The sequence below is a fragment of the Lampris incognitus genome, chromosome 8 (assembly GCF_029633865.1).
Source record: "Lampris incognitus isolate fLamInc1 chromosome 8, fLamInc1.hap2, whole genome shotgun sequence".
Classification (NCBI taxonomy): domain Eukaryota; kingdom Metazoa; phylum Chordata; class Actinopteri; order Lampriformes; family Lampridae; genus Lampris; species Lampris incognitus.
The window spans coordinates 27,640,127-27,928,484 of record NC_079218.1 but is presented as its reverse complement, the minus strand read 5'-3'; the positions used below and the strand labels follow the sequence as shown (position 1 = coordinate 27,928,484).

At 44.6% G+C, this 288,358-nt stretch overlaps 4 protein-coding genes and 1 pseudogene across 6 annotated transcripts; 1 reads left to right on the top strand and 4 right to left on the bottom strand.

Moving 5' to 3' along the window:
* Positions 1 to 15,659: 15,659 nt before the first annotated feature.
* On the bottom strand, positions 15,660 to 16,730 carry gja2 (gap junction protein, alpha 2). Its single transcript, XM_056285420.1, has one exon. The coding sequence runs from the start codon at positions 16,728 to 16,730 to the stop codon at positions 15,660 to 15,662; it is 1,071 nt and encodes a 356-aa protein (XP_056141395.1).
* Positions 16,731 to 23,994: 7,264 nt separating this feature from the next.
* On the bottom strand, positions 23,995 to 25,027 carry gjb1a (gap junction protein beta 1a). Its single transcript, XM_056285432.1, has 2 exons — positions 25,000 to 25,027; positions 23,995 to 24,731 (listed from the first exon to the last, which is right to left on the bottom strand). Exons 1-2 carry the CDS (start codon positions 25,025 to 25,027, stop codon positions 23,995 to 23,997), a joined length of 765 nt encoding a protein of 254 aa, XP_056141407.1.
* A 10,874-nt stretch (positions 25,028 to 35,901) lies between these two features.
* LOC130117247 (oligophrenin-1-like) lies at positions 35,902 to 74,664 on the top strand. Its single transcript, XM_056285450.1, has 24 exons — positions 35,902 to 36,298; positions 39,881 to 39,976; positions 40,231 to 40,292; positions 40,875 to 40,946; positions 41,929 to 42,030; positions 42,147 to 42,257; positions 43,277 to 43,381; positions 43,490 to 43,619; positions 43,707 to 43,807; positions 44,112 to 44,203; positions 46,154 to 46,232; positions 52,100 to 52,133; positions 52,270 to 52,332; positions 53,007 to 53,081; positions 53,400 to 53,484; positions 59,894 to 59,952; positions 61,234 to 61,339; positions 61,516 to 61,675; positions 63,307 to 63,454; positions 65,178 to 65,495; positions 70,138 to 70,285; positions 71,025 to 71,075; positions 73,138 to 73,186; positions 73,313 to 74,664. The coding sequence occupies exons 1-24, from the start codon at positions 36,145 to 36,147 to the stop codon at positions 73,322 to 73,324; spliced, it is 2,412 nt and encodes an 803-aa protein (XP_056141425.1). The 5' UTR covers positions 35,902 to 36,144; the 3' UTR covers positions 73,325 to 74,664.
* A 2,444-nt stretch (positions 74,665 to 77,108) lies between these two features.
* LOC130116332 (uncharacterized) lies at positions 77,109 to 79,981 on the bottom strand (annotated as a pseudogene).
* A 32,835-nt stretch (positions 79,982 to 112,816) lies between these two features.
* LOC130117215 (androgen receptor-like) lies at positions 112,817 to 233,231 on the bottom strand. Of its 3 annotated transcripts, none has more exons than XM_056285392.1 (9): positions 232,673 to 233,231; positions 231,979 to 232,591; positions 193,096 to 193,247; positions 191,437 to 191,553; positions 166,874 to 167,152; positions 165,313 to 165,457; positions 113,610 to 113,740; positions 113,200 to 113,351; positions 112,817 to 112,975 (listed from the first exon to the last, which is right to left on the bottom strand). In XM_056285392.1, exons 1-9 carry the CDS (start codon positions 233,223 to 233,225, stop codon positions 112,817 to 112,819), a joined length of 2,301 nt encoding a protein of 766 aa, XP_056141367.1. In that variant the 5' UTR covers positions 233,226 to 233,231. The 3 variants fall into 3 exon arrangements, with proteins under 3 accessions (XP_056141367.1, XP_056141368.1, XP_056141369.1); XM_056285393.1 differs by having other exon boundaries at positions 232,676 to 233,231; XM_056285394.1 differs by having other exon boundaries at positions 232,691 to 233,231.
* Positions 233,232 to 288,358: the final 55,127 nt, after the last annotated feature.

Genomic DNA, 288,358 nt, shown 5'->3' with positions numbered 1-288,358 from the left:
CACGGATGGCTCTAGTCTTTATGGCGATGTTCGAAGATTCACATGATTCTGCATAGATAGTATTGTAACGTTCATGGATAAGTAGACACGTTGGCCGCTGGCTGGCGGGTCTGACCCTTTGGTCGAGCGGTCAGCGATGTCTCCCGCGGTGCGGGCAATACGGGTTCGCTTCCCGGCCTCGGCAGTTCCTGTGGTTGCGTTGTCCCCCGAATTGGCTACATTGGTGTCAGAAGTGGGATGGAGCGACCGTAAGGCCATCGGAAGCGTATGCGCCCCGAGGCGTGAAGGAGTTGATATGCTACGGGTTCGCTTCCCGGCCGCGGTAGTTCCTGTGGTTGCGTTGTCCCCCTAATTCGCTACAGTATTTATGGGAACGCACACAAAATGTCACATCCGTTTATGCCGTGGGGGGGGGGGGCAAATCACTTGAGTTAAGGCAGGTAGACCTTTTGAGGTGGTTGATCTTTGCTATTACCATTGTAACTACAAAGATGTACAAAAGTTACAAAGTGTAGTGAAAGGTATGGAGATAAAAGGAAGTGCAGTCAGACCAGATTAGTTATGTGATGTGTGTACACAGGGCAGATTCACCCAGACGAGAAATAGGGAGCCAGACAGAAGGCTAAGAAACCCTTAGAACTAGTCCACACTGACTTAGCCGGCCCCATGCCAACACCGAGCATAGAAGGGTACAGATTTGCACAGTCTTTTACATACGACTACTCGGGTACCGTGTTGGCGTATTTTCTAAGGTCCAAGAGTGATGCAGAGCAAGCCACAGACAGGTTCTTAGCAGACATAACACCTTACGGTGAAGTCAAGTGTATCCGTTCAGATGACGGCACTGAGTTTACAAGCCGAGACTTCCAGGCACTGTTAACCAAGAATAGAATTGGACACGATACGTCTGCACCCTATTCACCTCACCAAAAGGGCACAGCAGAGAGAGGTTGGTTAACTCTCTGATAGGAGCAGATGCTTACTGATGGCGAGTTACCAGATAAGCTATGGAACTACGCTATGCAGACAGCAGCTTATGTGAGGAACAGGTGCTACACCAGGTGCACAAAGAAAACGCCATATGAGCTGTTCACAGGCAACGAACCAAGCATATCCAAACTGCAAAAATTTGGATCAGTGCGTTTTGCTTACAAGCAAGAGAAAGGGAAGCTAGACGTGCGAGCAAGGTGTTTTCATTGGCTACAATAAAAACAGCACAGCTTATCTTGTGTATTATCCAGACAAGGAGAGGGTCCAAAAGCACAGGTAGGTTAAGTTCACAACTGTTGTATCTCTACTTTACTACTGAATTAAGTACCACTTCATAAGGGAAACTGTAAATAATGGAAAGGTAATCTTGGAATACTGTCCTACTGAGCAAATGATCGCTGATGTAATGACAAAGCCAGCCACCAAGCTAAAGCTAAAGACGTTTGCTCAAGACATTTTTGGCACTCAGCAGTGCAAAGTGTGTGTTCTCATTGTCAAGGTAAAGAAGAAACCTTACCCCCCCCCCAGGTAACCCAGTGAGCTAAGAGTGAGTGGGGATGTTAAGTGTTGTTATTTGATGGTGCCCTTACTCATTGTATTATGGTACCAGCCGTATCATTGTTCTGTCTAAGGCTTTACGGTACTTTCAGATGTGACGTTGCCACGTTCTCTGTGTGCGACAGTGTGTTGTAAATTTGTTGTAAGAGTCGGTAGCAGAGAGCCAAGGCCTGCTGTATTTGCCTAAATAAATATGCCTAACATTAAAGGCTGAAGAGAAAACTGAGTCAAGCTTTGCTTATCCTCCATATGCAAGAAGAAGATTACGCACCCCAGTTCAACAATAGACGACAACCGCGAAGTGCACTGTTGGCAACTCTTGGATAATGTTATACGTTACACGTTAAAAGTCTGTGCTTATATGAACAGATATAAACTAAACGTTTCCAAGAAACAGGAGATATGTTGCCATAGATTAACCCACAGCCCAAAGGGCTACAACATGAACCCTCCCGTTTTTTTTTTTTAGCCTTTATTTGTTTACATTTTGGAAAATTAAGTAGGCTGAATTAGCCATTATAAGTACCTCTTTGCTATATACCATTGGATGTACCGACAACTATCACTGGATTACTCTGATACTGAAGAAAACTTCGAAACGTGGTGATTCCCAGGCAAGTTCTGGAGTGTAAAGGAGCTTCTTTTTTCTCTGATTTCAAAGCAGGTTTATGGATGTTTATTATAGAATAGAATACACTGTGGAGGATGAAAGAAAGGAGACGAGACCACTTCTCCTTTTGACCACACAGCCATGGGGTCGTTTATTTCCTCCAACAACTAAGTCAGCAGTTCATTCTGCTAAATCTCAGCCTTGTGTCTACCCACAATACCCTTTGCTAACCCCCAACCACTGTCTTAAAGGGACTGTGTCTGGCCGGCATGGTGAATATGTAACCTGGAAGTAGGTCACTACACACGCCTCCCCAGAATTCACCATGACAAAAAGGAAAAAAAAATCAACGTGGCGGGGGACGAATAATGCGACCAAAACGGCTTCTCTTGAGGGGTGTAGGGACAGGGGGGCGTCCACGCCGAGGGGGCTGGGGCAGTTGAACCAGCCTGTCCAAGTCCAGGTGAGCCAGCTTGAGGCGGTCCACCGAAACCCACTCCTGCTTACCACCGACATCCACAACAAAGTTCTTAGCCCCCGCTGCCAGGACATGGAAGGGGCCATCGTAGGGGGGCCCGGTGGACGTCATGCCGGATGAAGACGTGCCCAACCGACTGCAGGTCCTTGGCGATGTAAGGCTGAGGGAGGTTGTGCTGCGAATTTGGGACTGGAGTGAAAACGTCGGCCGTGTCCTGGAACACAGCCCGTTGGCGGGCAGCAGACCAGGGTGCTGCAGCGTCTGGGAGAAATTCCCCCGGGACCCGCAGTGGCTGGACGTAAACCAGCTCAGCCGACGAGGACTGGCGGTCTTCCTTAGGGGCGGTCCGCAGGCCAAGCATGACCCGTGGGAGCCGGTCGACCCAGCTACTGTCTGTGAGGCTGGCCCGAAGAGCGGCCTTCATAGAACGATGAATCCACTCATAAACCGTTGCCCTGCGGGTTGTATGCTGTGGTGCGGTGTACTTTCACCTCTAGGCTTTCAGCGACTGTAGTCCACAGCTCAGATGTGAATTGCGGGCCCTGGGCAGAAGTGAGGTCAGATGGCGTGCCAAACCTACCCAGGACCCAATGAATGCCCGGGCCACCTCAGCAGACATGGTGGTTGACAACGGAATAGCCTCTGGCCACCTAGTGGTCCTGTCCACCATGGTAAGGAGATGAGTGAAACCATGGGAGGAGGGACGGGGTCCCACTAGGTCTACATTGACCTGGTTGAAACACCTCCCAGGCACTGGGAACAGCGACAGGAGCGCCTTGGTGTGGTGGTGAACCTTGGAGCGCTGACACGCCATGCAAGTGCCTGCCCAGTCCTTGACGTCCTTCTTGAGACCATGCCACACAAACTTGGCCCCCACCAACTTCGTTGACGCCTTCACGCCTGGGTGTGAAAGGCCATGGATGGCATCGAAAACCGTTGTCTCCAGCCCGTGGGCACCAGGGGCTGGGGCTGACCCGTGGCGATGTCACAGAGAAGCGTTGCCCCAGCGTCATCGAACACCACATCCTTCATCTGCAGGCCTGTGCTTCTGTGTCAGCAGCCTGGTCTGCAGCCATGGCTGCGTAGTCGAGTTCCAAGTTGCTGGCCCCCAACATCGCCTGGGAGAGGCAGTCGGCGACGAAGTTGTCTTTGCCGGCAACGTGCCGGATGTCAGTGGTGAACTCCGAGATGTAAGAGAGCTGGCGCTGCTGGCACCCAGACCACGGCTCAGTAGCTTTGGCCATGGTGAATGTCAGCAGCTTATGGTCAACAAACACAGAGAACCAATGGCCTTCCAGCAGGAACTGATAGCGAGAAACAGGCCAAAAAGTTCCCAGTCTAAGGTGATGAACTTCGTCTCACTGCTGCGCAGCTGGCGGCTGAAAAAAGCGAGCGGCTGCCAGGCTCCGCCCACCCATTGCTCATACATTGCCCCCACGGCGTAATGTCAGGCGTCTGTGGGGAGTGCTACTGGGCAGTTGACGATGGGTGCATCAACAACGCGGCGTCAGCCAGCACAGCCTGAGCATCCTCAAACGCCCGGTTTCTCTCTTCCAACCAGTCCACTGGGACTGGTTGTAAAAGTTCACCATGCCCAGGAACTCCTGCAGGGGCTTCACTGTGTTCGGGCGTGGGAACTTGGCGACGGCGTCCACCTTGTCAGGGAGGGGGGTTGGTCCGTCCTTTGTAATCTGGTGCCCGAGGAAATCAATGGTTGGCAGGCCCAACTGGCACTTTGCCGGGTTGATGATGAGCCCATGCTGGCTGAGCCGTTCGAACAGCTGCCGGAGGTGGACCAGGTGCTCCGCTGCGGACGTACTGGCCATGAGAATGTCGTCCAGGTGAACAAACAGGAACGGCATATCTCGCTGCACAGAGTCCAAGAGCCGCTGAAAGATCTGTGCAGCCCCCTTTAGCACAAACGGCATCCTCAGGAACTCGAACAGGCCAAACAGCGTAATTACGGCCATCTTCGGCACATTCTGCGGGCGGACCGGCACCTGGTGGTATCCGTGCACGAGGTCCACCTTGGAGAAGATGACCGCCCCCGCCAAGTGCACGGAGAAGTCCTGGATGTGCAGGATGGGGTAGCAGTCTGACGTCGTGGCGTTGTTGAGGCGGCGATAATCACCACATGGGTGCCAGCCATCATTAGCCTTTGTGACCATATGCAGGGGGGAGGCCCATGGACTGTCGGAGCGGCGCACGATGCTGAGGCGCTCCATGTTGGCAAACTCCTCCTTGGCGATGGCGAGCTTGGCTGGGTCGAGGCGCCGTGCACGGGCATACACTGGGGGGCCCGTGGTGGTTATGTAGTGTTCCACTCCATGCTTGGCGACTGCTGAACATGGGGATGCCATTAGCAGCATCCATAGGGGTCCGAATCTGCCGGCCATCGCGTCCATTGGTGTCGCAGGCAGGATGCACCGCTGCATGCCTGAATCAACTAGCAACCGCCGGCTAGAGATGGTGTCCTGAATAAACAGCAGCCTGCCTTCTTGGCCAACGCTCAGGGCTACTACTGAGCACCGGCCCTGGCTTTTCCCACCCTGCTGAAAGTGCATGGTGCACGGCATTGCTTGGCTTTGGTTCCAAACCTAGCATGGTAGAAGCACAGTCCCCCTGAGTCCTGCTGCCGACGAGAAACTGCTACCGCGGCGATGCCCGCAGCCTCAACCGGCGGTGGTGGAAGAGCGTGGGCAGGCAGCAGAGCGGTCACACACTGCTGCTGGCTGGTGAGAAAAATCCTGTCAGTCTCCGCGGCCAACTCCCGACAGTTGCTGGTGGTGGACAACTTGGAGCTGGCCAAGGCAGCACGGGCGTGCGAGGGGAGCTGACGGAGGAACAGCTGGCTGAAAAGGAAGGCGGGGTCACACGAACCCAGCATACTGAGCATCTTGTCCATTAGCTCCGATGGCTTGCCATCTCCCAAGCCTTGCAGTGAAAACAACCAGTCCGCCCGCTCCATCTCTGCTAGCTCAAAAACCTGCAGCAAGTGTCTTTTAATCGTACTGTACTTATCCACGGGCGGTGGGGCTTGCAGCAGGCCCAATATCCATGACGCCGTAGATGTTCCGAGTGCCGCAACGACGTAGTGGTACCTGGTCTCATCCACGGTGATGTTCCTAATCGCGAACTGGGCTTCGATGTGAGCGAACCATGCTGCCGCAGCCATTTCCCGGAAGTCGGGCAGTTTGAGCCAGATGGCGTTAGCCACTGCCGCTGCACTGGTAGCTGCGTTCTCCATGGCTCACGTCGGGGTCACCAATGTGGAGGATGAAAGAAAGGAGATGAGACCACTTCTCCTTTTGACCACACAGCCGTGGGGTCGTTTATTTCCTGCAACAACTAAGTCAGCAGTTCATTCTGCTAAACCTCAGCCTCGTGTCTACCCACAATACCCTTTGCTATCCCCCGCCCACTGTCTTAAAGGAACCGTCTGTTGCCCGCCTGGTGAATATGTAACCTGCAAGTAGGTCACTACAACACTTTATTTGTCATTTGTACATGTGTTACACTTCTCTGGCTTGAGAACATGTATACAGATAAGTATTCCTGTTAAACAGGATAAAAAGAAATAATTAGGCAATGCAGTGTTTCCTGGTTCAGCGTTCCTCAGCATTGTTTATTAGTATTCATCATATTCTATTGAATATGTCCTCTTTATTTCAATAAATCAATAAATCATCAATCAAGCATATTACATGTAGTAGCAGGTTCATTCATTATCCTTACAAATGAGTAACATAAGCATCAGGCATTAACTAGCCTACTATATAGTCATCTAGTGACTGAACTGTCATTGGTCCCCGCGTGACCTAAAACCAACGTAAAATCACTGGAGCACTTTTCCTAGCTAACGTTAACTAGCACCCATAGCATAGATAGGCTATATGAACGTCGGAGCTTCAGATTAGCTAAACCGTTTTCCTTACACAACTCAATGCAATATACACAAAAAGAATAATAAAACCGTATAAATCAAAAGGGGAAATGTACTGGAGTCAAGGCTATATAAAATATCTGGATCTCCCACCGCGAGCTAGCTACTAGCCATATTCACGTTAGGTTACATGACAGAAATTTATCTCCTCCCAAAAATATATTTACACAATAATCACTCTTACAAAATCGGTAATATTGAACCGTTACAAACCTGTTAAACAGGATAAAAAGAAATAATTAGGCAATGCAGTGTTTCCTGGTTCAGCGTTCCTCAGCATTGTAAGGAAACCGCGAAGGTCCGTCAGTCCTTGGGGGGGAACAAAAGCACCACACTGCCACCTCCTGGCGAGGTTGAAACCTTACCAGCCCCTGTATTACAGAAAAGGGAGTATTATTGCCATAATGGCTCACAGTGGAATCATACGTATATTATTAATTTAATAATGATATAACCAAAGAAAATAAATAAACAGCATAACAACATACATTACATGTGACCACACATATTGTGGGCGTCGCACATGCATACAATGAAATTCACTTTCTGCGTTTAACCCATCCTAGCTGTGTAGCTAGGAGCAGTGGGCAGCCGCCGTGCAGTAACCGGAGAATGGTTTACCCCTGGTTTACCCTTTCTGGGTACTGACAGTTGGGTTGACTGTGCCCGAGGATTTGAATTCAGAGTTACCTTCTTTTAGCCTTTGCCTAAACAGGCATCAACCCACAAGGCAGCAGGTGGTTTTGTTATCAGTGTTTCCTTCTCCTAGCCTTTGTCACGTATCTGGAAAAACCCAAAAGCAGACGGGGCAACCAGGTAAGGGAAGAAATCAAGTCTTTATTGAAGTGGCCGATCCCAGGGGTAGAGCACGAGTTGGCTCAGTGGCAGGTAGACTGGCAGGCTGAAGTCCTGAAGAGCAGAGAGCAAAAAAATCAGACAGGCAAAAATGCAAAAACTATGAACATCAGAGATGCAGGCTAGGACTGGGACTGGACGTGCAGTAACCTTTAGACAGCAAACCATGAATGGCTACGTTCCAGCGAAGACTGGTCCACAGTGGAGGCTTCTTAAGGGTGAGGGCGATTGCTTGATGGCCAGCAGGTGTGCCGGGGTGAAGGAGGGGTCAGCAGGTGTCAAGGGAGAGGGGGTGATTGCTTGATGGTCAGCAGGTGTGAAGGAGGGGTCAGCAGGTGTCAAGGGAGAGGGGGTGATTGCTTGATGGCCAGCAGGTGTGCCGGGGTGAAGGAGGGGTGAGCAGGTTTCAAGGGAGAGGGGGTGATTGCTTGATGGCCAGCAGGTGTGCCGGGGTGAAGGAGGGGTCAGCAGGTGTCAAGGACGAGGGGCTGTGACAGTACCCTTCCTCCGAGGGGCGCCACCGGGCGACCCAACAGGCCCGTCAGGGTGCGTCCTGTGGAAGTCCCGGACGAGGTTCGCGTCCAGGACAAGGCGATGAGGGACCCAACACCTTTCCTCCAGGCCATATCCCTCCCAGTCAACGAGATACTGCAGGCCGCAACCGCGGCAACGAGAGTCCAGGAGACGATGAACAGTGTAAGCAGGATGATCGTTGATCATAAGATGAGGTGGGGGCGGGGGGGCCGGAGGAACTAGAGGGCTGGTAGAGACAGGTTTGAGGCAGGACACATGGAAGGAAGGATGGACCCGGAGAGTGCACGGCAGCTTCAGACGGACCACAGAGGAGTTAATGATTTTGACAAGGGAAAAGGGACCAATATACCTAGGGGACAGTTTTCTATCGTCCGATTTCAAGGGTAGGTCCTTGGTAGAGAGCCATACCTGGTCACTGGGGGAGTAGTCCGGAGCAGGGGTGCGATGACGATCCGCCAAGCGCTGGTAACGGCTGGAGGCCCTGAGCAGTGCAGCACGGGCTCGCCGCCCGGTCCGACAGCACCGACGGACATGGGCCTGGACAGACGGAACCGGAATGTCTACCTCTCGAGAAGGAAAAAAGGGGAGGCTGATAGCCGTAAAGGCATTGAAAAGGGGACAACCCAGTAGCAGACGATGTCAAGGTGTTATGGGCATATTCTACCCAGGGAAGTTGTGAGGACCAAGAGGATGGGTTGGCAGACACCAGACAACAGGCTCCAATACCTGGTTGGCCCTCTCGGCCTGGCCATTGGTCTGAAGATGGAACCCCCATGACAGGCTGACGGTGGCACCGATGGCAGAGCAGAAAGCCTTCCAGACAGCAGAAGTGAACTGGGGACCACGGTCAGACACTATATCACGGGGAAGACCGTGGACCCGGAAAACCTCCCTGACCAGCAGATCCGCAGTCTCTCGGGCCGAAGGCAGTTTAGACAAGGGCAAAAAATTAACAAATTTACTGAAGCGATCAACAACAGTCAGTACATCAGTGTTACCGTCGGAGGCGGACAGACCAGAGACGAAATCCAAGGACAGATGCGACCAGGGACGGTGTGGAGCAGGCGGGGGGCGCAGCAGACCGGCACTGGCCCGAGTGGAGGGCTTATTCTGGGCACAAATAGGACAGGCAGAAACAAAAGACCCAGTATCCTCCGTCATGGAAGGCCACCAGAACCGCCTACGGAGGAAGGCTAGGGTACGGGTTACTCCAGGATGGCAGGTAAGTTTGGAAGAGTGAGCCCACTGCAACACACTAGATTTAACAGCATCTGGAACAAACAAGCGCCCAGGGGGACCGTTACCTGGGTCGGGCTGAGTCTGTTGTGCCGCCATAACCTCCCTTTCAATGTTCCAGGTGACAGCCGCAGCCGCAACCACACAGGTAGAGGGAATGATGGTGTCAGGTTGGAGCTTGGGCTCAGACTCCTTCTCATGCACATGAGACAGAGCATCGGGCTTGGCATTCCTGGAGCCAGGTCTGTACGTCAAAGAAAAATTAAAACGACCAAAAAACAGCGCCCACCTGGCTTGGCACGCGTTGAGTCGCTTTGCTGATTGGATGTATTCCAGGTTCTTATGGTCAGTCAACACTATAAAAGGAAGCTCAGACTCCTCCAGAAAATGTTGCCATTCCTCCAGTGCCAATTTCACCGCCAGGAGCTCACAATTCCCCACATCATAGTTCCTTTCAGCTAGGGAGAGATGGTGAGACAGGAAGGCACAGGGGTGTGTCTTGCCATCCTCACTGGATCGCTGAGAAAGGACTGCCCCCACCCCAATCTCAGAGGCGTCCACTTCTACAACGAACTGTTTGGTTGGGTCTGGCTGTATGAGGATAGGAGCTGTGGTGAAGCGGTGCTTGAGGGCTTGGCAAGCTGCCTCTGCTACAGGGGTCCACAGGAACTTTCTGGAGGTGGAGGCAAGAGCAGTTAGGGGGGCCGCAACACAGCTGTAATTGCGGATGAACTGTCTGTAGAAGTTGGCAAAACCGAGGAACCTCTGAAGCTGCTTACGGCTGGTCGGGCTTGGCCACTCAAGAACCGCTCTGACCTTGGCGGGGTCCATTCTCACCTGCCCGTCGGCCATGATGTAGCCCAGGAAGGTGACTGAAGGAGCATGGAATTCGCACTTCTCTGCTTTTACGAAAAGGCGGTTCTCCAGAAGCCATTGAAGGACTTGGCGGATGTGCATGACATGCTCTGACAGGTCTCTGGAAAAAATCAGGATATCATCCATGTAAACAAAAACGATCCAACATGTCACGTAGGATGTCATTGACCAGACTCTGGAAGACAGCTGGGGCATTAGTGAGACCAAATGGCATCACCAGATATTCAAAATGCCCCAGGGGGGTGTTGAAGACAGTTTTCCATTCATCTCTGGAGGCACCAGTGATAGGTCAGAGGTCTCGGGGCTTGACACCTGACAGGGGACAGACTGAGGCAGAACAGACTGTAGGCATATGGCATGACAGACGGGACTCCAACTTGAAATTCTGGCCGATGACCAATCAATATGGGGACTATGCTTAACCAGCCAGGGATGACCGAGTATAATGGGAACAAATGGAGAATTGATAACAAAAAAAACTTAACTCCTCTTGATGGTTTCCCGACAACAGGAGGCGCACAGGCTCGGTCTTAGAGGTTATCCGGGCCAGGAGACATCCATCCAGGGCATTAGCTTCCAGAGGCTGGTCCAGACTCACAGTGGCAAGACCTAACTGCTTCACAACACTTGCATCCAAAAAGCTTTCATCAGCTCCAGAGTCAATTAAAGCCAAAAGTTTAGTGGACTGACCTTTAAAACTGATGGTAGCTTGCAACTGGGTACGTGGACGAGGAGACAGAGGGCAGACAGTTGGGCTCGCGAGAATCCTCCCCCTCCCTCGTGAGCCTGCTATTTTGACGGACGGTGAGGGCAGGAGGCGAGAAAGTGACCAGGCTGACCACAATACAAGCAGCTGTTCTCGGTGATGCGGCATCGACGCTCTTCCGGGTTGAGACGTAAGCGGCTGAGTTGCATCGGCTCCGAAGCTGGGGAAGAATCACGCCTTGGGCTTTCTCGGAGGACGTCAGCTTCAGTCGAGTGAGCTCGGCCCCCAGAGTTTGGAGGTGTGGCCCGTGGTAAGTGGTTGTGACCAGGAAAGCGGCGCGTCCTCTCTGTCCTCCGCTCCCGGAGACGGTTGTCCACACAAATGGCCAGGGTAACCAATTCCTCCAACTCTCCAGGCTCGGGGTAGGAAACCAATTCGTCCTTTATGGATTCACTTAGACCGTTGGAAAACCCGGCCTGGAGGGACTCGTTCCATCCGCTGTCCGCTGATAGCATACGGAACTCAACTGAGTAGTCAGCGACGCTGCAAGAACCCTGGCGGAGAGAGATCAGTCTTTTTGAAGCATCCTTTTCCTGCACGGGATGATCAAAAACCTGGCGAAAAGCAGTGGTTAACTCAGCGTAGGATGAGGAAGTGGAGGCCCGCATCTCCCACACTGCTGTAGCCCAATCCAGAGTGCTTCCCTGGAGAAGACCCATGATGTAAGCGACTTTGGCTCCATCCGTGGAATATGACTGGGGCTGCTGGTTAAACACAATCTCACACTGCATCAAAAAAGGGCGACAAAGTCCAAAATCTCCATCATACTTATCGGGTGGGGCAACCCATCGTTCCTTAGCCGAAGTTCATGGCGCTGAGGGTGGCGGAGCTGGAGGGGTGGGTCCCGGGCTAGTGGAGGCACTAAGTTGGGTCTGGATTCCGGAGATCTTTGAGCTTCGCTCACGGAGGGCGTCAGTTATCCCCTGTAGCACCTGGCTGTGCTGGCCGAGGACCGATTCCTGGTTGGCTACAGCCTGGCAGACCGTGGCCAGGTCTGTGGTGGAATGGTCTGCTGGGTCCATAGTGGTTGGAACGTACTGTCACGTATCTGGAAAAACCCAAAAGCAGACGGGACAACCAGGTAAGGGAAGAAATCAAGTCTTTATTGAAGTGGCCGATCCCAGGGGTAGAGCACGAGTTGGCTCAGTGGCAGGTAGACTGGCAGGCTGAAGTGCTGAAGAGCAGAGAGCAAAAAATCAGACAGGCAGGCAAAAATGCAAAAACTATGAACATCAGAGATGCAGGCTAGGACTGGGACTGGACGTGCAATAACCTTTAGGCAACAAACCATGAATGGCTACGTTCCAGCGAAGACTGGTCCACAGTGGAGGCTTCTTAAGGGTGAGGGCGATTGCTTGATGGCCAGCAGGTGTGCCGGGGTGAAGGAGGGGTCAGCAGGTGTCAAGGGAGAGGGGGTGATTGCTTGATGGCCAGCAGGTGTGAAGGAGGGGTCAGCAGGTGTCAAGGGAGAGGGGGTGATTGCTTGATGGCCAGCAGGTGTGCCGGGGTGAAGGAGGGGTGAGCAGGTTTCAAGGGAGAGGGGGTGATTGCTTGATGGCCAGCAGGTGTGTCGGGGTGAGGGAGAGGTCAGCAGGTGTCAAGGGCGAGGGGCTGTGACAGCCTTTGCCTAAAGAGGCATCAACCCACAAGGCAGTGGGTGGTTTTGTTGTCAGTGTTTCCTTCTCCTAGCCTTTGCCTAAAGAGGTATGAACCCACAAGGCAATGGGTGGATGTGAAATCAGAGTTCCCTTCTCCTATTCCAATCTGTTGGCTGGACTGGGCACCATGGGAAGTATCATACAGGCATGCAGGAGAACCAGATCTATCGGTAGGGACATTGTCCTGAGCCAAAGGGCCCTTGCTGAGGTAAGGTGCTACCCCTCTACAGCCTGCGGTTGGACATATTTGCAATGGACATTGGACATAATTGTACTCTTGGAAAGTGTAAATCAAACTGAATCTAAAAATGTGTCATGTCTGTGTGTTCAGGTTTGACTGAATTATGACTCCAATTTTTGACACAATAATTGACACTGATGTGATGTCTGATGAGTTCAAGATGTTTTTGGCACAAAATGTGAGTTTTCGATATATTTGATAGCTGGTTACACAAAATAACTTACTCAGCTGGTTTGGATATAATTTTGAATGTTTTGATACAATATATGAATAAATGTAACTAGTAATACAAGACATTAGTAGCCCTTCGTAAAGAAATATTAGATAATTTGAGTAAATGTTCTTCTGTTGACCTAATATTCAAATCAGAGTATTGAAGATCACATTTACTTGGCGTTGTTTGGGATCCTTGATTGCAATTAGAGCTGCCCAGATTATTATGGTATAGATTCAAATGTAGCAGATTTGTCAACTAAACATTCATCCTGTGAACTCTACTCCATCATATTATGTATGTATATTTTTAAAAAAAGGGTTTCAAGATTAGTAATGCTGTTTACATCCAATTCCGACCCTACCTATGGTATGTAATTTAAAAATGGTAACATCAAACAATTTTTGCCTGCTTTTAGGTGGCAGGAGTGAAAATTAGTCATCCTTTACATCTGCTGTGTTATGATTTTGCAATGATGAAGACAGGTGGAGAACAATTAGATACAAAATAGGATGTAGGCTCTACGGGATGATTTTTCTCTCCTTGGCAGCTATCGTGTTTTTTCCCAAACGATGTACAGATTTTTAGGCATTCGATTCTCTCAAATGGCTTGAAAAATTGTGCATATAGCTGCCGTAAATGGGGGAAAAAATATCCATGGGGGAGCTTGCCCCCAGGCTTGGGGCCCAGGCTAAGCTCTGAATGTTTGCAACATTTGGCTCCGCCCCTGGTAGACGACCACAAAATTAGATGAATTACTGGAAGTTTACATGGACATCATCTGTCATGTGAAAACCAAAGTCATAGTCAGAAAGTCAATCTGAGGTCTGGTGATTTTACTTCCTTTGTCTCTATTTGGAAAGGTGTGACACTTTTCTCAACATACGAGTTGCTAAATCTTAAAACAACAATGTTTGATCTGAACCAACCAGAGAATGCATCTATTCTCAGCATGTGATATATTTTGAGACATTTTTACATGAAAGACAGAAATGCCAGTAGAGCACTACAGCTGTACTATCTCTATGACAAGACTAAAATAATTGTTGTTACTTTTAACCCTGTAGAGGAGGTACACGGCAACATATTGAGGCAAAATTGTATGGAAACAATGTTCGTCAAGTATGGGTGTAAGGGGTCTCTGTGGATGGTGCAAGGCTGGCAGTAGTGCTAATGCAGACTTACAATTTTGTTGGGCACAAGGTGGTTTTTCTCTCACCTGGGCGTGTTTGCTAATTTCCTGGCTCATCATGACATCGCTTGCAGCAAAATAGGCGTGGGGGCGCAGTAGAGGGTGTTTCAGTCAAAAATCAGGTGGTGCAGTAGTTTGGTGTCAAATAAAACCAAGTATTACACCTGCGTCTTCTCCTGGTCGGACCACATTTTAGCGCAGACGCAGGCATTGTGTGGTAGTTTCTGGGCTTTAGGTGGAGGTGCACCTCCAAAAATCACACACACCACTTTTGTGTATGTCATGTTGGCCTGTTGCGTGAATAATTTAACTGACTACTTTCCTACACGTTTTAATCACAAAACAAAATATCTGCATGTGTACTATTTTCTTCCAACATAAAACCGTCGATGTGCATCATTATGCATGGAAAACAACATGGTGATGGGGATTTCAGTTAACCTCATTCAACCTCAAAGAACGAACTGACTGCCTGGGGCTAATTAAATCGTGATCACAACTATTTAAGCTCTCTCCCTGTGTTCATAGAATGCACAGGGAAGAGAGACGCTGGTGAGAATGAAGATACGTGGTAGCCTGTTAAATGATAATGTTTGCGTGTTGTCTGATATCACATTGGAATTGGTTTTAATATCTGTTGTATCCGTACTTGGCGACTCTGCACCTCCCGAACAAGGACATCAGTTTCCTCATGGGAGAAGCTTCTCTGCCTTAGCCGGTCTGGACTTCCGCCATCCATTACGAAATTGGCTGTTCACCATGACAGCAAGCGCGCTGCTTTTAAATGGAATGGGAGGAGTTGATTTGATTGGCCACAATTGAAGACAGTCCTTACCACTCCTGCTGATAATTTATGCCTTCTAATCCAACCCTTTTACAACTGTGCCTCCATTGTGCGGATTACCGCCAGCGCAGCATGTCCCGAAATTAACAAAAAGTATAGGCCACGATTTAGATCGATTTGCGCTGTGAACTAGTGCAAGGCCTTCGATTCTGCTATGACCTGGAAAATAAAGCTGTAGGAGTCGGTTGTTTGACATTATTTCCTCTTTTAATTTCTTTGCATGTGACACCTGAGGAAGCCTTTTTATATTGACATAAGACTCTTACCTACAACAGATCAGTAAAAGGTTGACAAAACCCTCTACTATTTTTCTTGGTTATATCTCCCAAACGTTTCGCATACTCAGTCTGCCCCAAATTGTTTTTGATTCCTGTAAAACGTTATTAACAACCCAGAGTAATTAACTGATATGAATCCAGCTTGCTCTTACCAAGCTAGGTGGGATTAGCATTATACAGCCCTCATAAATGATAGTACATTATGCACTCTGCTTTTACATGTCTACTATTCATTACCACAATTTTAGAGTGATTTCTATAGTCAAGTAAAATACTTGTAAATGACAAGAAAACCGTATCTTTAGTCAACCCATGAAGTTACTTCAGTTTGTCTTCTTTGTCATTCCTTTTTTGTCCTCTGGGTCTGTGATGAAAACATGAGGTCCCTAGACTTTCAGGTCATCAAGCCTGGTCTTGTTATTGCTGTGCTTGCTTGACTGACTGTTTCGACGTTGGTTTTCAAGAGGTAGCTCAAAGACAGGACTGGAGCTTTTCTTCTCCTTTACATCGTCTCCCCCTGGTCGGCCTTTTCTCTCCACAGCTAGGTTGTCTCTGTTCTGTTCGTGAACTGCTCTGCTGTTGTATGGGTTGTAAGCTGAGTTTGGCTCTGTCATGCTGTAATTCGAGTGTGTAATTTGAGAGTGCAAAGGTTCAAGGTCTGCAGCGTGACTGCTGAAGTAGCTGTAGTTTGAGACAAAGGGCATGACAGGCTCACTTGGGGTCTTGGAGGCCACATTTGCATCATGTGACCGTTTGTAACGGAGTCCCTGATGGCATTTTGTGAAGCCCAGATGATACATCTCCACCAGGTTGAGCAATAAAGAGAGACAGGCGACCACTAGCATGAAGAGGATGAAGATGGTCTTCTCTGTGGGCCTTGAGATATAGCAGTTGACCACATTGGGACAAGGTGAGCGGTCGCAGGTGTACATTGGCTTAAGTTCAAATCCATATAGAAAGTACTGAGCTACGATGAAACCCATCTCAAACAGTGTTTTGAAGATGATGTTGAAGACATAGGTTCGCAGCAGCACCCCTTGCAAGCGCACGTGGCCCTTGTCATCTTTGATGGCCAACTTCTTGGCCTTGATGATGGGCAATTTTTCATTCTGGGTGGCGAGCTCCTCCTCCTTCTGCTTCACCTTTTCCTCCATGCGCACCAGATGAAGTATGTGGCCCAAGTAAATGAGTGTGGGAGTGGAGACAAAGATGATCTGCATTACCCAGAAGCGAATGTGAGAAATGGGGAAGGTCTTGTCATAGCAGACATTTTGACAACCGGGCTGCTTGGTGTCACACATAAAGCTGGACTGTTCGTCCCCCCAAACCTTCTCAGCAGCGGTTCCGAGCACCAGGATGCGAAAGATAAACAGCACCGTCAACCAAACTTTGCCCACAACAGTGGAGTGTTCCTGGGCACTTTCCAGCAGTTTCCCCAGCGAACTCCAGTCTCCCATTGTGGTTTACATGTACTGTCTGGTGACAGTTTTACAGGGAAACCCAGCAGAGGTGGCTGCAGAGTAAAAGAAAGAAAAAAATGTCTGTAAATGGGTGTTAATTGATGTGGGCAATATTTGCATTGGACCGAAAATGAAGGTATGTGAGAAAGCTGAAACCAAAATTGTTCTCCATATATTCAATAATAAAGTTGCCATCTTATTCATTAAAAAAAGTTGTTCTTATTTGTCTAAATAAAGTATACTTCCTTAAGGCTATGTGGGAAGTTTGTCTAATTTTCATATTGCATGTTATTTACACTATTAATCCACCTGAGCATATTATTTGAAAGAGAAACACTGTCTTAGAATTCACTCTGAAAATTGGTAGAAATTTGCATTTGAGGTATTTTTTTCATTCTTCAAGCCCTATTGCAGTAATGTGAGACATAATGATGTCATAATTCAGACCTTTATGTGCTTAGTTGCCTTTACCCGACCCATGTCCAACAGAAAATGTAGTGCTACTAAATGGGGGCATATGTGAATTCTCCTAGATATCAACGGTTAATACAAGAAAGCTGGAAGGATATCTTGAAAGTAGGACACTGGATAGTCTGGTGACAATTTTGGGATTTAAAAATCCAGACGTCATTGCAGGGTAAGATTGTCTTTTCTGTGTAGTGAAAATAAATACATTTATTCAAACAATTAAATGCCACCATTAAATACTAGGATGTAGAGGAACTCAATCAGGAGTCGTGACAACTTTCTCTTTCGGCTACACAACGTGCACCATTTATTCCTTCACCATTACAACTGCAACAAAAACCCGCGCAGCGGAAGTGTATCACTGTAAACACGAACCGAGAAAACAGCAGCTGTAAACAAAGTTCCTACTAGCTCAATAAGGGGAATTATGTATCCCCATAACCACTACAAGGAGATCATTACAAAAATGGAATGAAGTGCTCCAGCTGTTCATCTTAAATCTGAAAATCTCAAGTTTAAACTCGCAGTCCGCAGTTTCATGCCATTGTGTTATAATAAGCATGTCACGCCAAAACAAAATAATTCTAAAGCTATCCAGTTATCTGTAGAATTATTTCTTTTCCCCTTCACCATCATACCATCGACCCGTGACACACCCATTCACTGTCAGTCAGAAGGAAGAACATTTTCATGACTACTTTCAAAGAGAGACTGTTATAACTTAGCAGAGCAAATCCGGATTCAATTTAAGGAGAATTACCCATTGAGACAGTGAGAATTCATTGTATTGTTACCGAAAGGCATGACATACTCCTGATAGCTGGCTACAGTTGATTCTGTGTGGAAGAAAGCCCTGGGGCGGGTAAGGATACTTATGTACTACCAAACAAAGTAGATGTAGATCTTGTGACAAGGCAATAAGCAGCTCGCCTATCCCCCCATGCCGAGTTTATTTGCAATGAAATCTGCTGCACCCGATGGCAAGTATATAAACTTAAATAATCGTTGGATTGGTCCTCTAGCCAAATATTCTCTAGTCCTCTAGTGACCAGGTTCAGAAATTGACAGTCATTACCTAATTTGGATTTTGTGGGACCATCTTAAAGGTTAGCTAAGGACCCTCAATCATTTTCATTTTCTACCCGTATGTTAACCCTATATCTTGTTTTCCATCATATACTGACTGTGGTGTATCGCTTTCCAAATTAGAGTAGACAACAGCTAAACTGTTCAGTGGCTACACCATTAATACAACACTATCCCCCTGTATTTTTAGATTTTCCTCTGAATAAATAAATTTATCATTCATAGTTAAGGATAAGCATCTAGAAAGACCTACCTGATAATGTTGATCTCCTAAAACAGTGCTGATCCAGATATAGGCTGCTTTTCTTTTGGTGTTTTTTTTTGGTGAGTTAAGACAGTTCTTCAGTCAACATAAATGCAATGTCCTTTTGGACCAGAGATGAATAGCTTTTAAATACTTGGTCTAAGATCCAATTTACTGCTGTCCCTTGTTCTGACATGTGATTTACAATTTAGGCTACCCCTGCTAGAACCTCTGTCTAAAACCACTGTACACATGTTCCGGTGGGCAAAAATGAAAACATTCCCTCTTGAAGAGCATTATGAAGCCCACTGTGAAGTAGAGTGTGCTTACAATTGACTGACAGCTAAATAGTCCAACGAGAATGGATTTTAGTCGTACATGCCACTGCTCTAAATATAATTCACTTTGAAGGGAGGAGCTTTTCTGTCATACTTATGCTGTTCAACAGTTTTGTAATATGGCTTTTGATTGTGTTGAAGAGCTTCATGAAGTTTATACCCTATCCTTTCTGCTGTGTTGAAGATTAATTAACATCTCCAAAGTGATTGTTGATAGACTGACAGGAATATCGTTGCAGTGGTTGCAAATCAAACAGGTGATATCCATGGGACGGAGCAAACCAAGCTATTGGTGCAACCCATTTTAAGCCTCCATATCCTGTACAACAAAATCTGTCAAAGAGGGATTTATTAAAAATATAGAATCAAATTAACTTTAATCCAGAGATATATAATGATAATAATAATACATCTTATTTGTGGGCGCCTTTCAGAGCACTCAATGACACCTTATAGAACACAGTAAAAAAAACAAGCAAGAAAAGGTACATTTTGAGATGGGATTTGAAGGTTGAAAGAGGGTCAATGTTCTGAATTTCTTGTGGGGGGCAGAATGACTGAAGGCTCTAGACCCCATGCTATTCAAGCAGGCCGATGGTGTAGTGAGTTGGAGAGCAGAAGAGGATCTGAGAGTGCGGGAGGGCGTGTAGCTATGAAGGAGCTAAGTTAATAAGGGCCTTAAAGGTGAGGAGCAGGATCTTGAAGTCAATATGGTATTTAACAGGGAGCCAATGGAGTTGCTGAAGAACAGGAGTGATATGATCTGTGGAAGGAGTTCTGGTAATGATACGGGCAGCTGAATTCTGGACCAATTAAGCTTATGAAGACACTTGAGGGGAAGACCAAAGAGGATAGAATTACAGTAGTCAATACGGGATGTAACCAGGGTGTGAGTGAGTATGGCTGTGCTTTTAGGTGTAAGTGACAGCCGAAGATGATTAATATTGCGTAGGTGGAAGTATGCAGACTGAGTAACATTGTTGATGTGGGCTTCAAAAGATAATGTGCTAGCCAGGATGACACCCAGACTCTTAACCTGTTTGTTTGGTAAATACAATCAGTTCTTAAAGTAATAGTTGTGTCCACTTCACTCAGGGTGGGAATTTTCATGGACGAATAAAGATCTACATTAAAATAATGGGAATGCTGCAAATCAGAACCACAATCCATCTCTTCATTATCATAAAGATGACTTGTCAGCTAGGACAAAATAGCTAGGTAGCTTCTTTGGCTTTTTCAAGACAAAGATATCAGAAACCAAGACACAATGCTGATACTGTTCAAAAATGGGCTGAGTCTCTCTCTCTCTCTCTCTCTCTCTCTCTCTCTCTCTCTCTCTCTCTCTCTCTCTCTCTCTCTCTCTCTCTCACTCACCACTCACTCACTCACTCACCCCCCCCACACACACACACCCTCATCACTGCATCTCATATGGAAATAAATTCACACAGAGAGAGACAGGTTTAACAATAGTGAACAAAGTAAGCAAACGTTTTCTTTTGGTGGTTTGTTAGACATATATAACCAGTAGATTGTTATGCTCCAGAAAAAGAGAAGTACCCTCACTTGTCCGTGGCAGTGTCAGCTGTGCAGAGGGTGAATCTGTGTCACTGATACACTGACCCTGCATGCATCCAGGCTAATGATAACCCAAAGCTATGCTGTTAGCCTTTCACAGGGACAACTTAATCACATAGGCTGCATGAGACATTTCCTCACAGGTGGCAATTGGCTCCAAAGACCTCTATTGCTAAAGATGGTCTGACCAAATGCTTCACAAGGTTTCATCCAATGGTGCTCTAAGGAGGTGTCGCTTCATTTTGCTCCCAGTCATAAAACCATCAACTGAGATGAGCCAAGGAATTTTACCAAGCTGTGTCCCTATAGTTTTATCTGTATGAAGGTTCATCATACTGAGTTTAAGGGGTTAAGTTGGAAGATTCAATTTGAATCTAGTGGAATTCAAGTACAAATACTAAAGGATCCTACTGGATGATTAAATAAAATTGTTTGAGTGTGATACATTTCAGATAGGAGTCCTGTGTTTAACAATTTCAAGTGTACAAAAACCATCAAAATACAAAATTGAATTTTTTATTTGAGTTGTGTTTGGGTTTCCAATTTTATTACAAAGGTTTACGAAGTACACCAGATTTTCAGCGAAATGCCCAAAAGACTTTCAAATGCAGTGATGTAATAAAGAAATTATTCAACGACACAATCTTGTCAAAACACCTGTCAGTTTTATTAACAATATATTAACATTTTCAGCTTTGAAATGAATTTACAACTCATGTTTTGCAACAGTCAATCATTGCACTAAGTGCCGTTTAAGTGGACAAAAACAGTTTGCAGTAACAAGTTTCTTTGTAGCACAGTCACTTTTGCAACTTTTACATGAAGGATTTAGTCTTGCAAAATCAAAGATTTGTAAAAGGGCAAACCTATTGCAAAGTCTAGTATTAATACAAAGTGAAATACTTTGTGTGTTTTAATGTAGTAGTATTCCATCTTGAAAGTAGTATCAAATCTGCTTAAATACAAGCTATGAATGCTTCACGCTAATAGATTTTGGTGTGACAGTTTAGTTTGTTGCAGTTCAGCTATATGCAACCCATTTAAAGTAACATTTTAAATTATAAAACTCTGACATATATTCTATTCATATTCCAAACAATTCAAATAACAACTGACATTATTAGACAGTTGTCTTAAAATTTTGTTCCAAATGTAATCGTAAGTACATAGCCTTAGCCCTGTTTTTTCAAGGACAGCAAATGGTCTAATAGTCAAGAGGTCTTGTACAACAGCTGAGAGGAAACTGAGGAAATCTGGACTTGAGATCCATTGCAACGTTTAGAAATGATCCTCAGCTGCCTATAAAAATATTGTGTATGCTGCAAGAAAAGCCAGTTTTTCCAAGATCATTACCGACATCTTCAGCCAAGCCCCTCCCGCAATATGTGGGGAATCTGATAAGACTTTTAATGAAAAAATCACAACTATTAGGGCAAGCATTGCTAGAGCTGCTGGTAATTTCTACAGTCAACCTTGCAAAAAGGCAAGCGTCCATGAAGACATTTGCTAGTATTCTGCTGCAGAGCTTGATAAGATTGTAACAGAGAGTAAAGTCTCCCACCCTACTCTCTTGACTCCATCCCTACTACATTGTTAAGAGGGTTTTCAGTCGTGTCTCAAATTCTGTTCTGAGAATTATGAATACATCACTTATCACTGGGTTTTTTCCCTGATGTCCTTAAAACTGCTATCTGTATAACCCCAGTTGAAGAAACCACATTTGGTCTGTGAGTCCTAAGCATATCAAACGTTCCTTTTTCAAATAACGTGCTTGAAAACATAGTTTTTTTTAACCAAATTAACAAGTTTTTAAGTTAAAACATTCTGGAGAACTTTCGATCAGCTTTCAGAGCTAATCACAACACAGAAACTGCTCTTATCATAGTGGTCAGGGATCTGGGACTTGGCATGGATGCCAACAAGATTTCAATTTATTATTTTTTTACCCTCAACCACAATATTTTCATAGATCATCTTGAGAATTGAGTTGGTCTTTCTGGGTATGTCCTAAACTGGTTCCAAACTTAAATTACAGGGAAGAAATTTTCTGTCTTGGAGATTATATATTAGAGAAACATGATATGATTTTTAGTGTGGCACAAGGAAGCTCTCTTTGTCCCTTGCTTTTCTCATTATACAGAAAATCAATTTCCGTAGCTATGCTGATGATACCACTTATACATTTCTATAGAACCTGTAACAAGCCTTGGTCAAATTTAAGTTTCAATTCCCATATAAACAAGGTGACCAGAACTGCTTTCTTTCATCTTAGAATTATTGTAGAAAGCACAGCCCTTCCTTATCTGGAAAGATGACAGAAAGCTAGCTCACACATCAAGTAGATTGGACTACTGAAATTCCCAATGCCTGGTACCCTTTTTCATTATATGAACCCATCCATCTGTCCATCCATCCATCCATCTGTTTTTTACCCACGTTCTGCTTCTGATGGTCTTGTCAGCCCTGAACCTTATTTAAATAACTTGGGCAGAAGGCACTGCAAAAAGATAGCCAGCTCATTCTCTGGACAACACACACACACACACACACACACACACACACACACACACACACACACACACACACACACACACACACACACACACACACACACACACACAGAGAAAGACATTTCACTCCCATACTGTTTAATTTATTATCTCCCCTCTACCTAATATATATGCCTTTGCACTGTGGTAGAAAATTGTAGCACCAAGGATACCCACACAGGGAGCATATGCAAACTGCATGCAGAAAGGCTGGTATCAAACCCATCTTGCCGTGAGGAAATGGTAATAACTAAGTCCTCATTCTGCTCCATTAATATGAAGCAAATGCCACATTTTAAAGGTTTAAAACATGGTAAACCATTCAATATCTTAAATCTCAATATTAAAAATACTTTTATTACACTATATATTTTGTTCATCAAAACAAGTTGGTAAAGAAGTTAGCCCATTACAGTATGTCATTGGCTTAATTATTACCTCAGAAACTGCCTTAATTGGCAATTGGTCTCATGTCGAGCAGTAAAACTACATCGATGAATACAATGCAGTATCTCTAACATAAACTCAAAAGAATAGAACTGAATTTAACTGTTTAGTGCAGTTACTAAAGAAGAATTAAAAGTGATATTCAGAATGTGGTGAAAACACTTGAGCTCACAAATTTGTTTTTCATAAGAAACGTGTAGTTTAGTGTATCTGAAAATAAGAATCTAATAGGCTACTGAGCAAGTTCATCACTCTGATGATTCTTATGATTTCACTGTTTACTTTTGGACGATGGCTACATGAATAAATTGACCATCAAATTGAAGAGTTACTGTCTCCTGTTTGCTTGCTGTTAAACCAGTGCTTCAGTGAGTGGAGATGAGTCATTGTTCAACCTCCAGCGTTATCAAATTTCAATGGATACATTGTATACCAATTCTTTCTAGAACATAAATTTCCCGCAAGGTTAATTAATAGTGGTTACCTGATTATAAGGCCATTACTCTCAGGTGGTACTCTATTGTTCTTTAGAGTCAATACAAAGTGTTTATTTAGTAAGAGCACAGCTTTTGTGTAATCCAAGCCCCTATGGTTGAGTCTCCAGCATTGTGCAGGTGCCTGCTGCAGGCTTTCACCACCAAGAAAACCACTTCTGCAATATTGAGCAGGATACAAACCCCTGACGCCGCGAGCATGAACACAGTGAAGACAGTCTTCTCCGTTGGCCGTGACACAAAACAATCCACCGTGTTTGGGCAAGGGTACGAGTCGCACTTCACCAGCCGAATCATCTTGTAGCCAGGGTAGATCATGTAAAACACATACATGAAGATGACTTCAAAGACGACGCGGAAGAACAGGCTGATGACGTATGTCCACCACAGAGCACCTGTAATTTTCATTTTCTGGCTCTTAATCTGCTCCAGCTCTTTAGCGTTGGCTCTGCCAGACAGTTTATGGAGCTTCTTGTCAATGTGGCGGCGGTGGGCCACATGCATTGCAACCAGCAGGGCTGGGGTGGATACCAAGATGAGTTGAAGTGACCACAGACGTATATGGGAGATAGGGAAGAAGTGGTCATAACAGACACTGTTGCAACCAGGCTGCTGGGTGTTGCAGGTGAAGCCAGACTTCTCATCTCCCCACACACTCTCTGCCGCAACCACCAACACTAAGATGCGGAAAATGAATAGGACGGAGAGCCAGATGCGGCCAATGCCTGTAGAGTGTCTATTCACACCACTAATAACAGCATAAAAGGATGCCCAGTTCATCTTCGGTTCCGGGTCTGAGAGACAAAGATTGGACAGAGTTGGTTAGCGTGACATAAAATATTGCCTGCAGCATGATATGCATTTTCCTATTTTCTAAACCAAACCTTAATGATGATGGTATAATAGTTAAAATCATCCCCGTGTGCTGGTATGATCCTTGCCAGTGGCTGGGGTGCTAATTTGTATAAACCAATTACAGCATAAGCAACATGCCAATCATCATGTTCCTCTGTCCCAAACATGTTTTCCATCCATTGAAATAGAAAACTTCTGAGTTGTTACCAGGCTCAGCAGGAGGTGTAAGAGGCATAGGCGGCACCCAGGATAGAGGACAGTGTTACTCGCTGGTTTTGCATGGAAGTGCATCCGGAGGAAAAACAAGTCGCTCTGACCCCTCTGGGGTTGGCGGGTCCATTAAAGAGTGCAAGACTAAGGTCCGGCACAGTAATCATGTGACATATCCCACTTTCACTAGTGAAAATGATGGCTCAAACTGGCATAGGCACACACTCCAATGGTGTCTCTATATTATTCTCTGTTGCTTTGACACTGGGTTTGTCAGTGTCTCAAAAAGTGAAATGTCCTCGTTGTTTTACATAAACACTTTGCTTTTTTTTTCCTAAGCTTAGAAATTGTTTGAGCATAATGAAAATGACATGAGCGGAGTTAGGGTCAGGGCTAGTGCAACACAAACATACCAACACAGGATATGCAAGACAAATACTGTGAGCACATTAGATCACATGAGAGTCTGAAAGCCACTCACTGTTTATGTCTCGTTTTACACTACACTTGTTTTAGAATGCAACAGAACCATTGTATGCATCTACAACCGAATCTGTAAAATTTGTTGCATTAAACAAAGTCCGCATGAGACAATCTGCGATGTGTTTGGGACATGAATAACAAACACTGTAGGCTACACATTTCACAATCTCTAAACAAAACATTCTATTCAGCACACCAGTCTAGCAACGAAGTCGGCAATTAAATAAATTTACCTTTAGATGTAGCTAAAATAAAGAATCACGCTCAGAGACATTTGAGCGGAATTTTGCAGTTTTTTTGCAGAGCATCGGCGCACCATGACTTTGCATTGCTAATGACTTCTCACACTAGCCACTGCCCTTCACTGAAGTCAGATGCTTTTTGCGTGCAACATTTGCATACAAAAGACCCATTTATCAAGACCAACAAACGGCTTTTGACATCGGATCAAACGTCTCAATCTCTGCCTACCATGAACCAAGGAATCTGTGTGGGGAGACAGATGAGACTTTCCCCTCATTCCTTGTTGTCCTGTGTTGTGGATAGGAAGTGGAGGATGATTTTGACGCAGTTTAGAGCAAACTGTAGGCTTAAAACACAGCACGTCCAATGTAAAGCTGCCAGAGCAAATTCTGAAGATAAGTGGAGAGGAGTTTATTATAACTATGCTATTTGTTTTCAGCTCACAACATGGTGCTATGATCGTGGGTTACCCCCCCCGTTCATACACGACCAGCTTAGTATCGTACTAAGTGCAACATAATAGCCAGCGCAGTTTTGCCTCAAACTTTTACAATGCATTGTATTGTGGTCGTCTCACATCGGTGTTATGTCAAAATCTGCGACCATCGAAAATTGTGACCCTTGTTAAACTACACAAAAACTAGGGATCAGTCCAACAGAGTTTGGCGGCGGATTCGTGGACACCTGACCTAAATCTGTACCTAAATTAAAGTACATCTTTGGTGTGGTTTAGTTTAGGTATGAGTTTGGGGTAGCAAGGTTTGGATGACAATCCGGGGGTGCGTTCGTCTCGTCCAGCACGCCATCTAGTGACGACCGTGGCTCTTTCTGCGCGTTCACAACAGCCACGGGCACAATTTTTCGACCGTCGCAGAATTTGAAAGAACACTGGTCCTCGGGTTAAAATCCCTAAAACACGTGATCCTATTTGGCAGGGTTCTGTGGAAAACCACCACGTAGTCTACTTTCAGGCCTCTCAGGTTGAAAATCAGTGCTCATCTGGACCAAGCACAGACTGACGTAATCGTAGTCCGATGGTAAATGTTCACGTTTTCCAAAATTGAAAAGTCTGCAGTCTTTAAAATTCAACGTGACCCCCCAAGGATATTTCGTTTTGACATGCTGTTATTTCCCACGTGTCTTGTTAAAATAGCTTATTACGTGATGTCCCAAATGTCTGCAAAATAACACACTTGAGTGTGTTTCAAGTGTTGCCAGATAAAAGTAAAAGTTCTTGGCCACCGGATGAGGAGGAAGAAAAAGTGCATGCAGAAGGGCTGATCGTAAATGGCTAAAACAGAACATTTTAATATTTACAAAAATCCAATTAATAACTCAGAAATAAGTAAGACATGCATATTTTAAAAATACAAACGAGAATAATTTAATTGTGTGTATTGTGTGTAACTTGTAAATAACTCCAGAACTTCAATTCCAGGTGATTTTATTTCCACTGATAAGCGTGAAGATTTTGCAGCCCCCTTACACAAAAAAATAATGACTATTAGGGCAAAAAGTTCCATATTCACATGTTCCGCCGACCCTGCCTCCCTCTCAATTCACTACTATTTTAACAAAATTTGCACCAGTCACTGTTGATGATGCTGGAACCGTGGTTCAGCGTTTAAACTGTTCCACTTCTTCCCTTGATCCCATTTCCACCTCTTTTTTCAAGCGTTTACTGTTTATCTAAGGATATTTTAGCCATTGTAAACACCTCTGTGAGCGCTCTCTCTCTATCTCTCTCTCTCTTTTTTTTTGTGTGGATATTCCCCCCCTTTTTTCTCCCCAGTTGTATTTGGCCAATTTCCCCAGTCTTCCAAGCCGTCCCGGTCTCTGCTCCACCCCCTCTGCCGAGCGGGGGAGGGCTGCAGACTACCACATGCGAGTCGCCAGCCGCTTTTTTTCACCTGACAGTGAAGAGTTTCGCCAGGGGGACGTAGCGCGTGGGAGGATCAGCTATTCTCCCCAGTTCCCTCCAACTGAACAGGCGCCCCGATCCGACCAGAGGAGGCGCTATTGTAGCGACCAGGACACATACCCACATCCGGCTTCCCACCCGCAGACACGGCCAATTGTGTCTGTAGGGATGCCCGACCAAGCCGGAGGTAACACGGGGATTCGCCCGGCGATCCCCATGTTGGTAGGCAACGGAATAGACCGCAACGGCAACCGGAGAGAGATCTCTTTTTAATCGAAACTCCGGTGCCTCATACACCGCACGACCCCGGGAGAGCTCTTTTATTTACACCGGCCAGAACAGACAACAACATAATGACCCCCCCCCACAATGTCGCAACTGGCGACATCAGTCTAAGTCACGGTCCTAAGGTCAGTCAGTCAGTAACAGTCCCCTACCCAGTCAGAGTCAAACCACCAAACAACAACACATTCCAACATGAACAGAACACCTGAGCATGCAAAAATATAATACAATTAACAACAATCCTAACTAGAACATGAAGAGTCCCATGAGTCCTTGCACTCCCCCACTGCAGCTCCGCTGACAATCAGAGTGACCCCCTCCCCCAGTCTCTACATAGTCCCCACCTGAAGGGGTCAGTCACCCTCGATGACCCCACCACCCAACACATAGTCGCCCAAATGTCCGGGGTGTCGCCACTGGCGAACAGACCACCCAAAGCACTGTGTGTCATAGGCCCTCTTCTGCCGTACTCCGAAGCTGGCCCGGGCCCAGCGGATGCAGGAGTCACAGCAGGGAACGTGCAGCTCCATGTCCCGTCGACAGCCAGACCAGTAGAACCACCCCCTGAGGCGGTGGAGGGTCTTGGGGTTGCTGTAGTGCCCTGCCCCCACTGAGCCATAGACCATCTGGAGAACCTGAGGACGGGGCACACAGGGCACCAATAGCTGCAGGAGGTCGTTCCCTCATCTAGGAGCTTGCCACTTCCGGTACGCCAACCCGCCGTGGAGCACAAAATTGCCCCATTGAGAGTGGTAGGCCTTTACCTTGGGCCTCAGTGCAGACACCTCTGTCAACTTGGGGTGCCACCCCATCGCCCAAATGTCCAGGGTGTCGCCACTGGTGAACAGACTACCCAAAGCACCGTGTGTCATAGGCCCTCTTCTGCCATACTCCGAAGCTGGCCCGGGCCCAGCGGATGCAGGAGTCACAGCAGGGAACGTGCAGCTCCATGTCCCGTCGACAGCCAGACCAGTAGAACCACCCCCTGAGGCGGTGGAGGGTCTTGGGGTTGCTGTAGTGCCCTGCCCCCACTGAGCCATAGACCATCTGGAGAACCTGAGGACGGGGCACACAGGGCACCAATAGCTGCAGGAGGTCGTTCCCTCATCTAGGAGCTTGCCACTTCCGGTACGCCAACCCGTCGTGGAGCACAAAATTGCCCCATTGAGAGTGGTAGGTCTTTACCTTGGGCCTCAGTGCAGACACCTCTGTCAACTTGGGGTGCCACCCCATCTCCAGCCAACCCCTCACCAGCACCAGGGTCATGTCTGCCTCCTGCTGCTACCTCAGTTGCTGCGTGGTCAACGGGAACCACCTCTCCTGTGTGATAGTTGCCTCCGACACATTAACATGGGCTCCCCAGCTGGTCAGTATGTCCAGGCTGATGATGCACGGCTCTTGGATGTTGGCAAGCCAGAACTCATGTGCCAGCTTCTGGTCTCCAGCCTGGACTTGCAGTGACTTCTTCCCTCTCATGCAAGTGTTCTTTCCTATCACTGTCATCAGCTGGGCATTGGCTAGTGACCATGCCAGCAAGAGTGGGCTGGTGGTGCCCGGGAGGTGGCCAGGTCGCATCAGGGAAATGGTAGATCCCATGTCTACCAGGGCCCGGCAGGATCAACCGTCGAGTTGGCAGTCCAGATACAGTCCTTTGGCGTGACCTTGGTAGCCAACCAGCATGCATCGGCCTTGAAGGGGGGCTGAAGACTGGAGTGGGGAGGTCCCCTTCACTAGGCCACTCCTCTGTCGTTTCCGTACCAGCTGGGTGACTCTGGCTTTCAGTGCTCGTGCTGGGCAGTTGCGGGCTGTGTGATTAGGTTCATCACACCGGTAACAGCAGTCAGTCGGCCAGGGTGGACATCACCTGGATGTTGGAGGCCATCGCCTGTGGTGGAAGACAAACTTGATAGACCTCTTCTACCTTTTCTTCTTCATTATCGGCCAACCTGCCGTGCAGTCAGAGAGCAGGGGCCTTCTGCTGAATAAGTCACGTGGCGAGTACCACCTCGGCCTGTTCAGCTTTGCAGAGAGCTTCGCTGAGGGACTGGGGCATGGTGAGGTGAACATGCTGGTGCAACTGCTCCGGTGTGAACCCCCGCAGGAAAGTGTGGAGGGTCAGCTCCTCTTGGGCGGCTGCATTGAACTGTGGGTAACCGTGTTGGGCATGTAGCTGCACACCTGCAGTGAAGGTACCCAGGCTCTCTCCTTCTTGGTGGTGGCGGCTGGCTAGCTGCTCCCTGCTCTGGTCAGTGAAGGGTTATTGCCCGAATTGCCTTTCCAGTGCCATGGTCAAGGCTTGGAGGTTCCGCTACTCTGCTGGGGCTAAGTCGAGGAGCACCTGCAAAGCCTTTTCCTCCAACGCCAGAGCCAAGTGCCTGGCAGCTTACTCGTTGCTCCATCTGCTGTGCCATGCCGCTGATTGGACTTGAGAGAGGTATGGCTCTACCTCTGTCACAAAATACAGGCTCTCTACCAATCCGATTTTCACCCCAATCATGGTGTCTGGACAGGGGGTTAATGATAATGCAGACCAAAAAACTCTGAAAATGAAAGGCGATTTATTACACGGTTCACCAAACAGCAGTACAGTATTGTAGTCAGTTATCAAAACCAGGGTCAAAAATACAGACTAGCAAAAATACAAAACAGAGAGCAGGTGCAGAGCCAGGCAACAGCCAGAGTTCAGGCAAACAATTTAATAAGGAAACAGGCAAGGTTCATAACAGGATTTCAAACACAGCAGGCTGAATTGACAGTGGGAGTCAGTAATCAGACCACAAGAAAGGCTTGAACGACACTGGCACGATCTGGCAAACAACACATATGCTAGGTATAGGTAACAGAGGGACTAATGAGACGATGAGTTGCAGCTGAGTGGGGAAAACAGGCAGGAAAGTCCGGGGGCCTCTGGTGGCCTGGTGGAGAAATTGCAAGGTCTGAAAAGACAGTAAAGTTAGAACTTGTATGCTCCACTTCTTCTTCTTCTTCTTTCGGCGTGTTCCCTATTTCACAGGGGTTGCCACAGCGGATTTGATAGTTTCCATCGGTACCCTGTGAGGGCACAGCACAAATGGTGGTCTTGTCAAACCGCATAATGATTTGACAAAATTTTACGTCCGATGCCTTTCCTGACACAACCACTAACCCTATGTATGGGAGCACATGTAAAGCGCTGGATGCCATCCCAGTATTCATGGATTTGCGCTCATGTCGCTGTAAGAACTTGTATGCACCACCAACAGGACCAAAAACACCCATTTAGAGGGAGAGCTCAGAGAGACATCCTGACAAACAGTACAGAAACAGCCTTGGTCAAAGTTATTAAGAAAAATAGTAACAATGGTAGAGTTTCTATTTACGTAGTATTGGATTTAAGAGCGGCATTTGACACTATTGATCATGATGTTTTAATATGGGGAGGCTTGAGAGGTGGGTTGGACTGTCGGTCAGCAGTGGGCTGGTTTTTATCATTCCTCAAAGGACATGAGTTTAATGTTTGTCTTGGGAATTTTAGCTCCAACATTTTTTTTTCTCATGTGGTGTTCCCTAGGGGTCAGTTTTAGGCCCATTATTGTATTGGGCTGTACAAATAAAATTGACTTGACTTGACTTTAGTTTGTAGCCTCTGGGCCAACTTATCAAGAAACAGAATGTGTGTTACCATAATTATGCTGACAACACGCAACTATATAACTCCCTCTCCCCCAATAACCTGAGTCCTACTGACACACTATCAGAATGTATCAAGGATATTGATAACTGGGTGACTAGTAATTATTTTTACAGTTAAAAAATGACAAGATGGAAATCCTGGTTATCGGGGCAAAGGTTAACAGACAGGAAATCTCTTTTAAATTGTCACAACTGTCTCTGGAAAGTGTCACACAGTTCAGAAACCTTGGCGTCATCCTGGATGCTGGCTTAAATTCCAGAGCCACATTAGCAGCATAATTAAAACTGGATTTGATCATTTAAGAAATATTGCGAAGGTCAGGATCTTTTTATCTCACGAGGGCGCTGAAAAATTTCTCAATGCTTGTATTTCCTGTCCGCTAGACCAGGGGTTCCCAAACTTTTCCATGCCAAGGACCCCTTAATAGCCGTAGCCTCTGGCTGGGGCCCCCCTATTGCGACATGGCTTAAAAAAAATAAATTACACTGGCAATTATAAAAAATCAAACTACAGCTTCTAATATTTCCTTATTTTTATGAATGCAATATTAATTTAATTTACATTTCAAATAATTTCTCAGTTGTATTATATTCAATATTCTTTCTTTTATTAACCAAACATTCATTGTCATTTGTGCTTTATAATATTCATCAAGTTTTTTCTTTAAGTATTTTTTGATCATTTTTTGATATATTTAATTTTATTTTTATTATTAGTTTTTTTAACTGCATTTTTAATTTTCCTCTCCCGGACCCCCTAGCGCCTCGTGGCGGCCCCCCAGGGAGCCGCAGCCCCCACTTTGAAAACTGAGGCGCTAGACTACTGTATGACTGACTGCAGCTGCTTCAAAATGTAGCTACTAGAGTTTTAACTAGAAAAAGGAAATTCGACCATGTAACACCTGTGCTGAAGTTGTTACACGGACTTCAAGTACATTGTAGAATTGATTTTAACATTTTAATATTCGTTTTTAAGGTTGTACATGGTCTGGCACCCCAATATCTATCTAACATGCTTGTGAGCTATGAACCAGCTAGACCCTCAGGTCATCTAAAACAGTCCGTTGGGTTATTCCCGGGTCTCTACAATAACTGCTGAATCTGCTTTTAGCTTTTATGCTTCAAGCCGCTGGAACATTCTACTAAATCATGTTAGGTGTGCTCCAACCATGCTCCAACGCTGTCATCTTTTAAAACTAAACTGAAAACATTTCTTTTTAGCCCTGCCTTTCAGTAGTCTGGTTTGTTGGTTTTAATTATGATTTTATTTTATTCCTGCCTTTTTAATGGTTTTCAATTCACATGTCTGATTTTTTTCCCCCAATTGAATTTGGCCAATTACCCCACTCTTCCGAGCCGTCCCGGTCGCTGTTCCACCCCCTCTGCCAATCCGGGGAGGGCTGCAGACTACCACACACCGCCTCTGATACATGTGGAGTCGCCAGCCGCTTCTTTTCACCTGACCGTGAGGAGTTTCACCAGGGGGACGTAGCGCGTGGGAGGATCAGGCTATTCCCCCCAGTTCCCCCTCCCACCCGTACAGGCGCCCCGACTGACCAGAGGAGGCGCTAGTGCAGCGACCAGGACACATACCCACATCCGGCTTCCCACCCGCAGACACGGCCAATTGTGTCTGTAGGGATGCCCGACCAACTATTATTATTTTTTATTGTAAATTCCTAGTCTTAATTACTATTTTATCTAATTGTATTTTATTCCTACCTACTTAATTGTCATTATTTTTTTTCTGTTCGGTTGTTGGTCTTAATTATTTTATTTATTTTCTATTCTTACTTCTTAATTGTTTGTAACTCACGGGTGTTATTTCTGTTTGTTTTAATTGTGTTTATGTCTCCCTAATATTTTATTTTGTACGCTATCCACATAGTTTTTGTGGCTGCAACTTCCTGGTAGCCCACTCTCTGTGAAGCACATTGTGCTTCCACCTGGAATGAAATGTGCGCTATAAAAAAGTTTTGCTTGCTTTTTGCTTGAGTGATTAAATGTGTCAAACTCATTTGCCAAGAATGTGTGTTTGCACTAGACACAGGCAATTATCTCTGGAGCGATTATTCACTATGGCAACTCAGCCCAGTTATGTCATCACAGCCAACCGTGTTTTTTCATTTCAGAATTAAATTGATGTAAACATTGTTTTGTGACTGTATATGTTAGTTATTGCTTTCATTCTGCTTTATGAGTTTGTTGGCAAAGCATCTTTTCTGATGACCCTATGCAGATAATTAATTAACATCAAGATCAGCCTTAATGACCCAACCCTATTTGACAGTTAGCCTTTATAAGAAAGTGAATCACTGCGGCATTTCAGTGAAACTGACAAATAGCTAACTCTTGATAAGTAGCTGTAACCTCATATGAAACATTAGCAAATTAGCGTTAGGCCTAACTGGTTGCATGATGTAACTGCAGTGATAATGAAGTTGAATTGATGCAACTTGAGTCTGTTGTGTTTTGTACATTTAGAACACCAGTTTCGAAAGCGGCCATGTGTCTTATTTTTGGGCCCACATCTATAGGCTATGTCAGTAGTGTTTTGGTGTAAGGTGTTGAGGGAGTGTGAAAGTAGGCTGACCAATACCTCAAACAGAATGCACGATGACCTATTTCAAATGTTATGAGAGTGTTATATGTTTAGACGATGACAGTGATGATGGTGGTGGTTGTGTTATTGATGTTTTTGGGAATATGATGATAATGGAAAGTGTATCAATGCTTGTTGCAGGGTAGTCATCTCTGGGATTCGAGGCGCTCAACACAGTCGCGACGAGGACATCTCTAGGGCATTTAGGGTTACTGCAAGGCATTAGTAAATTATCTGCAGAGGTGCAAGCGTCTACATTAGTCAGTCAGGTGGCGGTGGATTTAATTCAGTACAGTCTAGTCTCCACTCATGTGTCAGCAAGAGCCAAGCAGGGTTTCATTTTAACCAAACGCCAAACCAGCTGATATTACAAATAGCATCCTCCCTCTCAGGTCAATTAAGCTTTGCTAAAAATCAGCGAGATGAACTTGTCGTAGTAGCATGTTGTAACGAAACCTCCAGGTAGTTAGATAATTACATTAATTTGTTATTCAAAGTTTAAAACGTCCCTGATTGGAGGCTGGAATAACTGGAACAATAGCTGAATGCAATTAATTACCTGTCAAAATAGAAAACCAGCGCTACTGCGGGTCCCCAAGGGGCTGGATGCAGAACCACAGGTCCAGCAGTTTCTCAAAACGGCGACAGCAATTTCTTCAGCGAGTCTAAATGGCTTCTTTCCCCACCAAATAACTAAGGCCTATCGGACAAGAATTATTGCGGTGTCCAAATGTTTAGTTTAATAAATACACATTTAAATCAGGGCAATCGTAGCCTACTATTTAGAAAACAAATGTCAAGATCTAGGCGCATATTAAAATGTGCTGAACTCTTGATGCATCACGTTTTGTTTTTTACAATATATTAATCCGTCTGAGATTAAATACATTTTTTTCAGTCTGACAAGAAATATCCCCCCCCCCCCAGTCCGTTCCTAATATAAGGTCAGTGATTCAGCATCGGTGACAAACTTCAGGGTGCATTTACACACCCCTGTCAGGTGCACGTATGACACAGACACACTCCGTTTAGATAATGATCACATGGTTGTGATACTTTTTATACAGAGTACACTTGTGCCTCTGCACACTCGCGGCATGTCTCGTGAGAACGCTTCAAATGTACTATCCAAAGGCACTCTACCTCTGTTTTAACACGCTGTTCCCACAGGTGTGGTGGTATTCGTGGTAGTTAGTGATGAGAGATTAAACTTTTTTTTTTTAGAAAATACATCCTTGTGAGTGCAGGATCGTAACTGAGGGCCTGTCCCTTTAAGAACCTCATGGGTGGGGGAATAGGGATGTTTTTTGTAGAGCCATAGCTTGCTGGACGCGTCTCACTTTGTTTTGTCTTCCGCTCCGCTACATAAGCACAGGAGTAACAGGTTGTAAATGCTCTCTCCGTCACGAATGACTTATCTTTTGCCGAATGAATAATTACTTAGTCCCATTTTATTTCACTTAGGTCAGTCAACATATTTTCCATCACATCAGTTTTGACAAAATATATCAAAAAAGAAGGGAAAAAGGGCTCCTCGAAAAGGGTGCACTTATTTTGGAATGGAACGAGCTCCGGCTCTTTCCAACCGCTCCTCCAGTCATGACAACGCAACAAGGAAAAAGTGGCAAAGAAAGGAACGCAATAATAATCACTTTAAACACGCTCGGAGAGGAGGCGAGGGGGTAAATTCGTGCTCGCCTCATTAATATTTAGAGACGTACAACTTTTGGATCAGTTGCTGTTTCAGCCTGCTGCGGATATGCCATCGTCACTGCAATTGCGAAGGGATTAAGAATGAGTAGACTGAACGTGGGTTGGAGCTGAACGTGGAGTCGCCTCATCTAAAAAAATTTAATATCTATTAGATAAAATTTGTCTGTTGCAGTTTTATCGGCCAATTCTTTCAATGTCCTATTGAAATCTGTTCGCCAAAACAATGGGACATCCTCCTCTTGAGTTCAGTGACTGCTATCTGGACAGTCCAGAATTTAGGGAAACACTCAAATGTTATGAAGTAGAGTTGGAGAGAACGAGCAAATTCCTCAAAGATGTTATAAAAGATGGCAACAGTGTAATCAATGCAATCAAGGGTAAGCATGCTCTGATCTAATATTCGGTTTTCCACATGAAGTGACTCGCATGTTATATAGAAAACTCAGTTGTATATTAATGGGTTGAGGGGGTTTCTTCAGTTGGGCCTTCATTAGGGCGCTGGATCACAGATGGGGCACACATCAAGGGGGGGGGGGGGTTAAGGGAATGAGTTCCTCTGTTCCTCAAGGCAAGCTTCAGCAAAATATGGCGGTTGCAAGACTTGTATTTGCCCGCTTATGCTTCCTGCACTTCTGCCTCTTTCAGTGCTAAAACTGTAGTGATAAAACCGCGGTGTCCTGAAAAGTCAGATGCTCCCATCAGTTCTGTGCTGTCACTGCTTTTGTTGCATGGCCAGAACATTGGCAGCGTGGAGCAGAGCCATTTATATTGTAGTTAGTATATTGTAGTTTGGATGCATGTGCTCTGTGTTTTACCAGTGAGTGGAGCTGTGTTCAATTTGTTTGACCCTCCAATACTCTGTTCTATTCAGATCATCAATGGCAAGCTTTTTATCTCGAAAACAGAAACTGTCATTGTAAATAGTGTTGCCACAGTGTAGGGAACGTTTTAGGAATAGCTTGGGGTCACAAGTGCTTGTTTCATTGTGCACTGTGCTGACAGATAATACAGCAAATCAATTTGTATTTAAATCAGTGATAGAATTCCCCATCCATATCAGCTAATTTATTATAATAGTGGGTCTCCTTTGCAATGGAGACATTGGATTGCTCCAGTGATTGAGTATTTCTGGTGTGTTGGTTTTACCGCTGTGGTAATATGCTTTTGCTTTAGTTGTTTGTGTTATGAGTGAGTTTATGGCTCGTATTTAGGCTAATTGTTTCCAGTTGGCATGTGTAATCAGTAATTAGTAAGTGTGGCAGCTCAACCTCTGATACCACAATATTCACTATCTCTCGATGGCCCAGAGCCCTGCCAAGGATGCTCCTATTTCTTTCTTTACTTTCTTAAAATAATGATAATAACAATAATAAACTTTATATATACAGCACCTTTCAAAACAATTTTACAAGGTGCTTTACAATACAAGATGAAATAGTAGAAAAACATTAAGCATAAGACCTGATCTGCTTTACAGAATGAGGTAAAAGTCAGGATAAAAATCACAAGAACATAATTAAAACATAGAACACTGAACCCGGTAAAACAAAGTGTATGGTTGAAACAAGTTAAATACAAGTAATAAAAGAAATATAAAATTGACCAACAACAGATTTACTCTAAAAAGCCTTCCTGTAAAAGTAAGTTTTGAGAAGTGATTTAAAAGAAGACAGTGAGTTCGCTAACCTAATTTCCTCAGGGAGTTCCAGAGCTGTGGGGCTCTTAACGGAAAACGTCTGGTCACCTGTTGTAACAAGGCTGGCTGAAGGAACAGTTAATAATTTCCTACCTGAGGAGCACAGACAGCGGCTAGGCTCATGGGGTGTGAGTAAATCTGTGATATAGGTAGGAGCAAGGCTTATTAGGGCTTTAAAAGTAACTAGTAAACATTTAAAATCAATCCTATACCTAACAGCCTATCACTCCCAAGAATGGAATTGATGTGTTCATGTCTCTTGTAATTTGTTAACAGTCTGGCTGCTGAGGTTTGGATGAGCTGGAAGTGGGAGATGGACTTTTGACTGAGCCCTGAATACAGGGAATTAAAATAATCCAGACGTGACAAAATGAATGCATGGATGACTTTTTCAAGGTCCATTTGAGATAGAAAATTTATAATTTTTGCAATCTTACTGATTTGGAGAAAGCAAGACTGTACTACCTTGGTGATTTTGTGTGTCAAAACAGCATAGAGTCAAAGAATACAGCCAAATTATGGACGGAGTGCTTGACATTGGTGGACAGGTTCCCAAGATTATTTTTCAGGTTGCAGTTCAGGTTAGGGGGACTGAATAAATAAAACGACCTCAGATTTGGACTCAGTGAGCTGGAGGACGTTTTGTGACATCCAGCATTTAATGTCGGAGAGACAATCCATAACACGGGAAAGTTCGTCTGTGTCACTACCAGCAAGAGGGACATAAAGTTGGGTGTCATCCGCGTAACAGCGAAAATTAATATTATGATTGTGGATGATCTGACCCAAGGGAAGCATGTAAATGGAAAATAATATTGGACCAAGAACAAGGATAATAATAATAAGGACCAAGACCCATGGGGAACACCGCATGCAAGGGGGGCTGGGGATGAGGAGAATTCTGTCATTACAGCAGGAAAAGATCTGTCAAGACAGGAATCGGAACCAGTCAAGAGCAGTGTCCTTAATGCTCACATAGTTTTCCAGGTTGATTTAAAAGGATTTCTTGATCAACCATATCAAAAGCGGAACTCAAGTCTAGCAGGATTAAAATTGAACAAGCAGAGTCAGTGGCGAGCAGTAAGTTGTTGGTAACTTCAATAAGAGCTATTTCTGTGCTGTGGTGGGCACAAAATCCTGATTGATATTGCTCAAAGATGCTACAATTATTCATGTGTGCAATTAGTTGAGAAGAAACAGACTTTTCTCAGATTTTAGATTAAAAAAAAAAGTAGATTTGAAGTTGGTCTAAAATTGCTTAAAACAAGAGGGTCGAGAGCGGGCTTCTTCAGGAGATGCTGGACTATTATTGCATGTTTAAAACTATATGGAAATAAACCAGTAGACAGTGAGCAGTTGATAATGGAGAGAATTTATGGGCCGACTGTCTTAAATACCTCTTTCAGGAACCTAGTGGAGATGGTGTCTAATTGACAGGTGGAAGACTTTATGTGGGGTGGCACGGAGGTGCAGTGGTTAGCACGGTCACCTCACAGCAAGAAGGTCCTGGGTTCGAGCCCCGGGGTAGTCCAACCTTGGGGGTCATCCTGGGTTGTCCTCTGTGTGGAGTTTGCATGTTCTCCCCATGTCTGCGTAGGTTTCCTCCAGGTGCTCCGGTTTCCTCCCACAGTCTAAAGACATGTAAGTCAGGTGAATTAACTACTAAATTGTCCCTAGGTGTGAATGTGTGTGTTGGCCCTGTGATGGCCTGGTGGCCTGTCCAGGGTGTCTCACTGCCTGCTGCCCAAGAATTGCTGGGATAGGCTTCAGCATCCTCATGACTCTGAGAGTAGGATAAACGGTTTGGATAATGGATAGATGGAAGACCTTAAGTGAGGTATTAACCCTTTTAAGTCTAACAGAGAAATCTGTTTAAAATGAGTCAAACTGGCAAGAGGGTTCAGTGCAGATGAAATTTCTCATCACAGGTGCAGTGTGGAGCCTGATGTCATCTATTTATTAATGATATGATAGAGGAACTGCTTGCTTTTTTTCAATGACGCTTCCAAAGGCTGGCTGGCTGGCTGGCTGGCTGGCTGGCTGGGGGGGGGGGTAAGCACAGAATTTATTGCCTGAAATAGAATAAAGCTCTGGGGTTTAATACATTCTTAATTAGACAAAAGATGTAAAACAGAGACAGCATACTTTTCTTAAACAGCTGAGACCATTGCTGGATTCATAAAATGACAGTATTTAGAGCTTGCAGTTGACTTATTCAGCTTTATTCAAATATTTCAATAAAATCAAATGTGCTTTTTTCCAGGCTATTCATTGGCAGTACAGAAGTTCTCACAGACACTTAGTGTGTTCCAGTTCGATTTCATTGGTGACTCTCTGACAGATGACGAGATTAACATTGGTAAGATAGTACAAATACTGCACCAAATTTAAACCCAGTGTTTGTTGCATGAATGTTATCTTCTAAAGAGTACTTCTGGAGAGGTGGTTGCCTTTGTCTTGACTATGTGCCCTCTTTCAGTTTATGTCACATTTCTAACATGTAGCTATTTGCAGTTAAGTCTAGTACCCATCAAAAACTTGGAAAGTTTCTGTGACAAAAAGTTGGATAAAAATGTGCCAGGCCAGTTGTCATCTTTGTTTTCTTGTTCTTAGCTCAGTCTTTCCAAGAGTTTGCCGGTCTTCTCCAGGAAGTGGAACATGACAGGATGATGATGGTGGGTTATCAACATCCTCTTTCATGAATCTGCATCTTCTTTGGCCTTCATTCTTGTTGACATAACTAGGAATAACCTAAATAAGTTATGCTCACTTCACTTTTTTCAAATGACACATTTGTGGTAAACATATTTGTGGTCTTCACTGTTTCCTCTTTCTGTCCACCCCAGTAAAAAAAAAGAAAGAAAAAAAAGCTCAAACTCCCTTGCTTCACTGTTTTGCCCTATATGCTTTAAGTCAGGAAACTATATTGTGTTATTTGTTTGAGCAAGAAGTAGTTCCTGTTAGACTGGATTTTGTAGATACAGATGGTTTTGAACATAGTTGGCATCTGGACACTTGTGTTTTTTTTTTGGTATCAATGAGCAACCTCTGCTGGAGCATAATAGGTATTACTAACTCTGATGGGCCTGTTGCACCCTTCATTTCTGAACTCATGCCATCAAGTTTTGTGCACAGAACATAAACTCACTTGAGTACCTGTTAAACTGATACTATAGTTGGCATGGTATGTCATTTATATGATGAGCTTGCATATGCATTTTTGCCCACTATCAACTATACCATGTTTTCCTGTACAGGTTCAGAATGCTTCTGATCTGCTTATTAAGCCATTAGAGAAGTTCCGGAAGGAGCAAATAGGATTAACAAAAGTGAGTCTTTATTCAAAATTTTATTTGGTATTTATTTAAAATGGCTGTGTGTGTGTGTGTGTGTGTGTGTGTGTGTGTGTGTGTGTGTGTGTGTGTGTGAATTATCTCTTTTTAGATAGCAGTTGTTCAGTGTATTATTTAGTCTATATTCAAAGCAGTATCCTTGTGTATTTACAAACCATATAGTGTCATGATAGTTTGGTCTAACTATGTAGTTCAGTCCTTTTAAGGACTAAAAGGATCACTTTTGAGTAACAGCTTTATAATGTACACATAGTCTACATACAGTAGTAAGCCACTTCACTCTAAATCTTGTATTAGTGTGAGGGCTGCTCTGAGAATATAAACTCTGTCATGAACAGTAATGATGATCAGTTCCTTGACCCACCCTATACTTTCTAAAGACATTTGGCAGGAAACATACAGGTTGTAGCAGTGTGCATACTGTATGTTTGTGAAGTTACAAGCCCAATGTGCTCCATAAAATCATCTGGAAACATTAACGTGCGTAATTAGCATGGTATGCAGTAATTTCTTTGGGTGATATATTGCAATTTAAAGGTGTGCCCCCCCCCCCCCCCCCCGTGCAGCTTGGTTTAACAGAAATGAGTTTACATTGGTCTTAAAAGGGGTTAACAGCATGCCTGTTTTGGCTAGGCACAATTTCAAAAGAGTAATGAGAGAGACATTAACATTTTATTAAAATATTGTGCATGTAAATAAACGGCATGTTTTGCATAAAATTGGATTTAAAATTGACAAGACAGTCGGTAATATTATTTATAAACTGTGCTAACAGACTGGCGAAATTAAGTTTTAAGGTCAACTGTAGTACGGAAGAACAGCTCCTTGGGACAGAAGGATGCCACTCCTTGTTAACATGTGATGCACTTCATCAGTGGCAAGAGTTCACCGACCTTAACAGTGATGCATTTAAATCATACTACAATCTCAAGGTGTCACACTTACATTTTTACCTTAGGAGAGGAGGAAGAAGTTTGAAAAAGAGAGTGAAAAATACTACTCTCAGTTGGATAAACACCTGAATCTTTCTGCCAAGAAGAAAGAGAGTCATCTTCAAGAGGTCTGCTGAAATACATTGAAACACAACAAAGATTTTTCAGCAACAATATTGACAACTGAAAATTTTGAATTCATTTTAAATGGGCTACTTTTTGAAATTGCTTTTCTATGCTGCAGGCTGATGAACTTCTGGACAAAGAGCAAGTGAACTTTTATGAGTCATCAGTGGAATATGTCTATCAGATCCATCAGGTGCAGGACAGGAAGAAGTTTGACGTGGTGGAGCCTGTGAGTGATGTCTTTAGCCTCCCATTCTTTGGTTCCAGGCCTGAACATGTAACAAGGGCTCACAGGAATCCGCTCTACTGTAAAATAATGTTGATCATAGACTGAAAAGATCATTCACACATGAGTTATTTGTCAACACCAATATTAAGTCTTCCAGATTTTTCGCTCACTTGGCCAAAAAATGGTGGAAAGAAACTCCTGTCATTCATCAAGGCTTCAGACTTGTTTACGTCATTCAAGATAATATATTCAGGGCCTAACATAATCCACAGAAGGCCCCGAGAATTGTTGTTTTACTGATTTGTGGCATTGTCAGGCAATTTTTTATTTTGATCCCCTATTCTTTGCATCTCAACTTCGGTGATCTACCCGTCATGCATGTACATTATTATCACTTAACATGGCATGCATGTATGGCTAAGACATCATAAGTATTCAGTGCTGTAGGTTGACACGGAATCTGCTAATTGCATACTTGCAAGTCCCTTCGGATAAAAGCCTCTGCTAAACGAGAAGATATAAAACTTAAAAGTCCTGGGGGCGCCTGGGTAGCGTAGTGGTCTATTCCGTTGCCTGCCAGCATGGGGATTGCCGGGAAGCCGGATGTGGGTATGTGTCCTGGTCATTCCACTAGCACCTCCTCTGGTCGGTCGGGGCAGCTGTTCAGGGGGGAGGGGGAACTGGGGGAATAGCATGATCCTCCCACGCGCTACATCCCCCTGGCGAAACTCCTCACTGTCAGGGGAAAAGAAGCGGCTGGCAACTCCATGTGCGTTGGAGAAAGCATGTGGTTGTCTGCAGCCCTCCCTGGCTTGGGCCGGAGGGGGTGGAGCAGCGATCAGGATGGCTCAGGAAGAGTGGGGTAATTGGCCGGGTACAATCGGGGACAAAATAGGAGGGGGGATCAAAAAAAAAAAAGTAAAAGTCCTGCCACTTTGGAGTAAATATCTGAAAACGGTTCTCTCTTTTTTTTTAAACCATAATTAATTTATCTATTTAATTCTGCTTTGCTTATGCAGGTCTTAGTATTTCTTCACAGCATTCTAACACTCAATAACCTGACTGTAGAGATGACTCAGGACTTCATGCCTTACAAACAGGAGCTACAGCTCAGCTTGCAAAATGTAAGTAGTGGCATCAGTAACAACAATTGATACCATTAATGTGTTTGAGGATGCCTTAACTGGACTTCCATAGTTATCCACAATCCTATCTTGGGATTCTATCTACAGACAAGGAACCACTATGAGAGCACACGGGAGGAGATGGAGGAGCTGATGAAGAGAATGAAACAGCCATCCCAGATTTGTAAAATGCACCATCTGCCAACAATGGAGGGATACCTCTACAGTCAAGAGAAGTGTTAGTACATGGGCTGTGTGTATGTATCACTTTGACTATATTCCTAATCCCACCACACTTGATCTGACTTGACTTTTTTTTCCAAAGGGGCTTTGGGTGTGTCATGGGTAAAGTACTACTGCAAGTACCACAAAGAAAGCAGACTGTTGGTTATGGTTCCTTGTGAACAGAAACCTACAACTAAACAGGTACTTAAATAAAAAGAAACTCGCTATTTGTTTATCATATCCCTCCATAGACTGCAAAACATAAATCATAAATTTGTGTACCTCTAATTCTGACATTTGTTCATCAAATTATTTACATGTACTTCTTCACACTGATTGTCAGTTAAGAAATGGATCTAAAACTCTCTCTCTCTCTCTCTCTCTCTCTCTCTCTCTCTCTCTCTCTCTCTCTCTCTCTCTCTCTCTCTCTCTCTCTCTCTCTCTCTCTCTCTCGCTCTCTCTCTCACAACTCCCACTTACCAATTCGCTCTTTTTTTTACTCTAGGGTCCTACAGAACTGACACTTAAATCCTGCATCCGCCGGAAGACAGAATCTATAGACAAGCGCTTCTGCTTCGACTTTGAGGCTAATGAGAGGTTAGAACTAACAAAACTGAGATGAGGTAACGCGACTGCCTTGTGGGATAAACAGGTCTAAGCAGTGAGGTGAACAGGTGGTATAGAAGGACAGAGTGTGAGGGGCTAACTGGATTCTAGCCCACACAGTCCTGTAGCAACAGGCTTATGCTGTAAACAGATGGCACGCTCTGATTTTTCAGGGAAAGGAACATGATGAACTCATATTTATATAGGCAGGCCACTCAGTACAAAATGCACTTAAAAACATCAGCTAAAGGCAGATATGTCATATTCAGGGCTTCTCTCTGAAGACAATTGAATTTTGATTGGATATTTTAAAGGTTTAAAGGGGGTTTAAACCATGCATGAGATGCTTGAAAGTGTTTCTCTGAACACCACCAACTTGGGCCAACGTGAACAATACCAAAGCCCTAATCAGAACTTTGCAGACAAAAAGGCCTCTTTGCTACCTCAACCAATCACACTGCCCACTGAACTCTCTGGCCTTCTTACCTCTCATTATCTCATGGCTGAGAGTTGTTTATAACCTACATTGTGACTCATGGGCTTGATGAGATTTGTTCAGCTTACAAACGGGTAGATTATTCACCTTGAAAAGCAGTAAGATTTTGTTTGTTTTTCCTTGTCACGCTCAGGCAATTTTCTGAAGAATTTAGAAAGGAATCCCTCATAAAAACACACCTATAGCCATTGTTCTTTCTTTTTGTGTACTTGTACGTCTGTGTGATGCTGGTAACGTTTGAATTCATCCACCAATTGCTGACTCTCTTTAGTCACTTTGGATAAAAGTGCCTAATGAGCAAATGTAAATGTCATTGTAGTTAATACCTTTATGTCAGAGATAGAAGGCTCACTCATATAGGGATTATTCATGAACTGCAGTAGTTTCTAGCTGCAAAAAGTGGCAAGCGTTGATTGTAGTTGCTTTTTCTCTTGCACAATGCAGTTGGCAAAACACGACATAGTTTTGCAATGTGCTAAACTTGGAGCACAGTTGGAAGTTAACAATTTAAAGAGTAGGCTACTGGCTGTGAAATTTGGCACAGAATTTTGTTGCTTCTGCAGTAGACAGATTGTAGAAGTTGTGTTTATCAACACTGATTGTCATATTGGTGTTCATGTTCAAACCCCATGGTTACCCAAAGGGATTTTAATCAAGTCTAGCAGAGCTTCAACAGTGCAGTCAGGTGGAGAAAATGATTATCGAATGGGTTTATATATCACTAGTTGCTGTCTCTGTGATGGAATTTGTATTCCAATTTAAGGGGAGAGCTCTTTCTGTAACAAAGGTATAGTTTGAAATTCAATCAAAATGAAAAAAACTTGGGCATCTAGGTAGCAGTGCAGTCTATTCTGTTGCCTACCAACACGGGGATTGCTGGTTCAAATCCCTGTGTTACCTCCGGCTTGGTCGGGCGCCCCTCAGACACAATTGGCTGTGTCTGCAGGTGGGAAGCCGGATGTGGGTATGTGTCCTGGTTGCTGCAGTAGCGCCTCCTCTGGTCGGTCGAGGCACCTGTTTGGGAGGGAGGGGGAACGGGGCGGAATAGCGTGATCCTCCCATGCACTATGTCCTCCTGGTAAAACTCCTCACTGTCAGGTGAAAAGAAGCGGCTGGCAACTCCACATGTATTGGAGGAGGCATGTGGTAGTCTGCAGCCCTTCCCGGATCGGCAGAGGGGGTGGAGCAGTGACCAGGACAGCTTGGAAGAGTGGAGTGGGGTAATTGGCCGGATACAATTGGGGGAGAAAAAGGGGGGAAAAGCCAAAAAAAAAAAAGAAAAAACTTAAATTGTACTTTGGAATCCCGTGTAGCTGTTTGTTTGCTGTATATTTAGAGATTAGAAATGAAATCGCTGTTTAGGTTTGGGTGCAACAGGTTTTATGGCAAATCTCAAGGCAATCTTTTACATTTAAATGATACATACTGTATTACTCTTGCCATAGAAACACACCTGTCACGTTCCAGGCTCTTTCAGAGGGAAACAGGAAGTTGTGGATGGAAGCTATGGATGGAAAAGAGCCTGTGAGTTTATTTTTATTCACTTATTGTTATTTACTTAATCAATTTTTTTTAGGATTCAAGGTAGCACGGACTGTTGGTCCTTTTGAAGTCCTTGTAGATTGTCTTTGCTTCAGAAAAAAAATCGGGGAAAAGTCTTGCAATATATGTTGCAGTACTTATTCAGCAGTGAATGTCTAATTGCTCTGAAATGAGCAGTATTTGCAATTAGCAGTTGAAAATAGTTCCGTTTGCCAAAACCATATTTGTTTTAATCTGTCTATCAAAAATTATTGAAATGCATAAATACAAAGTAGGGTGGCATGGTGGCGCAGTGCTTAGCGCGGTCGCCTCACAGCAAGAGGGTCCTGGGTTCGAACTCTGGGGTTGTACAACCTTGGGGGTCGTCCCAAGTTGTCCTCTGTGTGGAGTTTGCATGTTCTCCCCATGTCTGTGTGGGTTTCCTCTGGGTGCTCCGGTTTCCTCCCACAGTCCAGAGACATGTAGGTCAGGTGAATTGGCCGTACTAAATTGTCCCTAGGCGTGTGTGTGTGTGTGTGTGTGTGTGTGTGTGTGTGTGTGTGTGTGTGTGTGTGTGTGTGTGTGTGCTTGTCGGCCCTGTGATGGACTGCTGGCATGTCCAGGGTGTCTCCCTGCCTGCCGCCCAATGACTGCTGGGATAGGCTCCAGCATCCCGTGACCCAAATTTGGATAAGCAGCTTGGATAATGGATGGATGGATGTCTAATGGAATATTAAATGTAAAGCGTAGACCAGCACTCTCCAAACTGTTTATGAACAGCTGTCTCACTAAACCTGCATTTTAAAATTGGATTTAAGGACCTCAAACAAATGGCATGTAGTAATTTGAGAATTCTAATTCCATTTTTTTAACAGAATAAAGTTGTGTATTTTTTCAGTTTGAAACCAAAGTGCAGCAAAAAAGATGCATTTCATCTTTGATATTCTCAACAATTTGTTATACCTCAAAAATGTGAGTACCAAAAATTAGTATTTGAGTGTTTGGGAAACAAATGCAGCTCTACTGAGTTTCTTGTTTTCAGGTTACCCACTTGGGTTACTTTTAGCCAAAATTTGATGAATGTTTGTAATTGTTGCTTGTTCAGGTACAGATGATCAGAACTTGTCTTCCAAATTAATTACGGCACAAGACATTTCTCTTAAACTTCTCATACACTTTGGGGCTCCCTTAATGTATAGCTCAACTGTGTTGCAGTGGACATCTGGCCAGTCATAGTAGCCTGTAGTTATAATTAGTTGTCATTTATTGATCTCTTTTGATCTTCATGATTTAAAAAAATCCCTGTACTACACTCCCCACAATTCTTTAAAGAGTAACTAAACCCTAGACCTGTTTAGGGGGTTGTCTGATATCTACAGGTTAAAAAACCATGTAAAGGTTAAAAACATGCCAGGCTTGGGGCGCCCCAGTGGCTCACCTGGTATAGCGCGCCGCGACCACATAAGGCTGAGCCCATACCGCAGTGGCCTGGGCTCGAATCCAGCCCGGGCCCCCCTCTGCATGTCATCCCCTCTCTCCCCCTGCCTTTCCTGTCTCTCTCTACTGTCACTATCCAATAAAGGAGGCAAATGCCAAAAAAAAAAAAAAAAAAAAACATAAAAAAAAAAAAAAAATGCCAGGCTGGTCAGCATGGCAAGGTAAACACAGCTGCAGTTAATAACATTAATAATGGTTGTTTTTTTTATTATTATTTTTATTTAGGTGTGTCTGCACACTTATCAGCGCAGACAGACATACGAAGCACTAACAGTTGTCAATAGTACTGTCAATGCTGGTTCTTTGGCTTGCCTACATCCAACACCCATTATTCATGTTATTAGCTGCAGCTGTTTTTATCCTGCTATGCTAGCATTACAGAGCACCAAGACCAGCCTGGTGTGTTTTTAACCTTTACATGGTTTTTAACCCATAGATGTCAGCAAACCCACTAAAATGGACTATGATTTGGTTACTCTTAAGTTTTCAAAGTATTCATACTGCTACCTAGTTCTGTCATTGAGTGAGGCAGTTTCTCGGCTTTCAAATACTGAATTGACTCATGAGCAAAAATGTGTCATATACTATATGTTAATGATACTTCGTCTTCAGGTTGTAGTTCAGATTTTTGAATAATATTTTGCTGTCAATATTCTAAATAAGTCATTTTAATTTAACAAGATGCCACATGTCTCCCATACATGTTTTGGGTGCAGTGTCCGCTAAATTAGTATACTTAATAAATAAAAAGATTGATAAATCATTAAACTCAAAATGTTGTGCATGGGTGAAACATTTTCTGTATCTGGCTAGCTACTGGTGTGTTAAAGAAAATACAATTCATCACTGTCTTGCAAGAGGATGTGAAAATACAGAAGGTGCACTTTTCGGTTTGTCCTTCCTGCCCAACTTCCCCCACCATCTTCTCAACAGTGAAAATTTCACAAGACCTTTTCCATACTCTTTGCCCAAATACTCTGGAGCAAATCCTACAATCCACTGTGCAATATTGCTGCCAAGCAAGCTCTTTGAGTCGTCATTTTAATTCCAAGGATCATCTCTATCAGACGAAATCAAGACTTTTCTTGCAAAATAAGCCACCTTTGCCACATCATTCTTTTTCATTTTACATTCTAAGCCATAAATCCCAATTTATATTTACTTTGAAGGCTTCATAATTGGCCATATTGTATGTTATCATAACTGTTTCATGGAATGTTCGGTTGAAATGTAAGCTGTCCACAACAACAACAAAAAAAGGCTCAGAATCCTCCTCAATCTTTCAAAAGGGCTAAAAGACGTTTAGCAGCATCTTTGCTCTTGATACTCCTGAGTTCATAAGGTTTCCGCATCTTTCAGAACTATCATGAAACAGTTTAATTTTGCCTGACTTATGATGTGTTGTAATAGTAATCCTGTTTCAAAATGGCACACTATTTATAGACATTCTGTGCTAGTAACAGTATGCATATGAAACCTGTGAATAGTCTTAAGTTTATGGACCTTCTCAGACATCTTATCCCTCTGCATTTTTTTAGCCTTTATCCCTGGCTATTTTTTCCATATTCATCACTCTTTTTTTCCATGCACAGTGCACATGTACAGTGGTAACTTAATCCACTCAGGAAATTGCTTTTGTGTCTATCATAGTCGAATGCCTGGAAATCCCCATACTGACAGCAATTGCATGAATTCTCTATCATACACGAGTCAAGTCATGAAAATGGCAATAGATGGTGCCTGCAAAAAGAAACCTACAGTAAAGCATAAAGTTAAAGTATTGTCTCTGCAGTCAGTCAGGCACTAGAAGTACTTCCCTTCCTATTTGTTTTCATAACAGAGCTATTAAAACCCTGGTAACTTTGCATTCGTTTTTTTGCACATTGCTCAAGCCTCCACAATGACATCTGGTCACATGATTAAAGTTACATTGTAAACTGCTTGTTGTCAACAACCCAAAATAGTCATGTCCTATCAGCATTGCCCCTTTTTGCTCGTGATTCGATTTTTATTACTAACTTAAACCAAATTACCCCCAAGGTCACATTCTCTTTTCCATGGTCACTGTCCATATACTGCCTAAATTACCAGCCAGTTTTAGGGAAATTCACTTAGCTCCCGGCTCTTTATCAAGCTTGTTGGTTTTTTTCAGTTGTAGATGAAATTCCAGATGAAATTAATTCCATCTTACCTAAGTGATTTTCTATTCTTTTTAAGCTAAGGTGACATTTCTACTTTTATTTATTAATTTTGCACCATTTTGCAGCCCACTGAAATATAAATGCATGAGAAGCCAATCTCAGACATTAGCATCCCTTGGTTTGTGTATATTCACCACTAGAATTTAGGTTTTTAACTGGCTTTCTCTCAGTAAAGTCAGTACTTTTTCTTTTTTTTTTTTGAAGAATACAAATAAAAACTAGCTTATCTTGGTTACTTTGGGTTTTTTTTTTGCACTTGTTGGATAAACTTGGTAAGATTTTCATGTCAATGGAAATAAATACAAGCAAGTAAGGGTCAACGCCGTGAGTATTCAGAGCAGGTAATATCCACAAACTCATAATAATAATAATAAACTTTATTTGTATAGCGCCTTTCATACATAAAATGCAGCTCAAAGTGCTTTACATTAAAAACAGGGGAGACAATAAAACTCAACAACAATACAGATAAAATAAGTTAAAAATAATAAAACACAGACCTAGGCAAAAAAAACATAAAACGGCAAGAAATAAAACCACAGTACACGATAAAAAAATAAGAATAAAAAGAAATATAAAGTGGAATTAATTAAAAGCAAGAGCATAAGAATGGGTCTTGAGCTGATTCTTAAAACTATCTATGGACATTGCTTCTCTTATTTTTTGGGGGAGTCTATTCCAAGCCGTCAGTGCATAAAAACAAAATGCTGCTTCGCCATACTTTTTGTAGTTCATTCTAGGGACATTGAGCAGGCCAGTACCAGAGGATCCAAGAGAGCGGCTTGGAACATAGTCAGATAAGCAGTCAGATAGGTATGAGGATGCTAAACCATGTAGAGCTTTAAACACAAATAAAGGAATTTTAAAATCAATCTTCAATGCTACAGGAAGCCAGTGTAAAGATGCTAAAACTGGCGTAATGTGATCTCTCATCCTGGGTTTTGTTACGACCCTTGCTGCCGTGTTCTGTACCCTTAATACTTGCCAAAACCAACTTTGGTTGTTCCAGATTGATTTATCACTTCACTGTCCCCATTCTAACCTCACGTTGGAAATCTTTATGAGGGAAAATAATTTTGCTTGAAATCCTTTGGGCATTTTAAACATTTAAAATGAAAAAAAATTAATTTAAAAGTTAGGAAAATTGTGCTCCCCCCCTTTCATTTCTGCCATTAGAATAACCACTTGAGACATTCCAAGTTCTATAGTTTCTGACTAGATATAGAGGACCTTGACTGTGATATAGTACTGTTACACTGTCAACGAAGCGTACTTCAAGTTTTCCATCTATAAGGCAATAGATATACTTTCTGTCCGCAACCATATGGTTTTCTGTCCTTGAATGTAAACATATATGCACACACACACAGCCTTGTTTTCACCAACATACTCTAACCACAGTGGCCCAGTGGTTAGCACTGTTGCCTCACAGCAAAAAGGTCCTGGGTTCGAACCCCAGGCCGTCCCAGGTCCTCTCTGTGTGGACTTTGCATGTTCTGCCTGTGTCTGTGTGGGTTTCCTCTGGATGCTCTGGTTTCCGCCCACCATCAAAAAGAAATGCATATTAGGGTTAATACTCCTGTCTGTGCCACTGAGCAAGGCAATGGAAAGAAGAACTGGAGTTGGTCCCTGGGCGCTGCAGCTGTCCACTGCTCCTGTATAATGGAATGGGTTAAATTCAGAAGACAAATTCATTGTAACCTGTACAATGACAAAATAAAGTGGCTTTCTTCTTCTTTCTTTCTTTCTTTCTGTGCTTTCCACTCAAGATCAAAAAAAATTTGCTCACTTTTTTTTTGTTCTCCATTGTCCTTTGTGTTGATTTTAAATGTCCTGTTTTGATGACATCTTGCTTCCACCCAACTTATCTTTGTTGGTGAGATGTTTTTTTGTATCACCATCTCAAAAATATACCTGAATACTGCCACCGTGTCAAAGTTGGCCTCACATTTACTTTTAGTGGAGCATCGCTGTTTCTTTATGAGATCATCAAAAGTAGACTTGGCTCTCAAAAATTGATTGAGAGATTTCCTCATGTTAATTTATCATGCTGAACCGATCGTGACTGTGCGGGAAATAGATAGATGAATTTTGTGCTATGGTGCTTTCTAATTTTTCTGTAGAAGTGCTGCAGTTCCCTAACTTTTATCTGACATTGTATTTTCATTTTAGATTTATCATTCACCAATCCACAAGCAAGCTGAAAGTAAGATAATTTGTTCTATGGTCTTTATTTTGTGTTATTAAATATACTATATACCTTGTGTTTTTGCCACAGCAGTTCTCTAAAAGTCTCTGTTTGCTGTTAATTTCCTCTGTTTTTCGTCTTTAAATCTTCACAGTGGAGCTGAATGAAGTTGGATTCAAGTTTGTGCGAAAGTGCATCAACTATGTTGAAACAAAAGGTAAGAAGACATGTTCATTTGCCATCCCTGTTCCTTCCAGTTCTGTTGGTGTGCTTAGGAGGGTGCTGTTGAGTCGTACTGTAGAGTACGCTGAAACCCCTTTTTCACCCCACAGCAGTTCTATGAGGAACAGTATGCCAAGTATTACCATGTGATGCTGTATCATAGTCGTCTACTTGACTTAGTTAATGTTTCCTAAGCATTTGAAGTCAACCAAACAAACGTCAACTCAATTTAAATGTGTAATTTGATAAAATTTTCAAGCAGTATTGCTCAGCTTGGGCCCATCGAACTGGGAGGAGACCCGGGGTAGACCCAGAACTCGCTGGAGGGACTACATGTCCAATCTGGCCTGGGAATGCCTTGGGATCCCCCAGGAGGAGCTGGAGGGCATTGCTGGGGGGAGAGATGTCTGGAGTGCCCTGCTTAGCTTGCTGCCACCGCGACCCGACCCCGGAGAAGCGGCTGATGATGAATGAATGAATGAATGAATTGCTCAGCTCAAAACTGTGGCAGGTTAATGAGTCAATTGCAGTGGGAATATATTGTCTTCAACTTCTCTGTTTTAACGCAGGCTCCGATAGACACTGAGGAGGGGGAAATAGTATGTTTCCACTCTTCTGTATTTCTCCGGAGCACATGCCCACTTTCTTACCTCCCCCTCCCCCTTCCAGGACTCACACAAGAGGGAGTGTACAGAACAGTTGGCAGCAATATCCAAGTGCAAAAGCTTTTGAATGCCTTCTTTGGTAAGGGAATTCCACAGCCAGCATCTGGTTCCTCTGTCCATTGTTTTATTTCTTTTTTTTTAATCTTACTTGGCTATGTTAAATTATGTTAAAGCCATCAAATGCAAATATCTTTAAATACTTAAATACATTCTTTAGAAAATCCCTGTGACCTTTTACATTTTACTCTTCCTCCAGTTTATAAGTGGAACATATAGAGATAATCAATTGGCAGGAGAGGCAAGGCACTGCCCCCTTCAGAATTTGTTTTCAATGTTGTCTGCAGCCAAATCAGTATAATCAACGCTTTTCATTTTGTGCTTCATTCCGGTCTGCTAGATTCTACATGCCCGGGGGATGTGGATTTCCTTAGCAGTGACTGGGACATTAAAACCATCACAAGTGCCATGAAGTTTTATCTCAGGTGTGTATGTATGTCTGTTTGTTTATTTGTTTGCTTATTTGTGTATTGGTTCATTTATTTATTTGAGAAGGCATATGCCAATCGGTGACACATAAGGTACTGTAAAGTAAAATATTGAGCTGTGTTGTTCCAAATGCATGGCCATCCCTGATTTAGGGATATCTTGTGGGACAAACTTAAATGATTTGAGTTTTGTTTTACCTAATCTCCATCTTTCAGTTGTGCTGCAGACATGCAGCACTAACCCTAAGGCCAACTCGTCAAAACTTAGACCCCGTTGAGACTGTCAGCCCAGATCTGATTTTTGGCAAATCCAGATTGGAATCTGATTTCTTTTATGTAGTCTGAACAGCTAAAAACACATTGGAATCTGATCTTTGCAAATGAGATTTGAGCCACATTCGGAGGTGGTTTTATATCTGATTCAAATCTGTTTTCTAAAGATGTGTCTCAGTCTGGACACTCTAGCCACTCAAATAGGATTTCAATCTGTCCATTACATCACTCGCAATGCGACACAACATAACACAACACAACACAACACATCACATGTTAATGTCAGATTCTCCTCCGTCGCTGATATTGTCTGGTGCGATGAAGGAGTTCTGCACCACGACTTGACAGTGCCTGAGTGAGATGACATATCTCCATGGTGTTTTGTTGTGGTCTGTCTGCACAGAAGTTGCCAGCATATAACGTCACACAACACACATGCAACGTACCCACACCTATGTCGTTACCACAGCAACCAATGCAGATCGGTCGACGATGTGGCTGCAGTCTGAGCAAAGCCAAATCCGATCTGATCACTTGCAAGTAACAGTCTGGACAGTCAGTCCTAAAGATCAGATTTGAGAAACAAATCGGATTTGCCTGCTGTCTAAACGAGGCCCTACTGTATTTTGCGGTTAGGTTTCTATCTGCCCTGTCTGCCGTTACCACCTTGTGGTAAACATTCTTTATGCACCAATAGCGCTAAATGTGAGATGAGTTTACTTGAGCCTCTTGGCCAGAAGGACAATTTGGAAAGTGAGATTTCAGAGATAACCTTAAGTTGAAACTGAATTTATAGAATCCCACTTCACCTTCTTTAGTCACACAATGATCATTAATCTAGGTAAGAGGGTTTTTCTTTATGTTTGAAAAGCAATGTTGGAAACGGTTTCCAAAGTGACCCTCTCTGACCCTGCTAGAATACCTCGTGTGGCCCCTTTTGTTAAGCCAAATTTGATTTAGACACCTGTTTATTGTCTTGACACCAGTGGATAATACAATACAATACAAACAACTTTATTTATCCCACTAGGGGCAATTTGTTTGGAGAAGCTTGTGAACATAAAACAGTAACATGCAAACAAACAAATAACACAAACAATAAATAATAGCACCTCGGAGCTAAATGTGGAATAAAATCTATAAAAGTATACAATAAGAAACACAATAAGATAAACTTGATAAAGGAGATAAAACAATCTGATAAAAAACAATATGGAGCATTTAATAATCAAGTTGCAACAGGTGTGAATGATTTAGAATAATGGTTAGTTTTACAAGCAGGTGAAACATAACGACACCCTGATGGCAACAGAGAAAAATCCCTTGCAAGAATATGTTCCATAAGAAGCCAAAATACTTGCTGCTTTCTGGTGGATTTCTTGGTTGCTAAAAGAATTCAGATCTCTTTGTTTCACTCTTGTGATCTTAGAACAGATTTTAACAATGCTATTCAGGCTGTTTCTGCCTTTTACCTTGAGGCTGTGAAACCAGCAGATAAAAAAAAACAAAAAACTTAAAGACTCTCAATAAAAGATTGATAAAAGTGACAGAGGATGACAGGACTGACAGAAAAGAAATTTAGTTTGCACAGAAGATGAATTCTGTGTTGCCCCCGCTTCACAATAGCCTCAGTGTTCACGTCAAATTTAAGGTGATCATTGATGATAATGCTCCAATATTTGTATGATGTAACCATTTCCACACTTACATTATGTATGATGCACTCTTTGGCTACATTTCTGTTACGTCTAAAATCGAATATCAGTTCCTTGGTTTTAGAAACATTTAAGTCCAAGAAGTTGTTTTCACACCAAGAAATAAAATCAGTGAGAGCGTTCCCATGGACTGATTCTGAACCTTGGAGAAGGGTCAGCAATGCAGTGTTGTCAGAAAATTTGATCCAGTAGCTGGATAATGTGGTTTAATGATGCTAATACAAAGTTTTTTCCAAAATATTTCCAGTTGGTTCAAACCACAAACAATCTTTTATGGTTTTCATGGTTAACTAAAAGCTAAAGTAGCTTTTTGCTTTACAAAGTTCATTTTTCTTCATTATAACCACCATGCAGTATTATACAGGAATACTATTCGAATAATTTATATAGCATTTTAATAGTTGCAATAGCAATATAATTTGTTTAGTATAATAGTTGTTTATGAATGAAGTACCACATTATGGCTAAGCATGATTTTTTTTCCCTAAGAAGTACAGACATTATCAGGGTTTAGACGCAAAGTAATGGTGAGGTGAAAAGAAAGTCACCACATAATGTTTGCTCTCTGCTTTTATCAAACTGTTTTGATGATGACCTACTATAAACCAACTCAATGGGGTTTTGGGATCTTAAATTGTCTGTTGTTCAATCTTAAATATGCTGTTGGTTGTAAGATGAATTCTATAAAAATGGAAAGCTTCTAACGTTTTATGGATAACTAAATTTCCTACTTAAAGAGAAAAATTACCAGTGAAATCAAACTAATTACTTCACTTCTCTCACATAATGAGATTACTTTTGTTTCGGGTGGCACGGTGGCCCAGTGTCACCTCACAGCAGAAAGGTCCTGGGTTCGAACCCTGGGGTTGTTCAACCTTGGGGGTCATCCCAGGTTGTCCTCTGTGTGGAGTTTGCATGTTTTCTCCAGGTACTCCGGTTTCCTCCTGCCATCAAAAGAAACATGCATGTTAGGGTTAATACTCCTTCCTGTCTGTGCCCCTGACCAAGGCAGTGGGAAAAGAACTAGAGTTGGTCCCCGGATGCTACATCAGGGCGGCAGCCCACTGCTCCTAGCTACACAGATCACAGCTAGGGTGGGTTAATTTGCAGTAACTGAATTTCCCCAAGGGGATTACTAAAGGAAACTTAATCTTTAATCTTTATTATAAAAACAGTCTAAGTCTTATTCATTTTTAAGTACTTTAACTAGTACAGGTGGAGATTGAACGTGCTGGATAAGTCATTAATCGAACAAGACTTTGCTAGCTTTCACCACACTGTGCAGATAACCCAATGGATTGGGTTATCTGCCTGCCTGGATTGGGTTATCTGCCATTAATCTACATGTAAAAGAAGGCTGTTCTCAAAACTGACTACATAGCACTATCTACATACAATACTGTGCATAGCCGTACTGTTAGACTGTTCAGCCATCAGTCATCTATGCACCGCTTTTGCTTTGCTTAGTAGCTCTTTTTTTTCTTTTCTTTTTTTACATCACATGTGGTACTTGTATAATAACGCTGCATGTTTAAGGATCAGAGAGCTGCCCTTTCCCTCGTGTCCTGAAACAGTATTGTTTACTGTTTGAAGTACTTTTTGAGAAGGTCTCTTACATCCAAGGACACGTTTTATCTTCTCCCTAATATCTCCAATGCTTTTCTTCATGCAATGTCAACTCACTCTTGGACGAATACACTCCTCAGGCCTGCAGCTGTTTACCCTTTCTCAGGGTCCTTAATCTGGGATGCCATGACAATTTCAAAAATTTGTTTTAATTCAGAAATGAAAGTGTGATGGACAATTATAATATGGTATTTTATTGATCCTCGCTGGGATGTTTTCTTTTCAATTCTACAAAGGGCGATCTGCATACTGGGTCAGCTATACAGTATAACAGCACCACTGGAGCTGTTAGGGATTCAGTTTAATTTTGCTCGAGGACACTATGGTAGGGTGGATGCTTGCCAACGTGATGGCTTGAACTCATGTTCTGTGGTTGAGAGAAGGTCTCCATGCTGTCAACACCATCCTACTGTATCTAAGGCAGCTGGACATCAGGGAGACCAAGCAGATTCTGGCGAAGAGGATGACACAACACAGAAGAGCTAACTCGTCAGGTCAGGACTCTGCAGTCTACAGGCCAGTGGCCACTCGTTCAAGGATGAGGGTGTGCACATCCTTGATAGGGAGGAATGCTGGTTTGAATGGGGAGTCAAAGAGGCCATCTATGTGAAGAGGGAATGACCATTCCTGAACCAAGGGGGGACTAAGAGTACATCTGTCACCATCTTACAATGCCATGATTGTAACTATTCCCCAATCCTCTATGAATAGTACACATGACAATTTTAACTCTAATTAATGGTTACAGCAATTTGCATATGAAACTGAACGCTTGTTTTGTTGTGACACAACTGTGCTGGTTTCGGTCTTTATGCAACTGTGCTGTTTATAAGGGTGGGGATACCTGCAGTCAGCTGAGACTGACAAAGTAACTTAGATGAGTGATGAAGTGTTTCTCCCACTAAACGTTGTGTCCAGATTAACTGATTCAATTTTCTGGGATTTCCTTACCTGAGCATTACATTGAGCATGCATCAAGACTAAGGTTCCAGCTGGTTCCTCAAAGGAAACATTTGATAAAGGAGACTAAAATTAAACCCTATGCCAGAGGTGATATCTGTGTCTTTCTTTTATTTGAATGTGTAATCACTGAGTAGTTAGTGTATGTGCGTGTGAAGAAAGGAGACAAAGATGAGCGGGGAAACAACTGTGACATTTCCTTGCTTTCCACCACAGGGAAAGCCCTGGCTAGGGCCTTGGCCAACAGACTCCCTCCAATATCAGAGGAAATTCTGCCAGAATCCTAGAGCAGTTTTCGTCCTAACAGAGGCACCATGGACATGATTTTTACTGCTCGCCAACTCCAAGAAAAAGCCCAGGAACAGAATCAACCATTGTACATGGCCTTCATAGACTTAACCAAAGCTTTTGATTCCATAAACTGCCTCTAGCTAGTTCTGTCAAAAATAAGCTGCCCTTACAAATATATCAAGAGTACTGCGACTGCTGCATGACAGTATGTCAGCTACAGTACTCAGCAGTTATGGAGATGAGACAGAGTCCTTCAGGGTCCACACAAGAGTTAAACAAGACTGTGTCATTACCCCAACCCTGTTCTGTCTTCATTGCCATCATCCCCCACCTCATGGTTCCCAATCTGCCTCAGGGAGTCAAAATCATGTACAGGACCGATGGGATTCTTCTGACTATTAACAGATTCAGGGCTAAAGGTAAAAACACCACCACATTCTGAAGTACGCCGATGACAATGCCTTAGTGTCCCTCTTAGAAGGGGAACTACAGAGCATACTGGATGCCTTTGCCAAAGGCATACAAGCAGCTTGGTCTGGCCATTAACAAAAGACCCATATCCTTTACCCAACAGAAATATGCCTGCTCTGCCCCCATCCATCTCTGTAGACAACACCAGACCCGGAAACGTGGAACAATTTCCATATCTTGGCAGCCTTCTCTTCTCCAAAGCCAACATTTACATTGAAATACATCATCGTCTCAGTTGTGCCAGCTGGGCCTTCTCAAGATTGAGTAAAAGGGTTTTTGAAAACTGCGACTTCAGGCCAGAAAAAAAAATCTGGTGTAGAAAGGGGTAGTGCAGCCCACTCTACTGTATAGGTCAGAAACCTGGACCACACATAGCAGGCACCTGAAGGCACTCGAGGCATACCAAAAGCGAAGATTAAGGAAGATCCTTAAGATCAGCTGGGAGGATAAGCGCACCAACTTCAGCGTCCTCGAGGAGGCCAACATGCCTACTATAACTGCCACCATTGCACAACATCAGATGAGATGGACTGGCCATCTCCTCCGCATGTCTGACTCTCATCTCCAGAAACAAGTCCTTTACTCTCAGCTCATGACAAGACACCATGCCCTAGGAGGACAAAAGAAGCGATAAAAAGATAACATCAAGGCCCACATCAAAAAGTTTGGTATCGACCTTAACACCTGGGAACAAGCAGCAAAAAACAGGGAGGCTTGGAGACTGGCTGTCTGTGAGGGTGCTAGGCACTGCAACCACGACCTCCACCATGTTGCTGAAAATAAGCACAGACCCAGAAAGGAGTGAGTTACCAGAAAGGCCCAAACCACTTCTTCACACCCTTGCCCACATTACCACAAAATATGCGGCTCCAGGATTGGCCTCTACGCTCACATGAAGACCCACAAGGATCTAGAAGGAGGACAGTCATACTCGACCCCGAGTGACCGCCGAGGGTGTGTGTGTGTGTGTGTGTCTGTGTGCTTTTTTGAAGTGTTTCTCTGCTACCTGATATGGTGAGTTGAATTACTCTGTCTTTACTGGTTAACCAGTTATAAATGTTGGTTCACAGGAGTCTCTCAGAACCTCTGATGACCTACAGTCTACACAGACACCTCATGGTAGCCGCAAGTAAGAATAAAACCAGCACTTTGCCACATTTTATTTGCTCTGTCTAAAATAAAGTCACTCTATCATGCCTACATTTTTCGACTGCTTGTACACCCCATGTCTCATATCACGGATAGATTCAATTCAGACTCTGTATTAAAATTGTATTTCTAGTGTTTTCATAAAATTGGATTGGCCTCTCCACCCACTTAATGCAAATGTGTGTGTCAACTGCATCACAGTTATCTTGCAAAAACTCATAGGCCAGGTCCCAAATTTGGTATCTTTTATTCACTTTAAACTTGTCCCTGCCAATTAGCATACAAAGTGCAAACAATATCTCTTAATTTGTTTCAGTATTATTTGTAAGATACCGCAGCACCATGTGGTACATGCATGTTTTTTTTCTTTGAACATTAAAAAGGCTGTGATTAAAAAAAAAGTATGACGACACCATCTAGAACCTAATTGCTTGATATATTAAATTGCTATTTTTGAGTGATTTTATGAATGTAAAATGTAACATGAATATATTTTTTTTTGAAGAATATTCTCATGCTTGCTTTAGCTGAATTGTAAGTTCAGTGCAAGTCTACGAGGAGCTGAGAGCAAACAGTCACCCGATTCCAAACATTTAATCATTCATAGATTGGTATCAACGCTTTTGCATCTCCGTTGTGCCAGATATAGGCTATTATTGGAGAACTGATGATGGTTTGTTATCCACAACGTTTGCCGTGTCACTTGTTGCAGTTTTGCATTTCAGTATTTTTGCACAAGGCTATGGCATCGGCTTACAATAGATTAAATAAGCATTTCCCTGCTTTGCCTCTGAACACTATGTGCCTTCTCAACAGTGTGCAGTTCTTTTATAGCCTTTGTCATCATTCTTTGATGGGGGAATTTCTAACCAAAAACGTTTTTTTTTTATTAGACATTAAGAACTGCTTAAGTTTAAAAAGGATCTAGAATTGTAACCAAAGCATAATCAAGCTTGAAATATTGAACATTTTAAAAATTGAATGACGTGCATAGCTTTAACTGTCTAGAAGTGAACAGAATAATAATAGATAAGTGTGTAAGAGAGCTCTTGCTGAAGCAAACACAATAAACAATGATAAGTGAGCAAATTGATTTTGAACTCAAATGGCTGCTATAGTAGTTTGCTCTTGTCTTTTACTTGCTGTATTTCTCTCCCAACCTATAAGACTACAATTATGTATGTTCTTAGTACACATTCCTGTATGAGCTTTTCAGATTATTATTCCATTAGGTAACTCTGTGGTTTGTTTGTATTTTAAGAGTCAGATAATCTTGACGACCGACTAAGTGAGATTCATTCACTTATTTACAAATTACCAGAGAAGAATCGAGAGATGCTAGAGATGCTTATTCAACACCTGGTCAAGTAAGAGCTAAATTACTCCCTGACATTTTAATGTTGTGATTTTTTTGGACTAGCATATAATTCAGACACATGCAGTGTTTCCTTCATGGCTCACAGATGACTAGCTGTAGATATGATCATCTGCCCCTTTGTTGCTACTCACATTGCTATTCCAACCCCAACTTATTTGTTGGCAGTGTTTGCAGCCACAGCCAGGAAAACCTGATGACCCCGTCAAACATGGGAGTAATCTTTGGACCCACATTGATGAGAGCAAAGGAGGAGACTGTGGCTGCCATGCTGGACATTAAATTTCAGAATATTGTTATTGAAATTCTGATTGAGGACTACAAAAAGGTATAGTTTTGATGGGCATCATGTGTTCCTACCTATTGAGTATCTTAAGGGCTTCAAAGTTGTCTAACATAGTATCAGATGTGAATGATGAGTGTTTTTCGAAGTCGGTGTTAAATTTGTATTTCAGTGATTTTTTTTTTTTGCATTGTGGGCAGAGTAAAATACTGCATTTTCTTACTACACCAAAAGCTATACTGAAAACAAGCATTGATGTGTTAACTGTCATTGAAGTAGTTCTGCTAGTATCTGTAGTAATTTATTTATTAATTCAAGTAATTTACTTTCATCAAACTCATTCTATGACTACAGCAATTTCCACATTTCCCGGACTACGAGTCACACCGGTAAATAAGTCTCACTCAGCAAAAAACGCATTGTGAGAAAAAACACATAAATTACTTCAATGTACAAGTCGCATTTATAAAGCGGTACAGTATAGAACTCTGCACAGGATTGTTTTCTTAATCCCACTCTCGCAAACCCTTAACGCCCACACAATAATGTTCCATTGATTTTTTTTTGTGTCTTCTGCCATCCCCAGGGAAAACTCATTATTTTACATTTACTATTAATAAAGAGATGCATACCTGCCAGTAATAACATAGTGAAATTACTCTCTAGTATGTAATTACAGTCATACGAGTGCAATAATTAGTTATTCTAGTGCAACAAGTACACCTAGGGCAAAATTACACTGTATTTATTTAATTTACTTATTATTTTAGAACGTGTTGTTGGCTGTGGTTTTTTTGCTGAGGTTCTTAGTTTTTCTTTCCCCTATGTTTTTTAATGCACTGATCAACGTTGCATTCTGTGCAATGACAATTAAGGCTTTCTATTCTATTCTATGTCAACAAAGCTTTTCCTGGCGATGAAGTCATACAGTCGCATGTCTCTACAGCAAAGTGTGACACATTTCTCGGTAGTATCTGGTTTAATATGTGCAGGTAGAAGTGCTTTATCTTTGAAGGAGCACTTACTTTGACCGGGGAGAATGGAGCAAGTATGTTGCCTCAACCCAGGTGTGCCAGATGTGTGCCCGTTGTAGATCAATACTTCTGCACATTTGTCGCAAACAACAACATCCAGTTCATTTCCATCTTTTCCAGTAACAACTTAGAATTTTTTCCGAATATCAGACATGCCTTGCTTTTCTTTTGCTGCTTTGACCTTCTTTTCAACTTTATTTGTTGACTCCATTCTTCTGGTTAGCACTAGCTAAAACCCGGGACCCGCTATTTGACCGCCCGCTCCCGCCTGCAGCAAAGTTAAAACCGCCTGCTCCCACGAGATTTGCGTCCCAATCCCAATACATTTCTCTGGTACATTATTTTCAATTGAGTCAGATTAAACAGTGCCATCTACTGGTCTCAGTTTAAATGCAGTGTATTTGTTGAACAAAATTACATTGTGTAAGTCGTTTTGGAATATAAGTCGCAGGTCCAGCTAGGCAAGTAAAAAAGCAATGACTTATAGTCCGGGAAATACAGTAGCTATTGAAAACTTTTTTTTTCCATTACTGACTAATGTAAGACTTTTCATATTTAAGCATTGGCAGTGCTGTTTGTGGGGAGGGAAAATATTTCACTGACTGAACAAAAGTCTCACACATTATTGGTGTTGGATTACAGATCTTCAGTAGCATGCCAGAGGACAGCGCTGCACCACCTATCCCTCCTCCACGGATCACCCCAAGAAAACGGCAACCTATCACAATTTCAAAGCGGCCAGCTCGTGTCTACCAAGCTTTTAATTATGACCAGTTTCAAAATGCAGAGAGTAATTATCAGTTTCTGTGGGCCTAATCATCATCACTATCACTATCCCATATTGTCCTTTGATTGTACAGCTAATTATTTTTGTTTGCAGAATTTTTAAGGAAAATGTATTCAACAAATCTACACAATACCCTCTTTACCATGTTGTGTGTATGTGTAAAATGCATTTAGGGGTGTGTGCTCAAGTGTTCCATTCTTTGAATCAGTATTCAAGTAATTAGCACAACTGTGAGGAGAGCTTTATTTCAGTAAAATTTGGTTTGTTTTGTTGCATCAGACTTTGACAATAGGCCAATTTAGATGTTGTCTTCTCTCACCACAGTCTTTGCTAATGATTCAGCTGCATCTATATTTTTAACCCGCTGGTTAAGCAGGTGGAACTCTATCCTCTAATTCATTGTAGCAGAAAAATTTAGAACATCTGCAACTTGTCCTTCCTGCATTGTCTAATATTTCATTTATGGCCCTTAAGTCATTAGACTAGATGATGTTACCAAATAACCAGCTCTGCTTTGCCAGACACATAACCATTGCCTGTCTAAATTCATCTTAAACTCAAGATTGTGCATAGTGTTCAAAATCAGGCCCACAATATGACTGGATTAGATTAAATACATGACACTAGGGTTTTGTAGTGCTTTTCTTTTAAATAGTTTGCATGTTTGGATATTTCTGATTCTGAACCAAAACATTGCTTTGCTTTAATACATTTTATCATTGAACTAAAACTTATTTTATTTACACAATACAAAGCTGATAACGTTTCATCCTATATCTTTTAAGTTGCAGCTTCTTTTTTTTTTGAACAGCTTGTCAAATTTATTTTTTTTGGTTGGACTTTAAAGGGAAACTCAAGTATTTTTTTTTTTAAACCTAAGCCCTTTTTTCCTATTGTGAGGAGTCAAAATGAACGATGGGGAGCAGAATCTTATAAACTGAGTCAGTACTGAACAAGCTCACATTGGCCAACTGCTGCGCATCAAGCACTAATGTACTTAATCGGGACAATAGTGCTCACCAAATAATATCTACTGAAAGAGCTCTTTTTTGGCATGAACAGACTCAATGTTTTGAGGAGTATCTGAAAACACCCTCCATTAAGAAAAGACAATCCCAGCATAATCAGAGTGGTGACAGACCTTTTTGCATTTTCTTTTTTCCACTTCTCTCCAACTCTCTCACACATCCTCTTTTGTCTTCCTGCAACAACTCACTCCTCGCAGGATTGAAGAGCGAGACTTTTGTTCCAGGTTAGAAATGGATTGATATCTATAAAATTCCATGAATGAAAATGTGTCTAAGGCTCTTTCAACTCATTCTGAGCCTGTTAGTGCCAAAAAAAAGCTCTTTAAGTGATATTATTTGGCAGGTGCTATTGCTCCAAGTGATTACATTGCAACTTGGTGCCGCAGCAGTTGGCTAATGTTAGCTTGTCCAATACTATGTTAATTAAAAAGATTCTGCCATCTGTCACTTGGCTTTTATCCTAATGATGGGAAAATGGGGCTTAGAGGAATACCAGAGTTTTGCTTTAATATTGCCAACCTTGTGGAAAGGTTTCGTTTTCTAAAGGGTAACCTGTAACAGAATAGTAAAGCTACCAAGAGAGCCAGCCTATAAGTAAGAATATAAAATCATCAAGGAATACATTGGACATTTTTCTGTAATATGTGACTATATGATGGCAGTGCATTACTTTAACTCATGCTGCTGATCTCCAACAGATGGACAAAATGGAAGCTCTCTACAGAGCCCCAGAGCACAGGATGGCGATGTGGATGGGGTTATATCTCCAGCCCCCATACCCCAGCAGCGGACCAAACCCACTAGCTATGCTCCATTGATTCCAAGAGAACCTCCTCCAAGGCAAGGTCTTCCACCTAAGCCTGCATTTCGTCAGGACAGAAATTTCGACAGTGACATTAACAAACTGGTTGCAAAGATAGAAGATGCAAATCAGAGGCCAGATACAACTTCAGCGCCAAATGGAGTCACTGTGACCAGAGCAGCATCTTTCCAGAGCAGGAGACCACCTCTCGCAGGTACAGCAGCTATCAGAGGAGGTATTATATTCCCTCAGCAATTATTTCAAGAAGTGCATTTGAGAGTCACCCAAACCTGGAAAAGGGAGCTTAAAGAGAAACTTAACCCAAGACCAAAAACATGCCAGGCTGGTCTTGGTACTCTGATGTAAGCGTAACAGGATGAACACAGCTGTAGCTAATGAAATTGGTAATAGGTCTGTTGGCTGTAACTGCCAAAGAACCAGCATTGACCGTACTATTGACAATTTTTAGTACTCACTCCGACTGTCTGTCTGTCTATGCTGATAGGTGAGCTGGCACATCTAAATCAAACGGAACCATTATTAATTTTATTAGCTGCAGCTGTGTTTATCCTGCTATGCTTATATCAGAGTACCAACACCAACCTGGCATGCTTTTAACCTTTACATGGTTTTAACCTGTAGATGTTGGCAAACTCACTAAAATGGTTTAGGGTTTGGTTACGCTTTAAGGCATAATGCTGGGAACATGATGGACATTTCATTATTATGTTTTTAGTAACATTTTTAAAAACATATTTTTGTTAGTGTGCAAACATTGGAAAGATTTTGGCTTTTTTTTGTTTTTTTGTTTTTGGTCATTTCATTAAGCAAGCTCAGTTTTAATTCTGGCCTTTCAGGTACATGTTACAATGCCAGACTGTACTCACTTCAGCTGCACATACTACTGGAAAGATTTTGGCTTTTTTTTTGTTTGGTCATTTCATTAAGCAAGCTCAGTTTTAACTCTGGCCTTTCAGGTACATGTTACAATGCCAGACTGTACTCACTTCAGCTGCACATACTGGGTTAATTATTTCTGAAATTGGTCTTTTAAAACTATTAAGATTAAGTCTCTCATCTCATTACCTATTATTGTACTAAATCATGAGCGCCCTTTAGTGTCCTTTACTGTGTATTTTTGACCAGCAGCTAACAAGTGTCCTAATGGAATCTTGTAATGTGGGTTACTACAATACAAGTCCAAACATATTGAGGCTAACATTTGCTTGGATCTCTTTGCCTCAAGTCGTTTTGGCTAAATCAAAGGAAATGCAAACCCAGCAGTTTTTTTTTTTTTACTTTATCAAATGATTTTAAAGAAGGAGCAGTGTCTCTGTCAGTTTTCTAAGTTTTAAGGGCAATTTTCAAATTTAACAATGGACAGCATCAAAATGTTCCCCAGTCAACATCTTTTCAAATTACTTATTTTGTGACTTGGAAAATCGCTACAAATTTTCTCATGAAAAGAAGCTGTCAAAGTTTGGTTATTGGTGAATGTTGGCATCACTGGCAGGGTTTTATCTCAAATGCACTTGTGTGAAATTTGGTCTACACACATCTATTTGAAACATTTACATCATGTTTTATGCAAATCCATTAAAAAGATGCCAAATCATGGGAATTGGAATGTTAAAAAGTGAAAAGACAAAGTGCAAATTTCTTGGGTTAAAATATGCACAAGGAGGACAAGTTCATCAAAAAAACCAAGTCCCAGAATCATGTGATGCCAATAAGCAATTCGATTTCCTTTATTTGGCTAGACTGGACCAGCAGGCCAGCCCTACAAACATGAATGATGTTGAGTGACCATGTTTAGAATGAGCGACTGACTGAGTGATCATGTTTGACATGAAAGGGCCGCTGGATCAGGTGATCAATGATGTCACTAAAGTTACAGGATTGGCCGGCCGGCCAGCCCTACAACTGCCAATGTCTGTCAATGGTCATGTTACAACATGATTCCTCCAGGCATGGATGCGTCACGCTCCAGCTGTGATGCTGCCACCGGAGCTAATTGCAGCCAGTCTAGAAAATGGACCTCATTCATCAATCGTTCGTACTGTTACAAGTGATAGGGGTTATATTTGCCTTTTTCCCTGTTCCTTTTCTTACATACTTGGACTGGTTTTCATTGAGAAATGACTGGAGGTGTGGTCAAGCAGTGTTTATAAGAGGACATCACTGTGAGGTGCAGGTTCGTCCCCTGGAGTTAATTAATGGCGGCAGTTTTAGGGTGACCAGACGTCCTGGTTGTTGTCCCAGTTTCAAGTTGGGTGTCCCGAGTCCCGGCTAGTCTAGCCTGTCTTTTTTTGGTGGGAGGAGATAAAAATCCTTCAATGTATCATGTCCGGCGAGACAGACAATCTTGTGAGTGCGTGCATATGCGTGTGCGCGTGCACGAACGTGCGGTACACGTTTTAGGGTCCCGGTTTGGGATTTTAAAAATCTGGTCACCCTAGGCAGTTTGCATAAATACACCTCAGGATACGCCATTTTGAACACATTTCCAGGACACTACAAGTCCACACCTTTCCAGCTCAACACCATCAACCTAAACTGAACTGATCGACCAAGACGGTGTCCGCCGCTTACGAGAGCTGACATCCATATGGTGGAGGCTTTGTTGGAGGGACCTGCTAACTGCTAGCCTGCTATCTCGGTAAACTAGCCCACCTCTCAGCTATTTTTTCTAGTCTTGGAAATCAGTCCTTCTTTCTGTTTCTTCCCTTGTTCATCTTTTCTACACACTCCAGGCTAGTACTAGTATTACGTGATTAACCCTTAAACCCTAGACCTGACTAGTCCATAACAGTATGTATAAATTTGTTTTTATACACCCATGGAATTTTTTAGCCCTTAAGTTTGTCTCGGAGACCAGTGTAGAACCTGGGTAACCACTGAATGTAGACACCAGTTGGCTAACACTGATGTCTTTGCAAGCCTGGGTGATTGCTTGTTCCAAGAGGTAGACAATAGATGCTAGGGGGAAGGAATTACTCAGGCATTGCTTCTGACTGTCATACAATCTTGAGAGCTAAAAAAAATTCCATGGGTGTGTGAGAAAAAATTTGTATGTACAAGCAATTGATGAATGAGGCCCAGTGCTTGTGATTCCACCAGATAAGCGTGTTTGAGAAGCGTTCCAGAAACAGCTCTGCTTCACTAAAAATACACTCCTAGTCTATTTTTGACAGAAGCCATGTAAAGTTGCACAGAGCAGATCGAGCTGGGCAGGAAGACACAGGGACGGCAAAGAGCATCCGGTCAATTTTCAAAATAAAACACCCTGTGTATACTCCCAATCGTATATCACATCACTTCATCAACTACAACTACTACTACTACTTTTGGCTGCTCCCGTTAATGGCCACCACAGCAGATAATCCGTTTCCATCTCTTCCTGTCTTCTGTATCTTCCTCTGTCACACTAGCCACCTGCATGTCCTCCTTCACCACAGCCATAAGCCTCGTCTTTGGCCTTCCTCTTTTCCTCTCCCCTGGCAGCTCCATATTCAGCATCCTTCTCCTAATATACCCAGCATTTCTCTTCTACACATGTCTGAACCATCTCAATGTTGCCTCTCTTGCTTTGTCTCCAAACTGTTCAACCTGAGCTGTCCCTCTAATATACTCATTCCTTATCCTGTCCTTCTTTGTCACTGCCAATGAAAATCTTAGCATCTTCAACTCTGCCACCTCCAGCTCCGCATCCCGTCTTTTCATTAGTGCCACTGTCTACAAACCATATAATATAGTACATAGCTGGTCTCACAACCATCTTGTAAACCTTCCCTTTAACTCTTGCTGGTACCCTTCTGTCACAAATCACTCATGACACTCTTCTCCACCCACTCCACCCTGCCTGCACTCTCTTCTTCACCTCTCTTCTGCACTCCCTGTTACTTTGAACAGTTGACCCCTAGTATTTAAACTCATACACCTTCGTCACCTCTACTTCTTGCATCCTGGTAACCCGGGCCTCGACCGATCCAGTATTGAAATCTGATTTATGAGCCGCATATTTGATTTGGCAAAGATTTTACACCAGATGCCCTTCCTGACGTAACCCTCCCCATTTATCCAGGCTTGGGACCGGCACCAAGAATGCACTGGCTTGTGCATCCTCAGTGGCTGGGTTTATCACTACATCAACATTACGTCATAACCTGTGACACCAGGCTAGAAGTCGGAAATAACAACAGTATACACAAAACAGACAACAACAAAAAAAAAGAAACCATTTCAGGAATCAGGAACAATTTATTGTCATTTCTTACATGTACTTGCATACACAAAGAAGTGAAATTTCGTTTTTCCCAGCCCACAGCAGTGCAACACAAAAAATACACATCCAAAATTTCCCAAAAACGACACCGCCAAAAACATACAAAAACAGAGAGAACAAAGCAAAAAAACACACAGTTAACAACACAGTCCACTCAGTGCAACGCAGTTTAAAAAAATCCTCTGTCCAGAGAACAAACTCCAGCCAGGATGACTGTCGGAACTGCTGGTCGGTGGAATCAAGGCGTTAGATGACTGAGTGAACAAGTTACATGACTGGGTCACTGTCTCAGGTGACCAATGGCGTCACTTAAGTTTCATGATTGGTTGGCTGACCAAAGACGTCACTGTTAAACACGGAACTATTGTATTGAACATAGCTTAACCATGCCATGTGATATGCTACTTCAGTACACTTTAACAACAAATATTACTGGGACCACTACAGAAAATTGCAGGTGAACATTTAATATCCAGGAATTCACACTACCATTGACTATCCCTTTAACACATTGTTGACAATTTCGAACATTGACCATACCAGGTTTTGACCTAGTCTTTCTTTATTTTAGGAGATTGTGATGGTGTGAACAAAATGAGGTCTCCAGAGAAACATGCGATTTGTAGACCCCCAGTCAGACCTCCAGATCCCCCTTCCAGACCTCCGGCAGTCCACAAGGGTCCAGGTGCAACAAGCAGTGACAACAGCCCTGCCTCGTAGTAAGTCTACTTAAGTGAATTTGAAAGGCCACACAAAACTACAAAATAAGGACACTGCCCTTATTTTGTAGTAGCTTTGAGTTGTGGACCTGAAATTCATGATGTTCACAGATTCTGGAAAATTTAGCATTTGAAGCGTTTGAACAATCATCCTATATGATCATGATTAAGACTTTAAGAAAAATGATTTCATTGTATGTGCCTGTCTTAAAACTTGTTGACAAAATCATCTCTACCTAAACTATTATAAATTTGCTCATGGACTCCTTTAGAATTATTCAGACATTTCAAAAATGCTTGTAAGATTTTACCATACAAATAATCTAATTACTGTTTTCATGGACAGACTTTCTGATGGCTCCAAATACAAATTTGTAGGCTTTATTCTTGGACTCATGATGTTTTCAATTAATGAGACCATCTACAGCATGTCCTTAACACACACACTTGCATTTAAAAAGGTATCTCACATAAGCTTGAAAAATGCACAATTCAGAGCATGCCATTTTTTCCCCACTTTCTCAAGTAGTAGTCAAACATGTCAAGGTCTACATAAGAATGACATGCTGTCAAGCTGTTGTATGCAGAACTTTCTGTAGAAAATAACGTCAATACAATAAACATCCACAAAGCAATTGGTAAAACGAAAGTGGAACCATGAAGGGTGGTTTCAGATTGATTTAAGATTTTAAAATCTTTAACATGCTGAGCTTACTGAACTTTTCCTTTTTTCGTGTAGTGTTGCCTCCAAAACGAAGTTTTTTGAGAATGCTTCAAAAAAAGTTGGCAGGTAAGTCAGCAGCCATTTCATTTGTCTGTACACTAGCTTATCTTATGACTAAACCATTAAAATTAATCAGAGATGCATGTTTGTCGCTGAGCAAATTTTGATTGCACTTGGTTTTGTCTGGTTTTATTTACTGTCATCTTTAAAGCAAATAAAACATGGAAGCAATATCGAATGGAGGGGTACATCGTATAGTCCTGTTGATGGTGCATCTGATGACTTCTGGGAAGTTTTTGTACCTTTTTGGCCTCTCACAGAATAATAAAACAATGTTGAAATGGCAGTCTCCATTGAATAAAAATTGAGGGAAAAAAAAGTTACTTGTTGAGATTTGGGATTTTTTTCCCCCCCAAGACTTATGGCATTTTTAGTGTTGATTTCTGTTGAAAATAACTATTTGCTTTAGTAGTGTGCTTTAGCAACCAAATGTAATCTATGACATATCAAGAGTGGAGGTCAGCTGAGTTTTTATTTTGCAATGATCAAAAAACCCTTAGTCCTTGTTTTATTTTGCTGTGCTTATATTAGCCTTCATAGGCCAGTCATCAATTGGACGAAGGCCAATTGATCTACCCACCTATCTCTACTATGTATGTGTAGATGTGTATACATTTAACAATCGATAAAAAGTGGGCCAGTCACAGTAGTATCACAGTCCCCTTTCCATTATTGTGCTGATTACGACTTAAGGAGTTGAGTGCATTGTTTGTGTTTTTCCATTTGCATTGAGCTGAAATCAGGAATAGAAAATTCCCGAGAAAACTTATGATGATGACACCAATGACAACAAATGCAAGGGTGTTCATATATGTAATGCACATATGACACTGGCATTAATCAACACCAACATCTCATCCACTGACCACAACACAGACTCAAGACATATTTGCTTTGTTTTGTGATAAATACAAATGCTTGCTCATTGCAATTTCAGTTATGCACTGTAGATCAGTGTAGGATGTAATAATGGCACCATAGGATAGCAACACTACCAGATGTGGTGTCACTAACTATGACATGAATGTAAAACCAATCATTGAATACCGACACCATTAAGCCCTCTGACCTGCTTGATCTGGCCGCATTGAGCACAGTTATCAAACAGTGCTGAAATTCCAGAAACGAGTGCAGTTTGGAACCATTCCATACCAAACTGTGTGCTAATGGGAATGTCATCAGAATGGTTACTCTCCATGCTCTTTTGGTCTTACCGTGGACAAGCACTATATGTTATGTACTGCGTCTTTCTGCCTTCCATCATGTGAGGGGTTCTGTGATATGGTTTCCTTGAAACAACTACCTTGGACTAATGGACCCATGGTTGTCTATAATTGGGCTGCGTTGTCTCTCAACCACATTATTTCCTCCGATCGTGTTTCAAATGTTTGATTTTTTTTGGGGGGGGGGGGTCAATGCAACAATTTTTCTTTGATGCCTGATTTGTCTGCATGCTATGCCATAGCATACGACGCTGCCATGTTGTCTGTGTCAGTGTTATAACAGTCCACATCCATGCAGTAGTATAAATCAAATGCCGTACCGTAGGTATATGGTGTCACCTGAACATGGAATCACTAATCTCTTAGTGCAGTACAAGTGCATTTCCCTGGCCCAAATACAATTAACCCTTCACTTGCTGGAATGATAGCAGATGCACCATGTCAAACATTTTTAATTCTTTCAAAAAATGTGAACAAAATGTCTAGATTAAGCATATACGATTTCAGACTTTTATTGAAATGAACAGAAATTTTCAAAGCTTTCTTGATTTTACCTGCGTAAGGACACATATAGCCTGCACCCTGCTAATTGCTGCATGCAGCTATATTAATATCTTTGAAGTCATTGCATAAACAGACCAAGTGCCTAATGATAACTACTTCCTAGTTTGACGATGTTGCCAGACCCACAGTGCTAGGTATTCAAACATAAACCTTATTCTTGCTCGACCAGAAAAAGTAAGATGTGCTTCTCTAAGGGGCTAAGATACAACAGAGTAGGCCACCATACTCATCTGGCCCATTGTTTTAAAACGACTCATTTTTATTTTTTTTTCCTGATTTAGTACACCAGTTACCCCATCAGCATCAGCTATGATGAATGTAAAAAAGGAGGTGAGGAGTTTTTTTTTCCAGCAGTCATATACATATAATGGACTTATTGCACTTTGTGTATGCGATATAAAAATAACATTTTGTTCCACAACTGACACTAATAGTGTGTTTTGTGTTTTTATTCAGAATTCGAGTTGAGGACACTCCATGAGGTTCCAGGACCAGTGTATTACCTTGAGGCCTGTTTTGGGACCAAGCCAAACAGCCAGTAAAAACTAGATGGAGTCACCATTAATGAACTCAGTACACCTGTTCTCAGTGAATATTGATCATCTCAGAGACCCATTTGCTTCTTTTGGACTTTTTTTTTCTCCAATTAAACAAGTAGGAAGTGTTCATTGTCAAGCAAACACTTTTGCTCTTGGGTAAGCTTTCAAGATAGTTTTTAATCATTTCCATAATTGGCACTTGGATGTTGCAACAGAATCTATATTTACGTAGATGCTCAGTGATTTTACTTTGTTGATGAAATAGACAGTGAATTACCCTGAGCCGTTCATATTGCTCTGTGGGAACTAACTACTGCATGAATCTGAACTGTTTATGAAGCTTGTTTTGATCTTCTATTTACTTCACAGTCATGTCACCCCAGAGAGTGTTCCACATCCTTGTCTTTTTTATGTGCGTTTGTTGAATGTACACCCACAGTTACACGCTACTTGACATGTGTTTTTACCAAATTAGATGCTCTAAAGTAAACTATTTGATGAGCTCTGATTAACATAATCATTTTAGTCACAGCTAACTCAAATGTGGAAAGAGTTAATGCAATTGGTTAACAGGTTTGTTTCTAGATGCCACCAGACCATAAAATGGGCTGGAAACAAAAATGTTGGGTGTTGTCTCAGCGAACTTGGTTATTAGAACCAAACTGGTTTAGAAGAAGCGAGGTCGAGCCCCGGGGTAGTCCAACCTCAAGGGTCGTCCCAGGTCGTCCTCTGTGTGGAGTTTGCATGTTCTCCCTGTGTCTGCGTGGGTTTCCTCCGGGTGCTCCAGTTTCCTCCCACAGTCCAAAGACATGTAGGTCAGGTTAATCGGCAGTACTAAATTGTCCCTAGGTGTGAATGTGTGTGTGTGTGTGTGTGTGTGTGTGGGCGTGGGCCCTGTGATGGCCTGGCAGCCTGTCCAGGGTGTCTCCCCACCTGCCGCCTAATGACTGCTGGGGTAGGCTCCAGCATCCCCGTGACCCTGAAAGCAGGATAAGCGGGTTGGATAATGGATGGATGGTTTAGTAGAATTTGGCAAAATTATTTGTAAAAAATGATAATCATAATGCCGATACAGTACTAGTCAAAAGTTTGGACACACCTGCTCAAAGTAGGGTTTTTCTTTATTTTTGCTAAATTTCATGTAAGTACTAAATGAAACAACTTGTTGAGATGGGGGGCATTTCAAAATGTATATATTTTTTAAAATTTAAGATGGTTTTGGAAAGAAATTCAGAAATAGGCAATGACTTCAAGATTTTGAAAAACATATTCAATCAGGTGTGTCCAAACTTTTGACTGGTGTGTGTGTGTGTGTGTGTGTGTGTGTGTGTGTGTGTGTGTGTGTGTGTGTGTATATATATATATGATTTTTATATAAAAAATTAAGCTCAGATATCACTGTGAAAAACAAAACAATCTGCACATCAGTTAGTCTTGGACTAAAGAACATGCTTGTGGAGATGTCATGTTCAACACGTACTGAAGGCAGGAAATGGATTTTCCAGCAGTATATGCTTCAAAATGCTTAAGTGTTTCTGCAATCATGTGACATGAGAATATGACAGAAGAAACTTTATAGGTCACACTGATGCTCAACATATTTCAGTCTTTGAAGAAAGTGAAAACATCTGATATTGCTGATCTTATAAGAAAAATCAGGCCCTACAAAGCTTTTTCATAAAACTGAACAAGATTTGAAAAAAAAAAGAAAAAAGATTCACATCTCATTCCTCTCTCTCTGATTTGGCGCCCCATTAGACAAGGGTGGCAGGAAGCTTCTCATTAATATACCCGCACCAGCCGGGGAATCAGAAAAGCTCCCTCTGCTCTCGACTGTCAATTTTAAATGTTGATAACTGCTTGAGCATTTTGTTCTTCATCGCCGCTGACAAGAGAGCGGTCAGCGAATAAGACGTTCTGTGGAAGTGTAATTCAGCATTCGTGTAGACCTGGTACAGATCCAATCTTGCTTCAGGAAGTTGTCACATCCAGACTAGACTGAAACGAACATTAACGGTGAAAGTGTGTTTGACCAAGTCTGAAATAAAAGGGTATTCTTCTCGATCTTTTATACTTAAACTGTTTTAGAGTAACATGCCTTGGACATCGCCCCATAGTTTGTGATTTAAAATTTTTCTTATGCAATTCTTCAATGTATGTGTTAAAATGGGATGATTTAAAAAAAAGTCTTGTTTTTTTTACATACCTCTTTCATTCTCTATCTTGAAAGGTGTAACGCTAATGACTAATGTAACGTGGTAGGTCAACTTGTACAGTAACCCCCCCCCCCATGTTAGTAAGTTTACCTGAGTTGTTTGCACGTGCCTATAATGAAGATTTCTATGGATTCAGTTGCAAGTCACATCTGAAACCTTTTTCTGTTACAGTGAGTGGTGTAGTAAAAACTCCGATGCTTTGTTTTTCAAGTTGCCATGTTTTTTTTCTTTTTTAAATGTTTCTTCTGTTTGTTTTATCGTAACATGTTTGGGATGACTGAACTTGAATAATTTTATCGTTTTGTTGAATGTCTTCAAAGAGGAAAATAAAATGTAATGATGGTCTCGGCATGACAACAGAACTTTTGTAGCATATTTCAATCATGTTTTGAGCCTGTCTTCTCTAACTTGACGCTCAAGAAGATGTGAATAAGTGTAGGTGGGAGTGCAATGTTTCTCCCTACATCAAGCTTTGCCTCCCTGCACAATCTCAACCATCTGATATTGAACCAAGAGTTTCAGGGCCTTGTAAACATGGCATGCCAGCTGTAACGGCACAAGCCTGAGCCCTTTGAGAAAGTAGTTGAGTCTTTAAGGGCCGAGGCTGTGGAAAGTGAATGAGACATGTGATGGTGGAGTATCACATTGTGAATTATGTTTTTTTTTTTGCCCCCCCCCCTTTTCCGAAGTAGTACCGGCTGCAGCCTGCTTGAAGGCGGAGTTGGCCATCCAGCCTGACCAGCCCTGCCCACATTCATTACGTCACCTTGCTTTGTTCCCCAGCCCACATCAATTACTTACCATGCTTTTGATTTGGCATTTTACCACACGTAGCAGTATATATGTTACTACCACATTCTGCATGATTCTATATTGGCCAGAACACGTAAATGTAATTATTACACTCACGTTACCGTGCTTTGTACTCACCGTGCCTTTGATTTGGCATTTTACCCCACAGGTCCAGCCCCGAGGGTTATACAAGCATACACACACACACACACACACGTATTGTTTACTGGTAGTACTGCGTACATGTACACAGCACTTCCACTCAGCCCTTGAGAAAGCAAACCATAAGGAATACCAGGACAAATGTGGGAAACACACCATATGAACGGTTTAAGACAAGTATTTTATTAAACATGGAGTGTGGATATCAGTGGAATCGTGTAAGGTGTGATTTGGGAATGATGTGTATGTTGTAATTCAATTCAATTTATTGTCATTAAAAACAATGCGCAGGCACATGTTAAAAATGAAATGAGGGCTGTGGCTTCGCCAAACAGTGCAAGACAGACACAGACAAACAGCAAACACAATATAAGATATACACACATGAAGACCAAAAGCTAAAAATAAGTTAAAAGAGAGCTGGAGTACAAAATATTTAAAAATATCTACGTTGTAAGGTGCATTGTAAGGTGCATTGTGTATGTTGTAAGGCCCATTTATTCTGTGAATGCTGCACATAGCTGGCAGAAGTGACTGCAGAAGCCAGCATGTGAGTTCACAGAGTAGACCCCCCAGAGCTCCCCTCGTTTCGCTTTTCCTGCATAGCCTGTGGGTAAATAAACAGTCCCTGTTAGGATCCCCCCTTTATTTTCTAGGATTACCACATTGAAAAAAATCTTGTCATGGCAGTGTTCTATCCATAGAGATACTTACTTAGGCAGGGGCCAGTGGTGTGAAGGCAGGGGCTGACGGTGTGGTGAAGGCAGTGGTCGATGGTGTGGTGAAGGCAAGGGCTGTGTTTATGACGGGCTGCTCTTGTGGCAATGCCAGGGGCTGCTGCTGCTTCGGTTCCTAACACTGTCTGCCCATTGGAGTTCAGCTGGATTTGCAGTCCACTCCCCAATGTTTTCTTCATGTCAATCGTTTTTGCATTGTAACCATTGTAATAATGGTGCAAAATGTTCCTCATTAAAAATATATGGGACGAGGGCGTCGTCATATTTAAGAAGTGGTTGTTCTTCCTCATTCCACTGAAGAGCTGTTCGGCACACTGGCAATTGGCCCAGCCACATAACTCAGGAACAAGGTCTATCTTGCACAACAGATCCTTTTTGTCTTTGGTGTTTGCCTTATGAAAGCGGCCATAAAGAGCATAATGCTCTGATGACCCTGTCACAGGGTGACCATCTTCATCAGGCACTGGCTTCTTTTGTAGTTAGCCAAGGCAAGTAGACTTTCACTTGCCCTGCAGAGGCCAATCTGATGTTCTCATCTGTAGGATCCAGTAGTCTCTCCTCATGAGGGCTCAAGGGCAGGGACTGTGGCTCTTATGTTTGTATGTGTTGCCAGTCCCCTTGCAAAATCATACAAGGTCACATGGGGGAAATGCTTCATTAATAGCAGCAGATCAGCAGTCTCTTGGGCTCTCAGCCCTTAGGTTAAATTTAACTCCATAAACAACAGCACATGGGCATGTGACCACAGCCCATACCCCTGGTGAAAGAAATTTATTATTGTAACTGTTATGAGTAAGTATTTAAAGTAAAAAGTAGTCATTCTAAAAGTTATTACTGATGTGCCTCCACTCACCAGAAACCCCCAAGACCTTTTCAAACACTTTGTCATATGCTGACCGGCTCTGCATTTCTTGGCAGAGCCTCATAATTAGGTCCATCCCGGAGCCCACAGAGTATAAACCACACTCCCTGCATAGACTACGCACAGCTTCCATCTATGATGTTCAATAGCAAACATTACAGCCCTGATGGATTCAATCATGAGAAAAACCCATACAAATAACACCACAGTGTGCAAATAGCTTAGGTTTCAGAATCTCATCAGCGAGCCGGTCCTCTGTAATAGAGAAGTCAGATGCTTCAATTGGGTTCACTCACTGGTATATGGACTTTGCAGTGTTCTGTGTTTAAGACCACTTTGGAGCCTCCTGTGTGGGGACCAATCCATGGTGCCCAGTTATGGTAACTGGGCCATACCACAAATGGGTTCTGCCCGTTACTTGCAGGAACATTTCAGAAATAGTACGCAATAAGTTACTCCCATTGCAGCACATACAGTAATATCATGAATGTCACTCCATCAAATTCTGGATGTAGACAAATTCTGGTTCTGGATGTAGTCCACACTTACTTGGCACCAATCCATGACTGACCATTTCTCATGACACAGACTCCCAGAACTCTTCAATATTAACATTTCCCTCATAATCTTGGGTGGTTGCTCAATGCTACTGATTAGACAAGAAACAAATGCAAATGTTGCAGTATTATGATGATGTTATCTCAGTGGGCACATCAGATATCCATTTATGCTTCTTTCAAGTCTGGTAGAACTACAGTCCACAGAAGGCACTATGCTAGTGTAATGAGTTATTTTATAGGCAAGCACAGTGTCAATATAGATCATGTAAAATCTGGTTACAATCAAACCTGTGATACCAAATAACTGATAGTGACACATTGTGATATTTTATAAAAATAAAAAGCTCAGGTTAATTATTTGTTTATCTATTTGCTTACCAGGCATACTGAAGACGTCCTTCTTATGGAGATCTATAACAACCATGACATGATGTTAACCACATGTCACACATGAAAATGTGTATGAATGATCGGTCATTGCTTCATAATGACGGTATGCATACAACATGTTTTGCTTAGATGGGAATCTTTTGCCACACGTCTTCTCCAACACCTCTACAACTCTTCCGACAGCCTGGTGAGTTTATAAAAAGTCATGTCAGACTTGTTACAGATTAGAGTCTTTTTACAAGTTTGTTCTGATTATTGCAAATAAGTAAAACTTTGTGGAATTGTTCAAACCTGGAATGTGTTTCGCAGGAAAACACAAAGGTGCAAAGATACAAGAGTGTGATCATTGAAGTTGTGCATTCCGTCCCTCCACTCCTGGTAGTGGAAGATCATGCCACACCTATGGCAGTACTTGTAATATGTTGATACTCCAAATAAATACAATTACAAGACATGTTGATGTGCAAGATGTGTCAACAGCTGCCAATTGCAATGATCCATGTTTACAGTAAGCAAAGGAAATCATGTAACTCATACATTGTGTTACTTACATCTGGTTAAAAACACAAATTCTTCTAGTGTTTGTATGACTGCAGAAATACAAGGATGCAAGGGGTTTTGAATGGCATGCACTGCAAATGGCTTGGTAAAAAAAAAACAACATAGTGTACCTTCTATTATGTCAGTCACAGTCACAATTTTTGCTGTTGCGGTGATGAGCTGTGGTTCACTCAGTGCTGTCTGGACTGTGCATTCAGTGCAGATTGTCTCATGAGGAAATAAGTGCCTCAGAAAGTCACACCTTGAATTGACTACATTGGGTGGAAGATCTGCAGGAATTTTCTTCCTGAAGATGTAGTGCACCATCCGTGACAGAATCGGGTTATCCGGTGAGTATTGCACCCCTTCTTTGTGTAGCTGTTCCTCCACATTCTCCTCTGCAACATTTAGTAAGGATTTTGCGATACTATCTTCCATACAGTTAACATTTACAAAAAGTTCTGGGGCCATCTGAAATAAATGCAATTTTCCTATGTTTTTGTGGTTGCAGGACTGTCTTGCTTTCACACATGGGCAGCAGCATTCAATCATTTTACTGTCATATGTAAAGGCCCTTCTACCTAGCCTACTATAATATGAAATGTCTGGCTCATACACAGAAATGATTTTTTTTGGTGGGAAGTCCACCAGTCTTCAACAGACATGACAGAAGCACTCCTTATTTCTAGCTTCTGCTCGCCGTTGTAGATTTTTTTTTCTCTTCACTAAATCACTTTTCACCGACCATTTTTGTCAAATCATCCTCTTAAAGCGTAGGGGTGTCAGGTCTGGCAGGTGGGCAATAGGTGAGGGACGGCGGGAGCATTAGGACCAGCCAGAAAAGGCGAAATGGAAGCAGCAGGTGTGTGGGCAGGAGCAATCTCTTTGCATGACTTCAGGTGAGAGATGAAACGATTTCTCCTGATGACAGTTTTCTGGCAATTTGTGCAGTGAAAATGCGATGTATCTCTGCACTTACGACTGCATTTGCATATGGAATAACCTGTGAGACAAGATATTCACAATCAGAGCTACTGACAACCGCACACAACCCAGAAACAGAAGCGCATGCTTGATGAGGAGGGGAAAGGGGAGAGAATACAAGTTTTAGCTCAATAATAGCGTAACGTGCATGGATAAGTAGACGTGTTGGTCCTTGACTAACGGGTCGGACCCTTTAGTCGACTGGTTAACGTTGTCGCTTGCGGAGTGAGACATACGGGTTCGCGTCCCTGCTGTGGCGGTTCTCAGACTGCCCCCCCGAATTTGCTACATTGGTGTCAGAAGTGGGATGGGGAGACCGTGAGGTCATTGGAAGCGCGTGCGCCCAGAGGCGTGAGGGAGGTGATACGCTGAAGCCCGAAGGAGGGGAGGTAGTGTAACGTGCATGGATAAGTAGGAACTTTGGTCCTTAACTAACGCATCGGACCCTTTAGTCGACTGGTTAACGTGGTCGCTTGCGGTATGGGAGACACGGGTTCGCGTCCCGGCTGTGGCGACATTCTCCCAGACTGCCCCCCGATTTCGCTATCGGAAACCGCCGCAGCCGGGACTCATATCCGGGTCTCCCACAGCACGGGCGACAACGCTAACCAGTCGACTAAAGAGCACAGCCCGTTAGCCAAGGGCTACCGAGTCTATTTATCCGTGTACGTTACACCACCCCCCTTCAGAAAACGTTTCCTGGTTAAAGTTGTCGCCCGCATGCGGTGCGGAATACACGAGGGGATGTCTGGTTCCTCCTCAATGAAGTGGGTGGCATGCTGTTTACACAACCATATCAGAAGAAAGATTGCAGCAGCCGTTTAAACATGAAATAGTAGGGTAAATACAGGTGTTGGCAATGATGCTAATTATGGTTCTGTTCCAATCAGATCGCACAGAGTCAGGGTGTTAATACTATATGTGCATGCTGGCTCACTGGAAAACCTAATTTATACCCGTCACACGTCGCTAGGGCTGGGCGATATGGACCAAAAATTATATCTCGGTATTTTTAGGCTGAATGGCGATACACCATATATATATCGGTGTTTTCCACGAAGTGGGCTAACTGTTCAGTTGTAATGTAACAGAGTCATGTATTTTTAGGTATTATAATTACACAAAATCTGTGTATTACTAATGTGTATTACATGTGCTGCTGAGCTGTCGTTAACCCGACATGCTATGCCTCCAGTGTCAATGTGCGGAACGTTTGTTCAGCTCCCGTTCCCCCACGGTCACTTCCGTGGGTCCCCCTCTACAAATAATGCCGCCCGCCTTAATCGCGGGCTTTTTGTGTTATACATGCGAGAGACGAGAGACGAGTGTCACTTGCCCCCCCCCGTAAATTCTTTGTAGCTTAAAACTTACTGTTTAGCATGCTGACATATTCCTATGTCATTTAATTTGTGTAGGGGCTGAAGAGCACATGTTACTATTAACCGGAGGAGTTTGATTCTTTTTATTTTAACCTTGTCAGGTATGTTTTATATATTTGACTGCAACATTATGGGCTTTTTGTGTTATACATGCGAGAGGGGCTGAAGAGCACATGCTACTATTGACCGGAGGATTTTGATTCTTTTTATTTTAACCTTGTCAGAATAAACGGAGATTGCCTCCAAAGATATCCTGGTCTGGGCAACGCGAGACACCACCGGTTTCAGTAAGTCAAAGCCACATGTGGGATGTCACAAGCACTTTTATTAAAACAGATCAGAATAAAATGCAAAGACAGGGTTTCCTTCCCTGCTTTAAAATATACAGCTGCACAGTATATCAACATGTAAATGAAAAAGTATCTAAAACCATGACGATCAATTCATTTTGACCATAGCGGGTCAAAATGGCCGCTCGTAATTTTCGCGTGATCGTGCACGGGCTGGTGCACGTCATGTCACTATGGCTGTTTTGGTCGCATCATTTCCTTCGCGAAGTTCATTGCTCTGTCCAAGAAAAAACAACAAACAAACAAAAAACTAGCGTTCTCCAGTGCAGAGAAACAGTGATAGTAATGATTTATGATTATTGCCAACATGTCCGGTTACAGACGCTTTTTCAGGTGCACTATTGCCACCGAGGCGTTGCAGTAATTACAGGCATTGGACAGTGGCCATTTTGAATTATTTGAAAAATAGTATTAAAGTAGTACTACTAGTAGTATTATAGTTGTTGAAATGTTAATTTTGGTGTCAGTCGTTTCCTAACAGACATACTAACATATGCAATGCATTAATATCTCAGTTGGGAATTTTATCTTTACAGAATATAGAGTTTAAAAACTGGCCGTCAATTTGACCAACCGTCCATTGTAGGTAGTTTTGACCGCAGGTGGGAATGAAATCTCGGTTAGGTGGGAATGAAATCTCGGTCGTTCTAGTGTTAAGAAACGGGTTGTGTAATGCAATGTCAATATCGATACAAACGGTATTGTCTCATCCTATATCTTGTTTGAAATATATCGATATAACGTAAAAAGTCGATGTACCACCCAGCCCTACACGACGCTGTCGCTAATTTAAAATAACTGATCTAACGTTACATAGAAACAACGCGACGCAATGTGTCTAACCAACCTACATATCCTAACGTTAACAATAAGACAAAAAATTCACTGCAGTAAAACGCATTCGATTGCGAATACGATTTTAATGAGCTTTTAGATTACTGTAGCAAGGCAATGTAACACTCACCAAATAATGTGGGTTTCTTCTTCCAGACTACTTTTTAATCGAGAACCCAAGGCTGGATTACGGACCGGGCAGGCCAGGCGAGTGCCCCGGACCACGAGGGGCCCCGAAAGGTCAGGGGTATTGTGTTCGCATATAGTAGGGATCCCCAGTCATACCCTACAAGGGACGTTTGTTCCAACCCTGCATCGTGATACAGGGTCCAAGCTAGTCTCTATTGATGTGGGGGCCCCAAGCTACAGTCTCTACCGATGCAGGGCCCCAAGCTACAAAGTCTCTATTGAATTGATGCGGGGGCCCCAAGCTACAGTCTCTACTTATGCAGGGCCCTCAGCTACAGTCTCTACTTATGCAGGGCCCCGAGCTACAAAGTCTCTATTGATGCGGGGCCCCAAGCTACAGTTTCTATTGATGCAGAGTCCAAGCTACAAAGTCTCTATTGATGCGGGGCCCCAAGCTACAGTCTCTACTGATGCAGGGCCCCAAGCTACAAAGTCTCTATTGATGCGGGGGCCCCAAGCTACAGTCTCTACTGATGTAGGGCCCCAAGCTACAAAGTCTCTATTGATGCTGTGAGCTGCTATTCTCATCTCTGTTTGTTTTGTGATTCAAAATTGTGTTTTATTTTTTAGTCGCCATCCGAATCCCATGCAGATTGGCATAGCGTCCACTACCATGTTGGGTATTTGCATTAGTTTTACATTTACTAACAATGTTTAGTATTGTTTGGGAAAGATCTTCTTTAGCGTGATTGCCCAAAGGCTCGCTACATTCCTCTTGGTTTGGAGAGAATCCATCTTGCTCCCTGTGTACAACCCCAGCAACCCTCAAGCACATTTTGGTTGGCTGCAAGACCAGCCTCACCCAAGGCAGATACAATGGGCGACATAATCAGGTGCTCAGGTGCTTGGCAGTTGAACTCAAGCACAAGAGGGTGTCCATCAATGCCCAGCCCTTCAACAACCAGGAAGGGTTCCGGCGTTTTCCAGCTTTCGTTCGAGAGGGGGATAAACTGAAGGCCAACCCTTCACTTCCCGACTTAGGCTCACTAAACTCAGCCAGGGATTGGGAAATGCGGGTGGACTTAGGCCAGAAGCTCATCTTCCCGACAGATCGCAAAAACCATCTTGCAACCAGACCTCGTCCTCTGGTCCAATTCTTGCCAGCTTGTTTACATCATCGAACTGACAGTACCGTGGGAGGATGCAGTTGGTGAAGTGTACGAGCGTAAGAAGCTGCGGTACACCAACCTAGCAGCCGAAGCAGAGGACAGAGGCTGGAAGGTGAAGGTGCGCCCTGTGGAGGTGGGTTGTAGGGGCTTTGTTGCCAGCTCCACAGCAAAACTCCTGAGGGAACTAGGAGTCAGGGGGCAGGCCCATAGGAGAGCGATCAAAGAGCTAGCCGACACTGCTGAGAGGACTAGCCACTGGATCTGGATCAAAAGGAGAGACACCGTCTGGGCTGCCAGGGTGAACAGCTAACCACAGGACACACATCCAGGACCGATCAACCTGTGGTGGGCCTGCCTCAGCAGAGGGTGTATTGTGATAAAAGGCCGAAACACCCTGTGATGCTGAGGTACACAACTGATGATGTGTTCTGGTGGTGGCAATGTCATCTTGGCAGCCATCTCCAGTTTATTTCCCACCAAAACTGTTGCAGTGCAAACACTAGGGATTTTAACAACCAGTCCTTTTTTTGAATCTGTGTAGCCTATCTGATGGGGGGGGGGGCAATGGACGGAAAAGGGAAGAGGTCACGTGAATCGTAAAATTATGGATTTGGATTTTGGCTAAATGACAAAAATAAATTCTGTAGCAAACAAAGGCTTATAATATTAACACATTTTGTTCATCAAAATAACCCCCACTAATCAACCCACTTTTTAACAAATTTTGATCCGCACAGGTAATTAATAGAAGTTTGAAGCACGTAATGGCTTCAAAATTAACAGTCGTGATATTAATGGCCATAATTTGTGTTGCAGAACAAAGCGTGAAACTCTCTTAGTCTTATGTTAAACACAGACATCATTTTCTGCATCTGCATAAATCGCTGTCACTATCAATCTATTGTGCGTGGGCGGGGCTGGACAGGGCAAACTCCCGGCTTCCCACAGGCTGCAGCCGTTACTTTCTCGACCAAGCCGGAGGTAACACGGGGATGCGAACTGGCAACCCCCTTGTTGGTAGGCAATGGAATAGACTGCTACGCTACCCGGATGCTGTGACTTGTGGTTTTGGCAAAGCACAAATTGTTGTTTCAAACAAATCGTAAACTAATTTATTTGCCTACAAATTAACTGAATTGCAGTCCACTTTGAAGAAAAAAAAGCCAATCATGATTGTGTGTACTTAGTTGCATCGTGGGCGGCATGGTGGCGCAGTGGTTGGCGTGGTCACCTCACAGCAAGAAGGTTCTGGGTTCGAGCCCCGCAGTAGTCCAACTTTGGGGGTTGTCCCGGGTCGTCCTCTATGTGGAGCTTGCATGTCCTCCCCATGTCTGCGTGGGTTTCCTCTGGGTGCTCCGGTTTCCTCCCACAGTCCAAAGACATATAGGTCAGGTGAATTGGCCATACTAAATTGCCCCTAGGTATGAATGTATGTGTGTGTGTGTGTGTGTGTGTGTGTGTGTGTGTGTGTGTGTGTGTGTGTGTGTGTGTGTGTGTGTGTGTGTGTGTGTGTGTGCCGGCCCTGTGTGATTGCCTAGCCGCCTGTCCAGGGTCTCTCCCCGCCTGCCGCCCAATGACTGCTGGATAAGCTCCAGCATCCCCGCGACCCTGAGAGCAGGATAAGTGGTTTGGATAATGGATGGATGGATAGTTGCATCGTAGTTTTCTTTGCAAGCAATGGTATAAGACACCATTAACACCATTTTCCCTGTGAAATGTGAGCAAGGTTGTGCATCAAAGTAAACCTTGCACAACAAAATGTGTCCTATGGGAGGTAACTGGCTTACGTTGGAATCCCTGGTGTCAATCCAACCATCCATTATCCAAACCGCTTATCCTGCTCTCAGGGTCACGGGGATGTTGGAGACTATTCCAGCAATCATTGGGCAGCAGGCGGGGAGACATCCTGGACAGGCCGCCAGGCCACAATACACTAAAAGTTGTCAAGTTACTGTCTGCGAGCCTATCGGATATAAAATATGAGTACCATTCATTCAAAGGTAAGACATCAGAAGCCATCTCCTCAGATCAGATTCCTGTACCTTTTATCAAGGTGGGGCAAAAGTCCTGCCGATTGTTTGCAACCAGTGTTGGGCGGAAAAAAAATGTTTTGGGGTTTGTTGCCTTGAAAGAAGCCATTTGATAGTATCAGAAAAGTGGAACCTATTTACAGGATTTATATACACTGCTCAAAAAAATAAAGGGAACACATAAGCAATGCAATGTAGCTCCAAGTCAATCACACTTTTGAGATATCAACCTGTCCAGTTAGGAAGCAACACTGATTTGTGAATCAATTTCACCTGTTGGTAAATTGTCTAATTTCCACCTGGTGGAAATTAGACAATTTGCAAGACAACCCCTATAAAAGGAATGGATTTGCAGGTGGTGGCCACAGACCATGTGCCTGTCCTCATCTTTTCTGGCCGATCTTTGGTTAGTTTTTCATTTTGCTAGTGCCCTCACCACTAGAGGTGGCATGAGGCGGTATCTGCAACCTACAGAAGTTGCTCAGGTAGTGCAGCTCATCCAGGATGGCACATCAATGCGTGCTGTGGCAAGAAGATTTGATGTGTCTCCCAGCACAGTGTCCAGAGCATGGAGGAGGTACCAGGAGACAGGCCAGTACACCAGGAGACGTGGAGGGGGCCGCAGGAGGACAACAACCCCGCAGCAGGACCGCTATCTGGTCCTTTGTGCAAGGAGGAACAGGAGGAGCACTGCCGGAGCCCTACAAAACGACCTTCAACAGGCCACTAATGTGCAGGTTTCTGCTCAAACAGTGAGAAACAGAATGCATGAGGATGGTATGAGGGCCCGACGTCCACAATTGGGGCCTGTGCTCACAGCCCAACACCGTGCAGCCCGATTGACCTTTGCCAGAGAACATCTTGGTTGGCAGATTCGCCATTGGCGCCCTGTGCTCTTCACAGATGAGAGCAGGTTCACACTGAACACATGTGACAGACGTGAGAGAGTCTGGAGACGCTGTGGAGAACGTTCTGCTGCCTGCAACATCTTCCAGCATGACCGGTTTGGCGGTGGGTCAGTGATGGTCTGGGGAGGCATATCCTTGGAGGGCCGCACAGACCTCTACGTGCTAGCCAGAGGTACCATGACTGCCATTAGGTACCGGGATGAGATCCTCAGACCCATTGTCAGACCATATGCTGGTGCAGTGGGCCCTGGGTTCCTGCTCATGCATGACAATGCTCGTCCTCATGTGGCCAGAGTGTGTCAGCAGTTCCTGTATGTCGAGGGCATTGATGCTATGGACTGGCCTGCACGTCCCCCAGACCTGAATCCAATCGAGCACCTCTGGGACATCATGTCTCGTACCATCCGCCAACGTGATGTCGCACCACAGACTGTCCAGGAGTTGACCGATGCCCTGATCCAGGTCTGGGAGGAGATCCCTCAGGAGACCATCCGTCGTCTCATCAGGCGCATGCCCAGACGTTGTAGGGAGTGCATACAGGCACGTGGAGGCCACACACACTACTGAGCCTCATTTTGAATCGTCTTGAAGAATTTCCACAGAAGTTGGATCAGCCTATGTTCAAATTTTCCACTTTGATTTTGAGTATGATTCTGAATCCAGACCTTAATGGGCTAATGATTTTGATTTCCATTGATCATTCTTAAGTTATTTTGCTCTAAACACATTCCTCTGTCTAATAGATAAAGATTTTCAGCTGAAATATTTCATTCATCGAGGTCTATATTGTGTTTTTAGGTGTTCCCTTTATTTTTTTGAGCAGTGTATTTCATTCTGTTTAAGGCATATACAACGTTGGTTAGGGTTTAATTTCCTTGTAGACTGTGAGTACAACTCAGTTCGGGGTTAGACGCATTTACTGAAAGATGAATAGGTGGGCTCTCTGATGGCAAAGGCCCTTTCTCTCCCTTTAGGCCTTTAACTCATGAGTCTTGGCTAGGGAATGACAAGATGATCTCAGGTTGTCGACTGGCTCATAGGAGTTTAACCAATCGAGGTGTAGGCAACTTGGTGGCCAAATCTGCCCATACAGTAAAAGTGATGGATAAGACTTTGAGGTCAATTATAAAACTGACAGGCTACTAAGAAGCAATGCAATAATGAGGATGGTGTGGTTTTCCTTATTAGCATTCATTAAAATCCTAGTTTTTACTTTCGAGAGAAAAGTTTGGGGCACTGACAATAACTTAAAAATGGAAAACAAGAGTTGCATCTGTTTAGGATAAAGGGAATAAAAGCACAAATGAGTCTTGATGTTGCCAATGGATGAAAATGGCCTCAGTTTGGAGATGGATCTGAACCGGGCAGAACATGACAGCACAACTCAGCCTCAGTAAACTCGAGAGGTAAAGACGGTGTCAAAGATTACTTCCATGTTTCTAGTCCCTGGCTTTATATTATCTAATATTTAAGTTAATTTCCAATCAAATCTAAGGTAATGTAGAGAGGCCAACCAGTGCTTTACTTAAGGGAAACGATGCTATCTAGTGTATGCAGCCTTCAGGGTTGAGCATTGCTCTGGTTAGTGAGCATGGTGGTGGACGGGGCTGTGATGTCTACTAATAAGATGGCCATGAGGAAGGATTTCAGTGGATAACAGGATGGAAAGTGAAATTGAACACGGGTAATGTCTGTGAAGGAAAATTATTTTCCAATTCGGAAAGAAAAATAAGGTTCTTAAGAAGAAAAAAAAAGATGTCAGCTGAACCACTTTAGAGTGTCCCGATAAGGCTAACCCAGGAATCTAAGTGATCACTTAAGACATTGCAGTCCGCGGAGTCGGAAGATTTCCCTAAGATCCAGGAAGATTAAAATAGATATTTCACCTAAATCACCCCCCAGCCTCAAGAGGAGAGTTGAAGCTGCACATTAATGTAAAACCCAACTGAAATGTCTCAAATGTGTGATTCAAAACTATAGAAATGGATCTGTGGAAATATGTCTCAGTAAGTTTTGATAAAATTGGGATTAAATGGAAGGAAAAATGTCCAATTCTCAGTGAGCTATTGGTAATACGTAAAATACTGGGTTAACTATATCAAACTGCTCTTCCTGAAATGTGAGAATAACAAAATGGGGGCACATGATTGACTTCATCTGAGATAGTGTCAGAACAGAATAGCTGTTTACTGCTAGCTTGCTGCTCGGTATACACCAGGCGTGGTTTGTAAAAAAAAAAAAATGCTGCCAACTGCTGGATTTTGTACACAGGCCAGCACACAATGACCGAATTTGTCTTTATACTAGCACCGTAGTGGTCATATTAAACCTTATGCTTATTTTATATCAGAACTGTAATTCAAATTACCAGATATGTTAGATATGAAAAAAAGTGAAAATATTACAGAAGGGTCTGAGAGTTATTTAAACACACTCACCAAAACCTTACTTGTAATGAAACCTGGTAAACCAAAGTGCAAGGGGTTTAGGTGGGTTTTATTTTCCAAATAATTTTTACATGTCACCTAAGCTCAGAAATAGGCATGTCGAGTCTTGATTCTACGCACGGTGTTTTATCTGAGGATCATGTGAATTTGACTCAGTAAATTTTGATTTTGAGCCTTCATCTGTACTAATGGAGTGACAAAGAAGGACAGGATTTGGAACGAGTATATTATTTATTTTATTTCATTTCATTTCACTTATTTATTTATTTTATTTCCCCCCCTTTTTCTTCCCAATTGTACCTGGCCAATTACCCCGCTCTCTGAGTCTTCCCAGTCGCTGCTCCACCCCTTCTGCCGATCCGGGGAGGGCTGCAGACTACCACATGCTTCCTCCGATACATGTGGAGTCACCAGCCACTTCTTTTCACCTGACAGCAAGGAGTTGCCAGGGGGGATGTAGCGCATGGAGGGGATCACGCTATTCCCCCTCCCCCCTGAACAGGTGCCCCAACCGACCAGAGGAGGCGCTAGTGCAGTGACCAGGACACATACCCACATCCGGCTTTTCACCCGCAGACACGGCCAATTGTGTCTGTAGGGACGCCCGACCAAGCCAGAGGTAACACAGGGATTCAAACCAGCGATCCCCGTGTTGGTTGTTTTATAACGGGTTAACTACAGTTAAATGTGGTAGGCAATTATATACAAGGTCAAGGGTTATACGGAAGTGTGTCGTTTTGTTGGGAAGTAAATGTGTTAACAGCAACCTCAATCTCAGCCTCGTTATTATCGAGAATAATATAACATGGTGTCAGAATGAAGCTGGATAAAGTTATTTGAAGTCACATGAGGGGAGGAGATAGATGCGCTCCATAAGAGTTGGAGAAAAAAAAAACGCAGCCCTGCATGTCCTTGCGTGTGAAGAGTTGCTAAACGAGCTAGCGGTGTCACTGAGGCAAGGCAGAAAAGATTGAGCCAGCCAGGACAAGCAGCAGTAGGTCCAGCGAGCAACGTGCAATTGACTCCACCGGACAAGTTTACCGTGACCCTGAGAGCAGGATAAGCGGTTAAGATAATGAATGAATGAGACAAGTTTGATTATAATAATGCAAGCGAATGGGCAAAGTGGATACGATGTTTCGAGCGCTTCATAATAGCGTCAAGCCTGGATAAACAAACACAAGAATATCAAGTAAATACATTGATGTACACTCCAGGGAACGAAGCTGAGGACATATTGAATGTCTTGCCCTTAAGTCATGATCAAGTCGAGTCAAGTCAATTCTTATGAAGATGTGAAGCAGGCTTTTGAGAAACACTGAGCAAAAGGAACATTAATTTTGAGCGTGCATGATTCAACAGGCGCAATCAAGAGCCAGGGGAAAGTGCTGATGCATTATTACTGCTGCCCATAGCCTAGCAGAGCATTGTGCATTTGGAGATCTAAGAGAAGAACAGATCAGAGACAGGATAGTTGTTGGCCTAAGAGATGTAAAACTGTCTGAGTCATTGCAGATAGATCCTGAACTCACTTTAGTCAAAACTATAGCCAGAGTATGTCAAAGTGAGGAAATAAAGAAGCAGCAACTGATACTACGGGGCAGCTTAAATGAGAGGCAGTCAGAGAACTTAGATGCAATAAGTGCAAGGCAACAAACCCTAAGAGGCACAAAAGGGCAAAAATACAGCTCACAAGTCAAGCCAGAAAAGAAAAACAGAGCCATGGGTTGTGGTAGAAGTGGAAATGCAATAAAGCACCAGTGGAAGGATTGCCCCACCAAAGATGCAGAATGCTGTAAATGCAAACGAAAAGGACATTTTGCCTGGAAATGTCGATCAGCCGGTGGTCTCTATGATATCACAGAAGATTCTGCAGACCATGGAGCAGAAGATGTGACCTTTCTTGGTGAGGTGGTTATTGAGATTGACAGTGTTGAACATGAGTGGACAGAAACTCTTGAGTTGAATGGGGAGACAACAGAGTTCAAATTAGACACTGGAGCTGGAGTTACAGCTATTCCAAGCCACCACTACTCCACAGACAAGCAAGGGAAACTGCAGCCGCCCAGGATACCCCTGTGTGGTCCAGGCAGGCAGCTTTTGAATGTAAAAGGATATTTCAAAGGATAACTGGAGTTTGGAAACAAGACAACTGAACAGGACATTTATGCAGTGGTCAAACTGATGAAACCGCTGTTGGGGCTTCCAGCTATTGAGGCCTTGACTCTTGTGAAACGAGTGCACACAGTTCAGATGGATGAAGATGTCAGAAATAGATACCCCATGGTGTTCAAAGGGTTTGGGAAGTTGAAGGACTCATACAAGATGGAACTGGAGCCAGGGGCCACACCATATGCCCTGTCTGCCCCACGTTGAGTCCTTCCAATGCGGGATAAAGTCAGGGCAGAACTGAATCACATGAAAGCGATGGGAGTGATATCTAAGGTCACTCAACCCACTCTGTGGTGTGCTGGCCTAGTGGTTGTACCCAAAGCAAGATCAAAGGAGAATATCAGGCTGTGTGTAGCTCTGACACCCCTGAATAAGTGAGTCAAACAGGAGAGACATAGCCTACCACCTGTGGATCACATGCTACTTATGCTCTCAGAGCAAAAATTTTCACCAAACTGGGTGCCATGTCAGGATTTTGGCAAATTCCCTTGACAGAAGGCAGCACTCTCCTGACCACCTTCATAACCCCATTTGGTCGCAACTGTTTCAACAGGCAGCCATTTGGGATATCCTCAGCCCCAGAAAATTTCCAGAGACGGATTACACAAACGCTGGAGGGCTGCGAAGGAGTGGAATGCCATGCCAATGACATTTTGGTGCATGGCAAAGATCGGGCAGAACTTGATACCAGGCTGCACCAGGTATTCGGGAGACTGAGAGATGAAGGGCTAACTCTGAACAAGGACAAATGTGTTTGCAAGGAGAAAAATTATGTTTCTTGGACATTGCATCACCGGTGAGGGAGTCACCCTGACCCAAGCAAGGTCAAAGCCATTCTGGAAATGCCCCAGCAAACCCGTGTTGCCGACATCAGAAGAGTGATGGGCATGGCTAATTACTTGGGCAAGTTCCTGCCCCACCTGGCATCATTCACACAACTCTGAAAGATCCTCTGTCTGAGAAGACAGAATGGCGTTGGGGAGCACCACAATGAGAGGCTTTTCAGAAACTGAAGTCAGAACTAGGCTCACCCAGAGTCCTCACTGTATACTCACCCAATGCAGAAATGCGTGTGTCTGCTGACGCATCGTCTTTCGGTCTGGGAGCCATTCTGTTCCAGAAGTGGCCAGAGAGTAGTGACTGAAAGCCAGTTGTGTTCATCTCCAGAGGTTCGTCTGAAAAAACACAATACTCAGATTAAAAGGAGGCACTAGCAGTGTGTGAGTGCCCGCAATCATACCCGCTTGGCATGAGGTTCACAATTGAGACGGATCACAAACCTCTGCTGCCCCTACTAAGTACTAAGGTGCTGGATGAGCCCACAGGGTGTTGTGATGCATCTAGTGCAGCAGCGTGTAGTTGGAGGGAAGGTGCATGTGTTCTTCCAACCCGCTTTTGTCCCTCCTGTCCTTAGCTTGCTGCCGCTGGCAAGCCTTTGTGGCGAATAGGGAAGCATCCTAGTGTGTAAGCCTTCCCTTGCCAGTACATAGCCTCTCCTTCCCCAAGGCTCCTGCCAGGACTCCCCGTGGCCACACATGGTAACTGGGGTCATGCGGCCCCAGGCTAACTTGGCAGGGGATCTCAGAGCAGCAGTGGGCCCCAGAGATATGGTGTGCAGGCCCAACCTGGTGGACATGCCCTGGCACATATCAACCACTGCCCCGCTGCCTTGTGGGTGAGTCTGGGAAGACATAAGGCTAAGGGAGCTTACCCCAACAGAAAAGCAAGCTGTGGCGGCACGCTTCGAGGCGGTTTCCAAAAAACTGGATTTCCGGCAGCCCCCTGCAGTTGTGTGGAGGTGCCAGTCGTCTAGGGATCCCCCTTGCCATCGTAACCATCTCCTCTACAATCAAGTCATGTGACATTGGGAGAAGCGCACCCCCCATGCCACTTTAAAAACCATCTCCGCGCAGGTATTTTCTTCTGCTATCTGAGTCCCTGACTTCACAAAGTCTGGTGGCGATGGAGTGTCCGGTGATGGGAGCAGGCCTGAATGAGCTGGGAGCTCTTAGTTGGAACTCTGCACGCCAGTGGCACAGGGCAATGGTCGTCAGCAGCTGGTATTGAGTGGCAGCTGTTTCCGGCAGACCCCTGTGCATCCGAGCAGCCCTATTTAGGGACCGCACTGCTCACCCCATTCAGGGAACGGCCTAGAAAAGATGGCCCAAAAATTGCCCACTCAACACTGCGCCTGGGCAGGAAACCGCACCTGCCGGCCATTCCATTATGCGGTCAAAAAACACACACTATACCACTAAGATTTGCAGCATGGAACATAAGAACACCCCTGTATGTCAGCCATGGTATGTACAGACTTCAACGCAGAACAGCACTTATTGCCAGCGAGCTGAAGCGCTATTGTGTGGATGTGGCGGCACTCAGTGAGACCAGGCTCCTTGAAGAGGGCTCGCTCAACGAAGTAGGAGAGGGCTATACCTTCTTTTGGAAAGGATACCCCCTAGGAGGTCATCAAATCCATGGAGTTGGTTTTGCAATTAAGAACAGAACTCGAAGAAACACCAGTGGGCATTAATGAGCGGCTGATGACTCGCCGCATACCCCTTTCAAAATGTCGATACATCACCTTGATAAGTGCCTACGCTCCAACTTTACCATCCCATGATGAAGAGAAAGATCGCTTCTACCAGGCACTCGATGATCTACTCATCAACATCCCAAGGAGCGACAAAGTCATTTTGCTTGGTAATTTTAATGCCCGAGTTGGGAAGAACATGCACAATTGGAATGGAGTGATTGGCGCCCACGGCATTGGAAAAGTCAACCCCAATGGCATAAGACTTCTTAGTCTGTGCTCGGAACATGACCTCAGCATCACAAACTCCATTTTCCAACAAAAGAATAAATACAAGGCATCCTGGATGCATCCCAGATCCAAACACTGGCACCTGCTTGATTATGCTATCATGAGGCGGGCTGATCTTAAAGATGTGCTCCTTGCAAGAGCTATGCGAGGAGCAGACTGCTGGACAGACCACCATATGATTCTGACAAAAGTCAGAGTGCATGTCTGACCCTTGAGATGCCAATCTGGGCCAAAAAAGAAACCACTCCACTGCGCCAGACTATCCAACCGGGACACCCGAAACACCTTCTGTCATTCTCTAGCCAACAACTTAGTTGACATTGAACAGCTGATCAACTCAGAGTCTGGGATGGATGAAAAGTGGACCTCTCTGAGCACCACCCTCTTTGACAATGCAGCCCAATCCATTGGCTTCAAAACCAAGAAACATCAGGACTGGTTTGATGACAATGCCAGAACGATCTCCACCTTCCTGGACAACACGCATAAGGCACACAGAGCCACCCTCAGCAACCCACCATCCCAACCTCTCAAGACAAAATGGCAAGACCTCCGCTCTGAGGCCCAAGCAACTCTGCGGAATCTGCAAATGAGTGGTGGATTTTGAAAGCCAACGAAATCCAGGCTCATGCAGACAGGAACGACATGCATGGTTTCTACGATGCAGTTAAGGCCATATATGGCCCCAGAAACTGCTCCCTGACACCCGTTAGGTCTGCTAATGGAACAACTCTCATCAAGGATCAGGCCCTGTTAGTGGAGCGGTGGGCTGAGCATTTTAACACCCTGCTCAACCAGCCTACCCCAGTGGACTCAACTTTACTGGCAGAGCTCCCTGAACAGCTTACCTTGCAAGACCTAGACCTCCCACCAACTTTTAAAGAAATCCTACATGCAGTCAAGACCCTGAAAAACAACAAAACTCCTGGACCTGATAATATTCCAGCTGAAATCCTCAAGGAAGGAGGCTATCTCTGTACGAGGACACTGTATCTCTATATCCTTGAGGTGTGGAGTCGCGAGGGTGTCCCCCAACAGTGGAAAGATGCCAACATTGTGGCCATTTATAAAAACAAAGGAGACAAATCCATCTGGTCCAACAGTAGGGGTATTTTACTACGGGCCATTGCCGGAAAGGTTCTAGCCAAGATCATGCTCAACGGGTCATACCAGAGTCACAATGCGGCTTCCAAAAGGATAGAGGGATCGTTGACATGATCTTTGTCACACGCCAGCTTCAGGAGAAATGCCGAGAACAGCACAAGGATCTATACATAGCATTCATAGACCTCTCAAAGGCATTTGATACAGTTAACCGGGCCCTGCTGTGGCAAGTCCTGAAGAAATTTGGATGTCCACCCAAGTTTCTCACCATTCTTGGATAGTTTCACTCAGGAATGATGGCCTGAGTGGTAGTGGGGAACCACAGTTCTGAGCCTTTTAGTGTGCAGACTGGAGTCAGACAAGGCTGTGTGCTAGCCCCAGTCCTGTTCAATATCTTCTTAGTCTCTGTTACAATACTTTTACGAAGGAGGTTGGAGAAGCAGGCTGGAGTTACCATTGACTTCAGGCTCAATGGAAACCTATTCAACATCAGGAGGTTTCAGGCAACCACCAAGTTGACCTCTGAGAACATTATTGAGCTACAGTATGCCGACGATTGTGCCCTGGTAGCTCAGACACCAGAAGCCCTACAAAACACTCTGTCGGCAGTTGTAATACAGGAGAATGGGACTGATTATCAACACCCAAAAGACAGAGGTAATCTGTCAGTTGACTGCCGGCCTCCCAAACCACCCAACAACCTTCACAGCAGAAGGGCAACAGCTGGCCACTGTTCTTGCCTTCAAATATCTGGGAAGTATGCTATCCGACACCTGCACAATGGACGATGAGATTCAGCACCGCCTCAAACAAGCCTCAACATCTTTTGGCCGTCTAAGGAGAAGGGTTTTCCAAAACAGCAACCTCAATCTCCACACCAAAGTGCTTGTTTACAGAGCAGTGTGCATCTCCACACTACTCTATGGATGTGAGGCATGGACCATCTACAGCCACCATCTCAGAAGCCTGGAGGCCTTCCATGTGAAATGTCTCCAGAGGATCCTCGGCATTACTTGGGAGGACAGAGTGCCACACACAGAGGTGTTGGAGCGGGCAGGCAGCTGCAGCACGGAGTCTACCCTAAACCACCATCAACTCAGGTGGCTTGGGCATGTTATTCGCATGCCCAGCGAACGACTCCCATGTAAAATCCTCTACGGCCAACTACGCCTTGGTCAACGCACTGCTGGTGGGCAGAAGAAGCGGTTCAAAGACCAAATGGAGACCACACTGAAAAGATGCCAGATCAACCCCTCTTCTTTGGAGGAACTTGCTTCGCTCTCACATCTCAGAGGGAGTGAAGTATATGGAAAACCAGCACACACATCACTGTGTAGCAAAGCGTGCGAAGAGGCATGCTCGCAAAGCTACCCTACCCCCTCCAGCACCACTTTTACATGCCTGGTCTGCAACCGCAACTGTGCATCCAGGACCGGACTATTCAGCCACCAAAGGACCCACAAATAGGAGAAGATGGTCATCATCGAACACGATGGACAACCAGCAAGCAAGCAAGCCTGGAAAGCTGCCCATCATCACAGACACACTGTCACGAGCACCAGTGGCGTACACGGTCACTCGGGCAAAGATGGAGCAAGAAGCAGATGTCCAAATATTTGTGGATTCAATCAGACAGTCGCTCCTAACTACTGAAGCTAGACTGCACCAGCTTGCAGAGAGACAAAAAAAGACCCCATCTGCAGTATACTAATTCACTACTGTCACACTGAGTGGCCTGACAAAGCCTACCTGCACCCTACTGGAAGGAGAAACAGAACCTGTCCCTGGCTGGGGATCTTCTCCTGAAAGGACAAAGAATTGTCTTCCCCAGCCCATTAAGAGAAGAAATGCTTGACATCCTCCATCAGGGCCACCAAGGTATAGTGAAGTGCCAAGCCAGGGCCCACCAGTCAGTCTGGTGGCCAGGGCTTTCAGCTAACATTAGCCATAAAGTCTAAAACTGTCCCATATGCACAACACAGAACAGTACAGAGGGAAACCCTGTTGGCGACTCCTGTACCTGAGAGACCGTGGCAACGTGTGGGGACAGACATATTCTTCTGGGATAAGGCCCACCTACCTTGTAGTGGTTGTCTATTTCTCCTGATACATTGAAGTTGCCCATCTCTGTGTTGCATCCACCAACACAGTCATATTGGCTCTGAAGAACATCTTTAGTCGGCATGGGATCCCGGAGCTGCTGATGTCAGACAATGGCCCACAGTATGCCTGTACTCTTTTCAAAGACTTTGCCAGAGTATGGATTCACTCACATAACCAGCAGCCCAAGATACCCACAAGGCAATAGAGAGGCTGAGCGAGTGGTGGCCACCGTAAAAGGCTTGTGGAAAGAGAGAGGTTATGCTAAAGCTCTACTCAGTTATCAAGCCACTCCAGTGGAGAACGGTTATTCTCCAGCACAGCTTCTCATGGGGAGACAGCTAAGGACCACTCTGCCTCAAGTGCCCAAAATGTTGTCTCCACACTAGCCCAACATCAAGCAGTTCCGGAGTTTGGAGACACAATGCAAGAAAAAACAAGAGCAACTCTGCAACAAATGTCACAGAGCACACTACTTACCTGATATGCACCCAGGCCAGAGTGTATGGATCACCACGGAGAACGCTTACGGGACTGTCATACAACAGACAGCAGCCCCGAGGTCCTACCTTGTCAGAACAGAGAATGAACTAAGGAGAAACTGCACACATCTGCGTGTAACCAACATCTGATGCAAGGCCAACATCTGATGCAAACATCCAAGATGACACAGATGCAGGTAGTGTGGACAGAACCGCAGGTGATCCAGACACCACATAAGTTACAAGATCAGGCAGACACTTGCGTCCGCCCAAAAGACTGGACTTATAAAGATGCATGTTAGTGAGAAACGTAAGTGTTACATGTGTTGCTGTTTCAGTTAAAGCAGTTTTAGTTCAAAAGAAATGAATGGGATTATTTATGTGAAAAAAAATAAAGCTAAGCATTTTTTGTTATTCAATGCTAGAGACTACTACTATGACTACTACTACTTTCGGCTGCTCCCGTTAGGGGTCGCCACAGCAGATCATCCATTTCCATTTCTTCCTGTCCTCTACATCTTCCTCTGTCACACCAGCCACCTACATGTCCTCCCTCACCACATCCATAATCCTCCTCTTTGGCCTTCCTCTTTTCCTCTTCCCTGGCAGCTCTGTATTCAGCATCCTTCTCCCAATATACCTAGCATCTCTCCTCCACACATGTCCAAGCCATCTCAATCTTGCCTCTCTTGCTTTGTCTCCAAACCGTCCAACCTGAGTCGTCCCTCTAATATAATCGTTCCTAATCCTGTCCTTCGTCATGCCCAAAGAAAATCTTAGCATCTTCAACTCTGCCACCTTCAGCTCCGCCTCCTGTCTTTTCATTAGTGCCACTGTCTCCAAACCATATAACAGCTGGTCTCACAACCATCTTGTAAGCCTTCTCTTTTACTCTTCGTGGTACCCTTCTGTCGCAAATCACTCCTGACACTCTTCTCCATCCACTCCACCCTGCCTGCACTCTCTTATCATCATCATCATCATCATCATCATCATCATCATCATCATCAACCTTTATTTTAATAGGCAAGTTAATTAAGAGCAAACTCTTATTTACAATAACGGCCTATGTTGGGGGTAAGTGCCCCCTAGGGGAAGAGGATGGGGAGTGAAATAAAAAAGAGCGGTAAAAACAAGGAACAGCAGTGACATGACAGGCCAAGTACACAGATATAGACATCACAATCAGTACAACAAAACATTCATGGTGTTCATACCTACATGTGCAGAGGAACAAGGCTGACATATAGCAACAGGTAAGACATAGCACACACGTTCATGCACAGTAGAGCAGTAGCAGTAAATATGGAATAACCCAGGAGTAGGTTAATACACATAAACAGGTGGCAACATACGATACATCCAATGGCAACATACAACACACACATAAAGTATTAATGGTATTGGCAGCATACAGTAACAGCAGGGTTAGACAATGGACAGTTAATTACAGCAGACAGCACAATTAATGGGACAGTATAGCAGGCAGTTAGGAGTCAAGCAGGCATACAACTCCGGCAGTTAGGATATACAGTACATTTAGCGGCGATAAAGCAGACAGCAGGGGTGTAGCAACAGGTTATGACAAACCGCACGTTTAGCAGGATTTAAAAACAGACGGGGGGGCAGCAGGTTAGGCTATGACATACAGGCTGAGTATAAAACAATCATGGGAGCAGGAGGACAGACAAACAGTAATGGTGGCAAGGAGTTGGCTCAGGTAAAACAGCTGCAAGAGTGCACTAGTGTATTTGTTATGGTTTCCCTAAAGGAACGGACGGAGATGAATTTTTCCATATTCAGGGTTTTTTGTAGCCTGTTCCAGCTGTCGGCTGCTGCATACTGAAACGAGGAGCGGCCTAGTGAGGATTGGTACTTGGAATACTTACCAGGATGTGTGTAGCTGAACAGGTGGAGTACTTCGGGGGTGGGCGTAGGTGGAGGAGGTGTGTGAGGTATGAGGGAGTGTGGCCTAGAAGTGTTTTGTAGATAAACGACAGCCAGTGGGTGTTGCGTCTGGTTTCGAGGGAGGGCCAGTTTATGAGGGAATACAGCTCGCAGTGATGGGTGCTATAGGGAGCATTGGTGACAAAACGTATGGCAGAGTGATATAAAACATCTAAACGCTCGAGAGATCCCTTGCAGGCTGAACAGTAGATTACATCGCCGAAGGCAAGTAGCAGCAGGACAGTCATCTGGACCAGGGTGCGTTTCGCCGAGGTAGTGAAAGAAGAGCGGTTTCTGTAGAGAGAGCCAAGCCTTGCTTTGACCTTGGCCTGCAGTTTGGACAGATGTTCCGAGAATGACAGGGTGCTGTCGATCCACACTCCTAGATATTTATAGGAGGTGACCACTTCCAGCTTTTCGCCATCTGCGGCTACGATGGTGTCAGATTGGGAGGCATCTTTGCGGCCAAACCACATCATTTTGGTCTTGCTGGTGTTTAAGACCAGGCCGAGGGCAGAGAAGCCAGCTTGGATTTTTAGAAAACCCTACTGGAGAGTTTTCAGGATAGCATCAGGGGAGGGACCAGAGGTGTACAGGACTGTATCATCGGTATAGAGGTGTATCATGGAGTTTCCGGCGAACTGACCTATATTGTTGATATAGACTGATAAGAGGACTGGTGCTAGAATGGAACCTTGGGGCACCCCCTTCGTGATGGATTGGGGCTGGGACATCAGGTTGTCAGATTTTACTGACTGTGTGCGACCGGAAAGGTACTTATCAAACCAAGGTACTGTTTCATTTGTGACACCTATGCATTTCAGACGTTCCAGGAGCAATTTATGATCTACGGTGTCAAAGGCTTTCGCCAGATCAATAAAGGTGGCAGCACAGCAGTGCTTGGCGTCGAGGGCATTGAGGACATCATTGAGTACTTAAGTAGTAGCGGTCTCACAACTGTACCCTGAGCGGAAACCTGACTGATTGACTGATATTATGTTATGGGTGTCTAAAAAGCGTGTGAGTTTTTGCAGACTAGCCTTTCTAGTACTTTCGCGATACATGGTAGTATTGAGATTGGGCGGTAGCAGTTGGGGTCAGCGTTGTTTCCACCTTTGAACAGGGGACATACCAAGGCTGCTTTCCATGCAGAGGGCAGTTCAGCTGTGTGCAGGGACAGGTTGCACAGGTGGGAAATAGGTTCTGCCACGATCGGGGCTGCAGATCAGTAAAAAAAGGGGTCCAACCCATCGAGGCCAGGGGGCTTCCTGGGATCCAGTTTACTGAGGATTTCAGAAACCTCTTTCTCAGTAAAATCCTACAGACCAAAGCTGTGGTATGTAGCTGGACTGGACAGAGAGGTCGTGGGTGAGACAGGAGGCACTGTAGCACTGGAGGGCATTGGGTTAGAAGGAGAGGTAGGAGGTATAGGGGCACTGGGAGGCCGAGGGATAGATGGTGGAGCAGAAGGTGCTGTAGACTCAAACAGGTTTCCGGCTTTAATAAAGTGGTTATTAAAAGCTTCTGCCACACGCTCCTTTCCAGCTGTGACCAGATCGTCGACCACCAGGGAGGGGGGAAGTTGGGATGAGGAGGGTTTGTTCTCCATCTCTTTAACGGTCTTCCAGAACTTGTGAGGATTTGAGGCACTGAGACTAAACTGTTCTTGAAAGTAGCTGGTTTTGGTTTTACGGATGGCCTGGGTGCACTTGTTTCTGATTTTTCGAAAGGATAGCCGGTCTTCAGGAAATTTTGACCAGCGGGCTCTACGCCAGATGGCGTTTTTAAGGCAGAGCTGTTCTGCTAGGTCACGGTCGAACCACGGGCTGCATCTGTTTTTGATCCTCATTTTTTTTAGAGGGGTGTGTTTATCGACTATCTTGCGGAAGGAGTCATAGAAAAAAGACCAGGCGTTATTGATATCAGGGAGTAAGCTTATTCTGTCCCACTTGACAGCAGCTAAGTCATGGAGGAAGGCTTGTTCATTGAACTGTTTGAGCAGTCGCCTGTGGGTAATTAGGACAGGTTGTTTGGCTATGCCGCCATTGCGGATGCAGGCAGTGAAACAATGGTCACTCAGGTCTCTACTGAAAACTCCGGAAATGTACCTATCGGGGTTGTTTGTAAGAATGACGTCAATAAGTGTGCCCTTGTCAGACAAATCTGGGTTTTTGGGGTCGTACCGGGTAGGACTGGAGATAATTCGTATGAGGTTAAGGGAGTCCCATTGTCGTAGGACTTGGGCTGGAGGATTGAGCATGTCCCAGTTAAGGTCGCCCATTAGCGCAAGCTCAGACTTGGTATAAGGGGCCAGGAGGGCGCTAAGGGCAGGTAGAGCGCTGGCGGGGGCAGAGGGGGGGCGGTAGCAGCCAGCAACAGACAGTGTTGAGTGTTGGGCTAGCTGGATGGTGAGAATAATAAATAATAACTGTTTGGGAATCGATTTCCTGGTGGTGATGGAGCATTGGAGATGTTCCTTAGTAAAGATAGCTACCCCACCACCTCTGGAGGACCTATCCTGTCTAAAGACATTGTAGCCTGCAATAACAATAGCAGAATCTGGCAAGCTCTTTCTTAGCCAGGATTTAGAAATCACTAATACATCAGGTTCAGAGCTGTGAACCCATGCCTTTATCTGATCCATTTTTGGTAACAGGCTTCTGGCATTTACATGGAGGAAACCCAGAGCTTTGCGGGAGCAGAAATCAGAGAAGGTCAGGTTCATAGGGTTGGTATCAGTACAGTGATATGCAGTAGCAGGACATGTGCCAGAGCTTGTGGGACTAGATACATCACATGGACCAGGATGAACATGAACATTACCAGACATTAACAGTAGCAGCAGAATCAAAGCACAGCAGGGAGTTAACTGGGGGTTGTGACGTTTTTTCATTTCATACACAGTTTTATCAGGAGTTTTATCAGAAGGCAACAAAATCATTTTATGGAGCAAATTCATAATATGACATGACAGCAGTGGAAGGACAAAGGAGATCATATTGTTGGCATTATGTGTTAGTCCCAAGGTTCTGGTTAGCAGGAGTGCGTCGCTGTCTCTGTTTGGTGCATAGGTACCAGCTGTTTCGCGGCTAGGTACCACTGCACTCAAACGCGTTGGTAACGCTGCATAAGGTTCACGCGCAAGAATGGAAGAAAATACAATGAAAAGCATGATGAGAAGACAGACTTTAGCCATGGTTAGTCCGCTAGAGTGGAGAATGGCACTCACCCACAGAACGAGAGTCCTCAGCGACAGTACGAGGTAGTTCACGTAGCTTAGCTAAGCTACACCCAGCAGTCCTGAAGCTAGCTAGCAGCCCGACAGTTCGGCAGGGCAAGCTAGCCGGCTAACTGGGTGAGCAGCCAGCAACGAGGGGAGAGAGCGGGGGCTGGCTACCTGTTTAGCTAGCGGGGAAGCTAGTCGAGGCCGGAGGGTGCAGCGAGGGGAGAGAGCGGGGGCTGGCTAGCTGCTTAGCTAGCAGGGAAGCTAGTCGAGGCCGGGGGGTTCAACGAGGGGAGAGAGTGGGGGCTGGCTAGCTGTTCAGCTACCGGGGAAGCTAGCCGAGGCCGGGGGGCAGCGAGGGGAGAGAGCGGAGGCTGATTTAGCTGGTTAGCTAGCTATTGGGGAAGCTAGCCGAGGTCGGGGGGTGCAACAAGGGGAGCGAACAGGGGCTGGCTAGCTAGCGGGGAAGCTATTCGAGGCCAGAGGGTGACGAGGGGAGAGAACGGAGGCTAGTTAGTTGGCGGGGAAGCTAGCCGAGGCCAGGGGTGCAACGAGGGGAGAGAGTGAAGGCTGGCTAGCTGGTTAGCTGGTTAGCCAGCCGAGGAGGGTGAGCAGCAGGGGAAAGGGGCGGGGATGGGAAGATTATCGGGGGCCAGGGGCTGATTGTGGAGCGAGGGCTGGGCAGAGAGGGGGTTGCTGGGGGAGGCTTACGGGGAGCAACAGATTGGAGAGGAGGGCTGTAGAAGTTGGCAGCAACAGAAGCAGGCAGGGTCTCGGGAGAGCAGCGGCAGTAGCAGGCAACGGAGGTACATGGTATCATGAGGTTCCCCATCGACAGCAGCAGGGAGCAGGGTGGCAGGAGTTAGAGCTGTACAGCGTTTGACTTCAACATTGGGCAGTGATAAGAGTATGTTGTTGTACCTCAACCGGCGCACTGGGGACAAGTGGGCCATTTTCTGCTCTAACAGAATAGAGGCCACCTCTCTTCTGCACTCCCTGGTACCTTGGACAGTTGACCCCAAGTATTTAAACTCATACACCTTCATCACCTCTACTCATTTCATCCTCATCATTCCACTGTCCTCCCTCTCATTTACGCATAGGTATTCCGTCTTGCTCCTACTGACTTTCATTCCTCTTCTCTCCAGTGCATACCTCCATCTCTCCAGGCACTCCTCAACCTGCACCCTACTCTTGCTACAGATCACAATGTCATCTGCAAACATCATAATCCACGGAGACTCCTGCCTGATCTTGTCTGTCAACCTGTCCATCACCATTGCAAACAAGAAAGAGCTCAGCGCCAATCCTTGATGTAATCCCACCTCCACCTTGAACTCATCTGTCATTCCAACCTCACACCTCACCATTGTCACACTTCCCTCATACATATCCTGCACCACTCGTCCATACTTCTCTGCAACTCACGACTTCCTCATACAGTACCCAACCCCCTCTCTCAGCATCCTGTCATATGCTTTCTCTAAATCCACAAAGACACAATGTAACTCCTGGCCTTCTCTATACTTCTCAGTCAACATTCTCAAAGCAAACTTCGCATCTGTAGTGCTCTTTCGTGGCATGACACCATAATGATACTGGCTAATCATCACCTGTCCTCTTAACCTAGCTTCTATTACTCTTTCCCATGTCTTCATGTGTAATGATCATGGATGTATAGACTCGCTAGCCCTTGGCTAACGGATCAAACCCTTTAGTCAACTTGTTAACGTAGTCACCCGTGGTGTGGGAGACCTGGGTTTGTGTCCCGGCTGTGGCGGTTCCCGGCTGCCCCCAGAATTCACTATATTGGTGGCAGAAGTGGGATGGTGAGACCCTGAGGCCATCGGAAGCACGTGCGCCCAGAGGCGTGAGGGAGCTTGTATGCTGAAGTGCGGGGACATGCTTCCCGAAGGAGGCGGGTATTGTGATTATCAGGGATGTATACACTCGCTAGCCTTTGGCTAACGGGTCGGACCCTTTAGTCGACTGGTTAATGTAGTTGCCCGTGGTGCGGGAGACCCGGGTTCGCGTCCCGGCTGCGGTGGTTCCCGGCTGCCCCCTGAATTTGCTAAACATGCTGTAGCTGATCAACGTTATACCTCTGCAGTTGCTACAGTTCTGCACATCGCACTTGTTCTTGAAAATCGGTACCAGTATGCTTCTCCACTCCTCAGGCATCCATCCTCTCACTTTCCAAGATTGTGTTAAAACAATCTAGTTAAAAACTCCACTGCTATCCCTCCTAAACATCTCCATGCCTCCACAGGTATGTTATCAGCACCAACTGCCTTTTCACTCTTCATCCTCTTTATAGTTGCTCTCACTTTCAACTTGCTAATCCACTGCACTTCCTGATTCACTATCCCCACATCATCCAACCTTCTCTCTCTCTCATTTTCTTCATTCATCAGCCCCTCAAAGTACTCCTTCCACCTTCTCAGCACACACTCCTCGCTTGTCAGCACATTTCCATCTCTATCCTTGATCGCCCTAACCTGCTGCACATTCTTCTGAGCTTGGTCCCTCTGTCTAGCCAGTTGATACAAGTCCTTTTCTCCTTTCTTAGTGTCTAACCTCTCATACAACTCAATATATGCCTTTGCCTCTCTCTTTGCTTTACGCTGCATCTTCTTGTACTCCATTCCACTTTCTTCATCTCTCTGACTGTCACACTTCTTCTTTGCCAACCTCTTCCTCTGTATACTTTGCTGTACTTCCTCATCCCACCACCAAGTCTCCTTGTCTTCCTTCCTCTGTCTTGGTGACACACCAATACCTTCCTAGCTGTCTCCCTCACTATTTCTGCAGTGCTTGCCCAGCCATCCGGCAACTCTTCACTACCACCCATTGCCTGTCTTAACTCCTCCATGAAATCTGCTTAATGCTAGAGAGAGAGAGAAAAAAAGTTTCTTCCACATATATATAAGGGGAGATGTTGTATAACGGGTTAATCACAGTTAAGTGCGGTAGCCAATTATATACAAGGTCAAGGGTTATACGGAAGTGTGTGGTTTTGTTGGGAAGTAAACGTGTTAACAGCAACCTCAATCTCTGCCTCGTTATCGAGAATAACATAACATTGATAGGCAACGGAATAGACTGCCACACCACCCAGACGCCCCAGGAACCAGTTTGATAGAGGGACAGCTCAGGTTGGACAGTTTGGAGACAAAGCAAGAGAGGCAAGATTGAGATGGTTTGGACATGTGTGGAGTGGAAATGGTTGGTATATTGGGAGAAGGATGCTGAATATGGAGCTGCCAGGGAAGAGGAAAAGAGGAAGGCCAAAGACGAGGTTTATGAATGAGGTGAGGGAGGACATGCAGGTGGCTAGTGTGACAGAGGAAGATGCAGAGGATAAATGATAAAATTAAAGATAAATGATAAAATTAGGAAATGTGGGAACATCCTGGGTTGGAATTCACTATTTACTATTGTAAAAAGTGCTAAAGGTTTCAAACACACTGATCTCATGCATCTCGGAGACCAAATTGCTTTTATTGCCTTTAAAAAGTGATGGAGCTTTACACACTGAAAAACACAGTTCACAAAAGTTGTAAATCATTTAGAGATGACCTTCCAAAGTCAAGTGTTCAGACACAAACACAAACTAATCAATATATACAGAGATATTGTATCATGTCCAAAGAACCAGGTTGATATTTAGTACATTCAGCATAATCAGTTATTGTCCATTTACTTTGCACAGTAGTACAATGTAGCCTACTGTAATCAAATGACATAATGATGATAGTCTTAAATATTAATGGGGGTGTTTTGTTGGCTAAGGTGCGTGCAACATGCCCTCACCTGTACAAGCTCAAATCTGATGAATTTTGTATTCTTGTCATTCTCTCCTGTATAGCACACTATTAAGTTAAATCAAGTTAAATGGTACATCACACTTTTTAGGGGCTATTCATTTTAAAGAAAAAAGTAAGAGGCAAAAAGATAATTGTAACCGGAATCTTGGAGTAAAGAAATTGTTTTGTCTCAATGATGCCACTGAATGCATCCATGCATGTCAGCCACTGAAATCTTATTACCTGAATTCTGGATTTAATCAAGACCTTAGCATGCGTATTTACTTTCCACAGCTAACATTTGGAATACTTCATTGTGTTATGACTTGTTTACAATACCATGCCGTTGCAATAAGAGTCGGCACAGCTGCCCGAGCTTCTCTGAAACCACAGATGCATTCACTTAAGTGTCAAAGGTCATTATGGGATCAAAGGATACTCATATATATTTCATGGTTAACTAGTTTGCCATAGCCGCTCCCCCAGCCGAGCTTCCCTTGTAAATAAAAAGTGTTGCATAAAAAAACAGGTTGAGTTCAAATTCGAAGACTGTTACAAAAGTTAGTGCAGTTGGAGCAACGTACCCTTCACTATTTGTTGAATTTTTTTGAATGCAAAATATACAAAAATATCATGAGACAGTGGTGATCTACTCTGCAATGTACACCATATCATGCATTCCGGCAGATGGTTTCGACTGATTAAACAGTTATCATACTAACAAAGAACCTTCATTTTTTACAGTAAGTTGACAATTAGAGGGACCAATTGATTTCCATGCTGGCCCCTTTGCAAAGCTAGAAATACTTGTATAACTTATTTAACCACATAAAGCATGCTTTAACAACTGTGGAAATGTGGACTTGTAAAATGTTTAGATTTGACATTTATGAGGATGCGGAAAAAAAACTATAAAGGTTAGTAAGGTTTGTTTCCATTTAATCTTACTAAGTATGAAACGGCAAAAACGGTAGCAGAAGCATGTTGAAGTGGAAAAAAAGGTTTATACAGTAATAGATCCATTAATGGAAGTTAGCACAACTCGGGCTATTATAACAACATGCTGTATCGTGTAGCTAACTCGGCATCTGAGTAAGTCTTTTATCAGAACTGTGGAATGACACGTGTCCCCGCCACCACCTTTTTCTCCCCAATTGTACCTGGCCAATTACCCCGCTCTCTGAGTCGTCCCGGTCGCTGCTCCACCCCCTCTGCCAATCTGGGGAGGGCTGCAGACTACCACATACGTCCTCCGATACATGTGGAGTCACCAGCCGCTTCTTTTCACCTGACAGTAAGGAGTGTCGCCAGGGGGATGTAGCGCGTGAGAGGATCAACTTGATTGATTGATTGATCACGCTATTCCCCCCGGTTCTCCCTCCCCCCTGAACAGGTGCCCCGACCATCCAGAGGAGGCGCTAGTGCAGCGACCAGAACACATACCCACATCCGGCATCCCACCTGCAGACACGGCCGGTTGTGTCTGTAAGGACGTCTGACCAAGCCTGAGGTAACACAGGGCCGTGTTGGTAGACAACGGAATAGACCACTATGCTAACCGGCTGACTAGACACCTTTTTTTTTTTTTTGTACTTTGGGACAACAAATTTGACTTTACACTTGTTTTGACGACTGGTGCTAGTTTATTATATTGTGGCGGCTGGCCAGTACAGGGCGCTGTGGCGCCGCCCCCTTCAAATATCAAGAGATGAAAATCCAAAACATGTTAAATATTTAGTTGTATAATGCAAATAATTATGAAATAAAGTGTTTTTCGGTCTGTGAGCGCCTGTCAGCAGCCATTAAATATTGGTTCCAAATGGTATTTGGTTTATTTCTGTCTGAATACATATATTTCCTGGGTGAGGGGCACCGGCCAAATGATACCTTATGTAAGCCCTCCAACTTTTGGCGAGCAGGTGACCTGAGGCAGCTGTCTAATTGGTTTCTTCAGATTTTCCAACTGCGCCCCAGACACTCCCACCTTTATTGGCAGCAAATTGCTGTTGTTTTAATGTTTTTTGATCTAATATGATTGGACAATTCTTGTGGCTGTCAATCATGTTCACACCCACCATGACGCCTTGTTATGACTGTCAATCATCCACTGTCTACGAACCCTGATAAAAATCTATAAGCTACATTGTCCTTCTTAATAACCCTGTGACTGTGTGGACATTGAAGCAGCTGTCAGGTTGGCTGCGCCAAGGTAAATTGCGCCCCCCCCCCCAAAAAAAAAAATTAGCACCAGACGCCACTGCCAGCGAGTTTAAAATGGTTTGTTAAAATTCAGTGTTTTTTCTGACAACTTTGAAAACCTTGGGCTGGAGCCATGTGGTGCAGGGGTAAAAAGCAACAAAGCACGTTAATGAACTGTTCAAGTGCGTTTAAAACACGTACCCCACTACATACTTTAAAAGCTAAACATTTAAAAGGACATGTAGCAACATCAAGAAACAGCTTTACACGTACACCACCAACATGATGAAGAAGTGTAGATTGACAATAGGCATGCAGTATAGTCTGAATACACCCGTGTTTTTCTGCACTGGCAGTCAAACAAATGCCGGGAATAAAGGCAAAACGCATTAATACCTAAAAAAACCTTGCATTGCATTGCATTACATCTGCATTTACTCTAGTAACTAATGTTTAAATCATTTATATTCGATACTGAAATGTAAATATGTACAGATCAGACAACATATGGCTTAAGGTGCAACTACCATTAGCATCAAATCTATTCAAATGTGTTTTATGATGATTTTTTTTTTCCAGAAATGCACTTGAGTCGGTGAAGTGAACATTCTCTTCATTAAAACCAACTTTTGGACTTTAGAGGCACTATTAAGGGTTTATTGTATGGCATTTCATCTGGAAAAAATACATATAGTGGACAGATTTTTGTAAAATTTACCTACAAAGGGCCTAAAAACGATTAAGTCTGACTTTTTTTTTCATCTTCATTTAAATATATAACCCAGCCAAAATGAAAAGTGAACGTAAAATCAACAGGCTATTCATTTTTTTAAGTGGATTCAAACTTGCAACTAAAATTTTTTAACATATTTTTGCAACTAAAATACCTTCGTACCATAAGCACCTTTCTAATAACTGAGGCTTGTACAAGTGTTAACTTGCAAATTTACAAATTTCACTCACATCCTGCTTCTCTGTGGTGGGGACGGCTGCTGCGGTCAGAGGGGGATGATTTTGATACTGAAATATTTTGGAGAATGTTCTGCTGCCCTTGGCATGTACATAAAGAAGAATTTCATCTTTCAACACTTACAATCAGAAGCACAGCCAATTTAATCAAGATGGGGCTAAAAAACAAGGAGTTTAGTATATTAGAAGTAGCCCGATCTGACCTCTGTCTGTAAACTAACCTAAATAACATAATTTACACCAATTAAAATTCTTCAGCGTCCTAAATACAATGCCCTCATTGTTCTATGACTTTTCTTAAATATTTTTAAGTGTCTTTAAGTGCTTTTTAGAAATTAAAAAAGCAAATCAACATAGATAATAAATCGTTTTCCCTAAACAAAATATCCTCAATATTGACAGAATAGTTGGAGAAGGAACAAAGAAAAACGTGTTAACATTTCTCCCTCTCGGTATCCAGGGTACTATTACTGGATGGCCGTTGCATTTGTCCATTGACACATACATAAAGACCATAGTCATCTTGCTCTATCCAAATTATTTTCACACATGATTACTCTGCCAAGCAATAGCATGATGGAGATGATGAAGACGTTGGCTATTGAGAGACTGGGATTAGTCAAGTTTGAGAAAGAATTTGAATTGAACAGGCAGCAAAGCATGACCCGCAGACTGCCCTCACATAATGTCACAGACACAGCAGGTCTGACTCATAGCAAAAAAAAAAAAAAAAATCAACAGGCAGTTAAAACAAACGACAATGAGCTTACAGGTTTCACATTGTTTCTGCAACATGGACAAGTTGGTACACATTTCACAGCCATTCTTTCAGAAGAGAGGCCACAGTGTCAGGCAAATATACAAGGAACAAGGCAATGGAAAACTGCTTGAAATTCAACTAACTTGCAAGATATGCTGACAAAAACCTGCAGCTGCGTGTACCAGTATGGGATGCCCAATTAAATAAGAGAAGACATTGCATGTATAAAAAACATCCCAAATATTCCATGGTGGATTTAGTGGCATGAAATTGTTTATATTCTCTTTTAAATATGCAGCTGATATCAATTATACCTGTAATTTCCTGTCTTTGCATCTGTTTTATGCTGTTTTATACCTTATGGTGGTTCCATGAAGCCACAATGGATGCAGGCATCAATGCTGTACTACTGTGGTGTCATGAACCCTTTGAACATTGTCATAGAATAAAAATTTGCAAGCGTTAACTGAAGTGTGCCTGGACATTGTGTGTTTTTTTTTTAAATACAATGTCAGCAGCATGTGGCCTGTTGTTTCAGGTTTCTTATTCAAATGATTTCATGCAGCAGAAGGCCTTGAGTTTTTTTATGATATAAAAAGAAACAAAAAAAATGTAAAGGGTGTGTCTAATGTTGAGAGCCACTGTACTACCAGCAAAGACGGGTAAAATACCTTAACACAGGTAATGGTATTTAATTGGCAGCAACTAGGTGTTAAAAATGAATTATTTTACAGTATTTAGGTGATTTGGAGAGTTCACGTCTCATGGTCAATCAAATGTTTTTACCTTCTCTTCCATTTTTAAATTTTTTTTTATCTGTTCCTTGTGTAAAGTTATATACAGATTGGGGGTACCCAATGAGAAGTGGAGCTGTTTTGGATGAGAAAAGAAAAGTCCTTTCCTGTGTTCACACAAAACATCTTTACTTAAAAAAAAAGTCTATATCTGCTTTGTGACTGGTATGTCTGATGAAGGCCAACACATTTTCAAGTGTTTGATACTATTAATGTGTGATTTTTAAGACTGAGTTTGTCCTTTTTATTTATTTGTAAGGATTTATTGTCTCTGGAAAGCAGAACTTGTGCTCCACTTGTTAAAAAACAAACTCTCCTACCCTTGACCAGACGAGACACGGCTGTCAAACAAAATGTTTCGCAGCTCTTGAGATCAATTCCGAAACCTGTTTAGAAAACAGTCTACTGTGTCCAAATGGAAAACTCAAAGCAAAGATAGAATGGTTAAAAAAATGGACCGAGTGCTATGAAACTGATGATCCAATAGAAACCATATAAAGCCATTGTTGAAGTTGAAGTAGGCCGTTTGCACAAGTCACTTTTTGAATTTTTCTACTTGTGAAACAGGATTGGTTTCGCCAAGCCTGCCAGGATCTTTGGTACATATACTGAAATGATTTCTGCAATCATCTCTGGAAAGCTGACGTTCATGGGCAATGATTGGGCCTGGGCAAAAAGGTCAAATGTAAACTGATGGAGTTGTCTTACGATCTGTAATAGAAGAAATACAAAGAGGAAACACCATAAGAATTTATAAACTACATCAATAAGGTGCTTCTACAAAAGACATGTTTTAAAATCTTTTAGCAAGCAGATGCAGCACATGCAGATGTCATTTACCGTAAAATATCAAGTAAAGCAAAATGGATATTTAACAGCAAGAGAAGATGATGGCATGACGGTCATGCAGAATAGCTTAGGAAAGTAAAGCTCACAGGTTGAAGAGAATCCATGAGGAGGGTGAGTTGGTGGAATCTCCGGGAGTAGTTAGGTTTCATCCCCTGGTTAATGAGGCAATCCAGTTCATTGATGTACGTGCGACGCAACTCATCAAAGTACTTTTGACTCCTGAGACCATCAGCTGGAACTGGTAAAAACAGAAACCGTGTTTGTTTATTCTGACATGGTATGTAGTGACAAATCTTACCGTAGTTTGATCATTGAAAAAAGCATAAACAACAGCAATAGAGGGAACTCTGTGGTTGTTGCTGTTACAATAAAAGGAATTCATGTAAACAAATGGGAAAACGAGAAAATAGGTATTATTTTTCTAAAAAAAGGCCTTACTTGCATGCTCAATACACACGGAGTGGTTCAGGTGAATGCACAGTGCAGTTGAACTTACTAATGCTGAAGAGGAGCAAGGCCTTCATATATAGGAACTCTTCCTGGGTGATTTGCAGCAGGGCAAACTCCTGGGAAAGATGTCTCATTTGTATGCAGTGCTCATACATGTTCGAGATGTGCATGCGATGACTGCAGAGGGAAGAAAGGAGATCTGAAAAGGTCATACTCCAACAAGATGCGGTGAGGAGTCATTGCATATCTTGTTAGCCATCTAAATCAGATATGGCAATGGATGAACTGCTTTTTACATTGGACAGAGTTGTTCTGTGATGAGTGACCATAAAAAAGGGAAGCGAGTCAGGGGTCAGGTCCATGTGTGATCATGGCATAATGAGAACAATAACTGTAAAATTATCTTCAGCACCATACGTATTTCTGCTGTGGGATATAAACATCCTGAGCAAGCTGTTAAAACAATTCCAAGAATGACTTCATCTTAACATTACCCTTTGTAGTCAGCCTAACCTCTCACTAAAATATTTTTTTGTTTTTTGCTACAGGCTTAGTTTTCACATTCTTAAAACTGACGCGTCTTTCACAACAACCAAATGTAAATTTTATTTGTATAGCCCAATATAACAAATTACAAATTTGCCTCAGGAGCCTTTACAGCAATACGATATCCTGTCCTTAGACTCTTGCATTGGATAAGGAACAAATCCCTAAAAAAAAAAAACTTTAACAGGGAGAGAAAATAAGAAGAAACCTCAGGGAGAGCAATAGAAGAGGGATCTCTCTCCCAAGACAGACAGGCGTGCAATGGATGTTGTGTATACACAATTTACAGAATACAACATGGAAAGAGACTAACAGAATTACAATGGAATTATAAAATATATGAAGAATATGATGAGGAGGTTGCCAAACAGTGTCCAGATGCCACCGGAAAGGCCCAGGACCTGAGCCACGTGACCACCATCACCATGTAGACCTGACAGAACAGGCTACACATGCATACAGGGAGAATCACATCACACCATTCACATACATGTGAGAAGAGACAAGAAAAAACAGTCACACATCGGACTGAGAGAAGGATACAACTTTGAAACGGGATAACAAAATTATATGGATTTATAAGATACTATATTAAGAGTGTGACGAGGACGATGCTAAGCAGTATCCAGGTGGTGACCACTGTCATCATGTAGACCTGGCAGGAGGACAGACTACACTTGCAAACAGAGGAGAGTCACATCACACCATTCACATATATGGGAGAAGAGGCAGGAAAAGACATTATTCAGAGAGAAAAAGACATGAGAAGAGAACAGTTGCAATATTCAATAATTATACCCTATAATCTCGTCAGCAGGACAGTTTAGTGAATTCATTGGGATAGAAATCTACCCGCCATGCAGTACACGTCATGAAGTACTCAATTTAAAGGCAACTAATTCTAGGTGAAGGCAAAATTATGAGTTTTAAGTTTGGCTTTAAAGGACTCAACAGGCTCTGGTTGTCTGACGGCAGCAGGCAGGTTATTCCATAAGAATGATGAATGGCGACCACATTGGATCCTTGACTTAAGCATAAACTGGAGGATGGTGACAGTCTGGGACTGGGTCAAGGACAAAGTACTGGCAGTAGCACATTCCACAAAAACAGCAGGTATCAATTTATGACTTTAGCCCAGTTGCCCTGACCCCAGTTATTATGAAGTGCTTTGAGAGGATTATACTCTCTCACATCAAGGACATCATCCCCACAGATCTGGACAGCCACCAATTTGCCTATCGGGGGGGAACAGATCTACAGAGGATGCAGTCTCAATTACACTTCATACAGCCCTGTCCCACCTGGAGCATCCAAACACATATGTCAGGATGCTTTGTATTGACTTCAGCTCTGCTTTCAATACGAAAATCCCCCATAAACTGGTACACAAACTCAGCAACCTAGGATTAACCACCTCACTCTGTTCATGGATTATGAACTTTTTCACTTAGACCACAAAATGTCAGGATAGGTAACCACACATCTTCAATGCTCATCCTGAACACAGGTGTGCCGTAGGGCTGTGTGCTCAGTCCAGCCATCTTCACCCTTTTCACCCACGATTGCACCCCCATTCACTCCTCCAGCACTATAGTGAAGTTTTGCTGACACCACTGTAGTGGGACTCATGACCAATGAGGAGATACACTACAGAGAGGAGGTCCAACATTGGCTGGATGGTGTTCAGACAATAACCTGGTCCTGAACACCAGTAAAACAAAGAAGATCATTGTGGACTTTAGGAGATCCAAGAATACCACCCGACCCCCACTGCACATAAACGGTGAAGAGGTGCATATTGAATTGCCCTTCTGGGATAAATAAAGTCTGAATCTGAATCTGAATATTGTGTATAACATCAAAATCCTGGGAATCCACATAACCAAAGAACTCACATGGTCACTCAACACCTCCCATCTGGTGAAGAAAGCACAACAGAGGCTTTTCTCCTTCAGGAAACTTAAACAAGCCGGTCTCCCCTTTCAGCTGCTGGTCAACTTTTACAGAAGCACAGTAGAAAGCATCCTTTGTCAATGTGTCACGCACAGCAGAGAATAGGAAAGACATGGCCTGGGTGGTAAAGACAGCACAGAAGACTGTGGGAGCTGTGCTCCCGGACCTGGATCCTGTGTATGCTGGCCGCCTACAGAGGAAAGCCAGCAACATCAGCAAAGACGCAACACACCCAGGTCACTGTCTGTTTGTTCCCTTGCCATCGGAGAAAATATAACTGCACCATTAAAACCTGGACTAACAGGCTGAGGAACAGCATGTTCCCCAGAGCTGTAGCCTCCATCAACACACACACACACACACACACACACACACACACACACACACACACACACACACCTGCCTATAGCTGCTGAGGACTAACTGGTACTACAGCCGCTGCAATATGGATAACTACGTGCAATAATCCCATGCACTATTTTGAACTTTAAAAGCCGCTGCTATGTTTTATTGTGTCACTATCATTTTTGCTACCTCACTTATTTTTACTACCTCACTTATTTATGCTAAATGTTATTTGTCCTGTTTTTAATCTTGTTTTTTTTTTTTTAACTTTTTTTCCCCATATATATATTGTCTAGTGCTGCTGGTCTGAGAGTCACCAAATGCGATTTCGTTATGTGTGCACATTGACAATAAAGTATCTTATCTTAAAAATGTGAATTGAATTTAAGACTTTAATTATCAAATACTCATCTCCTGCATCATGTCCTGTGTTACTCCTTTGTCTAGTCTAATTACTTATTACACTTGAAGCTGACAGAGCATGGTAATGGTGAGAGGGACATTAGGACAGTCCAGCCAGATAAAGAGGAGAGAGGGGAGCAGAGAGAAAATGAGACTACCAGTGAGTACAACATGATAAAAATTACTGAAATTATACTTGATATGAATGTCTTAATAATCTTATGCGTTCTTTGTTTTGATTTTCATCCCAGACAAACTTTATAGACGGCTAAACTTGAAGTATATAATTTCTTCTTTTTTGGGGAAAAAAGACAACCCCTATGAGCCAAGTTGCTTTTGGCCAATTAGTCTGGAAAATGTAGATTGCAAGATTTGGACTAAGGTATTATCAATAAGAGTGGAGAAAGTTCTACCACAACGTATTAATGATGACCAGGTTGTATTATTAAAGGCAGATCATCAGCTGACAACCTCAGATGCCTACTCCATCTTATGTGGTTAAATCGTAGAGAAGATATTCCAGTTGCTGCTTTCTGGATTGACACCATGAAAGCATTTAATAGGGTGGAATGAGGATATCTGACGTATACTTTGCAGGCTTTTGGCTGTGGGGCAGGATTTATTAAATGGGTTAAGGTACTTTATTCAGCACCATGGGCAGCTGTTCTTACAAATGGCATTACATCCCCATTCTTTAATCTGGGACGTGGGACCAGGCAGGGGGATCCTCTTTCCCCACTGCTCTTTACGCTGTCTGTGGAACTACTAGCAGTGTCAATAAGAGATGATTTGAGAATTAAGGGAGTGCTGCCAGGAGGGAGGGAGCATAAACTGTTTTTGTACAGCGGTGACATTTTGTTGCTACTATCAAACCCAGCTTCCTCTATTCCATGTGTCATGGACATTGTTGAGAGTTTTTCTGAGATTTTGGGCTACAAAATCAACTGGCAAAAACCAGAGGTAATGCCAGTCTCCTTGGGTTGGTCCCCTGTTGACAATGAGGAATTTCCATTTAAATGGCTATCATCAGGGATGAAATATTTGGGCATAATATTGACTACAGACTTTCATGAGATTTTTCAAATTAATATAAATCCAGTGCTCCAAAATATTAAGACTAGCTTTGTCAAGTGTAAAATGTTGAATTTATCTCTAAGGGGGGGGGGGGGATAAAAACAGTTAAAATGATGGTATTTTCAAAGATTAACTATATTTCTATGATGCTTCCTTTAAAATGTTCTGCGTCAGTGCTTAAGCAGTATAATGAAGTAGTTAGGGATTACCCGTAGAATGGAAAGAAACCCTGAATTAGTCAGACTAAGTTGTTTACTACTAGAATGAGAGGAGGACTGGCATTGCCAAATATAGAACTTTACAGTATAGCCTTTGAAATAGTTAAGCTATGCAAACACTGGTCAGGGAGTGGTTCACATCTGAGTTGGATGGAGATAGAGAAGTCGTTTACCTCCCCTTTTAGATGTATAGATGCTCTGTCTCAAAAACCATCACAGTCTCCTGCTGAAGGGGATATTAATCCATTACTTTATCACTCACGGGAAGTTTGGAACAAAGTCCATAAAATGTTTGACCTGTCCCAATATAAACAAGGTTACTCATTCTTATGGGAGAAACCTACGATTAAGATAGGGAAGAAAACTATGTTTGAGGGCATGGCACATTGAAGGTTTAGCCACAATTGCTGATCTATTAGGGGAAAGGAGTGTTTTACGCCTATCAGGGGCTAAAGTATCAATATAATTTAATTGATTAAGGGGACTTTTGGAAATACCTCCAATTATGGAGTTGTTTACAGTCTATGGGTTACAATACACAACAGGATGAAAGTGTATTGCAAAGGTTCTTAAAGCTCCCAAATATTGTACAATCATCCTCTGTATTTTACAAAATGGCAGCAAATGCTTTATATGGTAAAAGGGAGGGTCTGAGGATAATATGGCAAAGGGACCTGGACATTGAGCTTGAACAAGAGGTCTGGGAGAATATTGTCCGTAACATGGGTTGGCTAGTAAGGGATAGTAAGAGCAAATTTATACGTTATAAAATAATTCATAGATGATCGGATGATCCGCTGTGGCAACCCCTAACGGGAGCGGCGTAGTAGTAGTAGATAAAATAATTCATAGATATTACCGGATTCCAGTCAGATTTAAAAAGCTTGGTCTAATTCAAAGCAATGAATGCTTGAAATGTAATCGTTTTATGGGTACTTTTCTACACCTCATGTGGGACTGTCCTCTGGTTTCTCCATTCTGGACCCGAGTGGTTGGGGCAATTGAGGAGTGGTTGGATTAGCCTTGCCAAGCTCACCATGTCTTTGCCTTCTTGGAGACAGCTTGGTGAAAGTGATGTTTTTGTGTCTCACCGCTGCAACCGGGGCCATCTGACATCTCTTTGTTATCGCCTCTGCCTGTTGTCCAGAGCCTCTTTCTTCTTCTTCTTCTGGATTAATGGCGAATTGCACCCAGATGGGGCATTATTGCCACCCACTGCTGCATTAAAGACTGCTTAATTTATAGCCTCTCCACCAGTCCAGTATCCATGAGACAGGTGAAGATGCACCCAAGGACACCATTTCCAGCGTTCCCCGCGAAAATTGATTTCAGGTCATGTGCACAATTCCTTTTTGTTCCAAGATAGCTTTCATTATGATTCTCTCTCTTGCATATGTTGGGCAAATAAAAAATACATGTTCCACTGTCTCTAGTTGGTGGCAGACATCACAGGTCCCAGTTTGAAGTTTCCCGATGAGTTGCAATGAAGAATTTAGTCTAGCATGCCCTAATCTTAACCTACAAATGATGTTCTGTTCTCTCCTGCTCTTCCCCCAAGTCCTTTCTACTCCTACTTCCTGTTGGATCCAGTACAGATGTTGTCCTTTTACATTGTTGTCCCATAATTTCTGCCATTGTGCCTTGATTTTATGTCTAATGAATGATTTTTTTCCACTTTATTGACTGGTACTGACAGTTCTACATGACTCGCTGTTAAACCAGGTGGGAAACCTAAAAAATAGACATATAAATGACCACTCTGTAAATTATGCCAATTTACCATCATTAACATCTGCAGTCCTCGAACTGGAGGTTGATTAACTTCAGGTTCATAGGCCGGGTTTGATTCTGGCTCATTTTGATTTGCCATAATGCGGAAAACGTAATTTCATAGATGTTTACGCACCAGTGTGTTAACCCAAGCGGGCGTGTTTTCATTTTGCCTGTCAGTCAAAATTTGAATGAGAGGGTCTTATCACTTTGGAAATGCCCAGATGTGCTCACTGCTCATACTGCGGTTTCTGGCACTTCCTTGAAAACTGGATATATAAAAGACGTGTTTATTTCAGCTGGTTTTTTGCCTAAGTCTGAGCACTGGAGATGGAGAGATACACAGGCAGTGCCTCCGTATTTCCCATCCACAGTGTTGAAGGGCCAACATTCCCAGATTTCACCAAAGAAGACCGAGCACAGTACGTAGAGTTTCGCCTCTCATTCAGTAACCTCCTAAACCAGAGCCACTCTGAACAATATAAGTATGCTCCACTGTTGAAGCATGTAAAGAGCCCGAACGCTCATCGGCTTGTCCTTGCCCATGCTGAGTCCTCCACCCCTTATACCAATGCACTGCAAGCACTGGATAGAAGGTATGGACGGCCTTATCAGTTTGTTCTAAAGGAAAGTGAGACCCTGGAGAACTTGTCCCCCCATTCGTGCAGGAGACCAACAGGCCCTGGATGACTTCTCACTGCGTGTACAGGCCATTGTAGGCATGCTAAAAGCCCTAAAGGAAGATGGTGTGGAGGAGCTGCACAGTGGATCAAATGTGAAATGTCTACTGAATAGACACCCCCTGTTCACAGCAGTAGAGATTCAGAAGACACCAAATCAGGAAGAACCCCAACCAAGTCAAAACATCTCTGCTAGAGTTTGCAGAGTGGCTGCAGTTGGAGGCAGACTGTCTGGAATTTGACCCCACAGACCAAGTTTCCCTTGTGAGAAGAGCGCAGAAACCTCGACCCCTGAGTTGACAAGCCATTGTCATGCATGGAGCAGAGCACCTCCCATGTAAAACCACCCCAGCTGCTCTCCCAACAAAGGTTAAAGGAAAGGGAACGATTCACTGCCCTTACTGCAACAGTACAGCACATTATTTGAGCCAATGCACAGACTTTGCTGCCCTTACTAGAGATCAGGCTGTCATTTGGATTAAAGAGAATAAGCGATGCTGGAAGTGTGCCCCAGTGCACCTAGCTAAAGACTGTGACTTAAAGAAGTCTTGCCATCTCTTTAAGGGAAAGCACTTGTCTTATCTCCACGAGGTAAATCAGTGGAGTGTTGCAGAGCCTGCAGACATTCCCTCAGAGAGCACAAACCTCTACAACCCTGACTCAGATGCTGTACTTGGACCAGCCTCACCATGGCAGAAGAGTCTTCCTCAAAGTTGTGAAGAGTATCCTTCATAAAGAGAATAGAGCGTTGGAGACATGTGCTAGTCTTGATGATGGCTCAGAGGGCACCATCCTGCTCTCCAATGCCGCACAGCACCTGGGACTGCAAGGAACAGCTGAAGCCCTGAAACTGCAGATGGTACTCCAAGACATTAAGATAGTGCATGGAGCCTCTGTCTCCATCTCTATACCTTTTGCTTATAAGCCACATAAACATTTTCACATCCAAGATGCCTTCACTGCCAACCACCTCAGTCTGGCAGAGTATACATACCCATTGTTGACCCTACAACAAAAATACAGACACCTAAAAGGCCTGCCATTACCTTCCCTCCACAAGGTCCGCCCCACACTGCTCATTGGCTCAGATCACCCAGACCTGATTATTCCCATCGAGCCAGTGCGCCTCGGTCCACCAAGAGACCTAGCTGCAGTTAGAACTTGCCTAGGTTTGACCTTGCAAGGGCCTTCAAAACACCTGCAGGGTCAACTCTCGTTCTCTCATTGCCTATTCACCTCCTCTCAGGCCCCAGAATTATGGCCTATACTTCCAGCCCCAGTATACGATGCAGAACCTGAAGAGCTCCGCAAGCACCTCCTTTGAAGACCTGGTGGAAATCACTTGTAGATCCCTAGATGGGGTGGGCATCAGCCCGACAGTCCCTCTGCTGCAGATTACCAACTGGCCGAAACCACCATATTGCGACAGGTGCAAATGGAAAGCTTCCCTGATGAGTATAAGGCCTGCGAGAATGGCAAGCCCATCCCATCAGGTAGTTGCCTTATTACCTTGTCCCCAGAGTTTGACCTCAGCATAAGAGTGATCTGCGTAGGTGGTCGATTACGTCAAGTTGAAGGCCTCAGCTCTGACACGTTGCACCCAATAGTGTTGCACCCAAAGCACCCAGTGACAAAACTTGTTGTACAGCAGTATGGCAACAAGCTGTGCCATTCTGGACCAGAAAGGGTTTTTGCTGAGATCTGATGACAGTCCTGGATCCTCAGGGGCAGGGAAAGGGTACGCCACAATCAACATCACTGCCCCCAGTGTCAGAAATGGAGCGCCAAACCAAAGGCTCCAAAAATGGCTGATCTACCTCCTGCACGGCTCTGTCTCTTGAAACCGGCCTTTTATTCTACTGGTGTAGATTGTTTTGGGCCCTACCTTGTAAAGTGTAGACGAAGCAATGAGAAGAGATGGGGTGTGATCTTCAAGTGTTTGACAACCCGTCATGTTCATTTAGACCTTCTCAACTCAGTAGACAGTGATTCATTCCTGATGGCCCTCAGACGCTTCGTGGCCAGGCGTGGCACCCCCTTTGAAATTCTGTCCGATCAAGGAACAAATTTCTGTGGGAGAGAGAGAGCTAATTGAAAGTTTTGCTGCTATGAGCCCAGCTCAGCAGATAGAACTAGCCAAACAGAAGATCCGGTTCTGTTATAACCCCCCCCCCAGTCACCGCACTAGCCTAACCTTAACCTAACTCAAATCTCAACCTAAACTTAAACTAACGCTTACCTTGCACATATGCGAGAGTGCGAGAGAGTTTCGCAAAACCGGGGTTCCCATCTAGACACGAGTCTGTTGCTGCCCGATATAAATCAACTAGTGCGACTCACATCTATTGTGGACTCAGAACGGGAGAGCAGTGATTGTTGAGCAAGCTAGAGAGATAATGAAGAGAGGGAGAGGCAGTAACGAGAATAAATGTTTTTCAAAGGTTTTGAATCGCCACCAGAGGAGAACAACAAGAGGTTCTTGATCATACAGTCATAACTGTGCACAAAAAATATCAGCCTAATATATTGTGGTGAGCCGGTGTGGAAGAATAGACTAGAAAGATAGAGATGTCTTATTCGCGACTTTCATATTCCATACCCTGCATGGCCCAGAGAGTGCTGCACTCCATCAGAACCAAACGAAACTGACGGGAAAGGAGGGGCAAGGATTCATTTTGAACGGCAGCTCCTGTGTCCCGTAAGTCCATGCGCTCTCCCAGGTGGAGCCACTGACAGTCAGAGCGACTGCCTCCCCTGGTTGCTATATAGCCTCCAGCCGGAAGGGTTAATCGTTCGCGACAAACCCATCACCCAATACATACAGTTAGGTCCATAACTATTTGGACAGTGACACAATATTTGTAATTTTGCCCCTGTACACCACCACAGTGGATTTGAAATGAAGTAACCAATATGTGATTGAAGTGTGGACTTTCAGCTTTAATTTAAGGGGCTGGACAAAAATATTGCATTAACCGTTCAGGAATTACAGCCAGTTTTATATATGGTCACCCCATTTTCAGAGGATTAAAAGTAATTGGACACTTGACTAACAAGTGGTTTCATGGGCAAGTAAGACCTTTTCCATCATTATTCCATGACAGATTAAGCAGATAAAAGGTCTGGAGTTCATTCCAATTATTTACATTTGCATTTGGTATCTGTTCATTGGAACTCTCAACATGAAGTCCATAGAGGTGTCAATACAAGTGATGGAGGCCATCATTAGGCTGAAAAAGCAAAGGAAATCTATCAGATGGATAGTAAACACTTAAGGAGTGGCCAAATCAACATTTTAGTACATTCTTAAAAAGAAAGAATGCACTGGCAAGCTCAGCATCACAAAAAAGGCTTGGAAGACCACAGAACACATCTACAGTGGATGATCACAGAATTCTTTCCCTAGTGAAGACAAACACATTCCCAACATCTAGTGAAGGCAAAACACTCTTGAGAGGTAGGCGTATCATTGTCCAAGTCTACAATCAATACAGAGGGTTTACGACAAGGTGAAAACCACTGGTGTCACGTAAGAACAGGAAAGCCAGATTAGACTGTGTTTAAAAACATCTAAAAACCTACCCAGTTCTGGAACAAGATTCTTTGGACAGATGAAGCAATGCTTAACTTGTACCAGAAGGATGGGAAGAGGAAAACTGTGGACAGCAAAAGGCACAGCTCGTGATTCTCAGCATACCATATCATCTGTCAAACATGGTGGAGGTAGTGTTATGAAATGGGCATGTATGGTTGCCAATGGAACTTGGTCATTGGTGTTTATTGATGATGTGACTACTGACAGAAATAGCAGGATGGATTGTGATGTTTATAAGGATATACCATTTTCTCAGATTTAGCCAAATGTCACAAAACTGAGAGGATGGCGCTTCACACTGCAGATGGATAATGACACACAACAAGCCGAGAAAGCAACCCAAGAGTCTCTCAAGGCAGAAAAGTGGAATATTCACCAGTGGCCAAGTCAGTCACCTGACCTCAACCCAGTTGAGAATGCTTTTCATTTGCTGAAGATCAAACTAATGGCCAAAAGACCCACAAACAACCAGCAACTGAAGGCAGCTGCCGTTAAGTCTTGGCAGAGCATTTCAAAGGAGGAAACTCAGAATTTGAAGATATCGATGGGTTCCAGACTTCAGACAGTCATTGACTGCAAAGGATTTTTCTCCAAACATTAAACATAATTGTTATAATCATAGTTATGTTTGTTTGTCCAATTACTTTTAATCCTCTGAAAATGGGGTGACCATATATAAAACTGGCTGTAATTCCTGAACAGTTAATGCCATAATTTTATCCCACCCCTTAAATTAAAGCTGAAAGTGTACTCTTCAATCACATCTCAAATACTTCATGTCAAATCCACTGTGGTGGTGTACAGGGGCAAAATTACAAATATTGTGTAACTGTCCACATTCTTATGGACCTGACTGTAGTCCCTCAAAAGTCCAGGGTGTCGCCTCTGGCGAACAGACCTCCCAAGGCACTGTACATCATAGGCCCTCTTCTGCCACACTCCGGAGCCGGCCAGGTGCAGGAGTCGCAGTAGTGTACGTGCGGCTCCACATTGCATCGACAGCCAGGCCAATAGAACCGGGCGGTGGAGAGTCTTGGCGTTACCGTAGTGCCCCGCCCCCACCGAGCCATGGACCATCTGGAGAATCTGAGGATGGAGTAGACGGGGCACCAATAGCTTCAAGAGGCCACTCCCTCATCCGGGAGCCTGCCACCTCCGGTACACCAACCCACCATGGAGCTCAAATTTGCCCTACTGCGAGTGGTAGGCCCCTGCCTTGGGTCCTAGTGCTGACACCTCCATCCACTCAGGGCGCCGCCCTCTCTCCAGCCAGCCCTTCACCAGCTCAAGGGCCATGTCTGCCTCCCGCTGCTGTGTGGTCAACTGGAACAACCTCTCCTTGTTGCTAGCGGTCTGGGCGGCTGCCAACACCGGCGTCATCTGGGCCCGCTCCTTCTGCTGCTGGCAGCAGTGGCACTCCAATGCTGCACCGGGGCTCTGAGCCTGCTGAGTGGCGGTTCCACAGTGACTGGCTAGCTGGCCTCAAAGGTGACATCGACAGCGGCGGGAAGCAGCGCCGTGTATAGAGAGAGTCTGGCCATCCTTTGATCTTTGCAGCACTCGCTGTGATTGGCTGAGAGCCTGTCACGTACTTGATGGGCGCCATGTTGCCTACCAACGTCTGGCTCTGTCATCATGACCTTTCAATGATTTTTCCTGCGTTTTCGGCCCATTTCTCGACGATCTGTAGCAGTTGAAGGAGAAATGGTGTGTTGTGCGGCTTGGGGCTGTTCCGTTTGGCCGGGACAAGGCCGTATGATGCAGTGATTTCCACAGGATGCACAAAGGAGGGCAGTTTGGACTGTGAAGATTCGCAGGCTGGGCTGGTGCCCCTCAGCTTATTCCTATTTGTGCTCGGTGAGTTCATTTCAGTGTTATGATTTTTCGATAAACTAACTTCCCTAGAGCAACCCGAGAGACTAAGGTATTGATGTGTGGAAATCAGTTGTATAGCACATCCAAGCCATGTATAACCTTTGACAGAAATCAGGCAAATATAAACAGTGTCAGATTGTCATATGGGATGGATTGAGTGACAGGCCTGAGCCTGAGCTGAGGCAATGTGTGGGTAGCGTTGAGATAAACTAGACAAGAACCCCAATACAGAACTGATGCTGCACTGGCTAAACCTCAAAACAGGTAGGCCTAATATTTCTCAAGTGTCCCTGATATTATTGCTTATTATCATTCACTAGTAGCCTCCTGAACGCTGCAAAATATGTAATACTGGTACTGATTACCAATTTATCCACCCCACCAGTAGTGTAGTGGATAAAAACTAAAGTCTCTGGAGTAAATTCTTTGGGTTGAAATCTAGATGCATGCAGCAGAGGCCCCTGCTCAGTGCCTGCGACTGTGTTATGAACGCTGGTTGGTTTCTTCCTGATCTCATCATCTTCGTCATGGACTGAAAAAATGAAACACGTTATTACCATAGCCTCTACTTCTGATATGGTGTTAAACCACCTACTTTGACTGCTGGTTCACAATGATTAAAAAAAATTCTGGTTCTCTGAAACTGGGATTGAAATGATGGAAAAGCCATAATTTCTGGAACCCTAAGTGCTGATAATGAATGATGTAAAATACATAAAGTGCCTCCCAAAATTATTTACGCAGTGGTGTGGCCTTAAAAGGCCAAACCCCTTTCTCAATAGCTTCAATATGTTGTCTAAATTTTTAATCTAATAAATTCTTGTTTCCTCTAAATTGGGGTCATAGTCTAGTAATAGAAATGAACAGTGATCCATTCATGGCACATTACACCCACAAAACATCATTTTGCTATGTGACCAATTAATAAGGTGACAGACACAATATTCATTCATTCATTCATCATCAGCCGTTTCTCTGGGGTCAGGTCGCAGTGGCAGCAAGCTAAGTAGGGCACTCCAGACGTCCCTCTCCCCAGCAATGCCCTCCAGCTCCTCCTGGGGGATTCCAAGGCGTCCCCAGGCCAGATTCGACATGTTGTCCCTCCAGCGAGTTGTGGGTCTACCCCGGGGTCTTCCTCCCAGTAGGCCGGAAAGCGCCCAGGAGGCATCCTAATCAGATGCCCGAACCACCTCAACTGGCTCTTTTCGACATGAAGGAGCAGCGGCTCTACTCCGAGCTCCCTCCGGATGTTCGAGCTCCTCACCCTATCTCTAAGGCTGAGCCCAGACACCCTATGCAGGAAACTCATTTCAGCCGCTTGTATCCGCGATCTCACCCTTTCGGTCATTACCCAAAGCTCATGACCATAGGTGAGGGTTGGAACGAAGATTGACTGATAAATCGAGAGCTTTGCCTTCCGGCTCAGCTCCTTCACCACAACGGTCCGGTACAACGTCCGCATTACTGCTGATGCTGCACCAATCTGCCTGTCAATCCCCCGCTCCATTCTACCCTCACTTGTGAACAAGACCCCGAGATACTTGAACTCCTTCACTTGAGACAACAACTCATCCCCAACCCGGAGAGAGCAATTCACCATTTTCCGGTAGAGAACCATGACCTCAGACTTGGAGGTGCCGACTCTCATCCCAGCCATTTCACACTCAGCTGCAAACCACACCAGTGCACGCTGGAGGTCGCGTTCTGATGAAGCCAACAAAACCACATCAACTGCAAAGAGCAGAGATGCAATTCTGAGGTTCCCAAAATGGACACACCCCTCACCTTGGCTGCACCTTGAGATCCTGTCTATGAATATCACAAACAGAATCAGAGACAACCTTGGCGGGGTCCGACACCCTCCGAAAACGTGTTTGACTTTCTGTTGAGAATGCGGACACAGCTCTCACTTTGGTTATCAAGGACCGGATGGCTTGTAGCAACTGCCCCGGTACCCCATACTCCTGCAGTACCCCCCACAGAATGCCCCGGGGTACACGGTCGTAAGCCTTCTCCAAGTCCATAAAACACATGTAGACTGGCTGGTCAACTCCCATGCCCCCCTCAGCACTTCCTCAAGGGTAAAGAGTTGGTCCGTTGTTCCACGGCCAGGACAGAATCTGCATTGTTCCTCCTGGATCCGAGGTTCAACAATCGGTCGGAGCCCCTTTCGAGCACCCTAGAGTAGACTTTCCCAGGAAGGCTGAGCCAAGTGATGCCCTGATAATTGGAGCACACCCTCCGGTCCCCCTTTTTGAATATGGGAACCACCACCCCAGTCTGCCACTCCACAGGTACTGTCCCCGACCTCCATGTGACACTGAATAGGCGTGTCAACCAAGACAGCCCAACAATGTCCAGAGCCTTTAGCATCTCAGGGCGAATCTCATCCACACCTGGCACCTTGCCACCGAGGAGCTTTTTAACTACCTCAGAGACCTCTGCCAAGGATATGGGTGGGGCTTCCCCTAGTCTTCAGACTCTACCTCCTCCACTGAGGATGTGTTAGCCGGGTTCAGGAGCTCCTCACAGTGTTCTTTCCACCGCTTGACAATATCCCCAGTCCAGGTCAACAGTTCCCCTCCCCGGCTGAACACAGCCTGAGTCAAGCCCTGCTTCCCCTTCCTGACTTGCCAGAACGTCCTTGAGGCCAACCGAAAGTCCTCCTCCATAGCCTCACCGAACTCCTCCCACACCCGATTTCTTGCTTCCACGACCGCTGAAGCGGCAGCCCTTCTTGCCTCCCAGTACCTGTCTGCTGCTTCAGGAGACCCCTGAGCCAGCCAAGTCCGAAAGGCCTCCTTCTTCAGCCTGACAGTTTCCCTCACCACCGGTGTCCACGAGCGAGTTCTTAGGTTGCCGCCTCGACAGGCACCGATGACCTTATGACCACAGCTTCTGCCTGCCACATCTACAATAGAGGCTTTGAACATGGCCCACTCAGACTCCATGTCCCCAGCCTCCCTCGGGATACACGAGAAATTCTTCCGGAGGTGGGCTTGAAGACCTCACGGACAGGGGCCTCCACCAGATATTCCCAGTTCACCCTCACTACACGTTTAGGTTTGCCAGGTCTGTCCAGCCGCCTTCCCCGCCATCTGAGATCCAACTTACCACCAAGTGGTGATCAGTTGACAGTTCTACTCCTCTCTTCACCCGAGTGTCCAAAACATATGGCTGCAGATGTGATGACATGACCACAAAGTCTATCATCGATCTTGGGCCTAAGGTGTTCTGGTACCAATTACACTTATGAACTACCTTTTATTCGAACATGGTGTTTGTTATTGCAAATCCATGACTCGCACAGAAGTCAAATAACAAGGCACCGCTCGGGTTCAGATCGGAGAGGCCGTTCCTCCCAATCACGCCCCTCCGGGTTTCTCCGTCGTTGCCCACATGAGTGTTGAAGTCCCCCAGCAGAACTATTGAGTCCCGAGGCAGAGCCTTATCCAGGACACCACCCAGACACTCCAAGAAGGCCGGATACTCCAAACTGCTATTCGGTGCATAAGCACACACAACAGTCAGAGCCTTCCCCCCAGCGACTCGCAGTCGTATAGAGGATACCCTCTCATTCCCCGGGGAGAACTACAACACAGCGGCGCTCAACCGGGGACTTGTGAGTATCCCCACACCCGCCCGGCATCTGTCACCTTGGCCAACTCCAGAAAAGTAATGAGTCCAGCCTCTGTCCAGGAGTTTGGTACCAGAGCCCATGCTATGTGTGGAGGTGAGCCCAACTATATCTAGTTGGTACCACTCCACCTCCCGCACCAGCTCAGGCTCCTTCCCTGCCAGAGAAGTGACATTCCACATCCCGAGGACCAATCTGCGATGCCGGAAGTCGGCACGCCCACGTCCCCGCCTTTGCCTACCACCCAGTCTGCACTGCACCCTACCCCAATGCTCATCCCCACGTGTGGTGGGTCCACGGGGTGGTGGCTCCATGTTTTTTTTTGTCGGGCTGGGCCCGACACAATAGTCATGTTAAATTCTTATTTAACAGTAGTCAAAAGTGAGGCGACTTTCGGTCAGTTATGTCATTAAGCTGGTCACATGACATAACAGTTGGTAGGCAATATGGCGTCCGTGTAGCAAGTTGGCGCTGGCCCTCCTGGCCTCCAGGGAGCGATCGGCGGCGTCAGGCAGAGTGCGTTCCTCGGCGCTGGCCTTCCTGGCCTCTAGGGGGCGGCTTCCCACCAGCGTCCCGCCCAGGGGGCGCTGGCGGGAAGCTGCTCTCTGGCGCTGGTCCTCCTGTTCTCCAGGGGACGATCGACGGTGGCGGGACGCTGCTCTCTGGCGCTGGTCCAGTGGAGCTTCGGTGCACTTGATCCATCAGGTTGGGCTGGAAAACCTCCGGTCTCTGGCAGGCTCCGTCTTATGCATGCCAGGTTTTCCAAGCGCCAAAGGGTCTGCTCGATGTCCTGCTTCAGTCTCTGGATCTATTTCTCGATTCTTTAGCTCAATCCCACTTGAGATACCAATGTGGTGAGCCGGCGTGGAAGAATGGAGAGACAGAGATCCCTTATTCGCAACTCTCATGCCCCATACACCGCGCGACCCCGAGTGTGCTATTTAATTTTAACACTCCTTCAGAACCGAACGGAACTGACGGGAAAGGAAAAGCAAGAGGCAAGGATTCATTTTGAATGGCAGGAGGCGAGCCAAGATGGCGACATGAGCACGCATGTTTTTGGGAGCTGTTCACCTTAAACTTTATAAAATAAGTGGGACACAGCTATTACCCCTTATATTTCAAAACAAGTCTTAGAGCGGTGTTGCGTGTTTTGTGTTGATGTGTTAGTGACCTCATATTATTGATATATTTCGGGAGGGGTGACCAGATTTTCAAAATCCCAAACCGGGACCCTAAAAAGTGTACCGCAGGTTCGTGCACGCGCATGCGCATATGCACGCGCTCACACGCTTGTCTGTCTCGACGGACATGATACATTGAAGGATTTTTATCCCCTCCCACCCAAAAAAAAAGAGACAGGCTAGAGTAGCCGGGACTCGGGACACCCAGCTTGAAACCGGGACAATCCCAGACAAACCGGGACGTCTGGTCACCCTAATTTCGGTTTAAGTGCTTTTCCGATAAAACAGGCGTAAGCTAATGGCACTGTTTGTAACAATAGGAACTATTGTTAGGAACCATTGTTTAGTTCCTTGTTTACACAGGGGTCGTTTAGGTTGTTGCACCTGGAATAACGGACCGAGCATGATGCATAACCTTACGTGCCGAAGTTATTATTAAAGTTTATAGCCCCGTGGGGTTGAAACGAGTTGTAACGTCTCATTAGTAGAAGGTAACAACACACTTTAACATGGTGGCAGCGGCGGACGACTCGGTTTGAAGTTTGGTGCGGAAAAGTTTCTAGGAGCGGGAGAGCGGTTAGTGTTCCTAAGCAACGTTCAGTATATGTTAGCATTAGCTGCTAGCGTGAGACTGCCGTGTGACATGGATGGGCTTAAACCACCGCAAACGTTATGTCTGGACTCAAGCAACCTTTCGAGGACATGGAAGACCTGGAGGGACGAGTGTTATGTATGCACACATCGACAGTGCTGCATTTGATTTGGTGCTGTTCTATTGTGCTGGGATCGATTGGTGATGCCTGCGGGCTCTGGGTTGTTTGATCGGGTCTGCCTTTGATGCTGTGTCAGTCTAAATAAAGAATGCCACGGAGAGGTTGTGTCGAGCGACAGCGCTGTGTCCTGACGTGATTTAAAAATACAATATTGGCGACGAGGATGGCTGATATCTCTCTCCCACCACCTGCCCCCTTCCTGGCATTACCTGGCGAGCCTCCGGTACCATGGACTCGCTGGCTACATAGTTTTGAAAATTACATCATCGCCTCAGGGCTCGACGACGTGAGCCAGGCTAGGAAGACGGCTCTGTTGCTACACTGCTTGGGAGCAGAGGGTCATCGTGTGCTCGGGTCTCTGGGGAACGTCACAAGCTTTGCCGAAGCTGTGGGACTTATGAGCACCCATTTCGCTGCTCCACAGAGTGCCCTCCTTCGGCGATTTATATTCCGTCAGCGACACCAACTGCCTGGTGAGTCTGTGCGGCAGTACGTAGCTGATTTGCGAGGGCTAGCTAGCTCATGCAAGTTTGGCGCGCTTCAGGACGAGATGGTTTGCGACCAGCTAATCGAACACACCAACAACGCAAAGGTGCGTGAGACTCTCCTGCTGGAAAAAGACGATCTGCTGCTGTCCAGAGCAATTACCATCGCACTACAGGTTGAGGGAGCAGCTGAGTGTGCTGCTGTGCTAAATACACAGCAAGTGGCCACCTCCAGTCAAGCTGCCAACGACTCCTCCCTCTACTCACGGCTGCCCCTCGGGACGCAACCCAACCAGAGCGAGGCGGGCGCCGGCTCCACTGGGGACGTCTTGCAACTGCAACGACGGCGTTCTCGGCCCCGCCCTCAACAGTCCTGTGGTAACTGTGGGTCTCGGTCTCATGTTTCAAGGGCTCAGAACTGCCCTGCCCGTGGCCAGACATGCCGTAGCTGCGGTAAGCACAATCACTTTGCCAACGTCTGTCGATCTTCCCCGGCTGGGTCAGAGGGCCACACCCCCCAGTCTTCAACCGCCGTCATTCACAAGGTGAGCTCTGCGCCAGTGTCATTCAAATCATGCACAGTCAACATTAATGATGTGTGCATCCCACTGCTGTTGGACACCGGTGCAAGTGTGTCTCTCCTGAATGTTGATACCTACAGTCAATTTTTCGGTTCACTGCCACTGTCCGCACCCTCAGCTGTCCTCTGTGGGTATGGTGACTCCAAAATCGATCTGGTTGGCTCTCTCCAAGTGACTGTCCGCTATGGAACCAAGCTGGTGCCCAATGCAGTTTTTCATGTGGCACGCCGTGGGGCCAACCTGATGGGCCTGGACCTGTTCTCCGCTCTGGGGTTCTCCCTCTTAGACACAAGGGGGGCAGCAATCCTGACTGTCGCCACACCTTGGCAGCAGAAGTGGCCATCGCTGTTTATGGGGCTGGGCTGCCTCTCCGCCTTCACCCATCAACCTCTCCTCAACCCTGCTGTGAAATCTGTCATCCAACCACTGCGCCGCATCCCGTTGGCTCTCCGTGATGGGGTCTCCGCCGAGCTGCAACAACTGCTGGAAGCTGGCATCATTGAACTGGTGGACGCGTCACCTTGGGTCTCAAACCTCGTGGTGGCTAAGAAGAAGTCGGGGGGCCTGCGTGTCTGCGTCGATCTACGTGCAGTAAATAAGGCAGTGGTCCCTGATAAGTATCCACTGCCCACCTCAGAAGAACTCACTGCTCAGTTCTATGGCTCTGAGGTGTTCTCCAAGCTCGACCTCAGACAGGGGTACTTACAGGTGCCCCTCCACCCCAGCAGCCGAAACCTCACAGCCTTTGTGACACATGCAGGAGTGTTTCGCTACACCAGGATGCCTTTCGGTCTCAGCTCCGCCCCTAGCTGCTTCCAGAAAATCATGGTCTCCGTGCTGGCTGGCATACTGGGCGTGGCCATTTATCTGGACGATATAGTGGTACACGGGCCCACCAGTGAAATCCACGACAAGCGCCTTAACATGGTCTTCGCAGCCCTGTTCAAGCACAAGCTAACTCTCAATGCTGAGAAATGTGTCCTCTCTGTGCCAGCCATCGACTTCGTGGGGTTCCGGCTGTCAGCGAGCGGTGTAACTCCACTACAATCCAACGTGGACGCCATTCAGGCCATCCCTGAGCCCAGCTCGGCCGCCCAGGTCGCCTCCTTCCTGGGTATGACAAGTTACTACCTGAGGTTTCTTCCCCAGTACTCTGCGACCACAGCCCCCCTGCGCCAGCTGCTGCGTAAGGACGAGCCATGGGTGTGGTCAAAGGCATGCAGTGACGCTGTGCGTGATCTCAAGACTCAACTGACTTCACCACCAGTGTTGGCTCACTTCGACATCTCCAGCTCCACCTTTGTGACCTGTGACGCATCAGCCACAGCGATAGGGGCCGTGCTGTCTCAAACCCAGAACGGTGTGGAGAAGCCCATTGCCTTCGCCTCCCGTGCCCTCAACCTGACCGAGCAGCGGTACTCCGTGGGTGAGCGTGAGGCGTTAGCCTGTATCTGGGCTTGTGAAAGGTGGCACCTCTACCTCTATGGCCGCTCCTTCACCCTCAGGACAGATCACCAGGCCCTGACAGCGCTGCTGTCCACATCTGGGACAGGCCACAAACCCCTGAGGCTGCACCGCTGGTCTGACCGCCTCCGCCAGTACAACTTCAGCCTGCAGTTCACCCCAGGCAGAGACAATGTTGTCGCCGACCTGCTCTCTCGCTCTGTCTCCACCCCAGCTCCACAGACGGACACTGACTGTGTGGAAAAGGACATTGTCCAAATGCTACACACACCCCTCCAGGCCACTGTCTCTCTGCAGGAGCTGAGGGCAGCCTCCGAACAGGACCCTGTCCTCTCCCAGCTCCGCACCTACATCCAGAATGGCTGGCCTCACAAGGTCCCAGAGGAGCTGGCTGCGTTCGCCCGAGTCAGACAGGAGCTCTCCTGCTGGAACGACACCTGCGTGGCACGTGGGTTTTGCACAGTGGTCCCAGCTGCTCTCCGTGCACGTGTTTTGAATAGGGCGCATGAAGGCCACCTGGGCATTGTGAAACTGAAACAGCGCTGCCGAGACCTGGTGTGGTGGCCGGAGATAGACAGAGATATTGAGGCTCTGGTGAAGGACTGTTCTGCCTGCCTTGTGAGTGGCAAGACTGGCCACCAGGCTCCCCCACCCCTGCAACCTCTCGCCTGGCCCTCTCAGCCCTGGGAACACCTGCAGTTGGACATTTGTGGTGAGATCCATGGAGTTCCCCACCACCAACGCTTCATGGTGGTCGCCTACGATCTACACTCAAAATGGCCTGAACTCACCACTTCCGGCACTGTGACCTCACAGATCATCATCGACTTCCTGGACTCTCTTTTCTCTCGCTGGGGCCTCCCAAAGGCCATCACCACTGACAACGGCCCTCAGCTGGTCTCTGCTGAGTTCACTGCTTATCTCGAAAGCAAGGGCATCCGTCATATACGCACTGCGTACTACCACCCCCAGGCCAATGGCGGCGTTGAACGTTTTCACCAGTCACTGAAGAACGGCCTCAGAGCACACATGGCCCAAGGGTGCTCTTTCACGCAGGCCATCCGTCACACTCTGCTGCACTATCGGGCCACACAGCACTCGACCACAGGCGTCTCCCCAGCCTCTCTCATGCTAGGCCGGGAACTGTGCATGCCCCTTGACAGGCTCCGCCCCTCCACACCTCAGGCACCTCCCTCTGGGGTCAGAGCCTCAGTCACTCGTCAGCAGACGCGGATGAAGCAACGATTTGACCAGTCAAAACGAACCAGGGTGCCAGACATCAATGTGTCAGACTGGGTCAGGGTCCGCAGGCCCCACAGGGACAATAAAATGGCTTCATACTGGTCCTCTCCTCTCCAAGTCACCCGTCAGCTGGGCCCAGCCACTTACCTCCTCAGCGATGGCACTCGGTGGCACTCCAGTCGTCTACGGAAGGTGTCAGCTCCGCCACACACAGCTGGTGACACAACCATAGCCATTCCCTCAGCATGGCGAGACGCCCCGGGGCTTCATGCAGCTCCTACACGGGCCCCAGACATTTCTGGGCCTCAGCTTCCCCTGCCATCTCCCTCCCCACCTCGGCCTGCCCAGCCTCAGGCCGCCCCGCGACCTGTTCGCACACGTTTACGCCCTGGCCACCTAGAGGACTTTGTGTCAACCTTTCATGTTTGAAATCTTGCCGGGGGGGGGGGATGTTATGTATGCACACATCGACAGTGCTGCATTTGATTTGGTGCTGTTCTATTGTGCTGGGATCGATTGGTGATGCCTGCGGGCTCTGGGTTGTTTGATCGGGTCTGCCTTTGATGCTGTGTCAGTCTAAATAAAGAATGCCACGGAGAGGTTGTGTCGAGCGACAGCGCTGTGTCCTGACGTGATTTAAAAATACAATAACGAATTTGCTCTGTATGTGGATTTAGCCATGGTTGACGCCGATGACAAACAGAAGGTGAAACTGTTCAGCTATCTTGTCGGGGAGAGCGGCAGGGAACTTATGGACACGTTACTGGGTGACACACCGAAGGATGCATGGACGTTAGATGACGTTATCAAGAAGTTTGATGATCACTGCGACCCCAGCGTTAACGAGACTGTGGAACGTTATCGTTTTTTTTACAAAAAAACAGGGCACCAGTGAAAATATAGACCATTATGTCATGGAACTGAGAGTGTTGGCAAGAACATGCAACTTTGGGACAGTGAGAGACTCGCTCATTCGGGATCGGATTGTGTGTGGAGGTAACAACACAATCGTAAGAGAAAGACTGCTCCGAGAGAAAAACTTGACACTGGACACATGTTTGCAGCTGTGCAGAGCCGCTGAGCTCTCAAAGGACAATGTGAAAACCATCGATGGTGGAAGAGGTACATGCAGTGCAAGGAGCACAGTATCGGAAACAGACGAGCAACACTGTGGAGTGCAGATATTGTGAAAAAACGCATGAGAAAAGTAAACAAAAGTGCTCAGCGTTTGGGAAGAAGTGCACAAAGTGTGGAAGAGAGAACAACTTTGCAGCAAAATGCAGAGTAAAACCGGAACTAAGGAAAAAGAAATATGTGAGTAAAATAATAACTGAATCTGAGAGTGATGAATATGAAGATATTATCACCTGTGTAAAAGAAACTGAGAAAATGAAGAAAACTCAGCTTCTCTATGCTGGCATGCTTCTAGGCAAGGACATGATCAAATTCCAAATAGACTGTGGTGCCAGTTGCAATATCATCCCAATTAACCTGCTGAATCCAGATGCCAAATTAGAACACACGAAGAGTGTACTAGTAATGTACAATAAAACCAAATTAAAACCACTGGGAAAATGTAAAGTGAAAATAAGAAACCCGAGAAACAACAAGCTATATCGCTTAGAGTTCCAGGTGGTGAATGCAGCTGGTACAGTGCCTCTGCTGGGTAGGAGAGCCAGTGAGGCCATGAAATTGATAAAAGTGCAATATGAAAACATCATGACAATAGACAGTATTGTCACAACAGAAACAACAACAGGACAGTGGATAATGGGACAAATTAAAGATGAGTATGCTGATGTGTTCATTGGCGATGGCTGCCTCGAGGGAAAATACAAAATAGAGGTGGACAGCACAGTGAAACCAGTACAGCTGCCAAAGAGGCGGGTCCCAGTCGCCATGATGAAACCACTGAAGGACGAGCTACAGGACCTACAGCAAAGAGGGATCATAACACCTGTGGAATGCAGTACAGATTGGATCAGTGCAATGGTGGTGGTACAGAAACCAAGTGGGAAACCAAGAGTGTGTATCGATCCCAAGCCTTTGAACAAAGCTCTAAAGCGCAGTCACTTCCCACTGCCAACCATTGAGTACATTTTACCGGACTTGTCAAAAGCAAAAGTGTTCACAGTGTGTGATGTCAAGAGTGGATTCTGGCATGTGCAGCTGGAGGAGGAGTCCAGCTATTTAACAACATTTGCCACTCCATTCGGACGTTACAGGTGGCTGAGGATGCCAATGGGGATAAGTCCGGCCCCAGAAATCTTTCAGAGAAAGCTCACACAAGCGCTGGACGGTGTACCGGGCTTGTACATTATAGCTGACAATGTACTGAACACAGGCCAAGGGGAAACACAGGAGGAAGCTGAGCGTGACCATGATGGAAAACTGAGACTGTTTCTTGAAAGATGCAGACAAAAGAACATCAAGCTGAACAAAGACAAATTCAAGCTGAGACAAAAGGAGACCACATACATTGGACACCGCCTGACGGCTGATGGACTCAGGGCGGATCCAGAGAAAGTGCTTGCCGTTGAGAAGATGCCGGCACCGACTGATGTGAAAGGAGTGCAAAGGCTGCTAGGTATGGTAAATTATCTAGCCAAGTTTTGTCCCCACCTCTCAGACCAGTGCACAGTGTTGAGAGATTTGACACACAAAAACAGGGAGTGGAACTGGACAGCACAGCACGAGGAGGCTTTCCTCAAATTGAAAGAGACTATAGCAAAGGTCCCAGTACTGAAATATTACAACCCAGATGAGGAACTCACAGTGCAGTGTGACGCTTCAGACACAGGTTTAGGCGCAGCGCTCATGCAGATGGGTAAGCCAATAGCATTTGCAAGCAGAGCACTCACTCAAACAGAGCGTGGGTATGCACAAATAGAAAAGGAGTTCTTAGCAATGGTTTTTAGCATGGAAAGATTTCACCAGTACACATACGGCCGAAAAGTGACGGTGCAAAGTGATCACAAGCCGTTGGAAACAATAGTGAGAAAACCTCTACTAAGTGCACCCAAAAGGCTGCAGGGAATGATGCTGCGCATACAAAAGTATGATCTAGATGTAGTATATGTGCCAGGTAGAGACATGCTGCTAGCAGACACTCTGAGCAGAGCTTATCTTCCTGAGAGTGCACCGGATGCAGAACTAGAGACTGTCAACATGGCACAACACCTACCTATCGCAGCAGACAGGCTACATGATATACGATCTGCCAAAAAAGAGGATGAAACACTGCAGCTTCTCATCAAAATGATGCAGCAAGGATGGCCTGACGATAAGTCAAAAACACCAAGGGAAATTAAGCCCTACTTCTCATTCCAAGAGGAGTTAAGCCACCAAGATGGAATAGTGTTCAGGAGTGAGCGCGCTGTCATCCCTGATGCATTGAGGAAAGACATCACTTGCCGCCTACACGCATCACATCTGGGTGTGGAAGGATGCCTACGGAGGGCTAGGGAGTGTGTCTATTGGCAGGGCATGAACGACCAAATAAAATCATATATAGCAAAGTGTGACATCTGCAGATCAATGGACATTAAACAACAAAAAGAAACACTAATGTCACATGATGTGCCAAGCAGGCCGTGGGCAAAGGTGGGCACGGATCTGTTCATGTTTGAAAACAAAGACTACCTCATAATTGTTGATTTTTTCTCAAATTTTTGGGAAATAGATTACCTGGCAGATACCAAGTCAACCACAGTGATACGGAAGCTGAAAGCTCATTTTGCCCGCCAAGGTATCCCAGATATTGTAATCTCGGACAATGGCCCACAGTATTCGTCACAAGAATTCCAGAAGTTCAGTCGACTGTGGGGATTTCAACATAAAACCTCATCACCAGGTTACCCGCAAAGCAACGGCAAAGCTGAGTCAGCTGTTAAGACAGCAAAAAGACTCTTGCTCAAAGCCAAGGCTGCTGGACGGGATCCTTATCTCGCCCTTCTGGACCACCGCAACACACCATCACAGGGTACTGATACCACACCAGCACAGCGGCTGCTCAGTCGCCGTACAAAAACACTACTGCCAACCAAGGCAAGCCTGTTACAGCCGAAAGTTGTGCAGGTGAAACAGGATTTACAAAATAACCAACAACGGCAGAGGGCATACTACGACAGGTTGGCTAAAGACTTGGACACGCTTGCCCCAGGTGAATGTGTGAGAGTTCAGCCTCTCGCACCCCACACTGGCTGGAGAGTGGGCAAGGTGCTGAGGCTGGTCGATAGGAGATCCTATGAGGTCCAGCTGCACACGGGTGATGTAATCAGGAGAAATCGCAGACACCTCAGGCATGCACCAGGGGCAATCTTCACTGACATGGAGATCAGCAGCCCCAGTCAGCCAGAGAGTGTTGAACCCGGACATTCAGAGAGTGTTCCTTCTCGCAGTGTCTTAGCAGGAAACAAAACCAAGGACACTGGTGACAGGGCCAACCCTGTTACCACCAGATCAGGCCGCTCTGTTGTGCAGCCGCAGCGATACAAAGACTTTGTGACCTCACATAGATGAATGGATCTGTAGCACTAATGGACTTTGGGGGGGGCATGAATGAAAAAGAAAAAAAGTGAATCACAAATGTTGTGCAAATGTATTAAAGGTTCTAAAAAAAAGAAGAAACTGAAAAGAGAAAGGATGTAACAATAGGAACTATTGTTAGGAACCATTGTTTAGTTCCTTGTTTACACAGGGGTCGTTTAGGTTGTTGCACCTGGAATAACGGACCGAGCATGATGCATAACCTTACGTGCCGAAGTTATTATTAAAGTTTATAGCCCCGTGGGGTTGAAACGAGTTGTAACGTCTCATTAGTAGAAGGTAACAACACACTTTAACACTGTTAGCTACAACAGCATGGAGTCTAGTGAACGACATGCACGACTACTTCATGACAGACCAACCGGTGTGATTGTAATCTCCTATCATATTACAATAGTTAATTTACATTTATGGGTACTTATGCCTAATTCGGTACTGTCACTTTAAGAGACCGTGATCCGACGTCAGGCTTGCTGGGCGGTACTCTTCTGCATGACATTCTATGCGAGCTGACAGGTCACCAGTCGTTACTGTGATTGCAAGCCTGAACATTTTTATTGCTTATATTAGGTAAGCATGTGTAAACCTATCAGTACCATGTGTAACATATTTTGTGTTGAATATCTTAAGTACCCTGAAAAGTAAAAGTCTAAATGTCGTTGTTCATAAATATATTTGCAACGTTGATGTGACTAGCCTATGGTTTCTAGCCTTCACCACACTATGTGTAGCTAGCATTAACCACGAAATGTGAATGTAATTCTTTGCTATACTGTGGTTTTAATATCTTCTAGAGGTTGATGTATTGCGGAAATGTTTACAAATGTTCACATTTGTTTTGTTTAGTTCTGTGAGTAGAAAATATTGTAGGTGGTAATTTTCATAATGTTAATTTCAATCATAGTATGTATTTTGCAATAGCAGTTAAAGTCGTGTAACCGGTTATTTTCTTAACCGGTGCGGGATTCGATACGGGGTATACTGCACCACAAGTCGACATCACTAACCGCTAGGCTAAAGGGTCAGACCCGTTAGCTAGGGACTAATGTGTCTTATCAGTAGTTTACACTCGTATTTTTCTGCATTAAATTCTATGCGAGCTTGCAGATCACCAGTCGTTACCGTGATTGCAAGCCTGAACATTTTTATTTCTTATATTAGCGAACTGGTGTTTGGACACGGCCCACAACCTAGCCATTAAGGTTGCGTCTTCCCGCCATTCTACTTTGGGACCGGAAGTAATCAGCAGATTCATCCTTCCTAAGTCGTCCATCGTTGACTGCGGAGCGCCTCCTGTTGGCAAACTCGATGAACTGTGAGCCAGGAAACACTTCACGGATTTATTCAAGTAAGACTGTTCCAGTAGCCATTCACTTCATGGATTTATTCAAGTAAAACTTCCAGTGAAGGGCCCCAACGAGATATCTCCTTTTGTTTATTATTTTGTTTATTTGGGTGTTGTGCACAACAGGGGTATTGCAGCGCGCAACCTATCAGAGTATAATTCATACTTGTATTTTGCGCATATATATATATATATATACACTCACCGGCCACTTTATTAGGCACACCTGTCCAACTGCTCGTTAACGTAAATTTCTAATCAGCCAATCACATGGCAGCAACTCAATGCATTTAGGCATGTAGACATGGTCAAGACGATCTGCTGCACTTCAAACCGAGCATCAGAATGGGGAAGAAAGGTGATTTAAGTGACTTTGAACGTGGCATGGTTGTTGGCGCCAGACGGGCTGGTCTGAGTATTTCAGAAACTGCTGATCTACTGGGATTTTCACGCACAACCATCTCTAGGGTTTACAGAGAATGGTCCGAAAAAGAGAAAATATCCAGTGAGCGGCAGTTCTGTGGGCGAAAATGCCTTGTTGATGCCAGAGGTCAGAGGAGAATGGCCAGACTGGTTTGAGCTGACAGAAAGGCAACAGTAACTCAAATAACCACTCATTACAACCGAGGTATGCAGAAGAGCATCTCTGAACGCACAAAACGTCGAACCTTGAGGCAGATGGGCTACAGCAGCAGAAGACCACACCGGGTGCCACTCCTGTCAGCTAAGAACAGGAAACTGAGGCTACAATTCGCACAGGTTCACCAAAATTGGACAATAGAAGATTGGAAAAACGTTGCCTGGTCTGATGAGTCTCGGTTTCTGTTGCGACATTCGGATGGTAGGGTCAGAATTTGGCGTCAACAACATGAAAGCATGGATCCATCCTGCCTTGTATCAACGGTTCAGGCTGGTGGTGGTGGTGGTGTAATGGTGTGGGGGATATTTTCTTGGCACACTTTGGGCCCCTTAGTACCAATTGAGCATCGTGTCAACGCCACAGCCTACCTGAGTATTGTTGCTGACCATGTCCATCCCTTTATGACCACAGTGTTCCCATCTTGTGATGGCTACTTCCAGCAGGATAATGAGCCATGTCATAAAGCTCGAATCATCTCAGACTGGTTTCTTGAACATGACAATGAGTTCACTGTACTCAAATGGCCTCCACAGTCACCAGACCTCAATCCAATAGAGCACCTTTGGGATGTGGTGGACCGGGAGATTCGCATCATCGATGTGCAGCCGACAAATATGCAGCAACTGCGTGATGCTATCATGTCAATATGGACCAAACTCTCTGAGGAATGTTTCCAGTACCTTGTTGAATCTATGCCACGAAGGATTAAGGCAGTTCTGAAGGCAAAAGGGGGTCCAACCCGGTACTAGCAAGGTGTACCTAATAAAGTGGCCAGTGAGTATATATATATATTTATGTGGGTTTTTTTTATTTGCGAACCATCATATGAATACTGTTATTCCCTATCTACATCTACCTGAAGTATAATTCCATGTAACTCTCCTGACATTGTGCCTCGTCCAGATTATCCAAAGGAGTTGAATCAAGTGCAACTGGACTTGGTATATATCCGTGAAGACGTTTCGCCTCTCACCCAAGAGGCTTCCTCAGTTCGTGCCTTTCTGACTAGACCAAGCTAGTCTGACTGGCTGGTGATGAGACTCAGAATTTATCCTCTTTGGAGTCGTTGTCAGAGCTATTGATATGCGTGGCTCTTTGATTTCCGATGTTTACCAACGGCCGTCGCTAACAGAGCCATAGATATGAGTGGCTCTTTTGCGTACCGATGTTTGGCCGTGCCCGTCGTTATCAGAGCTATTGATATGCATGGCTCTCCTGTGCTCCGATGTCCAGCCGCGCCCGTCGCCATCGGAGCTATTGATTTGCATTTGTTTAGCAGCGACGTCGTTGGGGGTGTTAGTTTCGGCTTCATTATTCAGTGGTCTTGAGAGTCGTTGGAGCCGTTAGTGACCGACTGTTGTTCTTGGAGGCTAGGCTTCTTGAGTCTCCTGGGTAGAGATGACAGGACGGCATTGTAAGTGGGAGATAGGTGGTGTCACAGACCTTCTCCTCTGTTGAGGGATGGTTTTTCCAGTTTCGCATAGAGGGCTTCCTTCACCCCTCTTTCAAACCATCTATCTTCTCTGTCCAAAATGTGTACGTTGCTGTCCTCGAAGGAGTGTGTCTTCTCCTTTAGGTGTAGGTAGACTGCTGAGTCTTGTCCTGAGGAGTTTGGCCTTCTGTGTTGGGCCATCCGTTTGTGTAGTGGTTGTTTGGCTTCTCCTATGTGTAGGTCAGTGCAATCCTTATTGCATTGTACAGCATACACCAGATTGCTTTTATGGGTGTGTGGTACACGGTCTTTGGGATGAACCAGTCTTTGTCGGATTGTGTTGCTGGGTTTGAAGTATACCGGGATGCGGTGTTGGTTGAAAATTCTCCTGAGTTTCTCGGAGACCCCAGAAACATACGGAATGACTGTGCTATTCCTTCTGTTCCTTTTCTCCTCGTCGCTCACCTGGTTTGTCTTTTTGTAATGTTCTGCAGTTTTCACAAAGGTCCAACTGGGGTAACCGCAGGTTTTTAAAGCTCTCCTCAGGTGTTTGTGTTCTTCTCATTGGGCCTGAGTGCTGCTGGCACATTGTCAGCTCTGTGTTGCAGAGTTCTGATGATGCTCAGTTTGTGTTCCAGAGGGTGGTGTGATTCGAAAAGTAGATATTGGTCTGTGTGTGTAGGTTTCCTGTAAACCCCAATGTGGAGGCTCCTGTCTTCCCCAATGTGGACGTCACAGTCCAAGAAGGGCAAACTGTTTTTTCTTTACGTCTTCCTTGTAAACTTAATGTTCTTGTCCACTGAGTTGATGTGTTTGGTAAACGCTTGCACCTCTTGTGTTTAGATTTTGACCCATGTTTCGTCCACATATCTGAACCAGTGGATATGTGGATGACAGATGGGTCAAAATCCATGCCTGACCTTGAGGTAAAATTCTATCCTTATCAAAGAAGGGTTAAATCGTGGATGCGGAATTTCCTCCCTTGCCTATAACACCATCCAAACCCCCGGCATCGAAGAAAAGCAAGTTTCCACGCACTTCAGACGTCAACAGCGCGGACATCGTGCTGAAAATATCAGAGATGTTTAACACCAGAATTGATGCTCAGGAAAAGAAGGTAGAGAGGTTGATATCCGACAACACATGAATATCGAAGGTCTAAAGAAAACAGTAGACTTTGCCTGCGCCGAGATTCGAGATATAAAGGGGAAAATGACACATGTCTGTCATGTATTGCGTTTGGATTTGACACCTGTGGGTACCCGTAAGGAGTGATGTCATACCCGGAAATGTAACAAGAGAATTCACTCAGTATGTGTTTGTCGTTCGTTTTGATTCAATTCAGCGAATACTGTGATGGTCTAATTTCAAATATTAAGACGTAAACACAACAATGGTGACGAGGATATAGCGACCATATTCGCTTTAAATGGTGGTGATTAGGTTTGAATTGTTTACATGGAGAAATCCGGGATTCAGAACTTTGCATGCTTTGGCGAACCAGCCACGCTTGGTCCGAGACGGACAAGATGGTTGACATTGTTCGAACTCTATGCTGCTGGCAAAGGACTAATCTTAACTAACAATGCTACGGACGTCATAAAGCAGAGAAGAAGGGTTCTGCTCTTACACCTTGCCGGATCAGATGTACAAGACATCTTCTCAACGTTAGCCAACACAGGGGAGGTGACGGATTATGCGGCGACGGTCCGCGCTTTGAATCAGTACTTTGTACCCCAAGTTAAAGCAGCATTTGCTCGGCAAACTTTTCACAAGTTATCTCAACACTGGTGAGACCATACAGCAGTTTACTGCTCCGCTACGACAGGCTGCCAGAGATTGTGACTTTGGAGGATGCTGATAATCAGATAAGGGCCGCTATCCTAAGCAGGTGTACTTCGATGTACGTGAGAAGGAAACTGTTGTAGGAAGGGCCAGGTTTAACACTCGCCCACACATTGCAACTAGCCTCGCAGTGCGAGAACGTGGAGGAACAGCTGTCAGCCATGTCGGGCGCGACGAAGGCGGAAACAGAGACTGTCCCTCATGTTGCACAAGAAGGAGGAAGACACGTTAAGCATTCCAGGGGGAAGCCAACAACCAAAAGCGATCAAAATGAAAGGAAGTGTTACAGATGTGGACATACAGATCACCTGGACAGGGACCCGCAATGCCCAGCACATAGACAGACATGTCATAAGTGCAACGGAAAGGACCACTTTTCAGCAGTATGTTGCACCAAGCCTAAAGGTGCAAAACAACGTGTGAGTAATGTTGAGGAACAAGGTGACTATGCATTCGTTGTTAAAGAGAATAACACAACTGAGAGACTTACCTTTTCTTTGGGGGGAGTAAAACTGCAGATGTTAGTTGATTCAGGGGCGACCAGTAATGTAATGGGTGAAAACACATGGGAGAGACTAAAATCACAATGTATAATGTGTCATTCATACATTCCCAAGACAGAGAGAAAGTTGTTCTCTTATGGTGCTAGCCAACCACTATCTGTTAAAGGTGCATTCTCGTGTGAGATTGCAGTTGGAAATAAAACTGAGCAGGCAGAGTTCATTGTGGTTAATGGCATGGGAGAGGCATTGCTAGGAAAGGAGACAGCCATGAGACTTGGAGTTTTGAAAATAGGAGTCGATGTTGCAGCTGTATTGAACATAAAACAGTCACTTGAACAGCATTATCCAAAGCTATTCCAAGGGGTTGGAAAACTGAACTCCAAGCAGTTTAGCTTACACATCAACCCAAACGTGAAGCCTGTCGCCCAGCCTCTTAGGCGCATACCATTCAACCTCAGGGGGGCAGTAGAGGCAAAAATAAAGCAATTAATGGACATGGAAATTATTGAACCTGTAGATGGCCCCACCCCATGGGTAAACCTTGTGGTTATCGTACCAAAAGCTGTCAATGATGTGAGACTATGTTTGGACATGAGACGGGCAAACCAGGCTATAGAGAGGGAGCGGTATCCTATTCCCACGGTCGATGAGATACTCCAAGGCATGAATGGCTCAATGGTGTTTAGCAAGCTATACCTAAAATGGGGATACCGTCAGTTGGAACTGAGCCCTGAGTCACGTGGAATCACGACCTTTGCCATACACAACGGAGTGTACCGATATAAAAGGCTGATATTCGATGTGTGCTCGGACAGCGAGCAATACCAGCATTAGGTAGCTAATGCACTAGTAGGGATAGAGGGTGTCGAAAATATATCGGATGACATCATCGTGCACACACACGACCAGGAGACACACGACAGACGTCTCCATGCCGTCCTGACCAGGCTGATGGAGAGGCCTGACTCTAAACCCAGACAAATGCCTGTTTAACATGGACAGGATAGTTTTCATGGGCATCTTGTTGTCTGAGAAGGGCATTGGACCGACTGAAGAGAGAGTGCGAGCAGTGGTGGAAGCTCGCGAACCAGAGAATGCGGTGGAAGTGAGGAGCTTCCTCGGACTAGTCGGATACAGCAGCAGGTTCATCCCACAGTTTGCGACCCTATCAGAGCCGCTGCAACGTCTGACGAGAAAGGATACCCCATTCGAGTTTGGACCAGAGCAGAGAGAAGCATTCAATGCACTAAAGGATGAACTGGCAAGTGCTGGCATTTTAGCATACTTTGACAAGGAGGCACAGACGAAGGTGATCGCAGACGCGAGCCCTGTAGCATTAGGTGCAGTGCTAGTTCAGGTCCAACAGGGGGAAGCGGTGCCAATATGCTATGTGAGTCGTACCTTAAGTGACTGTGAGCAGAAATACTCTCAAACCGAGCAAGAGACCCTAGCTCTAGTGTGGGCATGTGAGAGGCTGCATCCGTATGTTTATGGCAGACAATTTACCTTAATAACAGATCATAAGCCCTTGGAAGTAATATATGGCCCTCACTCCAAACCCTGTGCCCACATTGAGAGGTGGGTACTCCGATTACAACCACATGAGTTCAAAGTGCTACACATACCAGGCAAGCAAAATATTGCAGACCCACTGTCACGATTGCTGGGTGAGACAGCACAACGTGAGAGACACAATCACGGCTTGGACGAGTATGTGAGGTTTGTCACTGTCAGCGCCACGCCAAAGGCACTTACGGCCAGAGAGGTGGAGGAGGCCTCTGCGACCAACCCAGAGCTGATCGAGGTACAGAAGGCAATCACAAATAGGCGGTTTGAGAACTGCAAAGCATATGCAGCCATAGCGAATGAACTGTGCATAGTGGGATATTTGGTCCTCCATGGGACACGTATTGTGCTACCCCGCGTCCTACATGCACGAGCACTGGCTTTAGCACATGAGGGACATCTCAGGTTAGTGGGGACAAAACGGCACCTAAGAATCAAGGTTTGGTGGTCGGGGATGGATTGAGCAGCTGAAAAACACTGCAAAGACTGCCATAGTTGCAAGATAGTGGCCAGACCCGACCCACCAGAACCACTGAGACCCACACCCCTCCCAGACGGGCCTTGGCAGGATGTGGCCGTAGACTTGCTTGGACCCCTGCTATCCAACCATTCCATTCTTGTAGTAGTAGATTATTATAGTCGTTATTACGAATATGATATCTTGACATCTACAACAACAGAGAAGGTTATTGATAGCCTAGAATCAATATTTAGCTGTCACAGCTTACCAGTCACATGTAAATCAGATAATGGCCCACAGTTCAAGTCTGAGCTGTTCCGAGAATATTGTGAAAATAATGGCATCACACATCTGAAGACGAACAGCTAAATGGGCTCAGGCCAACGGAGCGGTCGAGCGCCAGAATGCATCACTAATGAAGAGAATCAGGATTGCTCATTAAGAGGGACTGAACTGGAAAAGGGAGCTGAGAAAATATGTGACTATGTACAGAAGCATCGACCGTACCATGACAGGGAAGAGTCCAGCAGAATTGCTCTTTAATCGTAAAGTGAGAGGAAAACTGCCAGATGTCACAGAGTCACGCACAGACATGGAAGTGCGTGATCGGGACAGTGAGAAAAAGGGCAAATCCGAACTGTACACAGATGAACGCCGGAGAGCACAGCACTCAGAGATCGAAGTCGGTGACACCGTGCTTGTAAGGCAAGACAAAGTGGATAAGTTTACCACTCCTTTTAATGCTACACCACACAAAGTTGTGAGTAAAATAGGGAGTCATGTGATTGTAAAATACCCAGCGGGAGCATGGATGCAAGTAACAGTACTTTCGTAAAAAAATACAGAACAACTGGACCAGAGGAGACAACTCATGAGCAGGATGACACACAAGGGGTTGACGACATCACAGTGGACTCTGATAAGGACACAGTGACCCCGCCAACACCCACTGGAATAAGCGTGGCAGACATGCCTAATGCAGGCAGGCCTCAGCGGGCCAAACGTGCGCCCCCAGAGGCTGTCTGACTATGACTTGACTTGAATTTAAAGTAAGGGCATGGGTGACGTGAGGATTGAGGATTTTTTTGTTTTCTTGTCAGACACAGGTTTGTAAGATGTCTGGATGCAAAGTAATTACAGAATTCAATTATCAGACACAGGTTTTTAGATGTCTGTAGATTTTCAAGGAAAAAAGGGATGTCATGTATTGCGTTTGGATTTGACACCTGTGGGTACCCGTAAGGAGTGATGTCATACCTGGAAATGTAACGAGAATTCACTCAGTAAAGTGTTGAAATGCGAGTATACGTTTGTTGTTCGTTTTGATCCAATTCAGTGAATATTGTGATGGTCTAATTTCAAGTATTAAGACGTAAACACAACAACGTCGAAGAACAAGTCTCCATGGCAGAAAAGAAAGCATGGAACGAGACTGAGTTTGAGAACTAGTCACAACAGTGGAGCCTGCGACTCTACGGAGTAGCTGAATCTAAGTATCAAACCGTCCGCAGAGAGGTAATACAGATCTGCCAGTCCATCCTACCCAAGCACAAGGCCAATTTTCCTGATGTCATTGATACATTGCATTGCCTCGGCCAACCGAGAAAAGACGAGTACAAGCCTCGAGGGATTATTCTCCAATCCACCTCATGTATTTACCGCAATGCAGTTTGGAAAGCAACAAAAAATCCACTTTCCTCCAAAACAAAAACCTGCGCTTTGCCGAAGATTTATCTCAGTCCACCAGAGAGAGAAGGATGCAGCTCTGTTCACTGGTGGTGCAGGCACGCAAACATGGGAAGACGACATATTTCGTTGGTGGAAGAGCCTTTGCTAACGGTACTGAACTGACTCTTGCTACCTGAGGTTTGATGCACATCCTACATGACGGGGTATGTTTAAAACCGGGAAATGCTGATTTGCAATTACCAACGTGTTTTATTTAGGCCTACTTTGTTTTTTGTTTTTTGTTTTTTCTTGAAATGGGTCATTATCCGGAAAGTTTGATAAGCACAAGTGATGCTATTCAGGTAAATAATTTTGTTGCCAATGAGCAACACTGTTCCTTTAACTAAACCCATTCAGTTCTATGTTACTGGGTCTGATATTTGCACTTTTTCTTCTGTTAGGGCCCTAGTGCCGCGTGTCTAGTTTTCCCTCTCCAGGTAATGCCCTGCCTCCTGTGGAACTGCTGATATAGCCCAAGTGACCCCAATTGCTCATCAGCTGGGTATATAACTCGGAGAGAGACGCCCAACAGTGCCAGTGGGCCATTGTTGGCGGCCAGAGAGCAAGCTCTTGTGTCAAGACTCTATATTTCTTGAGAAGGGGGGTGAAACCTGTGTTAGTGTTCGTTCCTTTGTTTCTTTCTTTTTGGTCTGAGTTTGTTTTGTTAAAGCCTGGTTAGTTAAGAGCCAGCATCTTTAGTTGCCCTGCTTATTCTATATTTTGACTTAAGGTTAATTTTTGTAAATAAATTTATTTGTTTTTACACCTGGTTCCACCTCCCACCTTTCTTATTCCCCTGGGACACTTTTATTTTCTTTGTAACTTCCCCTGGACCTTTAACGGGGAATGTAACAATTGGGGGCTCATTTGGGATAATTTTTTTATTAAAAAGACAGTTCGGAGGTGGATTCCAGGTTTGTGTTAATCGTTGCTGTGTGCAGCTTGTCTCCGGTGGCGGGCGCGGTGAATATTGTAAATTCGTTTGGTGTTTCAGACAGCTTCCCTGGTTAGAATAGGGGAGTGTCGAGCTGGGCTGTGATCAGTCCTTCCATCGGACACTCTTTTATTTTGCATTTCTTGTTTTAGGAGTAATCCTGGGTGGGGACAAAGTACCCTGGCGGGGGTAGGCTTTTCGGGGCTCAGGCCGCCGATGTTCAGCCTTTAAAGCCGCCCTGAGCCCAGCACGCTCCGAGAAGACAGGTGAAGTTTCAACCAGGTAGGGACGGGGGAAGTTTGTTTGTGAGGCTAACCATATGTTTATTTTCAGCTTGCCGTAATTTGCCACCGGTGGCTGTGACTTTTTGAAAGTGTGAGGTTGAGTGACAACAAACACCACACACGGGCTGAATGTTAATTAGCCTCCGCTACAGTCACTCAACCTCACACATTCAAAAAGTCATATTGACCGGTGGCAAATTACGGCAAGCTGAAAATAAACGTATTGTAACGTGCATGGATAAGTAGACACGTTGGTCTTTGACTAACGGGTCGGACCCTTTAGTCGACTGGTTAACATTGTCGCTTGCGGTGTGGGAGACACGGGTTCGCGTCCCAGCTGTGGTGACAGTCTCCCGGACTGCCCCCCGAATTCACTACATTGGTGTCAGAAGTGGGATGGTGAGACCGTGAGGTCATCGGAAGCACATGCGCTCAGAGGCGTGAGGGAGCTGGTGTTTCCCGAAGGAGGGGAGTAGTGTAATGTGCATGGATAAGTAGACACGCTGGTCCTTGACTAATGGGTCTGACCCTTTAGTCGACTGGTTAACGTTGTCGCTTGCGAAGTGGGAGACACAGGTTCGTGTCCCGGTTGTGGCAGTTCCCAGACTGCCCCCCGAATTCGCTACAGTATGGTTAGCCTTACAAACAAACTTCCCCCGTCCCTACCTGGTTGAAACTTCACCTATCTGTCTTCTCGGAGCGTGCCGGGCTCGGGGCGGCTTTAAAGGCGGAACTTCGGCGACCTGAGCCCCGAAAAGCCTACCCCCGCCAGGGAACGTTGTCCCCGCCCAGGATTACTCCTAAAACAGGAAAGGCAAAATAACACAAGAGTGTCCGATGGAAGGACTGATCACAGCCCAGCGCGACACTCCCCTATTCTAACCAGGGAAGCTGTCTGAAACCAAACGAATTTACAATATTCACCGCGCCCGCCACCGGAGATAAGCTGCACACAGCAACGATTAACACACACCTGAAATCCACTTCTGAACTGTCTTATTAAAAATAAAAAAATCCCGGACGAGCCCCCAATTGTTACATTCCCCGTTAAAGGTCCAGGGGAAGTAGCATAGAAAATAAGTGCCCCGGGGGAATAAGAAAGGTGGGAGGTGGAACCAGGTGTAAAAACAAATAGATTTATTTACAAAAATTAACCTTAAGTCAAAATATAGAATAAGCAGGGCAACTAAAGATGCTGGCTCTTAACTAACCAGGCTTTAACAAAACAAACTCAGACCAAAAAGAAAGAAACAAAGGAACGAACACTAACACAGGTTTCACCCTCCTTCTCAAGGAGTATAGAGTCTTGACACAAGAGCTTGCTCTCTGGTTGACAACAATGGCCCACTGGCCGTTTCTCTCTCACTCTGGCTGCCAACAATGACCCACTGGCACTGTTGGGCGTCTCTCTCCGAGTTATATACCCAGCTGAATGTCTAATAACTTGAGGTTGTTATCAACAGAAAACTAAGATGCCTTAGTTCCACGAAGACATTTTATATAAAAAATTAAAATGGTGCAGCTCCTGACAGTAGGGTTAAATTTTCTATTTTCATCCCAAATTTACTTCCTATTCTGATCCTTTGCCAGGGGGTTAAGAAATTGTAAAGCACAAAGCTATATTTTTGTTTGCTAAGCAGCACAAAACTGATTTTTGTTTTATTCAAGAGTCACACTCGATTACCAATGATGCAAGGTTATGGAGGTCTCAGTGGGGTAACGATGTATGGCTGGCACATGGATCTGAACACTCTGCTGATGTTGCCACTCTAAAACACATTCTCTGGAACTATTCTACAGTCTGTCTGCAACACAGCAGGTCATTTCCTTTATCAGGTTAGCAGCGCTGACAACTTCACCTTTGTAATGGTTAAAATATATGGCTATAACTCTAAATGTGAGAATGATAATCTTCTTGAAACGTTAGAGAATCAGATTCAACACACTCTTAAGAACTTTCCAAATTCTGGTATAGCAATAGGAGGGGATTTCAATGTGATTTTAGATCATAATTTGGATTGCTGGCCTCCACAAGACACTACTTCAGTAAATTTAAAGGTTTTTATGCAAAGATTTAATTTAATTGACATATGGAGGAATAACAACCCTAACATAAATGCTTTTCACTTGGCGTAATAGAAGTGCCAGCAGACAGTCACGATTGGACTTTTGGCTAGTATCTAAAAATATGAACATTGAGAATATATCAGTTAATATCATTACAACACCATTAACAGATCATAATGCAGTCTCCATTTCTATTCCCTTACACTCTGCCAGTACTGAGGTAGGCAGAAACGCTTACTGGAAGCTCAGTGGTTCGCTGTTACAACACGAGATAGTAAAATTAGACATTTAAAACGTATAATGCAATTCTGGAACAAAGAAAAATCTGAAAAACATTTTGTAGCAACTGGGAATTATTTAAATTCAAAGCAAGCCAATACTTGAGAAATTATGGTAGTGCTTTAGCAAAAAATCATAGATTAGAAGAAGAAATGGTGGTTTCTAAAATAATTACTGTCACAGAAAAGCCCTGAAAATGTCAGAAGAAGAAAGAGTAGAGTTAATTTCAGAACAGTTTAAACTGAATGAAATATATTCAAATAATGAAAAAGGTGCATTGAAGGTGAACAAAATTCTGCTTATTTTTTCAGTTTAGAAAGGCATCATGGGAAAGTTAATATAATCAAACAACTTAATGTCAATGGCACTGTAGCTGATGATCAAAAACGAATAGCTGATTATAACTATTTCTATAGTAATCTATATAAATCAAAGTATAGCCATCAATGAACAACTGCATTTTTTAATTCCCTTAACAATATCACTCAAATTAATCAAGATGATCGAAAGCTGCGTGATGAAAATATAACCATAGAAGAAGTAGTTTCTGCAATTGAACATCTCAAAATGAATTAATCTCCTGGAGTTGATGGCCTTTCTGCAGAATTTTCTCAGGCTTTTAATACAGAATATTTAGCTCCTTTCCTGCTTGAAGTAATCTTAGAAAGTATTGAAAAAGGAACTCTTCCTCCTTCACTGACACAAGGTTTGATTACTTTAATTCCCAAACCCAAAAAGGAGCTTATTTTTATTGATAATTGGCAGCCTATTTCATTATTGAATAATGACTACAAAATGTTTGCCTCAATAATTGCTAATCGAATTAAAAATGTAATGGATCCAATTCTTGTTGAAGTTCCATCAGGTTTCATGAGAAAAAGACATATTTTCAATAATATCAGGCTTGTTTTAGATTTAATTGATTACTCATTCTTACATCCTGATGATAGTTTCATCCTTTTTCTGGACTTCTATAAAGCATTTGACATGGTAGAACACAATTTCATATTTCACTCCATGGAAAAATTTGGATTTGGTGATTTTTTTTCTTTTTTCTGTAAAGCTGTTAAGACGATGTACACCAATGGTTATAGCTTCATCAGAATGAAAAGTGGTACATCCCAGAGTTTTGATTTAAAACAGCACAAACAGGCTCTAACAGGTACTATTTAATGAAGATGCCAGTTGGGGACCTGTGAGGCGTCTGTTTCTCAAACTAGAGACTCTAATGTACTTATCTTCTTGCTCAGTTGTGCAACGCGGCCTCCCACTTCTTTTTCTACTCTGGTTAGAGCCTGTTTGTGCTGTCCTCTGAAGGGAGTAGTACACACCGGTGTAGGAAATCTTCAATTTCTTAGCAATTTCTCGCATGGAATAGCCTTCATTTCTAAGAACAAGAATAGACTGTCGAGTTTCAGATGAAAGTTCTCTTTTTCTGGCCATTTTGAGCGTTTAATTGACCCCACAAATGTGATGCTCCAGAAGCTCAATCTGCTCAAAGAAGTGCCCATCCAACCAATCCAACTTGTGGGAGCTGCTTCTGGAAGCGTGGGGTGCAATTTCTCCAGATTACCTCAACAAATTAACAGCTAGAATGCCAAAGGTCTGCAATGCTGTAATTGCTGCAAATGGAGGATTCTTTGACGAAAGCAAAGTTTGATGTAAAAAAAATCTTATTTCAAATACAAATCATTATTTCTAACCTTGTCAATGTCTTGACTCTATTTTCTATTCATTTCACAACATATGGTGGTGAATAAGTGTGACTTTTCATGGAAAACACAAAATTGTTTGGGTGATCCCAAACTTTTGAACGGTAGTGTACATATGCAGCAATTTCTTTTTTTTTTCAATAAGCAGATATGTAATACAATTGATAAATTACTCTTCAATTTTATATGGAAAAACAAGACTGTAAAAAATCTGTTATACCTACGACTCTGGTGGGCTCAATTTTCTTGATTTCACCATTCTTGATAATACATTTAAAAATTAACTGGACAAAGCAATTTCTAAACCTACTTCTACTTGGAACTTTATACTGAGTTATATTTTCTCTTAGATTGGAGGCCTTGAATTTGTACTTTTGTGTGATTATAAGATAGACAAACTTCCATTAAAATGTATCTAAATTCCACAGACAAATGCTTCTAGCATTGTCTGTAATTTACAAACATAACTTCTCCCCCCATAATTGTTTCATTTGGAATAATCAGCATATTATGTTCAAAAATAGACCCCTATTCTATCAAAACTGGTTTGACAGTAATATATTTCTAGTAACCCAATTAATGAATGTTAATGGACTACTGTTGAACTAATCTGAATTCCTTAATACCTTTGGCGTTCCTGTTACCCCAAAGGAGTTTGCCATGGTCATGGATGCTATTCCTTCTGGAATTCTAATTCTCCCAAAAGGGGCGGAAACACCAGTTTGCTTACCAACACTTGGCCCTAAGGAAACTCCAGTGGGTAGTGTGCCTGACTACTACTTTAAGAAATAATTGTAACAAACGGTCATTATTTCAAAAAGATATTACTAGTATCCCTTCTGTTGTACCCTGTTGGTCTAGATTTGGTGATAACTTGAATTGGAAAAGTATCTGAAATCTTCCATAAAAATATATCCTTACCAATAAAGTAAGGGAAGTTTCTTTCAAAATCATACATAGGTATTATGCCGCAAGACATTATCTTCTTAAGTTTTAAGAAAGACATTTGTGCTGACTGTTAATTGAGTCAAATGTACCCAGAAACAATGCTGCACCTGTTCTGGCAATGTCCCTACTCTAACAGATTTTTGGAAAGACGTACACTACCGTTCAAAAGTTTGGGATCACCCAAACAATTTTGTGTTTTCCATGAAAAGTCACACTTATTCACCACCATATGTTGTGAAATGAATAGAAAATAGAGTCAAGACATTGACAAGGTTAGAAATAATGATTTGTATTTGAAATAAGATTTTTTTTACATCAAACTTTGCTTTCGTCAAAGAATCCTCCATTTGCAGCAATTACAGCATTGCAGACCTTTGGCATTCTAGCTGTTAATTTGTTGAGGTAATCTGGAGAAATTGCACCCCACGCTTCCAGAAGCAGCTCCCACAAGTTGGATTGGTTGGATGGGCACTTCTTGCGTACCATACGGTCAAGCTGCTCCCACAACAGCTCAATGGGGTTCAGATCTGGTGACTGCGCTGGCCACTCCATTACCGATAGAATACCAGCTGCCTGCTTCTGCTCTAAATAGTTCTTGCACAATTTGGAGGTGTGTTTAGGGTCATTGTCCTGCTGTAGGATGAAATTGGCTCCAATCAAGCGCTGTCCACTGGGTATGGCATGGCGTTGCAAAATGGAGTGATAGCCTTCCTTATTCAGAATCCCTTTTACCCTGTACAAATCTCCCACCTTACCAGCACCAAAGCAACCCCAGACCATCACATTACTTCCACCATGCTTAACAGATGGCATCAGGCATTCTTCCAGCATCTTTTCATTTGTTCTGCGTCTCACAAACGTTCTTCTTTGTGATCCAAACACCTCAAACTTGGATTCATCCGTCCACAACACTTTTTTCCAGTCTTCCTCTGTCCAATGTCTGTGTTCTTTTGCCCATCTTAATCTTTTTCTTTTATTGGTCAGTCTCAGATATGGCTTTTTCTTTGCCACTCTGCCCTGAAGCCCAGAATCCCGCAGCCGCCTCTTCACTGTAAATGTTGACACTGGTGTTTTGCGGGTACTATTTAATGAAGATGCCAGTTGGGGACCTGTGAGGCGTCTGTTTCTCAAACTAGAGACTCTAATGTACTTATCTTCTTGCTCAGTTGTGCAACGCGGCCTCCCACTTCTTTTTCTACTCTGGTTAGAGCCTGTTTGTGCTGTCCTCTGAAGGGAGTAGTACACACCGGTGTAGGAAATCTTCAATTTCTTAGCAATTTCTCGCATGGAATAGCCTTCATTTCTAAGAACAAGAATAGACTGTCGAGTTTCAGATGAAAGTTCTCTTTTTCTGGCCATTTTGAGCGTTTAATTGACCCCACAAATGTGATGCTCCAGAAACTCAATCTGCTCAAAGGAAGGTCAGTTTTGTAGCTTCTGTACCGAGCTAAACTGTTTTCAGATGTGTGAACATGATTGCACAAGGGTTTTCTAATCATCAATTAGCCTTCTGAGCCAATGAGCAAACACATTGTACCATTAGAACACTGGAGTGATAGTTGCTTGAAATGGGCCTCTATACACCTATGTAGATATTGCACCAAAAACCAGACATTTGCAGCTAGAATAGTCATTTACCACATTAGCAATGTATAGAGTGTATTTCTTTAAAGTTAAGACTAGTTTAAAGTTATCTTCATTGAAAAGTACAGTGCTTTTCCTTCAAAAATATGGACATTTCAATGTGATCCCAAACTTTTGAACGGTAGTGTATATCACGGTATATTGTTGATAGCATTGACTCTGACTGTTCTCTTTATTGGGAAAATGTACTGTTTGGTTTCCATGATCACAATAGTAATGTAGCCGGGTGGTAAATCTGTTAAATATGTTAAATGATTTTCCACTTAAATTTAGTATAGTTTATCTGTTAATATATGTAATTGTTACACTGTCAAGCCATGTAAAATGTCATTTGATGTATTTAAATTGTAAAGCAGATTGTGAGTGTATTTTTATAGTTTGGGTGTCATTGCATGTTTTGACCAGTACGTGGCAGTGTTGCGGACTTTTATTGTAACTCCGTGCAAGTTATCCAAGTGCATCTTGGGTACTCTTTCTGCAAGTTATCCAAGTGCATCTTGGGTATTCTTTCTTTTTTCTTGTGTGAACCACCTGAAGATTGCGGTGTGACGGTGCTCTGACTCCGTAGTAAGTAGGTGTAAATATCTTGTGAAATATACCTGTAACATTATTCCAAACAATATTGTATGTCGGTAATTTGACACGATGGTTTGATTTAGACAATACTGGAGTTGATGTTCGGTGATTTTGGGCGCGAGCCGTCGACCACTGTTCGCCATTGCAGGCATGACAAGGTAATGTTGGCGTGCATAAAGCCACACCATGCCATTGTATTTGGGTAGTAAAGGAAATGTAAAGGTTTTATATGCATTTTAATTCTGTTTAAAGGTAACTGACAGAGTGAGAAGTTGCGCAATCTTCAGGAAGTTCCACGTCTTTGTTAAACCCTGTTTAACATACATAGTCCATTGCCGTATTTTGCACCGTAGTTTGTATTTTGTATTTATTATTTTCCTTTTAAAATCTTTTCTGTTAAACTTGCCACATCTGTGAACATTTATGAGCTGTTTGCTCGAAAAACACAGGAATTTATGCACTCAGTAAAACGATCTGCATTCGAAGGTTCAAACAATAAAATTAAAGCTACAAGAACCCCGGAAGTAATTGTGTCCTGTGTGGTATCTAATTCCACGGGCTACAGTAATAAATTTAAAGAATTCTATATAATCAATTTCATGATTATTTTAGCAAAGTATTATATTCATAAATAAAAACGTAACCATTCTAAACCTTTATTTTTAGTATTTGAGAATGAAACCAAACAGTACATGAAAACCATTAACTCTAAAAATAAGAAAGCTGCAAAAACTGTCTGTGTTCTTTGTTTAATGTTTTCACTTAAAAGTTAACCCCTGGCTCTGATGTTTTGTCTGTATCAATAACTTTTTTGTTTGTATGTGATGTTAATGTCAATAAAGAAGTTATATATATAGTTTTTTTTTGAATGGCAGTTCCTGTGTCCGATAAGTCCTTGCGCTCATCCAGCGCGGAGCCACTGACGCGCATGCAGATAGGGGTTTGTCTAATATGGGGACGTCTGAAGCCGGATGTGACGCAGGCGACCGGTGCCTGTCTGGTTGCCACAGTGGTTGCTACAACAAACTGGAGCTTCACCTAGCATGATTCCATACATGAGTCTGACATAGTTTAACTGCTAGCTAACCTAACTTATTAAACTGGTGCGGTAACATTAGCTAGTAACGTTAAACGTTATGCCAGCATTAGCTAGCTAACGTATAGCTATGCTTTATGATGTTAGCTAGACTAGTTAACTTATTTATGTGTAACTGTAAGTTAATGTTAGCTAACGTTACTCAGTTATCAGTAAGTTGTTATCACTGTCCAGAACCCTTCCCTGCGAACTTTTAACGTTACACATTGAATGTTGTCAATCTAGCTTTGCTGACGTTAGGTAGCTAACGTTAACCGTAAGGTTCATCTCCAAAATTGCTAACGTTACCTTCATAGTTCATCGTCCAGTTTGGTGTTTATGTTAGCACAGCTGTTAGTGTCACCATTGACGTTACGGTAGCATGGACAGCACAGCTGTTCAGCTAAGGTGTGCTTTCAATACCCCCACCCCCGTGCATGGAGTCCACTGCCTGCAGATATGGTCTTCTGAAGTAAATAAAAAGTTGTAACGTTACACTGACCATGTCCCCATTCCTTGACTGTAACGTTAATATGTTCTGCCTAGTGCCTTGTGCTTTTTCTTTTATTCAGTTCAAGTATTCTCCCTCCTAATGAGGTCAAGCAATGATGCTGGACAAACACGTAGACCAGGGGTTCCCACTCTTTACTGACTTAAAGCCCACTTCAAAATCTCAAAAGTATTCGGGGCCCACGTGTGTATTTTTCTCACACAACCTTCTTTCCCTCTGTCTTCACTATTTTCTTATTCTTACTAACTGTACGTTTCAAATGCATTATCATGTAATGGGAAGAGAAATCCCTCAAAAGTTGTTTACTTTTACTGGAGAGCAGTCTGATCCAAGTGACGAACCCCGCCACTGAGGATGCACAAGCCAGTGCATCCTTAGTGCCGGTCCCAAGCCCGGACAAATGGGGAGGGTTGCGTCAGGAAGGGCATCCGGCGTAAAATCTTTGCCAAATCAAATATGCGGATCATAAATAAGACTTACATACCGGATTGGTCGAGGCCCGGGTTACCAACGACCGCCACCAGTACTGTTAACCAGCAGGGTGTCGGTGGAAACTATGCTACTGTTGGGCGAAGGAGAAGGAGAGGGGGAAAGCATGTCCAGAGGCAGCTAGAGAGGAGGAAGGGTAGGCATGTGGAGGTGAGAGTTGGAACTTTGAATGTTGGCACTATGACTGGTAAAGGGAGAGAGCTGGCTGACATGATGGAAAGAAGAAAGGTAGGCATACTGTGTGTGCAAGAGACCAGGTGGAAGGGGAGTAAGGCCAGGAGTATCGGAGGTGGGTTCAAACTCTTCTACCATGGTGTGAATGGGAGGAGTAATGGGGTAGGGGTAATTCTGAAGGAAGAGTATGTCAAGAGCGTGCTGGAGGTGAAGAGAGTGTCAGACAGAGTGATGAGTATGAAGCTGGAAATTGAAGGTTTATTGCTGAATGTTATCAGTGCATATGCCCCGCAAGTTGGGTGTGAGATGGATGAAAAAGAAGAATTCTGGAGTGAGTTGGACGACATGGTGGAGAGGGTACCCAAGGAGGAGAGAGTGGTGATTGGAGCCGACTTCAATGGACATGTTGGTGAAGGGAACAGAGGTGATGAGGAGGTGATGGGAAGGTATGGAGTCAAGAAGAGAAATGTGGAAGGACAGATGGTGGTCGATTTTGCGAAAAGGATGGAAATGGCTGTGGTGAATACATATTTCAAGAAGAGGGAGGAATACAGGGTGACGTACAAGAGTGGAGGAAAGTGCACACAGGTGGACTATATCTTATGTAGAAGGCGCCATCTAAAAGGGATTGGAGACTGCAAGGTGGTGACAGGGGAGAACGTAGCTAGGCAGCATCGGATGGTGGTCTGTAGGATGACTTTGGAGACCAAGAAGAGGAAGCGAGTGAAGACACAGCCGAAGATCAAATGGTGGAAGTTGAAGAAGGAAGACTGTTGTGTGGAGTTCAGGCAGGAGTTAAGACAAGCACTGGGTGGTAGTGAAGAGTTGCCAGATGGCTGGAAAACCACTGCAGAAATAGTGAAGGAGACAGCTAGGAAGGTACTTGGTGTGTCATCAGGACAGAGGAAGGAAGACAAGGAGACTTGGTGGTGGAATGAGGAAGTACAGCAAATTATACAGAGGAAAAGGTTGGCAAAGAAGAAGTGGGATAGTAAGAGAGATGAAGAAAGTAGACAGGAGTACAAGGAGATGCAGCGTAAAGCAAAGAGAGATGAAGAAAGTAGACAGGAGTACAAGGAGATGCAGCGTAAAGCAAAGAGAGAGGTGGCAAAGGAAAAGGCGTATGGTGAGTTGTATGACAGATTAGACACTAAGTAAGGAGAAAAGGTCTTGTACCGATTGGCTAGACAGAGGGACCAAGCTGCAAAGGATGTGCAGCAAGTTAGGGCGATCAAGGATAGAGATGGAAATGTGCTGACAAGCGAGGAGAGTGTGCTAAGAAGGTGGAAGGAATACTTTGAGGGGCTGATGAATGAAGAAAATGAGAGAGAGAGAAGGTTGGATGATGTAGGGATAGTGAATCAGGAAGTTCAGCGGATTAGCAAGGAGGAAGTGAGGGCAGCTATGAAGAGGATGAAGAGTGGAAAGGCAGTTGGTCCTGATGACATACCTGTGGAGGCATGGAGATGTTTAGGAGAGATGGCAGTGGAGTTTTTAACTAGATTGTTTAACACAATCCTGGAAAGTGAGAGGATGCCTGAGGAGTGGAAAAGAAGCATACTGGTACCGATTTTCAAGAACAAGGGCGATGTGCAGAACTGTAACAACTACAGAGGTATAAAGTTGATCAGCCACAGCATGAAGATTTGGGAAAGGGTAATAGAAGCTAGGTTAAGAGGAGAGGTGACGATCAGCGAGCAGCAGTATGATTTCATGCCACGAAAGAGCACCACAGATGCGATGTTTGCTTTGAGAATGTTGATTGAGAAGTATAGAGAAGGCCAGAAAGAGTTGCATTGTGTCTTTGTAGATTTAGAGAAAGCTTATGACAGAGTGCCGAGAGAGGAGGTGTGGTATTGTATGAGGAAGTCGGGAGTTGCAGAGAAGTATGTAGGAGTGGTGCAGGATATGTATGAGGGAAGTGTGACAATGGTGAGGTGTGCGGTTGGAATGACAGATGGGTTCAAGGTGGAGGTGGGATTACATCAAGGATCGGCTCTTAGCCCTTTCTTGTTTGCAATGGTGATGGACAGGTTGACGGACAAGATCAGGCAGGAGTCTCCATGGATGATGATGTTCGCGGATGACATTGTGATCTGTAGCGAGAGTAGGGTGCAGGTTGAGGAGAGCCTGGAGAGGTGGAGGTGTGCACTGGAGAGAAGAGGAATGAAAGTCAGTAGGAGCAAGACGGAATACCTATGCGTGAATGAGAGAGAGGACAGTGGAATGGTCAGGATGCAAGGAGTGGAGGTGACAAAGGCATTTGAGTTTAAATACTTGGGGTCAACTGTCCAAAGTAATGGGGAGTGCAGTAGAGAGGTGAAAAAGAGAGTGCAGGCAGGTTGGAGTGGGTGGAGAAGTGTGTCAGGAGTGATTTGCGACAGAAGGGTATCAGCAAGAGTTAAAGGGAAAGTTTACAAGATGGTTGTGAGACCAGCTATGTTATATGGTTTGGAGACAGTGGCACTGACGAAAAGACAGGAGGCAGAGCTGGAGGTGGCAGAGTTGAAGATGCTAAGATTTTCACTAGGAGTAACGAAGAAGGCCAGGATTAGGAATGATTATATTAGAGGGACCGCTCAGGTTGGACGGTTTGGAGACAAAGCAAGAGAGGCAAGATTGAGATGGCTTGGACATGTGTGGAGGAGAGATGCTGAGTATATTGGCAGAAGGATGCTGAATATGGAGCTGCCAGGGAAGAGGAGAAGAGGAAGGCCAAAGAGGAGGTTTATGGATGTGGTGAGGGAAGATATGCAGGTGGCTGGTGTGACAGAGGAAGACGCAGAAGACAGGAAGAAATGGAAGCGGATGATCCGCTGTGGCGACCCCTAATGGGAGCCGAAAGTAGTAGTAGTAGTCTGATCCAAGTGACTGGGGTTTGTCTAATATGGGACATCACATCCGGCTTCAGACGTCCCCATATTAGACAAACCCTGCAGACAGTCGGCGCGACGACGCGGGAGGGCACTGTATCGTCCGGAAGGAGGTGGGAGGGAACTCCGCTGCGCGTCATCAAATGCTCACTGCGGAATCGACCAATATCATCTCGGGGTCCTTCGACTACATATGACGTCACTGATTATGTTGCTAGCTAGCGCTGTTTAACGCTAGCTTTGCAGTTATTTAGCTGTGTGGTTTTTACAATCCACGTTGACATAGAGTTGGTTAGTAAAGGTGCGAGGGCCGAAGGCCCGAGCTGGGTCTAAGGAGCGAGGCCGCAGGCTCAGGGGTCCTGGATGAGTGAACTCGCGCGAGGGCCGAAGGCCCGAGCTTCGTCTAACGTCAATCTACTGTTTCCCGCTGTTCCTAAACTGAACTAGCCCCTACCCAATCATAAGCTTGGTCAATTCCTCTGTGAACATTTGATGACGTGCAGCGGAGTTCCCTCCCTCCGGACGATGCATTCTAGCACCAACCCATAGGGACCGGGTCCTCCTCCACGGAGCCCGCCATGTTGCCAAGCCATGTTTCTACAGTAGCCCAGAATGGACAGAGGGCCTGGCTCTAGAGGGCTTTTCGCGTTTTTATGTTGAAGTTGCAATTGGTGGCGCTGGTGCCAATGCACTGGTTGGAATAAATACTAAATAACTATATACAATTTATAACTTTCTGTCTAAAGGAACTTCATCACTTTATAGATTATGGGCACTCGTTGGGGTCGTAAAAAATGTTGGAATTACCTAGCCATAGTTTTCAGTCACATGACAGTGGTGGGCAAAACAAAGTTCCAGCATGGCGTGCAACAGTGGAAATTCCATTGAGCAGTAGCACAGACCTGTCAATTTTCCAGCTGTTCCAAGGAACCATTATTTGGATCACCTTACGAATGTGACATCGCGTGAAAACTGGATTGGCACCTGAAGGCTACCGTACACGCTTGAAAAGGGAGAGGCGAGTGTAAGGGTAGTCAGTTGATTGATATCTGCAACCTCACCGTTAGATGCCACTAAATCCTACACACTGGTCCTTAAGCGATCTCAGAGACTACAGCCACCATGAACCAATAAAATTACAGGAAGTCATGATTAATTAAAAAAAAAACTCAAACACAGCATAAATGCAACCGAATACTTGACATTAGATTTGATCCATCCATTATCCAAACCGTTTATCCTGCTCTCAGGGTCGCGGGGATACTAGAGCCTATCCCAGTAGTCATTGGGCAGCAGGCGGGGAGACACCCTGTACAAGCCGCCATGCCATCACAGGGCCCAAATTAGATTTGTTTTTTAGCAACATTCTGGGACTCGGTACACATGCGAGGGCTGAGAAATTGGTCTGCATACTATTCAGTGCACACATACCAAGTTTGATACAAGGGGGTAGGGATGGTGACACATTTGAGATTTCAGCCAATTACAGCAATGTTATTTTCACCTTTGACACTTGCTGAGATGACATTAGACTTTTCATTGAGGACTTGAGCCCTGAACACTCCTCTTGTATCTGTATTTATGCTATTTGATTGACGTTTATTATCATCCAAACACTTATAACCAAAAACCATGATCTTAATTTAGCAAAAAGGTAATTCATTATTAATATATCAGTAGGTTATTTTTTGACAATTTGGACAATGTCCATTGTCATTTACCAAATAACCTTCTTACAGATCAATGTTTGAATCCTGCTTTACAGATTATTACATTTGCTTTCACAAATCTGTGACCTTTGCCATAATAATAACTATTTCATTTGACATTCCCATTAACATTCCTCCTATTTTAACAACTTTTGACAGACTTCACATGTGTGGTTGCCTGTCATTAGTAATCTTCGGCTTTGAATGGCAATTACATTTGCTCACCAGTGCCATTAGCCATTGAATGAGAAACTAATCTTCCTAACTTTAATCTCACTGACTAAAGAGTATCTAAAGGGGAAAAAAACGATTTCAATATGATGGTGAAAAGCCTGCAACCGTTTGCATTTCTGAAATTTTAGATGTTCCTTTGTGTCTGGGAGTATGGAAGGGAGAAAGAGATTGAGAGCTAGACAGAGAGATAGGCAGGGAGAAATTGGCATCTGTGTTATGTATGACAGTTAACAGCTTACTCACTGGAGGCGATCTCTGTTAACATAATGGGACATCAGCATGTTGGTCACCCTCTGATAAGAGACTTTAGAACAGTTAATTGAATTCATGATTGCACAGCTGCACTTACTCATTGAATATGAGATCAGGGGCGAAGTAAAGCATTCTGCCGCTGACATTCTTATAGGACCTCCATCCCAAGGCAAACACCATCACCCCCATCCATGAATGTTGAATGACAGTCATCTGATCCTCCACGTGTAAATTTCTAAACCCTAAGGACAAAATTGGGAGCTGTAATATGACAGAAATTGGGCATCACAAGAAGGCTTTCATTTTTAGAAAGCACAAGATCAGATCTAATTTAAATGCTGTATCGTTTCCTGCCATTTAAAAGTCTAAAGCTTGTAGAATGTCCTTACACTGTGAAGCAACATTTTGTTTAACGTTTTTCAATTCATATTTTTACTTTGTAGACATCACATAGCTCAGCATCATGGATTTGTGGGTTTCTGCTATACTGTTCAGTGGTTATCCTGAACAATTGTAAGAAGAGTTTTTTTTAAACAATAATATTCATGTATCATAGTTTTTTATCATTTACAATTAAAACATGGAAATAATCTTGATTGGTTGTCACTCATTAAAATAATTATATTTGGAATTGAAAATGACATTGATGAGTAGTTAAGCACCATTGCCTTAATTTCCTTTCTAGCCTTACTTCAAAAACAAGTGAACAGCTTATATTTTCATAATTGCTTTTTTTAGGGGGGGGCTTCCCCCCTTTTTCTCCCAAACTGTATCCAGCCAATTACCCCACTCTTCTGAGTCGTCGCTCCACCCCCTCTGCAGACTACCACATACCTCCTCCAATACATGTGGAGTCGCCACCTGCTTCTTTTCACCTGACAGTGAGGAGTTTCACCAGGGGAACGTAGCGCACGGGAGGATTACGCTATTCCCTCCAGTCCCCCGCCCCCCGAATAGGCGCCCTGACCGACCAGAGGAGGCGCTAGTGCAGCGACCAGGACACATACCCACATCCAGCTTCCCACCCACAGACACGGCCACGGCCAGTTGTGTCTGTAGGAACGCCCGACCAAGCCGGAGGTAACACGGGGATTCGAACCAGCGATCCCCGTGTTGGTAGGCAACAGACTAGACCACTACACTACCTGGACGCCTCTGCTTTTATGACAAAAAGTGGAAAATAATCATTTATGCTGAAAATGAGTAAAAGGAGCATTGGCTGATGATAGCCAGATTCAATGAAATAGTTAATTGAACCTATTATATATAAACTCACAATAAGTTAATTCTAATAACTTATCCCCAAATTAAATTCTGTTTTACTGTAGGCAATCGTGGCCATGCTAAATTGCTAAAGCTAAACTGCTAAGCTATTGCTAAGCAATGTAAAGAATCAGAGTCATGTTTATTGGCCATGTCGGTTTGCTCATACATGGAATTTGACTCCAGTTTCATGGCTCTCTCAGTGTATTTAACATAGAATAGTAAGACTACAACACAACAATCTTCAGATATATACACAAGGATTGACATACCGTCGATTTGAAGTTAACATAAGATTCGAAGTTAACATAAGAGTATTTTATGACTTTTCTTGTATCTTAATTAAAACGGACCTATCAGCACTTCGTTGAACTTTATAAAAACACGTGCCTTACCTGGCAAACCTTTTGCCCACTTGACCACTTTCACTAGGTGTCGCTCTCCGAGTTCATTGAGGCTGCTGAGTAGAGCACCAGCGGAGTCCGGCTGGTTGAAGTCATGTCCTGCATTCACCACCTCAGGCTCAATCGACTGCAAAATGTTGAGGAACATCAGCTGAGTGTGGAAGTTCAGTCCAGATTTGGGTGTGATTAGCTGGGTAACCTCTGCTGTCTCCTGAACAGGAGTCTCCTCTTCAGAGCTCTTCAGTTGACCAATCTTCTTTAGTTTACGTGCTTCAAACAAAAGCAAGATAAAAAGGACATTATATGTTGCAAGAGCATGATAGGATGGCCTTGGCAGTCATAAAAAATAATTTAGTGTGAATAGGTTAAAACTAAATATTTGATTTTTGTTTTTGTTTGTTGTTTGTCTGCCTTGTGATGGACTAGTGGCCTGTCCAGGGTCTCCCCCCAACTGCCACCCAATGACTGCTGGGACAGGCTCCAGCATCCCACGACCCTGCTCAGGATAAGTGGCTTGGATAATCAATTAATTTTTTTTCCGTCGTAGCGAATGACCAAGTCAAATTGGTTTCAAAGGAGCTCATGTAATTAAAAATTTGGGATCATCTGTTGGGACTCTCTCATTGAGTAACTTGTGTTAATTAATCATTAAAATGAAAAATCAATTTTGGTTCTGTGATTACTGTACAACAATCCCAACCATGGCCTACTAATAGCTCCAGAAATATCAAATCGTACCCCATTTAGAAAAAAAGCCCTCAAACAGATGAGCCTCAGCTAGTAACGTAACCTTTGGTCATACTATATGAATCCATCCCAGTTCAAAACAGATGTACGACTGACTTAGAAATAGGTGTACGAATTATCCTTTTCCCTTTTTAATTCTACACTATCCCTCCAGCAATGTTTTGCAGCCTTTGTTAGGACAAGTGTTGAAAAGATACACTAAGTAAAACAGTTTACTGTACCCATCATGCAAAAGCGGAAGGCATATATAGTATTTAAATGGCAGGAAAATATCAAAAATTATGTTTTTTAAAAGAACATGATAAACCCGCAGGCCCCCTGCCATCTACCATCGACAAAATAAAAAAAGACACAATTTTCGTTTTGCTGAACATCACGGAGTAGATATTTCGTTTGGAAACTAAATTGGTTTTGATTCTGTCCCTACATATGAGGCAGTCTCCTCGCCAAAGTCTGAGAGAAATCTGATATTCTAATCACGAGTAAAATATCAACATCTGTGTTTTAAGCCAATCCTTTGTGGATAGCCGAGTTCCAGACAACCAGCTACTCTACTCTTAATCATTCACTTTTTTTTCTCTTCCATGAACCCATGAAATGCTAAGCAACTGTTTACCACAACTTTATCCCATTATTTGAGAATTTAAAGTCATGACAGCTGTGTGGGAGTGGGAGCAGCAGACAAACAAAAACTAACTTTGCAGTGAAAATGATGGAGAGGGAGTATTCCAGGGCTTCATTATGTCTCAATTATTTTTGGAGTTGGTAAGATAGGATACGTGGCAAAATGTTTTGAACCAAGCATGTTATCTGACTTCTTAATAGTTCTGGAGTTAATCAAAAGGCCTGAGTCTACTGTGGAGTCAACTGAAACAAAACATGACAGGCAATGTTCATGGTTTTCTGTCCTATGTTATTGCTTAATTTATGATAAAGTTCAGTTTGTAAGTGAAAAGCAATTGCAACTCACAGCTTACCATTAACACTTACTATAGACTTACCACAGCTTATTATGAAGAGCAACATGTCTGATTAAAACTACAGCCTGACATCTTGAACTTTTGTGAATGTTAAATACCAGGAATAGTCTATCTAAATCTCTATGTTAAAGTAGCAGGATTGGAAGAAAATTGCAGATTTAGAAGCAGTACAGTGCAAGTATAACATTTTCAATTCTGATCCAATAACACACCTTTTTAACAAAAAATTTTAGTTAAGAATTTAAAAATTACTCACTTGGATTCTTAGATATGAACTATGCAGGCATCTAAGCTTTGCATAGCACCTTATAAATAGGTCAGGTAAGATCTCTACCTCCTAGAGATGATGCCAATGTAAACAAAGGAAACCATCCAAACTGTGGTTTTAGAGCCCCTTTAACTCACGGATACATTTCTGAGAAGCAATGTGTTTATTCAATACAGTACAGTCAAAAATGACCACTGACCTAATTTCAGATTTTACCATTCTGTTGCCAATGCACATTTTAGCATTTACCTTAAATTGGCTGACTACACTACTAAGTCTATATCCACTTTGTTGTAGGAATAGCTTCTTTAATAGTATGGCTTGTAGCTGTCTATTAAAAACATCCCAACATATTGCAAATTTGTCAACTATTTTACAAATATTTGTTGTCAGCAGCTACTGTATTGCTGCCAAGCTTTACAGACTGGCCAAGAGACTGTACACATTGACCTCACTCAGTCCCTAGTACCACAAAAATGTGAGCGAAACATGAAGTTCAATTCAATTCAATTCAATTCAGTTTATTGTCATTAAAAACAATGTGCAGGCACATGTCAAGCCAAGTCAACTCAATTTTATTTGTATAGCCCAATATCACAAATTACAAATTTGCCTCAGTGGGCTATACAGCAGCACAACATCCTGTCCTTAGACCCTCTCATCTCATCGGATAAGGAACAACTCCCTAAAAAAAAAAACCTTTAACAGGGAGAAAAAAATAGGAAGAAACCTCAGGGAGAGCAACAGAGGAGGGATCCCTCTCCCTCAAAAACGCTATTCTTCCATTGCGCTTCAATTTTTGCCAAAATCTAAACAAATGTATGTCAGTGTTGTAAGAATATCAACTTTGGTTCACATCCCAAAAACTCTCCTTCCAAATACACCCAAAGCCAATATGTTCATTGTCGCAGTCTGTCACTAAGTGGGTATATGTGTGTATGCTTTTTTGTTTTTGTTTTTTATTAATTAACTAAGTTTCCTTTATTAATCCCCTTGGGGAAATTCAGTTACTGCAAATTAACCCATCCTAGCTGTGATCTGTGTAGCTAGGAGCAGTGGGCTGCTGCCTTCAAGCAGCGCCCGAGGACCAACTCCAGTTCTTTTCCCACTGCCTTGGTCAGGGGCACAGACAGGAATATTAACCCTAACATGCATGTTTCTTTTGATGATGGGGGAAACCGGAGCACCCGGAGAAAACCAACCGCAGACGCGGGGAGAACATGCAAACTCCACACAGAGGATGACCCCCCCCAAGGTTGGACAGCCCCAGGATTCGAACCCAGGACCTTCTTGCTGTGAGGTGACAGCGCTAACCACTGGACCACCGTGCCACCCATGTTTGCCCTTGTACATGTGTGAGCATGCTCAAAAAGACATGTATGTATTTGTGTCAATTTTTGTAAGTGTTTTTTGCGTGTTAGTAAGCAGACAGTCATTGATGCAAACAATTCAGGGGCACCAATTGTCAATTGCAGTCAGATTTGCTGATCAAGTTCATTTGGCACATATAAGAAACATTTCTTTTTTAATTCAAATTTTATTTAAAAAAAACATACATACAACACATAATGTTACAGGACTGGTCCATAAAAGAAGGGGGGGTTAATAAAAAATGAGGCAAAACATTTGATTAAGAGAAATAATGTAGTGAAATTAAATAATTTTGTATACATGGATCCGATTCATACCCAATGTCCCCAATTCAATCATTTGTTCACAGTAAGTACCCACTTAAGTCCAAATTATATTAAACTCCCAGAGATTCCAACAGTTTCTTCCATTTCTGCAGAAAAAAGATGAGTCCTTCCATCAATATAGTGTCCTATTTTTTCCAGAGTCACAACCTCGGAGATCAGAGATTTCCACATGAAAGTAGGAGGGTCATCCCTGACCCACTTTACCATGATGGCTTTTCTCACCAGCATTAGAAGTGACTGAACCACTTCCTCTCCTCGTATTGTGTACGATTAGAGTCAGGGACATTTCCAAGCAGACATAAAAGTGGATTTGCTGACACTTGTTGACCTATTGCTGTACTAATGTTTGCACATATTGCCCTCCAGAATAACTGAATTTTATTGCATTCCCACAAGCAATGCAGCCTAGTACCTACAAACCCCAATTCCAATGAAGTTGGGACATTGTATAAAACGTAAATAAAAACAGAATACATTGATTTGCAAATCCTTTTCAACCTATATTCAATTGAATACACTACAAAGACAAGATATTTAATGTTAAAACTGATAAACTTTATTGTTTTTTGTAAATATTCACTCATTTTGAATTTGATGCCTGTAACACATTCCAAAAAAGCTGGGACAGGGGCATGTTCACCACTGTGTTACATCACCTTTCCTTTTAACAACACTCAATAAGCGTTTGGGAACTGAGGACACTAATTGTTGATGCTTTGCAGATGGAATTTGTTTCCATTCTTGCTTGATGTACGACTTCAGTTTCTCAACAGTCCGAGGTCTCCGTTGTCGTATTTTGTGCTTCATAATGTGCCACACATTTTCAATAGGAGACAGGTCTGGATTGCAGGCAGGCCAGTCTAGTACCCGTACTCTTTTACTACGAAGCCACGCTGTTGTAACATGTGCAGAATGTGGCTTGGCATTGTCTTGCTGAAATAAGCAGGGACGTCCCTAAAAAAGATGTCGCTTGGATGGCAGCATATGTTGCTCCAAAACCTTTATGTACCTTTCAGCATTAATGGTGTCTTTCACAGATGTGCAAGTTACCCATGATGCCATGGGCACTAACACACCCCCATACCATCACAGATGCTGGCTTTTGAGCTTCGCGCTGATAACAATCTGGATGGTCCTTTTCCTCTTTAGCCAGGAGGACACAACGTCCATGATTTCCAAAAACAATTTGAAATGTGGACTCGTCAGACCACAGCACACTTTTCCACTTTGCGTCAGTCCATCTCAGATGAGCTTGGGCCCAGAGAAGCCGGCGGCGTTTCTGGGTGTTGTTGATATATGGCTTTCGCTTTGCATGGTAGAGTTTTAACTTGCACTTGTAGATGTAGCGACAAACTGTGTTAACGGACAATGGTTTTCCCAAGTGTTCCTGAGCCCATGTGGTAATATCCTTTACAGAATGATGTCAGTTTTTAATGCAGTGCCGCCTGAGGGATCGAAGGTCAAGGGCATTCAATGTTGGTTTTTGGCCTTGACGCTTACGTGCAAAGATTTCTCCGGATTCTCTGAATCTTCTGATGATATTATGGACTGTAGATGATGAAATCCCTAAATTCCTTGCAATTGTACATTGAGAAATGTTGTTCTTAAACTGTTGGACTATTTGCTCACGCAGTTGTTCACAAAGTGGTGACCCTCGCCCCATCCTTGCTTGTGAACGACTGAGCCTTTTGGGGATGCTCCTTTTATACCCATTCATGACACTCACCTGTTTACAATTAACCTGTTCACCTGTGTAATGTTCCAAACAGGTGTTTTTTGAGCATTCCTCAACTTTCCCAGTCTTTTGTTGCCCCTGTCCCAGCTTTTTTGGAACATGTTGCAGGCATCAAATTCAAAATGAGTGAATATTTGCAAAAAACAATAAAGTTTATCAGTTTGAACATTAAATATCTTGTCTTTGTAGTGTATTCAATTGAATATAGTAGGTCGAAAAGGATTTGCAAATCATTGTATTATGTTTTTATTTACGTTTTACACAACGTCCAAACTTCATTGGAATTTGGGGTTTGTACATGAGTTTTACATTTGGGACAATTTGGTGAAATTCCTGCTTTATACTTACTATAACTATAAGACGATACATAGATATTTTGTACGATATTATATTGTAATTCTGTATATCTATTGCAGATTGAAATTCTGGAAGGCAACCGCAGGATCTCTTCCCACACATCATTATCCATCACACATTTGAGCAATGTATACCAAGATGTTCTTAACCATGCAAGGTTGTCCAAGTTCAAACTTAACACCTCAGAATAGAATTTAGATATAAAGTGTTTTTGCTCTTTGTGGTCCAGAAAAAAACAATTTTAGCAGGTGAGAGTCCTTTGAAAATTCCAGCAAGTTGGCTTTCTTATACACATAATGTCTGACCTGTAAGTATTTGTAGAAATCCTTATTTGATATATGGTATTGTGGCAGGATGAGGAAAAACGCAGCAGACGAAGGCGAGTTTGATGTTTATTCCTCAACTCCAAAAACCGACTACAGCAGGAACAACCCTGCACCAGCAAGCCCGGGAACGTAAACCACGCCCCCAGCTCACAGTCCTGCTGGGTGAGAGGCATAGCCCCTAGTGTCCGCCACACAGCCCCCCCCCCCCGAACACCCAGAAGGGACTCCTGGAAAGAAAATTAGTGTCTCACTGGAGGCTTAAGCAGCCTGCCATAACGGCTGCGCCGTCCCTCAGCCGAAACAGTAGGTGAAACACAGTCCAAAGCCGGCTGAGAAGCAGAACGCTGAACCCGTGAAGACACTGCCGGGGTCCTGGAAGGAGGACGACCCCGACGGGGAACCTGGGCCGGAAACACAACTTCGCCTGCCACCCTGTGCGCCGGTTTAAGCATATCAAGCGTGACACGCTCCCTACGCCCACCCATATCCAGCACAAAACCCTTAGGACCCGTCTCAAGAACCCGAAATGGGCCATCGTATGGGGGTTGGAGGGGCGAGCGGTGAGCATCATGCCGTACAAAAACAAAACGAGCCGACATGAGCTCCGCAGGCACGAACGACCGCGGAAAACAGTGGTGAACGGGGCCTGGAACCCGAGTGCTGTCGGACAAAAAAGGATAAACGGCCGGACGGGGTCGAGGAGCGGAACTCCCAGGCAAAAATTCCCCAGGGACGCGGAGCGGCTGACCGAGCACCAGCTCAGCGGGCGAAGCGTCGAGGTCCTCCTTAGGAGCCGAACGCAACCCGAGCATAACCCAAGGTAAACGATCCACCCAGTTACCATCCGAGAGCGCAGCAAGCAGCGCTGCCTTGAGCGACCGGTGAAAACGTTCACACAACCCGTTAGCCTGAGGGTGGTACACGGATCGCGCAAGTGCCGACCAGAGCTCTGACACGAACTGGGGGCCCCTGTCTGAGGTGATATCTGACGGAGCGCCGAAACGGGCGACCCAGGAGGAAAGAAAAGCGCGTGCAACATCCGAGGATGTTGTGGAGGACAGAGGGACAGCCTCTGGCCACCTGGTGGTCCGATCCACCATTGTGAGCAGGTGCGTAAAACCCTGTGAAGAAGGTAGAGGGCCCACCAGATCCACATGCACGTGGTCGAAACGTCTGGCCGGGATCGGAAACGGTTCGAGGGGCGATTTAGTGTGCTGGTGGACCTTAGCGCGCTGACACGCTACACATGCAGCTGCCCACCCCTTGACGTCCTTGCGGAGGCCAGGCCAAACGAACTTGGAACCGACCAACTTCACCGACACCCGAACTCCAGGGTGCGAGAGGGACTGAATCGAATCGAAAAGTCGACGGCGCCAGGCCACTGGAACAACGGGGCGGGGACGGCCGGTGGAGACATCGCAGAGGAGGACAGGACTGCCTTCCTGCATCACAGCGTCCTCTAGCTTGAGGCCGGTACGCGTTGACCTAAGGGCAAGGACGTCCGGGTCGCTGGGCTGGTCGGCAGCCATAGCGGAGAAATCCACACCGAGGTGCACAGGACACACAAGCACACGCGACAGACAATCAGCAACAGGGTTGGACTTCCCAGCTACATGCTGAATGTCCGTTGTGAACTCGGAGATTGCCGCTAGGTGGCGCTGCTGATCAGACCACGGCTCAGTCACCTTGGACATGGCGAAAGTCAGCGGTTTATGTTCCACATAAACCGTGAATGGGCGACCCTCCAGCAGGAAGCGGAAATGCCGGGTTGCAAGGTGCAGTGCCAGCAACTCCCGGTCAAAAACGCTGTACCTGCGCTCGCTATCTCGCAGTTTGCGGCTAAAAAATGCGAGTGGCTGCCACGCATTCGCCACATGCTGTTAAACCACAGCCCCCACGGCTATGCCAGACGCATCGGTTGTTAAAGCTATGGACGCCGTGGGTGTGGGATGGGCTAGGAGGCCAGCGTTAGCCAGGGCGCACTTAGCTCCGTCAAAGGCCTGGACCCGTTCGGGAGTCCAGTCGACAGGGTCGTTAGCCTTCTTAAGCCGCAGGGCTGCGTAAAGTGGCTGAAGGAGGTGGGCAGCGCGAGGGAGGAAACGGTTATAGAAATTCACCATGCCTAAGAATTCCTGCAATGCCTTAACAGAGACTGGGCGGGGAAATTCCGCCACCGCTTGCACCTTAGAAGGCAACGGGACCGCGCCTTGCGGCGAAATGCGGTGACCCAAGAAGTCAATCACCGGCAGTCCAAACTGACACTTGGCCGGGTTGACTATCAGGCCGTGTTCGTCAAGACGACGGAAAACCTGTTTCAGGTGCGCCAGGTGCTCTTCAGCTGACGGACTGGCCACTAATATGTCGTCGAGATAAACGAACACGAAAGCAAGGTCACCCAACACCGAGTCCATCAGCCTCTGAAAGGTTTGCGCTGCCCCCTTCAAGTCAAAAGGCATGCGCATGAGCTCAAAAAGCCCAAACGGGGTGATCACTGCGGTCTTGGGCACGTCCTCTGCGCGCACGGGAACCTGATGATAGCCGCGCACCAGGTCCACCTTAGAGAAATTAGTGGTACCTGACAGGCGTATGGAAAATTCCTGTATGTGTGGGATGGGATAGCGGTCATTGGCGGTGACGTTGTTCAGGCGGCGAAAGTCGCCGCAAGGCCGCCACGCCCCATCCGCCTTGGGCACGATGTGAAGCGGCGAGGCCCACGGGCTGTTGGAACGCCTCACTATACCCAAACGCTCCATGATGGCGAACTCCTCCTTAGCTGTAGCCAATTTTACCGCGTCGAGGCGCCGCGCGCGCGCAAAAACTGGCGGTCCCAGAGTGGGAATGAAATGTTCTACCCCGTGTTTAGTAACCGCGGTGGAAAAGGCAGGCGTAGTCACCGATGGAAAATCCGCCAGCAAACGCTGAAAAAATCCCCTAATGCTAAAAAGTTAGCGTGTGTTAACGGCCCGGCTCCCCCTGTCTCGCACGGAAAAGTGGCGAAAGACACAGCATCAATTAAACGGCGGTTTGCAACATCAACAAGCAGACCATTAGCACACAGAAAATCCGCGCCGATAATAGGAACAGTAATGGCGGCGACTACAAAGTCCCACTCAAAATGGCGCCCGTGGAAGCAAACAGTCACCAACCTTGTGCCAAACGTCGCAATGGATGAACCGTTAGCTGCACTTAAATGTGGGCCGCCGCCTTCGGCCGACCTGTCTGTCTTAGCAGGAGGGAGTAGGCTCTTTTGCGAGCCTGAGTCCACCAGAAACCGTCTTCCTGACATCGTGTCCTTAATGAAGAGCAGCTCACTACGTCCGCCAGCGCTCACAGCTGCTACTGAGCGCTGGCCCTGGAGTTTCCCGGCGCCTCAAACGTGCACGGAGGGACGCAGCGCCTCGCCTCGCCTTGCCACCGAACCGCTGGTGGAAGAAACACAGGCCGCTCCCGCATCCTCCGACGCCGGCTGCAGAGGCTCCGATGCCACACTCCGCACAGAGAACCGTCTGGTAGCCAGCAGGACCCGATCGGCCTCCTCAGCCAAACCTTTGCAGTCCCCAGCGGCCAGACACGGGGAGTTAGCCAAAGCCGCGCGCACAGGAGACGGAAGCTGGCGCAGGAAAACGTGTGGGAAAAGGAACCCACCTTCGTCCGAGCCTAGCAGCGACAGCATATTGTCCATGAGATCCACAGCCGTCCCGTCGCCCAAACCGGATAGGGAAAGGATTCTATCTGCCCTCTCTGCGGCAGAAAGGCTGTACCTCCGGAGCAGAAGATGTTTGAGGGCGACGTATTTATCGTGTTGCGGAGGGGCGCGCAACCGCTGCATGGCCCGGCGTGTGGACTGCTGGTCCAGCGCAGCGATGACCAAATAGTACCTGGAGTCGTCGGCGGAGATTCCACGCAGGTGGAACAGCGCCTCGACATGCTGGAACCACGAAGCCGGGTCGCTCTGCCAGAACTCTGGGAGCTTCACAGCCGCGGCGAGAACGGCCGGCTGTGAGAGTTGGGGCGGCGTGGCCGAAGTGGATTCACACTCCTCTTCTGCTCCAAACATGTTCAATTCGGGGTCACCAATGTGGCAGGATGAGGAAAAACACAGCAGACGAAGGCGAGTTTGATGTTTATTCCTCAACTCCAAAAACCGACTACAGCAGGAACAACCCTGCACCAGCAAGCCCGGGAACGTAAACCACGCCCCCAGCTCACAGTCCTGCTGGGTGAGAGGCATAGCCCCAAGTGTCCGCCACAGTATCAGTGATTCAAATGTTTTAAATCGCCCATTCTCAAAGTGCCAAAGTGTCAAATTTGGTCCTATTACCTGTGATAATAACTCTGGGTCATGTGATAATAACTACCAATATCATTAGAACATTAAGTGGGTGAGTGTTTTTGAATATTTTCTTTAATGTTCTCCATGTCCACAATACATTAGTTATCAAAGGGTTGTTTCTTGCAATGTGTGACAGTTCATTCAGGTGTTTACCCAACAAGTTCACAGGAGAAAAGGGTTTACAGATCACTGACTCCAGGTCAAGCCAAGGAGAATGCTCATTCACCCAGGAAGAAATAATCCTGGCATGTATGAACATTATACAGTATTCTATATTTGGTAAACATTACATTACATTACATTACAGTCATTTAGCAGATCCTTTTATGCAAAGTGACTTACAATAAGTGCATTTAATGTAGGAAATCAGGAGAACTACTGGTCATTAGAGGTCATAAGTGCTTCTTCTCTAAAGAGCAAAACCAGTGCTAAAGTAAAAGCGCAAGAAAGAGATTCTTCTTTTTTTTTAAATTAGTGAATACAACAAGTGCTAAGAGCAAGTAACAGGGTAGTAGTTCTTGAAGAGGTGAGTTTTCAACCTGCGCCGAAAGATGGGCGGCGACTCTGCTGTCCTGACATCAGTGGGGGGTTCATTCAACCACTGTGGGGCCAGGACAGAAAAGAGCTGTGACTGGGTCGATCAGCAGCAGGGGCCTCTGAGCGACGGGGCAACCAGGCGTCCCAAGGCAGCAAAGCGAAGTTGTTGGTGGGAGTGAAGGGCTTGACTATGGCCTGGAGATAGGAAGGAGCTGTTCCTTCCCTGCCCTGTAGGCTAGCACCAGACTGTTAAACTGGATGCGAGCAGCTAATGGGAGCCAGTGTAGGGACATGAGAAGGGGAGTTGTGTGGGAGAACTTAGGGTGGTTGAACACCAGACGAGCTGCAGCTTTCTGAACAAGCTCCAGAGGTCTGATGGCTGACGCGGGGGCGCCAGCAAGGAGGGAGTTGCTGTAGTCCAGCCGGTAGATGACCAGAGCCTGGATGAGCACCTGCGCCGTCTCGTCGGTGAGGAATGGGCAAATCCCCCTGATGTTATAGAGGAGAAATCTGCAGGAGCGAGCAACCGATGCAACGTTTGCAGCAAACGACAGTTGGTTGTCCAGGATCACACCCAAATTCCTCGCAGTCCGAGTTGGCGTCACCACGGTGTTGTCAATGGTGGTGGCCAGGTCTCGGTGCGGGCAACCTTTCCCCAGGTGGTAGGCAACAGAATAGACTGCTATGCTACCCAGATGCTCCCAACCAGCCCCGTTTTTATCTATCCACCCAACAACTTTTTTTTTTTTGCACCCAACACATCCAAAATCAGCCAAATTGGGTGGGCAACTGTCCAATCTGGCAACATTGCCCAGCAGCTCTCTTCCCTAGGTTGGACTAGAGAGCTATGTAGAAAGAGTTTTGCTATTTCCCAGAGTTGACGTTTCAGTCTTTGCCTGCTTCCCACAGCAACCGGCCAGGTGTACATAGGTGTGACAATGGTCAGACTTTCAAATGTTTTATTAATTATATTTTGCTTACTCCTAGTACAACTTCTTTCATCCCCACGCAGACTGCTCACCATGAACAGGCTTGTAATAAAAACACTGAAAATGTCAATTTGTTGGACAATTTGCATCACGATTATTACATAGACACCTAAAAAAAATCAATTAATCCATGGAGGGAGATTGTGGGCTTTGGGGTGAAGCCTGGACATACAGATGACATAGTTCTTCATTTCACCTCCCAGTTATGTTAGTTTGGATAATGTTTGAAATAACATGGTGTATATCGTGTTCCTACAGAGATAGTATCCTATGAGCTATTTAGCTGGAATGTACTGACAACCACCAGTTTAAAAACTGAAAAGTAAAGTCCTCCTTGTGGTTTCATTGTGATGCAGTATATCATTTTAAAAGGGCTCAAAGAGCTCACTGCTTGCTCCTATATATGCTTTCAATTAAAAGTTATTGTTTTTTTCTTTATTATTGGCTGATACACTATCAAGAAAAGATCAACATACTGGGTATTCTTTTGAAGCAATGTAGAGATGATGACAGTCATCAAATAAATCAAATATATAGTGGGCAGGTGATCGGCCTTCCAGTTAGAAACTTGTCCTGGAGATACGGGGGACCCTACACTCCCATCTTCCCGATTAGGGGTTAGATGAATGAGCTGAATGAGATTTTTTTCTTTCTTTGTAATTATTTCTCTAAATGCGGCACATGTGATTATACAGATGTCATGCACTACTTTGTCCTAGAGCTACGTGATATTGTCAAAACCAGAGGTGGAAAGTAACGAAATACATTTACTCACGCTACTGTATTGAATACTTTTTTTGTGTATTTTGTATTTTTTAAGTACAATTTAAAATCGGTATTTTGTATTTTACTTGAGTACGTTTTGACTCAAGTATTGTACTTAGTTACTTTATAAATCCTATCCGTTACTGAGTAAAAATAACAATTCAACCTACAGGGGAAAAATACGCGCCAGAACCATAGACAGTAAACCAATGGCCAGAACCAACAGTGACAAATGAGGATGTGATTAGCACTGGCGCGTGAACATAGAGGGCGCGCGCGGACAAGCTAGGTTAGTGGGCGCGAAGTTTTTAGTTTCTAGTGCTAGAATGGAGGTCGACAAAGCAGGCACAGCCAGCGGTCGCGGTCCAGAAGACCCGGACCTAGAAATAATAGATGAAGCTCAAGCTGAAACATCGAAGTCTTTAGAACTAGATGCAGAAAAAAATCCTTGGCCGCTTATGGAAGATTTCTTTTTGTTCAAGCGTAGGAAAGGCAACAGCATCATCATGCAGTGCAAGATGTGCCTCCCAGCAGTGAAGTACTTGTCTGCTTTCAACAACTCCACTTCAAATCTGCAGAAGCATGTTTTGGTAAGTATTTCTGCTGTCTCATTAGTAGTTTTATTTAATATAGCCAACCCAGGCTCACCCCATTTCGTGGGCATTTTTATGCTAGCACCTGCAACCATTGACAGTAGAAGAAACCCACAGCTAGCCAGCACATTCTAATTAGCTGCTATGCTAACATAATCAAACGTGACACATCATTAAGTACCAAATGAACTCGCTCCAGCCGACAATCCGCATGTTTATCGTACTTCAAACAGATACAAAATGCGTAATGTATATTTGCAGTCTGTTTAAGTCTTTAGGACATTGGCTAAATTTGCATAACAGCTAGCCCCTGGTACTTGAGTGTGTAAAGGCTAGCTGTTAGTTGCTAGTAGTCTTGAGTGGACTCGGGGAAATTAGCCTTGGTTAAATTTAGCTGCTATGAATAGTCGGTGTTACCCCGTCGAAATTGCCACGGGTTTCAATTTGATTGTGTCTTTGAATTTACAGTCAAATCAAATGTATCAACTGCGTTAATAGAGAGGGTTGTAGTGTGAGGCACTTTGCCTAACCAACATTACAGGGCACTCAGCACTCCTCCACTATAGGCGGGGAGCTAAGGGGCCTTACCGTGCACCCTCCTTACAATCGAACGAAACCAACTTTTTTTTAAATACATTGAAATGCATTGAGTACCTGAAACATGACGTGCAACCCAAAATTTTCAATGTTAACATTTGTTAACATGTTCAGCATGGTCAGACCTTTCAAAAAAGTTGGTTTTGTTCAATTGTAAGGAGGGTGCACGACTGCATGGTAAGGCCTCGTAGCTCCCCGCCTACTAGGCAGACCCAGAAAAGATTGTTTTGACTCCTTCATATCGACGACAAGGGATTAGATCACTAGTAGGCGATTGTTGCTCTGTGTGCATGCAAGCAGCTATGATGATTACACATGCATTGATATGTCTCCTTCCTCTGTATCATAATACTGGTAGGCTATAGAAACACATTGGCTTTTGATGTTGATTTGAAATCTCAATTTTAGCATTCAAATCCAAATCATTGATTTTGTTGGGAAGGGTGCAGCATTGTAATGCCCTCTGGATTGTGGCATATTGTGCTTAATACAATGTAATAGACAAAATGTGATGACTAAAGAAATAGAAAACTTTTATTTATCAAAGTTTTAATTTCAGTGTGTTTAATAAGCACCACATTGATTCCTCTACTGATAATACCCTTTTCTTTTTTTTCCACAGAGGAAACATCCATCGAAACAGTTGGCTTTTAGCCGAGCAAAGCCAGGGAAGCGAACCCACCAAGCAAATCCACCAAGTCCAAGCAAGCAAACAAATATAAAAGTTGCCATGACAGTGGGAGGCAACCGCCGTGTGCCACAAGGCAAGATCGACAAGATCATCATTAGGCTAATATGTGAGGGCCTTCATACATTTAGTTTGGTTGAACAACCTGCGTTCAAAGAACTTTTGACAACGCTAAATCCACAATGCATGGTCATTTCCAGGCCCACTGTCCGGACAAGATTAGAGGCATCTGCCATTCAGATGAAGAAGAATGTCATGTCCCATCTCAGGAAGTGAGCTACGTTGCCACCACTACAGATTGTTGGACTGCACACCAGCAAAGTTTTAGTGGGGTGACGGGTCATTGGGTGGATGAAGAAACCTTTGAGAGGAGATCAGCTGCGCTTGCATGTAAGAGGTTAAGAGGGTCCCACACCTTTGATGTCCTTGCAGGGGCACTTGACGACATACACTGTCAGTATAGAATTGGGGGCAAAGTGGTGAGAACCACAACAGATAGTGGCTCAAACTTCGTTAAAGCTTTTAGTGTCTTCGGAGAACAGAGCCAGTCTGAGGATGCAGAATCAGATGCTGAGTCGGACAGAGATTCAATTGATGATGAGCCCACAGCCAACTACCTGGACACATTCAGCATCCTGGAGCAAGATAATGGTCTGGAGTACCAACTTCCTACACACCAAAGGTGTGCATGCCATCTTCTCAACTTAGTTGCCACAACAGATGCTGAGATAGCAGAAAAGAAGATGGACACATACAAGAGACTATCACGTGCAGCCTTTGGGAAATGTCAAGCCATGTGGAACAATACGGGTCGTTCATACATGGCAGCAGAAGTTGTGGAAGATCATTGCCGACTCCAGCTCATCCGACCAAATCAAACGCGGGGGAATTCAACATTCATGGCTGTGGAGAGAATCATATGGATCATACAACAGAAAGAGGAGGAGGCAATCAGGAATATTTGTGAAGAATTCAAATTGAAAACGTAAGTTTTAATTTGCATTTCAACAGTATGAAAGTGTGAATGTGTCTTTACATACTTGAAACTTAAACTTTTCCTGCTTGATTTCCTAACAATTGTTTGTATTCTATTTATGCCAGGCTGACTCAAGCAGAAATTGCTTTCCTGACTGATTACTGCTCGGTGATGAAACCTCTGGTAAAGGCCTTGAACATACTTCAGTCAGAGACCAACACACACTTAGGGTGGCTTCTTCCAGTGATATGTCAGCTACAAGCAAAACTCAAAAGGCAGGAGACCTCATCCAAGATGTGTCTACCACTCATCAAAGCCATTCAGGATGGTGTCCAAAAGCGTTTTGGTGAGATGATGATGGACCCAGAACTGATTGCGGCAGCAATACTTCTACCGAAGTTCAAGACCACCTGGACAGAGAGGCCTGATGTCATAGAAACAGGTATGATTTATTGGAGATCTACTTTGTTTTATACTCAATACAATGTGGTCAGTGCTATAAGGCATTATGCATTATGGTGCACTCTTGGTAAATTAATCAAGTCTTAATTGTCAGAAATGTGTTGTTTGTCACTCGACAGGTCTGGCTTATGTCAGACAACACCTTGACCAGATGGCAGAGGTGGAAGTGGGGCAAGTTGGACAACATTCCTCAGATGAAGATGATTTCTTCTCCTCAATGAAGTCCAGAAGGTCAGAAGCTACAGGGGAATTGGAAGGGTACCTAGCCTGTATCCCAAACGATATGGATCTGCTAAACTCCTTTCCAAATTTAAAAAAAACTCTCTCTGAAACTCAACACTGGCCTGCCTGCTTCAGCTGCCTGCGAGCGGCTTTTCAGTTGTGCTGGATTACTGTTCACTGCAAAGCGAGCAAGGATGAGCTCAACTAACTTTGAAAATCAGCTGCTGCTTAAACTGAACAAGAAGTTTGTAGACTAGGTTATAGGTGATTTAGGGTGTCACAAAACTAGTGGCCTTGATTTGCAATATTCCTCTCTGGAATATTGCTGCTCTTTTATGTTAGTTCCTTTAATTTTGTAACACTTGTGAGCGTCATCATGTGGACATTACTTTGTAGTTTGTACCTCCCTGAGAGAGAGAGACAGCGAGAGAAAGTAGGCGTGCACAAGCCTGTTTAATGTTTTTTACCACTAAATGGATGAGCTCAATTAACTCTGAAAATCAGCAGCTGCTTAAACTGAACAAGAAGTTTGTAGACTAGGTTACAGGTGATTCAGGGTGTCACAAAACTAGCGGCCTTGATTTGCAGTATAGCAGCTGTTGCTGTTGGTGTTGACATGTATGTTGTTGTAATTACACTTACATTTGTGTAGGTATTCTTTGTTGTTATCGCACTTACACACACATGCCCTCTATAGCGCTCTTGCAGCTGTGGAGATGGCATTAACACATTCTCATTCTCTGACGGTTAACAAACACACACACACACACACACACACAAGCATGTCTCCTCTGGAATATTGCTGCTCCTTTATGTCAGTTTGACTTTGTAGCAACACTTATGAGCGTCATCATGTGGGCATTACTTTGTACTTTTTACCTGTGTGTGTGAGAGAGAGAGAGGGTGAGAGGGAGAGAGAGGGAGAGTGTGTGCGTGTGAGAGAGAGAGAGAGTGAGAGAGAGAAAACGTGAGAGTAAGCATGTTTAATGTTGTACCACTAAATGGATGAGCTCAACTAACTTTAAGATGCTACTTAAACTGAACAAGAAGTTCAGTTGTTGTGAAGTTGTTGTTATTGCGCTTACATTTTTTACACTTGTTCTTTAATTAAAAACAAAATAGTTATGGATTTCTGACCCCTTGTCCTATTTTTACTACCCTCACACCCCACACAAAGAAAGTAACTAAGTAACTTTTACTTAAAGTACATTTCAAATGAACTACTTTTTACTTTTACTTGAGTACATTTTCAGATGAGTACTTTTACTTCTACTTGAGTAATATTTCATCAAAGTATTGGTACTTTTACTTGAGTACAATATTTTTGTACTTTTTCCACCTCTGGTCAAAACCAAATATCACCACATTTTTGCCCGGATACCTCGATACCAATAACGTGACGATATTTTGTGGATGACTGTTGGTGCATTCATATGATACTCAAGAAAATTTTGAGCAATGATTATAGCAACGTGGATATGATGACCAAGCAGGTTGTAAATGTAGCCATAATGTTATTTACATTTCATATTAATGGTTGATTCCATGCTTGGTTTGTACGTTGTTTGTTCGTTGGTTGTTGGGTGACACATGGTTTGATTTGTTTGTGATTGTTTCCATGTGTGCATTTGGGTGTGGTCTCGCGTTGTTTGGGAGACGTGTTTCGCCTTCTTTTCCGGTCGCGCGCTTCCGCCTGCTTCCTAGTGGGATGATGCATGGACTTTCGGGTGGCCCGCGGTCTTTCTCGTTGTTCGCGGGCATCATGGGTCAATGTTTGTCACGGAAGCTATAAGGACATCAAAGACAATCATTGCAAGTTTCACGGGCAATTCCCTCATTCTGGCATGCAGCCAACGAGGTACGTTATGTATGTTATGTGTAGCCCACGTTATGTGCGGTCTGATTTTATGTTAATTGTGCTAATTGTATTGTTTCATGTATACAGTTTTCACGGTGTTGATGGAGATTTGGAGACTTCATTAAACCTGTTCAAGAAAGCTACTTATGTTCGCCGTGCCTTGGGGGGATTTAAAGTGAAAACTCGACCTGTTTCACCAACGCAAGTGGGACTAAAGATGGTGCCGATGTTTCTTTCGCCACCTGGTTTCACCAACGCGAGTGGGACTGCATGACGGTGCAAATGAAAGCTAAGCTCAGCTCGCATTTTACACACACATTAAAGGCAAGAAGATTGCATAAGGGCTATTTGCAAAACGAAGCCATAAAGAGCTTGGACACTTAACAAGTTAGTGATCTAAGAAAAGGGCGTTTGTAAATGTGCTATAAGTTGTGTGCGTGAAACGTGCATTGATTGAAAGTAATAACAACAAGCAATCGCTAGGAGTCCATGTTTACCACGTTTTGAAGTCTTTCATTGACTAGCCTATATTTGGGTGTGATTTTCAAGATAATAAGGTCTGACCGAATTCCTTTTGCATGTTTGAAATAAGTGTGCTTTGAAGTTTAAAGTATAAGTATAATTTCATAGAACAATATTATTTGATGTATTTGAACTAAAAAGGGGTTTACATAAGTGAAAGTTATTTTAGAGAAACAATTCTAAAATTCATAAATAATCACACAGCAAGCAGTACGTTTAAAAAGGCTTACAGATTTATTATATTGACAGATTTATTATATTTACATATTTACATTAACCTTTACTTATTAACAAGTTTACAAGATGTCAGCAAGGAGAGCTTACTGATCAAGTTAAAGACAGTACTAGATGAAGTGAAAGAACCAGAACTCTGACAGAGAAGGGTAAAGGGATGCAAGACGAAAAAATAAAAGGTCTTCAACAAAGATTCAAATTAATGTATGATAAATGGAGAATTCAGGTTAAATTCCCAAAGAAGATATTATCCCAGACAGAGCCAGTATCTGATGGTATGCTCAACAACGTCATCGGTGAAGTCCATGGTCTCTCTGCAGACGTCCAGTGTGCTTATGATGAACTACGGCAAATCGTAACACCAGACCACGAAGCACATCAGAGAGTCGATCTGTGCATCCAAGTATCCCAGTTCATCATAGACAGAGCCTCAAGACGACTGGGCGGACTTGCACCTGAAGAGGAAGAACCAGGTTGGCCTGAAGCAGGTTCTCTGTTCAATTCTAGTGTTAGTATTTTCACCTTTGGCTCGAAGAGGACCTCGCTACATACAAACGGATCCACTGAAAAACGACTAGACGCTGCTGCTGATGTCGCTGCAAGCAAAGCTGTTCTGAAAGTGTCACAAGAACAAGAAAGAGAACAACAGGAAATACAGCGACTGGAAGAAGAAGCTAGAAATGACATAGCCAAGCAAGAGGCAGCTGCTATAAGGCATCGTTTAGAACAAGAAGCCGAAGAGTTGAAACGGAGAATGGAATGAGAAGCAGAAGAGCTGAAACTAAGAATCCAGAGAGAGGAAGAGGAAGCTAAAATCAAGGCTCAACTGGAAGCGAAACATGCAACTCGCCAGAGGACGCTGCAAGAGAAGCGAAGAAAGGTACAGCATTTGGAGACGATGAAAAGTCTAAATGCAGCACAAGCGAGAATAGAAGTGTATGATCAAGAGGAGGTCACAGAAGAAGAGAAGAAAGAGATCACACTGGGTAGTGAGTTGAGAACAGTCAAGCAAGTGCCTGCTCCCACAAGTCCTCCATCCCCGTATGTGTTCTCTGCACCAAAGACTGTGATCCCCTCCCCAAATGAAAGTACAGCAGAGCTCGTCAAGGTGCTAGCAGATGCAGTGAGTACCAACAGAATCCCAATCCCTGAGCCATCAGTATTCAGTGGGGATCCATTGATGTACAATGACTGGAGACTGTCATTTGAAACGCTGTTCGACCAGAAGAATATTAAGGAAAATGAGAAGATCTACTACCTCTGTAGGTATGTGGATGGAGACGCAAAGAAAGCGATCGATGGCTATTTCCTACTTGGCACCGAGTGTGCCTATGTTGCTTTATGGGAGCTATTGGACGAAAGATATGGAAACCCATTCACAATCGCACAGTCGTACAGAGACAAGCTCCACACGTGGCCCAAGATGGGACCTAAGGATAGCCTCGAGCTCAGAAGGTTCACTGATTTTCTCCGCAGTTGTGAGGCCGCTATGACCCACATAAAGTCTCTGGAAATCTTGAATGACTGCAATGAAAACAGGAAGATTCTCTCCAAGCTACCGGACTGGTTAACGGCTAGGTGGAACCGGAAGTCTACTGAAATAGAAGAACAGAACAGCCCGTTCCCCAACTCGAGCCAGTTCATCGCTTTTCTAACCAAAGAAGCAAAGATCGCCTGTAACCCCATCACCTCTCTGCAGTCACTCAAGCAAGGCGAAGCTGAGAACCCAAGAGGCAAATGGAATAGAACTGTTGGAGCAAAGGTACTGACAACAAGTTCAGATGAAAAAGAGGTCATGACATGTGTCTTCTGCAAGAAGAATGGACACACATTGCACAAATGCAGAAAGTTCATGAAGGAGGAAGTTCAAGAGAGAACAACCTTTGTTAAAGAAAACAAGCTGTGCTTTGGTTGTCTCAAGCCTGGCCACCACTCAAAGAAATGCAGCAGCAGAAGTGAGTGTGACGTGTGCCACAAGCGGCACCCTACCTGCCTGCACGCGGATAGAGCCAAAGGCGACAAGAGGCCACCACAAGCCAAGGAAAAGCAAAGCCCAAGCAAAGAGGAACCCGAATCATCACCTCCTGAAGAAACGCCCACAGCTGCTACTTCACACAGAGCAATAGTTGGTGAGGCTGGCACACATACCTCTGCAATACTTCCTGTCTGGCTCTCATCTGCAACCTGCCCAGAACAAGAAGTCCTCGTGTATCCGCTGCTGGACTCTCAAAGTGACTCAACCTTTATTCTAAGTGAAGTAGCTGAAACGCTAAAGGCCAACAAAGACCAAGTCAAGCTCAAGCTCACTACGATGACTGCAACCACAACAGTAAACTCTCAAAGAGTGAACAATCTACAAGTCCGTGGCTTCTACTCCAGAAAGAAGATCTCCCTACCACCAGCCTATACACGGGAGTTCATTCCAGCCAACAGAGCTCACATACCAACAAACAAAAAAGCGAAAGCCTGGTCCCACCTGGAGCACCTTCAGAAAAAGATAGCACCTCTACAAGAATGTGACGTAGGCCTGCTCATCGGGTACAACTGCTCACACGCCCTTCTACCAAGAGAAGTCGTATCTGGCAAAGCACATCAGCCCTACGCATAACGCACGGACCTAGGATGGAGCATCGTGGGGTGTGGAAGTCCCTGTGTAGACTACGGAGATGCGATCGGAACGAGTCATCGCATAGTAGTGAGACAAGTGACACCAGATATTGCTTTTGAGGACAACCCCACGGATCATGCCTCTCGAGGTTTGACTGCAGACTAACTTAAGTCCTCAAACTGGTTCACCGGCCCAACGTTTCTTTGGCAAAAGGGTCCACAGAGAATGCAAGGTGGGAGAAGTCAACAATCATTCTTCCCCCACCTGGACAATTCATCAAGCAAGATCTCTATCTACAAAAGAGGTGGCGCCGAGTCCAGTATTTGGCCAACGAGTTTTGGACCAGATGGAGGAAAGAATATCTTCTGAACCTGCAACCAAGACAGAAGTGGTGTAAAAACAGAAGGAACTCAAAAGTCAGACTTGTTTTTGAGAAATCCCACATACTGTTAAGTTTGTGTAATTTGGTGGGATTGTAAATGTAGCCATAATGTTATTTACATTTCATATTAATGGTTGATTCCATGCTTGGTTTGTACGTTGTTTGTTCGTTGGTTGTTGGGTGACACATGGTTTGATTTGTTTGTGATTGTTTCCATGTGTGCATTTGGGTGTGGTCTCGCGTTGTTTGGGAGACGTGTTTCGCCTTCTTTTCCGGTCGCGCGCTTCCGCCTGCTTCCTAGTGGGATGATGCATGGACTTTCGGGTGGCCCGCGGTCTTTCTCGTTGTTCGCGGGCATCATGGGTCAATGTTTGTCACGGAAGCTATAAGGACATCAAAGACAATCATTGCAAGTTTCACGGACAATTCCCTCATTCTGGCATGCAGCCAACGAGGTATGTTATGTATGTTATGTGTAGCCCACGTTATGTGCGGTCTGATTTTATGTTAATTGTGCTAATTGTATTGTTTCATGTATACAGTTTTCACGGTGTTGATGGAGATTTGGAGACTTCATTAAACCTGTTCAAGAAAGCTACTTGTGTTCGCCGTGCCTTGGGGGGATTTACACAGGTAGGGGGCTTTATTATTCATGTCATTCCACTCAGCTAAAACAGTCTCGACAATTCTATCACTTTACTGTAACAAAGCCTTTAAGACCAGTAAAAGACATTTTAAGCTATATGATGATATTACGATAACCAAAATCCCAGACAATATCTCATCTCACACCTTGATATCGATATTATATCAATATATTGTCCTTCTCTGACATGTCCCCCAATCATTCTCACACATAAGACTAAAAAGGAATATTGTGAATAGGTATAATCTCTCAGGCATCCCAGCGACCCTGAGAGCAGGATAAGCAGTTTAGATAATGGATTGATGATATCATCTCTATATACATGAAAACAATGTGGGTGTGTATAAAATACACCAGTGGAAAGAGCTTAAAGAGTATAAATGTATTCTTCTGAAAAGCAGGCACAACATATAAACTAAATGAGTTTGTACAGTATTATATTTACTGAGGCACGGTGATAAGGGTATCAAGATGACATTGAGAACGTATCACTAACAAGGGGATGGTCAAACTTGGGTCCAGGCTCTGTAGTGTTTTAGTTTGTGCTGTATATACATATAGCGTTACATGTAAGTGTAACATACAGTGGAAGATTGTTGTTACTCACATTTGATGAATTTAAACTGTAACGACTATTCTGTCAGCATATGATAGGTAACTGCATTCGCATTCACATGTGAACAGGTTAAATGCAGAAGTGCAGAAAAAGTGATCAGGGTATCTTTCTAGTTTCAACGCTTGATCTACATTGTGCTTCTGCAAAATTAGATTTTTTTGGTGGTTGGCAAAATTAACCCTGTTCAAGCTCTATTTGCGGATGTAATTACAGTAACATTCCAGGAGTAATAAGAAATTCAGTGCTCCGAATGAAAACCGGGCAATCATGGATGGCAAATTCAACAAATGGATTATTAGTCTGTAATCATAAATTCAAAGATTCCGAAGAGTCTTTCAGATTTCTTCACAGCTTCAAGTTTAATAGCATTGAGAGTAATAAGAGACCTAAGCACATGATATGAAACAAAGGTCACAGTTTGATTGATACATAATATTACTGTGATGCTACATGCTAATTTCACCTTCTTCTTTTTTCTTTTTTTTCTTTTTACAGAAAATGTATAGGACCTTATTAAAAGCATATGTTAAAGGAGGTAAATTATAAGAATCCTATGTTAAATGAGATAAATTATAAATCTAATTTTCTTTCACATATTATGATCTAACTTGGAAAAATTTGTGATGGGACAAAAAATGCTTGGATAATAAGATTCAAATGCATCAAATTTTCTTTCCCCTCTGTGACTACAATTGTTGTCACAGTCTTATCTGTGAGATGCAGCAAATACATTACATGTCTATCATCAGAACTTGAGTAAAAGGCTCTTTTTTAGTTAAAACCAGGATAGATGTGCCTTTTTACAGACAATCACAGCATTACATTGCATTTTCCCCCCATGGGCTTGTCAGTGGCTGGTGGCAAAATTACCAGCATTTCAGCTGCTTAAATTCACATGTCTCATGTCAGCTTTGTGCTTCTACGAGCAATTTTCACCATTAGCAGAATGAGAAAATGGAAGAGAGTGAAAATTGAACACAAGGCTAAAATTAGTCCACCACATGTCAATCCTTACAGACCTAATATGACGAACAGGTCCAGGTGACAGTAAGGAAACCTGAATGGGATAAGTCTACATTGCATGGCTGCTCAGTCAGAGGGCTTGATTATCAGTAGCATCTCCTTTTGTAGTAATGCTGCAATTGAAGAGAGCAGAGTAGGATGTGCAATATGGAGATAATCAAGTACTTGGTCTTGAGGGACCATTAACAGTTTTACTACTAAGACTTTACCGTATGTGGTGACATATGAAGGACGATGATGAGGCGACTATTAGAGACCCAAACATTGTTAATTGTAAAGAAATTAGACCACAATTCTATCGAGAGGCTACAACAGAACGGCAGTTTTGAAATAACAGATCTTAGTACCTTTGCTCAGCAAAATATTAACACTTGGTTCATTAAACAGTCATACCTCCAAGAGTCATTCCAGCTTCAAAACACTTCTTAAGCCGGCATGAAGGGCAGTTCTTCCTTCTTAGCTTATCAATGGTACAGTCATTTCTGCTTGCACATAGGTATTTTTGTTTGCCTAGGAAGAGTGAAGCAACATGTTTTTATTCATCATTATAATTCAAAACTGAAACAAAAACCAAACAAAATGAAAGATGATAGAGAATGTGGAAGTATCAAGAAAAAAAAACAACCTCCAATTTAAAAAGGTGAACAAGAAAAATATTAACAAATGTTGAGCTATTGTTTAAAGTGGCAGTCTCAAAAGATTTCCATTCTGTTAGTCAACTAGCAAAAGATACTAATATTTTTTTATTCTTCTGTCTGGTTGGTCCACTAGGAAGTTTTGGGGTTTTTTTTGTTGTTGTTTTTTTTTTTTTTGTGATTTTGATATACTTTATTAATGCCCATAGGGAAATTCTTTCTCTGCATTTAACCCATCCTAGCTGTGTAGTTAGGAACAGTGGGCAGCTGCTGTGCAGTGCCTGTGGACCAACTCCAGTTCTTTCCATTGCCTTGGTCAGGGGCACATACAGGAGTATTAACCCTAACATGCATGTCTTTTTGATGGTGGGGGAAACCGGAGCACCTGGAGATAACCCACTGCAGACACAGGGAGAACATGCAAACGCCACACAGAGGATGACCTGGGATGACCCCAAGTTTGGACAACCCTGGGGTTAGAACCCAGGACCTTCTTGCTGTGAGGCAACAGCACAAACCACTGGGTCACCATGGCACAGTTCCACTTTATCCTCTCTGGTGGACCAATCACTACTCACTAGCTAAACAAATGTCTGTTACTATCTTGTGTTAATATACTATCTTTGTTGGACCAGGCAGAGCTTCTCTCTGGTTGGTCCACGAAAGAGGAAGTTCCGCCTTCCCCTCCGGTCAACCAACCACTGCTGATTTAAGTAAGTAATGCGTCAGTTCTTATCATGGTTCATATTTACAGTCTGACATTTTTTTGCAGAAAGTGTCTTACTGGCACTGATTTTGACAATACAAATCCTCTCAGGAACAAACTCTTCCATGAACTGAGAGTGAGCTGAATCATTGTTTGACCATAGTCTGTGATAGATAGCAGCAAAAAAGATATTCGTTTATATGAAAACGTTTGAGATTATCACTTTAAATCTAATAAAGAACAATATTTGTTTTGATTCTATGTATTTTTGTGAAAATGGATAGTCTCTGTCCTTAATGCAAACACCAAAAGGATTTCAAATCATCAAATTTGATAACTGTTGTTGAGAGAAATTAACAGAAACTTATTAAATCAATTATTTAAATTCCTTTGGTAAGATACTGAATTATGAATACATATAAGCATTAAGCACTAGTGTAGCATGTGTGCTTTATTACTGCCTCATAGTGGGACGTATCAAATATGTTATTTGTAAGTGTGTACGGACAAGGTTTTGACTGATAACCCCTGTTGATGGGAAATAACCTCTGGGCCATTTTAAATTCCAGTATAACTTTAAACACTTGGGCATTTCACTCTAATGTACACTTAACCTTTACAATGTAAAATACATACAAAATATATGCATTTATCAGGCACTTACAGTCCTGGACTAGATATCTTGGATTGGGATTAGGTATTAAGGATTACCTTCTGCTGCTCTCTTGAAAAAAACTTTACAGCTGCCACAGGTGAGTGCCCCATAATGGCAGCCAGATGCCTCATCTGCACAAATCAGACAAGTTCTTTGTGGTGGAAAGAAGAACTCCATTGGAAACATGTGATCTCTGTTGCTCTCGAACCTGAAGTCAGACAAGTTATAATGTTTAGGAACTCTGCAGATGTAAAGAAATTGCTCAAAAAAAATGTTTCCCAAAATTTCAAAACAAGTGTACAATATTTATCCCCACATGACAACATTTCTACAGCAGCAAGCTTAAAGGGACAGTTCACTCCACTCCAAAATCAAAAGTGAATATTTTTCCTCCTCTTACCTGTAGTGCTATTTACTCATCTAGATCATTTTGGTGTGAGTTACTGAGTTTTGGAGATATCGGCCGTAGAAATGTCTGCCTTCTCTCCAATACAGTGGAACTGGATGACACTCGGCTTGTGTTGCTCAAAGCGCCCCCCCCCAAAAAAATCATTTTAAATACTCAACAGTAATGTCTCCTTCCAGAAATCATGACTCGGTTACTCAAGATAATCCACAAACCTTGTTGTGAGCAGTTTCATGTAGGTGTAGTTCGGTCCAAGAAAATAGTCCCTGCATGAAACTGCTCACAACAAGGTCTGTGGATTATCTGGAGTAACCGGGTCATGATTTCTGGAAGGAGACATTGCTGTTGAGTTTTTTAAAATGTATTTTTATTTATTTATTGCCGCTTCAAGCAACACAAGTCGAGTGCCGCCCAGTTCCATTGAATTCGAGAGAAGACAGACATCCCAACGGCCGATATCTCAAAAACTCGGCAACTCACACAAAAATGGTCGAGAGAAATAGATAAATAAATAAATGGATAATAAATAAATAGATAAATAAATAAATTGATAATAGATACAGGCCCGTCGCCATGGGCGGGCCTTAGGGGGCCGGGGCCGCCCCCACTAGTGCTAGCCCCCCTTCCACTGGCGCCCATATATAGTTTGAATAATTTTATTAATTCAGCTATATTATTTTTCTGTTAAAAATAAAAAGAACCAACTTTATATTTCTTATAAATTAAGACATCAAAATAGAGAAACAATGGTGTGTTTTTGATTGATGGGGTTCTGTTACGCGAGCAACAGCCTATCTCTGGCCGGCCACCATACCGAAAAAGGAAGTTACGCCAATGTAGCAGTTACCACGCGATTTCAGTTGGGAGTGGAGCTGGCCGAGCTGTTTTTCCCAGTAGGATTGCTTTTGCTATTTGCTTAAGAATGGACATTCTTAAATGGTTTAAATCGCCAGTATTTTCCAACTCTTCACACGTTATATTGGAGGAATCCGATTCCGCCTCCAAATCGGACACGGCAGCGAAGTCCCTTGATGTTGATGCCGGCGGAAATGGCGCCGCTGGAATGCAGCCTAGCACCAGCAGCGGCTGCCATGGATCCGAGACTAACCCAACTACTAGCCTTGCTGCTGCAACCACAGGAACAGTATTTGGACCACAACTGCATGTTGGATTATCGGTGGATGACCTTGGCATGGACAATCCTCAACAGGTTGTGTTAAACAAATATCCAGTCAAAATGTTTGGTGCAAAAAAATAAAACGACCATTCTCCTCTAGCTGGTATAGGAACAGGGACTGGCTTGAGTACTCTGTGAAAAACGACAGCGTTTTGCTATCCGTGCAGGAAATTCAAATCGGTTTCATCTGATGCAACCTTCTCCGTTAGGGGATTTAGTAACTGGAAACATGCCATTGAAACTAGTAAGGGTTTAAATAAGCACGCAGCTTCAAAAGAGCATTTAGCCTGTGAAGCAATGTGGAGGGAGTCAGGAAAAAAAAACGTAGAGAGACAGGGACAGAGATTTCCACTCCTAAATTCAGAGCAATTGGCATGCAACAGATATTACATGTCAGCCATATGCTCGAGTTTTTGGTGGTGAATCAGTTGCCCCTTACGTGGAAATAATGTTGGTTTTGACAGCATGCTGCTAGAAGATCATGGTTCCATTGTGCTGTTCTTGTCTCTGTTCGAGTACACCATGCGTAAAAATCCAAAACTGACAAAGATTACGAAAACAATTCCACAGAATGCACGCTATACCAGCACACAGATACAAAACGAGATTATCTAACTGATGAGCAATGTTGTGACAGATGATATAGTGAGACAAGCAGAAGATAGCTAGTACACAATAAAGGTAGATGGGACACGGGATCCTATAGGCCATGAAAACATAATATCTTTAGTCGTGCGTTTCATTGACGAAAACTACAGGGTATGTGAGCGCCTCTTGGTAATGGCCACGTCGGAGAAGGAGGATGCAGAGACATTAACAGGCGTGATCATCGATAAGCTCACGAAAGCCGGACTTAGCCCCAACAAAATCCTGAGTCAGGTTTATGATGGCGCGTCCCTAATGTCTGGGAGACATGGTGGTGTGCAGAAATTGGTACAAAAAAACGGGATCATGACATACCATATATCCATTGCTATCCATTTTGTGTGTGTGTGTGTGTGTGTGTGTGTGTCAGCACACAGGGCATGTGTGGCGCGTCAATGCAGTAGTACTGGGGTAGTAGTGCTTGTATTTAGTGCATGCTGCATGCTGCTTCTGCTTGCTACTTTCAGCTTTCAGATACTGCCGCAGGTGAAACGAGGAGCCGCGTGCATAAGTCTCCTCCTGCCAGTACATAGCCTCTCCGTCGCCAGACTCCTGCAGTGCCTCCTCATGACCACATACGGTAACTGGGTACTTTGCGGTCCCAGGCCAAACTGTTGGGGATCTCGGAGCAGCGGTGGGCCCCAGAGAGAAGGCGCGCAGGCCCACCGGTGTGTGGACACGCCCTAGCATCTCTCAACCACTGCCCCAGCTAAGGGCTATTAGCAACTAAGTCCTCAACGGTGGAGCGGGCGGAAGATGGTGGCTGTGAGGAGCACCACAACGGCCGCAAAGGTGGAAGAAGGCTACAGCAAAGAAGAGCCCCCAGTTGTCTTGGTCTCCATGCCCCTGGATCCTGGCCTTTCTATGCCAAGGACTGTGTGGAGGCTGCCTGTGCACCAGCCTCCCCACATTAAAAGATTCCACACACAGGCATCCTCCTGAAAGGGAATCAGACAGTTTAACATCCCGGACAAAGTCCTGTGGTGATCAGGAAGTGATGATGGGGGCAGGACCATGAAGTCTGGCAGCTCCTAGCCACAACCTGACACACAGGTGGTGGGTTTCTGATTCAGTCATTAAGCTCTTGGGCTGAGGCAGAAAGCTTTTCGGCAGCTGCACCCACGACTGAGCAGCCCTGTTTAGGGTCCACTCTGCTCACCCCAGTAGGGGAAGTGGCTGGAAAAGGTGCCCCTAAACATAGCCTGCCTCAAAAACTCCTGTCTGGGCTACCGCACCCAGAGGGATCACCACTAAGCAGTCAGAAACATAAACGGAAGCAAACTTACATTGGAACCTGGAACGTGCGGACCCTCACGGACAACAAACACAGTGATCGACCCGAAAGGCGAACTGCCATCATCACCAGGGAGCTAAGGAGATTCCGGATTGATATTGCAGCACTCTCCGAAACCCTACTGGCTGATGAAGGGCAGCTGAAGGAGGAAAAAGGCAGATACATTTTCTTTTGGAAAGGAAAACCTGCTGATGACCCAAGGATCCACGGCTTGGGTTTTGCTATTAAGAACAGCCTCATCAACCACCTCTCCGAACTCCCTGTGGGCGTCAATGAATGCCTAATGTCCATATGCCTGATGCTTGCAGGCGGCCGAAAGGCCACTGTTGTTAGTGCCTACGCCCCAACACATGATGCACAGGATGAAGTGAAGCAATCCTTCTATGCTGACCTGGACAACATCTTAACCAAAGTCCCCAAGGAGGACAAGCTAATCCTGCTTGGAGATTTCAATGCCAGGGTGGGACGAAACCACAATCTATGGAGAGGCACATTAGGGAAGGAAGGAGTTGGCAACACGAACTCCAACGGCATATTACTGCTATCAAAGTGCTCAGAACACAGCCTGGTCATCACCAACACACTTTTCCGCCAAAAGAATAAACTCAAAACATCCTGGATGCATCCTCGCTCTAAGCTCTGGCACCTCATCGATTACATAGTTGTCCACGCCAAAGACCGCCATGATGTGCTCAACACCAGAGTGATGACCAGTGCGGATGACTGCTGGACAGACCACTGCCTTATCCGCTCCATCATGTCCATCAGTCTCATGCGTAAAAGAAGGGTACAAAAAAGACAGTGCCGGCCAAAGCTCAACGTCAAATGGCTGGGTGACACCACTGTTCGAGAACAGCTCCAGGCTACTCTCAGCGCTGCTCTGCCCAAGCAATACCCAGAAGATATTGATACACACTGGGACCTGCTTAAGTCTTATCACCATGGACTCCTGCAAAAGCACCCTTGGCTCCAAAACCCGGAAACATCAAGACTGGTACGATGAGAATGACAATGAAATCCAACAGCTCATTGACATCAAGCGGCAAACCTTCATTGCCTGGCAACATGACATCGACTGCAAGGCTAAAGGAGTATCCCATGCCATAGCGAAGGCAGCTGTTCAATCTCGGGTTAGGCAACTGGAGAACCAGTGGTGGACAAGGAAGGCTCTGGTGATCCAGCAGCTTGGTGATTGTGGGGATACCAGAGGTTTCTTAGATGCCACAAGAGCGATATATGGCCCCATCCACCGATGCCTAGCCCTCCCCCACTCCAAAGATGGGCACCATGATGAATGAGCTGAATGAGGTGCAGTCGGAACGAGGTGCAGGATGCCATAAGGAAGATGAAGAACAACAAGGCCGCCGGACCTGACTGCATCCCAGCAAAAATCCTGAAGGATGGTGGGCCAGTTCTCCTTAGTCACATCCACACCCTGCTCCTCAAAATATGGGAAAAGGAGGAAATCCCTGCACAACTTAGGGTTGCCCTCATTGTCTCCACCTTTAAGAAGGGAGACAAGTCAGACTGCGGAAATTACCATGGCATTTCCCTCCTATCCACCACTGGGAAAACCCTCGCCCAGGTTTTGGCTAATAGACTCCTCCACTGTCAGAAAACATTCTCCCTGAGTCTCAAGAGTGGATTTCGCCCAAATAGAGGTACCATGGACATGATTTTCATTGCTCACCAACTACAAGAAAAATGCCGGGGACAAAATCAACCACTATACATGGCCTTCATAGACCTCACCAAAGCCTTTGACTCTGTGAACTGTCAGGCTCTGTGGCTGGTTCTGACAAATATTGGCTGCCCAGACAAATACATCCGGATACTGAGACTATTGCATGACAATATGTTAGCCACTGTGGTGTTTTTTTTTTTTTAAAGAGTGGTCAGCTGCTTTGTACTTCTGATGTTAGTTAAATGTGTTTGATACTTTGCATATCCCTGTGTTGACTGTTTTAAATTATGACAACATGATATTATATAACAGGTCAGCATCTGCCGTGGTGCTTTTTTAAACTGAGAGATGTGGTCTGCTTTGCACTTCTGGTGTTATATTTAATGTATTGACAATACATTAATACATACAAAATACATACAAATATACATACAAAGCACTAGACAATACAGTATTGTCTAGTGCCTCAGGGTGGAGTCAGGTGTCACCTCAATGAACTGGTCCTCTTCAGCAGAGCTGAAATCAGCAGGTGCTGTTGCATTGATTGGATCTGTCACCCAGCCACACTGAGTACTGTTGTTTGGGTATTTTTTGAAAGAATCCTCTCAGGGAAGAGATGTGCTTCTTAAAACACGAAATCACTGTGGTGGCTCCAGAATCACTGATTTCAACAAATCCACTCAGATTCTCAAAGAAATCAGTGTTTCCTTGATCAAGCCGCCTGCCTCACATCTCAAGCTTTCAAGTGAATGCCCTGATCTTGTCTGCCAGGTGAGGAAGGTGCTTGTTTCTGCCTTGAAGCTGAAGATTAATTTATCCAGCTTTCCAAATATATCGCTGAGATAGGCCAGTTTCATTAGAAATTGTTCATCACTAAACTTGCTTGCCACTCCATGCATACGCTCCTCCTCCAGAAACACCCGAATTTCCTCTCTGAGCTCAAAGACTCGCGACAACACTTTACCTTGCGAGAGCCACCTAGCCTCGCTGTGAACAACATAGCTGAATCTTCAGCTCCCATCTCCCCTCAAAGTGCAGCGAACAGCCGCGCTCTCAGGGGTCTTGTTTTGATGAAACTGACCACGCTAACAGCATCGGTCAAAACCTCGTCTAGGTCAGGGCTAATCTGTCTAGAAGTTAGCGCTTCTCTGTGCATGACAGTGCGCCCATTGCGCATTTGGCGAGACCCGCCTTCGTTTTCCCTGCCATGGTCTGTGCACCATCCGTGCAAACGCCCGCACTGTTGTGCAGTTTCAGCCCATGTTCTGTCAGGTAACAGTCAAGAAGCCTAAAGAGCTCATCAGCTGTCGCTCTACTTGGGACGTACTGGCCAAACAGCAAACCCCCACACAGCAATAAACAAGCAGTCTTTATTGCTGTCAGTAGCTTCATCTGCTTGTAAGGCGAAACGTTTGTCAAGTTTAGTTTTTCAACGAGTTGTTCTTCAAGGTCATTTGAAATGTCGTCTTGCAACTGTATCATTGCACAGAAGGACAGACAGCCTTCGATTTTGCGGCGCTTGTCTCATCAAACATAGTTGACATATCTAAAGCCGCGGGAAATATAAGCTCCTCTGCTATTGTGGGTGGTTTCAGGCACTGGGCAGTTCTGTATGTGACTGTATGGTGCCATTAGTGCTTTGTTGTTCACTGATGCGGCTTTTACAAAGCAATGTCCCTGCTGACGGTCTACACCAAGTTTTCTCGAAAAGAACTCGAGTTGCTTATTCACGTGACTGGGGTGTAACGTCTTCTTAATTTGTTTGGGCTCATACTATCAGCTGCCAGTTTTCAGACATAAAACACACGCACTGGTCTCTCTCCTCATCTCCCATCACATTCAATGTGAACCCAAGAGCAAGATAAGCATCTCCTATCACATTCAATGTGAACCCAAGAGCAAGATAGGCTTCGTCATATTTTCTTAACTTTGTTTTTGGTTAATTACCGCCAGCTAAGCACTTTGTTTTGCTTGTCTCGGAAGCATCATCTGTCTTTTTTTTTCTTTTCGTCCCTGTCAAATATCTCTCCGTTCTGTGAACCTACAGACTGACTGTGTCTCATGGAAGCATGTTTTGTTGATTGTTCCGCCATGAAAAAGATTCCGACGTCAAAACAGTAGTTCTGCACTACATGCCCCCCCCCCACACACACACCTCTGCGTCCCCGGGGCAGGCGCTACACACTTTGGGAAACGCTGATGTAATGAGTGGGCATTGGTATGTTTTCATTTTTTTGTATTTGGGGATGCATTAAATGACATTTTGATGAAATGGTTGCTGAATGAATTTTTATCAATATCTTTCATGTGGCAGCCACTTGTTCATATAAATATTTTGTGCGACATAAATATTACACTTGTAATGTTAATTAGAGCATTGTCACATCTAGTGCATTTGGAGTGATTTGTCTTGACGCATGTTCAATAAGAAAATCAAAGAAGGTTGTATCAGTTCATCTGGATACAACATTTATTGACAAATACCTTTCATCACTCAACCAAGTTACATTTTCAGTCTAAACAAACTGCAGGTATCCCCACCCCTTATAACGGCAACTTTATTGTTTATAAGTGGTGGGAATACCTGCAGTCAGTTTAGACTGAAGATTCCACTTAGATGAGTGATGAAAAGTATCTGTCAATAAACGTTTTATCCAGATGAACTGATTCAAACTTCTTTGAATTTGGAGTGATTCCCTCTAAATTCGGCTAGTTTGGGCATACAGTACCAGCCAGAAGTTTGGACACATCTAATTGAATATGTTTTTCAAAATCTTGAAGTAGTTATCTATTTCTAAGTTTCTTTCCTAAAGTTTAAATGTAAAAAAATATATATACATTTTGAAATACCTCCCATTCAAACAAGTTGTTTCATTTAGTATTTAAGTGAAATTAAGTAAAGGTAACGAATAGTCCTAATATGAATAGGGGTGTCCAAACTTTCCACCGGTGTTGTATATGAGCTCAACAATCCCACATGGTGAGAAGGTAGCCTCAGTATGTTTACAAATGAACTCTACAGTGGTTCCTTTGTGGTGTGGAGTTAGAAAACAACGAGACAGGAGACGTGAGAGTAGACGTAGTCGAGGTAGTTTACTAGCTCCAACTTTGCATGTCATACATTCGACAACTACACTGAACTGTGAAGCAGTGCATTATCTGACCCCTCGCCTCTCCCCTTAAAGGTACACCGTCCTCTTAGGTGAATGTCTCTCGCTATATAGATGTGGGTCACCACACAGGCCCCCCCAGAATTCACCTACACAAAACAATGCAAAACAGCAAAAGCGCAAGTCATGAACATAAAAGTAGACTCTACAACAGAACAGTCAATGACATAGTGCAAAGTCATGGGGAAAACAGGTGACGAGTCAGGGGGCAATGTCCAAGTGAGCGGGCTTGAGACGGTCTATAGCGACCCGCTCCGGCCTGCCCCCCATGTCCACCACAAAGTTCTTATCCCCCGCCTCCAGGACGCGGAAGGGCCCGTCGTATGGGGGCTGCAGCGGGGACCGATGGCTGTCGTGCCTAATGAAGACGTACCTCGCCGATGGCAGACCCTTGGGGACGTAGGACCGGGGGAGGCAGTGTTGAGACATCGGAACGGGAGCGAAGGCACCGGCAGCGCTCCGGGATGCACTGAGGTGAGAGGCGGCCGACCAGGGAGCCGTAGCATCCGGAAGAAACTCCCCCAGAACCCGCAGGGACTGGCCATACACCAGCTCAGCGGAGGAGATCTGGAGGTCTTCCTTCGGGGCTAAACGCAGGCCGAGCATGACCCACGGGAGCCGGTCCCTCCAGTCGCAGCCAGTGAGGCTTGCCCGCAGAGCGGCTTTCATGTCCCGATGGAACCGCTCACAAAGTCCGTTGCTCTGCGGGTTGTACGCCGTAGTGCGGTGGATCTTCACCCCCAGGTGCTCAGCGACCCCCGTCCAGAGCTCCGAGGTAAACTGGGAGCCCCGGTCGCTCGTGATGTCACCCGGCGTGCCGAAACGGGCCACCCAGCAGCCGATGAACGCCCGTGCTACCTCTGCTGCCGTCATGGAGGACAAGGGAATAGCCTCTGGCCACCTGGTGGCCCTGTCCACAATAGTGAGGAGGAACGTATAACCACGGGAGGGGGGCAGGGGACCCACCAGGTCAACATTGACGTGATCAAACCGCCTCTCTGGAACCACAAACGGCGCCAAAGGGGCCTTGGTGTGGCGGTGCACCTTGGCGCGTTGGCACGCCACACACGAGCCGGCCCAGGCTCTAACATCCTTACGGAGCCCAGGCCAAACGAACTTGACGCTCACCAGCTTGGTCGAGGCCTTCACTCCCGGGTGGGAAAGGCCGTGGACGGTGTCGAAAACTCGGCGCCGCCAGGAAGTAGGCACCAGGGGGCGCGGTTGACCGGTGGAGATGTCACAGAGGAGGGTGGTGTTGGCCGCGTCGAACGTCACGTCCTCCAGCCGTAGCGCCGTAGGGGTCGACCGGTAGTCTTGAACTGTTGATTTTAGCGGCCTCATGTGGACAAAATACAGCTGTTGCATAGCAACTAGGTAATGTATCTATTTGTGGCTATGTAAGATAAATAATGGTAATATGATGCTGGTGAAGCAAAAGTAAACTTTGTTTTAGTAGTGTTCATACACCTAAGTTACATGTATTTGTTTGTATGTGGCAGGTGAAAACTGACTGAATATGGCCACTGGTGAACAAGCAAGTTTTTACCCAATACCAAAGCGCCCATGGGTGGAGTGCATTATCCACTGTTCTGATGATACAGATAAGCTGGTTTCACTACAAAGTGTCGACTCATGGAGAACTCTGCTCAGGGCAGCTCAGATACGAAATCATGCACCAGTTTTGAAACTGGCAAAAGACATTCCTGAGGGACAGATTCCAGCAATCTACTACCACAGAAAGTGTCGCAGTATCTTCACTATGAAGCAATTTCTTGATGGCCTCCTTGCAAAAGAAAAGAAAAGTTGTGTCTCTGCTGAAGAGAAACAATCTAAGAGAGTAGCTCGACATGCTCCAAGTACATCTAGGACTTATGATGCAGAGTGCATATTTTGTCAGAAAAACAGCAAATATTCCAAGAGACAGAATACGAGAGAAGTACTGGTGCAGTGTCGAGAACTGCGAGCTGATGCAAAGATCAGGAGTGCAGCCACAAAGAAAAGGGACAGCAGAATCCTTGCCATTGTGAGTAGAGACCTTGTAGCAGCTGAAGGGCACTACCACAGGTCATGCTATAGACTTTACACCAAAGAAGAGGTTTGCAAAGGAGAGGTTGCCAGCAATGAAGATGATGATGCTGCAGCCCAGTATGAAGCTGCTGTGAATAAGGCATACAATGAGCTGTTCCTCTTCATCAGGATGGAGCTTTTTGGCAATCCTCAAGTGATAACAATGACTGATCTCTCTTCTAGACTGGTAGCTTCAATGAACTCCCAAGGCATTGCCCAAGTCAAGGAATCAACCAAGAAGCACATAAGGCGAAACCTGGAGAGTGAGTTTGCTGGAGCCTTGCAGATATTCCCTGATGAGAAAGGAAAATTCCTCCTCTATCCCAATAACTTGTCCATGAGGGAACTTGCCAAAGAAAACCAGTCTCTCAAAAGGGAGCTGCAGACCCTGAAAAGTGTCAGTGCACAAGATGTTATAGCCAAAGCAGCCATCAAATTGAGAGCAGACATTAAAAGTCAAGATGTTCCTCAAACCTGGCCGCCTGAAGTCAAACCAGAAGCAGAATGTCCTACCATTCCAGAGTCGCTCATTATCTTCCTGTACTCTCTACTCACAGGCTCAAATGATCCTGATCATGCATCCCAGAGAGTGCAGTGCCTTCTGCAGTCATTTGGCCATGACATAGTATATGCAGTGACATGTGGAAATACCAAGCCTTCCAAGCACATTGTTCTGCCATTCAGTGTCAAATCGTTGACAGGAAATGTAGAGTTGATAAACATCCTCAACCGACTTGGTCACAGTGTGTCCTATTCACAGATGGAAGAGATCAACACTGCCCTGTGTCTCCAGAAACTCTCATCATCAGGGAGTGGCATTGCCCTTCCAGCTAACATCCATCCTGGCATATTCACAACTTTAGCCTGGGACAATATCGACCGTCTTGAAGAAACTGTCAGTGGTGAGGGAACATCTCACAGAGTCAATGGGATTGCTGTGCAAGCAAAGCCAGTCAACCCACTTCCTGTCCAACCCATGCCCACTGTTCCCAAAACAAAGAAGAGAAGCATTGATGGACCCCCACCAATGTTACCAACTTACAATGCTGGACAACGGGTAGGGCCACCACAAAGCAAAAAGTCAGATGCCGATACTGCAGCCAATACTAAGCTTGCCAGAGAGAAAAACCTTCTTTGGGTCCTAGCACGCATGTCACAACAAGAAGAACAGTCAGTCAGCAGCTGGACAGGCTTCAACATCCTGACTCGAGGAGAGATGACGGTCATCCCCGACAATATAGGTTATCTGCCTACCATCAATGCTCCAGCGACACAAATGTCTACTGTCAACGAGGTGCTTAACCAGTCACTGAGCATCATGCAGTGCTTAGGCCTGAGGAAGATTGTCTGTGTCTTTGACCAAGCCCTGTATGCGAAGGCTGTCGAGATCACATGGAAACACCATGACAAGTTCCATGATATCATCGTTAGGCTTGGGGTATTCCACACCATCTGCACACTGCTGGCAATAATAGGAAAGCGTTTCCAAGATGCTGGACTCAAAGACCTCTGCATTGAGTCTGGCATGATTGCAGAAGGCTCAATTGCTGGTGTTATGGATGGCCGCAAGTACAACAGGGCAGTGCGACTACACAAGCTCCTGTATGAGGCTCTCATGCGACTGACCTTGAATGGTTTCCTGTCCTGGTTGGAAGAAACTCACAGGAATGACATGGTTCACCTGAATGAGACACTGAAGACCATTGACAGCCTTGGGAAAGAAGTCTCACAACATGCTTTGAAGGAGGTCCTCGAGAACAGCTCTTGTACACGCATCATGGATCTATTTGAAGTCTACCGTGAGTTCCTTAGAGGTGGAAACGGCAGCCTCTCGAACTTCTGGATGTCCTATTTGGACATGATTGAAATCTTGTTGGGGCTCATCCGAGCATCCAGAGAGGGAGACTGGATGCTACACTTGGCTAGCGTTCGAGCAATGATCCCATGGTGCTTTGCTTATGACAGCATGAATTATGCACGCTACCTCCCCTACTACTACGCCCAGATGTCTGAGCTGCCCATCACACACCCAGATGTGTACACAGAATTCATGGAAGGAGGCTTCTCAGTCCAACTGGGCTCCACCAATCCCTTTGGCCGAATCCCTGTTGACCAAGCTATAGAAGAAACGGTGAACAAAGACACCCAAACAGCTGGAGGGACAAAGGGATTCAGCTTGAAGCCAGGAGCTGTGACCAAATATTATCTCACAGCTGAGTATAGAAGCATGTACCTCAGACAGCTGAGAGACCTGACAGGTCAAGGCAGGTGCAAATGGTCTCATCCAGATCTACAGAGTCCAAGGATCAAGAGAGATGAAGCAGATGTCCAGTCTCTCATGGACCTTATGGAGAATAACTGGCTCAATCATATGTCCCCTGATGAGATTGATTTGGTTAGCCTCTCCACTGGCAACATGGCTCCACCTGATGTGACCATAGATCTCTTGAGAGCTCTTGAGAAAGGAGAAGAGGCCTACCAAGCATTCCAGCAAACAAGGTTAGATGCAGACCCACCACCTGTGAAATTCCACGACAAGATGACCAAGCAAAGTCTGAAAACATTCTCCAATGTCAGCACAAAACAAGCTCATGGAAAGAAAGCACAGGATGTGGTTCTGAAGGCAGATAGAAACCTTTTCAGTCACATGATTCTGGTGGCTGAAAGCAGGAAGGTGAATCTGAAGGATGTCCTTGCCTACCCATTGGGCCCACTACCATGGGCACTGGCAAATGCTGATGGGTCCTTACGAAAAACAAACAAGGCTGCACTTGCCAGAGAGCTTGAAAAGAATGTATCTCCTGCAGAAGACACCCCAATCCCATCTACCTCCATCATTGATGGGATGAGCCTGGTCCAAAAAATGAATGGCAACAACAAAACCTTTGCACAGGTGGCAGAGTCAGCCTTGACCCAGGTCCTCCATGAGGGAGCACAGAGTGGGAGGATTGATGTTGTTTTTGATGTCTATCACCAGACTTCGATCAAAGATGCTGAACGACTGAACCGGGGTGGAGACATCACTCTCCAGTACAAGAATCTTGCAGGGGGACACCACGTCCAGCAGTGGAGAAAATTCTGTGCAGTTCCTCCAACAAGACCAGTCTCATCAAGTTTCTGGTGGAAGAGTGGAAACTCCCACGATACAGAGCTATGCTGCATGGCAAGGTGTTGTACATGACCTGTGAGGAAACCTGGTACAAGTTGACAGAAGATGGGTGTGAGGAAGCAGCAGAACTGCACTCCACACATGAAGAAGCTGACACCCGTCTGCTCCTGCATGCATTGCATGCAGCAAATGCGGGCTCAAAGTCAGTTATCATCACAGCTGAGGACACTGATGTCATGGTGCTTTGTCTTGGCTTCCAGAAGGACATCACCTGTCCCATCTACCAGAAGTGTGGGACTCAGAACCGCACACGGTTTGTCGACATCACCAAACTGGCAAGTTCACTTGGAGACAGCATCTGTGACAGCCTAATTGGCTTACATGCCTTCACAGGCTGCGACACTGTCAGGCATTCGCTGGTCGAGGGAAGCTGAATGCCCTGAAGATAGTGAGAAAGCACACTTCCTGCCAAGAGACTTTTAGTCAACTGGGACAGACATGGAATGTGAGTGATGAGCTGTTCCAGAAAATTGAGCAGTTCACCTGTCGGATGTATGTTGCTAATAGCAGCACTGCTGAGGTGAACAAACTGCGTTACCAGCTCTTCTGCACCAAAAGGGGAGAGGTTGAGTCCAGCCAGCTGCCACCATGTAGAGACTGTCTCTTTATGCATGTTCAACGAGCCAACTATCAGGCAGCAATATGGAAGTGCTGTCTGCAGGCTAACTCTGTGGTGCCAAGCCCTACTGAGTATGGATGGACAGACGATGAAGGCAAGCTGGCCATTTACTGGATGCGCTCCCCACCTGCACCAGATGTGGTCTTGGAAATGCTAACATGCAAGTGTGTGCATTCATGCAAAATGCCAAGCTGCATGTGCCTGTCAAATGGACTTCCATGCGCAGACATGTGCAGGTTACAGACCTGCAGTAACCAAAAACAGCAGGTTGGTCCAGAACTGGACTTTGAACTTGGGGAGTCAGATGATGAGAGAAACGAGCAGTTTGATGAATGACAGTGTGATGATTCTGATGGTATTACTGTGGTAGTAGTCTATTGATGCACAGGATGTTGATTCTGGACTTGGTTACCCAGAGCTTGATAACAATAATGTAACCATATTCACATATACCCATTACCCTACCCGTTACCATTACATATACCCACTAATGATATGGGATTACATGTATCATTGACTAAGTATATGTAAATGTCAATGTTGTTTAAAATATTAAAATAATTCATTACCTCACTATGGTATTCCTTTTTATCATGTATTTTGATTGTGTATTTAAACAAATGTATAGAGACCAGTTTGTGACCTAACTGGCTTTGGTCTAGTTCTCATTTAAGGCTCACAATCACCTCACACAATGAAATAGTATGGGTATATTATACATTTACTGAATCTTTACAGTCGTGTGAGTATTCCAGTTTTTGTGTTTTGTGTCCCTGATATTCCTAGATGCCACAGGGCTAAAAGAAAGTATATAGTTTAGGCGAACACTGCAGAAAGATGTGTGTTATTGACGGGTTGAAGAGCTCAAGTGACCTCTATATTTGTGAGAAATATCCACAACAGGGCTTGAATGAAAGCTAAGAAGGTCCCCTTTAAAATGATACCAAAGGCAATATTATAGAACATTGAAAAATGTCCTGACCATGAGGCTAAACCAGGATATGCACCAGCGTCTAAAATGCAATTTAGTTTAGCGGGTGGTTAACTTCATGAGCTGATAACTGTGATACAGCTGCCACTCAGGAATGGTTATCATACCAAAATATCATCTACAGACATGGATCCTTTCAAAAATTATAAGTAAGTTTTGCCACCTTGAGTGTACCGAAATATCGTCTGGCCCATGGACTATAAGTCGATTTTGGAATAGATGGCAGCGCCCGCCAGGTGGGTAGAGAAATCTTGTATGTGCGGTATGGGGTACCGGTCGGGGGTCGTGGCATTGTTTAGGCGACGGTAGTCCCCGCACGGGCGCCAACCCCCGTCGGCCTGAGTAACCATGTGAAGAGGGGAAGCCCACGGGCTGTCAGAACGGCGGACAATGCCGAGGCGCTCCATAGTCGAAAACTCCTCCCTGGCTATTGCGAGCTTGGCCGAGTCGAGGCGTCGGGCCCGGGCGTAAACTGGGGGGCCCACTGTGGTGATATGATGTTCCACGCCGTGCTTGGCCACCGCCGAGGAGAAGGTGGGTGTAGTGAGCTCGGGGAAATTGGCGAGCAGGCGTTGGCATGGATCCCCGGTGGAGAGTGTGTTAGCGAGGCACAGCGCTCCAGCCCCCCCAAGCGTGCAGGGGTATGACGCAAAAGAGACGAAATCAATCACGCGACAGTTTTTAACATCCACCAGCAGGTTGAAAGCACAGAGGAAATCCGCACCTAGGAGCGGGGTGGATACAGCAGCCATCACAAAGTCCCAGCCGAAACGTCGGCCGCCAAAACACACGTCCACATGTCTGATACCGTACGTCCGAATGGATGTGCTGTTGGCGGCGTCCATCTGGGGGCCGTGACTGTCGGTCATCGTGTCCACAGCTTGTGCTGGTAGTATGCTGCGTTGGGCGCCAGAGTCAACCAGCAGCCGCCGGCCCGACAAGGAGTCCCTGATGAACAACAGCTTGCAGTCACGGCCGGCGCCGATAGCCGTTAACGAGCGCCGGCCTTGGCGTTTCCCTGAACCCTGTAACTGCAGGGTTTGCGACACTGTTTTGCTTTTGCCCCAAACCTGACATGATAATAACAGAGCCCGTCGTCAGGTTGGCGGCGGGCTGTCACCGCAGCCGCGGTGTCCATATAGTCGTACACAGGTGGTGGTGGGGCGGTCTGGTGGGGTAGCAGGGCATGCACAAACTGTTGCCGGTTGGCCAGGAAAACCCTGTCTGCTTCAGCAGCCAGAGAACGGTAGTCCTTGGAGGCGGCGAGAGGAGAACTGGCCAGTGCTGTGCGTACAGGTGCGGGGAGCTGCCTCAGAAAAATGTGTGTGAAAAGAAAGGCCGGATCAGCCGATCCCAGCAAAGACAGCATTTTTTCCATTAACTCAGACGGTTTGCCGTCGCCGAGGCCATTCAGGGACAGTAAACGGTCTGCCTTCTCCAGCTCCGACAGTTCAAATAGCTTCAGGAGGAATGTCTTTATAGCATCGTACTTGCCAGCAGCTGGCGGAGTTTCCAACAGTGTCATTGCTCGCGCCGTTGTCGATGCGTCTAACGCCGCCACTACGTGGAAGTACTGCGTTGCATCCTGCGTTATCCCTCTCAGCTGGAACTGGGCTTCCACATGTTGAAACCACGGCCGTGGATTATGCTGCCAAAAGTCGGGTAGCTTCACAGTAGCGGTGTAAATGCTAGCGTTAGCAATAGCCATGTTGTTAGCACCGGCGTCGTCGTTGTCAGACATACTCGTATTAGTAGTTCGACCACGTCAGGGTCACCAATGTGGAGTTAGAAAACAACGAGACAGGAGACGTGAGAGTAGACGTAGTCGAGGTAGTTTACTAGCTCCAACTTTGCATGTCATACATTCGACAACTACACTGAACTGTGAACCGGAAGCGGAAGTGAATTATCTGACCCCTCGCCTCTCCCCTTAAAGGTACACCGTCCTCTTACGTGAATGTCTCTCGTTATATAGATGTGGGTCACCACAGTGGTGAGAATGCAGTCCAACCCAATTCACGCAATCATAATGCATTCTGGGAATAACTCCAAAATGGCAGGGTAGGTCACTGTAACCATTCATTAGAGTTTTCTTTCTGTTATGGAGGAATCACACTTTATCAGGAACAACATGTTAACTTTTGTGATGATAGCAGCAGCACAACAGCATTTGATTTACACTGTATTTCAATTATTAAGAAATCGCCTGCCTTTAGACACAAGCACACGCGCGCACAAACAGACCAGCATAACACAATATACCCCCCACATTATTTCTACACTTGTGATCCATACAGCCCTTTAATGTCTGTGAAAGAAATCTGTACAATTTTGAGGAAAGTGAAGGTTGTAATTACTTAAGAGAGGAGAGTGTGGGAAAGATGTGGAGACTAAAACCAGAGCAAAGGGGGGCAAAATTGGCGCCAAACTGCAGCCTTGGACATAGAGAGATTGGAAAAAGCCCAGACATAACGATACCTAACTGATGTGCAACGTAACATGTCAAGGTTCTGTGTAATAACAAGGACAAAGCTCGACTGTAGCGGCTTCGGTGTCTTCAATTTACTCATTTTAGGTGAGAATTTACATCAACTAGTATCACTTATGTAACAAAAAATAAAAACAAAATTACAGACAGAGAAAAGGTCTTTGGACAATCGTCCGGTTTTCATGTGGGTGTCTGTGACATTCAGATTACAAAAGACGCAGACACAATATGGAGGTTTGCATATAAAACTTCTCTCTCATTTTTTTTTTTTTTGGAAACGAGACACAAACCAAAATGGCAAAGACAAAGCAAAACTCAAACATATTGTACCTGCTGCATAAAGACTTTATATATGCATCCACACAGGGCACTTGTATGTAAAAAGCTGGATTGGGACGATTCTAACACAAATTTTCCACTGTACTTGATAATGGCAGATGTTTCGTGATGAAATTCGCAACGGTAATGAGGGATGGAGCCTAGAATGGGACATTACATTTGACGAGGAATAAAGGGGTTTGTTCCTAGTGTCATGGTAGAAAGTAATATGAAAGCAGGAAAGGCTCTCACTTAGAATACTACATTAAATACTAATTTACCCAAGAAACACCACAGGGTCTGAACGTTCTCGTGTTGAGCTGGGGTTCATAAAACGTGACAAACGTGAAAAATATGCATGATTACAACACTGGGCAGAGGCGCAAAGGGCACAGAATGACAAAGGCAACTGATGACAGGACTCAAGAAAATTGATTTAAAAAGAGCCCACAGTTTGACTATGCTAAACAAACAATTAACTACCCAGTCCTCCTTTTCCACCTAGGGATTGGACATAGTATGAATCGTATGCTTATTTTTCGTTTTAAGCAAATGGGCTGCATTTTATATAGCACTTTTCAACCTACAATGGCCACTCAAAACACTGCACAATAAACCAGAGGAGTGCATTCAGTAGAGTGCAGATCTCCGCCAGACATACGTAGTATCTCCCCTTTTCTGATGTTTGAACTTGGGGACAAACACCTTTTTTTTCTCCTTTTTTTTTTTTTCCTACCGGGAGAAGGGATAGAAAAACCCGTGGACTGCAAAAACTGTTTTTCCTGCCATTACAAGACTTCTGCACAGCGCCAAAGTCGATTGAACGGGAAATATGGAAGAAAAAGTTTTTAATACGCAGTGCTCAAGCTAAAAAAATCTACCTAATAAAAACGTTTTGCCTGTCAGTCTGTGGATGCTCAGCCTCCGAGGCGGACCCTCGCACGAATGCAACCAAGTCTGACACGAAATGGCAGAGATCAGGCTATCATAATTTCAAAGCCCTTATGAAAAGGCTTCAAATGTGTTTAACCGTCACGGATTTCATGATATAAAATGAATCAAGGTGAATGGCTGCTCTGCTGATTAACTTTCATTCATAAAACAACAGTAAGAAAACATAGCTCAGCCACGGGAAATGTTTTATTCTAGCTACTGAGATAATTTCCAGCGGTGACTGGTTAATCCTACTCTTGAAATTGTATTTGTCTAGCACAGTTTTGACATTGGAGACTATGGCACTTCCGCGTGGCGGCGAGGTGAATCAGGCATCCCCTCCAGGCTACCTACCACCTGGCTGAGCTAATAAATGCCTCACATTCACCCCCCCCCACACACACACATACATACATACATACGTACATACATACACTCATACACCGATGGCGGTGTCCACCATGCAGGGTAGCAACCAGCTCATTGGAAGCAGTTAAGGGTTAGGTGTCTTGGTCAGAGACACCTCGGCATTTTTGCCAGGAGGAACTGAGGATCGATTCAGCAACACTCCAGTAACCAGGCGACATGCTGTACTTTGTTCTAGTATTGTGAAGACCTCTACTTTATTCTAACATTGTGAGGACCTAACTACAAGTCTAACGAATTGGCAACATTATGTGGTTGCATTTCGATACTGTAGACTTGGGGATTTAAAAAAAAAAGGATATTTGGGTGGATTTGATGAATTAAGTCGTGAAAAGCTGTCCTTGAATGATCCCAATACAAATGACATTTTTAGCAAGGTCTTGCAGAAGTAACAGCGTGCCAAGAAACAAACAAACAGAAGTTAAGACAAAACCAAATATCAATTTTGTGCTTCCCAGATCACATTTACAGTAGCTTTACACACACACACACACACACACACACACACACACACACACACACACACACAACAGTAAGCTTGTATCAATACCAGTGATTCAGTGGGTTCATGTTATGTGGGTCATATTGTATGTAAAGTCACTTATGAATCACTGGCAAATGATTCTTGATATCTTGAATGTTAGTAATCATTACAGAGAACTATAATAATGAATGCATGATAAAAATATTGAACTACATGGTACTTTTTGTATGGGCTTATATCTTCAGAAAACACTGTTCCTATTCTTGGTAATTTGTAATGCAAATATTTGTTGTTGGGATAGTCATACTCCACATTACGTTTCCAATGCACTCATTCTCTTATTTACATGTGAGATACAATTGTGCCTTTCTTGTGGCTGACATACTGATGGTGTTCATAAAATCTTAAAATGAGTGGCAGCGGAAAAAAAAAAGTGAACATATAATTTTATAAAAAACAGTACATTTATACCGGGATAGATTTCAACTAGACTGTCTTTATCATTTCTTGAAGTTTGTGTACTTATGTATGAATGTTCGTATGTATTTGAATGAGCAAGTTAATATGTACTTTCATTTTACGCTGAGCAGGAATGTGGAGAGAAATCCCATCTAAATGTTTTACATCTATAATTTGCAGAATATGTTATTCCCCTTCTTAATTTATAATATAGATCATAGTAAGAAATATCAAACTGTTCAGTCACAAAGTCACGAATCAGCCGTAGATAAGATCTGATTTAGCTTATTATATCAAAAGACACGTTTTGTTTTGTTTTGTTTTGTTTTTGGATACTGGTAGTGGTTTACCTTTTGATCATAGACCAGATGTTATTGTTTATCCACCTTTGGACGGTCCACTAAATCATTGGTACTATTTAATGGCGACAGTGTTGGTTATCAGAAATGTATTGTGTTTTGGATTCTGCATTAAGGTTGTTTTATCTGTTGTCTGTTAACAATCAGAAGAGTCACAGAAAGACCTTGGCACATCCAGTTATGAATATAACCCTGGCTCATAGATGAAACGGTGAAAGCTCCCTTTTACACCACGTGGGGAGACTGTTGATTAGTTTGAGCTTCTCAATAATGAGAACGGTTGTACCTTCAAACTCAACGTTTAATTTCTGTAATTCTGCGGTAAATTACAGGAGGTGTGAAAAAGGGTGGACCTGTCTTACAAATCTAGCAGTGCGTACACACACACAAAAATGTCAAACTAGCCGAACAAACGGCACAATGTCACTTCTGTTTTTTCTCTTAAAAATAAAAGCATATGTCTAACTTAAACCGATACTTTTCAGAATAAAATAAATCTGTGGCAATACCGAAATATTAGCATGACAGCAGCTGTCAACATCACAACTGCAACTATTGAAAACAAGCATTCCAACTGCAACAATGTATTTTCATGCCCCTTTTACTTAAACATGAATTAACATATTTGTCTATTTATTCAAATAAACATTTCTCAACATTTCCGCCCGATGAACAACTGTTCATTACTACTCAGTCAATGTTTGGGGTTCAAGTGATCTCTAAAGGATATATCAGCTGTCTCCTCAACGAACTGCCAGCAATGGTATGGACAGTGCAGGAACGTACAAGTCCATCTCTCCCTGGAAACAGTTCCATGATCCTCCCCATTTTCCAGGGCTGCCTGGGCAGGTTGTCCTCTCCAATCAGGACAACATCCCCCACTTTCAGCACAGTGGGCACAGGTGTCTCACACTTGTGAGCTGATTTCAAGTCCATCAAGTAGTCCTTCTTCCATCTGTTCCAAAAGCTGGTTAAGAGTCTCTGCCAGTATTTCCATCTCCAGCCCACATCCTCTCTGGTGGCGTTGGTTGCCTGAGATAGTGGAATCATAGTCTTGTGTGGTAGGGAAGTTAGTCTTTTCCCATCCAGGAAGTGTGAGGGGGTGAGTGGCTGCGGCTCTGATGCTTCACTGTCCACATATGACAGAGGCCTGGAGTTCAGCACAGCCTCAATCTCTGCAAGCACAGTTGTCAGTTCCTCAAAGTTTAGTGATGCCCTTCCCAGCACTTGTTTTAGACATGCCTTTACAGATCTCATAAGTCTCTCCCAGAAGCCACCCCACCATGCAGCGAGCTCAGCAATAAACGTCCAGGTGATTCCTTTGTCGGTGAAGAACTCTGTGAGCTCTGATCCTCTGATTGACTTCCACAGTTCTTTCATGTCCTTGATTTTGACACTGTTCACACCTTGTCCAGCTTTCCACTGACTGACTTCTTGGCTAAAACCATGCTCTTGAGCCATTTTCACCCAGTACACTTCTGCTGCTGTGAGCTCCTGTGCAGTTAGCTCTCCCTGAGTCTTCTGACTATGACGGGCATTAGCTATGAACCTTTTGGTCCACGCTGTTACTCTTAATACCCTTTTCAACCTGCTGTACTTCTCTAGGTCTAACAATGGCTTCACTTGTTCAGCACTGGTAAACTGTACTACAGTCTGAAATTTGGACCTGAGCTCACTGTTTATGTCATGTGCAACACAGTCCTCATCAACAATCTCTATCTCACTGGGTGGTGACAGTGGAGTCGGTCCGCTCCACCACAGCTGGCTCTGGATGAGTGATTCAATGCTCTGGCCTCTGGTCGGCAAATCAGCAGGGTTGGTTTTGTCGCTGCAGTGAGATCATGACTCTGGATTCGTGAGACTTTGAATCTCAGTCACTCTGTTTGCCACAAATGGCTTCCACCTTTGTGCTGTGCTGCTTATCCAGTGGAAGACAATCATTGAATCTATCCACATGTTAAGTTGGCTGATTTCCATGTTCAGTGGTTTGAGAAGATTGCTTCCTAATCTTGGATGCTACAAAGCTTGTAACAACTTCTCCTTCCTTGTTTTGTCCTTGCAGATAGGCAGCGGCGCTGTATGCCTTCTCACTAGCATCACAATAAACATGCAGTTTGATTGTCTCTGAGTTTGGCTGGATGTTGATTTTGTACCAGCTTGGAATGGCCAGGAGATGGCGCTTCGGAAGCTCTGAACACCACTGGTCCCATTTTTCAGTCAAGTCTGGTGGGAGTTGCTCATCCCAACTGATTCCCCTTTCCCACAGTTCTTGAAACAGGCACTTCACTCTTATGGTGAAGGGAGTCAGGAAACCTATGGGGTCCAAGATACGGGCTGATGTCTGCAGCACATTTCTCTTTGTGTTCTCCTGGCCTTTCAATATGTCTAAAAGTACCTTCAAAGCAAACACAAAGTCATCATTCTCTGGTCTCCATACTAGTCCCAACACTTTCAACACATTTCCATTTTTGTCTGTTACAGTCGGATGTTCCACTCCACTCTCTGTCCACTTGGCTCCGAGCTCTGGTGAGTTTGTCACCCACTTGCATATATTCATCCCTGCATGAGCCAAAATCTCCTTTGCTGTTGTGGTAACTGAGAAGGCCTCATTCATATCACCTGAGCTGGAAATAAAATCATCGACGTAAAGAGACTCTCTTAGCGCCTGCACTGTCTTAGGTGGCTCTGTTTCATACTGCTTAATGTGTTTCCTTATTGTTGCAGCTAACAGGAACGGGCTGGGTGAGACTCCAAACACTACTCTAATCATTCTCATGATGCGCAGCTCATTTTCAGTCTTTGGTTCGAGGACCATGTAACCACAAGAACCTTACAGCCTCTTTATCTTTCTCTGCTAAAGCTATCTGTAGGAAAGCCTTGGTAATATCTGCAGTAAATGCTATCTTGTTGAGTCTGAATTTGATTAGCACATCTAGCAAATTTGGGTTAAGGTTTGGCAGGAGATCACAGTCCAGCTGTCCCTCTCTCACCTCTTCCTCCATACGAGTCAGCAGCTTTGTTGTAGCGGCGCGGATTGTCCTCTGCTTCCTTTTCATCCGATCCAATTGCTCCCCCATTCCCGCTGTTAGCCTTAGCTATCTCGTTAGCTTCCAACTTCGACGTTCAACAGTCCAAGTCCCGGGTTTCGGCACCTAAATGTTGATTAGTTGGGGCTTCTCAATAACAAGGAGAACGGTTGTACCTTCAAACTCAACGTTTAATTTCTGTAATGCTGCGGTAGATTACAGGAGGTGTGAAAAAGGGTGGACCTTTACAAATGTAGAAGTGCACACACGCACACACAGACACGTCAAACTAGCCGAACAAACAACACATTGTCACTTCCGTTTTTCTCTTAAAAATAAAAGCATATGTCTAACTTAAACCGATACTTTTCAGAATAAAATAAATCTGTGGCAATACCGAAATATTAGCATTACTGCAGCTCTTATGTCTCCCTCTGTCAACATCACAACTGCAACTATTGTAAACAGGCATTCCAACTGCAACAATGTATTTTCATGCCCCTTTTACTTAAACATGAATTAACATATTTGTCTATTTATTCAAATAAACATTTCTCAACAGAGACAGCATCTTAATCGTGCCTCTGTCATGCACAGGCTACCCTCAGTTTTATTCTGCTATTTGCTGTTTCCATGGCTTGGGAGGGGAAAACTGGAGGTATGTCCTTTTTTGTTTTGCTAGGCAATGGGAGTAAGGACAAACTTGACGGTGTAATTTCCCATATTAGAGCCAGTGTGCAAGAGCCTTCTCTAACATATCTGATACGTCAGTGTGACTCACCCTTAGAAAGGGGACATTAAAACACCGCCTAATTGAGGCCAGAGTTAGTCCTGAATAAAGCACAGACAATGCATTCCTCTGTAAGCCTGTTTGATTGGCTACACATGTCGAGATAATTCTCTTATTTGGTTGACATCCTTGAAGTCATGAACATAAATTCTGATGACTGTGAAGAAAGGAATGGGGGGGGAGATACTATATAGACAATTAGGATAAAGTTATAGTCTTTTATCACCACATGATTATTATTATTATTGTTTTCATGGCCAACATTGTTATTTTATTTTATTATATCATCAGGAAACGCTTATAGTAGCCCCTCCTTGTTGTGACACCATTTCCTGTTAGTAGCCCCTCCCTGTAGTGACGCCATGTCCTGTTAGTAGCTATAAAACGTATGTCCCCTCTGGCCTCTTTCCCGCTTTGGACATGTAGGAAGAGGTATGTGTTCATTTTGTCTGCCCCTGTGATTTATTTTATCCATTCCTAATGTGTCTTATGTCTAATGTGGGTCCCAATTCTTGCGTAGGCTACAGTAGGAGCTGATCTGACGTTTTCTGAAACCTGTCCTGTTTTGTTTATATGCGACAGGTATGTTTTATTTCTTTTTGTAAAAATATTGTGTTGCTAGCTACGCTCTCTTTCCCGCTTTGGACATTTAGAAAGAGGCTACAGTAGGAGCTGATCTGACGTTTTCTGAAACCTGTCCTGTTTTGTTTATATGCGACAGAATACAGATCCCATGCATGAGAGAAGTTGTCCTATCTTTCCTACACGCAACGAAAAAGTACACTGGTCAGACTTGGTGCCGTATGACCCGTCCGATCCGTTGTCGCTGATGAGAAAGCGTCACCACCTGCTGCAACCGCCGTCTTCTCTCAGTCCGCCCCGCTCCATTCATGGTATCAGGGTTAGCCTGCTATGCTAATAATGCTACAGATGTTAGCCAGCTAGCTAAGCTCCGTGTTGAATGGTGACGACTGTGTGCGGGGGAGGGGAGCTCGTGTTCGGAGGAATTTTTTTCTGTCGAGTTTTTTTTTCTTTTCCGCAAATTGTGCTGGCTAGAGCTGTGTATGTTTATTTATGGGTGAAAGAGAATTCGTTTTGTTTTAGGTGAACTATTTCCTGTGATCTTGTTAGGGTATTTGAAGCCATAGGCTAGATGTTTTGATGCTGTGAATTTGTTTGCTTTTGTTTCATTTTGTTTGTTTATGGACTGTTATAGCCTAATTGAGACATGTCTAGCAGAGATATTGTCAACACACCCGTTAGCTCTTTCTCTGATGGGCATGATGTTACTGATGGTGTGGGAAGGGGACAGTTCATTCTTGGTATGGGAAGGGGACAGTCCACTAGTGTGGGTAGAGGGCAGTTAGTATTGCCGGTTGGGTATGGGAGAGCTAGGTTTAGGTCCGTGTGTCCTGTTGTGGGCGGCCTTGATCAGGGGAATTATGAGTCACTGTTTAGTGTGTCGGGTCCCTCTGCCAGTTCAACACCTATCGTACACGCCCCCCACCTGTCTCAGCAGACTTCCCCCCAAGTTGGTGTTACTACTGCAACACTAGGCAGTGTTATTACTGATTTAGCTAAGCAGATTAGTGACAATATCGCTGCTAGCTTCCATGCCATGCACCTGGCCAACAGCCCCCAGTCTCAGCCTCTAGACAACCAGAATGTAACTATCGATCCCACACAACTTAAAGTCGTAGTCCAGTCAGAGTCCAAGCCCCCTCCCCTTTTAAAGGTGACAAGTCTGAGACATTTTCAATTCATGAGTGGGAAGATATGATGAGGAGATACATGAGCAGGATGGCCTGCAGCTCAGATGCTGAGAGGTCTGACTTGATAATGAGCAGGCTGAGTGGTAAAGCTAGAGATGTGGTGAAAGTGTCACTCCATAGTCGTCCTGGAGTCAGTCCAGCTGAGCTTCCTACCACAATATTTGACATCCTCAAATGCAGTTTCAGCGAGCTCACATACTCCAGCATGCCTATGAAGGACTTTTATGGGGACTGTGTCACGTGTGTCAGAGAGTGCAATGGATTATTGGATCCGACTGAACAAAGCCATCGATGTTGCTGATGAGAGCCTCCGCAGGCGAGACAAGAGTGTTGAGGATCCGAGTGCTGAGGTAGTCATGATGTTTATCACTCATTGCCCTGACCCCAGACTGGCAGTGTATTTCCAGTTCAAGCCCGTGGAGCAGTGGACAGCAGCTGAAGTCCAGGAGAGGTTGGATGGTCATGTGAGGAGTCTGAAGAGCACAGCTGCCCGTCCCCAACACACAAATGTCTCAGTCTGCACACATGAATGGATGGTGCCAGCCCCTCACTGTGGCACACAGCACCAGCCTGTCGTGGTAACCTCTCCACCGGTTTCGTCTGCACCTGCCACTGCATATACTCTTGTTCCCAGTCAGTCTCAACAACCCCCTGTGTTGGCCGCTCAGTCTCCTCCTATGCCCACTGTGCCTGTTACTGATGCGAATGTTCAGCAGGTTACCGCCCTGTTTGACAAGGTCCTGTCTCTGTGTACGGCAATGCTAGCTACCTCGGGCCAGGCTCCCACCCAGTCCCAGAACTACTCTCACCGGTCTCAGAGTAACTCCCGCCGGCCCCAGATCCAACCCCGCCAGTCAGGAGGCTATTCCAGCATGCCAGAACGCACTCACGCTCAGTCCAGTTCCCCATGCTCAGTGTGTGGTGACAGTAGTCACACGACCTATTCACACTGCAGGTTTCGCAGACTTTGTCTCCACTGTCATCAGCCTGGGCACTTTATGAATGTATGCTCCACGGGCCCCCAGCCCCCAGTTACGCCAGCACAGTCTCCCGCTGCAGATTTAAACTAGAGCGCCCGTGTGATGAGAGAGGTAGCAGGGGCAATAGTGATTTAACCCTCAGTAAAGAAGAAGACTTGCATTCACTTTATGTACAGACCTGTAGTGCATTACCTGGAGATGAGATAGTCATACTGACAGGCTCTCAGAGAGTAGAGCAGAGTAGTGAGTTGTTTTATGCTCCGGTTAAGATTGATGACAAAGTTGTGTTGAAAGGTATGCTAGATTCGGGCAGTATGTCATGTACCCTCAGTGAAGCTGCAGAGAGTGAGCTTAGAGATTCTGGGGCTCTACCCTGTCCCCAGCCAGCGCCACCCAATGTTGTCCTTGTTGGTTGTGGTGGTGGTATGACTAGACCATTCAGAAAATGAAGGAGGATGACATGTACTGGAAGCTTATCTCCTCAAGCAACACTGACCCTGATTGTGAGCGGTTTCTCCAGCTGCTGAGCTGTATTACCCGGTGGTCGGGCCCAGAGGTGCCAAATGTTGTGGGTACTGTGAGACTGAGAGAGACTGTCACACTCCTTCCCCAGCGCGAGTATATGGTGTGGGGGAAGCTGCCCAGTGGGTCTCCTATCTCACCTGGGAGCACCGTGATGGTGGAGCCGACTGCTGCACGTTTGACGCCCAGAAACATCCTGGTGGGACGAGTTGTGACACCCATGTGGAGGGACCGCTGGGTGCCTTTCAAAGTATTGAACCCGACACCTAAACCCATAACACTGCGCCGGAACGCCAAGATAGCTGATGTTTCCCTTGCCTGGCTGTGGAAGATTTGCCTATCACTCAGGGGATGTGCAGATCGGGTATCGATGCCTCTGACTCACCTAGTTTGCCTCCACAGTCAGCTGGAGACCCGGTGCAGCTGCTGAAGGATTGTGGCTTGGGAGACATTGATGTTGATGGCTGTGAGGTAACTGAGAGTTGTAGGAGGAAGTTGGCTGAGCTTGTGCTCTCTTACCAGGATGTCTTCTCCAGGGATAAGCTGAATTGTGGAGAAGCGAAGGGGTTCATCCACCGCATCCATCTCTCTGATGACCGCCCCTTCCGCCTCCCTTACCGCCGTGTCCCCCCCAGCCACTATCAACAGCTGAGAGAGGTGCTGTCAGACATGGAGATGAAAGGCATTATCAGTAAATCGATCAGTGAGTATGCCTCCCCCCTCGTGATGGTCTGGAAAAAGAACGGAGACCTGAGGATCTGCACCGACTTTCGATGTCTCAATGCCAAGACTGTCAAAGATGCTCACCCATTGCCCCATCAGGCGAACTGCCTCGCTGCCCTGGGAGGAAACGCCCTGTTCAGCACCATGGACCTGACTTCAGGGTTCTACAACATCCCGCTCCATGAGTCTGAGAGGAGGTCCACAGCCTTCACAACACCCCTCGGCCTGTATGAATATAATCGGCTCCCCCAAGGTCTGTGCAACAGTCCGGCGTATTTTATGCGCATGATGCTTAGCATTTTCGGTGACCTCAACTTCTCCAGCCTCCTCTGTTACCTGGATGACCTGCTGGTGTTTGCTCCGTCGGAGGAAGAGGCACTGGGGCAGCTGGAGGTCGTCTTTACCAGACTCAGAGCCAGTAACCTGAAGCTCTCACAGAAGAAGTGTAACTTTTTGAGGAAGTCTGTGAGATTCCTAGGTCATGTGGTTGATGTCAGTGGAGTCTCTGTTGACCAGGAAAAGGTCACTGTCATCTCCGGGTTCCAGAAAGATGATCTGATGGAAACTGATGGCTGCACCCCCTCCCAGAAGAAGATTAGGTCTTTTCTTGGCATGGCGCTGTACTATCAGCATTTTATCCCTGGTTGTTCGAAGATGGCAAAGCCTCTCTTTGCTTTGACTGGAGGACAGAAGCGCAAGCTGAAGGGCTCTAGAGGCTGCAGGAGAGCAGGGACATTCCACATACTGACTCCCCAGGACTGGGATCCGGCTTGTGAGAGGGCTTTTGAGGGCCTGAACTCTGTACTGCTTCGCTCTGTCGTTCTGGCCCATCCAGATTTCAACAGGCCGTTCATCCTCTCCACTGATGCCTCTCTGGATGGTATGGGTGCTGTGTTGTCCCAGGTCCCTGCCGGCGAAGACAAAGCCCGACCCATCGCATTTGCCAGTAAAGCCCTCAGTCGCAGCCAAGTGAAGTATCCTGCTCACAGACTAGAGTTCCTCGCTTTGAAATGGGCCGTGTGTGACAAGTTCAGCCACTGGCTCAAGGACCACAAGTTCACTGTCTGGGCTAACAACAACCCACTCACATACATCATGACGAAGCCGAGGTTGGATGCATGTGAGCAGCGCTGGGTCTCTAAACTGTCCCCATACTCGTTTGAGATCAAACATGTCCTGGGCAGACTGAATGTGGTAGCTGATGCTCTCAGCAGGACTCCCTTTGTCAAACCTCTGGGCCAGCGTCTCCTGTCAGAGCCCTACTCAGAGTTGCTGGAACAAGTGTGCAACATCGACGACAGTTGTGTGCAAGATGCATTCCATGTGACCTGTCTGACTCAGTCTGCCAAGGACCACTCTCTGTGTGCTACTGGTGGCGTGTCATTGTCCGAAGAGGATGTGTCATCTCTCCTCTCCTCCTGTGGGGTTTGGGAGTCCGGGCCGACGCAGAGGGCTGCTTCCTTGGCTGGTCACCTTGGCGGGCTAGCTCCTCCTGGCCAAGATGTGTTCTTCTCACTCTCATCCGCAGACCTGCAGAGCCACCAGAGACAGGATCCTACCATCGGGAGAGTCCTACACTTCGTTGAGAGGAAGCGGAGACCTTCGAGGCATGAGCAGGATAAGGAGAGCATGATGGTGTTACGGATTCTGAAGCAATGGGAGAAACTTACCGTGTTGGATGGAACCCTGTACAGAGTCTCAAAGGACCAAGTGACCAAACACAGGAGGTTCCAGTTCATTCTTCCAGACTCCCTGAAATCGCAGGCCTTGGGTGGTGTTCACGACCTGGCTGGTCACCAGGGTCAGCTTCGTACATTGTCGCTGGTCCGTCAGTGCTTTTTCTGGTACGATATGGAGAGGCATGTGCGAAGCTATGTCAGGAACTGTCCCAGATGCGTGCTCAGCAAGGCTCCAGAGCCGGCAGCCAGGGCCCCACTGGAGAGCATTACAACTTCGGCTCCACTGGAACTTGTGTGTATCGACTTTTGGTCTGCTGAAGATAACAACAACATGTCTGTGGATGTTCTCGTCATAACTGACCATTTTACCAAGTTAGCACATGCCTTCCCCTGTCGAGACCATACTGCGAAGCGGGTGGCCAAGAAGCTGTAGGAAAACTTTTTTGTGTCTATGGTTTCTCGCAGCGCCTTCATTCTGACCAGGGGGCTAATTTTGAAAGCGAGCTGATTGCTGAGCTTCTGGAGTTGTCAGGCGTTGGGAAGTCCCAAACCTCCCCATACCATCCCATGGGGAATGGGGGCACTGAACGTTTCAGTCATACTCTGGGTAGCATGTTGCGTTCCCTCCCGCCGAAGTCAAAGCACAAGTGGCCTCAAATGGTCCAAACCATGACCTTTGCCTACAACTGCACGCAGCACGAGATGACTGGCTTTGCCCCATTCTATTTGATGTTTGGGAGGGTTCCGCGCCTGCCAGTCGATCTGTTGTTCAAGAACGTCCTGCGTGACGAGTCAGTCTGCGACTACAATGAATATGTGAAGTCTCTGGCTGCCGATCTCCAGTCTGCCATGTTGCTGGCCCAGAAGAACTTGTCTGTGGAGCGAAAACATCAGTCGGACCAGTACAACAAAAGAGTTAAGGGCTTACCTCTTTTTATCGGTGACCGGGTCCTAGTGGCGAACAGAGGCGGGAGAGGCAAGCGGAAACTAGCCGACAAGTGGGAGCCGGATGTTCACACTGTTGCTGCTTCCAAGCCACAGTTCCACATCTACAGGAACAGGGACCGCAATGGTCATGTGAGGGTTGTCCACAGGAATCTCCTCCTATCAGTCAACTTCCTCCCTCTCGACAACACACTGGTTATGGAGGGTGATCTTGTTCAGGGTGTTACGCTGCACATGCCTGATCCTGAAGCGCAGTGTCAGAGCCTGACAGGCTGAGCATTCAGGAGCGGATTCATCCTCATGGCAGAACCCGGGTGAACATGATCGCACTGCTTCCTGGGTCTGTGATCAGTCCAGCCACGCTGAGATGGAGAGTGTCAGTGACTTACCTGTTGAGTGCGCCCCCTCCCCTGCAGTAGATGTCCTCACCACCGATGATGCTGCTCATCTCACACCGTCCCCTTGCCCCATGCCCCTCCCCTCACTGACATCCTACCTCCGAGCCCAGAGAATAGTGTTTGCTCTAGGTATGGCAGGGTAGTGAGGCCAGTTCATAGGTTGATTGAAACCATGGTTCAGTTCAGTCCACGCTTTACTGTTGCTCCACAGTCTGCCTCCTTTTTGTTTTAGGCCTAATGTGTTTATATGGGTAGTGTAATGTAGGCCTACATTGCTGTTTGGTTCGTGTAATGTCCACTGTGGAATTTACCATTTCTTTTTTTTTTTTTTTTTTTTTGGTTGATTTCGTTTTGTGAGTCGTCGCCCCTTTGTGCCCATTTTGATGAGGTGTAAAAGGCACCTTGTTTTGTCCGTGGAGTGGTTTTAGATATGGTTTGGCACTTTGACAGTCTGTGGCCCTCCTAACCTTAGTAGGTGGCTTTATTGTGGGTGTTGTGTTGTTGGGTGATTGCAATTTGTGATATGTTCCATTTTTTGTGTAATTCTAGGGGGGTGAATGTAACATGGTTAAAAACGTCATAACCAAAAAATGTTATATAATTACACAAATTATCACCACATGATTATTATTATTTTCATTGCCAACATTGTTATTTTATTTTATTATATCATCAGGAAACGCTTATAGTAGCCCCTCCTTGTTGTGACACCATTTCCTGTTAGTAGCCCCTCCCTGTTGTGACGCCATTTCCTGTTAGTAGCTATAAAACGTATGTCCCCCCTGACTTCTGCCTCTTTCCCGCTTTGGACATTTAGAAAGAGGTATGTGTTCATTTTGTCTGCCCCTGTGATTTATTTTATCCATTCCAAATGTGTCTTATGTCTAATGTGGGTCCCAATTCTTGCGTAGGCTACAGTAGGAGCTGATCTGACGTTTTCTGAAACCTGTCCTGTTTTGTTTATATGCGACAGAATACAGATCCCATGCATGAGAGAAGTTGTCCTGTCTTTCCTACACAACGCAATGAAAAAGTACACCGGTCACAAACGCCCCGAGTCTCGGGACTCCGACGCATTCAGTGACACACTCGTAAAGTCGGCTAATGTTAAAAAATACAGTGCAGTACGGGGCCCCTATACATAGATATTAACGGCCCCTATAAAGGCTATAGCCTTTTTTACGACTATTCATGAATGCGTCGGAGCTGTGATCCAGCTGATTGGTTGTGAGGTATAACTGCGTCACACTGCCAGAAGGGGGAGTGAGTAAGCATTTTTACACTTGACAGACCTGGACAGTTTATGAATGAATTTGAGGGAACTTCAAAATGGAGAAGAAAAAACATGAATCAGGCTCATTCAAACGCAAGAAGCAAGAAAGTAAGAAGAAGCTAATTGCGTTGTGTCGTCCTCTTACAAATTATTTTTCATCTCAGTCAAACGCGACCTCCCAGGACAACCGCGAAGATCGGGTGGATCTGACGACGAGGCTAGCAATAGCAGTAACGTTAGCATTAGCAGCACTGTCACTGATCAAAGACCAGAGGACCAGCAACAACCCCGCCCAAACACAACACCACCGTTGTCGTTACAGCCTGGAGAGCCGCCAGCATCAGAGGACAGTAACGTTAGTGCTTCCAGTAGCAGCGATGGCAGCGTTACCCCTCCCGGAGATCCACCCGCCTCTGACAGCGCCGGACCCTGGTCAGCTGGCGGTAACTTCGGAACTAACATTTTATGCCAAGAGGAGTATCCGACGCACCCGGACCTTTTCAAGAACTGCCCTCTCACCCCCGAAGTTATCCGAGCTCTGATGGGACATGGCCCTTGTCAGCCTGGTTTTAAGGATACGTATAACTTTTTTCCATACGACAAGGACAGACGCCGCTTCAACCCAACCTGGTATACGCGTCAATTGGGAAGGTCGGGCGCCGTGGAGCGACAGTGGTTGATTTATTCGCCTAAAGCAAATAGGCCGTTTTGTTTCTGTTGCTGGCTGTTTGGCAAACAATCTAATGGAAAGGCTAGTTTACAGTTTTTGAATTTTAAAATGACTATCACAAGGGCTCATCGAGAAGCTCCGTCCCCTTTGTGCTGACACCCAGGCTCCGCCCTTGATGCAGACCTTTTAATAAGATAAACATTGAGACTGATTCACTAACAACCCACTGGAAAATGGCCCCAATACCTTCTGTTTAAAAACATGTGGGGCCCTAACTTAATTTAAACATAACAAGCTAGCAGCAAATACATATCTGCAGCTCCAGGCATCTCTTCAAGTTCCTGCCTTTGTCTACGGTTTTAGTAAAAAATTCCAAATCAGCTAATTAGACTAATATCTTTTTTGAGAACATAAAACATTTTGTCATACCTACTTTATGAGCCACACATGGCTGAGAGAACCCATTTTTCAGACGAAATGCGTGAAAATTTGATCTGAGAGTCCTTTTTGTGCTGAATACACACATTCACACTTTGCTTGATGTGTTAATTTCTTATTAAGAAATCTACTGTGGCATGAATGACAGCTCTTAAATGGTTCAGTTATGCAGAAGACTCATTGACACCGCTGACAAGAGGAGGCTCCACCTTTTAACATCAATTACACCTGTTGAGTTTCTTATTGTTCAGGTTCAGAAGCCATCATTTTTAATCAATTAACATCCCCCCACCTGGCCACACCATCCAGCGACAAAACATTTCTTCCTACTGACAACGCAAGATATGTCGACCATCGATGATCAAATGACTGAACTCCGGGCTTAGCCACTCTTAAAAGCACGCCACAGTAGTGCCTGATGACAAAGTTTTTAGCAGCTAAAATTAATAAAAATGGCAGTACTATTATTTGGTCCCTCAAACTCCTTTGATGAAAAGTGTTCTGGGGGGGGGTGGCAAAAGCTTGAGCAAGAATTTATAAGGGACCATTACATAACTGGAAAATCAAAATATAATTTTTGCAGCATCTATCCTCATATTAGACGCAGTATTACTATACTTAATAAAAATAACTGAAAATGCTCAACTAAATTTGTGTTAATGCTCGCATGCAAATCCATACGACAGAAGGAAAACTTCAGCTGTTAGGCTAAGATTTGTTTTAAAGCAGCTGTAGACAACTTTTCAAGCCCCCACCCCCTCCAGCATTTCCAAGTGTTTTTATTGTTTGCACCGCTGTCGCGAAGACAACCGAATCGTTTTCCATTTATTAGCAGCCTGACTACTGTCCAAAGCAAGAAACAACCGTAAGAATCCCGATTTGAGCTAGAAACCCCGATCTAAGTGCTATGATAAAGGCGGAGTAAAAATTCAGTAGTATTAATAAGTAGGCGGGTTGTGTTACTTACTGATCCAGTAGAAATAATCTGGACTGAATGTCGGTTTGGAACCCTCTTAAGTCCCGGGTGTTTTATCAAATTCTGTTTCCCCATCAAGATCTGTTTTCCCCTAGCCAGACTTTGATACTGCATCGGGACCCTTGATTAACCTTAACCTCAACGTAACACTAACCTAATTTAACCTAACCTTAACCTAATCTTAACCTAGCTGTAAGCTTTAACCTACCGCTTATTTTAACCTAATTGTAACTGATAGCTAACCTCATTCCATGCGAACGCTTTTGTCTGGCTAGGGGGAAAGAGATCTCGACGGGGAAACAGTTCGATACAACACTGGTCCTCGCTCCTTGGAGTGAATACCCGTCAGAGGTTCACTCTTGTTTTACTTCTGTTTCTATCACTCTCCCTCTTCGCGTTCCTTGCTTCCTCTGTCAACGGGATACTTTTTCTCTTGCTGGGTAGATTTTCCATTGTCACTTCGGTTGTTCCACCGTCCGCCATTTCCGCTACTGGGGATAACTACCGATAGCTACCAGGGAAAACAAAGTGCTATCCTCTTTTTTTTTTAATTGAAAATATACAACAGTCAGTCAATCCAGTCCATTAAATGAAAGTATAAAACGAACATAATAATTCCAACAAAGATGAATGATATATAAAGTATATAACTAAATAACAAATAAATAAGGAAAAAATAAAGTAACTTAGAAACAGACTTCTTCGATCCCTAAGGGGAACAGCCAAAAGTAGTAGTAGTAGTGACAGACTTCTTCAATTAAAAATTTCTAAATAACTTTTGTTCACTGACATAGCTTTTTGTTTGTTACGAAATTCAGAGACTCGTAGTAATATTCAATATCTATCAAAGATAATTTGAATAGAGGTCTTGATTTAAGTATTTTTGGCTTTGTGGGTATGATATTTACCTAGCAGAATAACAAGGTTTGCCATGGTACATATAGTTTTACCTTAAAATTCAAAATAAGTGATAATATTCTTGCCTTTGATACTAATCGCATGCAAGTTTTTGGTAAACACATAACTCTCCATGTCTTTCCAAAATTCAATACAAAATGGACAACTGTAAAACAAATGTGTTATAACTTCTTGTTCAGTTTTGCAGAAAGAACATTTGTCATCCACTTCTAAAAATCTTGAAATATATACATTAGTTGCATATACGTGATGTAATATTTTTTCAAACGTAATTCTCTAATTTTGTTTGTTATGAAAAATCTAAAAGGGACAAGCCACGCCTTACGCCAATTAATATCTGTAAAGTGGGAGTTCCAGAAAAATGTTCCACGTTGTGTTATTTTCCTAGTATTGTTGAAACATTTTCTGATATGTTTGTTGGTACATTTGTTGTTCGTAACATCACTGCCATTTATATAAAGATTACATTCAAATCTGGGAACCTCGTCGTGTTTTCTATAGCTTCTCATGAGTTCTAATAAACCAGTGGGGATGGATTTTACTACTGAGTTAAATTCTTTGGGCTTAAGCGCTGTCCTTTTCCTATTATGGTTGCGCAATGGTTGACGCACTTCCTTTGTGCCATAAATTGAGCCCTCATTTTCCCGTGAGATCGTACCCGGTGGCAGACAGTGAAAGCGAGACTTACAGGCAGCCAGTCTAAACGCCAATGGTGTCATTATTCTATAGCCGTAAGCCATTACACTGTGCAATTAACATTTACTTCATAATAATATATTAAGCAAAAATGTTGTCTACTGCCCCTTTAATCGGGTGCATTTAGAAGTAGCTGAATACAGGGAACAGACGTTTGTCCACTTGTGTAAAACCAGGTGGAGTTCAAAAACAGGATGACCCTGCCCCAAAACGATCAGATGAACGAGCTTTAGTAGATGTTAACGGCAACTGTCAAGTGAAACATCACCGAAATTTAGAATTGTTGAGGGAGATGAATGAGTTGCAAAAGAAACTGCGAACAGCACACGGTGTCGTTAATCCCAATAGATCTGCCTGCCCACAAAACAACTTTCATGTTTGTTTGTTGTTTTTTTTTTACTCTGACTCATTTATTCCTGCGTTATCAAATATGATGCATTTGCATTTTTTCTTGCAATCTTTGCGGCTCCACAGGTTTAAATTTGACTTCCAACATTGGCATTTATAAAACGTCTATCTGTTATACAAAACCAGACATATATTTGCTGAATATTAGGTAAAGATGCTATCTGATCTTAAACTACTGCTCCTTTTGAATCATTTCAGAGAAGTAACACTTGCAATTTTCTCAAAACTCTAAAATGTATCAAGATAAAAGTTAAAACTTCAGACGAAAACCGATAAACCACTTTTCTTTTCTTTTTTTGGCTTGGTGGAAACCTGAGGGATAAACCTGGTAGACTTTCTCACGGCCCGTTCAGAAGTGTACCTCTCATCCAAAATCTTTATCTGCTTAAATACTTTCACACAAATACATCAATCAATTCTGGAAATAAGGTTCAATTGATAAATGGAGTAAAGTTTTTTGGGGTTTTTTTGTTTTAATATATATACATAGCTTAGGGAATGGCAATGCTTCCCAGTACATGAATTAGGGGAAGTCAAGTCAATTTTATTTGTATAGCCCAATATCACAAATATATTTGCCTCAAGGGGCTTTACAGCCACACAACATCCTGTCCTTAGACCCTCGCAACGGATAAGGAACAACTCCCTAAAAAACCTTTAACAGGGAGGAAAAAATAGGAAAAAACCTCAAGGAGAGCAACAGAGGAGGGATCCCACTCCCAAGATGGACAGCGTGCAATAGATGTGTTTACACAGTTTACAGAATAAAACATTGAAAGAGGATAACAGAGAGATATGTTACTATCACAGAGGAAATAAATAAACGCCATGCATAATTGTCCCTAAAATAAAAACAACAGCCGATCCTGCAAATGTGAGCTGTTAAAGTCGGTACTAAGTAATTCAGTTTCTGACTTTGATGCAACATTGCTGACATAATATGAATAGGGGCATGTGCAAAGACGCATATCATGCCATACGTCTTCCCTGGGCGTGATATCTGAGACGTTTGTTGCGATTAACTTCCTTCCAGAATGTGTGAATTCAATTATAATGCCTTTTTAATATGCCGAGAAGCCAATGCTTTTCTTGCCTGTTCTCTAATATTGACTTCCACTTCGTGATGAAATTACAGTGTATGATGATGTTTTCAACCCATGCACTACCTTTGAATAAGCTGATAGTTTAGTCAAGAATCACATCTTTACTCACAACATCCTTCATCCTCTGTTAGTATATTATGTGATTATTATTCAGCAAGTTAAAATAGGTAAATATTAAGGCTGAGCAATAAATCAATATTATCATTTATCGCTGGTATTGTATTGTGATGAAATTCAGATATTGTCAACGTTTTTGACAATGCTAAATTAATGATAAGAATTTATTATCTAAATTTTCTCACAAATTGAGGTCAAATATTTGCGAGGCTATTGTTTAAAAACTGGCTTTGGTTTGATATTATACTTTACATTACCATTTCAATGTGATGAACCTCAGTTGGATTAAGTATGGTTATTGGATATATATACACACACACACACACACACACACACACACACACACACACACACACACACACACACACACACACACACACATATATATATGTAGGAAAAAAACTTTAATGCATTTCAGTACAAGCTTGTTTCGTGCGTCACGCACTAAAAACGATATATATCCCGATATCGTGTAAAACGACCTATGATAAGGTTTTCCATATCGCCCAGCATTAGTAAATCCACCATCCTAAATAAGGATTCTGGAGGGTAACTTTTTAAAGATGGAGAAAAGGTGGCATAATGAAAATAGCCGTTTTACCGGAGGCTTGCTTTCGTCCACAAAAGACCTGTACTAACCCCCTAAGTCCAAAATCTATCCAACAAATGTATTGTTACTAAAATAAAAAAGAAGAAAGCTTTTTCGCGTTTCGCGATGACAATACTTATTATTTCGCTATAGTACCTTTATTGTTCACCAAACCACTGTACAATACACACAATAGGTCCTCATTCGAGGTACTTTGTGAAGCTTACCTGGCATCGTTGTACGAGACATCCAGCCAGTCACCGGCTTCATTTTTCATATAGCTGGTATTGGGATAGGGGGACCCGGCCAGCATCCCGCCGCGGTACCATTGCTCATGCGTTGCACTTTCCCGGCGCGAGACGCCGCTCTCATATGGATTGCATATGAAGTTGGCGTTTGCTCCCGCGCCGTGCGTATTTACGCACCGCCTCGACCCCCCAAACTGGATATAGCTATTGTCGCTGTAAGTATAATTGGTGCCCCATAACGTCCCGGCAGTGTCACTAGTAACGACCTCGGATTTGACTTTGATACTATACTGCTCTTGAAGGTAATCGGCATATTTGTCTTCCATAGCGCCACACATGTTACTTGCTAGATTCGGTGGCTTGTAGGCACGAGGCGCTCTTTCTGTTTGACCCAGGTGTGCGAAGTCCTCCGCAGCCAAAGCGCCAAAGGGGGGGTAAGAGACAGGGCGCGCCGCGTCCAGAGGAACTATCTCTTTGGAAGTTGTGCCGTCAGTCTCGCCGAGTCTGAAGTCGACCGATTCGTTTACAGATGCCAGGTTGTAGCGGAGATGTCGCAGAGCCGCAGCATCCTCCGGGCTTTTCAGTTTCAGCACTTCCACCGGTTGCTTACAACTACTACTATTCATACTACTCCAGTTACTACTACTACTACTGCCACAGCTGCTGCTGCCACAGCTGCTGCTGCTGCTGCTATCAATTCTCCGGTCGTCGCCGTCGGGGCGCTTGTATTCAGAGATGGTTGCGTGGGCTCGGGCGCAGTTCAACTGCGCGTTTCCAAATAAATAGTCCCCGCGCATTTGGTCAGAGGCGATAGACGGTGCAAGATGGGTGTGCAGGTCGCTGGTGTCATTGGAGTCCATGGCCAGGCCCAGAGACACAGACACCGCTTTGCACAGCTCTCGTGCCGTCTCGGAGATCGTGGCGCAGGCGAAACCGGGGCAGCCGTTGGCCACACGGATGTCAGCGTCTAACTCGTCTCCGGGGCGAGAGGCGGCTGCTTGACAGCAATGTTGGTCCATGTTACACTGTCCGGATCTGTAAAACGTTGCGCCCGCATTACCGGACTCGTTCAACGCAGTCTTCCTTGTTGAGTTCTTCGCCAAGTGAGCATGACTTGCCCCACTTTCAGTTGCGACGGAGAAGTTTGGTACCCTGCCGCCCTCCTCCACTTCTCCTCCTGGCCATGTTTCCGTGCGAGATAGTACCTGTCGATTAGTTTGGCTCATGTTATTTTCCCCTTTGTTTTACCCTTCAAAAAAAAAACGTCCCGTAAAGGCGTTGAAAAAAGACCACACAAGCTCCGAGGCAGCGTCGTATTACTTAGTCCAAACTCTCACGTTGTGAAACAAGCCGTGGAAAACTGTCCTGGAGTCAACAAACTCCTCCTAATCCAAACTGGATCTCCATAGACCTGGCGCCTTCCGATTTCGTTAGAGCCGGAAAAGCTGAATAGCTCACATTTTAATAAGCTCCCTCGCTTGAATAAAAATGGCTGGCATCGTTACGTTTTAGACCTGTTTTTCCAGACTGAGGTGTCTACGGACAGATAAGCTATCCAGAAGCGTTTATGTTATCTGGGGATAAATATTGACATGGTCAAAATTATGTTAGAGTTCACCATCACTAAGAGCCAAAACAACTAGATAGCCTATTGGATCCCCCCCCACACACACACACACACACTATTCTTCCACAAATTGAAGTGTTAAGTGTCAGTGCATAAAATGGCCTGTTTTCTGAAATGCTTTTATAGGCTACATAGGTTTAGGCCTAAAATCAGGTAAACTTGTTTTAACCAAATATCCAAAAGTCTTTGCTCTCTTTCTTTTATTGATGAACTGAAATACTTAACATCTTGGTGTGAAGAGCTATGTTTCCACAGTCTTTCACTGCATGGAGTTTGGTATAATATGTGGATAACCAAACTATAGCTAGCTTGTAAAGCATTTGAAATATAGATGTGGTGCACTGATACAGGCATCAATACGTTCGGAGCTGAACTTGGATTCTGATGTAGAGGATGTGGTGACCGTTTTCTGCTAGTGGGACAATAAAGAGTGTATCTCTAAAAATTCAAACTATGTGGCCATTGCCATGGACTTTTTATCACTCATCAAAATGCAATATGTGTGGTCTGTAAGTGTGAACAGTGACTAACGATTTTTAACTCACCTCCATTTTGTCAATTAGCACTTGAGTTATTGAACCCGATTGTTACTGGAACCTTTAATTTCCCTTTTTTGTGCCCTGTAGTGAGTGCAAAGTGTTTTTCTGAATTGTTAAATTAGCTCGTAGCGCTTGAAGCCAATCCTATACTTCACAAGCATCCAGGTGTGTTTTACAGATGCAGCACACCTGCTTGCCGCCTTTAAAGAAATGACAGTGTAAATAATTATAGGGTTATTCTAATATCAGGTGCTCACAGAAAACTGACAGGGAAATTGCCTCTGACATTTGCTTCCTATTTACACCTGATAAAAAGGAAAAGGCCATGGGATGATACATATAGAAACAGGCTTGCATTTTTATTATGTGGTGTGAGAGGTACAGAGGTACAGACACCCTTACACCAGGTTCCTGTTTCCAATGGGAACCAAATGATGCAATAGCAGACCAAACTGGCTGGCCCAGTTGGCTGCAACTTTGCAAACAATGACGGCACCGCACTTGCATGAATGTGCTTCCATTGAGAATTGGATGGATCGGGTCCAGGATTTGTTCAACCAGTCTTTGTGCTGGGGTTTGAAAGAGCAAAACAATCATTTAGACGAGTCCTAAACTGGATTGATGAGAAATCAACAAGTTTTTTTTTATTATTATTATCGTTTTGCTTGCATTAATTTGATTGATTTGGTGAAGTAATGCACACCTGTTCTGTCTAATAATGCAACAAGCACAGTTAGAGTTCTCTTTTGGGCATGTTTGGATAGTTTAAGTTTCAAACTGCATCATTTGGGACACGTGTTTGTGAAGGTTTGAGGAGTGTTAATGATTAGGATTCGTGAATGGTGTGTCTGTGTTTAAGACAGGGCTCATGGTAAACATGCAGAACAGAAAACATGAAACAGGCCTTGGAAATGATTCTGGTTGACCAAGTTACTAAAATTATTGCTAAAAAAATAACAATGGCAATACTACAGTTATATTGAAATACTCCTGCCACTACACAACCTTCTGTATACATGCATATAAGTACATTCATGCACTTTTGGCTTATATAAGGGTTCATATTCAGCCTCTACACACACACACACACACACACACACACACACACACACACACACACACACACACACGTCTAGGTTAAGTCTAGATTAGTTCGGTTAGTGCATAATAAGTGCATCCGAGTGGCCCTGCAGAGGGAAGACAGATTTAGAAACAGAAATAGAAACAGAATCAGGTTCAGGTTTACTGGCCGAGCAAGTTTACATCCCTTGTTTACTAACAAGGAATTTGACAGGGTGTGTTGCTCAGATAAGAGGAGAGAAAGTATGGAGGTAAATGTGCGTATGTTTATGTGTTTCATCTATTAATGTATGGGTTGAGTTTGAGATTTGAGAGTTCAGTGATGTTGAATTATTTTCTTATTGTAGTTGTAGAATGCCTGCTGTACTTGACGGTAGTAAAGATATTGATGTAAGATCTCTACTACTTTCGGCTGCTCCCGTTAGGGGTCGCCACAGCGGATCATCCGAAGTCTTATTTATGATCCGCATATTTGATTTGGCAAAGATTTTACGCCGGATGCCCTTCCTGACGCAACCCTCCCCATTTGTCCGGGCTTGGGACCAGCACTAAGGATGCACTGGCTTGTGCATCCTCAGTGGCTGGGTTAAAGATATTGATGTAAGATAATTAAAAAAAAGTCTAGGTTAAAAAATTCCTTAGCTTTTAACTGCTCTCATGTGAAGTGCAATCTGTTGCAGTATTACAGTTTGATGGACTAATTGATGGACTCTCTAAATGTAAAATAATGCTTTCAGGCATTAGTGTCAAAGCTAATCTCAACCATGCTTTACACTAATTAGCATTTATAGTCATATAAATTCATTTCCAAATGCAACAGCAGTGTTCTTAAAAAAATTAAAAGTAGAGAATAATGTATCCAAGCTTTTTCTTCATATGTACAATAATATGAAACATATCAATGATATAGAAGTAAGGGAAGGGACAACTGTATTGCAGTACATTCGTTTTTCATCTGGTCAGTCTTCCCAATAGAATCCTGCTTTTTTTACCCCACACCAGAGACTGTTGCATGACTTCCTCCATCATGTTGTCTGAAATATTGTTGCATACCGTCTTGTAGATCTTATGATCTGTAATTGTAAATTATAGCTTATGTTAACAAATTCCTTGGCATTTAGGCAATGTCACCTAAATTATGCAAGAGGATCACAAGTGGTTATGGCTGTGTCAATAATACGAGCACAGCTAGGTAGATTATAGTCTACAATGGCCTGTTAGTTAATGAAAACTCTAACCTTATCCTATCAATATGTTGTTATACTATTTATAGAAAGTTTAATCTTCATTCTCATCATTTCATTTTTTGGGCAGCATGGTGGTGCAGTGGTTAGTGCTGTCACCTCACAGCAAGAAGGTTCTGGGTTTGAACCCTGGGGTTGTCCAACCTTGGGGGTCATCACAGGTCATCTTCTGTGTGGAGTTTGCATGTTCTCCCCGTGTCTGCAGTGGGTTTTCTCCGGGTGCTCCGGTTTCCCCCACCATCAAAAAAGACATGCATGTTAGGGTTAATAGTCCTGTCTGTGCCCCTGACAGAGGCATGGCAAGACGAACTGGAGTTGGTCCCCAGGCGCTGCACGGCAGCTGCCCACTGCTCCTAGCTACACAGCTAGGATGGGTTAAATGCAGAGAAAGAATTTCCCCACAGGGATTAATAGAGAATATTTAAAAAAAAAATTTTTAAATCACACGCTCTTTTTGGTTCCAGTCGGCTCTGTCACCCAGTCCAAGATTTGAAAGTCACATTTTAGAGAGAAAAAAAAAAACACATTTTCATACCAGTCATGTCAGAGGTCATCAAAAGAGTATAGTATAAACCCTATATTGACAGGAACTGTTCAATGCTCACTTTAAGCAGATTGAGGCATATACAGTACAAACACTGCCCCAGACCAAAATGTAACTAAGGTAAGCCAGAATCACTCCAAAATAAAATCCTGCAAGCAATCATCCAGTAAGCGCTGTGGGACACCAGAACACCGCTCTCCACAACATGTTAAATAAAACCCCTGACAAAAATCCCATATATTAATGAAATATCTGAATCATTCACGTGTCATCTTTACTGTTGCCTTCTTTTAGATATAACATGACTTGCGAATATGGCAGGTTTCCACATAAAAAGAATTATTCATTTGATTAGGTGTGTCAGATACATTATGACCTCCACTTGAATAATAGAAAATGACGTCTTGTTGAACTGCCCCAAATATTGTTGTTAAAGGATTACAGATGTTACCCTCATTGCAAATGAAAGAATGTTTTGAAGATGCATGAAACGACTTGGGAAATGGAAGACAGCCCCCATACCCGTGTTGTCAACTTGGATTTAGCTACACTTTCATGAGGTTTGCCGGGGCTTCGTGGCATTGAGAGCTTGTATGTTTTAGTACACAGTACATGCATACGGTAAGGATAAGAGGCCAAGCAAATCTAATAAAACAAGTAGGTGTAAACAAAGGTATGCAGTGGGTCTTTGTGACCTCACCTGGCTATGAAATGCAACATTTTAGTCATCTAGAACGACCAGGATTTCACTCCTACCTAAAGTGACCATGGGTGGCCAAAATGACTGCCGGTTTTTAAAATATATACTATTCTGTCAAGATAAATACCCAATTGAGATATTAATGCATTGCATAAACAAACAGCTGACACCAAAATTAACATTTTAACAACTATAATACTATTTTTAAACAGTTCAAACTGCAGAGAGACTTGGTCGAACTTGAATAGCAGAATTGAAAAAGTGAAAATATTACCTGAAAAACAAAACAGAAAACACATATTGCTCATCTAACAAACATAACAAGGCCTATAAAACATGAAATGTAAAAAAAGAACAAAATAAGCATTGAAACAGTCCCAAACAATGACCGGAACTTAAAAACTACTAGAACAACTATTAAACTCTATATTCTGTCAAGATAAATACCCAGTTGAGATATTAATGCAATGCATATGTTAGTATGTCTGTTAAGAAATGATTGAGACCAAAATTAAAATCTTAACAACTTTAATACTATTTTTCAAACAATTCAAAATTGCCGCTGTCCAATGCCTGTAAATACTGCAACGCCTTGGCGGTAGTTATGGTGCTTCTGAAATGGTGGCTGTACCTAGACATGTTGGAAATGATAAAAAAAAAATCAAATTTAGACTATTACTGTGCACTGGAGAATGCTAGAGTGTTTCCACAGAGCAATGAACTTCACGAAGGAAATGACGCGACCAACACACGTCATAAACAGTGACATGACGCGCAAATTACGAACCGTCTTTTTGACCGCTCATGGTCGTTCTAGGTAGATCTTATCATAGGTTTTTTTTGTGTAATTGATCTAAAACTCCCCGTTACTTTGGACAGTTGATCCTGTAATGTATTGGGACTTATGTTAATGCGCGCATGCTCTCTGGTTAGTCTTTGATGGGGGGCTCTCGCGAGACGAGACCAGGAAGTAATGTTAAGTATGAGCCGAACTGGAAGAAACGCAGATGTAGCCTGATGGCTGAGTATCCTAAATTGGCTAAGTTCTAAGTAAAGAGTTCGTTTACAACCAATGTCTCTCTTGTCTCTAAGTCGAGTCTTACAGACCTCAAGTGTTTGAACTCATACCCCTTCATCACCGCTACTCCTTGCGGAGAAGAGAGACGAGCGAAAGAGGAGAGTGCAGGCAGGGTGAAGTAGTGGAGAAGAGTGTCAGGAGTTATTTGCAACAGAAGGGTAACAGCAAGAGTTAAAGGGAAGGTTTACAAGATGGTTGTGAGACAAGCTACTATGAAAAGACAAGAGGCGGAGCTGGAGGTGGTAGAGTTGAAGATGCTAAAATTTTCATTGGGAGTGACGAAGAAGGACAGGATTAGGAACGAGTGTATAGAGGGAGCCCTGTGATGGCTTGGCAGCCTGTCCAGAGTGTCACCCTGCCTACCGCCCAGTGAGTGCTGGGATAGGCTCCAGCATCACCGTGACCCTGAGTAGGATAATGGATAGGATGGATGTACAGAGGGACAGCTCAGGTTGGATGGCTTGGAGACAAAGCAAGAGAGGCAAGATTGAGATGGTTTGGACATGTGTGGAGGAGAGATGCTGGATACATCCAATATCCAGCATCCCAATATATATATATATATATATATATATATATATATATATAGGGTAAGGGACTGGGGCTTGTTTTGAAAAGCATTTAGGGACCTGGGCACTGTTGAAATGGCGTACATTTAAAATATAACAAGGTAATTTATGTAAATCATATAGTGGGGTGGTGTTGGGGCACAGTTGGAAGGACAGGCAGTGAAAATGAAAAAAAAACCCAGTAATAAATGTCACGTGTATCATCTAATGGGGGGGATAATAATGACATTCATCTAATGGGGGGGTAATAATGACATTTTACTTATAGTTACAAAGCAGATATTTTTTCGGTGTCTACAGCTGGTGGCCAATTCGTTTCTATTATTCAAGGTGGACATATCAGGTCTGCAAATAATAAAATACTTTTCTGCCAAGCACAAGTTACATCTTTAACCTCTAATTGAATATGCACAACTCTTTGCAAGGATTTTCCATGAGACAGAATAACTGATATTGTCTACCAATGACCAAATGTTGCGGCTTAAGACCGTTGCATTTTTTGCATGTTCATTTCTGAAGCTACTCATATGGGCATTAAAGCTAATTTTAAAAGGGCCCTCTGTTAATCCCACGTAAGTGTCCACATTGCAGTTGCCTTCTCTTGTCACCGATGCCTGGTAGATGATTCCCTCTGTCTGGCATTTTCCTTCAAGAGGACACGATGTCTTAACATGGCATTTGCAGTTGGAGGTGTTTGGTTGTGGTGAGGGGTCTGTGCCTCGGCCATGATGCTTGTGTTGTGGGATGAAATAACCAGCTGAACATTTGGCATGCAGCTGTAGCTCAGCGTTTCTCAAACCTCTCCTGGAGGACCACTTGTCCCGCATGTTTTAGATCTCTCCCTGCTCCAACACAGCTGATCCAAATGATCAACTCGTTATGAGCTCCCAAAGCTGCCTAATAACAAAACTGATCCTTTAAATCAGCTGTGTTTGGAGCAGGGAGAGATCTAAAACATGCAGGACAAGTGGTCCTCCAGGAGAGGTTTCAGAAACGCTGGTCTAAAGCACTCATCCAAAAGCTTGAAAATTTGTTTTCCAATATTAGAGGCCATGGTGTCACTGTAGGGAGGATTACACCAGGTGATGTTCCGCCTTCTGCTGTGGTTTTTTTGTTGCTGGCTGTTGTTAATATGGCCTGATATGTCTGCCTTGAATAATAGAAACGAATTGGCCACCAGCTGTAGACACCGAAAAAATATCTCCTTTGTAACTATAAGTAAAATGTCATTATTATCCCCCCCCATTAGATGATACACGTGACATTTATTAGAGGGTTTTTGTATTTTAATTTAACTGCCTGTCCTTCCAACACCACTCCACTATATGATTTACATAAATTACCTTGTTATATTTTAAATGTACGCCATTTCAACAGTGCCCTTGTCCCTAAATCCTTTCAAAACAAGCCCCAGTACCTTACCCCATTGCTTTTCTACCCCACCATCGGTTGCTGTGCATCATAAATACCTACCCCATTGGTTGTTATAATTTAAATGTTTCCTCATCTGATTGGTTGCTGTCCAACCAAAATTAGGGACGTGATGCTGGGCAACGTAAACTGTATGTGTCTTTGTTGAATCACGTTAGCAGCTGATGAGTGCAAGACTCACAAAACAGGCCTGTACTGCAATGTATTAAAACTTATTTTTCCTGTATCCGTGTTGATATCCCATTCCTCATTAGTTGAGCACTTACAACACCATTGACGGTTTCGGAAATATATATATATATATATATATATATATATATATATACACTACCGTTCAAAAGTTTGGGATCACCCAAACAATTTTGTGTTTTCCATGAAAAGTCACACTTATTCACCACCATATGTTGTGAAATGAATAGAAAATAGAGTCAAGACATTGACAAGGTTAGAAATAATGATTTGTATTTGAAATAAGATTTTTTTTACATCAAACTTTGCTTTCGTCAAAGAATCCTCCATTTGCAGCAATTACAGCATTGCAGACCTTTGGCATTCTAGCTGTTAATTTGTTGAGGTAATCTGGAGAAATTGCACCCCACGCTTCCAGAAGCAGCTCCCACAAGTTGGATTGGTTGGATGGGCACTTCTTTGAGCAGATTGAGTTTCTGGAGCATCACATTTGTGGGGTCAATTAAACGCTCAAAATGGCCAGAAAAAGAGAACTTTCATCTGAAACTCGACAGTCTATTCTTGTTCTTAGAAATGAAGGCTATTCCATGCGAGAAATTGCTAAGAAATTGAAGATTTCCTACACCGGTGTGTACTACTCCCTTCAGAGGACAGCACAAACAGGCTCTAACAGGTACTATTTAATGAAGATGCCAGTTGGGGACCTGTGAGGCGTCTGTTTCTCAAACTAGAGACTCTAATGTACTTATCTTCTTGCTCAGTTGTGCAACGCGGCCTCCCACTTCTTTTTCTACTCTGGTTAGAGCCTGTTTGTGCTGTCCTCTGAAGGGAGTAGTACACACCGGTGTAGGAAATCTTCAATTTCTTAGCAATTTCTCGCATGGAATAGCCTTCATTTCTAAGAACAAGAATAGACTGTCGAGTTTCAGATGAAAGTTCTCTTTTTCTGGCCATTTTGAGCGTTTAATTGACCCCACAAATGTGATGCTCCAGAAACTCAATCTGCTCAAAGAAGTGCCCATCCAACCAATCCAACTTGTGGGAGCTGCTTCTGGAAGCGTGGGGTGCAATTTCTCCAGATTACCTCAACAAATTAACAGCTAGAATGCCAAAGGTCTGCAATGCTGTAATTGCTGCAAATGGAGGATTCTTTGACGAAAGCAAAGTTTGATGTAAAAAAAATCTTATTTCAAATACAAATCATTATTTCTAACCTTGTCAATGTCTTGACTCTATTTTCTATTCATTTCACAACATATGGTGGTGAATAAGTGTGACTTTTCATGGAAAACACAAAATTGTTTGGGTGATCCCAAACTTTTGAACGGTAGTGTATATATATATATATACACACACACACACATATATACACACACACACATATATACACACACACACACACACACACATATATATATATATATATATATATATATTGGGAGAAGGATGTTGAATAGGGAGCTGCCAGGGAAGAGGAAAAGAGGAAGGCCAAAGAGGAGGTTTATGGATGTGGTGAGAGGGGTTTGCTGAGTATGTGCCACAAGCTTTTGCTCAACAAAATATGTAACAATCACAGCAAACAATATCTGCAGAGGGCCTTCAAAAATGGCAGATTTTGGCAAGTGTGCTTTATATCAACTACCCGTCCAATAGAACTTGTTCTCTTTGCTTTCTTTGATTTGTTGTCATTTGCGTTGCCGGACAAAATAGATCAGGATGCAATAGAATACAATCGTCATAGCACCTTTTTGAGTAGCAAGTGTTTGCTTTAAGGCCTTTGCACACCAAGTCCAAATTGTTCAGATGAGTATTTTTTTTCTTCTTTTCTATCATGGTTCAACAATGCCTAAAAATCTTTGAAAGCTTACTGGCAGATGCAGAAAAACGTTTTCGGAGTTGGTGTGTAACCTTAATGGACAGACATGGTGTCGTATTGATTTTTTTTTTTAATTTACGCGCAACATTTTGAGAGAAGACAAATTGAATTTGATGTGCAAAGGGCTTCACTTCAAGTTATCAAGGGACTGTTTCAAAAAAGCTGATTGAACTCCAGCTCACATGCGATCAAAGGGTCAGTGAGTAATAAAGTACACAGTACATAACAAGTAAGTTGGAAGTTCACAAGGTTGCAGTACATGGTTGTCGCTCAGATGATAACGCAGATAAAAGGGAATACCGGTAAACCTAGGAAGCCATCTTAACCAGTTTGGAGCAAGCCATAATCAGTCAAAGAATTTTGATCATAAAAAGTGAGCCCCAACCAACCTTTATTTACTCCCCACACATGAATGCATAATATAAACACTGGTGGAACAAGATAGTACTAGAGAATACGGGCTTTTTTTTTCCAATCAACTCTTTGGAAATTTATACGCAAAGCCAAAGGAAATTTACATGTAAAGGAAGAAAATTGAACATTTATACAACTTAGTGTAAAACTCGACCCATTTGCATAGCATGCTAGTTGTTTTAATACTGCAGAGATAGCAAGTCGGTTCTCTACTGGTGTCCTTGAACTGACTTCATTCCAACTCTGGTTCCTCATTGCCTTCGGCTTTTGGTAGCCTTGTGCTGAGGCTTATAATTATAGTTAACTTCATGAAATATGCTGCTACATGTTGATGCTAGCACATCTTACAGTTGTTGCACAGTTGTTTGCCATAGTGCTACCAAACAAACCGGTTATAATTTGGGGCATATGGCTGCCTCTGCCCCGAGGGACGTGGTCTTAGAAAGCCAATTTATTTTGTTGTTGTATTCTTACAACAAATTGTATTTTTACAATTAAATTTGTTCTCTGCATTTAACCCATCCTATTGTGTAGGTGCAGTGGGAAGCTGCAGCAGCTGGGGGCCAACTCCAGTTCTTCTTTCCATCGCCTTGGTCAGGGACACAGACAGAAAGAAGTATTAACCCTAACATGCATGTGTTTTTTGATGGTGGGAGGAAACTGGAGCACCCGGAGAAAACCCACGTAGACACGGGGAGAACATACAAACTGCACACAGAAAGGACCTGGGACGGCCTGGGGTTCGAACCCAGGACCTTCCTGCTGTGATGCAGCAGTGCTAACCACTGGGCCACTGGACAATTAAGTGGTATACTCGGACAGGTAGAGGGGGAGAAACAGATTGGCAGTGTCCCGGGAATAGTGTTTCAACCAAGCATTCAAACAGCCTGTGATTTTTATTTTACCATCTTTTGTTTCAATCCTGCTTGAAACTCACATTGCAGACTCCTTTATTTATAGGAGTTGTAATTCAATTTTCATTGCACACTCCTTCCTTCATTTCTTTTATAATTTGTTTTACAATGTTTTTAACATGTTGGGTCCTGTCCTTTCTATCTTTTAGGAACAGACTTGGTGTTTCATCTTTTCTTTTGCCTCACCATGCACAACTATCACCACTGTACATGAGCATCAGTCCGTATGGTAAAGGGTATAATTTGATAACTCAAATCCATATGATGCATTTGAGCACTCATACTTTAAAATATCTTGGTGACAAGTCTTCAAAGCAATGTTGTGCGCCATTCAATTCAATTCAAAACTTTATTGCAGACTCAGGGTCCATAACAGACAAAGACAAATAGAGAAAAGACAAACACTAGACAATACACAGAGTAAATACAATAAAATAACATAAATGGAACAAGTCAGTATGTTAAAAGAAGGCAGCTATACCAGTGGTCCCACTGCCAGGATTGGTAGCGTGTAGCATTCTTGGCACTTCTATGTAATTCCGGTGGCTGCAAACACTCTCCATGCTCACTGTTCCTGCAGTGGATTTCGAAATGCACAAAGCTTAATGGAGGATTCTCTTGACAATAAAATGAAACCTGCACTAACAAATTCAGGTTAGTATCTTCCTTGTAAGAGTGCTTAGAGAAATCCCTTGCTCATCCCCAGAGTTCACACTTTCACTTTTCAGGTGACAATGTGATGATGGTTGGATTCTTCCAAGTGTAGTGAGTTCTTTTTTTAGAGGTAAAAACTGTTGAAAAAACAAAACAAGTGAAGCTTCTAGGATAATTGATAACCCCAGCTTGCATCTCCTCAGCTGGTATGTCATCAGGAGGAGCGGCTTCGTGCTGAATGTTGGGTGGCTTTGACTGTATCATCTGATATACAGTAGACTACCCACAGTTTGACAACTGCTAAAATGACAATAATAAAACAAGATTAACATAATCAGCATCATCATAGACTTGTGGAACATGTTCTGTAACATTTCGCAGCACCTGGCATCAGCAAAGGCAAAAGCTTTTTTTATCTTTTCTTTTTTTTTTACATTGAGCTGCAATCCGTAACGGTATGCGGAGTACTGCAACAACAGGAGTACTCTACTAACAAGTAACAAGACATATTTCACTGTCAGGCCAAAAACATTGTGTACTTGTTTGAGAAATGGAGACAACCGAAAGCCTCGAAAGGAACTGAGAGTGATGCGACCTCTGGTGGTTTTCTCATTTGCATCAGTAAAGTGAGTAATATGATGTCTGACTAAAACAAAGGTAGATGTGGGGCAGACAGCCACCATGTGGCATACATATTCAATCAATCAATCAAATTGCATTTTTTATAGTGCTTTTCTAGCTGCAACAGCCACTCAAAGCGCTCTCTCCCAAGACAGACAATGTACAATGGATGTTGTGGTTACACAATTTACAGAATACAACATTGAAAGAGGATAAAAGAATTATAATGGACTTATAAAATGTACGAAGAATTGTAATATTATAAATATTAAGTGAATCGGTCACTAAATTGCCCATAGGTATGAATGATGTTTGGGTGATTGTGTATGTATGTGAGCCTGGTGATGGACTAGTGACCTGTCCACACGGTGTCTCCCTGCCTCCTGTCCAACGCCTGCTGGGATAGGCTACAGCTCCCTATGACCCTGTTGTTGACTAAACTGGATATAGGTAATGGTTGCATGGTAATCAGAATCGGAATCAGAAATACGCTATTCAACTCTGAGGGAAAATTGGGTAAAGAATTGGTAATTGATAAGAAGAATGTCATAAACAAAAACACCTCAAAGAGGCTTATTACTGTGTGCACAGTATACTGTAGAGCCATCCTGCATGTGGAGGGTCAGGCATTTCCATGCAGCCTTACATCCCGAATTTGACCATTTTAGCACTTTTTTCCTTTTTTTGTAGAGGATGGCAGTAATTTCAGTGGGTGAGTGTTGTATAGAGAACTGTTACCAGATGGACCATGATTATTGAGCTGAAAACCTTTCTCGGAAAATGTAGACAGACTAAGTGAAAAGGAAGGGTCTTTAAGCACACTGACCTTCTATCCCCTCACTTTCTAATTTGCATTGAGTGTTCGTTAAAATGAAACACTGCACTGCACGGAATACAATGTTTTAATTTAGATTTATTTTATTATTCAAATTAAACATGCTTAATCCTCCTTTGTTTTCTGGGCAAAATGACATTACTATTGAAAATTAAATCATCCCATTTGTGTTGTCTCTCTGCTCACAGACCTTTTGCAGAGGACATGAGGAAAGGATTATTACTCAAATTGTACTTTCCCTTCATAAATAGTTGGCGAGAATTCACAAAAACAACTTACTCCCACTATTATTTTTTTTCTGATCCAAGTCTATCGTATATGATGCTTTATTTTTACTCGAACTCTCAAGCTGAAAGAAGGTTGAGATAAAGGAGGGAATGTGTGGGGGGAAGAGTGAGGGAAAAGCAAGGTTTCTTAACAGGAAAAATGCCAAGGCTGAGACATGAGACCTTATCCTTTTTATGAAAATTCAAGGTTACAAACAGGCTAGATTAGTGGTTTCCACTTTGGGTTGTAAATCCTCAGTGGAATGGGGGCAGAAGTTGCAGTTAAGTCGCACTTGAAAAATTGTTACTGCTTTTTAACGTGACACATCCTTTGACTGCCATGTCAAGGACTTCCAGCTCTTCTCTTAACTGGCCTATCTCAGCTGCTCTAAAGTTTATCACAAAGGATCAAGAATGGCAACTGCTCAAATTCACCAGGCATCACAGCGTGTATGCCATTAGTTTGATGTCTGACACATCAAACAAGTTATAGTGACCTACTTGCAGGTTAGATATTTACCGTGTGGGCCAGAGACGGTCCCTTTAAACAGTGGGCGGTGGTTAGCAAGGGGAATTGTGGGTAGACAAGAGGTTGAGGTTTTAAGATAGTGAACTGTTCACTTAGAGTTAGTTGGATGAATAAGCAACCCCACGGCTGTCTGGTCAAAAGGAGAAGTGGTCTCGTCTCCTTTCTTTCCTCCTCCACATTGGTGACCCCGACGTGAGCCATGTAAAACGAAGCTACCAGTGCAGCGGCAATGGCTAATTGTAACAGAGTTGAAAATGACCTCACTCAGATAAAGTGAATTCTCCCAAAATTTGTATTTCAACATGTTATTGTAATCCAATGCTTTTTGATGGTTTGTGTAAACCCCAGATGTTGTACCGCATTCACTAAGGTTAAATATGAGGCTGCGCGACTGTTTGTCTATTTATTCTCACTTTGACACATTTTGGGCATTTGCGCTATCCGTACCTTAGAGCTAGACCATTTCCGCTGGAGGTAAGCAGGCTTTGGGAGCGCTCCGTGAATAATTTGATATTTTAATAAATAAACATGTTTTTCTTTGCAAACTATGGGTTGGATATAAATGTATATAAGTTGTACTAACTAATGCTCTCGAAAAGTAACGATAGAAAGTGATTTGTAAGTGTTTTAACCGAGTTAAAGTATAATTTTGGCGGCAACCATGCTGCGCTGTGTGTTATGGAGAGCATTGTTCTTATTTTGGTTTTTATGCTATTTTAGACTTGTATGCAGTCGCGTTGCAGCAGAAATCTCATGGATTGTTGTTTTATTTGTGAATGCAGGTACATGGTTTATGTATAATGTAAATGTGCAAGAACTTGGTTATGAATATTGCAAGAGTCAAGTATTTCTATGTTAAAACTATACGATCACTCAGTGCGCTATGCCAGTGCTGTCTGTCCTTTTGTTTGGTTTGTTTTGTACTTTTGTTTGCACGAATATTAATGAGTTGTGCATTTTGATTTCCATGTAAGTTTAGCATGCTATGCAACGCATGAGGTTAGCCAGGAGAAACATTGTTTGCTAGCTCATGCACGTGAGAGCTAGACCATCTCCGCTGGAGACTTGTATGCAGTCGCGTTGCATCAGAAATCTCATGGATTGTTGTTTCATTTGTGAATGCAGGCAATAAAAGCCACTGTTAGGAACCTCTGGTCTGAATCTCTATCACAAACACCTGCACAAGTGAGGGTCGTTACACTGGTGCCGTGACTTCTTCTGGATCATTTGGATCAGCTCCGCAAGCAGATCGCCGACGGTGCTGCGCTGCGCTGTCTTCCTGGAATGTGCAGCGTGATTTTTCTGGTGATTCCGTATATGACCGCTAGGGGACACTAACGCTGCATTTAAAATATATCCATGGTAGTTTTAATACGAGGAAGTGTAACTACACTGTACATTGTCTAGCCATTTCTCTTTAATTTCAGTGTACTATATTGCTATATTTAGAAATATTTTTCTCACATCACACTACAGTTTAGTGTTCAGTATTTTTCAGGTGGTGTGACAGCAATTTTCTGCATTTGTCATTTCTATTTTTATTATTATTTCTATTTCTAATTTTATATTTCTAAAGGTATCATGGCTGAGGGAAATAACAGTCAGGTCAATGGGTTTAAAGGCTTCTCCGTGAATAGGGGCAGGGGTGCTCATTTTAATGGTCTGAATGCTAACGCATTGTCTAGTGGGTATGGAAGTGAGAGTGCAGGTGGTCTTCCAAGAACATGTTAGTGATGTTAGGGACAGGAGGCATAGTGTGAGCCCGGGCTGGTCTCCTAGTGAACAGTTTTTGAGGGTGGATGCACAGACTTCTACTCCGGTGAATGATAGCATTGCCATGCAACACCTGACTGATATGGTAGGCCAACTGGGAGAGCAAATAGGTAACTCCATTGCAGCTAGACTTTTCTCTTCTGGACTTACTGATCGTACTAATACATATGATACACCTTTGACTGACAAACCAGCGACTGTTCTGACTTCAGGCCCTACACAACAAAACACAACACCAGTAGTAGTTCATGTCAAGACTGAAGGTGAACCTGTGACTTTTAGGGGAAATAGTTCTGACAAGTACTCTGTTCAGGAATGGATAGCCATGACAAAAGCTCACCTTAGGAAACAGTCTTACACAACAGCTGAACAGGCGGATGAGATACAAGGAAGGCTTTTAGGAAAGGCAAGAGACGTGGTCAAAGTAGCTCTGAGGAGTGATGACACACTTGATGTGAACCAGAACCCAGATCTCATATATGACATTCTAAAGCGATATTTCAGTCAGTTTTCATCATCGCTTCCGTTGCAAGATTTTTACACCACACTGCCCAATCCAAAAGAAAATCCAGTCGACTACTGGATCAGACTGAACAAAGCAGCAGACACAGCTGATGAGGGACTGCACCGTCAGGGTAGGAGAATGGAGAACATAAGTGGAGAGGTGGCACAAATGTTTGCGAAGCACTGTCCTGATCCGCAGCTTTCCTCAATTTGGAAATGCAAGCCTGTCGGTGAGTGGACCTCTAAAGACATCCAGCTCAGGATAGATGAATATCAAAGGGAATGGGTGCGTCTGCAACATCTTACAGTGTCCCACAGCTGAAAAGTCACCCTGCAGCTGTGTTCGACAATGATTCAAACACCTGCGCTCACTCTGATTCTCATTTGATGGACCCCCAGTCAACTTGTCCACCATGTTCTCATGCCACGTCTTTGTTTCAGACTCCCAGCTCATGCTCAGACTCTGCATGTGTCCAGCAGAACGTCCAGCGACCACAGCGCATCCCGCCGCCACAGCATGTCCAGCCGCCACTGCATGTCCAGCGCCCACAGCACGTCCCGCCGCCACAGAATGCTCAGCAGCCTGGTGATGGAGTCCTTGGCCGCATGATGAGCATGCTTGAGAGAGTCTTGGCCAGGGTGGAGCCGTGCAATCCTGAGCGTAGTCAGAAACGCCCCAGCCCTTTCAGCTCACCGCCATGTAGAGTTTGTGGAGATGTTAATCACTCCACCTTGTCTCACTGCAGATCTGACCATCTCTGTTTCAAGTGTCTGGCCCCTGGTCACTCAAGGCAGCACTGTCCAAACAATGCCCCGCCCCAACTCAGCCCAGCTTCGGGAAACTAGCTGACCTGTATTCAGAGGGAGGCAATACAGGTCATAAAGAATCCTCCCACTCGCTAGACACCAATATTTTTGATTCAACTTTTAATTTTGTCAATTTTTCTCAATTTCAGTCAACAAACATTGTGTATCAAAACACTCAGACTGTGGGTGGCAGTGACAGCTTATTTTACGTACCAGTGAAGGTGGGCGGCAAAGTGACTCTTGGGGGTATGCTAGATAGTGGCTCAATGGCATGTACAGTCAGTGATACTGCTATGCGTAACCTGCTCTCTGTTGGGGCAGTGTGTGAAGCAGAGAGATTCTCCACCGATGTGACTCTCATTGGTGTCGGTGGTCGACGAGTGCACCCGAAGTCAGCCTTTTACATTAACATGGAAGTTAATGACTGCAAAATGAATGTGCCGACGATTGTAGTTGAAGGACAACATGATGACCTAATTATTGGAACCAATGTGATCAAACACATACTGTGTGAGTCAAAGAAGTGTAGTATGTACTGGACAGCAGTTTCTGCACCGTCCTCTACCGACACTGAAACCGAACATTTTGTCTCCATGCTAGCTGGCTTGCATAGATGGGGCGCTGGTGAAATGCCTGACAAGATAGGCACAGTACGTTGCAACTCGGCCACTTGCCTTCAACCCGGCTGTGAATACCTTCTGTGGGGAAAGCTGCCAAAACCCACACACGTGTCTCCTGGTAGTGCGGTGATGACAGAGCCTACGTCAGCATGGTCTGCACCCAAAGGACTGATGGTCGCCAGAGTTGTCACACCCCTGTGGGCAGATGGATGGGTTCCCTTGAAAGTGATGAATGTCTCTGAAAAGCCTTTGTTTTTGAGACGTAACGCTAAGCTTGCTGACCTGGTGCCCTGTGTCGCTTTGGAAGATTTAGACCTAGTCAGTGGTCATCAGAGCGCTTCCACCATGCCTGCTACTCCTGTCTGTCCTGATGCAAGATGTGCTGGGGAGAATCTAGAGTCCATTGGCCTGAGTGAGCTGGACATCAGCCTGTGTGATGCGTCATCAGACTGTAAAGACAAGTTGTCCAAACTTATTGTTCACTACCAGGATGTCTTCTCACGCAACCACCTTGACTGCGGCAAAGCAGAAGAGTTTGTCCACAGAATCCACTTGATTGACCAAAAGCCATTCAGACTTCCTTTCAGACGTGTGCCACCGAGCCAGTATAAAAAACTACGTCAGGTCTTAAGTGAAATGGAAGAAAAAGAGATCATTCGAAAGTCAACAAGCGAGTATGCCTCACCATTAGTCCTTATCTGGAAGAAGAATGGTGATTTGCGTGTGTGTACTGACTTCAGGTGGCTGAACAAGAGGACTTTGAAGGACGCACACCCTCTGCCACATCAGGCCGATTGCTTGGCAGCACTTGGTGGCAATTCACTGTTCAGCACAATGGACTTGACTTCAGGATTTTATAACATGCCCTTACATGAGGATGACAGCAAGTATTCAGCGTTCACTACACCTATGGGGCTTTACGAATACAACAGGCACAGGGGCTCTGTAACAGTCCAGGGAGTTTCATGAGAATGATGACTTCCATTTTTGGTGATCAAAATTATCTAAGTCTGTTATGCTATTTAGATGATATTTTGATTTTTGCTCCTGATGAAAGTTCTGCCGTTGCACGTCTTGAAATGGTGTTCAAAAGACTCCGTGCCCACAACTTGAAATTGGCACCTAAGAAATGCTACTTTTTGAGGAAGCCTGTCAAATTCCTTGGCCATATTGTTGACGAGCATGGAGTTTCGACTGACCCAGGCAAAGTTGAGAGCATAAGCAGTATGACTGTGACTGACTTGATGGAAGCGGATGGAGTGACACCATCTGAGAAACGTGTGCGATCTTTTCTTGGCATGCTAAATTTTTATCAGCACTTCATCCCAAGATACTCAGCCCTTGCGAAGCCCCTGTTCTCACTGCTGGCTGGTCAGAAACAGAAGAAAGGCCGAAAACCTAGGTGTGCTGTAGTGAGCCGCAAACTAAAGTCAACCGACTGGACTACTGACCATGATAGGGCATTTGCTTAACTCAAACAGGCGCTCATAGATTCCGTTGTTTTGGCCCATCCAGACTTTAGTCAACCGTTTTTGCTGTCTACAGACGCCTCGTTGGATGGCCTTGGGGCCGTCTTATCTCAAGTGCGTGAAGGTGACTCAGTGGCTAGACCAATTGCATTTGCTAGCAAGTCCTTAACTCGGTCACAGAAGAACTATCCAGCCCATCGATTAGAGTTTCTTGCACTGAAGTGGTCAGTTTGTGACAAGTTTAGCCACTGGTTGAAAGGCCACGACTTTACTGTGTGGACTGACAATAATCCATTGACTCATATTATGACTAAACCTAAACTTGACTGTTGTGAGCAGTGATGGGTGTCAAAATTAGCCAGTTACAATTTTGACATCAAATATGTGCCAGGCCCAAGAAATATTGTTGCTGACGCTCTCAGCCGTGTCCTTTTTTTACCAAAGTGTCGGTCGCAGACTGGTCAGTGAACCACTTCATGACCTCGCCAGAGAAGCTGCTGTTTTGTCTGACACAGGTATTCAACAGACCTTCAGAGAATCAACCAACCAGTCTGTAATGGCAGAGAAGCAAACACGTCTTGTAGCCACAAATACCCAGTCCCTTCCTATGTCAGCTCAGTCTTTATCCACACAGGAAGTCTCTGCTCTTATCCAGTCACACACTGAATGGGCCTCTGGAGCAAGGACGCGTGCGACAGCCCTTGTGCGTCACCTACCCCAGCTCATTCCTGACGGTTTGCCCAGCCTGCCTGCCTTTGCTGCTGGAGATCTCCGTGATGCACAATCTAGAGATAGTACGTTGTCTTGCATTCGTTTTTTTGTGGAGAGGTCTCGGAGACCATCCAGATGGGAAAGAGCACAGGAGTCGAGTCAAGTTCTGAGGCTGCTGAAACACTGGGAAAAGTTTGTTCTGAGTGATGACGTCTTGTACAGAGTGTCACGTGATCAAATTTCAAAGACAAGACGCCATCAGTTTGTTGTTCCTGATTGTGTGAAGACTAAAGTCTTGAAAGGAGTGCATGACAGTGCAGGTCATCAAGGTCAGTCAAGAACCCTGAGCATTGCCAGACAGAGATTTATTTGGCTGCACATGGACAGAGATGTGAGAGAATACGTTCGTCATTGTCAGCGTTGTATAGTGAGCAAAATGGCTGAGCCTGTAGGAAGAGCTCCTCTTGAAAGTATTGTCACCTCCAGACCACTGCAACTTGTATGCATTGATTTCTGGTCAGCTGAAGATTCACACAACAAATCTGTGGATGTTTTAGTAATGACCGACCATTTTACCAGACTGGCTCAGGCCTTTGCCTGCAGGGATCAATCAGCCAAACAAGTAGCGAAAGTCCTCTGGGAGAAGTATTTCTGCGTCTATGGATTCCCTGAGAGGATCCACAGTGACCAGGGTCCAAGCTTTGAAAGCGAGTTGATCGCTGAACTTCTACAGTTATCCGGTGTGCGAAAGTCCCATACTACTCCATACCACCCGATGGGAAATGGCAGCGTCGAACGTTTTAATCGAACACTGGGCGATATGATCAGAGCTCTTCCCTCAGAATCAAAGCAAGACTGGCCCAGACGTTTACAAACTCTCACATTCATGTACAATTGCACTGCCCATGAGACAACAGGATATGCACCATTTTACCTGATGTTTGGAAGGGTGCCCCGTCTTCCAGTAGATATCCTGTTTGGAAACATCTTGACTGACCCTGATGTGACCGACTTTGGCAGATATGTCACGAAGCTGTCTGAGGACCTTAAGGAAGCCATGCTAATTGCTCAAGAGCATGTGACAAAGGAACAGAACAGACAGGCAAGACTGCATAACAGGAAAGCGAAAGGACCGACAATTGAAATTGGAGACCGAGTGCTTGTGGCTAATAAGAAAGAGAGAGGAAAGAGAAAAGTTGCTGACCGATGGGAGTCTATTGTTTACACTGTGACTGAGCTGAATCCCCAAACGCACACATATAAGATACAGGACACTGTCACAGGGCGTGAGCGGATTGTCCATCGTAATCTACTTATGCTTGTGAATTTTCTTCCTATTCAAGATGTGCCACAGTCTTCTCAGTCTGGTCTCTCAATGTCCTCCGTCCAGTCCTCCGTCTCTGTCCATTCCATGGCCTCAGGTCAAGCTACGTCAGAGCACACTCAGACTCAAGTGTCCGTTCAGCAGGATGAGACTCAATGTGGAGTTGATGATGTGCACAGTCTTGTGAGCGTCTCTGAACCTGAAAATTACTCAGATATCCTGCGTGCATCTGAGGAGAGAACCAGAGAATGGGTCAGTCACCTGAACAACACCCCAAGTCAACAGTCTCCTGAAGGAGGTGCTAGGGAGCCTTCTGCTGACTTTACTAACGACGTGTTGACTGACAAGGTCCCAGACTCACACTCTGAACTCTCTCACGCCTCACTCACTGATGACACTGTTGATAGGGATGACACCTCGACTGTTAGTGGCCATCACACAGTTTTGTCTACAGTTACTTCTGACTCTGTAAGTGACGCTGCACATACAGTTGCACCCACTGAACTGCCTGAGTCTGCACCACACCACACTACACGTCTGGGTCGTGTCGTTCGACCAGTTAACAGGCTCCTTTACACTATAGCTGGACAAGATGTCACTAGACGACTGCAGCAGAATGTTCAGACTGTATACAGCGCTGTAGTTCAAGCTCTTAGGGCATAAGTCTCTTTGCTTTTTTGCTTTTTTGCAGATCTTTCTAATGTCTTTAGAAGTGCGGTAATAAGTGAACACTTACACCTACTTCTATGTGTATTGACAGTTTTTGGGCAAGTGTAGAATGTGTAAGGCATTCTATAACCGGTGGTTGGTTGGAGAGTTTTTGACGTCGCTCTCTGTCCACCGCATCCTTAAAGGATACTTCTAGAGTTGATCTTCTTGTGTGTAGTCACATGACACCAGATGAATCATAGGTATAGTTTGCGAACATGTGTATAATTTTGTCCAGAATTCAGTGGGGGTGGGTGTTACAGAGTTGAAAATGACCTCACTCAGATAAAGTGAATTCTCCCAAAATTTGTATTTTAACATGTTATTGTAATCCAATGCTTTTTGATGGTTTGTGTAAACCCCAGATGTTGTACCGCATTCACTAAGGTTAAATATGAGGCTGCGCGACTGTTTGTCTATTTACTTTCACTTTGACACATTTTGGGCATTTGCGCTACCCGTACCTTAGAGCTAGACCATCTCCGCTGGAGGTAAGCAGGCTTTGGGAGCGCTCCGTGAATAATTTGATATTTTAATAAATGAACATGTTTTCTTTGCAAACTATGGGTTGGATATAAATGTATATAAGTTGTACTAACTGATGCTCTCGAAAAGTAACGATAGAAAGTGATTTGCAAGTGTTTTAACCGAGTTAAAGTATAATTTTGGCGGCAACCATGCTGCGCTGTGTGTTATGGAGAGCATTGTTCTTATTTTGGTTTTTATGCTATTTTAGACTTGTATGCAGTCGCGTTGCAGCAGAAATCTCATGGATTGTTGTTTCATTTGTGAATGCAGGTATGTGGTTTATGTATAATGTAAATGTGTAAGAACTTGGTTATGAATATTGCAAGAGTCAAGAATTTCTATGTTAAAACTATACGATCACTCAGTGCGCTATGCCAGTGCTGTCTGTCCTTTTGTTTGGTTTGTTTTGTACTTTTGTTTGCACGAATATTAATGAGTTGTGCATTTTGATTTCCATGTAAGTTTAGTATGCTATGCAACGCATGAGGTTAGCCAGGAGAAACATTGTTTGCTAGCTCATGCACGTGAGAGCTAGACCATCTCCGCTGGAGACTTGTATGCAGTCGCGTTGCATCAGAAATCTCATGGATTGTTGTTTCATTTGTGAATGCAGGCAATAAAAGCCACTGTTAGGAACCTCTGGTCTGAATCTCTATCACAAACACCTGCACAAGTGTGGGTCGTTACATAATGCCATCTCGCTCAAACTGCCTGACTTCTGGGAGATGGGTGCGGCAGCATGGTTTGCTCACATCGAAACCACCATTCACCATTAAGAACATCACCGTGGATTCAGCTAAGTACTACTATATCATGGTGGCACTCAGAACATCTACAGCGTTGTGGATACTGGGCCTGCAGCAAGCCCTGCCGCCTGTGGATAAGTACGGTATGATTAAGAGACACTTGCTGCCGTCTTTTGAGCTAGCAGAGGAGGAGCGGGCAGACTGGTTGTTTTCGCTGCAAGGCCTGGGAGATGGCAAGCCATTGGAGCTAATGGACAAGATGCTGACTATGCTGGGTTCGTGTGACCCTGCCTTCCTTTTTGGCCAGCTGTTCCTCCATCACACGTCCGTGCTGCCTTTGCTAGCTCCAAGTTGTCCACCACCAGCAACTTTCGGGAGCTGGCCGCGGAGGCTAACAGGAATTTTCTCGCCAGCCGACGGCAGTGTGCGGCCGCTCTGCTGCCTGCCCACGCTCTTCCATCACTGTCGGTTGAGGTTGCGGGCATTGCCGCAGCAGCAGTTTCTCGGCGTCAGCAAGACTCAGGGGGACTGTGCTTCTACCATGCTAGGTTTGGAACCAAAGCCAAGCAATGCCGTGCACCATGCACTTTCAGCGGGGCGGGAAAAGCCCGAGCCAGCACTCAGCAGTAGTCCTGAGTGTTGGCCAGGAAGGCAGGCTGCTGTTTATTCAGGACACCATCTCCGGCCAGCAGTTGCTAGTTGATTTGGGTGCGCAGCGGAGCATCTTGCCTGCGACACCAGTAGACGTGATAGCCGACAGATTCGGCCCCCCCATGGATGCTGCCCAAGGCACCCCCATACACACCTATACTACGAGGTATATGGAGGTGGTTTTTGGAGGTTGGCGGTTCGGCTGGGACTTTGTGATGGCGAATGTGTCCATTCCTCTCCTGAGTGCAGATTTCCTGCGTGCTTATGGACTGTTGGTAGACGTTAAAAACTGCCGCTTGATTGACACCATCTCCTCTGCTCCTACCCATACATGCTGGGGACGCGGGTCGCGGCTTTTCCAACACGCTTGTCACCGGGAATGAATTTCAGCATCTGCTCGCTGACCTCACAATGCCCATCTTCTCATCAGCAGTCACCAAGCAGTGGAACACTACATCACCACCACTGGCTCCCCAGTCTACGCCCGTGCAAGGCACCTCGACCCAGCCAAGCTTGCCATCGCCAAGGAGGAGTTTGCCAACATGGAGCGCCTCGACATCGTGCACCGCTCCGACAGTCCGTGGGCCTCCCCCCTGCATATGGTCACGAAGGCTAATGGCGGCTGGTGCCGCCTCAACAACGCCACGATGCCAGACCTCTATCCCATCCTGCACATCCAGGATTTCTCCGTGCACTTGGCGGGGGTGGTCATCTTCTCCAAGTTGGCTCTCATCCGCGGATACCACCAGGCGTCGGTCCGCCCGCAGGAGGTGCAGAAGACAGCAGTAATCACGCCGTTCGGCCTGTTCGAGTTTGTGAGGATGCCGTTTGGGCTCCAGGGGGCTGTGCAGACCTTTCAGCGGCTCATGGACTCTGTGCTGCAGGATATGCCATTCCTGTTTGTTTACCTGGACTACATTCTCGTGGCCAGTACGTCCACGGTGGAGCACATGGTCCACCTCCGGCAGCTGTTCGAGCGGCTCAGCCAACATGGGCTCATTGTCAACCCGGTGAAGTGCCAGTTGGGCCTGCCAGCTATCAATTTCCTCAGACAGTGGGTTATAAAGGACAGAGCAACCCCCCTCCCTGACAAGGCGGACGCCGTCGCCAGGTTCACACGCCCAAACACGGGGAAGTCCCTGAAGGAGTTCCTGGGCATGGTGAACTTTTACAAGCGGTTCATTCCCCAGGCAGCTCATCTCATGTGCCCCCTCTATAAGGCTCTGAAGGGTAAGGACCCCAAGGGCCCAGTGGACTGGTTGGAATAGAGAAACTGAGCATTTGAGGATGCTCAGGCTGTGCTGGCTGACGCCACCTTGTTGAAGCACCCATCACCAACTGCTCCAGTAGCACTCACCACGGATGCCTGACATTATGCCGTGGGGGCAGTGTAGGAACAGTGGGTGGGCAGAGCCTGGCAGCCGCTTGCTTTTTTCAACTGCCAGCTGCGCAGCAGTGAGCAGAAGTACAGCACCTTAGACTGGGAACTTTTTGGCCTGTTTCTCACCATCAGTTCCTGCTGGAAGGCCATCAGTTCTCTGTGTTTGTTGACCACAAGCTTTTAACGTTCGCCATGGCCAAAGCCATCAATCCATGGCCTGGGCGCCAGCAGCACCGGCTCTCTTACATCTCAGAGTTCACCACTGACATGCGGCACATCGCTGGCAAGGACAACTTCGTCACTGACTGCCTCTCCCGGGAGATGGTGGGAGCCATCCACTTGGGACTTGACTATGCAGCCATGGCTGCAGATCAGGCTACTGACACAGAAGTGCAGGTCTACCGGACCGCTGACACTGGGCTGCAGTTGAAGGATGTGGTGTTCGATAACGCTGGGGCCACACTTCTCGGTGACATCTCCACAGGTCAGCCCCGGCCCGTGGTGCCCACGGGCTGGAGGCGACGGGTTTTCAATGCCATCCATGGCCTTTCACACCCAGGCGTGAAGGCGTCAACGAAGTTGGTGGGGGCCAAGTTAGTGTGACATGGCCTCAGGAAGGATGTCAAGGACTGGGCAGGCACCTGCGTGGTGTGTCAGCGCTCCAAGATTCACTGCCACACCAAGGCACCCCTGGCCCTGTTCCCAGTGCCTGGGAGGCATTTGGACCACGTCAATGTGGACCTAGTGGGACCCCTTCCCTCCTCCCGTGGTTTCACGTACTTCCTCACCATGGTGGACAGGACCACTAGGTGGCTAGAGGCTATTCCGTTGTCAACCACCACGTCTGCCGAGGTGGCCCAGGCATTCATCGGGTCCTGGGTAGCCCGGTTTGGCACACCGTCTGACCTCACTTCTGACCCGGGCCTGCAGTTCACATCCGAGCTCTGGACTGCAGTCACTGAAAGCCTTGGGGTGAAACTCCACCGCACCACAGCATACACCCCGCAGGGCAACAGTTTATGTGAGCGTTTTCATCGTTCTATAAAGGCCGCTCTTCGGGCCAGCCTCACAGACAGCAGCTAGGTTGACTGGCTCCCATGGGTCATGCTTGGCCAGCGGACCGCCCCTAAGGAAGACCTCCAGTCCTCGTCAGCCAAGCTGGTTTATGGCCAGCCACTACAGGTCTGGGAGAATTTCTCCTAGATGGTGTAGCACCCTGTTCTGCTGCCCACCAATGGGCTGTGTTCCAGGACAGCGCTGGCGTTTTCACTCCAGTCCCAACTTCGCGGCACAGCCTCCCTCAGTCTTATGTGTCCAAGGACCTACAGTCAGCCGGGTGCGTCTTCATTGGCACGATGCCCACCGTACCCACCTGCGGCCCCCCTGCCCTTCCATGCCCTTGCGGTGGGGGCTAAGAACTTTGTGATGGATGTCGGCAGTAAGCAGGAGCGGGTTTCGGTGGACCGCCTCAAGCCGGCTCACCTGGACTTGGACAGGCCAGTTCAGCTGGCCTAGCCCCCTCAGCGTGGATGCCCCCCTGCCCCTGCACACTTCAAGAGGAGCTGTTTTGGCAGCATTATTCACCCCCCACACGTTGTTGTTGTTTGTTTTTTTTTTGTCATGGTGAATTCTGGGTGTGTGTGTGTGTAGTGACCTACTTGCAGGTAAGATATTCACCATGTGAGCCAGAGACGGTCCCTTTAAGACAGTAGGCAGGGGTTAGCACGGGGAATTGTGGGTAGACACGAGGTTGCATTTTTAAGATAATGAACTGTTCACTTAAAGTTAGTTGGAGGAAATAAATGACCCCACGGCTGTGTGGTCAAAAGGAGAAGTGGTCTCGTCTCCTTTCTTTCATCCTCCACAAAGTATTTTATTGTACGTACTATATATATATATGTAAAACTTTATTTAAAGAAATACTCAATGGTAGGGAAAGTGCTAAACAAATAAGGAGCAAAATAGTCCAGTGAGTCAAGTAAATTATTTTTGAGACAGCACAAGCCTGTGTCATGCCATAAGCAATCGTCTCAAAGAATTTACTTGACTCACTGGTTTTTATATATATACATATACATACATACATATATATACATATACACACACACACATATAACGTGACTCATCAGACCAGGCCACCTTCTTCCATTGCTCCATAGTCCAGTTCTGATGCTCACATGCACATTGTACGCACGTTCGGTGGTGGACAGGCGTAATCATGGGCACTCTGACCAGTCTGGTGCAGACCCATACACTGCAAGCTCCAATATACTGTGTTGTGACACCTGTCTATCATAGCCAGCATTAACTTTTTAAACAATTCGAGCTACAGTAGCTCTTCTGTGGGATCGGACCAGACGGGCTAGCCTTCATTCCCCACACAAATCACTAAGCCTTGCGCGCCCATGACCCTGTCGCCTGTTTTCCGGTTGTCCTTCCTAGGAACACGTTGGTAGGTACTGACCAATGCATACCAGGAACAGCCAACAAGACCTGGCATTTTGAAGATGCTCTGACCCCTTAACCAGTTGTCTAACCATCACAGGTCCTTATGCTTACCCATTTTTCCTGCTTCCAACACATCAACTTCAAGAACTGACCGTTCACTTGCTTGCTACCTAATATATCCCACCCCTGGACAGATGCCATTATAATGAGGTAATTCATGTTATTCACTTCACCTGTCATTGGTTTTAATGTTTTGGCTGATTGGTGTATGTGTTGTGGGGATAACGGTCCATCAGCAGCCATAATACTGAGCAGTCTTCCGTGTGCCTAAAATGTGTTTGCAAGCATCATCACTGGTAGACAGTCTGTGAATGTGAAAACTTGCTTCTTGGTTTGCTGACAGGCTACATGGTATAAGAAATCATGAATATCAACGCTGTATACAGCTGTCTAATGCAGCATTGTTTGCATTTTCTTACACAACTGTATGTTGCATTGATATTCTAATTTTCGTATACAGTGCAGACTATCGGCAAACCAGGGAGCATGTTTCCACATTTGTGCATTGTGCATCAGTGATATCACTGGTGGACACTTTTCCACACAATTTCAGCAGCATTTCAGAGACACATGATTGTCTTCCTTTAGCACTGCAGATGGGGTGGCAGCCATTTTGTGTTCCCATTGTGGTGAGGTGCAGAGGGTGTGGAAGTCAGCCTCTCTGCAGGGCCTTCGATCTCCTGGGATCCACTGGTGTCCACAATCGGAGGACCACAAGAAATCACCACAGGGGCTGCAGAGGCCCAAATCTGATGAAGGATAAAGAAAAACAATCTTTGCACTTTATGTACTTCTTTGGACAAATGCTGAGGAATGATTATTCCTGGCTTAGTTGCCCAGGCATTGATTTCTGATGGTTGAAGGCCACAAGCGCCTGATGGGTCAAGACTACATCACCACTACTATATTTGCACTATATAGTTGAGTTTCTTGTACTGACAAATGAAGAGTGTTAATTCTACTGACCTCTTTTATCAACCAAGATAATGTCATATAGTCAAGAATCAGAATCATTAAAAATATTTAACCTAAAAATTGTTTAGCAGATACCCCTTTCTCCCAGTTAATGAAATAGGCCTTCAGCTCAGCAATATTAGTCCGATCGAGGTAACAAGGGTTGGAAACAAGTACAAAAAAAACAAAAAATCTCATTAGGTGCAGGTGTTAAATGTTTCAGTCAGTGTTCTTATCTAAGACATTTCTTTCTGGTTTTGGCAGTCATTCATGGCCTTCGGAGAGCCTGCTCCCACTGGAACGAAATCCAGTCCTTCAAGCATGTAAAAACCACTTGCTGCTCTCTCAGCACACGCAATTTCCAAGTGACACTACTAACTTTTAAATTCAAAGCTATATTGAGATGTTTTGCATGCTGTCCTGCTTGTGCATATCCAGTCTAAACAATATCCAACATTAATGGTCCAGTTTGAGAGTGTCTAGCAATCATTATGCAGCATTTGACTCACCTTTACCATGCCCTTATAAACACACATGTATGATGCATTCATTACTTTAAAGAAGACAAAAAAAATGTTTGTTGCAGCAGCCTGTCAGGGGTGGGAATGTTAAAGAAAGCTAAAGAGAGATGTCAGACTTTGAAGCTAGTCCAAAGGGATTCATGCTTGTGTTTTACGAGAATCCACTGTTTACTGTTATGGGCAGCTCTTTACCAGGACTAGCTTACAAAGCATTTTATAATGTACTGTGGTGACCCACATCTATATATCGAGAGACATTCACCTAAGAGGACGGTGTACCTTTAAGGAAAGAGGCGAGGGGTCAGATAATGCACTTCCGCTTCCGGTTCACCGTCAGTTCAGTGTCGTTGTCAGATGTATGACATGCTAAGTTGGAGCTAGTAAAATACCTCGACTACGTCTACTCTCACGTCTCCTGTCTCGTTGTTTTCTAACTCCACATTGGTGACCCCGACGTGATCGAACTACTAATACAAGTATGTCTGACAACGAAGACGCCGGGAATAATGCTGCCGCGGTACCCGCTCCCGACGCCGGTGCTAACAACATGGCTATTGTTAACGATAACATTTACGCCGCCACTGTGAAGCTACCCGACGTTTGGCAGCATAATCCACGGCCGTGGTTTCAACATGTGGAAGCCCAGTTCCAGCTGAGAGGGATAACGCAGGATGCAACGCAGTACTTCCACGTAGTGGCGGCGTTAGACGCATCGACAACGGCGCGAGCAATGACACCGTTGGAAGCTCCGCCAGCTGCTGGCAAGTACGATGCTATAAAGACATTCCTCCTGAAACTATTTGAACTGTCGGAGCTGGAGAAGGCAGACCGTTTACTGTCCCCGAATGGCCTCGGCGACGGCAAACCGTCTGAGTTAATGGAAAAAATGCTGTCTGTGCTGGGATCGGCTGATCCGGCCTTTCTTTTCACACACATTTTTCTGAGGCAGCTCCCCGCACCTGTACGCACAGCACTGGCCAGTTCTCCTCTCGTCGCCTCCAAGGACTACCGTTCTCTGGCTGCTGAAGCAGACAGGGTTTTCCTGGCCAACCGGCAACAGTTTGTGCATGCCCTGCCACCCCACCAGACCGCCCCACCACCACCTGTGTACGACTATATGGACACCGCGGCTGCGGTGACAGCCCGCCGCCAACCTGACGACGGGCTCTGTTATTACCATGCCAGGTTTGGGGCAAAAGCAAAACAGTGTCGCAAACCCTGCAGTTACAGGGTTCAGGGAAACGCCAAGGCCGGCGCTCGTTAACGGCTATGGGCGCCGGCCGTGACTGCAAGCTGTTGTTCATCAGAGACTCCTTGTCGGGCCGGCGGCTGCTGGTTGACTCTGGCGCTCAACGCAGCATACTACCAGCACAAGCTGTGGACACGATGACCGACAGTCACGGCCCCCAGATGGACGCCGCCAACGGCACGTCCATTCGGACGTACGGTATCAGACATGTGTACGTGTGTTTTGGCGGCCGACGTTTCGGCTGGGACTTTGTGATGGCTGCTGTATCCACCCCGCTCCTAGGTGCGGATTTCCTCTGTGCTTTCAACCTGCTGGTGGATGTTAAAAACTGTCGCGTGATTGATGCCGTCTCTTTTGCGTCATACCCCTGCACGCTTGGGGGGGCTGGAGCGCTGTGCCTCGCTAACACACTCTCCACCGGGGATCCATACCAACGCCTGCTCGCCAATTTCTCCGAGCTCACCACACCCACCTTCTCCTCGGCGGTGGCCAAGCACGGCGTGGAACATCATATCACCACAGTGGGCCCCCCAGTTTACGCCCGGGCCCGACGCCTCGACTCGGCCAAGCTCGCAATAGCCAGGGAGGAGTTTTCGACTATGGAGCGCCTCGGCATTGTCCGCCGTTCTGACAGCTCATGGGCTTCCCCTCTTCACATGGTTACTAAGGCCGACGGGAGTTGGCGCCCGTGCGGGGACTACCGTCGCCTAAACAATGCCACGACCCCCGACCGGTACCCCATACCGCACATACAAGATTTCTCTACCCACCTGGCGGGCGCTGCCATCTATTCCAAAACCGACTTAGTGCGGGGGTATCACCAAGTGCCGGTCCACCCACTGGATGTCCCAAAAACGGCTGTCATCACACCCTTTGGGCTCTTTGAGTTCTTACGTATGCCTTTCGGCCTTAAAGGGACGGCGCAGACGTTTCAGCGCCTTATGGATTCTGTGCTCCGCGACATGCCATTTTTGTTTGTGTACTTAGACGACATCCTCGTGGCCAGCGCGTCGGCGGAGGAACACATGACGCACCTCAGACAGCTGCACGACAGGCTCAGCGAACAAGGCCTCATCATCAACCCAGCTAAGTGTCAGTTCGGGGAGTCGTCCATCACCTTCCTCGGGCACCACATCACTCCACAGGGGGCCGTTCCCCTCCCTGCCAGGGTTGAGGCTGTCACCATGTTCCCCTGCCCCCGCACTGTACAGTCGCTGTAGGAATTCCTGGGCATGGTGAACTTTTATAACCGTTTCCTGCCCCGTGCCGCCCACATCATGCGTCCCCTGTATGAGGCCCTGCGGCGTAAGAAGTCTAAGGACGAGCTGGACTGATCTTCGGGGATGGACGAGGCTTTTGTGGCCGCCAAGACTGCGCTGGCCAACGCTGCGCTGCTAGCTCACCCGTCGCCGGCCGCCCCCATAGCCCTTACAACGGATGCCTCCGACTACGCCGTGGGGGCCGTGTGTGAGCAGTGGGTGGGGGGGGCTGGCAGCCGTTGGCGTCCTTCAGTAAACAACTCCGTGAGAGCGAGCGCAAATACAGCACCTTTGATAGGGAACTACTGGGTCTCTTCCTCGCAACCAGACACTTTAGGTTCCTATTGGAGGGCCGACAGTTCACCGCTTTCATGGACCACAAACCGCTGACGTTCTGTATGGCCAAAACTTCAGAACCGTGGTCTGGGCGTCAGCAGCGCCATCTCGCGGCGGTTTCCGAGTTTACCACGGACATACAACACGTGTCGGGCAAGGATAACTTCGTCACCGACTGCCTTTCACGGGCGGTTGTTAACGCCGCTCACTTGGGACTCGACTATGCCACTATGGCAGCGGACCAAGCCAAGGACGCAACCGTTCAAGACTACCGGTCGACCCCTACGGCGCTACGGCTGGAGGACGTGACGTTCAACGCGGCCAACACCACCCTCCTCTGTGACATCTCCACCGGTCAACCGCGCCCCCTGGTGCCTACTTCCTGGCGGCGCCGAGTTTTCGACACCGTCCACGGCCTTTCCCACCCGGGGGTGAAGGCCTCGACCAAGCTAGTGAGCGTCAAGTTCGTTTGGCCTGGGCTCCGTAAGGATGTTAGAGCCTGGGCCGGCTCGTGTGTGGCGTGCCAACGCGCCAAGGTGCACCGCCATACCAAGGCCCCTTTGGCGCCGTTTGTGGTTCCAGAGAGGCGGTTTGACCACGTCAATGTTGACCTGGTGGGTCCCCTGCCCCCCTCCCGTGGTTATACGTTCCTCCTCACTATTGTGGACAGGGTCACCAGGTGGCCAGAGGCTATTCCCTTGTCCTCCACGACGGCAGCAGAGGTAGCACAGGCGTTCATCGGCTGCTGGGTGGCCCGTTTCGGCACGCCGGGTGACATCACAAGCGACCGGGGCTCCCAGTTTACCTCGGAGCTCTGGACGGCGGTCGCTGAGCACCTGGGGGTGAAGATCCACCGCACTACGGCGTACAACCCGCAGAGCAACGGACTTTGTGAGCGGTTCCATCGGGACATGAAAGCCACTCTGCGGGCAAGCCTCACTGGCTGCGACTGGATGGACCGGCTCCCGTGGGTCATGCTCGGCCTGCGTTTGGCCCCGAAGGAAGACCTCCAGACCTCCTCCGCTGAGCTGGTGTATGGCCAGCCCCTGCGGGTTCCGGGGGAGTTTCTTCCGGATGCTACGGCTCCCTGGTCGGCTGCCTCTCACCTCAGTGTGTCCCGGAGCGCTGCCGGTGCCTTCGCTCCCGTTCCGATGTCTCAACACTGCCTCCCCCGGTCCTACGTCCCCAAGGATCTGCCATCGGCGAGGTACGTCTTCATTAGGCACGACAGCCATCGGTCCCCGCTGCAGCCCCCATACGACAGGCCCTTCCGCGTCCTGGAGGCAGGGGATAAGAACTTTGTGGTGGACATGGGAGGCAGGCCGGAGCGGGTCGCTATAGACCGTCTCAAGCCCGCTCACTTGGACATTGGGGAGCCAATGCGATTGGCCCTACCCCCGCGGCGGCGGCGCCCTCCTAGGTCGGCCCCGGCACCTGCCTCTGTTCCTGCTTCGGCCCCGCCTATGGCCCGGGTTTTGGCCCCATCTGTTTCCCCTCCTGTGAGGCGCAGCCGTTATGGCCGCAGGGTCCGCCCCCCGACTCGTCACCTGTTTTCCCCGTGACTTTGCACTATGTCATTGACTGTTCTGTTGTAGAGTCTATTTTTATGTTCATGACTTGCACTTTTGCTGTTTTGCATTGTTTTGTGTAGGTGAATTCTGGGGGGGCCTGTGTGGTGACCCACATCTATATATCGAGAGACATTCACCTAAGAGGACGGTGTACCTTTAAGGGAAGAGGCGAGGGGTCAGATAATGCGCTTCCGCTACCGGTTCACCGTCAGTTCAGTGTCGTTGTCAGATGTATGACATGCTAAGTTGGAGCTAGTAAACTACCTCGACTACGTCTACTCTCACGTCTCCTGTCTCATTGTTTTCTAACTCCACAGTACCATAAATACATTAAAAATTAAAAAAGTGGAAATGTTGCAAATTATGAGTACAAATAGTGCCTATTGTGCCGGTAAATGTACTTTATTTAATCCAGACTGACACAGGAACACCTGTCTAGGAGTCAAAACACACCCATATGTAATTGTATGCTTGTCTATAATCTTCCGATTGCCGTATCCATCCCACTATTTTACCCACATGGATTCTTCCCCCTTCTTTTCTGCTCATTGTTATCTTAAGCCAAATGTTCTCCTAGAATAATAATAAGTGGGGGGGGGGGATCTCTTCTTTCTCTGGTGACTCTGATTTTGCTATGGGGCCTCCTTGACCTCACAGTGTCATCAGAGACAATACAAGCAGCCTATCAAAAATCAACATTCAACATTAATATTTCTCATATCTTTCACTACAGGCTGTGGTGGTCCAGACTGTACCACTACGTGTCAAATACGCCTTCGGTGTGTGGCACAAAGGCCTTTATATTTTATTTCATGGAAGAAGAACATCACAAAAGGATCACCAATATCTTTTACCTCTCATCACATATGAGGTAGCTCAGAAAAGAAGATTATTTTCATATCTATTTACATGGATTTTTATAGAAAATCTAATTCTTTACCATTTTCAGGTTGATGTTTACTATGGAACATGCATTAAATGTCAAAAATGTCACCTCACAGACAGACTATTTCACATAGCAATCTTAATGTCCACCTGTTTCCATCTGTACATGCACATTGATATCTTAGATGATGACTTATGTGATTGTTTTTCTTGTTGTGTGACAGCATATGTTTTATTATCACATTGCTATTTCTCCAAATTACCCAAGTGTTGTAAGTGTAAGTTCAGTTTGCTTTTATAGAGGTAAACACATTGTTGCACAATTATCTCATTTTATTTACATGATTATTTGATTTAGGTAGTCAGGTAGATAACAGTAGTAAAGAGTAGGTGTGCTGCTCATTTGATAATACATTGACAGGTTTCTACTTGATGTGTAGTATAACAACCTCTAAACTGATCTTTTGTCTAGATCACACACACACACACCACACACCAGTTATTTTATGAGGGAGAAGAAGGAAAGTTTGTATACCAAGAGATAACATATTGATCAGGTCAACTTCCTTTCGCCATCCACTCCCTGCACATCCCCCTGTATTGCAGTGAATGCATTGAAATCTGATTCCTTCCTCGAAAGCAAACTTTGAAATTTGAATTCTGTTCTCTTTTCTCCCACCAGGAGGTACAATGGTACACTAAATTAACACATACAGACTAAACTTTATATATATATATATATATATATATATACATATATATATATAAAATTATTTCTGATTTTTCCCTTTTTCTCCCAATTTAGTGGCCAATCGATTCCTATTTTAATTCAAACACCCACCCACTCGCACTGCATGCGTTCGCCAACTGCATCTCTCCAGCCGGCAGTCTCGAAGGAGACGCCTCCCCACTTTCGTGACAAGGCGAATCCAGGCCGAACCACTGCTTTTTCCGACACACACAGAGACGCATTCATGTGACGAACACAAGCCGACTCCGCCCCCCTCCCAAAGACCGTTGCCAATTATCGCTGCTTCATCAAGTCCGGCCATAGTCGGATCTGACGAAACCGAGGCGCGAACCCCGGTCCCCAGTGGGTAACTGCATCGACACAAAGCCGATGCTTAGACTGCTACATAAAGACTAAACTTTAACCGAACCTTTAACTCATAAGCTCCTCGTATTAATTAAGGTCTTCATAAAGTGAAAATGCATCTATATTCGCAGGAAAACTACAACAATTGATAACCCTGACCCATTTCTGTTGTACTAAGTCAGGAGTTCCCAACCTTTTTTGGTTCGTGACCCCACTTTGAAGTCACAAAACTCTGGTGACCCGAGACATTCTAAAATTATGCTAGAATTAATTTGTTGCAAGAAAATGTCCATTTTAGACCACATTTAGGCTCTACCCATGACAATTCTTTATATTTATTATGTATTTTATGTATTATGATTGGTGTCTCTTTTTTGTACACAGTTTTTTTTATTAGTCATTTACTTTTTCCCCAACACAAGACAATACAAAAACAATGGAAAAAACATACAAAAATTGCATATACATACATACATACATTACATACATGCATACATAAATACATACATACATATATATACTGCTCAGATCCCCCCTCCCCCCAGGACCCATGATTGGTGTCTCTTACCTATGTAATGAGACAGTTGAGCTTACACTGCAGCGTTTCAAAGTTTGTCGGTGTAGTAGACAGAGCGCATCTCATCTCTGCAGTTACAGCCAGTCACAAACGGTACTTTGACTTCATGCACACAACAGCACTAAATCCGGCTTCACATAAATATGTGCTTCCAAAAGGAACCATCGGTTTTAAAGCACACCGAGATCTCTAGGTACTCTTCTCTTGCTCCAAACCAGAATTCCTCCATCGCCACTCGCGAATGCAGTGCCTGTTGCGTTCTATCACATGTCAGTTCAATCAACTGTTCAACAGCGGTGGCAAGTAGGCCCACTCAGCCTGCATCACAGTGGAATGGGTCCCTCACCCAGTCAAACTTTGACATATCCCAAGTCTGGAAAGTAAGTGGAAAAGTACTCTTCTAGGCATTTCAGGTGTTCGCACATCATCTTTGTGGAGCGCTGGTCATTGATGCTGTTTGCTAGAAACGTGATCAGCTGAGGAAAAGGGGTGAAATTTGCTTTTGAAAGGCTTTATCTCCAGAATGTGAGTTTCCCCTTGAATCCATCAATACGGTCACTCATCTGCATGATATTCTTGTTTTTCTCCTGTATGCTTATGTTCAGTTCATGAAGTTTTCCAAAGATGTCCGTTACATATGCAAGGAGGCACATTTTTTGCTGGTCACACAGAAAGTCAACAAAATCTGTTTTTTCTTGACAACCACCGTGCTTCTGTATGAAAGAGCAAATTGTTGTGTTCAGAGCCCATATCGCCGCATAGTTTTGCAAATAGGTGTGCACGCAGTGGATGTGGTTTGATGTAGTTGACCATGGCTACAACCTGCTGCAGTATGTCCGCGATGGGTACGTTCAGTTCCTTAGATGCCAGTTGCTCACGATGAATCATGAAATGATTCCATACTACAGAGGGGGCCAGTTCCACGATTAACGTACATAGACCTGCTTGCTGACCCACCATAGACAGAGCCCCCAGTCTGTACAAAATCCTACCATATGCTCCCATGGAATGTTGTTTGTCTCCATATATTTGTGGAGGACATCATACATTGCCTTGGCAGTCTCTTGTTCAGGAAGAGGGAGACAGTATAAAATATCCTCCGGACTTGCATTCTCCTGCTTATAACGAACAAATGTCAAAGCATGGGCATTTTTTCCTTATGTGCTGACATCCATTTGTAGAGCATAGACTGTAGTGTACTGGTAGGCTGACAACATGAGGGCCCAGCCCTATACTCTCGCTGATGCCATGGAAGGAATACACTTAAGCTCACTAAAAGGCTCATCAGCGGTTTGTGGTCAGTACATATGGTAAATGCCCGACTGTAGAGGTACTGATGAAAACGCTTAACAGTGAACACAACAGCTAAACCCACCTTGTCTAGCTGGGAGTTGCCCTACTCAGCTCGTGTCAATGTCCGTCATGCGAATCCAATGGGTTTTTCTGACCCGTCCTTCATCTCCTTCATCACATGCGAAAGTACTGCCCCGATGCCATATGGTGAAGCATCACAGGACAGGAGGATCTCTTTGTCTGGGTCAAAATGAACCAGCAGCCTCACTGATTGCAGTAGTGTTTTCACATTGGTGAAAGCTGTCTCCTGTGCAGGCCCCCACTCCCAATGAGAGCCCTTGCAGATAAGTGAGTTCAGGGGCGCCAGCCTTGTTGAGAGGTCTGGGAGGAACTTACCATAGTAGTTCACCGTGCCCAGAAATGACCTGAGCTTAGACACGTTTTTTGGGGCTTGGAGTTTCCTTGATGGCCCTGACTTTGTCCTCCACTCGATGCAAACCCTAGGCCGTGATGGTGTGGCCCAGGTATGTCACGCTTGGAGCTTGGCAAATACACTTGCTACGCTTCAAGAGGAGCCCTGCTTCTGAGAGTCTCTTTAGCACCCGCTCCATGTTGCTGAGGTGCTCCTCCCCGGTCTCTCCAGTGACCAGGATATCATCCAGATAAACTGCTACATGGGGAATACCCTGCAACAGACTGTCCATTGTCCTTTGGAAAATGGCTGGGCTGGAGGCCACTCCAAACACTAGGCGGTTGTACCTAAACAACCTCGTGTGGGTGTTGATTGTGGTGAACTGTTTAGAGTCATCGTCCAACACCAGCTGTTGGTAGGCATGTCTCATGTCTATTTTTGAAAATGTCTTACCGCCAGCCAGGGTTGCAAACAGGTCCTCCACTCTCGGCAGAGGGTATTCATCTAGCTTGGAGGCCTGGTTAATGGTGAGTTTGTAGTCTCCACAGATATGTACTGTGCCGTCACTCTTGAGAACTGGAACAATGGGGGCTGCCCAGGCTGAGAACTGGACAGGATGCATGACTCCCAGCCTCTGTAGTCTGTCAAGCTCATCCTCCACTTTGGCTTTCATAGCATAGGCTACTCCTCTGGGCTAGAAAAAGCGAGGGGTAGCCTGAGGATCTACGTGCAGTTTAACTGTAGTTCCCCGCCGTGCCCCCAGCTCATCTTTGAAAACCTCAGCATACTTTTGAATGACATCCTCAGTCACCCGTGTGTGTTTAATCTCACCCCAGTTCAGCTTAATTTCTGGAGCCAGTCCCGTCCCAGTAGACTGGGCCCCCTACCTTTTACTACCAGAAGCCATGCTCTTGCTTCCTGGCTGTTACACCGAATGTCTACCTCTAGTGCCCCTGACCAATGGGATGGTCTGTCCTGTGTACGTCCATAAATTAATACTCGCTGGGGTGATGGTGGGTGTCTTGGTATCACCCCAAGTCTCTCTGTAGGTCTCCTCACTGATGATAGAGGCAGAGGCCCCTGTGTCAACCTCCATCCTCAACTCTTTTCCATTGACCACCACTGTGGCATAGATAGGCTCAGCACGTGGCTCACTCACATTGAACATGTTGACAGAGCATTCCTCTTCCTGCTCTTTATCCAGGTAGTGTGTTGCTAACTGTGGCTTTCTAAAAGCAGCGTTGCCCCACACAGTCTCTGCTTTGCCCTTAGAACCACTGCACTTTTTTTGACTCTGCCTGTGGCTCATTTACATTGAGCACAGTGTAGAAGCATTCCTCCTCCTCCTGCTCGGAGTCCTCCACATAGTGTGCAGCTGACTGTGGCTTCCTAAAGGTAGCATTACCCAGTCTTTGTTTTACCGTTAGCACCCCTACATCTTTTAGCTAAATGTCCTTTTAGACTGCAGTTGTGACACACTGCCTCCTTGAACTTGCAGTTGTTTGCATAATGTGCCCCTCCACACCTGAAACACTCCACTGCTCGAGACCTATCTGCCTCCCTCCTAACCTGGTGCACTTCTCCTGCCTGCATACCAGCACACGCTTTCTGAATGTCTTTTGTGTTGTTATCAGCCATTTCCATTCCCTGAGCCAATTCCAATGCACTCTTAAAAGTTAACGTGGTCTCCCTCAGTAAACAACGCTGAATCCTGTCATCATTAACTCCAACTACAAATCTGTCATGGAGCATATCCTCTAACATCAGCCTGTACTCACAACGCTCTGAGAAATGACATAACTCTGCCACAAACTGGGCTACGGACTGACCTGGCTTCCGGACCAGAGTGTTGAATTTAAACCTCTGGACAATCACTGCTGGCCTGGGATTGTGGTGATCCTGAACGAGCTTGACTAGCTCATCAGATGAAAGGTCGCCCAGTTTCTGTGGTTGTCGCCAAATTCCGCATCAGTTTGTACGTCTTTGCACCACACACACTCAGTAGAATTGAGTGCTGTTTATCCTCATCGGTAATTCTGTTAGCAGAGAAAAAGTGTCCCAACTTTCCACATATTCTGTCCAGTCCTCATTCTCCTCCACAAACTCACTGATAGTACCAAACGTAGCCATGGTGTCATTTCCTCTGTCGGTGTTCTCACTCGAACTCATGAACGTAACGTTAGCTCAACTAGCTAGCAAACAACGATCAGATGTAGTTTTACTCGCTGAAACTTCTATCTCCCGTTTTATCCTCGTCGCCAAAAATGTAGTAACTTCAATGACACGCGTGCTTTATAATAAAGCTTTACTTAAGTGAATGGGACCAATACACAGCCAAATTGTGGTGCACTAACAGTCCGCAGGCACTAACATGGTGTACACCAAGAGGCTGATGGACATAACTCATTTACTTCCTGTGTGACATCCTAAAAGGGTCCGGGGACCCCAGAAAAGGACAATAATAAAAACTAATCCTGTTTAACTCATTACAACACTTACAAGTTACACTAGTAAATCCAAACTGAATGAAGGTTTCATCGTATTTTCTTTCTTTTTGATGTCAGTTTCTCAGTTTCACTCGAAGATGTGGAGGGCACAGGTGGGAGAAGAAATCTTTCCATTTTCTGTCGCTCTGATTTGCTTGCAAACTTCGCTTAAACAGATACAAAAGGGCAAGAAAAACAAAGAACAACAGCACTGTAAACGTTGATTTTCTGTAGGGGTTTACTCCCGTAGCCTATTCCTCCCCCAAGGTATCCACTAGGTAGTGGCACTATTTAATCCATAGCTGGGAGGGAGGGGGGGTAGATGTTCTTTGTACATTCCATAGATTCTGTATTTTGGTTCTGTTCCATGTTTGATGATACAATGGTGATAGGATCTGGTTGCCAGGCTCTGGTCTTGCGCAGCGATTATCAGGCCCTCCATCTCTGCTTTCAGTGCAGTGCTCCTCAGTCACTGGTGTGCCTTTTGTTGGTCCACGTCTGCGTGTTTCATTCTTTTTGGGTACTTCCCCTGGATTGCTTTGCTGCTGGCCATGGTGTTTTGCCTTCTGCTTCACTCAATTGCCGTAGATAGTAGTTGCCTCATATTCTGTTGGTGGGGTTTCTGGGACATCAAGCTCTTTCTTGAATTGTGCAGCTTGTTTATTGATCGAGTAGATCTGATGTTTTACTATTCGGACGAGTGGGTCATTGTTTTTGTCAGGTATGCATCCAGTCCGATAGTTGTAGTCTTGAAGGTCAGTTCGAGTTGGAATAGGCCTCGTCCTCCTGAAGCTTGTGGTAGGTACAGCCTGTTGACATCTGCTTTTGGGTGGTGCATCTTCTCCATGGTCAGCATCCTTCTTGTCTTGGTGTCTAGTCTCTTGATGTCGTTCAGTTTCCAATTGATGGTGCTGAAGTTGTACTTCACTACAGGTATCACTAGGGTGTTGATAGCTTCAATTCTGTTAGCCTCATTGAGTTTGCTCTTCAGTACCATACACTCTCTCCTGTGGTAATCTTTCTGGATCTTCTCCTTCATGGTTGAGTGTTGTATGCCGTCTCCTTCGTTCACGCCTAGGTACTTGTATGTGCCATTTTGGTCTAGCTGTTTGATTACAGTGTCAGTGTCAAGGTCTAAGTCTGCAGTCTTGGTAAGTCTTCCTTTATTGAAAGTGGCTTTGGCACACTTGTCGATTCCGAATTCCATCTAGATGTCATCGCTGAAGGTCTTGATGATGGTGAGTAGACCCTTCTGCTGATTGTCGTCCTTGGTAAACGTCTTGAGTTCGTCAATGTAGAACAGATGGGTCAGTTTGCCATTCTGTGATTTGTACCCATAGCTGCTGTTGTTCAATAGATTGGTGAATGGCGCTAGTGCAAGGCAGAAGAGCAGGGGTGATAGTGAGTGCCCTCAGAAGATTCCGCTTCTGATGTTGATCGGTCTCGATGTTAATGACCCCTCTGCATGATGGAGATTCAGGGTGGTCTTCCATGTCTTCATGCTCTCCGTGATGAATTTGACAGTTGTTGGGCAGACCCTGTAGAGCTTGAGGCTCTTCTCTATCCAGGAGTGTGGCATGCTGTCAAATGCCTTCCTGTAGTCAATCCATGGTGTTAACAAGTTCTTTTTCTTCAATTTGACCACTTGCAATATGGTTTTATTGATGAGTAGTTGATCCTTGCATCCGTAGCTACCCTTCTTACATCCTTCTGTTCTGCTGGTAACAAGTGGCTTTTGTCGAGGAAGCTATAGGTCCTCTCTGTGATGATGGAAGTGATGATCTTGTACATTGTTGGTAGGCAGGTGATGGGTCTGTAATTCTTTTGGTTCTGTGTCTCCTCTGTCTTCGGGAGCAGGTACGTGGTTCCCCATGTGAGCCATTTGGGGCATTTCTTTGGATTCTTGATGATGTCATTGTAGGCCCTTGCGACATCTTCGTGGATGCTGGGCAGGTTCTTGATCCAGAAGTTGGCAATTCTGTCTATCCCTGGTGCCTTCCAGTTGTTGATCTTATTAATGGCAGCAGTCGCCTCAGTGGTGTTGATGTCTGACCATTCTTGGTTCTCTATGTGTTTGTATTGATCCTGTTGTTGCTGGAGCCATGTAGCTCCTTCATTGTGTGTTTTGTTTTTCTCCCAGATCTTACTCCAGAACTCGTTGACTTCTTCGATTGTAGCTGGTTCATTGATGTCTACCTTCTTCTTGCTCAGCTCACAGTAGATTTTTTACTTCTGCTTTGAAGATCTTTTTTGCCAAAAAAAACTTGCTCCTTTTGTCAAATCTCCTAAGTCTCTGTGCCTTTGCTTGAATATGTTGTTTCAGCATCTCATTGACTATTGGTATACCATTCTTCTGTTTGATGTTGAGCTTTCGTTCCAGTTGTTTCCTTTTTCTCTCTTTGATGTTGGAGTTTTTCTCGACTTCACTCAGTAATGATAGTTTTCTCCGCAGTTTCCTAATCCCCTTCTCAATAGTCTCCTTCCAAACTGGTTGTTTTCTCTTCCGTTTCTGTTGTTGTCTTGGTCTTTCTCCTACTGTGTCTGCTATGACTGAAGTGGCCGCATATATGAGCTAGTGGATTTCTGTTAGGTTTAACGGTCTTGTAATCTCGCTGTTGATGTTTTGGATGGCTTTGTTGGTGAGTCCGATGGCTTCTTTGGAGTGGTGGTCATTCTTGATCTTTGGGATTATTAGTCGTTCTTCGATAGGGTCTTCTTTCAGGGTTTCCTATCTCTGCCAGATGCTTACTGTCATCCCTGCTTCTTGCTCATTCTATTCTTCCTGGACTGCTTATGCTTGGTGTTGTACTTCTGAGGGGGGTCCGTGATGGTAGTTTCTGCTTGTTCTTCTTCCTCTTCACCAGTTGCTGCTGTCTCGTCTGGTTTGTTGATGTTTAGCTCCTCGATGTTCATGTTGGGGATGCTCTCTCTGATCTTTTTTTGTATGTTCTTGAGTTCCAGGTCTGTTGGTCTTTGGTTTTTGACGATGTCCGACCTGACATTGGAGAGTTTGTTGCCATCCAGATTCAATCTGTCCATGGGGTGTTTTTCTCGCCAGATGTTGTAGGTGTCTTTGGACGTTGACTTTACTGTCGGGTTTGGTGAATCAGTGTAGAATGCTTCCATGACATCTTTATACTCTTCCCTAGACCATTTCTGTCTTGTTCTTTTTGTTAGGTTTTTAGTTGTTGTACATAGAAGGCCACTGCGAGGAGTGTCCTCGGTGTGGTGTTCCTCTAGTACGTGGTGGGTAGAGTTTGTTACAGGAGCAGACTTTTCGATCCCAGCCTGGTTCCTCACTGGGGATCGCGGTCCTTGTTGACCCGCGCGACGACCGATGCGGTATGGTGATTTAGTTAGTTGTAATTGCGTCATTGTATTTAATTGTCAGCGCCCCTTTGGCCGCTTGGTTGCTGGTTTGCCGTACTTGCGTTGCCCGGTCCGTTCCACGTGGAGGACGGGTTGAAATTCTGCGGACCTTATTTTTTTCATCATTTACCTTTGTAACGCTCTAGTCTAGCAATAGTGACTCACTGATCTAATCTGGTTCGACTAAAAAGGAGTTAAGAGGCAAAAATATCACAGACAACGGATTACAAAAATGAACATAGCCGGCATTTGTTTACATTAACGTAGAAAGTATCACCTTTTGGGAACAACGCATACACAATTTGCTCAAAACCTGTCTGTAAATGTCTCTTTGAATAACTGAAATTAGAGCTCTGTTAAAAGAAAAGTAGGATAAGTTCAAACTAAAGTCTACCCGGGTAGTGTATTTCTGAAAATGAATGTGGAGACCCCCCCCCCCAAAAAAAAGTCCTTCTCTGTCTATTGTCCCTCCTCAACTGAAGAAGCAGAAGTTGATTGGCAGTTCGAACAGCCGATCACGTCCTCCACATACTGTCCACTGGCTTGTTGCGACTCATTGCAGAGCGAAGTGAAGAGTTAGAGTTCTTGCCCATCCAAGTAACCTCAGAGCAGAAAGTGAGTACATAAATAAACACTCAAGCAACTACACTGAGCTCTCGCAAAGACAGAAAGACATGTCCACTCAGCATGATGACGTCACCCCTCAGCAAAAACAAGTGAAACCTTCACCAGAGTTCACATCTTACTTCAGACAAGATCCGAATCAGTACCACTCATCACCACCAGAGAGCAGTAAACCGGCGCTGCAAAGAGATACAATTCAACAATATCTTTCCTACAGCGAGCCACAACTACAGTGGAGGTGTAACCCAAAACCTGCACCTACTGACAACACCACCAGTAACGTCGCCAGGTTCCTTGCAAAGAGCCAGCTGGTAACTGGAGGACTGACTAAGTTTGATGACAAGCCGGAGAATTATCTCAGCTGAAAGGCTACCTTTCAGAGTACCATTGCAGACCTTGGTCTTACCACCAGTGAAGAAGTAAACTTGCTCATCAAGTGGCTGGGCCCAGAGTCTTCAGAACATGTTAGAAGGGTCGAAGCAGTCAACATACGTCAGCCATCTGTTGGTCTAGGTATGATCTGGACAAGACTCGAAGAATGCTATGGCTCAACAGAGGCAATAGAACGAGCCTTGTTCTCTAGAATAGAGAACTTCCCAAAGCTCTCCAGCAAAGAACCTCAAAAGCTCCGCGAGGTATCAGACTTGCTCTTAGAACTGTCAGCTGCAAAGCTAGATGGATATTTACCTGGTTTAAGTTACCTCAACACAGCCAGGGGAGTAGGTCCAATTGTGGGGAAGCTACCCTTTCACCTCCAAGAAAAGTGGACAACAGTTGGGTCAGCATTTAAAGAAGAGCATAGAGTGGCCTGCCCACCTTTCGCTGTCTTTTCGGAGTTTGTGCAGAAAGAGGCCAGAACAAGGAATGACCCAAGCTTTACAACAGCTTCTATCTCCTCTGTCAGCTTCCGGAAAGAAAAGGCCCTGGGTAATTACAACAGACAGCCATCAGTTAGTAGAAAGGGTAGTTGAAGATCTAAACAGACACTGTCCTACACATCACAAGCCGCACCCACTGAAAAGATGTAGAGGTTTCAGGATGATGCTGCTTGAAGACAGAAAGAAGTTCATCAAAGACAACAACATCTGCTGCCGTTGCCTTGCATCCACCAGTCACCAGGCAAAGGACTGTAATGTCACCATCAGGTGTGTGGAGTGTGAGAGTGAGAGGCACTTGGCAGCTCTTCACCCTGGCCCAGCACCACAGACAACCGAGCCCCTCTCTGCCCCTAAACAGCATGGCGGGAAGGAAGCAAGCTCATCAAAGCTGGATGTTACAGCAACGTGTACAAAGGTATGTGGAAATGGATTCTCAGGAAAATCCTGCTCGAAGATTTGCCTTGTGCATGTCTTCCCTGAAGGTCAGCGACACAACAGCAAGAAGATGTACGCAATTGTGGAGGACCAAAGTAATCTGTCCCTTGCAAAGACTGAGTTTTTTGACATGTTTGACATTCAAAGCACAGTTGAACAATAAACCCTGAAGACCTGCACTGGCGTAGTAGAAACATCAGGTAGAAGAGCTTGCGGCTACACAATAGAGTCAGTAGATGGGAAAACGAGTTTTCCTCTCCCTACGCTCATTGAGTGTAATGCTATCCCTAACAACAGGGAAGAAATACCCACTCCTAACGCTGCACTACACCACTGCCATCTGAGGTCAATAGCTGCTGAGATACTGCCCCTTTACCCAGATGCTGACATCCTCATGCTCATTGGACGGAACTTTCTGAGAGCTCACAAGGTGAGAAAGCAGCTCAGTGGCAGAGACAATGACCCATACGCACAGAAGCTCGACCTGGGCTGGGTTATCATAGGCAATGTGTGCCTCGGCAGTGCTCACAAGCCAACTAAAGTGAGTGCTCTAAAAACGCATGTATTAGATAATGGACGCCCAAGCCTTCTCACCCCCTGTGACAGCCGCATCACTGTGAAGGAGAACTTCAGTCTGAGTTATTCAAAAGCCACTCCCCATCAACTTCAAGCTTCAAGCCCATACTCAAGACCCACTGAAGAGAGTTTAGGAGAGACAGTCTTTCGCTGCACTGATACTGACAACCAGCTTGCACCATCTGTAAAAGACATGCTCTTTCTGAAGGAGATGGAAGGAGTCTTCAAAGATGAAACTAACAGCTGGGTCGCCCCATTACCGTTTCGCAGCCCCAGACGTCTACTCCCAGACAACAGACCCTATGCCTACAAGCGACTTATGTCTCTTCGACGTCAGCTGGACAAGAAGGAAGACATGAGAGAACACCTTTTCGAGTTCATGCAGAAAATGCTCGATAACAATCATGCAGCACTGGCACCACCTTGTGACAAAGATAAAGAGAGATGGTATCTTCCCACTTTCGGTGTCTACCTCTCACAGAAGCCTGGTAAAATTCGTGTGGTGTTTGACTCGAGTGCACAGTTTAATGGAGTGTCTCTCAACGACGTGCTGCTTTTGGGGCCAGACCTCAACAACACCCTTTTGGGTGTGCTTCTCCGCTTCCGAAAGGAACCTGTTGCTGTCACAGCAGACACAGACCAGATATTCTAATGTTTTGTTGTTCAGGAAGATCACAGAGATTTTCTTCGCTTTCTCTGGTATCAGGACAATGACCTCAGCAAAGATGGAGTAGTCAGGAAAGTGGAGGTCAAGCTTACCTGTCACAAGACTACTAAGACTTTCTCCAGACCCATCTCAAGAGTGTATTCTTCTCTTATCTCCAGAAGATTAGATTATGTAAATGTTTATGGTGGCATTTTAAATAATGCCAGATGGGGAGTGTAATGGAACGGTTTCCTTTATTTTTAGAGCCTCCGTGCCACTAGGGGCATAGTTCCATAATCTTGAGTCTTTTGCCCTCTAGTGGCATAGATAAGTACCGCAGTTTCAGCTACTTCCTTTTCCTGCGACAACAAGAAAATTGTGTGACAACACAGCAATATTCATGCTCCATCATTAGCCATCACCTAGTTTCTACCCCTTTGAGTGGCAATATCTGTAAGTGAAGCTATTATCCATCATTGCTAGAATCTTTATTTTGGAGTATTTTTTACATATTTGCTACAGTTTGTATAATTTTGGTAACATGTATGACAGCACATTTTAATGATGGCATTCAGGCTATGCCTTTGATGCTAGCGTAAATACAGTGTTCAGTGCTATGATTAGTTACAACTTACATTTTATTCCTGCAAAGAAAATGTTAGTTTTATACTTACCTTTGTTTCCTGAAAAATAGAGGATTAGTTATCCTAACTGTAATTCTAGATTGAGTAAGCTATTTTGTATTGCATACTGATGTATGCTTTTCTGTATGTTTATTTTCAGTTTCACACTTCCTTGTTATTAAATCCCATCCATAAACAACACTGGTCTGTTCCTTGGAGGATATGATGCAAGGGAGAGTTTAGCTGGCTGTAAAACCTCATATAGGACAAGAGTCACATTGGGTGTAGCCATACAGCATGTGTCAGGCTAAACGAAGAACCGTGTCGTTGTGTTTGCTGTTGACAATGGTGCTGATCCTTTTAACTTCGGAGGAACTTTCTTTGAGAACTTTAGCTATGCAGTGAACAAAAAATGTTTGCGTTGTTCATTTAATCAGAATCACAGTGGCGACAGGTCTAGGTCTTCCAGGGATGCAGTATTCGTGGGCCCAGAACTTGCAATGTACAAATCTTAGCCACATTTCTTTTGGTTTGGAATTTCCAAAGGGCTCCATGCACACTGCAGAAATCAGATGTTAAAACCATCCCCACTCTTCAGCCATTGTTTAGCTAGCTGCAGCAGCATGGTGGCTTGAAATTAGCATAGGTGAAGTGCCTCACATTTTACCTAAGAGACTACTCTCTAATCTAATGCAGGTTTCATAATTCTAACTTTAACAGTATTCGTACTAATCAAAATATAGACTTGGTCCAAAACATTACTCTCCGAACTTAAAATTGGTGTTTTGGCTGTAAAATCTATATACTTCTTCACACACCTATGCAATTTCACATGCAAGGTCAGGAAGGAAGTGGTTATACATGAAATTGATCACTTGATTCTTAAGTCATGCCTTCTTGGTGAAGGTGATGCTGTTACAATCATCCCATTGTTACAACCATCCCCAATCTCCACCTATTGTTTTTATCTATTGACTTTTTAGTTTTAAGTTAGTTTTTGCTGCTTAACGGGCATAAAGCTGCTGCCTGCTTTATTTATAAAGCTATTTTACAACCCCCCCCCCAATCTCTTAGCCCTGCTTTTTTGGAATGTGGGTAGCCATTGTACCTGCCCACAGAAATGACTAACCCTGCAGGTGCCAAACATTCATACAGAGGTAGGAAGACCTGCTTTCTGTTACTGTGCCCCACATAGATGGAATATGCTTAAATAAACAACAACTTTAAGATGACCTCATTAATACCACTGAGACAATTCTAAGGTTAAATCGCTATTTTTATTGATAGTAAATGTTATTGCTTTTAATCTTCTAATCACTCTTATTGTTTTATTTATGTGTTTTGTTGTCAATTCCTGCACCTTTACGTTTTAACATTGTTGATTTTACCTTGTTTTGTTTGATTGATGTAGCCATGTATTCTTCCTTTATTGTGACCTCCTAGCTTTCTTTGATGATTTTAGTTGTGTCTGGACTTTGTATGTCTGTACCTCGGCAACATTGTAAATGAGAGTCCTCCCTCAATGTGTTTTCCAAGGGTTTAGATAAACAAATGATGATGATGGTGATGATGTTGAAGCTAGAACAATACAAATTGATTGATTGATTGATGATGATAAACACTTAGTATTTATAGTATTTTTAAATTCCAAAAATGTATGGGCAAAGTAAGAATTTCTTTTTTGCACAGTGGGCCAACCACCCTCTCATAACATGTATGATAATTAATTTAACTTAAAGGGTGGGGGATATTATGGAAAGCAGGATTTGTGGGTTGATTTTGCTTTCAGCAAGCAAGGTCATTTTCATCCTTCCACAGCACTTAATTTACACCTCTGCTCACCAGTTTTTTTTCTTTTCTGTGAACAATTAACGCCATTTGTACAAGCCATTCAGAATTGCCCCTCAGACTGTCAATCAAGGGAAGAGGCGGAGCAAGCAATACTTCCAGCCAATCAGAGTAGCAGCTCATAAATAACACTAGATTGTGTTAATGACCCTCCCCAAACAGCCTGAGTGCTAAGAACCAACCAAACAACCTTTAGTTCAAAATAAGCCATAGATGCATTTCAGAAACACACAGAGGTTAATACCAATTTGTCAAAAAAGGAGGAAAATACTCCCCTCCCCCATACTTAATGCCTGAAAATTGGTGTTTTTGTGTTCATTATTTATTCTTAAAAAAACATGTTGTATTTTTGTAGACTTGGTTTCCTTTTCAAGTTAAAAAAAAAGTTAGTGGTAATAACATCTACTACTACTTTCGGCTGCTCCTATTAGGGGTCATCACAACAGATCATCCGTTTCCTTTTGTTCTTGTCCTCTGCATCTTCCTCTGTCACACCAGCCACCTACATGTCCTCTCTCACCACATCCATAAACCTCCTCTTTGGCCTTCCTCTTTTCCTCTTCCCCAGCAGCTCCATATTCAGCATCCTTCTCCCAATACACCCAGCATCTCTCCTCCACACATATCCAAACCATCGCAATCTTGCCTCTCTTGCTTTGTCTCCAAACCGTCCAACCTGAGCTGTCCCTCTAATACACTCGTTCCCAATCCTGTCCTTCTTTGTCACTCCCAACGAAAATCTTAACATCTTCAACTCTGCCACCTCCAGCTACGCCTCCTGTCTTTTCGTCAGTGCCACTGTCTCCAAACCATATAACACAGCTGGTCTCACAACCATCTCGTAAATGTTCCTTTTAACTCTTGTTGGTACCCTTCTGTCGCAAATCGCTCCTGACACTCTTCTCCACCCACTCCACCCTGCCTGCACTCTGTTCTTCACCTCTCTACTGCACTCCCTGTTATTTTGGACAGTTGACTCCAAGTATTTAAACTCATATGCCTTCGTCACCTCCACTCCTTGCATCCTGACCATTCCACCATCCTCTCTCTCATTCACGCATAGGTATTCCATCTTGCTCCTACTGACTTTCATTCCTTGTCTCTCTAGTGCATACCTCCACCTCTCCAGGCTCTCCTCAACCTGCACCCAACTCTTGCTACAGATCACAATGTCATCCGCAAACATCATCGTCCATGGAGACTCCTGCCTGATCTTGTCCGTCAACCTGTCCATCACCATTGCAAACAAGAAAGGGCTCAGAGCTGATCCTTGATGTAATCCCACCTCCACCTTGAACCAATCTGTCATTCCAACCACATACCTCACCATTGTCACATTTCCCTCATACATATCCTGCACCACTCCTACATACTTCTCTGCAACTCCCGACTTCCTCATACAATACCACACCTCCTGTCGTATGCTTTCTCTAAATCTACAAAGACACAATGCAACTCTTTCTGCCTTTCTCTATATTTCTCAATCAACATTCTCAAAGCAAACATCACATCTGTGGTGCTCTTTCGTGGCATGAAACCATACTGCTACTCGCTAATCGTCACCTCTCCTCTTAACTTAGCTTCTATTACTCTTTCCCAAATCTTCATGCTGTTGCTGATCAACTTTGTACCTCTTTAGTTGCTACTGTTCTGCACATCGCCCTTGTTCTTGATAATCGGTACCAGTATGCTTCTTCTCCACTCCTCAGGCATTCTCTCACTTTCCAAGATTGTGTTAAACAATCTAGTTAAAAACCCCACTGCCATCTCTCCTAAACATCTCCATGCCTCAACAGGTATGTCATCTGGACCAACTGCCTTTCCACTCTTCATCCTCTTCATAGCTGCCCTCACTTCCTCCTTGCTAATCCATTGCACTTCCTGATTCACTATCCCTACATCACCCAAGCTTCCCTCTCTCATTTTCTTCATTCATCAGCCCCTCAAAGTACTCCTTCCACCTTCTCAGCACACTCCTCGCTTGTCAGCACATTTCCATCTCTATCCTTGATCACCCTAACTTGTTGCACATCCTTCGCAGCTCGGTCCCTCTGTCTAGCCAATCGGTACAAGTCCTTTTCTCCTTCCTTAGTGTCTAACCTGTCCTACAACTCACCATATGCCTTTTCCTTTTCCTTTTCCTTTGCCACCTCTCTCTTCACTTTACGCTGCATCTCCTTGTACTCCTGTCTACTTTCTTCATCTCTCTGACTATCCCACTTCTTCTTTGCCAACCTCTTCCTCTGTATACTTTGCTGTACTTCCTCATTCCACCACCAAGTCTCCTTGTCTTCCTTCCTCTGTCCTGATGACACACCAAGGATCTTCCTAGCTGTCTCCCTCACTATTTCTGCCATGGTTGCCCAGCCATCTGGCAACTCTTCACTACCACCCAGTGCCTGTCTTAACTCCTGCCTGAACTCCACACAACAGTCTTCCTTTTTCAACTTCCACCATTTGATCTTTGGCTGTGTCTTCACTCGCTTCCTCTTCTTGGTCTCCAAAGTCGTCCTACAGACCACCATCCGATGCTGCCTAGCTACGTTCTCCCCTGTCACCACCTTGCAGTCTCCAATCCCTTTTAGATCACGCCTTCTACATAAGATATAGTCCACCTGTGTGCACTTTCCTCCGCTCTTGTACGTCACCCTGTGTTCCTCCCTCTTCTTGAAATATGTATTCACCACAGCCATTTCCATCCTTTTCGCAAAATCCACCACCATCTGTCCTTCCACATTTCTCTCCTTGACTCCATACCTTCCTATCACCTCCTCATCACCCCTGTTCCGTTCACCAACATGTCCATTGAAGTCGGCTCCAATCACCACTCTCTCCTCCTTTGGTGCCCTCTCCACCACTTTGTCCAACTCACTCCAGAATTATTCTTTCTCGTCCATCACACACCCAACTTGCGAGGCATATGCGCTGATAACATTCATCAATACACCTTCAATTTCAAGTTCCGACTCTCACCTCCACACGCCTACCCTTCTTCCTCTCTAGCTGCCTCTGGACATGCTTTCCCCCTCTCGTTCTCCTTTGCCCAACAGCAGCATAGTTTCCACCGGCACCCTGCTGTTTAACAGTACCGCTGGCGATCGTTGGTAACCCAGGCCTCGACCGATCTGGTATGGAAATCTTATTTATGACCCGCATATTTGATTTAGCAAAGATTTTACGCCGGATGCCCTTCCTGACGCAACCCTCCCCATTTGTCCGGGCTTGGGACCAGCACTAAGAATGCACTGGCTTGTGCATCCTCAGTGGCTGAGTTGCTTTCTATACTATATGCTTTCTCTAAATCTACAAAGACACAATGCAACTCCTTCTGACCTTCTCTATACTTCTCAATCAACATTCTCAAAGCAAACATCGCATCTGTGGTGCTCTTTGTGGCATGAAACCATACTGCTACTCGCTAATCGTTTTCATGCGGTGGCTGATCAACTTTATACCTCTGTAGTTGCTACAGTTCTGCATATCACCCTTATTCTTGAAAATTGGTACCAGTATACTTCTCCCCTCGTCAGGCATCCGCTCACTTTTCCAAGATTGTGTTAAACAATCTAGTTAAAAACCCCACTGCCATTTCTCCTAAACATCTCCATATCTCCACAGGTAAGTCATCTGGACCAACTGCCTTTCCACTCTTCATCCTCTTCATAGCTGCCCTCACTTCCTCCTTGCTAATCCACTGCACTTCCTGATTCACTATCCCCACATCATCCAACCTTCTCTCTCTCTCATTTTCTTCACTCATCAGCCCCTCAAAGTATTCCTTCCACCTTCTCAACACACTCTCCTACTTTGTCAGCACATTTCCATCTCTATCCTTGATCGCCGTAACCTGCTGCACATGCTACCCAGCTCGGTTCCTCTGTCTAGCCAATTGGTAAAAGTCCTTTTCTCCTTCCTTAGTGTCTAACCTGTCATACAACACACCATATGCATTTTCCTTTGTCTTTTACACCTCTGTCTTCACTTTACGCTGGATCTCCTTGTACTCCTATCTACTTTCTTCATCTGTCTGACTATCCCACTTCTTCTTTACCAGCCTATTCCTTTGTATACTTTGCTGTACTTCCTCATTTCACCACCAATTCTCCTTGTCTGCCTTCCTCTGTCCTGATGACATACCAAGTGCCTTCCTAGCTGTCTCCCTCACTATTTTTGCAGTGGTTGCCCAGCCATCCGGCAACTCTTCACTACCACCCAATGCCTGTTTTAACTCCTCCCGGAACTCCACACAACAGTCTTCCTTCTTCAACTTCCACCATTTGATCCTTGGCTCTGCCTTCACTCTCTTCCTCTTCTTGGTCTCCAAAGTCATCCTACAGACCACCATCTGATGCTGCCTATCTATGCGCTCCCCTGTCACCACCTTGCAGTCTCCAATCCCTTTCAGATCGCACCTTCTATATAAGTTAAAGTCCACATATGTGCACTTTCCTCCACTCTTATATGTCACCCTGTGTTCCTCCTTCTTCTTGAAATATGTATTCACCACAGCCATTTCCATCCTTTGTGCAAAATCCCCCACCATCCATCCTTCCACATTTCTCTCCTTGACACTATACCTGCCCCATCACCTCCTCATCACCTCTGTTCCCTTCACCAACATGCCCATTGAAGTATGCTCCAATCACCACTCTCTCTCCCTTGGGTACACTCTCCACCACTTCATCCAACTCACTCCAGAATTCTTCTTTCTCTTCCACCTCACAGACAATTTGCAGGGCATATGCACTGATAATATTCATCAATACACATCCGATTTGACCTTAGTGGTAATAAAGTGACCAGGTCAAAGTTAATGAAATCCAAAATGTATAAGGTTTATTTTTATGCTTACAGTGTGTTTTCTTTTTCTGATTATCTTGAGAAGACTTTGGATATGAGGGAAAGAATATTGTATAGGACAATATAATCTCAATTTCTATGTTAAACTCTCATGACAGTGTTTTTGGGAAGAATTTGAGGATCCTGTTGACTGAGCTTGGGCCCTCAGTTTTTTTCTGTTATGTTTATGATGGTGTCTTGTAATCCCATGAGGAATTCTGCATCTCTCTCTCTCTCTCTCTCTCTCTCTCTCTCTCTCTCTCTCTCTCTCTCTCTCTCTCTCTCTCTCTCTCTCTCTCTCTCTCTCTCTCTCTCTCTAATTCAATTCAATTCAATATTTGCTTTATTGTCATGACATACATTTTGTACATATTGCCAAAGCATGTAAAACAACAACACAACATAACAATGATTATAATAACAGCAACAACAACAATGAATATGATATCCAACAACAACAATAGCAATAGCTGCCGTCACCCACTGTCTCTCAGATTGTGGCAGGAAAATATAAATTTTGCTGCAATGCTCGCCACTGGCCCCCCCTCCCAGGACCACCCGCAGCTTACCTGCGTTGTCCATTTCCTAGTACTCTGGAATCACATGTTCCAGCTCGTTGACAAAAGCCTGTCGCTGTTTTTCAAATTTTTCACATTTAAGGAGGAAGTGCACCTCTGTCTCCACCTCACCTGTCATGCGTTGACCACATGTTCGTTGCTCATTTGGCAACCTCGTCTATTTATTACTCCCCTTTTCAGTGGCTAGACTGTGGTCACTGAGCCTGTATTTAGTGAGGATCTGTCGCTGCTTCCTGTCTCTGACAGTTAAGAGGTATTCTTCCAAATCATAGTTTGTTTTTAGGGCCCGATAGACTTCTAGTTTGTTTTGAGTTTTGATTTCAGCGTTCCAATGTTTCAGATAATTGTTCTTGCTTTGTTTTATAGCCTGATTTATCGTAATCTTTGTTTGGGATGCAGTGCTGGCCTGAGGTTGGTTGGTCTTAGTATTTGTTACAGGGTTAGTGAGTCTCAGAACCAGCTGC

Bases quoted from the DNA above. Each gene is read 5' to 3' on its own strand.
- gja2 (XM_056285420.1), bottom strand. From the start codon at position 16,730: ATGGGAGACTGGAGTTCGCTGGGGAAACTGCTGGAAAGTGCCCAGGAA.
- LOC130117215 (XM_056285392.1), bottom strand. From the start codon at position 233,225: ATGAGCCAAACTAATCGACAGGTACTATCTCGCACGGAAACATGGCCA. The intron at 167,153-191,436 runs GTATGACTGTTT...TTTTGTTTGAAG, and splicing joins AGCTGGAATGACTCTTGGAG to CACGTAAACTAAAGAAGATT. The intron at 113,741-165,312 runs GTAAGTGCAGCT...TTCCCTCTGCAG, and splicing joins CCTGATCTCATATTCAATGA to TCATCGCATGCACATCTCGA.
- gjb1a (XM_056285432.1), bottom strand. From the start codon at position 25,027: ATGCCTCTTACACCTCCTGCTGAGCCTG. The intron at 24,732-24,999 runs GTAACAACTCAG...TTTGTCTCTCAG, and splicing joins TACACCTCCTGCTGAGCCTG to ACCCGGAACCGAAGATGAAC.
- LOC130117247 (XM_056285450.1), top strand. From the start codon at position 36,145: ATGGGACATCCTCCTCTTGAGTTCAGTGACTGCTATCTGGACAGTCCA. The intron at 42,031-42,146 runs GTCTGCTGAAAT...TCTATGCTGCAG, and splicing joins AAGAGAGTCATCTTCAAGAG to GCTGATGAACTTCTGGACAA. The intron at 59,953-61,233 runs GTAAGAATAAAA...TTGTATTTTAAG, and splicing joins ACACCTCATGGTAGCCGCAA to AGTCAGATAATCTTGACGAC.